The sequence below is a fragment of the Camelina sativa genome, chromosome 1 (genome assembly GCF_030686135.1).
Source record: "Camelina sativa cultivar CO46 ecotype springtype chromosome 1, ASM3068613v1".
NCBI lineage: Eukaryota > Viridiplantae > Streptophyta > Magnoliopsida > Brassicales > Brassicaceae > Camelina > Camelina sativa.
Genome location: NC_141880.1, coordinates 10,071,760 through 10,341,329, shown reverse-complemented (window position 1 = coordinate 10,341,329; position 269,570 = coordinate 10,071,760). Strand labels below are relative to the sequence as shown.

Sequence of the window (269,570 nt, the reverse complement as noted above, 5' to 3'; positions counted from 1 at the left end):
AACGCTGCTGATGCGTTAGTCAACCCAAATGGCATCACAACAAACTCATAATGCCCATACCTCATCCTGAATGCAGTCTTCCTGAAAACTGCCTCATCTATCAGAATTTGATGATAACCCGACGCCCGATCTATCTTGGAGAACCAAGTAGCAGCTCTCAACTGATCCAACAACTCATCGATCCTGGAAAGAGGGTACTTTTTCTTCACAGTGACCCGGTTCAGACCCCTATAATCAATACACAAGCGGAAACTCCTGTTCTTCTTCTAAACGAATAACACCGGCGTTCCCCACGGTGATACACTAGGACGAATGAATCCCTTGTTCAACAGATCTTCCAACTGCTTCTTCAGCTCTGCCATCTCTGCTGGAGCCATCCTGTAAGGAGCCTTGGATAACGGCGTCGTCCCCGGTTTCAGTTCAATCGTGAAAGGATCAGACCAAGATGGTGGTAACCACTACAATGACTAGAACACATCCTCAAACTCCTCAACAACCTGAATCCTGCTAACCGTAGACTCCCCACTGACTCCAGCATCGATCTAGTAACCAAATAAGCCTCACGACCCTGAAGTCGGTCTAACTCCCTCAAAAAACCACTTCTCTCATGGACGCTCAAACTCCACTCTACCACGATGACAATCAAGACGAACCATATGACGATGCAACCAATCCATCCCTAAGATAACATCATATAGATCCATTGGGCTGATAAGCAAATCCGTTGGTCACGCCTCCCCTGCGATCTGAATATCAACTCCCCTCGCTCGTCCAATGACCCTTAGGAACTTGCCTTCCGCAACTCTGTCAACTCTCGCTCGCTCTCTGAGATTTCCTCTGATATCGGCACTCTCTGCACACTCCGGTGTAATGAAGCTATGAGTAGCTCCAGAATCGAACATAACTTGAGATAGGGATGTCGTGGTGGGTAAAAAAACCCAGCCCAGCCAAAACCCAAAAAAAACCTGAATTCAATAAACCCGCATGGGTTTTAATTCTTGTGGATAAACCCGAATGAGTTTTTAGTCTTCTGGGTAAACCCGTGGGTACCCAAATTTTTTGTCTTATGTGATGTATTTTGTATTTTACATTATATATTTTTATGTCCTTCGCCTTTTGGTACTGAATGTGATATATATTATGTAGTTTGTGTATTTTATTATATTTGTGACAATTTTAAATTCATCTAATTTATCTTAATTATGAGTTTATAATAGAAACACGAAAAGCCAAATATTTGTTATTAGACCTGTGTAGAAAATGTCTTTTAAAATAACTGTTGAACTGAAGTTAAAAAATAAAACAAATAATAATAAATAACTGTTGAATTCTAACAAAAACTGAAAAAATCCATTTTTCAAAGGTTTACACGTGTCATTTGCATCTCTTTTTTTTTATTTTTTTTCTGATACAAAACCCGACGGGTACCCATTACGCAGTAGGGGAAACCCATGTGAGACTTTAATTATATGGGACCGACCCGTTTTAAACCCGCGTTTTTTTAACTTAAAACGTGAGACCTAAACAAGCCCACCAACAACGTCTCTACACAAACCTCGTGTGTTGAGAACCTAACATTTTATCACAAACAAAACATAAAATCTGAATCTACTGAAATTCACAAAGAAAAGATACCAGAAATTATACCTGTGATCGCACCAGCACTGGTTCCACCAATCTCCACGGTTGTGTACACCCATGGCGCCTGCTCAATCTGTGCCACCTGCTGCACTCCAGACTGCACTACATTCTGCACCGCTGCTGCTGCCATCTGCTGCAACTTGGGGCACTTGGGCTTGATGTGCCCATGCTCCCTGCAATGATAGCATACACGAACCACTGCCGTCAGAGTACTCTTCTGGGAACAGCTAGCAACCTTGTGATCCATGCTCCCACACCCGAAATACCCTGCACCACTCGGCGTCTGCGTAGCCTCCCACCACCATTGGTGTCGATCGACACCCATCCCCAAAACTTACATTTTGATTCGCGGATGTTACATTACCTAATTGCGAATGGATGTTGTTGCTAATTAGGTGATCAGTGAAATGATTAGTCAGTGGAAGTGGATTAGTCATATCATTGAGTTCCATGTTCTAGGATGGTGCTTAATTCTACATTTTCATCATTGCATGATTGTTAATACATTCTATTGATAGTTAAACTCATGGTCCAATGCTTTATCTTTATTTTCTTTTTTTTTGCATTTATTTCATTTTAATCAAAAAAAAACATAAAAATCATTTGCTCTCAATTAGTTTAAATCTCGCATCTCTATTGTTGTAATCTTGATTCTTCGTGGGATCGACATCTAAAATATTTATGTGATAAGATGGTTGATGCAATTTATATATTATTAATTAATATATAAACACATAGATCAAATTATATTATAATATTTTATGAAAGTGATTACGAAACAATTAACGGTGAATTTTGTCAACAATAAATTGATGGATTTTGGAATTTATAATTGTATTTCGATAAATATATTACTACAATACTAGGTAAACGACCTGCGCCTCGCACGAGATTATATGTTATTGAAAATCATTTCATATTTTTTTATATATATATATATATATTTTTTTTCAACCAAACATTATATAAATTTAAACAGAACCCCAAGATTGGTAGCCCAAATGGGAGGGTAAGAGTTTACAAAAAAAATTTCAGAGATTAACGATCTTGAAGAACAGGCGAGACAATCAGCCCCAACATTAGACTCACGGGAAATCCTAGTCAAAGTGAAGGAGGGCAGGGAGGATCTGAGCAAAGAGAAATCTTCCAGCATATTCGAGAAAGTGGTACTGGTTAAATTTGGGTTTGATCGGAAGTGGATTTCATGGATCATGTGGTGTGTTTCATCTGTATCGTATAGTTCTGATGAATAGTCAGCCTAGGGGGTCTATTATACCACAGAGGGGTTTACGCTAAGGGGATCCTTTGTCTCCGTATTTATTCATTCTTTGTACCGAGGTTTTGATAGCAAATATTAAAAAGGCAGAACGAGAGAAGAAATTATCCGGAATCTCGATCGCTCAAGCTAGTCCAACTGTGTCCCACTTACTGTTCGCTGATGATAGTCTATTTTTTTGTAAGGCAGACGAGTCTGAATGTCGGACGGTAATGGAGATAATAGGTAACTATGGTAAGGCCTCTGGGCAAGAGGTAAATCTGACGAAATCTTCAATTATGTTTGGTAAGAAGGTTCCATCTCAGATCAGATCTCAGATTAATTCAGTTATTGGTATTTCTACAGAGGGAGGGATGGGTTCTTATTTGGGTATTCCTAAAAGCCTTCAAGGTTCGAAAAATAAAATGTTTAGTTATGTAAAGGATCGGTTGGATGACCGAGTGAATGGTTGGTCTGCAAAGTATTTATCAAAAGGTGGTAAGGAAATTATGATTAAATCGGTGGCCCTAGCACTTGCTACTCATGTTATGTCGTGCTACAAATTGCCACAGGATTTAACGTCCAAACTCACGAGTGCTATTTCCACCTTTTGGTAGAAGTCAAACGATAGAGCTCGAGGTATGCATTGGGTGGCCTGGGATAAATTGTGCAAAGATAAAAGCGAAGGAGGTCTAGGTTTTAGAGCTCTGGAACAATTTAATGATGCCATGTTGGCTAAACAGTTTTGGCGCTTAATTCATTCCCCAGATTCCTTAATGGCTCGGGTTATGTGTGGTCGTTATTTTAGAAATAAACATCCCATTATGGCCACAAAGCCATATAATCCCTCCTTTGCCTGGAGGAGTATTTACTCAACTAAGGAATTGGTGGAGCAAGGGGCGAGGTGGACGGTAGGATCTGGCAGTTCTATTTCGGTTTGGCGTGATCTGTGGTTACCGGATACTCGACCACGACCAGCTAATGGTCGGGGGAGATTATTGCATCCGAACTTGATGGTTAATCACTTAATTAACCCAATTACGAAGGATTGGCATTTTCCTATCCTTGAAGAATTTATGGATCCTGTGGATATAAAGCTTATACGGAGTATGACGGTCAGCAGAACTTATAAACCGGATCGCTTAATTTGGCATTTTACTAAATCAGGGAAGTATTCGGTGAAGTCAGGTTATCAGCTTGCTCGGGAATTAATTGCGGAAGTTGACTACGGGCCCAAGTGTAGTGCCCTTCGGGCACAATCATGGAAACTTGATGTTCCCTGAAGATTCAACACTTTTTGTGGCTGGTTACCTTTGGTACTCTTCCAGTTTTGGAACGACTCGCATATCGGGGCGTCCGATGTGATACTCGGTGTAAGAGATGTGAGTCTGCAGCTGAGTCTATAAATCATGCTCTTTTTGCGTGCCCTCGTGAAGGATATGGGAGATATCTCCTGTAACTTTAGATCCGGAGTGTTTTCTGTACGCCTCAATCTATGTGAACTTAGATTTTATTTTTTGGCGGACATCATCTCAGTCGGATGTCGCAGATGTAGCTGTCCATCTCCCATGGATCCTATGATCAGTTTGGAAAGATAGGAATAAAAAGGTTTTCCAGGGGGTAGAGGGCGAACCGAGTGATGTTTTAAATCAGGCGGCTAATGATAAAATCCTCTGGGATGAGGTCAAAATCCTTTCGGAGAGTTACACCTAGCCTCCGCCACTTTTGGAGGATAGGCAGTCTTCTGTACGTTGTCAAGTTGATGGTTCGTGGAAAGGTTCAGATCCTTTACAGGGTTTGGGTTGGTGGTATTGTAATGGTGACGATTCGACGATTCTACTGGGAGCAAGAAGTTTACGACGTGGTCCTACCCCCTTACATGCGGATTTACACGCTCTTATCTGGGCTATGGAGGCTCTTTTGGCGGCTGGAGTTGATTGTCAAGCCTTTGAGACGGATTGTGCAAAGTTGATTGTAATGATGCAGACATCCGATGATTGGCCCGCTTTCTCGAATATTTTTTGATATTTTTTATATAATTCATATAATTTATTTGACATATGAATTATTTCTTTTGCCAATTTTTTTAATTGATTTTGAATAGTTTATTATTATCATGTACTGGGTTATTGTCGTTGCAATTGGGCATTTGTTATTCGATTTTATCACCTAAACTAACATTAAATAGTTTATTATTATTTTCTACTGTGAAAGGTTTCAAGTCACAAAACATTGTTGAAAGAAGTCACGAAAAAATAAAAGATAGAGTGTTTGTAAATTGTGATTTTGTTTGTTTGGTGAACTGGGGGAAATGATGGTGATTCGAAATAAATGTATATAAGAGTAGTAATTTCAATTAGGATTTTTTTTTTTTTTTTTTTTTTTCAAAACTTCATTTTTCTCCAATTAAGTAATTTAGAAAAATATAAAATATTTAATTAGGTATTTGATTTCGGGTTTTTTGGCGAGAAATAATTACGCAAATCAAGTTGAATGGTTTTTGTTAATATATTAATACATTTTATTTTTGTGTTAATATGATTTCGGATTATTTGATTCCATTCTAATTTTTTTTTGCGCAAATCAAGGATTAAGTATGGTGTATATGATTCCTTTTCAGGTTGAAGTATCTCTATTTTATTTGTTATTAATGTGGTAAATTCATTTTGAAACTTAATCACTTTTGGAGGAGCTAATCATACTAACATATCATATCTTTTTGCAACTATAATCAAGGATTAAGCTATTAAGACATAATTTTAGAAATATTAAATTTATTTTACTGGTAAGATTTATTTGCTCCTAAAATAAAGGGCGTTAAATAGATTACTGAGGTGATGAATATTCATTTTTCCTTATATCTATTTTTATTTTTTTATCTAAAACTAAAAACGAATAATTGTTATATTTTTTGTTTAAATTTTAAAAATTTTAATATTAATAAAGATCTAAATTCTGGTAAAATCTAGTAAATCCTGAACTATAAATCCTAATTATTTAAAATAACAATTTTCTATTTACCAGTAGTTGATTAAATCAGGCAAATAATCTGTTACTTAATGTGTTGTGATTCTTGTTCGTTTTCTTTTCCCAAAATCATTATGCTGAAATATTAATATTTAGTAATATATGAATCATTAGACCTTAAAAATATATATTATTACACAAATTTACATCATTATACATGAATTTTATGTTAACAAACCACTATATATGTGGTATAAAATATATGATTCATTTGACCCTAACAATTATATTATTAAACCCGATCATGTATAAAATTTATGATCCATTATATCCAGAAAATTATATTATTAAACCCGATCAAGTATTTTTAGATAATTTGTATTGGCTATTTCTCTCCAACCATGATGGAAAGCAAGAGACATAAAGCTTCACGAATGGGAAAGAATCTCCTTCCGATGCAGGAACAAATTAGGATTCATTATTTAGTTGAAACTTTGGATTGAATTGAGAAACACTGCTGAAAGAAGGCATGTGAAAATTGTTTATGTAGATAATGTAAAAATTAAAGTAAAAAAACCCAATAAAAACAAAAGTAACTGCCACTTAACGTAGCATAATTTAACATAATATATTAACGAGAAATTAACAACATATGTTAAGCTATCTGAAAATAATAAACAAGTTACTAATTTTTGTAATTAAAATTTTTAAATTTAACTCCTACACAATGATGAAAAAACTTCTTTCTATGATCTTTCTACTAACTCCCCCCACTATCTATTTATTTCTCACCACAATAACAATACTATACCTGCAGAATATGAATGAACAAAACACCAATGGTATCCATGCTACCAAGTACACATGGTTATCATTTGTTGCGATCAATCTAAACTAAATGATATCCCACAATAACAATATTATACCTACATAATATGAATGAAGAAAACACCAATGATATCCATGCTACCATGTACACATGGTTATCATTTGTAGCGATCAAACTAAACTAAATGATATCCCACAATAATAATACTATACCTACAGAATATGAATGAACAAAACACCAATGATATCTATGCTACCATGTACACATGGTTATCATTTGTAGCGGTCAAAATAAACTAAATGATATCATAGCAGAAGAAAGCATGTGCTCATGTCCAACAAACATATGTCAACAAATTAGGGTTAATGTACATGTGGTCAAAGTTAAGTGGATGGGCTTGGATAGAAATCACGAATCTTAATGTATGAATATACTTTGTTATTGCCGCACATTCCAAACTGGTGGTGGAAAAGAGACTAACCTTGGAAAAATTTACTTTGTTTTGAATGAATCCATGAAGACCTATACATAATTTATTTATCCACTAAACTTTGTTTATTTTTCTTTTCAAGTTAAGGTCCGTACTAATCATCATAAGCTCTTTTTTTATGTTCTTTGAGTTTTGGGTAACACATGCACTTTGCAAAAAGATCATAACATAACATAATACTGCAATTGATCAACCACTTATCATTAAACAAATGTTCAATGACAAATAGATACTGTATAATCTAAAAATTCATAAAAATATAGCAATATGTATATTAAAATGTAGAAAATATATAATCATAGCATATTATATATAAATAAATAGATAATTTGTTTTATGATAACCATTTAAAGTGTTAACAACAATAAAAAAGAGAAAAAGAGAGAAAAGGAGAGAAAGAGGAGAGGGGCAGTTTTGCCATAAAAAATGACACCTAAGCCAAAAAAAACTTGAAAAAGTATAAGAAGAGTAGAAAGTAGGTGAAAGTGAAAGAAGATGTAGGTAAAGTAGGTGTGAGTGCAAATCTCCCTTGTTATTTTGAGGGTTAATTGATAAAAAGTATCCTGAGCTCTATAATGCTGACACATCAACTTTTTTGCAAATGTGCTTCTCTATTAATATATAGGGGATTAGTCGACATTTAATTATTATTGATGAATAGTAATAATGAATAATAATTGCATATTGTTGCAATGTTTTATTCTCCTTTTAGCATTACTAATGATGGATGATAATCATTAATAATATTATTGCACTTGCGAAATGAGACCAGCGGGTGTTTCGGGATCGATTGCGGTTTCACTTGAGATCTGATCATGCTGAAATTTTGTGGAAGCTTCGTAACGTCTAGGGATAGCTTTTTACTGGAGGAATTTGATAGTTAACAGTTGGTTTTTATTTTAGGGTTTCGTCTTTGAGACTTATTTGATGATGTTTCTGTCCAGTTTTTCTATAAAGTCGTTTTTGGTTGTGTGGTTTGTTGTAGGGTGTTTCTGGGCTGTTGTAGACGTTAGGAGAGTCTCAACTGGTTATATTTTTTGTTATAATCAGTTTGATAAGGTAATGTGTGACGTGGGATCATGACAATGAAGAGGAGGATGATCTAGGGTCTCAATTGTTGTGTTGTGTTTCTATTATTTTGTTGTTGGAACATTGTTATAAGTATGCTAGGTTGCTGGTTTATATTTGTTATGATTGGTATTGTATTAATATATTGGAGTTGGTTTGATATGTCTTCCGCTGTGTATGTTGGGTTATTGTTGATTTATTGGTTGGATTGTAATTAAATATTGTGAGGTATTTTATTTAATTATATTATTATTATTATATTAAAAAAACGGGTCGGGTTGTTTCATGAAGATATTAGACAATATTAAAAATTTAAAAATATATAAAAAAGATGGATTGCAATTGCTAGGGACAACATTATGCTAATTTTATATTTGGTAATCAATGTGACAATTGTCAATTTAAATTTATTGAAGATCATATAACCTTAACCCTTTAAAAAAAACAAATCAGTGAGTATGGCCTTGTGGCGCTTGTGTGGCCTTAGTAGCAGTCTTTTGAGACATTGTGTGGTATTTGTGGCGGGCTTTTGAGTTATTGTGTAGCTTTTGTGGCGGTATTTTGAGACATTTATGTAGCCTTTGTGGCGGGCTGTTAAGCCAATGTGTAGCCTTGGTGGCAGTCTTTCGAAACAATATTGTGGTCTTCATGGTGGTCATTCGGGATGTGTGGTCTTTCATAGTGGTCCTTTGGGATATGTAGCCTTTTTGGTAATCCTTCGGGATATGGGGACTTGGTGGCGGTCCGTTTGGACATTTTTTGGCCACTGTGACATATTTTTACGTGAGCCACGAGAAGGGAAACCCTGATAGGAGATAAGACTCAGAAGTATTCAGAATTGTTTGCTCTAAATACCCAAAAAAGATCATAATATATTTAAAATGAGTGACTATTAGATTATGCAAAATTGTTATAGTTACTCGATAAATCATAAATATAAATTTGATTTTTAAAACACACAAAATATATATTGCCAGTAATTCTTAACATTTTATAAATATTTTCTTTACCACATTCACATATTTCAGGGGTGAAATGTATTCTTACTCGAAAACGTTGATTTTGGAATTTTATTAATTTTTTCATAATGGTTTTTTTGGTAATAATCGGTCATTTATAGAAAATAATAACATACCGACTAACATATAATAAAATTAAATAATTAAACTACCGAGTAATTTAGTATATATTGTTATGGTTACGTAAGAAACATGCAAAATTGTTATGATTACAAAATAAAACATAAGAAGGTATGAATTTGATTTTTAAACCACACAAAAGACAGGTTGCAATAAATAGTAACATTTTATCAATATTTTCTCTACCATAAAACCTCTTACACATTCAAAGATTTTATGGGTGAAACGTATTTTTTATACGAAAAAATGCAGTTTTGAATAAATAAATAAATAATCTTTAGTTACATACTACTATGTTTGACAAAAACAGATATTGGTTCTAAGATAATAATTTTACTTATAATGATTTTCTTTAAATCGATTTATCTCGCATATAGTGCGGATTGTTACCTAGTTAAATATTAAATTTAATATCATTTTTGTAGTTAAGACATAGCAAAAAATTACTGATGTAAATGTTCTTAGGAATCATTTTTTGCACAACCCAAAAAAGCGAAAAGAAATTGATGCCCTTAATTAAATATGCTAGCTGAGGCCTACACTTTCACTTGTCGTCTCTTGACACATCACTACCATTATTATTTTTTTTTTTTTGTATTCTAATATATTTTCTTTATTTTGCTTTGTGAGATAATTTACAAGTAAAAATATATATATATATATATATATATTTTCATTCATTTTTGCAAATATATTTACATTATAAATAAACTCCACATATTATTTATGTATTTTTGTACTATATTGCCTCTAATTATTCCGTAATGTTAGACCAATTCATAGACTATCATATCAATATTTGAGGAACACAAACTTGACCCAAATGGTCGATATCTAGTAGTTGTTCACTAATATATATCATCAACTTCAGGGACCTCTTCGTCTCCGTTCAAATACCTCATCACCATTCTCATAGACGGCCGAGAGACGGGCCTTTGACGGCAACAGAGCAATCCAACGGTGAGTGCTAGATTCGCCTCTTCAACGTCGTAACCACCAGATTCGAGTTTGGAATCGACCGCACATAGCTTTTCACCGCTTAAATGCAATTCCATAACCCAATCAGGTAAGAAGAAACTCTCGAAATCAGTAGGTTTCCTCCCGCAGACGATCTCCAGGACTAAAACACCAAATGCGAAGACGTCGGAAGCAGGCGAGAAGACTTCGGTACGAATGACTTCAGGCGCAATGTAACCTTTGCTGCCTACGACAACCGTGGTGTGTGATTGAGAGCCGCGTTCGTAAAGCCTGGCGAGCCCGAAGTCTCCCAGTCTAGGGTTCATTTCTTCATCGATGAGGACGTTGCTTGGCTTGATGTCTCGGTGGACCACAATTTGTTCCCAGTCCTCGTGGAGGTACAGTAAACCAGAAGCCACTCCTTTAGCAATCTGAAAACGAACGTCCCATGACAAAACAGCGCCCGTTCGGTTCGGTACACTGTAGAGCAGCGAGTCTAAACTCCCGTGTGGGATATAGTCATATACTAATAAAAGCTCCGCTTTGTGTTTACACCATCCTCGAAGCTTGACCAGGTTCTTGTGACTTAACCGTCCCAAGCTCTCAATCTCTGCGACGAATTCTCGAATACCTTGCATGCTATTTGGGACTATCTTCTTTCACAGCAATTTGATCAGAAGAAGATGATCCTCTGAAAACGGTCCCAAATCCTCCGGCTCCAATAATCCTGTCCACCTTGAATCCATCTGTAGCAGAATAAAGATCCTTGTATCTCAGTCGGTGAGGGTGATTGATTTCCCAGTCTTGGAGAATCTCTTCTTGTTGCAATCGCTTCTTGTAGATCACGAAGAATATCAACAACGCAAGCAATATCAACGTAACGACCGATAGAGCCACGATCATGGCGATGTACTTAAAATCGTAACCTGTCTTCTTTTCCGTATTTAGAGGCCGACGAGGAAGTTCCGCGAGGTTCAGCATAGCTGCCACTGGATGTTCTCCTTTACAGGAAAAACTCCAACCCATAACGTAGTGAGCACTTGCTTTTTTATTCCCCGTTGCTGCTGTGAATCCGATATACATTTCTTCTTGCACGATCTGTGACAACTTGGGAACCGCTACAGAGATCAAAGGCCTTATGGGTCGAGACGTCATATTCGCAGGGTAAACAGTAACGTTTAGCGTTTGTGTAGGTCCATCGTAATCCAAAAGTGCTCGGATCGGATCTCCGCTCTGAAGCATGAAATCCTCTTCACGGTCAAGATGGTAGTTGTCGTAATACACGACCGCTTCTTGAACATCTGATTCTAGACTATTATAGTTGCAGCCAATGTGGTTGCCTGTTCTGTCAAAACCGTCTTTGAATCCTTGAGCCGTGTCGAATTCCAGTGCGAAAACATGATTGCTGGGATTTCCATTATTTTCCTTGTTTAGCAATCCCATTGTCCAGAACCCGCTCCGGTACGATTAGGTGTCGGTGATATTGTCAATGTGAACCCATAACCCCCGTTACCTGGGCTTGATGGGATTATGACAAATACAAAATGTGTACTAAAGGACCGAACCATTGAATTCGCGGAACTTCTGTCAGTCGCTAGTAATCGTACCGGTTTTCGGACGACTAAACTTGTACCGGTTTTCGGACGACTAAACTTGCACCACAAACACCTCTACGACAAAGCAGCTTCGCGGCCAAAACTGGACTATTAGTTTTCCGACCGATTTTTATAGCTCAACTCATGTAATGTGGCTTGTCCTTAACCAGTTACTAACTTTGTTGTCTCCATATCCAAATCCGTTCGATCATCGCTCGCTTGTCTCGGCCATAACAGCTCCTCCTCGGTAAAACTAGTTTTCTCGGTACAATTGATCTTTCCATCGACCAAATTGTTTAACCCTTGATAGCCAAGTCCATAACCTTAGTAAACACTCAATCATGTCCTTTGACCGAATGCATATCATCTTCCCATAGCCTTACTGCCCAATGCCACTGATAGCCGGTCCTTCTCTTTTTGATACTTGCCGATAGCTAATAGAAATCTTTAACTCACTCATGGTTTGATATAAAAAAAACAATTCAACCATTTTTCTTTGATCAATAATGCGGATAAGGCTTGGTCTGCTAACGGCTCCATCAAATTTTCCTTTTTGAAAAATTTTCGAAGTCTGGGCCGCACGTCCACGTTTGCGGCCTTTCGTCTGTATACTAGGTCAGAATCAGGGGTATTACACCACACCTACATATCATCACACAAAACAAGTTATACAACTCAATCGCTTAGATAAGCTCATGGTCACACACTCATCTTAACAAGCTGATTCTAACAACAAATATAACCAGGAGAGACTCTCATCGCGTCTAAAACATTCCAGAAACGTCCTACAACAAGTAACACAACCAAAAACAACCTTGAAGCAAGCTGGACAGAAACATCAGAAAAGAACAGTCTCAAAGACGAAACCCTAAATTAAAAACCAACCATTAACTATCAAATCCCTCTGGTGAAAAGCTAGCCGTAGACGTCCAGAATTTTCCCACAACATTTCAACACGATCAGATCCAAGGTGAAACCACAATCGATCCCGAAACACCTGCTGGTCTCAATTCGCGACTGAAAAAAAACGCCCCACGAAACTGCCGATAAGTTCTTTGACAACGATTTGATATATCGAAACTGTTTTTTCCCATACCCTAACAATTCTGCTCCTTCTCTTTCTCTCCAACATAAAAAAGTCCCCATAAAAAAAGAACTTTTGGCTGCAAATTTAAGTTGATAAAACAGCAATAGAAAATGCAGTAAAATAAGCTGTTAAAGTTGTACTGTATGACTCCATTATTGTGTAGACTCTCTATATAGTCCATACAAAGCATTGTTCCACTTGGTGCAAAGCACTCAAATCCGTAGGAACCATTCAAAACTTCATTTAAAAATTTGGTTAAGACATTCCAAGAATCAAAGGTTCGTTATTTGTACCCCATATTAAAATACAAATAAATTCTCAATTAAAAAAAAGGAAAGAAAAAAATCTTACCAATCCCACTAACAGACTTATTTGGACTACAAATAAAATCAATAAAAAAATTTCAACGGTTTTGAAAAATTGTAATTATAGAAACGAATAAATCTTTTTTTTCCCACTAATTGTTTCTGTATGTATTTATTTTTGCCTAATTAGGTCAATTTCTCTCTGTATATGTTGTTGGTTTTTTTTTTTTTTTTGTCAACACTCAACAATTAGCAAAATACGTCTCCTTAAAACAAGCCTGAATCAAAATTAAACCAATTCTTTCTTTCCCGTCTTTCACTCTCAGCCTCTCCTTCTTCGTTTCCTAAAACTCCTTTTTTTCTTTGGCTCTATCTTTAGATTATTTTTTTCCTTTTTCTCTTCCTCAGATCTCTCCTTTCATTGATCCTCTGTTTTATTATCTCTCTCTCTGAGGTTGTTTTTCGGAGAAGGAATCGTGTAAAACCCTTCTTTCAAATCTACCAAAATTCTCAGATTTTTTTTTCCTTAGGTTTTGTGTGTTTTTTTGCATGGTCTAGTGGATGATGATAACGTTTGTTTTCTGAAATTTTAGTGTTTTTTTTTATTATTATTGTGACGTTTCTGGGTACGATAATATAGAAAATTTTATAAATTATTTGGGTCAAATGATAATAGTGGCCAACGCGTCGGTGTCTTAGGGTTTACTTTTTTTTTTTTAATATAAATTTTCTTGTTGAATTATTGGCTTTTCACATTTTGGAATTCGATTTTCTAAAACAATATTGAAAATTTCAACGCTCTAATTGAAGAGAATTTTAGCTTGTGGAATTTTTTTCTGGTACTATATTATGTCATACTAGAATCTGTAGTGTCAGAAGAACGTGTGCTGGGGTTGGTGTAATAGTTTAAAAAAAAAAATCTTACAAAAAAAAATAAATAAATAAAATTCAGCCTCTCTGATCATTTTTTGTTTTTTAATCATTGTTTACAAATTTGCTAAATTCTCTTTTAGTAAAAAAAAAATTGATGATGATGAAAATTTTGATTAGTTCTGGGGTTGTGTTTGGTGATTACTTGAACCAAGAAGTCTGATTGAATTTTTAGGGGTTGCTTTGAGTTGTGTCTCTGCGTGTTTGGAGATTGTTTCACAAGGAAGCAAAAGCAGACATGGAAACAAGAAACGAGACAAAAGCTTCACCGGAAAACAACCTCAGAAACAGAGGAGGAGCTGTTGGGAACAACAGCAAGAAAGACATGATTTTCCGAGCTGACAAGATCGATTTGAAGAATTTAGACATCCAGCTTGAGAAACATCTGAGTAGGGTTTGGTCGAGAAGCATTGAGAAGAACCCTAAGCCTAAAGAAGAGTGGGAAATCGAGTTGGCTAAATTGGAGATGAGGAATGTTATTGCTCGTGGTGCTTATGGTATTGTCTACAAAGGCATCTATGATGGCCAAGATGTTGCAGGTGAGAATTTGAAGACTTTTTTAATTATGGAATGAGAATATTTTTGTACTTTGTGTGATAACTGTTTTAGTGTTTGGCTTTGTGTTCAAATGGTAGTGAAAGTGCTTGATTGGGGAGAAGATGGTTACGCTACAGCGGCTGAGACTTCTGCTCTTCGTGCTTCATTCCGTCAAGAAGTTGCGGTTTGGCACAAACTTGACCATCCTAATGTCACAAAGGTAAATAGAGATAACCTCCTTAGTGATCTCTTTGTGTGTGTATGTATGTATTGAATGAGTCTATATGGATAATAAAAACAGTTTGTGGGAGCATCAATGGGAACAACGAATTTGAAGATACCTTCATCAGCTGAGACACAGAACTCGTTGCCTCAGCGAGCTTGTTGTGTCGTTGTAGAGTATCTTCCTGGTGGAACGCTTAAGCAGTATTTGTTCCGAAACAGGCGCAAGAAACTCGCTTTTAAAATCGTGGTTCAACTCGCTCTCGATCTTGCCCGAGGGTATGAATGTTATAGAACTCATTCTTCAACTCCAAGAAAGAGACTTATGATTACATTCATAATGATGATGATCACATTTTCTGTAGGCTAAGTTATTTGCATTCGGAGAGGATTGTTCATCGCGATGTGAAAACAGAGAATATGCTATTGGATTATCAGAGGAGTTTAAAAATTGCTGATTTTGGGGTAGCTAGAGTTGAAGCTCAGAATCCAAAGGATATGACTGGAGAAACTGGAACTCTTGGATACATGGCTCCAGAGGTACACAAAAACAGAGAGGTCACATTGTTCAAAAAAAGTGGGTATTAGTTTTGGTTTCAAAGTGTAATTCAAATTACTCTGATCAATTAGGTTCTTGATGGTAAGCCATACAACAGAAGATGCGATGTTTACAGCTTTGGGATATGCTTGTGGGAGATTTATTGTTGTGACATGCCTTATCCTGATCTCAGCTTTGCTGATGTCTCTTCTGCTGTTGTTCGTCAGGTCAGTGGAACTTTAATATAATCTCAATCTTTCAAAGTTATGAAATTTGGAATATTGTGGCATTAAGAAGTCTATAGAGGATTTGTTAATTCGATTTAATTCGGTTCAGTTTTTTTTTTGGTTTTATTGGTTTTCAAATTAACCAGTGAGACCTATTAAATTGCTCATTTGTAATCCCTGTTCGTTTCTCAATTTGTAAAGTTGTTGTGTTAAACAGAATTTGAGACCGGACATTCCAAGATGTTGTCCAACATCGTTGGCCACCATAATGAAGAGATGTTGGGAAGCAAACCCGGAGAAGCGACCGGAAATGGAGGAAGTGGTGAAGATGCTTGAAACTGTTGACACCTCTAAAGGTGGCGGAATGATCCCGGAAGATCAAAGACCTAGTTGTTTCTGTTTTGTCTCTGGTCGTGGTCCGTAAATTTACCCTTCTTCTTCTACTTACTTTACCTTCACATTGAATTTTCAATTTTGGAGCAATGCTCTGTTTTTTTTTTCTTTCTTTAATCTCTCAAGGTGAAAAAGGTTTTCAATTATAACAAAAATATATTATAACTATTCTTTCTGTCACTGTGATTATAAATATTTTCGTTTGGTCCAATATACAGCGGCAAATCATATAACAATTTTTTAAAAAACTGATCCATAAGTTAAGTCCTCTTTGTTCCAATATACACAGAGTGCAAAAATGATCTATTTTAACATGTATCCTTTTTTAATATAATAGGCTATTCTATTTAACTGCATGAGAAGATTCCAAGGCTATGACTTGTTTAGTCATATAATTTTGAAAGAAAGTTACGCGAGAGAAAGAAGATTACACTTAAATAATCTTGTTTTTAAAGAGACAATCATAAGACTAAGAGAGGAAGTATCAAACTAGTTGATGGGGGTACTCGTCCACCTCGGCTTCCACGTCTCTTAACTGTTGTCTATTGCATTTCTTGGATCTTTTGGGTTGGTTCAATTGGCCTTCGTCCTTCTCAGCTCCTCTGAGCAGATGCATTTTCACATCTCCATTTTTATATTCCCCTGAACTCGTCCCTATTTCACCTACAGATCTAACTAATTACGATAGATAGAATAGAATAAAAAGTAAGGCCTATATAGATTTCTATTTTAGTCCCAACACCAGTAGGTAGATCACATAATTTGATAATTGTATATAGTAGTCTCAGTTCACCAGTAGACCACACAATTATAGTGTGTAGTGGACCTAGTGGTTGAGGCTTGTAACTTAGGAACTAGGAAGCATGACATATATTCATAACTTTTTTTTCTTCTGGATCTGGAAACAAAAGTAAATGCACGTGATGAATTGGAATTAGGTCGAGCATCCGAATAAAAATTAGGTGGATTAGATGTTTTGGCCATCTTTTTGTTCATTCTGAAATGACTTGGTTATGTCCAGATCACATGGTTCAAAAGAAGTTCACACAGTCACTCTTCTATACTATGAAAAGAGATCCACATAATTAGAGGTTTAATTAATATAAAAATAACTAAAAACATATAATATTGTAAAACAACGTATTCATCATCGTTTTGCTAAAACTTAACTAATTATGTGGAATGGAATAGAACAAATTAACATCTCACTCATTCCACTTAGAAAAAAGGAAGTTCCAAACGTTGACAAAAGAAATTTTTACATCCATCACTAGTTGCAACCAAATGGAGAAAATGGCCAAAATCAACTTCAACTATTTACCGAACTTTTTTTTATACCTAAACTATATAAAATGTTGTCAATTTCAACATAATTTTGAATAGTGTTAAATCACAGTTTAACTATGTTGAGTTAGACGATATGTGGCATCCACATGGCACTGGGAATGGCTAAAACTAAGTTGTTTTGGTCATTTTTAGGTGTGTTGTGGCAAGAAATAAAGCGTTTGAAAAAAAAATGGAGTATTGGAGTCTGTTTTCGGATGTGTTGTGAGACTTCATTTTTGGTCATTTCTTGCTATAAAATACCCAAAATGACCAAAACGACGTAGTTTTGATAAGTCTCAGTGCTAGTTGAAGTCACAGACCGTCTGCCTCAACATCATTAAACTCCGATTTAACACTGTTCGAACAGATGTTGAAATTGACAACATTTTATATAGTTTAGGTAGCAAATTTGAATTTTAATACAGTTCAGATTGTTATTTGTAGTGTGTTAAAGTTTAGGTATAAAAAAGCGTTTGACAAATAGTTGGGGTTGATTTTAGCTGTTTTCCCCACCCAAATGTGTTGCTAATTAATCCCTTTTCTATCTCCTCTGTTTCGTAAGTTCTAATTTACTAAGCCTGTGCGGATTTTTCATCTATAATCTGTTTAATATTCTTTCATCAATTGAACTAATTTGATAAAATATGGAGTATAATTTTATTTTTTATTTTGTTTTCATTTTGATGACTTTCTCTAATTTTTAATATTAGAAATTTCTTTTATTTTTACTTTATTGACATTTTTAGTTATATAGTTTAACTTTTATTTACGATTAATTACCTAAAAACTTATTTTGTTAAAAATAAACAATTAATGTTATCTTATCTCATATTTTTCTTACACGGAACCATAAACTGAAGTTATATTCATTTCTCTTTTATAAACTATATATGTATATAAGACAATTGCAGATTTTTAATGTATGTACTTCTTTGAAATTAAAATTCAATTGATTTGTTGTATATGCATACTATTATAAAATTGAATATAATTAATTTAGCTAGGTGATTTATACCTTCATTGAATAATTTATTTTATAAATAATGAAAAGTTAATACATTGTTTAATGAACAATTCTTGTGTTCACTCCCCATCTTATTCACCCCAACTTACTAACCAATCAATTAGCCATGTCATCTTAATAAAATAATTCACATTATTTAAACAAACCAAAACAATTAAAATTAATTATGGAAACTACTAACTAATTGTCTCATGTACGAAAAGGAAAAAATACAGAATTGTAGGACCACTAACTATTTCTCCAAGAAAAAATCGATGAACTGCAACTCCTAAATGCAAAAGAAAAAACAGTAGGACCTTATTAATCAAATGGACATTCTTCAACGATCTGAACAAACACCACAAGTAGTAAATATTTGGATTTGCAGATAGTCTACTTAAGGACCTAGAGAATTACGTAAGTCGAGTAAGGGTGTGAATGGATGCAGCGGTTGGGGCGGACAAATCCGTCTGCGGACTGGACCGTTTTTTATTTAGCATTTAGTAAATGTAGTTTGCAGTGGTGCGGTCCAAATAAAGCAGAGATAAGACCGCAGCGGACTAACTGTGGACCGCTTTTGCATACAAATAGAGTTGGTCCGCAGCGGTCTGTAGTCCGCCTTAAAAATGGAGCGGTCCAGACCGCAGATGGATTTGGCCGCCCTGACCGCAGTTACCATTCAAACCCTAAATGTCAAATCAATATGTATCCAATAACCAGAAGAAAAAAATGGAAATGAGAATGAGTAAGTATCAACGAGGAATTCGACGAAAGATATTAAAATAGTTTCAGAATTGTTTATGGATATAACGACTTGACCTCTTAACAAAAAGATGTAACAAAAATTAAATAGTCGCTAGATAATAATAGAGTTTCAACAGTTTTTTGTGTTGTCCACTTCAAGATATTAAAATAGTTTCAGAATTGTTTATGGATAAATCACCACAACACTTGTCAAATTCCTACAAAATATAAAATTTCAAATTAGAAAAATAACAGATAATTAAAATATAAAAACTAAAAATAATATATTTACTTGTAATTGAGAGGAAAATAATTATGTCGGTAAGGTCGGATCACTGGTAGCAACATATAACTAGGTATCAGAAATAGGAGTTGAGTCCTGAAACATTTATCAATTTTATTTTGATGTACCACGTTTTTTTGTTTCAAGAGCATTCAAATACAGACCATGAGGTCCGACTATTTTGTTCTTTGGTCGTCCAACAGTAGCTTTTCTTTTAATTCCACTTACGTTTGAAATTTTCTCGTCTTCTTCTCCTTCCACTGGTTCAACATGTGAAGTTGATAGCATCCATGCATTAGCTTTCACAAGTTCCTTTTTCTTTTCCTCTAACTTTTTAAGCAACTGACATGCAGCTTCATTTGCACACATCGTCAATTCTACATGTTCAGCAGCAACGGATGCAACCTCACGGAAATTGCAACATAAATGGCTGTAACGCTTTCCAATCGATTGTGTTACAAATCCATTAGTTGTCTCTGTACGATAAGAATATATGCTTCGTGATTTTGCCTCTTTAGTCCATCAAGTCAAGATTTAGTTAGATGGAATTCTTCTCACATCCTTCCTATCCAACACTTTCAATGCATGACGACATAAGATCCCAGCAAAAGAATACTTCATTCAGCTACATTCTACTACTTGGTTTATAGCATCATAATTAACCAAATGCTCTTTTGGTCCACCACGATAAGATACTTTGTATTCATACACCATCTCGGATTTACTGACCTTTTTTGCAACATAATCACCTATAACTGTATATTGCTTCTGAAACAAGCTAAAAATTTCAGGTGTATACATTTCTTCTGCATGTTGCAACATCTCTACGGAAGCAGATAATACTGACAAGGTATGCATCATTTTGAAATCTGCAGTTAATTCTTTATATCGTCGATCACCCAACACTCTCTCATAGTGTTCAAAGAAGGACAATAAGTCATAGCTGCTCTTCAAGTATCTTTTCAAAATATTATTCATACTTTCACTACGTGTTGTGCTCACCATATCTGCTGTAGAAGTATGACGTCCATATACCATTGCCCATTTTTCTCTCACATCAAACACATTCTTCAACCATTTATTTTCTGTCAAATTATGCTTCTCAAGCATATTACTCCATGCCAATAACCAATCTTCTTCCTCCTCGTGGTCATATACACAATTTCCAAAGTCTGTGGCAAATTGTCCTGGTCCATGAAATACATGACTCAACTTCTTTGCAGCATTTTGGTAAATATGCCAAACACATAACCTATTCTTTGTTTCAGAGAACACCTTTTCTATTGCATTCGCCATTGCTGCAGACTGATCAGTAAGAATTGTTTTTGGTTGTTTTCCAGACATTGCTCCGAGAAAAGTCTCAAAAAGCCACTTATATGACTCTTTGGTTTCATCATATAGTAAAGCAGCACCAAACACAACAGTTTGCTTATGATGATTGACCCCTAAAAATGGAGCAAATGGTCTATCATATTCATTGGTCTTATAAGTTGTGTCAAAGCAAACAACATCTCCAAAAAGATTGTAATCACTTATAGACCGATCATCTGCCCAAAAGATATTTGTGATCATATCGTCTTCATCAAGTTGCATTGAATAAAAAAAGATGAATTATCCTCTTTCTTCTTTTGAAAGTATTCTAAAACTGCTCCAGCATCTCCTTTTACCATTTTTTCCATTCGCTTTCAGTAAATGTAATTTCGATAATCTTTCTCCAAAAAACCCAAATTTTCTCGTCCCCCAACTTCTCTACTTATCATTTCGACGGTTGCTTTTGCTGAAATTCCTGATATCTCAGCATCATCAGCATGTTGTGTTTGAGCGACAAAGAACACCCGGTCTCCTTTCATAAAATGCTTCATAGGCGTCTCCACTAAATCATGGTTGTGACTCTGGTTGAAAGACACAATCTTAAAATTTCCTATCTTCTGAAGGTAGCAAGCCATATGAGCTTTACAACCACATCGAGTAATTCGTTGTGAATAACTTGTTTTTTTTTTGGTTTCCTTCCTAAACCCCTCTTTCGAGCAAACAGAAAGAAGCCTCACCACCTTATTATTTTTTATCTCCCTCCGTTGTTTTCTTACATCGAAACCATGTACTCCTCCAAACTTTTCATAAGCTTTATGCGCAGATTCATCAGAACTAAACTCCATTCCAATAAACAGCTCATCTTTCTTCTCATTTTTTGTGTTTGGTTCTAAAGTATAAATCTCTTCAGTTTCAACATAGTTTTCTTTGTCTATGTCATCTTCTTCTTCCTCAAATTTGTCGTCATCACTTACTGAATCATATTTTTCTATCTGAAACTCAAACTGTTGTTGACTAAACCAATTGGGTTCACCTCAGGCTGAGACTTGCATACTAGATTCATATTGATCATCATGAACAACTTTATGACTATTCTCCATCGCAACCTACAGTAATTTGTATGATATGATTGTAATATTTGTTAGTATATCATATTAATTTTGTCAATAAAACGAAAAAAAAAGATCACCCAACAAAACAATAAAAATAATGATGAGCATAACTATGATGACGAAGAAAAGAAAATACACACTACAAACAACTAATGGTGACGAAGAAGAGAATTAGGAGCATGATACATTGCAAACTGTAGATTCAAGAATTATACATATAGATAAATAGAAATCTGAGAGAGAAGACACCTATATGAGGTGGACGTGACACGTGAGGATGGGAAGAGGTCAAGATTTATTCTTTTGTTCTTAATGGTTGGACTTTGGTTCCTAATAGAAAAACAAATTTCTTTCATCATGTGAAAACTAGGGTTAATTGACTTTATATATGAGATTTAAAGTTATTCATTTAAGTATTTTTTTCCTTTTCGCACATGAGACAATTAATTAGTGGTTTCCATAATTCATTTTAATTGTTTTAATTTGTTTAAATAATATGAATTATTTTATTAAAATGACATAACTAATTGATTGGTTAGTAAGGTAGGGGTGAATAAAATGGATGTGAACCTAAGAGTTAATCAAAAAAAATAGTAAATGTGGTATGTCATACTCTCCAAAATATCTTTCAACTTATATATTTAGGATTGATCCGTGCGGATTTGTTTTATTCAATAAATAAAAGGAATAATTTTTCTTTATGACATATAGAATGGATTAAATTGTTGTTGGCTGTTGATTCACGGAAAACTCCTTACCAGATTTAAAAGGTATGAAACAAGAAAAACCCAATAAGTAAGGTACCAAGTATATGTATTATCATTTTTATAAACCTATAATTTTCACACAGAAAAAAACTTTATTGTGTTACATTTACGCAAATTGGGAAAGAAAAAAAGAAAGAAAAGAACTATTACATAATACTATACTATATATTAGTATTGATTAGTTGGATTGGATGGATGAATTCCCCACACGGCAGGCAAAGAGAGTCTCACGCGTAACGTTGCTGTCTGATCAAAAGTTTGCTCATAAATATCCACTTACTTTTGTTAACTCAGTTATCTGCTTTGAGTTAGTACTATTTCAGTTTCTGTTCGATACAGTTCGCTCGTTTTCCTCATCACAAAAGCTTATAGGTTGGTACAAACTACAAAGCATATAAGGTCGATACACAACTACGGTGGAACCTCTGTAAATTAATACTCGATAAATTAATAATCTCTTTAAATTAATAATTTTTTTCGGCTTCAAGATAGGAATATTGTAATCTTAGATACAATTTGATAATATAATAAGATAATAATATTTTTGAAAATCTTTCGTAAATATATGGTCTCATCAATAATATAAATTAATAATTATCTAAATATATGTATATATATACACATCAATTTTTATTGGAGTTCATTTTTAATATTTTTACTATATAAAAATCTTTGAGTGTTATATTCAAAACATGATAATTGGTATTTTCCTTGTAATTGATTTTATAAAAATATTAGTTATAACGATTAAATTTTATTTTTAAAATTTTTTTATCAAATGAGGAAAACCTCTCTATAAATTAATAATTATTAATTTATCGAAAAATTAAAACCATTATAAATTAATAGATTTTCATGCTCCCTACATTATTAATTTATAAAGGTTTTACTGTATATAACCAACATTACCATGAGGGTATACATGTAACTTCGACATTTCCTATATATAAGCATTCTAACGATCAAAGATAACATCTCATATTCGATATAGTTCGACTCCATCTTACAGACGTATACACACTTTGTTTATATTCAAAACAATATGGGATCTTTGGTGAAAGAGAAAACCTCGTCGTTGATGACGGAGTTTTTGGAGAAGTGCGGCGGCTATGCCGTGGTGGATGGAGGGTTAGCGACGGAGCTACAACGCTATGGGGCTGACATCAATGATCCACTTTGGAGTGCCAAGTGCCTAATTACTTCTCCTCTCCTCGTCACAAAGGTTATATATACAATATATCATATGTAGAAATTCATACTCTTCTTCTAAGATGGGTTTAGTCGTACGGTGACAGATATTGACAATTTAGAGTGATCTATAGTTATTGTATAATCTTGTTTGATTCTTTTCAGCTGCAATTTTAAATAATTATTTGTCACTATGGGGATATCTAAAGAAATAGTATTTGGTTCTTCAAAATATCTTGAGAATTAATGGGGGGAAAACAAAAATATTGAGAATTTGTTTGGCACACTTATGATAGTATAGTAGTATATATTCTTCTATATATAAGTTTTAGAATTATAAAGTTGAGTGAGGACCTATGTACGGACAGATGATACTGGTTCGAGTTAATATTTTTGGTCTATTCTTGACTCTATAAACTTGGTTTTGTTTCTTTGCAACGATATTTTTTTTATTTATCAAGTTCGATGTTTTCGATGAAGCTCGTATATGCACAAATAAACAGTGATACCATAAACAGAGGTACTCGTATATGCACAAATCTAGACTAGAACTAATAATTTGCCACGTTGTAACACGTAACATTAGCTGCGACGCAAACGTTTACGTTTTATACCACGCAAACAAAAACTACTAAGTAACTAGTGCTTTTCTGTTGCAGCCAAAACTAAAAATATCAGAAATATTTTAGGAAAAATATATTAATATTATAGTTTTTTTTCAAATAGGTGCACTTGGATTACCTCGAGTCTGGTGCAAATATCATCGCTACGGCATCTTATCAGGTACTAGACCATATGCATTAGAAGGTTCTTGGAGAGTTTCTTTTTATAAAAGTAAATGGAAAATAAAAAATAATACGATTTAAACAAAAATAAGATAGAATCTATTTACGAAACCTTGAAAAATCTATAAGAACTAATCACATGGTGATACATGTTACTATCTCAATAACTATATTTTATTGTAATAATTTAAATCTCTAATTTTTTTTATTAAATAGTTTATTTTTTGTAATTTTTTTTAGAAATCTTAAAATAAAATTAGCTATTTAAAATTTTCATTATACATAATTTTAATTATATGTTTAAATTATTTTATTATTGATGATATGATATATGGTATAAAATATAACTAATTAATAAAATTAAATATATTAAATAAGTAATAATATGGCTAAAAATATTATTAATATTATTAATAATTTAAGATTAAATGCAAAACAAAAGAACAAATAAATATTCAAATAAAATTATATTTTTAAAAATTAAGTTACATTAAAAATAATAGTATTATGTAAATGAGAAATTTGAGTTTCTCACTAATGGATATATAATATTAAGAGGAGGTTCTCAAGTTTTTCTACACTAAAAAAATTAATACTATATTGGGTAGAAACTCAATGAATTCTCACCAATGCACATGCTTTAACTTTGGCTTATATTACTACTTGATTGGGACTTGAATAACTGATGAGTAGTAAAAAAAAAAAGAGGAAATTAGTAGTTTAGAATCTGAATAAATACATAGAACTTAATTAGGAATCAAAGTGCATCAAGATGCTTATACAGGGTTCGCAATTTAGTTTAATCAAATTAATTTATTACAAAGGCAACGATCCAAGGATTTGTGGCACAAGGTTTATCGGTGGGAGAAGCAGAGAGTTTACTGAGGAGGAGCGTTGAGATCGCGTGCGAGGCACGTGAGATTTTCTACAACAGATGCACCAAAGGTTCGTGGGATTTCGACTACGCTGGAAAAGCTTCTGGACAACCTGTTCTTGTCGCAGCTTCCGTTGGTAGCTATGGAGCTTATCTCGCCGACGGATCCGAATACAGGTTCTTTGATTGAATCCTAGTCATTTTTCTTACATTTTAGTGTAAAAATTGGAAAACTAAAGTTTAAGCAAATTGGTTGAATCTATCCATACAAAAAGTTTTGGTCTGCTAAATAAATTTAATTTCATTTGTATTTGTAATGAAATGTTTTGCAGCGGGTTATATGGAGATTCTGTGAGTAAGGAGACATTGAAAGACTTCCATAGAAGAAGAGTTCAAATCTTAGAGAAATCTGGAGCTGATCTCATCGCATTCGAGGCTATTCCAAATAAGCTCGAAGCTGAGGTATCTTAAGTTTACTACTTAGCTAACTTAAACCAACAAAGTGAAAGGAATATTCTAGTCGTTTTTGTTTAGTGTTGTGTCCTTGTATCACCACCCAAGTTCAAGCATTCCATGTTATAGACAAAAAAAAGGTAAAAATTACTCAAATAAAGTTTTTAAGTAACTACAGAGTATTATTAAGTAGTTTTAGACTTTAGTCCAATGGTTGCATGATGATAGTTTTGAAATTGTAATCACATTTCACATGCATATACGTGCTATTAGTCTAGAATTGACCTATGTGTATATATCTTTTTAGTTTTTTTTTCCCACATATTTATAGGCTTATGCGGATCTTCTTGAGGAGGAAGACATGGACATTCCGGCATGGTTCTCCTTCATTTCTAAGGACGGAGTCAGTGTGCCACGAGGAGATTCGGTTGTAGAATGTGCGAAAGTGGCAGATGCTTGCAAGAAAGTGGTGGCTATCGGAATCAATTGTACTTCACCAAGATTCATTCACGATTTGATCATCTCCTTGCGACAGGTAACTTTATAAACAATGATGGAATTACTTTTTTTTTATTATTTTTCTTTTCTCATCTCCTTTTACCCTGTTTTTTGCCTTGCGGCTAAAGCAACTGAAAATTTCTTTTACTAGGTAACCCGCAAACCAATCGTTGTCTACCCAAATAGCGGAGAAGTCTACGACGGTCTGAACAAGAAATGGATTGTGAGTGTTTATTATATAATATTGTTGTTAAACACAAGCTACAAATATGATTTTGGAGGTTTTTTTTTAATGTAATAATGCAGAAGTCAGGGGAAGAGTCAGAGGAGGATTTTGTGTCGTACGTGAGTAAATGGAGAGATGAAGGAGCGTCGTTGTTTGGAGGATGTTGTCGGACTACACCAAACACCATCAGAGCCATTGCTAAAGTTCTCTCCGGCGAATCTCCCCAAGCATCAAAAATAAATTTTGAGCAGTAGATTTGTCAATGGTGAGTTTCTATGCTTGCTCCTTGTGGTGTCAGGAAGGAGTTTGGAATGTATTATAAGGTGTGTAATTTTGTAATCTACTAAACTTATATACGTAAGTTGGGACTTGGGGTGTTTCATCTGGTTTGTTGATGTTATAAAATAATCAATTTATGTTGAAACTAAAAATGATGGTAACTATGTACAACTGCGTAGTTAGAGTATGACAATGATGTGTTAAGACGTTAAGTGATAGTTTGTAAGCTTTACTTATATTCTATTACTGTGCTGTAAAAAATAGGTAATATAAAAATAAACTACAAATATTTAATACTAACCATAGCTTCAGAAGATTTTTTTTCTTCCATATATAAAAACTTAGAAAATTACTCTAATAAATGTAATAAACGATGAAAACATATTTTCAAGTAAAATTTCCTGATCCTTTTCCATCGGAGACAATATAACAATTTTTTTTTTTGGAATAAAATGTTAAATTATATTTAAAGAAAAAATAACGTTTTACTTGAAAAAATAACAATTTTTACAGCAGCTTTGTTTTAAAAATTGGCTTAGAACATTTGTTTTAAAAAATCCCCCAAATAATGAGAAGTTAAACTATCTCCTCAAAATCGGGTAGCTAGCTAAGTCTGGAGACCCATAGCATAGCGTCGATCACCCATCCTCTCAATAGCCAGCAGTTGAGTTCTTAGTTGCTTGTCAAGCCAGGCAATAAGAGTTACCTCAGATGTAGGAGCCTCCCCATGGCGCCGTGCATTGCGCTCCTGCCAGACAGGATAGACCGTGAGTTGAAATGTGTAACGAGTTAAGAAACCGGACACCCGATCAGCCTGAGTTCCAAAGACAATGTCCAGGAGCTGTGACCAAAAGGTAGTAAAACGAGTTTTATACAGAGTTTGTGCTATACCAGACCAAACTGCCGCAATGTAAGGGCAAGAGAAGAACAAGTGGTCTCTTGTCTCCACCAGAACAGAGCAGAACACGCAGCTCCCATTACCAATGTTTCTCCAATTGATCATCCTATCCCCCGTCGACAAGCGATTATGTACTGCAAGCCATGTGCAAAAAGAATATTTCGGAGTTGAATGAGCAAACCAAACACCTTTATGCCAAGCGACTTGATTTGAAGTCGTGCGTATATGATTCCACGTATCCCGCGTAGAAAATTTGGCCTTCAAAACATCACCTTTACCTCGCCATAGGACACGATCTGGCTGGGAAGGAGTTCTAGACTGATACGCTTGATGCAAAACCTCTTCAATATCATTTAACAATGGGATGCGGTGAAACCTTCGCCGGTGATGGTGCAAGGCGTCATGGACAGTCATATGTTCTCGTATTCCCAAATCAATCATACCCCGTGAACCAACTTTATCCAACAAACACCCTTGGACTGACCAGTTATCATACCAGAAAGATGTAAGAGCTCCACTCTGCACTTCCACCTTAACAAAAAGTTTTTGCCAATTCTCTGTATTTCAACAATCTTTTCCACATCCAGGAGCCCGAGAGTGATGCAGGCTGTATCAACCAGAAACAAACATCCTTAAATAAATTCATTTTTGACCATTGAACCCATAATGATGCTCCACCGGAGTTCAAACGCCAAATCACATTTAAACAACTTACATCATTTTTCTGCTTCAAGGATCGCAGTCCTAAACCACCTTCACACTTCGGTTGACACACCACTGACCAGGATAACTTGGCCTTATTAGTATTCAGACTCGGACCAAACCATAAAAAAAGCAGAACATATACTATCCAGCTCTGTAATGCTTTCCCGTGGAAGTCTAAAAGCACTCATCCAAAAACTAGCTATACTCCATAGAAACGAGCGTATGAGATCGAGAAGACCTGCAAAAGAGAGGTTGCGTGCTGTCCACGTTTGTACTCTATGCGGATTTGGTCAAGTAAAGGGGAAAGATTTGCGGTACTTAGTCTGCGAGAAGTCAAAGGGAGACCAAGGTATCGAACTGGTAGCTGTCCCAAACCAAAACTATATCATGTACCCATTAGCTCTCTGTTATCCGGTGAGACTCCACCAAAATATAAAGTCGTTTTCTCAATACTAATCCGTAAGCCTGACCTCTTAGCAAACAAATTCAACACCTTAACTATTCCATCCACAAATGTTATTTTCCCATCAGATAATATCATAAGATCATCTGCAAAACAAAGGTGAGTCAACCGTAGGTTTTTACAACGCGGGTGGTAGCCAAACTCCCGTAAACCAGCTGCTTTGTCCAACATCTTTGAGAGGACGTCCATACAGATAACAAAAAGGTAAGGTGAGAGCGAATAGCCTTGACGCAGTCCCCTAGCACTGCGAAAATAACCTGCGAGCTCACCGTTTACCTAAACCGAGAAAGAATCTGTAGTAACACATAGCGAGATCCAATGAATAAAGACAGGAGGAAATTGCAGAGCACTTAAGACATTGAACAGGAAAGACCACTGAACGGAGTCAAAAGCCTTCGAAATATCCACTTTCATCGCACACCTCGTTGAGATAGTATCCTTGTGATAGTCCTTCACAAGCTCTGTTGCTAAAAGACCATTTTCAATGACTAATCTATCCGCCACAAACGCTGATTGGTTGCCGACAATGAACTTAGGCAAAATGCGCTTGAGTCTATTAGCAACAACATTCGAGATAACTTTGTACAACACATTACAGCAGGATATAGGTCTATAATCTCGCATCTCATTAGCCTCCTTCTTCTTCGGTATGAGCGCTAGAATGGTTGAGTTGAGTCCGTTTGGTAAGAAACCTTTAGCAAAAAACGATTGTACCGCTACAACAAACTTTCCACCAATAGTATCCCATGCGGCCTTATAAAATTCAACCGTGTAGCCATCCGGACCCGGTGACTTATCCCTTGGCATTGCAAACAAAATCTTTTTTATCTCCTCCCCCGTGACCACCCTTGTGAGCCAGCGGCAATCGTCCTCTGAACAACGGAAAGTCAGCAGCTCTGTAAGACAGTCCACTGACATTCCCTCATAATCCGCTGGTATAGACTGCAGAAAATCTTGAAAGAAAGACTCCGCCTCCACTTTAATATCCTATGTGGTCGTCAACAGTCTCCCATCCCGAGCTACTATCTCCCGCATCGTATTCATGGCCTCCCGAATAGCCGCGACACGATGAAATGCCTTACTGTTCTGATCCCCCGCCTGGAGCCAGTGTAATTTCAATCTCTGTTTTAAAAACTTCTCCTCCAAAGCAGAGATCCGGTCCCAGCGTGCATAAGCTTCCTTCTCCTGCTCCAAAGCAATTGCAGACGGGGAAAATAAATTAGCCTCCTGCCTCTTACACAACTCATCCAGTGCTTCCTTAGTCTGCTTAGATAAATGACTCAGCTTCTGCTTTGCTAAACACCGGATATGCGGCTTTAAAAGTTTTAATTTCTTCGAGAATCTGTATAGAGACGAAGTACACAAAAAAAATACCCTCTGTGTCTGTCCAATAATCATGAACTAGCGGTTTAAACTCCTCCATCTCCGCAATGGCATTAACAAACTTAAAAGGTCAACGGGAGGGACTTGTGCCTGCATCCCTCCGCAAATGAATACGACATCTAAGATGATCTGAGATGCCACCAGCTTCAAACACACAATAGGATTGCATAAATGAAGTGGACCATTTCTCATTTACTAAAACTCTATCCAGCTTCTTCGAGATTAAGTTACCATCCTGCTTATTACTCCAAGTAAATAACGGACCATGGTAAGCCAAATCCTTCAACCTACAATCATTTACCACATAACGGAATTCTTACATCCCAGGAAAGAGAACAGGTCTAGTGTCCACCCCAGAATGCTCATCTATTCCAATGTGACGTTAAAATCTCCCATAACCAGCCAAGGTCTGTTACGAATGATTGGAGGGGCACGATGTGCTCTCAAATCGGTCCACAACTCTCTTCTACCTTCCACACTATTCGCCGCATAAACAAAAGTACATAAAAACTCATCTTCCTCCTTGAGCTTAACTGAACACGTTATGAGCTGACTACTTTTATAGAACGGAGTGAGTCTCACCTCACTTCGCCATACCACCCAAATACGGCCCAAATTGTGATGCTCATAATTAGTCAATAAATACCAATCCTTAAACAACTTATTTCCAAGTCTCGGAACTTTTCCTTCCTTCACCATAGTCCCCAGTAAACAGCCAAATTGAAACCTACCCTCATCAACCCATTTCTTTATTACAAAATGCTTTGTAGATTTATTAAGCCGCGCACATTCCAATAGAACATGGACATCTAATTGTTTTTAGTAGTATTTTTCTTTTTCTGATCTCTAGGAGGGTTCCTAGTGAATTGAGAAGAAGATTGATGGATCACCTTATAAGCTGTTTTTGATTCTAGTGGAAGAGAAGGACGTAGAGAATGCTCACCCACTCGGTCTCGAGTCTTAACTTCCTGTTCAGAGTTCACAGAAACCTTCTCAGAGTCTCCTAGACAAGCAGCAACCTCCACCTCTGTCTCCTTCAGATCCTCTGTTTCCTCTGTATCCCCATTTTCCTCCGTCTCATCCTTATCCTCGATGTCCTCAGTTTCTTCCAACACCGCAAAAGTATTTGAAGAGGTTGTGACCAGAGCTTTCTGCAAACCGATTGATTTTTTCCATGGACTCAGACTCGTTCAAGGCGTTATCCAACCCTCCTAATCTGTTACTTCAGTGTCCTTAGTTACATCCCCCTTAGAGGCTAAAACTGTTTCCACGATTAAGCTATCAGCTAGATCAACTACGATCTCTGCTTGCACAGTACCCTGTTGACTCTCAGCTACCCCCAACGTTGAGGATGTAGAAACAGTGACCTTCTCAGTGGCAAGACAAGCCGAGCTCAAATGGCCCCATTTTTTGCAGCCTGTACATCTCGGAGGCAACCAAGGGTAAGAAAACTGAACCGCTGATTCTAACTCACCTTCCTCCTCACCCATGAATACATACTCAGCTGGTAATTCTTTAGTTAAATCCGCTTCAACCAACATTTGTGCTTCATCAAATTTAACACAAGCTTCTGTCTTAGGATGCAGACGGACAGGCTTGCCCACCGCACTAAAAAGAAACTCCAACCCTTTTTCCGTGAACATTGTTGGCGGTACATTCTTCAGTGTCACCCAAAGTGGTATAGAACGCATCGCTGGTTGTGCTTCCTCTGCAAATGGTGTCCATTTCGACACTAGCATGGGAATTTCCATGATATTCCACATCCCTCTGTTAAGGATTCGACGTCGCATAACCTCGTTACGAATACGAAACTTAACTGTAGAGTCATTCACTTCATACACATCAATTAACGAGGACGTGTCACCTAATCTCCAGATCTTGTTAACAATCATATGTATTTTCCCGACATGTGGTGCTTTCGTACATAGAAACTTACCAATCAAAAAATCCTCCCATAGAGGTTTCGCATCCACAAAAACCTCTTTTGGAATCACTACCCTTGTTGTCCCATTCACCTCAGAAATCTCCATTTTTTGCTGAGTATAACCACGTCTCTGCAAACCCTGAGTAACGCGAGCATATGATTTCTTCTTGGTCTCCAGATCAGTACCCTGATCCGAAGCTACCTTAGCCCCATCCAATTGATGTTTGTCTCCCTCTGTATCAGAAACACTCTTCAAAGACAGCCCCACACCCTTCGGAGAGACTCCCCCCTCCCCGAGAGACGGAGCAATCACCAGCCGGGTGGTAGAAGCCGCCATCATCGGCCAAACGTGTTGAGAAAGTTAAGAAAACCCTAGTAGCCAAACTTGACTTTTCAGTCGCCAGGACACGTCAGCAAAAAAATCGTACATTTCTAAATCGTATATCTTTTTACAATATAACATTTATTAACATGAAAAAACAGTGAAATCTAAAGAAGAGTTCTAAAGAGACTTCCATTCTCTTTAGCTATCTCCTTCATGATTTGAAGGAGAGAGACAAACGACATTACCACCCGAATATGTATGTAGATTAAACAAAGTCAAAAAAATTTAAAATTATACTGTATTTATAATTTTATTTTAGGAGGTAGAAATTTGTCACACTACCTAAAAGTATCGAATATGAGAAAAACACACAAAGGGAAGAATGGAGACCTCCGCACGACAGGATCTGTGGTTACAAGAATCCCAGGATAAATATATTCACAACCGGGTTTGTTTATCATTTAAACACACAGGCTCTACACAAACTTAACACTACGATACTCTTGAGAATATTTACTTTGTGATAGAGAGTGATTGTTGGAGTTTTGGTGTTCTAAGTCTTTTTTCAACTTCGTTTCGTCATATGTGATTAGTTGAAAGTGTGTTTATATAGAGGTCTGGATTACTTGGATTTGAAATTGATTTCCCATAATTTTACCAATTCCATCGCAAATCTAGGAGGTGGGCAACGTGAAAAAACAAATACTTTTCAATGAGATCCAATCCAACTTTCCACTTGATCGCGAAACCAAAGAGACCGAGTCTCACGGAGACGTGAAGTAGAGATTTGACTCGATCCACTCCTTTTGGAGCTCCAACTTGGGCAAGGCCAAAATATTAAGGCCCAATTACTCATTCACACATTCAACTTTACTAAATTCACTTAGCTTTAAGTAAATTGAGGTCCAACAATCCTGCACATGAATAGAAAAATTACAAACTAAACATAGGAAGGCTAAAAAAAAACTTTTACAAACTAGACTTAACTAGACTAGACACAACTTAGACTAGACTAGACAAACGTTCCAGAATATACAAAAATGTTATTATATCTTAAAGGTAACATTTTTCAGCTTTTAATCCATTATTTTAATATATGTCGGATTTACTTGGTCGGGAGGTGAACATGATATCTTGAACCATCTAGATTTTGATGTAAACCTAGACAACAAGTATTGTGCAACAACATTTTCTCGTAAAGATTTAGTTCTCTCTACTGTGTCCATTATTGCCTTGGATATTCCTGGGTTAGTGAATGAACTTGGATAATATAACTTCAAAACTGTCCCATTTCACACTCATTAGATGATTTCCCATCAGTTTTGTTTTAGAAGCATCCTGTAATACTCCATGAATATCTTAAAACTATGGTATGTCATTAAAAGCTAACGCTTAATCTCAACTCGTATAGGTAACACTATTTATTTCTATCTTTAGGAACTGGGTATAGACATAGTCTTACAGTGTTCAATTCTAACTCAACTTTATTTCATTGTCCTTCTTGAACCTAGATCTTGGGATCTCCAATCACATAGGTGGGGTTTCCATCAAACAGAATTTTTATTTATAGGCTACCCATTCCTCTTAATAATCCAATGATTTAATCATTTATTCAGTGTCGGAAAATAGCTAATTGCTATAATAGTGTACACATAATATTGACAATGATTTTTCCTACTTAAGGATATCATCCACAAAGTTAAAAACTCACATAGCTTCTTGAGCTTTACCCAAAATAATGAAATTTTAATAACCTTATGTGGTATCATGTTGAGAATATTATTTGTGGATAGTAACGCTTCCCCCCACATTTCATAGACTAACCCTTCAACATTTTATTCATCCTTTGCCACATAAATAAAAAATATTTTGTACAATCATTAAGGAGAGTTACAAAATTAAATAACACCATTTTATGTGAATCAAAACTATATATATATATATATATATATATATATATTTTCCATTTTCTTATGTTGGTGATGGCGTTTTTGGTGAGTCATGCTAGGACGGAAATCTCACATTAATCTTCTACTCACTTTGCATTTTCGAATAAAAAAGCAATTCGTGCCAAAGTAAAAAAAGAGTTCAGCAGCAAATGAAAACTAAAGTGAAATTTGTTATAAATATATTGTATTATACGGATGTTCATTATCGGCCTATTAATATAAATTCTAAATCTTAATATTATATATTATATATATATATATTATATTCTATGTAATAGATGAATAATAGAGAAAACTATTTTTTTAAAATTCTGTTTATAACACATTATCAGCATGCTCTAATCCTAGCCGTCTAGAAAATATCCTAACCACTTATAAAAAAATCAACAGTATCTTCGTTCTTCCGTTGTTCTTCTTCTCGAAACACGTCAAATCAACAAATTTATTATAGAGATAAGTAATTTTATTGCTTATATAATTTGATTTTAATTTGTATACTTTGTTATATTGCTGGGATCGATGTTCTCGCTAGAATATTATTATATTATTACTGGTCAATATTATTATGTTGGTTTGGTTAAAATGTAATTGTATTCGAGAAGTATTTTAAAAAATGTTTGAGTATATAGGCATTTGCTGCACTTCATTAAAAAATAAATTATATTTGTTTTTTTATCTCTTCTGTATTTATAAGTGGTTTTTGTTAAAATAATGCTACAAGAACAAATGTAAAATATGTTGATGAAAATATATCACATACAAAATAGAGTTAAAAGAGAAAGTTTTACAATGAGAATATTGTTATAACAAGAGCTTTAGGGAATTGTTCTCTAGTATTATTCATCTGTTGCATAGGATACAACATATATATAGAATACAATATTAGGATTTAGAGTTTATACTAATGGACCGATAATGGGCATCCATACAACAATGTAATCATTTATAACACTCCCCCTTGGATGACCATTATAAAGATGTAGTCCCAAATGCGCATATGAGATGCTGCCTCGTTAAAAACCTTACCAGGAAAACCCAGTGGAAAAAACCATAGCTAAGGGAAAAAGAGTGCAGCGCGCTTTTACTCCCCCTCATGAGTACATCACTTGAAATCTTCGAAATGTCGCAATCCAATATGATGAAGTAACTTCTTGAAGTAGTGGTTGAAAACGCCTTGATAAATGGTTCGCCAAATCTTCACTTGAACAAATTTGTAGGACATGTATATCACTGTACAACACCATTCTTCTTCAGGTTATTGGTCTCTTAAATGACTCATCTTGATCATTATCTTCATCTCTCACGATCTCATCAATGTATGTCAAAGACTTTGAAGATGATAGTCTTTTACCATTGGAATCATAATATTCCTCCTTAAGTGTTTATCTTTCACGTGTTCCTTTGTTGTCTCGTTAAAAACCTTTCATGGAAAAACCCAATGGGATAAAAACTATGATAAGGGAAAAAGAGTACAACCACGCTTATGATCATATATCTTCCCCTGAAAGCATCATCTTCACGTTATGTATTATGATCATATATATCAACTTTCTGAACTGTTAAAAACAGCGCTTGCAGGTACAAACTCATATGATCATCGTATATTCTCTCGGGTCTTTAAACTTCAAGTCATTTGAACCTTTTCATATAGAAGATCTATTTACACTTTAAGCCCAAATATTCTTTTATATACAATCTTCCAAATAATCATCTTATACATAGGAGTTATTAATAATCTCCTTGTAAAATTTTATCTTTCAACTCTTCTTCTTAGTATGGTACTACAAGACCATTTTTCTATGTAAGATGATGTAAGCATCCTAAGATAACATATCTTTCATCAGATGTCAAATCTGTAACCTTAAGAAATTTCATGAAATATATGATCTTATATAATATTATTTCTCCATATTTCAGGAGTAATATTTTTTCACTGATTATTTCTCCATATATTCCTTGGTATGTGAAAACTCTACCAGATATCAGATAATATTTTCATCATCAACATATTTGCACTTGTTCTTGTACCTTTCTTTTCTTTCAACAAGAACCACTTGTAAGTGCAGAAGAGACAAGAGACAGATATAATTTTTCTTTTAACGAGGTTCAGTGAATGCCTACGTCCTCAAACTTTGTTGAAAATACTTCTTGAACACAATTACAATTAGTGTTCCATCTCGGATTTACACAACCCTAAGATATTCACTTATCTTGTTACCGATTTATTTTCAATCCACTATGAGATCTCTAAGATCAACAACAATGATCTACAAACATGATTTTCTCATAGAGATAAACTCTCACCCTTTTCGCTCCAAAGGTAAACTCAAAATTTATCAAGACTTTTTTTTGCTTTTACAATATTCTCGAGAACTATAAAGTATTGCTTCTAACAATATAATTACGTTAATGGATATCTCTTATAGTTTGAAAACCTTCTAAATAGACTAAATCAAGTCTTGCCTTATTTTCAAACTCATAAGAGATCTACATAGTTGCTTCCACCATATGAGAGTGCATTTCTCATAGTAAATATCAAGTATTTATGAGAATCATTGTACTACTACATGTACTTTATTTCTCATAAAGATACCCTTATGTCCCACTCATTTTACACTTTCAGGTGTAAGGACTAGAAGTCCAAATATTATCTCTTTGAGGGCATCTCCAGTAGTGTTTTGTAGAGGGTTGCTTTTGATTAACAAATTAAAAAAATATTAAAAATGCATAACTGAGGAAAGAGAAACTAAAGAAACGTTTCTTCTTGAAGTACTTTAAGAACTGTCTGAGCAACATTGCTTTTCTTTTCTCTCTTTCTTATTGGTTAACTCATCTTTTATTAATAAAATATTAAATATTTAATTTTAAGCAATTTGAATGAGTTGCTTATGGGTAAAGATGGTCTAAGAGACTTGAACTATTTCATAGTTACTTCTTTCAATGATTAACCAATCATTCTTTGTGTACACTTTTCAATAAAACTTTTCTATTAACCACGGTTTATGATCCTCGATTTTTATCCATAACATCATCAACTGCAACACTGCATGCAAAAATATTTACGACGTCGATTTGCCTTTTTGTTCCTTTTCATTTGAGACATGACTCAACTTGTTGAGATTTCATTTCATTATGATTCTCAGGTACCTGAATCTCTTTCTTACTCATGTCTACATCTCTTCTAGAGACTTTCCATAACTCTTTGCTTCCTCGGTTGCATATTTAATTATGCTCCTTTTCTTTTCCGAGGATGCTTATATTTGGAACCATAAGTCTATCACACTTCATGCGATCTTTAGACTTACTAGCAGTTGATCTTATTCTTCTAGGACATTAATTGGAGCACAACTGGTATATGAGAATTTTAACTCAAGGTCAGAAAATGGCTCTTGCATGCCTTTAGCATCTTTGCAAACTTTGCCAGTAAATTATCTTTTCAATTTCTAGCGCACATTTCAAAGTACGAGGATCAAGATAATTTTTCTCAATATATTTCTTTACCAGCTGTTTATTTTCTCCCCCTCATGTTGGAAAGACTGACTCAATGAAACAACAATCTTTGAATCTCGAGATATTCAATCATCAAGAGAGATCTATATCCAACATATTTCCAACATTCTTTCAAATCCCATTTTAATCACTGTGGTGAAGCAACTCAATATGTATAATACATTTAGATGGGATATATCTGGTTTCTGACCCAAACCCATAGTAATGGGGAGTACTCATGATTATTCCTTGGCCTGATGCAAACTTATTGACATATAGAGTCATTTTTTTCAATCACATAGTCTGGTTTCACCACCATTGTCAATTAACCAAATACTCTTTCAAACTCGAATATATGAAGGATGATCAGTCCACAATATCTATTTGTATACGTACCAGAAAATAGACACTATCCAAATTCATGGGGTCGGTGAAAGCCATATAATCGTCTTGCTTTGTAAAACAGCACACATAATAAATCACTAAGAAAACTCTTTAGGTTCTCTAATGAATCTTTTTAGAAATTTCTGATTATTCTTTCGCATCACTACTGAATCGGGATGACTTAACCGATCATGCCAAACAATGAGATTTTCACAAAGCATTTCATCTTCTAGATAATGCATGTAATTTCTAAAATACTTTAATTGCCTTGGGTAATAGTATTTTCTTCGCTTATTGTCTCAACATGATTACTTTTCAAATCCTTAAGATTTGCACTTTCATAAGAGTGATTAAACTCATTTTGGGTGTGAACATAATCTTATATTTGTTTCATCACCTCTTTATGTGGGATTCATTAATTCTTCCTCTCGAGATGATGACACTTCATGTCTATCAATCTCGATTTGAGTCCCACTCTGTAATCAATAACATTCTCAAATTGGGTCATGTATTATATCTTGCACCCTTTTGACTTTGAGACTAATTGGGAGACTATAACACATTAATATCAAATTGTGTTCCTATAGACAATAGTATATATACTCTTCAAGAGCTTTCAATACTGTTTCTACTACTTCTTATTATTGTAATAGAATAGTGGAAATTGTCTCACACTAACTTCTTTCATCATCATATAGATGAGATAAGTACCTCATGTACTTATTATTCACTTATAGTGGATATACTAGTCGACTTAACCGCGATTTTATAAATATATCATACCCACATTTATAACTACTTTTATAGGAACTTTTTTATCATTGATGTGACATTTTTTTTTTCGTTTATAGCATAAAGTCATATTAACTTCAATGAATAGACCAAGCCAATTGGATGTGATTATTCATCAGCATCTCAAAATTTTACTAAGTCACAAATAACAAAAAATTTAAATTTTTAAAAATATATTTTTCACTATATTGTGTCTACATGACAACAATATTATGTGACAAGTAAATTATGTATTTCTAACAAGAGGTTTAGAGAATTGTTTTTTTTGTATTATTTATCTGTTGCATAGGATACAACATATATATAGAATACAATATTAAGATTTAGGATTTATACTAATAGGCCAATAATGGGCATCCATATAACAATATAATCATTCATAACAAATATAAATAACTTAAAAAATCACAAGTAAATTAATATTTGGAATTTTGATATCTACAAAAGTTAATGTTGTAAGTAAGTGTTTTTATTTGTCATTGAACAGACACCCATTCATCATCCTTTTGCTAAAATTTAACTAATTATGTGGAATGGAGTAGACCAAATTAACATTTCACTCATTTATTCCATAAGAAAAAGCAAGTTCCAAACGTAGACAAAAGAAAATTTACATCCATCCCTAGTTGCAACCAAAACTGTTGCTAATTAATCCCTTTTATATATATCCTCTGTTTCGTAAGTTCTAATTTACTAAGTCTGTGCTGATTTTTCATCTATAATCCGTTTTATAATTAATTTGATAAAATATGGAGTATAATTTTATCTTTTATATTGTCGAACTCTTTTTAATTAGTTAATGAAATGAATTAGATATGTATCCAGAGAGAATTCATTTGGAAATGACTTTCTCTAATTTTTAATATTAGAATTTTTTTCTATTTTTACTTTGTTGACATTTATTAGTTATATAGTTTAATATTTATTTACGATTACTTACCTTTGTTAAAAAAACAATTAATGTTAATTTACCTCATATTTTTCTTAAACCAAACCACAAATTGAGGTTATATTCATTTCTCTTTTATAAACTATATATGTATATAACATAATTGCATATTATTAATGTATGTACTTAATTGAAATTAAAATTTAATTGATTTACTGTATATGCATAATTGCATACTATTATAAAATTGAATATAATTAAATTTAGTTTGTTGATTTATAACTTAATTAACAATTTATTTTATAAATAATGAAGAGTTAATACATTATTTAATTGTGTTAATGTAAAAAAAATATAGTAATAAATGTGGTATGATGGTATGTCAGACTCTCCAAAATACCTTTCAACTTATACGACTCATCTGTGCGGATTTGTTTTATACTTTTATTCAATAAATAAAAGGGATAATTTTTCTTTATGACATATAGAATGGATTAAATTGTTGTTAATGTTGGCTGTTGATTCACGGAAAGCTCCTTACCAGATAAAAGCTATGAAACAAGAAAAACCCAATAAGTAAGGTACCAAGTATATCATTTTTATAAAACTATGTTTTCACACAGAAAATACTTTATTGTTTTACATTTACGCAAATTGGGAAAGAAAAAACAAAACAAGAAAAGAACTATAATATAATACTTTACTATATCGTAATATTGATTAGGTGTATAACGTGGCACATAGTTGGATGGATAAATTCCCACACGGCAGGCAAAGAGAGTCTCACGTAACGTTGCTGTCTGATCCAAAGTTTGCTCATAAATATCCACTTACTTTTGTTTACAGAATTATCTACTTTGAGTTAGTACTATTTCAATTTCTGTTCGAGACAATTCGCTCGTTTGCCTCATTACTAAAGCGTATAGGTCGGTACAAACTACAAAGCATATAAGGTCGATACACACCAATATAACCAACATTAGCATAAGGGGTAAATATGTAACCTCGACATTTCCAATATATATGCATAATGCATTCTCACGATCAAAGATAACATCTCATCTTCGATATAGTTCGACTCCATCTTACAGAGACGTACACACTTTGTTTATGGGGTCTTTGGTGAAAGAGGAAACCTCGTCGTTGATGACGAAGTTTTTGGAGAAGTGCGGCGGCTATGCGGTGGTGGACGGAGGGTTTGCGACGGAGCTACAACGCCACGGGGCTGACATCAATGATCCACTTTGGAGTGCCAAGTGTCTCATTACTTCTCCTCACCTCGTCACGAAGGTTATATATACAAAATATATATGTAGAAATTCATACTCTTCTTCTAAGATGGGTTTAGTCGTACGGCCACAAATATTGACAATCCAGAGTGATCTATAGTTATTGAATGATGCACTCTCAAAACTTAGTAACCTGGTTTGGTTTGTTCAGCTGCGATTTTAAATAATGATTTGTCACTTTGGTAATATCTAAAGAGATAATATTTGGTTCTTCAAAAAATCTTGTGATTTTGTTTGGCTTCAGACACTTATGATAGAATTAATATTTTTGAGTGAGAACCTATGTACGGACAGAGGACACTGGATAGAGATAATATTTTTGGTCTATATACGGACAGAGGACACTGGACAGAGGACTCTACAAACTTGGTTTTGTTTCTTTGCAACGATATTTTTTATTTATCAAGATCGATGTTTTCGATGAAGCTCATATATGCACAAATAAAGAGTGATACCTTAAACAGAGCTACTCGTATATGCACAAATCTAGATTAGAAATAATAATTTGCCACGTTTGTAACACGTAACATTAGCTGCGACGCAAACGTGTACGTTTTATACAACGACTTTTACTTCATTGTCACTCTATTTTTCTAGTAACACCTTTAAATGGAATAAAAACAAAAACTACTACTAGTGCTAGCTTTTCTGTTGCAGCCACAAATAAAAATATCAGAAATATTTTAGAAAGATACATTAATAGTATAGTTTTCTTCTAATAGGTGCACTTGGATTACCTCGAGTCTGGAGCAAACATCATCATTACCGCATCTTATCAGGTACTAACTTTGGCCTATATTACTAAAGCATTTGATTGGTTTCTACTTGAAGTAACTGATAGAGTAGTTAAAAAAAAAAAGAAGAGGAAATTAGTAGTTGCGAATCTAAATAAATACATACAACTTAATTAGGAATCAAAATGCATCAAAATGCTCAGACAGAGTTCGCAGTTTAGTTTAACCAAATTAATTTATTACAAAGGCAACGATCCAAGGATTTGTGGCAAAAGGTTTATCGGTGGGAGAAGCAGAGAGTTTACTGAGGAGGAGCGTTGAGATCGCGTACGAGGCACGTGAGATTTTCTACAACAGATGCACCAAAGGTTCATGGGATTTCGACTACGCTGGAAAAGCTTCTGGACAACCTGTTCTTGTCGCAGCTTCCGTTGGTAGCTATGGAGCTTATCTCGCCGACGGATCCGAATACAGGTTCTTTGATTGAATCCTAGTCATTTTTCTTACATTTTAGTGTAAAAATTGGAAAAATAAAGTTTAAGTAAATTGGTTGAATCTATCCATACAAAAAGCTTTGGTCTGCTATATAAATTTAATTTCATTTGTATTTGTAATGAAATTTTTTGCAGCGGGATATATGGAGATTCTGTGAGTAAGGAGACATTGAAAGACTTCCATAGAAGAAGAGTTCAAATCTTAGAGAAATCTGGAGCTGATCTCATCGCATTCGAGACTATTCCAAATAAGCTCGAAGCCGAGGTATCTTAAGTTTACTACTTAACTAAATTAAACCAACAAAATGAAAGGAACATTCTAGTCGTTTTTGTTTAGTGCTGTGTCCTTGTATCACCACCCAAGCATTCCATCATTTTATAGAAGAAAAAAAGTAAAAATTACTCAAATAAAGTATTAAGTAGTTTTAGACTTTAGTCCAATGGTTGCATGATGGTAGTTGTGAATTTGTAATTATATTTCACATGCAAAGTTGTTACATGTTATTAGTCTAGAATTGACCTATGTGTATATATCTTTTTAGTTTTATGTAAACGTTTTTTTCACATATTTATAGGCTTATGCGGATCTTCTTGAGGAGGAAGAAATCGACATTCCGGCATGGTTCTCCTTCACTTCTAAGGACGGAGTCAGTGTGCCACGAGGAGATTCGGTTGTAGAATGTGCGAAAGTGGCAGATTCTTGCAAGAAAGTGGTTGCTATCGGAATCAATTGTACTTCACCAAGATTCATTCACGATTTGATCATCTCCTTGCGCCAGGTAACTTTATAAAACAATGATGGAATTAGTTTTTTTTCCTATTTCTTTTCTTATCTCCTTTTACCCTGTTTTTTGCCTTGGGGCGGAAGCAACTGACAATTTCTTTTACTAGGTAACCCGCAAACCAATCGTTGTCTACCCAAATAGCGGAGAAGTCTACGACGGGCTGAACAAGAAATGGATTGTGAGTGTTTATTATATAAAATTGTTGTTAAACACAAACTACAAATATGATTTTGGAGGTTTTTTTTTTAATGTAATAATGCAGAAGTCAGGGGAAGAGTCAGAGGAGGATTTTGTGTCGTACGTGAGTAAATGGAGAGATGAAGGAGCGTCGTTGTTTGGAGGATGTTGTCGGACTACACCAAACACCATCAGAGCCATTGCTAAAGTTCTCTCCGGCAAATGTCCCGCAGCATCAAAAATCAAATTTGAGCAGTAGACTTGTCAACGGTGAGTTTCTATGCTTGTTCCTTGTGGTGTCAGGAAGGAGTTTGGAATGTATTATAACGTGTGTAATTTTGTAATCTACTAAACTTATATACGTAAGTTGGGACTTGGGGTGTTTCATCTGGTTTGTTGATGTTATGAAATAATCAATTTATGTTGAAACTAAAAATGATGGTAACTATGTACAACTGCGTAGTTAGAGTATGACAATGATGTGTTAAGACGTTAAGTGATAGTTTGTAAGCTTTACTTATATTCTATTACTGTGCTGTAAAAAATAGGTAATATAAAAATAAACTACAAATATTTAATACTAACCATAGTTTCAGAAGATTTTTTTCTTCCATATATAAAAACTTAGAAAATTACTCTAATGAATGTAATAAACATGAACTCTTATCCAACCAAAAATTAAATATAAGAGATATTGGTTTGGGATTTAGAAAGAATTTTGATGATTTAATAACATCATAGAAATTAAATTAAATGAAAGATTTTAAAGGATTGTTAAAAAAGTTTCTATTATCTTGATAATTTGTTTTTTCATTTCCATTTCCATTTCCACTTAATTCTTAAGATAGACGAGTTAAACTTGTACAAAACATTTTCAAGTAAAATTTCCTGTTCCTTTATGTTGAGACATAACGATGAGACCCATAATTTTAAACATAAAAATACCAAACCAACGACGCGCGGTTATATAGTTAAAATAAACTGAATCGGTAAAATTGTTGCCCAAATATAAATTCGCTGTAGTTTATAGATCTGCGGAGTTAGGGTTCAGATTTCAGAAAGCGGTGGAGAAATGGAAGAAATTTTTTTCTTGTTTTAGGAGAGCACCTACCCCTCCTCCTACCCGTACCGTAGCTTGAAAATGTACGGTTTTCCCCTTGATTTCCTCTTGAAAATGTATATTTACAATCTCTACATTTTATTATCTATTATCTATGATTAATGGGCTTTCGGCTAGAGGTTTGATACTAGGATTTTTGTGTGTTCTAGCAGGTTTAATTAAGTTTATGCAGTTGTAATACTTAAAGTGTCAATCCAGTTGGGAAACTTTACTAACAATTGAGATGCAATCAAAATTTCACAAGTCAAGCCAATTCAAAGAGAGTGTTTTTGTCTAACAACCTAGAGTGATGAAAATGCAAAACGGAAATGAACTACAAGACTAGAAACGAGAATATATGACAGGAAGCGAAAATGAATGAAAACAGAAAACGAGTCTAAGCAAGAATTAGATAGCAAGATCAGAAACAGTTTCAGGATGTAATAAAAAACAGAAAGAAAGAAGTCCTAAGGATGGAAGTAATTGATGTCGGTCGAGTATCCTAGTCTACAGAGTGTTTAACATGCCACAAGCGATCTATCCTAAACAACGAACATCACAACTTAGCTAATCCAATCTCTTGGCAAAAGGTACTCAGACTCAACCACTTTCATATACAGCTCTCACTAGAGAAACATGGTTGAACAGGCATGACAAACAAGTTCATTCACGTCAACAAACATCCTAGACAACTAATCTTTTAGGCTAGAAACGTAAGTCTCTAACACTACTTGATCAGACATTTCATCAAACACCTTTTGGGTGTGGAAATGTCTCGAACCTAGTTGTAACATCCCACTCCGTTATAGTGTATTGAGTAATTCTATATTATTAGCTTCAGCCCATTAGAAGCCCAAATGGTGTGAGTAATAAAACGACAAGGTATGTCGTGTTTTGTTGTGGACATATACATATAAGCATATGTATCTCCTTCTCACGGGGGCGCCGCTAAAGGAGTCGGGAGCACACACCAAAACCTAGTGGACGTTGAAGCTATCAAAGGAAGCAGGAAGTTGCCAGATTTCGTTGGTGTGAAAAGAGAGATGGAGATGTTGTCGTCGTGTTGTGGTTACTCGTAGAGTTGCGGTGTCGTTGTTTGTTGTGTGCATTGGTGACTTCGGATCTGTGATGAGGAGATAGAGCAAGCCGGAGCAAGGGAACCTTCTTGGCATTTAGCCGTCGCATACTCATGAAGGAAGAGACGAGGTTGAGCCTCGGTGGTGGGACTGGCTGCGTGGAAGGAAAACCGAAGCGGAGCTTTTTGATGGTGGTGTGAGGGGAAGAGAGAGAAGGAGTTGGGCGGAAGGGGTGTAAACCATTGATGGGTCAGGTGACTCAACGCCGGGGTGACCACGAGTGGAGAAAAGAAGGACAAGAAAGAATGAGGAAGACAAACAAGCAAAAGGGGCAGATCCGAGTCCCAGATTTCGAGGCTGACTCCTGGCGGATCCGATGTAATTAGCTCACAAATAAGATGTCTCTCGAAAGGTCACGCTGTCAAGAATGTATAGCCGCTGAAAGAGCTTGAATCTAGGACATATTCGAGAAGTTATGGACGTTTCTTCCTGATCAAGTAACTGTTGATCTTGTCATATCTAGAACCCTAGAAACAGTTTCGTGTTGGCTTCTTCAAGGCATCGACTGAGGTGCAGACACTTGTCGGATCGTCATGAAATTTGGTACAGAGTTGTATGATACTACTAGCTAGTTAATGAGCGGTGGGATTGCGTTTCCAACGGTTAGTTCTTGATTTAATTGCTTGTTTTAGAGACGGGTTTGCATAGAGTTAATTGTAACAAGTTGCATTGTTTGGTTTGGAAAACGAGGTTGGATTGAGCTGAAGTTCTATTGGAGTATTCTTGAGGCATGTTTATATATTTTGGTTGATGGAGAACCAAGGTGGAAGTCTCCAACATGTTGAGGCTAAGATGAGGATGGTATTTGCGGATAACAGTAACCTCTTTCCTTATGTACTCTTCGATAGTTGCTAAGTATAAACTCAAGAATTGTTTGTTGATTGAAAGTGTTTATGTTGATTTGTGTGCATGGTAAAATAGGCTGTTAGTAACATGATATATGTTAGGCACATTAGCTACATAATCTGATGTTATGAATTAACTTATATATTATATTATAAATATAATTATGAACATAAATGAGAATGAGAATGAGAAAGAGAAAGATACTTGAGGATGTTGGACTGTAATAGACCGACGGGTCCATTGCAGGTCATAAACCGCTGACGAGCAGGGAAGAATCGAGCTATTGGTCGTGGTCTTCTAAGAAAGGGGGTTTGGGAGCTAGAAAAAGTGTTAATGGCCAAACCTATAAATAAAATAAAACTTCTTAAGTAATGTAAAGAAACAGAAATGTTTGAATGTGGTAGTCGACACAAAAATGCATAAAATAAGATGAAAGTTATTGAGGATAAATAAGATGTTTGCTTGTTTGTTTGATTAATAGACATTCTAAATCAATGCTAAGTAATGATCGTTGATTATATTTGGAACGTGATTACTGTTTGTCCAGTGGGCAGAGTTTGATCTCCTCACTGAGTAAACTTGTTTACTCACCCCCTTATCTCCCTTTTTCCCAGGTTAGTAAGTTCAACTGTTGCAGTTTGAAGTCTGTTCGTTGGTGAATTTTAAAGAAAGAAACTTTTTCGGCCAGACCGAATGGATTACATGTTGTTCCGTCTTTTGCGACGGTACGGGTGTTACACTAGTTCCAATTGATCAGAGAGAAACTAGCATTTCTAACACTAGTCCATAAGGGAATCATAAAAATCAAAGATTAAACACTCTACATCCTAAGATCCTCCACCTAGTCTATCACATCCCCAAGAACTCTAGCACTACTCAGATCCGGAAATCATCACCAAAGACAAATATCCAGAAAACATTGAACAAAGCATAATAAGATAGACAAGAATGAGATGAAGAACTTTGTAGAAGAAATCCAATGCAAAAACTAAACGGATTAAAAGATATCTGGATACAAAGTCTCAAAACGTTTTAGGTGGCTAGGTAGAACCTTAAGAACAAAACGAAAATGAGATAAAAGATGTGATAAGATATCCAGCCAAGACTTAACAAAACGTATTTATAGTAGTCCAACATGGAAACCCTAAAACTTAAAACGAAAAGATAGAGTGTCGGTTCGGGAATCTCCTGAAGCGTGTGAAACCAAACATGTGTGGTCGAGTCGCGTGTCATCTCTCTCTGGGGTGCGTTCGAGTGGAACAGATCCAGTCGAGGTCATACAACTCGAGGTAGGTCGAGTGGAGGTGATGCGACTCGAGCTGGGTCGAGTGGAGGTGATGCGACTCGAGCTGGATGTATATGTATCCACTAAAACGGTGATAACTCTTGAACCACACCTCCGATTGGGTTGAAATAAACGGCATTGGAAAGATGACTCAATTCTATACAACTTTTATGAACACGTAAAAAGTTGAATCTTTGGACCGGTGGCTCGAGTGGTGACTCGAAAGTGAGTGATGGTGTTGGCTCGAACGGGTGGCTCTAGTGGTGTTGGGTCGACTCGAAGGACGTGGACTCGAATGGTGTTAGGTCGACTCAAAGGACGTGGACTCAAATGGATCAAGTGGGCTGGTCTCAGCTGATGAACGGGTCGAGCTGTACAAGGGTCAAGCTGTACAAGGGTCGAGAAGAGGAGTCTTGACAGAACGACGGTCAGCTCGAGAGAGGAATATAACGTTGGCTTGAATGACGACATGAAAAGCGACTCGAACGGCGTCTCGGACGATGTGTTCCTGACGCCTACTAGATACCTGAAATACTCCGAAATTCACAATGTATGCAAGGATGATGCAAGAACTACCTAAATATGCATAGTGTACAAAAAATGCTAGAAATTGATGCAAAACGACTAGTTATCCTAGCTAAATGCATAGAAAATACATGCTAAGTAGAGACAAAATATAGACATATCAACTCCCCCAAACTTATTCTTTGCTTGCTCTCAAGCAAACGATCAAGAACAACGTATGGAGAAGAGGTGTGAAGATGGGGTCTCAGAACCTAAAACATGCTGAATAAAGTAGTTAGAATCAAGGTCCTTATTTTTAGTTCTATGATGCATGGTGAAGGAATTTTATTTGTTTAATCTACACATGCAATCCTATCAATCACCCCTTTAACATTTATTAACAGAGAACCATGAATCAAGCTATGCAATGTCATTGAACTCATTTGGCTAGGGTAAAAAGTCAAATACGAAGATGGTCTCCTTCTCAAGTTGTTTTGTCAATACAGAATAAGGTTCTCTCACGAAAAGGACTTGAGCTCAAAAGAAGGCTAAAGGTTGAAACCAACTGATACATACAAGAGCAGTGCCCTGTCTACCCAAGGTCCCCAAGGAAACTCAATCCTAACATTCTAACCCAGATGTTGGTCCTATCTCTACCCTTTATTAGAAACATCATCTCAAACTTTTTACACTTAGTCTTAGGGGGAGTTCACTTCTTTTCATTCTAGCGGATTGAGAAATCTTTATTATCAGTATGGTTCTTTCTCTTTTGTTCTAAAGACTCTAAACATCTTAAGTATTTTCACTTTCTTTTCTTTTTCTAATCTTTTTATTTTATGCCCAGAACCAAAAAATCTTTTTACTTTGCTCAACCCAAATCCTTTACTAGACTTGGAAACTTTGAAAACACATCCCTCTCCTTAAGACTTTCTACCCTTTAATTTTCTGCAAAAATCCATACCCAATCCCCAAAATCGAGTTCTCACCTAGTCTTACTAGTCTGGATAACGCAAACTAGAACTACACAAGATCCTACTCTTGTCGGTTAGAACCTAACACTTTCTAACAAGCTCAACTCGGAAAAGGCCTGACACTCAAGAATACAATTGGCTTGAAAGAATGGTTGGTTAAGGGTGCGGAAAACTGTTCCAAAGATGGGAATCAGCTACTTGGATTGAAAAGGGTGGTAAAAGTGTGAAAGACAATCCAAGTATGTGTATGGTATCCATGAGTTTAACTTCAATGCATAACAAAATAATTGCAAGTCAGGATTAGGTTCAGATAGATAGGGAGTGATGTCAATTCAAAACATGCTTCAATCTTACATTTTCAAGGTCAATCAACATGCATCAAATAACTAATAACAAGGGTCTTGATCCTATCCTATTGAATCCAACATGCTTACAAGGTTACAACCATCATTAACCCCTATGCTAAATGCAACAACCTTATATGAATAACACTAGAGTCAATCCTAATGTGCAAGTTTAAACTACATGAACACTCTGTTTTTGTGGAGATTGTTTTCAAAAAATTTCAAATTTTTTTAGTTTTTCTATGCAAATAGATGAATGCAGACTCAAAAATGATATGATGCAAAAATTTGAAATAAGAATAACAAAAAACAACATCATATACATCATCTCAAACCCTCCCCAAACTTAAATTACACAGTCTCTTGTGTAAGAAAAATTTGCAGAAGGATTTGAGAATCACAACAAAAACAATGCATGAATGAAATGATATATACAAAGGAAAGATAGGAGTACCTCAGTAGTAAAAGAAGAAGTCGGAGCTCGCCCAAGGAGTTGGTGCGTGATACTTGCTCTGCCCTTCACCGTGTTCGGGATCCGCGGGAGTGGTCTTAGCTGGTTGGTCGATTTGCTGCACAACCGCTTGCGTGTTCTGATAAGTGATCGGCTACTCCTCGCACTGCATGTCATCGACTTGGGTTAGATGGTCTGGTCGAGTCGCAACGCCGTGATGATACGCGAGTGGATGTTCGTGCAGGTCGTGTGGAGAGCAGGTCGATGTGAGTCGAGTGTACGCATGTCGACTCGAGCGAGGTGGATGATCCAGCTCGTGTGGTGTAACAATGAGGGTTGAGTCGAAGGATGACAGATGCGTGTTTGTTCTCCGGAACTGCGACTAAAGCTTCAGAAGGATCAAGTCAGAACTGGTCGTGGGTGACAAACAGCAGCGATGACGGGATGTGTGTTGAGCTTGTCGGTCGAGTGGAAGATGGTTGACTCGAGTTAGACTGGTCGAGTGAGTAGAGTTGACTCGAGCAGGATAATTTGGAACTGAGGATTGAGTGGCGTCGGTCAAGTCATGTTACGAGCTGGGATCGCCGGATGGGTCGAGTCGCATGGTGCCGGCTCGAGTGGTAGTGAACGGTAGAGACGGAAGTGAGACTTGCGTTGATCTCGCCGATCGAGTAGGAGATGATAGACTAGAATGACAAGTGAAGATGGTGGTCGAGTGCACAAGTCACGGGTGAGATGAGTTGACGGTCGAGTCGAGTTCCGTGTGTGTTAAGCTTCCTGGTCGAGTGAGCTGGATGTAATCTTTTGACTTTTTATTTCTTTGTTGCCTATACTCCCTTCTGTAGATTCCTGAACACTGGAAAACCAAAATAAAAAATTAAAAACACAAAGATCCAAAAGAATATGTACAGTGATACCTTTGGGACTTCCTTCCAAGTGAGCTTGTTTAAAGTCCCTAGCTTGACTTTGCAGCTTTTTAGGCTTTTGGGGGTTCATAGAGGAGCACAGAAGACACCTCTGGCTGGACTTCATCAGCTAAATATTTTTTAGTCTTTGGCCATTTACAGTAAATTCACTGCCATCCTTGTTCATAAGAGTGGTGGCTCCAAATGGCAGAACATCTTTGACTGTAAAAGGTCTAGACCACCTACACTTAAGCTTTCCAGAAAATAACTTAAGTCTGGAATTGAACAGCAAAACCTGATCTCCAGCCTTGAGCTCCTTGACAACAATGTTGTCATAAAAATTCTTTGTCCTTTCCTTGTAAATCTTGGAACTCTCATAAGCATCAAGTCTTATTTCTTCCAATTCATGGATGTCAAGAGTTCTCTTAGCTTGAGCTGTGTCAATATCCAAGTTCAACAACTTGATAGCCCAAAGCGCCTTGTACTCAACCTCCACAGGGAGATGACATGCTTTACTGAAATGGTGTTCGTCCTATTGGTGTTTTGAATGCTGTTCTATATATCCAGAGAGTCTCGTCCAACTTGACAAACCAATCTTTCTTTGAAACTCCAACAATCCTTGACAGAATACTCTTGATTTGTTTGTTCGAAACCTCAACATGACCGCTATTCTGAGGGTGATACGCAGTCGACACCTTGTGCATGCCACCATACTTTCTCAGCATACTCTCGAACACCTTGTTGACGAAGTGAGTTCCACCATCACTGATCACTGCTCTGGGTATCCCATACCTTGGAAAGATTATACTTTTGAACAACTTCAGAACAACCTTGTGATCGTTGGTAGGACTGGCAATGGCTTCACCCACTTAGAAACGTAACTGACTGCCACTAGAATATAGACATTACCATTAGATGGAGGGTTGAAAGGTCCCATGAAGTCTATCCCCCAAACGTCAAATATTTCCACTTCAAGGATCGGATTCTGTGGCATCTCGTTCCTCCTTGTGATGTTGCCCATCCTCTGACAGGCATCACACTTGGTGATGAAACTGTGAGCGTCTTTGAACAATGTTGGCCACCAGAGACCTGCTTGAAGAACCTTCTAAGCACTCTTGAAAGTGGCGAAGTGACCTCCATAGGTAGAGTCGTGACAGTGCTCAAGCACTCCTTTTACTTCCCCTTCTGCTATGCATCTCCTGAACAGACCGTCAGAACCTCTCTTGTACAGATAGGGTTCATCTCAGAAGTAGTGGTTGACCTCTCTGAAAAACTTCTTCTTCCTTTAGGGATCCATGTCATCAGGAACTTCTCCACAGACCTTGTAATTCACGACATCTGCATACCATGGTGCAGTCTCAGATGTGATAGCCATGAATCTGATCCTGAGGTTGTCAAGCTCTGTGTCATGCATCTGCTCACAAACTTGGGCGAGCAGAAGTTGTTTCTCAGGCATTGAATCATCTATAGGGACAGCATCTTCAATCATCATTCTTGACAGATGGTCCGCAACTCCATTTTCTATGCCTTTCTTGTCAACAATCTCCATGTCAAACTCCTGAAGAAGTAGAATCCATCTCAACAGTCTTGGTTTGGTATCCTTTTTCGAGTAGATGTGCCTTAGAGCAGCATGATTAGTATACACTATGACCTTCGAACCCACAAGATAACTCCTGAATTTTTCGAATGCAAACACAACTGCTAGGAGTTCCTTCTCTATGGTAGTGTACCTTCCTTGAGTCTCGTCCAAGGTGCAACTGGCGTAGTAGATGACATGAAGCTTCTTGTCAATTCGCTGTCCCAGAACTGCTCCAACTGCGAAGTCTGAAGCATCACACATGATCACAAAAGGGTGATCCCAATTTGGAGCTTGTACTATGGGTGCTGAAACCAACGCCTCCTTGATTTTGCTGAAGGCTTCCAGACATGCTGCATCGAATTCGAACTCAACCTCCTTGCAAAGAAACCTTGTTAGTGGTCTTGCAATTTTTGAGAAGTCCTTGATGAATCTTCTGTAAAACCTAGCATGTCCCAGAAAACTTCTGATGTCCTTTACTGTCTTGGGCGGTTGAAGCTGAACCATGACCTCAATCTTAGCTTTGTCAACCTCAATTCCTTTCTCAGAGATCTTGTATCCCAAAACGATCCCTTCTTCAACCATGAAGTGGCACTTCTCCCAGTTCAGCACCAGGTTTGTCTCCTCACATCGTGTCAATACCCTGCACAGATTCAACAAACAGGAGCAGAAAGTGGAACCGTATAAACAATTCCACTGACTCCTCAATCAGATCCGAAAAAATTGATGTCATGCACCGTTGAAAGGTGTGAGGAGCATTGCACGAACCAAATGGCATGCGTCTATAGTCGAAAGTGTCATAAGGACCAGTGAAGGTTGTCTTTTTCTAATCATTTGGGTGGATAGGGATTTGGAAGAACCCACTATACCCATCAAGGAAACAGTAGTTGAGATGACTAGCTAATCTTTCCAACATTTGATCAATGAAAAGCAGAGGAAAATGATCCTTCCTAGATACAACATTTAACTTCATATAATCAATGAACATCCTATGTCCTGTGATGGTTCTAGTTGAGATTAACTCATTTTTTTCGTTTTTGATCACAATTATGCCTCCCTTCTTAGGATAGATAACTCCAGAATGAAGCAGTTTTAAGATTTTTGTCTTTACTACTTCCTTCAGGTTAGGATTCAATCTCCTTTGGGGTTCTATGCTAGCATAAGACTCATTTTCAAGATTGATCCTATGTGTGTAAAGACTAGGTGAGATTCCCTTGATATCATCTAAGGAATAACCTATAGTTTTCTATATTTGTTAAGCTCAATTACTAGCAACCCCAATTCATCATCACTCAACCAAGAATGACAGGATAAGTAGAATTGGTTCCCAGAAAAACGTACCTGAGTCCGGAAGGGAGAGTTTTGAGTTCTACCTTTGGAGCTTTTAGTTCCGACCAGTCATCAGCATGAGAGTCTGGAATGATCGCGGTCGTGTGGGAGGGGTGCGACTCGATCGAGCGGGATGTCGGTGTCTCGAGTCGGGTCTTAACGTTGGTCGAGTCAGAGGTATCACGTTCTGAACTCTCTGTCTCAACTGCACATACCTCCTCTGCGTCAAATAGCTGCTCGAATTCCTCTGGTCCATCCGTTTCTTTGTGGGAGTCTAGCAGATTCTTGTAACAAGTGGTATCCTCATGCAGGAAACCTTCTTCTCCACCCTTGGTCAAAGCAGTCTTGAGATGATCCTCCTCAGCTAATTCCTCCAACAATTCATCAGCCAACTTATCCATCTCTTCGATGTAGAAGACGTGTCCTCCTATTGTTGGCTTCTTCAAAGTATCCTTGATGTCAAACTTCAGAATAAACTCGTCGCCCAGATTAAGATCAATCTTGTCATTTTTGACATCAATGATGGCTCCAACGGTCGCCAAGAACGGTCTTCCTAAGATTAGAGGATCTTTTGGTTCTTCATCCATCTCCAAAACTACAAAGTCGGTGTGCACTTCCACGTCTCTGATCCTGACGGGTAAGTATTCTAAAATACCATTTGGAAGTCTCACTGATCTATCTGCAAGGATGAGAGAGATATCACAACCCTTGAACCTTGTGATACCCAACCTCGTAGCGACAGAGAGTGGCATCAGATTAACTGAAGCGCCAAGATCGCAAAGGCATCTATCAAAAGACATAGGTCCGAGGGAGCAAGGAAGAGTGAATGATCCAGGATCCTTGAGCTTCTTAGGTACAATCTTCTTCTGAATGATTGCACTGCATTCGAGACTCAGTACCACCGTGCCTTGAACTTCTTTTGACCTCTCCATTACCAAGTCCTTGAAGAATTTCTGGTAGTGAGGAACAAGTGCGAATGCATCCAGCAATGACATCCTCAACTCAATCTCCTTGACTTGTTGTTCGAACAGAGCTTTGTATTTCTCAGTAAGTTGCTTCTTGAACCTCACTGGGAATGATAGAGGACGCTTGTATGGTGGAGGGATGAACCTCGCAGGTTTGTCATCAGAAACAACATGTTCCTTAACTGGTTCAGGTTCGGACTGCTTCACTCGCTCGATTGGATATTTGACTGCTTCGACTGGATCCTTGGTCTGAACTTCATCTTGAATAAAATCCTCCCCATCTAATTCCTCACTGTCCTCAGTGACGTCTGGTACTCCTTGTCTGGGAGGCAATGTTTTCCCACTTCTCAGCGTAATGGCATTGTCGAACTCCTTGGGGTTTTGAACAGCTTTCCCTGGGAATTGGCCAAGCATTGGTGCAGAAGTAGAAGAGGATTGGCCTTCCATATACCTGATCTTCAAATTCAGAACTTCAAATTTGACGTTCAGATCATTGTATGAACATTCCATCCTCTGACTAAGGTCGGCAAACTTCGTAGCAGTATCCATAGAACCGCTAGCTTGACCCTGAAGAAGTTGTTGCATCATTTGCTTCATTTCTTGGTCAGGAGCTTTTGTAGGTCAAATCGATGGAGATGGGAATCCTGGTGGGGGTCCTGAGGGAGCCGGATAACCATGTTGGAATTGTGTCTTAGGTGTGAATCCCTGATTGTAAGGAATAAATGGTTTTTGCTAACCTTGTTGTGGTTGTTGTGGGGGGTACACCTGATCTTTTGGATTAGCAACGTTGTTACTTCGGTAAGACAAATTTGGGTTTGCCTTGTATTGGTTGTAACCTTTGTTGTATCCGCCATGATTCAGGACATAGTTGATCTCTTCAGACTGCTCACCCTCCCCATCTGGAACTTGGAAAGGGTCATCCTCAGATACGAAGTGGACGCTCCGCTGCTGACTTAGCAAGATGCGGTCTAACTTCTCATTGACGTTCTTGAGGTCTTTCTTGTACTTCTCCTCAGAACTGGCATCACCTCTAACTGTGCGGTCATAATCTTCATTATAGTTGTCGTCAGACTGGGCGAGATTCTCAACTAGTTGTCATCCTTCATCAACTTCTTTGTTCATGAAATTTCCGTTAGAGGCAGTGTCAAGCAGCATGCGGATTTTTGGAAGCACCCCACGATATAGAGTGCTCAGCAGTGACTCGTTGCTGAACCCATGGTGAGGACACTGGCTCTGGTAACCCTGGAAACGCTCCCAGGCTTCACAGAATGATTCTGAGCTCTTCTGAGTAAAACCAGAGATGTCACTCCTGAGACGTGCAGTTCTAGCATTGGAGAAGAACTTTGCCAAAAATGCCTTCTTGCAGTCATCCCAAGTGTTGATGGATCCCTTGGGGAGGTTTTTTCCCATTGATGAGCTTTATCTCCCAGGGAGAATGGGAAGAGTCGCAACTTGAAACTATCCTCACTCACTCCGTTGATTTTGGTGAGACTGCACAGCCGGTCGAATTCATCCAAGTGGTCGAGTGGATCCTCCAAAGGCAAACCGTGAAACTTGTTTCCTTGGATCATGCAGATAAGACCACTTTTGATCTCGAAGTTGTTGTTCTGCACGACGGGAGGGACGATTCTATCATGTTGAGTATGAGTGTTCGGTGCATCCCCAACACCAATGTTTCGCGCTCTCGGATTTGGTCCATTCGGTTGTTCCATAGTGACCGGTGCGGGATGATCGGTGAGAGGACGAGCGTGTCTTGGTCTTTGTAACCGATTGATGTCTTCAATAGCAGGAAGGAGATTCTGATGTCCTCTTGATCTGGTGTGCATGCAAGGTTGCAATCAACAGGTTTCTGAGATGCAAAACAAACAAGCAGACAACCAAAACGAGTTAGTACTCAGAATGACAAGTGTAACATAACTTGATCTTGCAAAACTTGAAATCTTAAGTGTCGCAAAGATAATCCCAAATGGCAACGGCGCCAAATTGATACTAGGATTTTTGTGTGTCCTAGCAGGTTCAATTAACCTTATGCAGTTGTAATACTTAAGGTGTCAATCCATTTGAGAAACTTTACTAACAATTGAGATGCAATCAAGATTTCACAAGTCAAGCCAATTCAAAGAGAGTATTTTTATCTAACAACCTAGAGTGATGAAAATGCAAAACGGAAATGAACTACAGGACTAGAAACGAGAATGTATGACAGGAAGCGAAAATGAATGAAAACAGAAAACGAGTCTAAGCAAGAATTAGATAGCAAGATCAGAAACAGTTTCAGGATGTAATAAAAACCATAAAGAAAGAAGTCCTAAGGATGAGAGTAATTGATGTAGGTGGAGTATCCTATTCTACAAAGTGTTTAACATGCCACAAGCGATCTATCCCTAAACAACGAACATCACAACTTAGCTAATCCAATCTCTTGGCAAAAACTACTCAGACTCAACCACTTCCATACCCAGCTCTCGCTAGAGAAACATGGTTGAGCAGGCATGAGAAACAAGTTCATTCATGTCAACAAACATCCTAGACAACTAATCTCTTAGGCTAGGAACGTAAGTCTCTGGCACTAGTTGGTTAGACATTTCATCAAACACCTTTTGGGTGTGGAAATGTCTCGAACCTAGTTCCAATTGATCAGAGAGAAACTAGCATTTCTAACACTAGTCCAGAAAGGAATCATAAAAATCAAAGATTAAACACTCTATATCCTAAGATCCTCCACCTAATCTATCCCATCCCCAAGAACTCTATCACTATTCAGATCCGGAAATCATCAGCAAAGACACAAATCCAGAAAACATTGAACAAAGCATAATAAGATAGACAAGAATGAGATGAAGAACTTTGCAGAAGAAATCCAATGCAAAAACTAAACAGATTAAAAGATATCTGGATACAAAGTCTCAAAACGTTTTAGGTGGCTAGGTAGAACCTTCAGAACAAAACGAAAATGAGATAAAAAGATGTGATAAGATGTCCAGCCAAGACTTAACAAAACGTATTTATAGTAGTCCAGCATGGAAAACCCTAAAACTTAAAACGACAAGATAGAGCGTCGGTTCGGGAATCTCCTAAAGCGTGTGAAACCAAACATGTGCGGTCGAGTTGCGTGTCGTCTCTCCCTGGGGTGCGGTCGAGTGGAACAGATCGAGTCGAGGTCATACGACTTGAGGTAGTTCGAGTGGAAGTGATGCGACTCGAGCTGGGTCGAGTGGAGGTGATGCGACTCGAGCTGGGTCGAGTGGAGGTGATGAGACTCGAGATGGGTGTATATGTATCCACTAAAACGGTGATAACTCTTGAACCAAACCTCCAATTGGCTTGACATAAATGGCAATAGAAAGATGACTCAATTCTCTACAACTTTGATGAAGACGTCAAAAGCTGAATCTCTCGACCGGTGGCTCGAGTGATGGCTCGAGTGGTGACTCGAGAGTGGGTGATGGTGTTGGCTCAAACGGGTGGCTCGAGTGGTGTTGGGTCGACTCGAAGGACGTGGACTCGAGTGTTGGGTCGACTCGAAGGACGTGGACTCGAACGGATCGAGTGGGCTGGTATCAGCTGACGAACGGGTCGAGCTGTACAAGGGTCGAGAAGAGGATTCTTGACAGAACGACGGTCGGCTCGAGAGAGGAATATAACGTTGGCTTGAACGACGACACGAACAACAACTCGAATGGTGTCTCGGACGATGTGTTCCTGACGCCTACTAGATTCCTGAAATACTCCGAAATGCACAATGTATGCAAGGATGATGCAAGAACTACCTAAATATGTAAAGTGTACAAAAAGGCTAGAAATTGATGCAAAACGACTAGTTATCCTAGCTAAATGCATGAAAAATACATGCTATGCAGAGACAAAATATAGACATATCAAGGTCCATCAAACTAGACTTGACTAGACTAGTCACAACTTAGACCAAACTAGGGAAACATTCCAAAATATAGAAAATATTATTATATCTTAAAAAGTAACATTTTTCAGATTTGAACTAATCATTTTAATATCTGTCGAATTTACTTGGTCAGGAGATGGACATGATGTCCTTAACCATCCAGATGTTAATATAAACCTAGACCATAGGTATTGCGCAATAACATTTTCTCGTAAAGATTTAATTTTCTATTATGTCTATTATGGCTTTGGATATTCCTCGGTTTATTAAGTCATATAAAACATGATAAATATCAAAACAAAAACATGGTGTTTATTTTGATTAACATTTGATTTTCCTAAAATTATTTTATATTTATTATACAGTCTAAAATAATTAATTCATATAATATTATTGTTAAACTATTTTTTAGTAATTTTGTCTTTAATGATGTATCACTTATCGATTTTGAATAATTAATACATATTACTTTTAATCCCATAAAGGAAATTGGGATTAAACGCCATGCAAGTAAACCTTATTATGGTCTTAGTAATTCAAGTTTATTTCTCTCTTTATCGAACCACTTTGAATTCTATCTTTTTATCTATTCATTAATAATAGTGTAATTTTTGGGCCAATCTTCAAATGGATGCATATATACAATAAGTGGGTTATAATGAGTTTAACTGCTACAAATATCAATTACTTAGCTTTTCACACTATTTAAATCATTATAATTATAACTTGTAATATTATTTTGTAAGATTCCAAACATACATTGTCCTAGAAATAACAAGACTACAAGACACAATTTGTCATATCCATTATAACTCACAATTTGGTAAATTTAATAACAGTTTTTTTCTAAAATATTACTCATGAGTTCTATTTTTTTTTTCTAATGTCAAGTTTTTAGATTTGGAAGCTAGTACAAAATTAAGTATATTATTGTATTCGTAAGAGGTCTATTCGATAAATATAATAGTAAGATATGATATGATATGATATGATATATCTTTTTCTTACTTTATCATCCTACTATATTAGTTGAGAAGTACAAATATAAATCAATTTTTATAAAGTGTTAAAAATTACATTGTCATGTATTGGTCTTAAGACAAATATTTAATTTTTCAGTAAGGATAAAAAATAATTTTAATATTAGACTATTAAGACATTTTAAATAATTATTAATTTCCAAAAAATATTCTCTCTCTTATTAATTATGGACGCAAGTTGCTAATATTTAAAAAATTATAAACCAATCAGAATTTTAAAAAGTAAAATTTTTGTATCTAAGTATCCAAATATTATTTTAAGAACTATATTTGGAAGGTTTTGTTAAGATTTTAAATTATGATTTTCCTATCATCTTCCTTTTATTTCATTTACAAATTGTTTTGAATTATCATATAATACATTTGATAAATAAATATGCAAATCTTTTGCTGCATATGTTGTGATTGGAATTTTTAAAATCAAAGATATATTACTTAATCTATGTTGGTTGGTAAAATTAAATTTATGTGGTTGATAAATTAAATAAATTTTATTTGCTCACAATTAGAATATAATAATTACTACTTTAAATTATTTCAAAAATAATAATGAAAATACAACAAACAAACAATATAAAAAAGTAATATACATCAAACAAATAAATTCTATTATATTATAAAATAATTATTATTAAAAAAAATTATATGTAGATTTACCAAACGATTGCAATATTAAAAATAAATTTTGTCTCAAACAAAATAACATTTAAAAACAAATATAACAATAATAATAATTATTATTATATCATAAATTTTGGAAAAAAATGTTGATTATAGCATGGAATATTTTGTAGCTGTTTTATTAATATTCCTTTACACAAATGATTTGATTTGAATTTTTTTAGTTCCATAATTACTCTTGCTAATTGTAAGTAAACAATTTTGACACGTATCTTCAATGACAATTGAAGTAAATGATTGTTTAATTTTGAAAAAATATTCAAAATAATTATATTTTAATATAATAAAGAATATGAGTTTTGGGAAATACTATGTTTCTTTTAATTTGTAATTTATAAAATTTATTTTTAACATGTAAATTTACTAAAATAGTCTTACTTAATAATGAACAACAAAATATATACTTTAAATATTAAATAACTGTATTGGTGATAAAGAAATATTTAATTTTTATAATATTTTTTTTCTAACTACCATTCCAAAAATATTTATTTTCCTTTTAAAAAAAATAAAATAATGAATATTGTATGATTCTGTTATAAATTAATAAACCTTGACATATATTTGATTATATTTGATGAGATTTTTTTAAAGAAAACTATCTATAATTAATAAACTATCTTTATCTCAAATAGGAATGAAATCTGTGATTTTAACTCTGATTTTATCTAAAATATGTATTTTCCTAATTTTTTTTAATAATGAAAAAGTTAAAATATTCTATGATTATGACAATTGAAGTGATTATGAAAAAGTTAAAATATCTATGATTATCTTTATTATCTATGATTATGAAAAAGTTAAAATATTCTAATTCTTTATTATCTGAATATATCTATGATTATCTTTATTATCTATGATTATGAAAAAGTTAAAATATTCTAATTCTTTATTATCTATTATCTATGCTTATAAAAAAGTTAAAATATTCTAAAAGTGAATCCACAAAGGAAAAATGAAAAATACTACTTGGAGGAGGAATTGTTCTTTATATAAGACAAGTAGCTGTCTTATTTCTTGGGAGAAAAAAATGATGATGATGTCCGTAATTCTTCCTTTAGATATGGTAGAGGAAATACTTTCTAGGGTTCCAGCCACATTTTTAAAACGATTAAGATCTACTTGCAAACTATGGAACGCTTTATTCAAAGACCAAAAATTTACTGAGAAACACTTTAGTAAAGCACCAAAGGAGTCTATGCTTGTCATGTTGAAGGAGTATAGGGTTTTTTCAATGAGCCTTAATCTCAAAATTGCTCCTCCATCTCTAGAGTTTAAGGGTGGTCTTGGCCTAAAGGATTCTCATTCTAGTTTAGAAGAGGCGACATAGATTTAGTTGTTCATTGCCAAGGTTTATTGCTATGCATCACCAAAGATAATAGACATGTGGTTTGGAACCCTTGTTTGGGCGAAACCAGGTGGATCCCACCTAAAACCAGTTATGAGTGCAGCTCTACGTTTGCTCTAGGATACGAAAAAACGAAATCCGGCCATAACTACAAAATGCTGATGTTTTGGAAACGTCACCATGACATACCACACGAACTTAATGGGTCTGTAATATATGATTTTAACTCTGATTCATGGAGGGTGCTTGATAATATTGTCGCTCTCGACTGCTCCCTGCTACCACATATTGGCGTCTCACTGAAGGGAAATAGTTACTGGCTTGCTTATGATACAAAAGGCAATGATGAATTCTTACTATGTTGTGACTTTACAGCAGAGAGATTTAAACCTATGTGCCTTCCTCTGGTTGTTGGTCAGATTGCTCTATCAGTTGTTGAAGAGAAAAAAACTCTCAGTGTTAAGTAAGAGTGTTTGTACATTAACGATGTGGGTTACCAATAAAATTGATACTGATATTAAAGGTGTTTTGGAGTGGAGCAAATCGTTTACAGTGAATTTACCCACCCACGATGCGTGGTTTCCATATATCTTCAGATTTTCAGTTGTCGAGGAGAAGAAAGTGGCCTTGAGTTGTGTTAGAATTTTGGATACCGGCACAAACAAGGTTTACATTATTGGAGAGGACGAAGAATCTTATACAGAAATCCCTTATGTCGCTACAAACATGTCGGAGTGGTGGATTCCATTTATTTTCAATTATGTTCCAAGTTTGGTTCAAATCCAACTATAAGAATAAAACTTGTCAGTTAAAAAAAAATATGCAAGTGATTTCAAAGACAATGTTGTTTAATTTAATGAATAATTTTTGGTACTTCTACGATTCCTTTCTTCTTTTTATGTTAGCTTGCTTTTAATCAAAAAGATATATATTTGATCGGATGATGATGTTTTAACCTGAGGAGCTCTGATTTTAAAAGTGACAAACTATTTACAATTCACGATACTGAATCAGTAATGCAGGGAAATGAGCTCACAATGGTACTGTCGGGGAGTGCTCTTTATCTCCATCAAATGGTGATCCAAATACAAACCAGAGCGAGCGGTTCAATGACACAACTATTGAATTAAGTCGCTAAAGAATTGCAAAACTATTGACGAAAAAATCATAATTTTTATCGTTTGCTTGCGAAACAAGGCCATGTATCCGCTATAACCAAGCAAAATATATCAGTGCCGACAAGATCTAAAATGTGTTTATCCATTAAATTTCCAATTGGCATTGATGATTTCTAAGATCGCTTAAGCTCTGAACTCTGATGTACAATAAGCGTCAATCTCAACCTTGCTGCTGCTCCATCTATAATATTAAAAGGTCCATTTTCCCTTAAGGATTCTCATTTAAATTTAGAAGAACTCGCGATACAGCCGAAGTATTCCGCTACCACGGTTATTGATATGCATTTGCAAAGGACAATAGACTCATAGTTTGGAAACCAAGTGGATCCAACCAAAAACTGGTTGCAAGAGATACTCTAGGTTTGTCCCAGTTAGAGGTGTCAAGCGGGTTTAATGCCCGCGGGCCAAGCCCAAATAGTAACTCAGCGGAGCGGGTATAGACACTAAAGATTAAGCCGGCCCGTTAAAAAGCGGGTCTTGCAGGCCTAGCCCAAACGGATTGCGGGTTTTAGCGGGTTATACCCGCGGGTTGACGGGTTGGTTCGCGGGTTAGCAGGTCGGCCCGCGGTCTTCAAATATTAAATAAAAATAAATATTTAATATAGATACATAACTATTTTTATATAATTTTAATTATATATCTTTTAAAAGTATGTGGTAACACAAATAATTTAATGTAAAAAAAATAAAACATCTATAAAAATTAATATAAACATTGATTTTATTTAAAATTGTTTTTTTAAATTATTAATTATTATTTTTACTTTATTTAATATACTTTTTATTAATTTTATTTTCTTTTTTAATATATTATTTAGGCCTGAGGGCCAGCCCGCTAATCCGCTGGGCTTAGCGGGACGGGCCTGCACATAACTTTTATGTCTGCGGGCTTAGCGGGCCGATCCGTTGCGGTCCAAAAAGTAGAAATTGCCCACTGCGCACAGCCCAGATGGACACGGGCTGGCCCGTTTGACACCTCTAGTCCCGGTACAGGAAAACAACTAATCTTGTGCTACCTACAAAACTAGATTAGGACCCGCCCGATGTGCGGGTTTAGAGGTATTAAAATAAAATAAAATTTAACAATAAATATAAAGTAAATATTTTTAGTAAGTAAAAACTATCTATAAAAGTAAATAGAAACACCGAGGTACCCAATGTAAATATCTTGGTTAAAAGATGCGACTTTGCGGTTAAGACTATTAATCACATTTTTCTTTGAATGGCCTCACTCGTGGGAAGTTTAGGATTTATCTCTAACTTCGGTGAGAGGGTTTTCCATATGAGTCGGTGTACTCAAATTTGAATTTTGTTTTATGGAGGGATGTCTCTCATCAGGGTGATCCTGATCAACTTCTTCAATTACCATAATTTTTATGGACAATCTGTATGCCATAATTGCTCAGGCTTTGGGCGATAAGTTAGCCTGGGAAGAGGCGCTATCTTTTACGGCGGTCATATCGGCTCCATCTCCGTCCTCGAATATCCAGGTTTCTTCACCTTGTTGTCAAATTGATGGTTCTTGGAAAGCAACCAATGAGCATTCATGATTGGGCTGGTGGTGATGTGTTGGTGAGGAGCGAACCTTGTTGTTGGGGGCCAAGTGTCTAAGACGGAGCCTCTCCCCCCTGCATTCAGAGTTAGAAACGTTGGTGTGGGCCATGGAGCGGATACGTGCTGAGTTACTCACTATGGTGCATTCCCCTGAATATTGGTCATCATTCTTCAACTTGCTTGATGAGTTTATTCACTGGAGTTTTTTTCACTATTCTCCATCTCTTGGATCCCGCATGCGACAAATTTGAAGGCAGATTTTCTTGAATGTGCTTCGCATTCTCTTATCTCAAAGTTTCTTTTGTAAACTCCTTTCCTCTGGCTTAGGAAACTAACCGAGAAAATTCCTTTTACTTTATTGTTTGGTTGAAAAAAAAAAGATACACTTTTAGTTAAAGAAAATAGTTGTAGATGAGTTCAAAAAAATTAAAATTTAATTTAATTTAACAAAAATATATATTTAATTCTTTTCGTAAGTAAAAAAATGTATAAAAGTAAAGAGATAAGCTTTTAGTTATAGAAAATAGTTGTTTTTTTTTTTGCTATAATACACTAATGTATATCCATTTACAAATCTATTGTCTATATTACCACTAAAACTTTATTTGTACACACAAATATATTTTACTGTTAAACTATACTCTTTAGTCTTAACTACTACCAACAAATTGTCTTTATGAACACATTATATAAATTGTTATATCTTTCTTCACTTTAACATTTTTATAGTTATAAAAGCGCATACGTTAATCTTACATACTCCTATCATATATATTAGAATAGCATTCTTTTGAATAAATTATTTGATTGGTGAAAAAAATATGTGACGATCTATTTATTTTTTTTACTTCAAGAATCTTTTTCTTTGTGTAAAGGTGAGTATTTACGTTTTTTTAGAAACAATAACTAATTATATAATTTTCACAATCATTTTTTTATCTTATATAAAAAGTAATCTTTTTCTTGTAATATAGATATATATATATATATATATATATATAAATTTATCTTATAATTAGATTTTAAATAAAATTAGGTTTTATTTTATCTACTTACTTTTATATAAAAACTTTCTAAATTAGGTTTAGATTTTTTTCATTTTTATTTTTTAAAATTTTAATAATGAATTGACATGTGTCAATATCTGAATGATATAATTGACACGTGTCACGATCTTGTTAATAAATAATTTTGTCATCAAAGTTTATATAATAAGATTGTCTCTGCCGGAACAATGATGGAATCATAACCCTCGATCGGTTCCGGTTTATCGAACAATGATGGAATTATAACCCTCAATTGGTTCCGGTTTATCGAAACAAAGATTGGTTTAGGGGCAAACTGAAAGAGAAAAAACCAAAACCCTAATTTAGACGCCTTCTTTTTCCTTGGGAGATCTGATCACAAAGAGATAAAAAAAAACTATAATGATTGTGACATCTGTGAAAAGGTTAGGATCTACTTGCAAACGATGGAACGCTATATTCGAAGATGAAAGATTCATTGAAAAGCACTTTAGTAAAGCACCAAAGGAGTCTATGGTTCTCATATTGAAGGGGTATAGGGTTTGTCCAGTGAGCGTCAATCTCAACGTTGCTCCTCCTTCTATAGAGTTTAAAGGTGCACTTGGCCTAAAGATTTCCCCTTCTAGTTCAGAAGAAGTCGACATAGTCAACGTTTTCCATTGCGATGGTTTGTTGTTATGCAACACCAAAGATGGTAGACTCGTGGCTTGGAATCCGTGTTTGGGAGAAACCAGGTGGATCCAACGCAAAACTTGTTACGATATAGAGTCTAGGTTTACTCTAGGATATATCCAAAACAAAAAATCTTGCCGTAGCTACAAAATCTTGAGGCGGTGGGGTGTTTTTAGTGACCCAAAGTTTGATATATATGAGTTTAGCTCTGATTCATGGAGGGTTCTTAATGACGTTGTTCTTGACCGCATCATACTATATTACGATTATATTAGTGGTGCACTGTCTTGGAAAGGAAATACTTACTCGGTTGCAACTGATAACGAAGAAGATTATGAATTCATAAAATGCACCAAAGATTATGAATTCATATAAAGGAAATACTTACTTTATTAATTATTTTTAATTATGAATTCATAAGAGAGAGACACCAACATAAACAACCGTTAGACATTTAGACATTAATACAAAGAGAAACTATAACACACCAACATAAACAATGAACTTGCAAGAAGAGAAACTTGCAAAAAGTAAGCAACATATAAACACACCAACAGTTACCTCAGCATATGTTTGGTTCTTTGCGGTAAGAGATAACCCGCCGGAAGCACTGCTCTCCACATTATTCCAAGAGAGTAGCAAAGATTCAGCTTCAGCTATCCTCGATGACACTTGATGGTAGACTTTCTCAGACATTCCATCAACGAAAGGCCCATCAGGTTTCCTATGAGTCTCTTCTAGGACAAGCAGGAAATCAGGTAGTGGATCATCGGTCTTCTCAGACTAACACAAGAGTTAGAGAGTGATCAATTCTCACAAACAGTGAATAAACAAGTCTTAACTAAATAACTTTAAGAAAAATACTTACATGCTTTCGTGCTCGGGCTTTAAAAGACGTCTGACCAGATCGGTGTTTGCATATTCCGGTGCCATCAAGATCACTATAACGAGCATTACGACTGTTGATACTCTTTGCTTCTGACTTTGGTTCAAGCCAAAACTTGACCAAACCTTCCCATACTGTAGGATCAAGCCACCGCAACATTGCTTCATCACCTTTTTGCTTCCACTTACCCTTCCACCGAGACACTTGATCACTCATCCGAGTCTTCAACTTGGTTTCAAACTCAGTTCTGACTCTTTCGTTGATGGACGGGTCCCAGTTATATGTTTGCTTCAACAAACATGACATGCATTAGTAATTAAAACACAAAATCTATATTTAAAACACATCAAACACAAAGTAGACTTACCGCAAAAGTTTCAAACCACCGATTTACAACCGGACCTGGTGTTTGGGTCCAATTGGCATGTACATGTTTGAAATCTCTTTCAAAAATGGCCCAGACAGTAGCAGCCACAGAAGGGTCCTGGTCAAACCAACAAAGCAAAGGATAAATCGAATGAGATACTATGAAACAACAAAAAAAAAATTAGACAGGAGAAGATACTTACCAGAGGGTACCCGGAGGACGCTTAGGATCTAGTTTCGGTAAGGAAGCACGTCCGGGACTTGCAAGTAACTCTTCCAAAGTAAAAAATGAATGTTGTGGAGACATACGAGAAGTTGATTGCTGAGGAGGATCATTAGGCATGAACGGAAAGCTTCCATGTAGATTATCCTGCATCGCCGGTGATGTACCTTGAGAAGAAGCGGGAGAAGGTAACCTTTGGGGATGAGCAGAAGCAGAAGTTGTCCTTCGAGTAGAGACGGGAGGAGTTAAACCATGAGAGGAGATGAATCTTCTGTAAACATTTTGGTTTACAAAACCGTTTTGCTCATTAGTCGACATCTGAAAGCAGAACAAAAATCTGATTAGAATTAACCCTAACCCCCCAAATCAAATTCAATCAAAACTCCCAAAATCATTAGAACCTAAATTCGAAACCCTAAATTGAATCCCTAAACCCCAAATTGAATCCCCAAAGTCGAAACCCTAAAATCGAATTAAAACCCAAATCGAATCATAACCCTAAACCCCCAATTGAATCCCCAAATTCGAAACCCTAAACTCGAATTAAAACCCAAATCGAATCATAACCCTAAACCCCCAATTGAATCCCCAAATTCGAAACCCTAAAATCGAATTAAAACCCTAAATCGAATCGAAACCCTAAACCCCAAATCAAAACCCCAAACAAAGAGAAAGAAGAGGAGAGGAAGAGACTTACCGAACCTTGGAGAAGAGGAGGAGAAGGGTTCGAGAAGGAGATAGAAGAGGAGAGGAGGAGAGGAGGAGAAGGGTTCGAGAAGGGTTCAAGAAGGATTCGAGAAGGGTTAACCAGAGAAGAGACTCACCGGAAAAGACAGAAGAGATCGGAGAAGAAAGCGGAAATCGGAGAAGAGAAAGATTAGGGAACTAGGGTTTTTTGGCTGCGGATTAGTCGAAAAACACTGCGTCGCAAATCCCACGCAAATATTGCTAAGGATTAGCTATGGTCCCTCGCAAATCCCTAGCAACCATATTAAAATATGTAATTAATATTTCTAGACTTTGCGAGAGAATTACGAGAGACCGTAGCAAATCCCTCGTAAAGTCTTTTGGGTTTAGGTTTTGAAGTGTCATTTGCAAGGGAATTGCTACTATTTGAGCAATTTGCGAGGGAATTGCTACTATTTGAGCAATTTGTGATGGATTTGCTACTAATTTAGGGTTTAGGTTTTGAAAAAGGCATTTGTGCCATATCTTTGATTATAAATCTTGGATTCACCTTTTTAATCATTAAAAGTATTATAATTAGTTATAAGGGGTTTAGGATCAAGGGTTTAATGTTGTCATTTGCGAGGGAATTGCTATGGTTTATGTTTTTTGCAATGGATTTGCGACGCATTTGCTATGCATCTAGCGGATTACTCGCAAATTTGTCGCAATCCTTGAATATCTAATTTACAAAAACCATCAAAATAATTTAAAAAAAATAGTCAAATGAACTTGCAAGTATATTATAAGGTCCTATAAGCTCAACATACTCTTCTCTATCATCAAACTTCCAAAATAGTCCAATTTTGCATCTTCCTCCAATCATTAACTATCTTTTACACTATATCATATACATGTTCATTACATTTAGACAAATATTCCAAAATTTTATAATTCTCCAACAATATTGTGTTGCACTGCCTTATCTATGATTATAAGTGTTGGATTCTTTTTTTTAATCATTAATAGTAATGTTATTATTCTTTAGGGTTTAGGGTTTAGGGTTTGAAGTTTTCATTTTCGAGGGAATAGCGACGATTAATGTTTTGCGATGGATTTGCGACGCATTTGCTATATATCTAGCAAATATGTTGCAAATATGTCGCAAACCTAGTATATTTAATTTATAAAAACCATCAAAATAATTTTAAAAGTTAGTAAAATTAACTTTCAAGTATATTATAAGGTCCACGGTCTCATCATATTCTTTCCAATCATCTTTTAAATCATTAATAGTAATATATTAGTAATGAATTTCAGAATAATTCACCTTATGAACAGATTGAAATATATTTCAGAATAATTATATTAAGTTTTGTAATATTTATAAAAAAAAATTTCCTAATTTTGCAATGGATTTGCTATGGCTATCGCAATTCACTTGCACGTCCATAGCAATCTTTCTATGGATACTGTTTTCGCAAATGCGTCGCAATATTACGATTGATTTGCGAGGAGGGTGACCTTCCCTGCGATTTTGTCGTAAATGCCTCGCAAATGAGCAGCGAAATTGCGACGACTAGCTTCCTAACAATTTTGCAAGGGATGTGCTATGGAATTTTCTTTTCTCGTACTGTCCTCGCAAATCGACCGCAAATTTGCGAGAGCTATATTCCGTCGCAAGTCGTCCTTGCAAAACGCGTGTTTTCTTGTAGTGATAGACTCTTGGTTTGGAACCTGTGTTTGGGGGTAACCAGGTGGATCCAACTCAAAATTGGTTGCATGAATGCCATGAGAGACTCTAAGTTTGCTTTAGGATACCACAAAACACAGAATCGAGTTATTGAGTTTGAAATCTTTGATTTCAGCTCTAATTCATGGAGGGTTCTTAATGACGTAAACGCCAACACCTTCAAACTACCATATGTTGGCGTGTCTTTAAAACAAAATTCTTACTGGATTGCTGTATATGAAACAGATATTTGCTTGATATGTTTTGATTTTATAACAGAGAAGTTTAAACATCAATGTGTTCCGTTGTTTCAAAATCTTGGTATTATTGTTCTATCAGTTGTTAGAGAAGAACAGCTCTCACTTTTACATCAGAGCTCTCATCATAGACCAAAGATGGAGATATGGGTAACCAATAAAAGTGATGATGAAGCTGCTTTGGTGTGGAGCAAATCCTTCACAGTGAATTTACCTGTAAGAATATTTTATATTCTATATGGTCTATGTGTCTTACGGTTTAATAATAAATTTCAAGTTTATATTTAACATTGTGGATTCTAATATTAAAGATGACACCGTGATGAATCGGTTTCGATTAATGTATTAGAATTTGGGTGTATTGATAACCCTCTTCCCTTCTCTTAATTATATTATATAAGTAATATATATACATGTATATGTTATGTCTATGCATTATTAAAGGGTGCTATTACGAACCAGTACATTTAAGATGTGCTATTACGAACCAGTACAATTAAGGGGTGCTGTTACGAATCAGTACAGTTAAGGGGTGCTATGACGAACCAGTACATCTCTTCAAATGTGACTGTATATACATGTATATATGTGTGGCTGTTGAATCATTACAACAACGGTTGTATTCTCATAATGTAAGAAACACTACCAAACCAAACACACACCAGAAAAAAGAGATTATTGATCTTTTTCATCAAAGATCAAGTGAAGGCAATAAGGAGTAAGGGAAGAGAAAATCAATTACTGAAGACTTGGATCCATCATCAAACATAGAGAAAGCAATGGATCAAGATTAGTATTTCTTCTTCTCTATAAAAGTGTTTACGGTTGAATTACATCAAATCTAGATGATCTTTGGGATGTGTAGATTTCATAAATATAGAAATCTGAATTTATATTTGGTATCAGAGCAAACTATATTTGTTTAATTCACCGTTAGTCAAACGTACACCATTTGTTTGATCGAGTGTTTAAGTTTTCATGTATTCTGGTTCTCTGTTTTGCATTCATAAACGTTCGAGTGCTTAACGTACGGAACAAATGAATTTCTTATTGTCGGTTACTGCATATGTGTGAAAAGTCACGATTAGAGTTTATTAAATATATATGAAGTATTCGATACAAGGCTTATATAGAATATGGAATATGAGTCATCTGGGATTGTTTGAATTAATAAAAAAAATTGTTAGATTCTTCCGATAGTGAATCGTAGTTGATGTTACACATAATTAGATTAATTAGATTAGTCGTACGGGTGGGCATGAATTATGTTGTGCATGATTAGAATCTGGGTCACTATTGATAATTATGCTTACGGTCATTGCATCAATTATATTCTTTGATCTGTGGTGGTGTTAAATGGTAACTGATGATTTCTTTCATTATGTCGAACTGTGGTGGTGTTAAATGGTAACTGATGATTTCTTTCATTATGTCGAAAGAAAACCACCATTGGCACTACCGTAAAGTCCTGATCGATAATTATTACCTGTTAGAATTATTGTTTAATCTACTTCCGCTGCAAAACTTTATAAGTTAAGGTTTTATAATCGGGGAATTGTGTTATGTAATGTTAACACAATATAAAATAATTTCTACCCATTAAATAATTAAAAACATTTAATGTTTATATTGTATATAACTTGTTAATCATTAAAGTAGCCTTGTTATATTACATATAGATATTAAAAAATTTTAAAAATTTATTAATTAATCATGATTAAAGAGATGTTAAAAAATGACATGGATTGATCAATTATTTTGTTATCTATATTCTTGAAGGTCACCCAAAGGTGGATCACTGAATATAGTTAATGGTATGAAAAGAATTAATCTTTTTAATATAGTTAATAATATGTATACCCAAAGGTAACATGTTTATTTGATTAATATGTGATTTGATTAATTATAAAATTATAAATTTAGCATCATTAAAAGGGTTTGTTTTTTAATATTGCCCAAAAATTATTTAAATTCATGCATTAAATTTAAGTTAGGCCTTAAAAGTCTGTATAAAAGTGTCAAAGCACTAATAGGTAAGCATGTTTACATGTTTGCAGCTTCTTCAAACTTGTATGCATCTGCTAACTCTGTCGTAAAGTTCAATGGGCTGAATTACAGTGAATGGTCTGACCAAATCCGGTTTGCATTGGGTATTATGGTTTTGGACTCTGCAATACTAACGGATGAGGAACCTCTAGCCATTACAGGAGATAGCTCCGAAACTGAAAAATCTCGTTATGAGATTTGGGAGCGATCTAACAGACTGAGTTTAAACCTCATGAAAATGACGATGGCAGAAAGTGTTAAGCCATCTATGCCTAAGACAAAGAAAGCAAGGGAATTCATAGAGAAAATTAAAGAGTGTTCACAATCTGATTTGGCTGACAAGTCGATTGTAGGAAGTCTCATGAATGAGCTCACTACGAAAAAATTTTACTGGTCTCAGCCAATTCATGATCATGTGACCCACATGTCTAACTTGGCAGCAAGGTTGTAAACCTTGGGAATGGAAGTTCATGAGAATTTCTTGGTCCAATTCATTATGAACTCTCTACCTTTTGAGTTTAGCCAGTTCCAGGTGAATTACAACACCATTAAAGATAAATGGGACTTTAAGGAGTTAAAGGCTATGCTGGTTCAAGAGGAAGGGAGAATTAAGAAATTGAAGGATCATGTTGTCAATCTTGTGGGCTATGGAAATGCTACCAGCAATAAAGGAAAACCAAGTAGAAAGGACAAGATGAAGGATAAAGCTTTCATGAAAGGCCCTGAAAGTCAAATCCATAAGGAAAGGAAGTGTTTCCTTTGCAAGAAAATGGGGCACTTCAAGAAAGACTGTCCGAAAATAAAGGCATGGTTCGAAAAGAAAGGTATGCAACATATTTATGTTTGCTCTGAATTGAATCTTGTCGAAGTGCCTAAAAATACTTGGTGGTTAGATACTGGTGCTACTACTCATGTGTCTCATATTAAACAGGGATTCAGTTCGATTCAACCCATAAGAGGACCTGAACAATTCTTGTTCATGGGAAACAGAATGAAGGCACAAATTGAAGGCATTGGGACTTATAAGTTGATCTTGGACACTGGATGTCATGTAGATCTTGAAGGGTGTCTCTATGTACCTGAGTGTGCTAGAAATCTTGTTTCCGTTAGTAGGTTGGACAATTTAGGTTTTGTTTTTAAGATTGGACACGGTGTTTTCTCATTGTACCGAAATGATTACCTTAAAGGAAGTGGTACTTTGTTTGATTCACTATATCGTTTCAATCTTGATATAAAGTTTTTTGAATCGTTGTTTAATATTGAAAGTCAAGGCATTAAGCGTAGTGCATCGAATGAAAGTTCAGCTTTCTTGTGGCATCAAAGACTAGGTCATATTTCCAAAGAAATAATTATGAGATTGGTAAAGAATGAAATTCTTCCTCACTTCGATTTTAGTGATCTAGATGTGTGTGTAGACTGCATGAAAGGAAAGCAGACTAAACACATTACAAAGAAACCAGCCACAAGAAGTACTCAAGTTCTTGAGTTAATTCACACCGATATATGTGGTATGTTTGATGCTCCATCTTGGAGCGGTGAAAAATACTTTATCACCTTTATTGATGATTACTCACGTTATGGTTATACTTATCTTCTGCATGAAAAAAACTCAGTCTGTGAATATCCTAGAGATATTCATTAATGAGGTGGAAAGGCAATTAGATAGAAAAGTAAAAGTAGTGAGATCTGATAGAGGTGGTGAGTTTTATGGGAAATTCACAGAAAATTGACAATGTCCTGGTCCATTTGCAAAGCTACTTGAGAGTAGAGGCATTTGTGCACAGTATACAATGCATGGTACTCCTCAGCAGAATGGTGTAGCTGAGAGGCGGAATCGTACTTTAATGGAAATGGTTAGGAGCATGATAAGTAATAGTTCTTTACCCCTATCATTGTGGACATATGCATTAAAGACTGCAATGTATGTCTTAAACCGGGTTCCTAGTAAGTCAGTTTCTAAGACTCCTTTTGAACTGTGGACGGGAAGGAAACCAAGCTTAAGACATTTACGTGTTTGGGGATGTCCAGCAGAAGTAAAGTCATATAATCCACATGAAAAGAAACTTGATTCGAGGACTGTCAGTGGCTTCTTTGTTGGGTATCCGGAAAAATCAAAGGGGTATGTATTTTATTGTCCTAAGCATAGTACAAGAATAGTTGAAACGGAAAATGCTAGGTTCATTGAAAATGGTCAAACTAGTGGGAGTGGTGAACCAAGAAAGGTGGACATTCAAGAAGTTCAGGTTGAAGTTTCTTCACATGTTGTCACACCTAAGGTTGTTGTTCCTATTGTTTCAGTACAGTTAAATGAGGCAATAGAACAACATGATGATGTACCAATCCCAATGGATGAAGAGACAATTAATGAACATGTCGCTATTCATGAAGAAAATAGTGTACCACAAGAACCATTAAGGCGATCTGGAAGGAACCGTAGATCTACCATTTCAAATGACTATGTGGTTTATGCTGTTGAAAGTGAATGTGACTTAAGCATTGACGAAGACCCGAACACATTCCGAAAAGCCATGGAAAGTGACAATTCTGAAAAATGGTCTATTGCCGCGAAAGAAGAAATAAAATCTATGGGTGATAATAATGTTTGGGACTTAGTAGAGTTGCCAAACGGTTTCAAAACCGTTGGTTCTAAATGGGTCTTTAAGACTAAACGCGACTCGAAAGGTAACATTGAAAGATACAAGGCTCGCCTTGTTGCCAAAGGTTTCACCCAAAAAGATGGCATTGACTATAAAGAGACCTTCTCTCCAGTTTCAAAGAAGGATTCTCTTAGAATTGTTTTGGCTTTGGTGGCTCATTATGATCTGGAGCTTCACCAAATGGATGTGAAAACCGCCTTTCTTAATGGAGATCTTGAGGAAGAAGTATATATGGATCAGCCTGAAGGGTTTGTGGCCACAGGAAATGAACATCTGGTGTGTAAGCTGAAAAAAGTCAATATATGGACTTAAACAAGCTTCTAGACAATGGCATTTGAAGTTTAATGATACCATTATGTCATATGGGTTTGTAGAGGTTATCGTTGACCGATGCATCTACATAAAGATCAGTGGGAGCAAGTTTGTAATTTTAGTCTTATATGTTGATGATATTTTGCTTGCTGCGAATGATATGGGTATGCTACATGATATAAAGAAATATCTATCTAAGAACTTTGAAATGAAAGATATAGGTGAGGCATCTTATGTGATCGGAATAGAAATAATTCAAGATAGATCACAAGGATTGCTAAGTTTGTCTCAGAAAGGATATATCAATAAGGGCTTAGAGAGATATAGAATGAGTGAATGCTCTGCTGGTAAAATTCCAATTCAGAAAGGGGACAAGTTCAGTAAAATGCAATGTCCAAGAAATGAATTAGAACGTAAAGAAATGGAAAGAATTCCTTATGCATCAGTGGTTGGGAGTTTGAACTATGTTCAGACATGTACTCGACCAGATATCAGTTTTTCTATTGGTATGTTGGGTCGATATCAAAGTAATCCCGGAATGAATCACTGGAAGGCTGCAAAGAAGGTCCTCAGGTACTTGCAAGGCACCAAAGAGTTCATGCTTACATACAGGAGATCTGATGACCTCGAGGTCATTGGATATTCAGATTCAGACTATGTTGGATGCGTTGATAGTAGGAAATTGACGTTTGGATATTTGTTCTTGTTAGCTGGAGGAGCAATATCGTGGAAAAGTGGAAAGCAGTCTTTCATTGCTTCTTCCACTATGGAGGCCGAATTTGTGGCATGCTTTGAGGCCACAGTTCATTCATTGTGGCTGCGGAACTTTATTTTAGGGCTTCGGATTGTCGACAACATAGAGAAGCCGCTGAGAATTTACTGTGATAATTCCGCAGCTGTCTTCTTTTCAAAGAATGACAAGTACTCAAAAGGTGTTAAACACATGGAGATAAAGTACTTGTCTGTCAAAGAAGAAGTGCGGAAACATAGAGTGTCTTTTGAGCATATTAGGACGGATATGATGGTTGTAGATCCGCTAACTAAGGGATTACCACCTAATGTGTTCATTGGCCATGTAGATAAGACCTTGCTGTTTTGATTATAGGATGCTTATTAAGTATGAGACACTATGAATTCACTTAAAGTTATGTTTCTGTTTTTATTCGATATGTTATCATTAAAGTATGTGTACACATTTATGGTTTATAGATAACATAACTGTTTTGAGAATTAAGGTTTTTCTCAATATAAAAGAATAATATAAAATTGGAATTGATTTTGTGATACATGAAAGGGAGCATGTCGTTCAATGATGTGTGACCGTCATGATTCAATCAGTTTGATTTTATGTAAGTCATTAAAGGTTAAGAGAAATTGATATTAAAGTGCGCATTAAAGTTATTAAACCATTAAGTTGACACAAAGACCAAGTGGGAGAATGTAAGAATATTTTATATTCTATGTGGCCTATGTGTCTTACGGATTAATAATAAATTTCAAGTATATATTTAACATTGTGGATTCTAATATTAAAGACGACATCGTGATGAATCGGTTTCGATTAATGTATAAGAATTTGGGTGTATTGATAACCCTCTTCCCTTCTCTTAATTATATTATATAAGTAATATATATACATGTATATGTTATGTCTATGCATTATTAAAGGGTGCTATTACGAACAAGTACATTTAAGATGTGCTATTACGAACTAGTACAATTAAGGGGTGCTATTACGAACCAGTACAACTAAGGGGTACTATAACGAACCAGTACATCTCTTCAAATGTGACTGTATATACATGTATATATGTGTGGCTGTTGAATCATTACAACAATGGTTGTATTCTCATAACGTGAGAAACACTACTAAACCAAACACACACCAGAAAAAAAGAGATTATTGGTATTCTTCATCAAAGATCATGTGAAGGCAATAAGGAGTAAGGGAAGAGAAAATCAATTACTGAAGACTTGGATCCATCATCAAGCATAGAGAAAGTAATGGATCAAGGTTAGTATTTCTTCTTCTCTAAAAAAGTGTTTATGGTTGAATTAGATCAAATCTAGATGATCTTTGGGATGTGTAGATTTCATGAATATAGAAATCTGAATTTATATTACCCATTGGCAGTAATTGTTTTCATGTTTAATCGAGTCTATTAATCGACGAGGAGAAAAAATTGGCCTTGTGTTCTAATTTAGGTTTTGAGACCAGCTGGAACATGGTATACACTATTGGAAAGGACGATGAAAATTATACAGAGATGCCTTATACTTTTAAAGACTTTCCATGGTCGCAAGGATCTACAGACAAAACATGGTGTCCACGAATTTTCAATTATGTTCCAAGTTTGGTTCATATCTAGCAAGGTACAGTCGAGGCACCTACTCAGCTACTCTCTTTTTCTTCCTCCTGGTTTTTTTTATTTTTTATTTTTAGGAAAATGTCCAATGAAGAATGTAAGAAAATTTTTCTGGCACTTTGTGATTTCCTTTCTTCTTTATGGTGTATAGTTTTGGTTTGGATTGAATTTGTTTTTCACTTAAATTTCCTTGTAAGCTATGATGATGATTTTAACGTAAGGAGCTCTGATTATTATGTCTTAACTACTCTAAAACTGTTTTTACGTACATATACCTTGAAATAAATGATTGGAAAGACTGGATAGTGCACAAAAAGATCATAAAAGTAATTAAGATACAATATAAACAATAATCAATTATCAAAGTAGGGTACTTTTTTTCCTCTGTTTTCTACCTTGCGACTGAAGTAACTAGCTTTTTTCTCTTAATATGAATTTTAAAACCGATAATTAAATAATACATGTTTTTTATTTGGATTTCCAAATTTATTAAATGATTGGGTAAACGTATCCCCCGGAGTTCTAATTTTAAAAGATTCGGACCGTCCAGCGAAAAATCCTGAAATAATTGTTTTATACTTTACGACTAAAGCAATTACAGGTTTTTTCTCCTTTTTGAAACCGTTTAGTGTCTAAACAAGAATGGATTTATGAGTTTCAAACTTGACAATTATAAAAAGGATTATGGGCTTAGGCCTAAAGCCTCCGGATTATCAAAAGAAAGGTTGGTATAGGGCAAACATAAAGAAACAAAAATAAAAACCAAAACCCTAATTTCTGCTTACAGAGACCGAGTCGCTTTCTTCTTCGTTGGCAGATGAGATGACAAACAGAGAAACAATGATGATGCCCGATCTTCCTTTACATTTGGTAGAGGAAATACTCTTTAGGGTTCCAGCCACGTCTTTCAAACGATTACGATCTACTTGCAAACTATGGATGGCTTTATCTAAAACCCCAAGATTCACCGAGAAGCACTTTGGTAAAGCAGCTGCAAAGGAATCTATGGTTCTCATGTTGAAGGAGTATAGGATTTGTCCGGTGAGCGTCAATCTCAACGTTGCTCCTCCTTCTATAGAGTTTAAAGGTGCACTTGGCCTAAAGATTTCCCATTCTAGTTCAGAAGAAGTCGACATAGTCAACGTTTTCCATTGCGATGGTTTGTTGTTATGCAACACCAAAGATGGTAGACTCGTGGCTTGGAATCCGTGTTTGGGAGAAACCAGGTGGATCCAACGCAAAACTTGTTACGATATAGAGTCTAGGTTTACTCTAGGATATATCCAAAACAAAAAATCTTGCCGTAGCTACAAAATCTTGAGGCGGTGGGGTGTTTTTAGTGACCCAAAGTTTGATATATATGAGTTTAGCTCTGATTCATGGAGGGTTCTTAATGACGTTGTTCTTGACCGCATCATACTATATTACGATTATATTAGTGGTGCACTGTCTTGGAAAGGAAATACTTACTGGGTTGCAACTGATAACGAAGAAGATTATGAATTCATACTCATTTTTGATTTTACAGCAGAAAGATTTAAACGTCTGCGTCTTCCTCTATTTCAAAATCATGGTATGGTGACTCTATCAGTTGGTAGAGAAGAACAGCTTTCGGCTTTAAATCGGATCTATACTCCATCAAAGATAGAGATGTGGGTAACCACCAAAATTGATAATATTGAATCAGAGTTGTTGTGGTGCAAATCCTTTAATAGTGGATTTACCTGTTATTATCATTAGTGATTCTTTTGTTTACATGCATCTATTGATCGATGCGGAGAAGAAAATAGTATTGTGTTGTAATGTAGGTGATACGAACCGCGAGATTAATCTATACACTATTGGAGAGGACGAGGAATACTACACAGAGCTCCCAAACATAAACAGCCAATGTTTGTTGGAAAACGTAGAATGGGATCCAGTTGTTTTCAACTATGTTCCATGTTTGTTTCAAATCAAGTAAATAGAAAAGAAACTAGTGACCAAGTGATTTCGTCTTGCACATCTTCTTTTTTATTTCCTTAGTTTTTTTTTTTTTGAACAATTTAATGAATACATTTGGGTACTTTATGGTTCCAATGATGATGCTCTTTTCATCTCTCTACATAAATGGTGTAAGTAAGCCCCTTGACCTCAAAGACAGTTTATTCCCAAACCAAAGCCACGCCATCCCCGTTTCTGATTTAAGTCATTAAAGTGAAAAACCATTGACAAAACTCATGATGTTACGTTTCATCTTTAGCTTCTGAAGCAAGCAGATGTCTCAGCTATAACCAAGCTTGTAGCATCCTTTGATATTCACCATGATTGCGCTCAACTTGAAACTGTTGACGATTTTGATTAAAGGTAAATTTGGCGATGATGGTCAAACCATTCCCAGACGACGACGGACCCCAAATCTTGACATCCTCCTAATTAATCATATTTTGGATATGAATGAAGCTCTAGTTCCAACTAAACCGGAAAAAAAAAAAATCTCTTGATGGTGTAAAATGATCCAAGATGTTTAAAACATGAACTGCTATCTTCTCTATCACAGATCAGGATTAAATTTTGTGCTTTTAAAGGTGTCGATTTGGTCCGAGGTTGGTTTTAGGTTTTAGAAACAGAGTAAAAAGACTGAATAAAACAGAGTAACACACGAGACTTTTAGAATATTATATTGGGATCACTTTCTTTTGTCGGTTGCTTCTTTTCCAAGGAAAAGTAAAGTTTTTAAAAATAATCTAGGAAAAGGAAAAGGAAAGCGGAAAATACGTTTCTTGTTTGTATATATATATAAGACAAAATAGGTTATTCTTCGTAGGGAGATCACAAGAGAAACAATGACGATGCCTGAACTCCCGCAAAAATTGGTTGAAGAAATACTATCTAGGCTTCCGGCAAAAGCTCTGGGACGGATCTACTTGCAAAGGATTGGACGTTTTAGTTAAAGACCAGAGGTTCGGCGAGAAGCACTTTCGCAATGCACCAAAGGAGTCTCTGGTTCTCATGTCGAAGGAGTATAGGGTTTGCCCAATGAGTGTCAATCTGAACGTTGCTCCTCCATCTATAGAGTTGAAAGATGCACTTGGTCTAAGCGAATCTCAATCTAATTCAGAACAAGTCGATATAGCTGAAGTTTTTCACTGCGATGGTTTGTTGTTATGTACAACCAAGAACAATAGACTCTTGGTTTGGAACCCATGTTCGGGGGTAACCAGGTGGATCCAACTCAAAATTGGTTGCATGAATGTCATGAGAGACTCTACGTTTGCTTTAGGACACCACAACAACAAATCTTGCCGTGCCTACAAAATCTTGAGGTGTTGTAATTCTAAAGACATTACAAAACACAGAACCGAGTTATTGAGTTTGAAATCTTTGATTTCAGCTCTAATTCATGGAGGGTTCTTGATGACGTAAACCCCAACTCCTTCGAACTAGGATTTGTTGGCGTGTCTTTAAAGCAAATTACTTACTGGCTTGCTCCATATGAAACAGATCCTTGCTTAATACGTTTTGATTTTACAACAGAGAAGTTTCAACATCTGAGTCTTCCTTTGTTTAAACCTGTTGCTGTAATTCTTTTATCAGTTGTTACTTGTTAGAGAAGAAAAACTCTCAGTGTTACATCTGAGCTCTCGTCATGGTATAAAGGTGATGGATATATGGGTAACCAATAAAATTGATGACGAAGCTGCTTTGGTGTGGAGCAAATCCTTTACAGTGGATTTACCCATTGGCAGTAAATGTATTCATGTTTACTCGAGTCTATTAATCGACGAGGAGAAAAAATTGGCCTTGTATTCTAACTTAGGTGTTGCGACCTGCTGGAATTTGGTATACACTATCGGAGAGGACGATGAATATTATACAGAGGTGCCTTATACTTCTAAAGACTTCCAATGGTCGCAACATAATAGTCCTTTGAAAGGATCTACAGACAAAATATGGTTTCCACGAATTTTCAGTTATGTTCCAAGTTTGGTTCATATCTAGCAACGTACAATATATAGTCAAGGCACCTACTCTCTTTTTCTTCTTCTTGTTTTTTTTTTTTTTTTTTTTTTAATTTTTTTATTTTGAGGAAGAATTTAATAAATATTTTTTGGTACTTTGTGATTTTCTTTTTGGTTTGGATTGAGCTTTTCTTTACCAGAGGAGTGGAGTGTATCATTTGGGTGTTAATGTATTTTCTTATTTTTGAGAAAACAATACATTTTTTTTAAACTACAATGTTTAGCGCTCATTCACAATTACTTACTATATATATTATCATAAACATATTTTTAAGCAAAACTATGAATTAAGTTCTCATTAAAAATATTGATATTATGTTATGTATAATTTTATTAAATTCAATAAGAAATTATTTGTAATCTATATACAGTATGTGTGTGATATTATTTATAATTAATTATATTTTAAATATTTAATAATAAGTGGAAACATGTCAGGTTTTTCATATAACTAAGAGTTAATGTATAATTTAAAATGTAATCAAAAACAAAATAATAATTGTAACATGCTTTTGTGTCATCGTTAGCGAGACTCCCCTCATCTTTTTTTATACTATACTAGGATAATACATGCGCTCCGCCGCGGGTTATTTTTATTTTGTTTTTATTTTAATTATTTTAAAGATAAATTTTATATACTGTTTGCAATAATAATAAAAATATCAAAGCATGTGTTGATTAATTATTATTTTTGATTTTTTATTTACCTTAAAAACATGATCTGTCAATATTAAAAGAAAATATAATATTTAAATAATAAAAAACTCTAGGATCGCAAAAGGCCAAAACCATACCATATATATTCCATAATGAAATTCTCTGAAACATAATGCGGCTCAAACCCAAACCAAAAAATATTTCAATATCCACCTTTGTCGCATATTCGAAATCACATCATAGTTATGCTTATGTAGCATTAAAACTACGAGTAAATAAATATAAGAAAAATGTTTCACCTATCGGTTCCTAATTTCAATCTATTCTTGAAAGAAACATTTTCATTATTCTTGCTCCATCGTGAAGCATTTCGAACAAAGATATGTACTTTACTCTTGTGGTCTTTTAGTCTGCAGTTTAGTATTTGTAAAACTCTAACATCTCTTCTTCCAAAACAAAGATATGTACTTTACTCTAATGGTATTTTAGTCTGCAGTTTAATATTCGTAAAACTCTAATATCTCTTCTTCCAAAAAATGAGTCTTGCCTACAATCACAAGTTAACCTCTGACTTTTTATCTTCCATCACAGCTTTTTCAGTCTCAGCATTGTCTCCATTTGTCTAAACCTCTGACTCTTTATCTTCCATCACAGCTTTTCTATTATCTTTTTTTTTTTTTTATCTCAGCATCTATCTCCAATTTCTTTGGTTCAGACATATCATCATCTTTCGTAACTTCTTGTTTTTTGTTATCTCGAGAATTCTCCTTCTCCTTTCACTACAAGAAAACATGCAAATAGCGACTGCACTATTAGTCACTATTTAGTCGCTAAACGATGTGTTACGACTAAATAGCGACTAAAAGCAGTAATCCTAAATCGAGAGTCGCTAAAATAGTCACAATGTAGTCACCAAATTTAGTGACTAATTGATGACAAATTTACAATTATGTATTTAGAAAATATTATATTTATACAGCATTTTTTTTATACAGCATTATATATATATATATATATATATTTTAATAATAATATATTTTATTAATAACAGGTTGTTTTTGGAATGAATCTATACTATAAAAGATTGTCAACTCTCTCCATTTGAGTGACACGTCAGCAGTGGAGAGATTGTCACCTGTTTATCCTCATTAAAAGCAAACAAACATAAACTTAAAGGAATATGAAATATCTTTCATGTCTTTTATTTTTTTTTATATCATAAACAGTTTCAATATTTACATTAGAAATTTAGAGAGACTTAAAACAAATATAAAGAAAATAGATGCATCACCAAAAGACAAAAAGACTTCGAGAGTGAATCAAAGCGCCACTTCTTCTTCTTGGCGTAAACCATGATTGTATGGGAATATAATATAGCCGTTACAATTTTGTCAATAGTTGAAAAGTTGCACCAATGATAGAGATATTGGTTAATATTATAGAGAAATTCATGAAAGTTTATCCCTACAGAAATAAAATTTTATATATAAAGAAGATTGGAGTTTTGTTCACTATCAAATAGAAGATAGTTGAATAAAACTGTAGAATGTTGGTTTAAAAAAATACAGAGACAAAGAGGGAGATAGTTGAATATATTCATGACTGTTGGTTTTCATATTCTAATATTTAGAAGTTGTCAAAAATGAACTGAATGAAATTCTTATTAAAAACCAATTAAATTATAGAGTTAATTATATTCAAGAAATTGAAGAGGTGACATGAAAGGAAAATGTCTATCTTAATTATATATATTAAATAGTTAGCCAAGCTGCAATTCTTGATAAAATAAAATGTTAGTGTTTCATAGTATTTAATTGAGAAACTTAAGTATGAATATATCTAAATATTTTTTTTTAGTAAAATATAAAACTTACTTAACCAAAAAACTTTTTATTATAAAATATGTATTCTTAGATCAAACTTTCATTTAAAATATATTCTTTTAAAGTATTAGGCAAGAATTGTTGAATGTTTAAATCTCTCGAAATAAAGTTGTTATCTAATAATTCAATTACAAAATCTATACTATAAAAGATGGCCAACTCTCTCCATTTGAGTGACACGTCAGCAGTGGAGAGATTGCCACATGTCTATCCTCATTAAAAGCAAACAAACCTAAACTTAAATGAATATGAAATATTTTTTATGTCTTTTATTCTTTTTTTTTTATATCACAAACAGTTTTAATATTTACATAAGAAATTTAGAGAAACTTAAAACATGTCTAAAGAAAATAGATGCATCACCAAAAGACAAAAAGACATCGAGAATGAATCAAAGCGCCACTTCTTCCTCTTGGCGTAAACATGAATGGGAATATGATTTAGCCGTTACAATTTTGTCAATAGTTGAAAAGTTGCACCAGTGATATAGATATTGGGTTAATATTATAGAGAAATTCATGAAAATTTATCCCTACAGAAATAAATTTTTTATATATGAAGAAGATTGGAGTTTTGTTCACTATCAAATGGGAAGATAGTTGAATAAAACTGTAGAATGTTAGTTTAAAAAAATACAGAGACAAAGAGGGAGATAGTTGAATATATTCATGACTGTTGGTTTTCATATTCTAATATTTAGAAGTTGTCAAAAATTAACTGAATGAAATTCTTTTTAAAAACCAATTAAATTATAGAGTTAATTATATTCAAGAAATTGAAGAGGTGACATGAAAGGAAGATGTCTATCTTAATTATATATATTAAATAGTTAGCCAAACTGCAATTCTTGATAAAATAAAATATTAGTGTTTCAGAGTATTTAATTGAGAAACTTAAGTATGAATATATCTAAATATTTTTTTTAATAAAATATAAAATTTATTTAACCAAAAAACTCTTTATTATAAAATATGTATCCTTAGATCAAACTTCCATTTAAAATATTTTCTTTTAAAGTTTTAGGCAAGAATTGTTGAATGTTTAAATCTCTCTAAACAAAGTTGTTCATGCATGTATCTAATAATTCAATTACAAAATGAAAAAACATATATGAAGTATTAAATCAACGTCAAATTATATTTTTCAAGATTTCCAGAATTAAAAGAAAACAAAGATAAACTCTACATCAAAAACAAATTAGTAGCAAAATTGTTTAAAAACGGTAAGCCATAAGCCCGTGCATAGCGCGGGTACTCGTCTAGTTGATATTAAAAATAAAAATACTATATTTATTATTATGAAATACTATATTTATTATTATGAGATTTAGCTACTTTGGTGTGGAGCAAATCCTTTATAGTGGATTTTATAGTGGATTTACCTGTTTTCAGTTATCCTATTCATTTTTTCACGAGACTATTAATCGATTCGGAGAAGAAAGTGTCCTTGTGTTGTGATATAGGTACTGGTCACCTCGAGAGCTTGTTAAAAGTATACACTGTTGGAGAGGACGATAAATATTGCACAGAAACCCCTAGCAAATGTGGCCATGATCCGGACCCAGTTATTTTCAATTATGTTCCAAGTGTGTTTCAAATCAAGTGAATTATTGCACATCCTCTTTTGTTCCTCGTTTTTGGTTTTTTTTTTTTTTTTTTTTTTTTGTTGAACAACATTTGAGGTAGCTGATCCAGAGTGATATGAATTTACAAGGCTAATGTTTTTTGTAGAATGGTTATTATTTTTGGTATTTTATGGTTCCTTTCTTCTTTGCGTTGACCAGTTTTGGTTTGGATTTGAGATTTTTATAACTTTTAAAAAATCATTCGATCCAATCATGATGAAATTACACGAGGTGTTTTGATTACAAAGTGACCAAAGGTGACAATGGCATACTGTCTGAATCAGTAAGAACTAACAATAGCGACAATGCGACAGAGGCGAAAACAGAGGCATTGCTAAAGCCTCCTCTCTTGGGAATGAGTTTCTGGTGCCAAGGAGGAGTTGAAATGTGCGAAGTGTGATCGGCCCAAGGAAGGAGTTTGTGGGCTTCGGCCTGAAGCGTCCTATTTAGGGGGAAACGTGAACAGCAAAAAAAAAAAAAAAACGAAACCCTAACGTTCTTCTTCGTTGGGAGCTTTGTGGATGATGGTGCCCGATCTTCTGGAATTGGTAGAGGAAATACTCTCTTAAGGTTCCCACCATATCATTGATACGATTACGAACTACTTGCAAACGCTTTGTTCAGAGACCGAGGATTCACCCAGAAGCACTTTCGCAAATCTGTTGCAAAGGACTCTATATATGGTTCTCATGTTGAAGGAACATAGGGTTTTTCCAGTGAGCCTCAATCTCAACGCTGTTTATAAAATCTTGTGCACTTCTAAAACACGATACGGAAGAGTCTCGGAGTTTGAAATTTTGATATATAAAGACAATGTCGTTTGACTAATTTGATGAATTATTTGTTTTTGAGTACTTTTTTGATTCGTTTCTTGTATGTGTGATAATTGTTTTAGTATTCGTTTTTTTTATAATAAAAAATTAAAAATAAAAATTGTAAAGTGACAAACTTTCAAAAAAAGATAACGAATACTAAATCAGTAAAAGAGCAAACACAAATGGCGATGTTGGTAGCGAGTGTTCTTCATCTCTCTCCATTGGTGTTAGCCACCACGACTACTAAACCATTTCTTCAAAACGAGAGAAAGCATACCAAAGCCACAACGACCAATAACGTCTCATCGTCGTCTCCGATTAAGTCGTTGAAGAATTGCAAAACCATTGATGAACTTAAGATGTTTCATCGTTCGCTCACGAAGCGAGGCTTTGATACTGACGTCTCCGCTATAACTAAGCTTGTAGCACGAAGCTGCGAATTGGGTACTCGTGAAAGCTTGAGCTTTGCTAAAGATTGTTTGATTACTCAGAGGAAGCAAATGGTGAATCGTATGGATCTTGTTTCATGTACAATGCTCTGATTCGTGGATACGCGTCTTTTGGGTTATGCAACGAAGCTATGTTGCTCTTTCTTCGAATGATGAACTCTGGGATTTCTCCGGATAAGTACACGTTTCCTTTCGGATTGAGTGCTTGTGCGAAGAGCAGAGCTAAAGGTAATGGGATTCAGATTCATGGGTTGGTCGTCAAGATGGATTACGCTAAGGATTTGTTTGTGGAGAACTCGCTGGTTCATTTTTACGCAGAGTGTGGAGAGCTTGATAGTGCACGCAAAGTGTTTGATGAAATGTCTGATAGAAATGTAGTTTCTTGGACGAGTATGATTTGTGGGTATGCGAGGCGGGATTTAGCTAAAGACGCTGTTGATTTGTTTTTCCGGATTGTGAGAGACGAAGACGTGAGTCACGTGACTCCTAATTCGGTCACAATGGTGTGTGTGATATCGGCTTGTGCTAAGCTAGAGGATCTTGAAACGGGTGAGAAGGTTTATGGTTTTATCCGTAGTTCTGGGATTGAAGTGAACGATGATCTTATGGTTAGTGCACTGGTTGATATGTACATGAAATGCAACGGTATAGATACATTAAAACGGCTTTTTGAACAATATGGTGCTAGTAATTTGGATTTGTGTAATGCTATGGCTTCTAATTATGTGCGGTTGAATTTAGCAAAGGAGGCTTTAGGTGTTTTGAATTTGATGATGGATTCTGGTATTAGACCTGATAGGATTTCGATGTTGAGTGCGATTTCGTCTTGTTCACAATTGAGAAACGTCTTGTGGGGAAAGAGCTGTCACGGGTATGTACTGAGGAATGGGTTTGAAAGTTGGGACAATGTATGCAATGCGTTGATTGATATGTACATGAAATGTCATAGGCAAGATACTGCGTTTAGGATCTTTGATCAGATGTCGAACAAGACAGTGGTGACATGGAATTCGATAGTTGCTGGCTATATAGAAAACGGTGAGGTGGATATAGCTCTGGAAACATTCAAAACCATGCCGGAGAAAAACATTGTTTCTTGGAACACGATCATAGGTGCTCTGGTACAAGAAAGTATGTTTGAGGAAGCGATTGAAGTTTTCCGGTCTATGCAAAGCCAAGAGGGTGTCAATGCGAATGGTGTGACAATGATGTGTATTGCATCTGCTTGTGGGCATTTGGGAGCTCTTGATCTTGCGAAATGGATATATTACTACATTGAGAAGAACGGGATTCAGGTTGATGTCAGACTTGGTACAACCTTAGTAGATATGTGCTCCAGGTTTGGGGATCCTGAAAGCGCAATGTCGATTTTCAATTGTTTGACACACCGAGATGTCTCGGCTTGGACAGCGGCTATCGGAGCTATGGCTATGGCAGGAAATGCTGAGCGAGCTATAGGACTTTTCGATGAGATGATTGAAAAAGGGTTGAAACCAGATGGAGTTGTGTTTGTTGGAGCATTGACAGCTTGCAGCCATGGTAAATTGGTCCAACAGGGTAAGGAAATCTTCAAATCAATGGAGAAACTTCATGGAGTTTCACCAGAAGATGTGCATTATGGATGCATGGTTGACCTGCTTGGTCGAGCAGGATTGTTAGAGGAAGCTTTGCAACTTATAAAGGACATGCCTATGGAACCAAACGATGTGATTTGGAATTCTCTTTTAGCTGCTTGCCGTGTTCAGGGAAACGTGGAGATGGCAGCTTATGCCGCTGAGAGGATACAAGTATTGGCTCCAGAGAGAACTGGAAGTTATGTTCTTCTATCTAATGTCTATGCATCAGCTGGAAGATGGAACGATATGGCTAAAGTAAGGGTGAGTGTGAAGGAGAAAGGGTTACGTAAACCGCCAGGAACTAGTTTAATACAGATTCGAGGTAAAACCCATGAGTTCACATCAGGAGATGAGTCACAGCCTGAAATGCCAAAATAGAAGCAATGCTCGAGGAAATTACCGCAAGAGCGAGTCACTTAGGCCATGTACCTGATCTTAGTAATGCTCTAATGGATGTAGATGAGAAAGAGAAGATCTTTATGCTTAGTAGACATAGCGAGAAACTTGCAATGGCCTTTGGGCTCATTAGCTCAGACAAAGGCACAACAATCAGAATAGTCAAGAACCTAAGAGTATGCTCTGATTGTCATTCATTTGCCAAATTTGCATCCAAAGTATACAACAGAGAAATCATTCTAAGAGACAATAACCGGTTTCATTTCATCCATCAAGGGAAGTGTTCTTGCGGTGACTTCTGGTGATTACAGAAACAGAAAGTAAAAGATGAACAGGAAGATTCACATTTCATTGTCTAAAAGTTAACAAAGAGGAAGATTCACATTTCAATGCTTGAACAAGGTTTCCAGAAACAAAGTAGATACAAAAAGAGAGGGTGTTCATCACATTTCATTGCTCAGGAAAGATTGGGTCAATGAAAGAATGATACATCGGATCAGAACTCCAGAGATGAGCAATGTGAAGAGGAGACGAAGTGATGCGATGTATCTCTTCAACAAGCCAGATGGTAGCTTCAGCTTTAGAAGGATGAATGATTGAATCCAAAGCCTGATCTTCAGAATCAGTATCAAGTCTTGATTGATCCCAACCTTGTAACAGAACATTGGTGAGGTAATGCAAAGGCTGACGATAAAGCTGTTTGATTGACATGCCTAATCCAACCCAACTTGTGAACGGAATCAAAGAGCCACGACTCGTCGGAACAGGAACTTGCTTCATGTACTCTTGATACATCTCTGCTCTTCTCAGCAACGAACCTGACTCAAATGCAGAGTATTTGTTAGTCAAAAATCAAATCTTTTCGAGTTTCAAATATGGTAAACAAAGGAGTTATCAATCGTGTACCTTCTTCATCAGCGACGTGAGACGTATCAAGCGGTGAGAAGCCATCACTGATCTCAGCATCAACATCAGATGAACCAGAATCACCTGATGGTCGTAGATCCATCGTCATCGAGGTCTGCATGGTCGGTTAGATTCTGACGGCGCCGTAGACAGTAAAAATGTACGACGGCGATGATGACTGCTTAACACGCGTCTCCTCAAATTTAGGGTTTTTAAACGAAGAAGACGAAGAGGATGACACGTGTTAGTAAAAATCGTCACTTCTCAGTTGTCTGGTAAACCAAAAAAGCTAAACTAAAAATTAAATTAAATCGAACCGGCGCAAAGCTTTAGGTCCGTCTAAAGGAATCGAACCGTGATCGCATATGTTGAGTAAACCAAGAATCTCAATTTTAATAAAATCGAACCGGCGTAAAGCTTTAGGTCCGTTTAAACGATTCGAACCGTGTCTATACCCAATCGCATCTGATAGGTAAACCAAAAATGAAATATCTAAATTTTAATAAAATCGAACCGGGCCTGTAACCATTAACGATCCGACCCGGTGCAGAGCTTTGAGTCATCTTAAGGCTCCGAGCCGGGTCAATACCCGTACCAGACCTGACCCGACACAAAGCAGCAAGCTTTAGGTCTTAAAGATTCGAACTTTGATCGGAGAAACAAATTACAAATCTGAACAAAAATGCTCACTAAGCTTAGGATTAGTAAGCTTGATTCGTATACTTTACCTCGAAGAATCTTCCAACGGAGGTTTCTGGTAACGAACAACGCTATCTCCAACACTGAGGAAGAGTCACCGGTTGTTGTTGCCGCAGAGTCGCCGGAGCTACCGTCTTGGATCAAAGACTTTTTATCAAACAAGCCTTCTTCTTCGACGAGTTTGGTCTCCGAAGACGATGAAGATTTCGTTATCCCTTCTTTGGCGAATTGGGTCGAGAGCCAGAAGTTTAGCCGTGAACAAGTCTCAGAAGGGAATGTAGTGAAGAAGAAACCAGTGGAAGATATTGATAAAGTCTGCGAATTCCTGAACAAGAAGGACGCGTCTCACGAGGATGTTGTTAAAGAGTTGAGTGGATGCGATGTGGTGGTTACAGAGAGTTTGGTTTTGCAAGTTTTGAGAAGGTTTAGTAATGTGTGGAATCAAGCTTACGGGTTTTTCATTTGGGCAAATTCACAAACAGGTTATATGCATTCAGCTAAGAGTTACAACGCAATGGTTGATGTGTTGGGGAAATGTAGGAGTTTTGATTTGATGTGGGAGTTAGTTGATGAGATGAAGAAAAAGAAGAAGAGTGATGAATCTGGTCTTGTTACGCTTGATACCATGAGTAAGGTTATGAGGAGATTAGCGAAATCAGGGAAATATAGTGAAGCTGTTGATGCTTTTTTAGGGATGGAGATGAGTTATGGTGTTAAAACAGATACTATTGCTATGAACAGTTTGATGGATGCGCTTGTGAAAGAGAACAGTATAGAGCATGCTCATGAAGTGTTTCTGAAGCTTTTAGATACAATCAAGCCTGATGCTAGGACGTTTAACATTTTGATTCATGGGTTTTGTAAAGCTCGGAAGTTTGATGATGCTAGGAAGATGATGGACTTGATGAAGGTTACTGAGTTTACTCCTGATGTTGTTACTTACACTAGCTTTGTTGAGGCTTATTGTAAAGAAGGAGATTTTAGGAGAGTTAACGAGATCTTGGAGGAAATGAGAGAGAGTGGGAGTAATCCTAATGTTGTGACTTATACTATTGTGATGCATTCTTTGGGAAAATCTAAACAAGTAGCTGAAGCTTTAGGAGTCTATGAGAAGATGAAAGAAGATGGGTGTGTTCCTGATGCTAAGTTTTATAGCTCATTGATACATATTCTGTCAAAGACTGGTAGGTTTAAGGATGCCGCTGAGATATTTGAGGACATGACGAATCAAGGAGTTTCTCGTGATGTTTTAGTGTACAATACCATGATTTCTGCTGCGCTTCATCACTCTCGAGATGAGATGGCTTTGCGTTTGCTTAAAAGGATGGAGGATGAAGAAGAGGAATCGTGCAGTCCAAACGTTGAGACTTATGCTCCATTGCTGAAGATGTGTTGCCATAAGAAGAAGATGAAGCTGCTTGGGATCTTGTTGCATCACATGGTGAAAAACGATGTTAGCATCGATGTGTCGACATATATCCTTCTCATTAGAGGGTTGTGTATGAGCGGGAAAGTTGAAGAAGCTTGCTTGTTCTTTGAGGAGGCGGTTCGGAAAGGAATGGTTCCTAGAGATAGCACTTGCAAAATGTTGGTAGAGGAGCTTGATAGGAAAAACATGGCAGAGGCAAAAGACAAGATTCAGAGTTTGGTTCAGTCGAAAACTATGACCGATATACGTAGTCCTTTATCTGTTGTTGCATAGAGATTATTAGAGTTTGAAGCCATGGCTCAAAGTTTTGTTTTTTTTTATATACTCTGTAACAGAGTCTCTGTTTAGACATGTTTTTACCTTACGAAATGAAATGAATTCATACGGATTACGTAATGTTTGATGAAGCAAATCAATGGATGACAAATTTTGAATGTTTACATTCATATATTTTTATAGGTAATGAAATACAACCATGTCTAAATTGGGTATCTTGTTTGGCTAGAAACTGATATGAATTACCAAGAAACTAGAGCAATCCGAACAGGAATTGCTTCAGACTTAAATACTAGCTAGAACGTAGTACAAACACAACAACAAATAAGCTCTCTTTCTCTATATTTTCACCATGAATTAATCGTCTAAGAAGTAGTATGATCCTGCAAGCTTTTGCTCCCTGTCCTTGGTGGACTCTAGTTTGTTGATCCTTGGCCTGAAGTTAGTCGGATCTCGTCTGAATGTGATGTTGAGGTGCTGCAAAAGGTCAACAAGTTTTAATTCAAGTTTTTAGAGGATTAGTCTTATAACAAAACACGAAAAAGTGTTTTGAATTACCGATAAGAAAAGGTTCATTCCACTGAGGAGCGACTGTGGAGAATGAGCAGTACACTTGACGGCAGGCTGTCCTTCGTAGACAATAACTTTGTCCGCAAGGTAGGTCGCCATTATGAAGTCATGCTCCACGATAAACGCGGTCTTCTTCGCGTGTAGGATGAACCGTTTAATGACCTTTGAAGCTGTGATCCGTTGCTCAGAGTCTAGATACGCACTTGGCTCATCAATCAGATAGATATCAGCAGGTTTCCCAAGGCATAGAGTAATGGCAACCCTCTGCCTCTCTCCACCAGAGAGGTTGCTTATCTGTTTATCCAAAAGCTCTTCAATCTGAAGCGGTCTCACTACATCCGACACAAACTGAGGATGCACATATGCATCACAAATCTTGTTATGCAGCAACTGTCTCACTGTACACACACGTCTCGAACCAATCCCTTGCGGTTTGTATGATACGTTAAACTCTGGCATAGTAGCTGATTCTTCTACACCTTCTTCACGTGGGAATGCACCTGCCTTTGCATTAGGAAACAATGTTTCATTACTTTAAAGTATTTACCACAACAATGAAGAGAGAGAGAAACAAAAAGGAGATGGAGGAACACTAGCTACCAGCATCCGGATGAAGGTAGTTTTCCCTGTACCGTTCTCCCCAAGCATAACAATGATCTGAGAGTCAGTGAACTCCCCTTCCATCACATCCAGCTTGAAATCTCCAATCTTTTTACTCATATTTGGGTATTTGTATCTTGCGTAAGACTTCACTTCCCCATCGCACTCTTGTGGAGTATCAGAAACCTTGGGGAAAGAAACAAACAATGATCAGTCACACAAAACATCTACTGATGAGATTAAAAACAAGCTAAACGTACCTTGAAGGTGAGAGATTCTTCCCTGAAACGTAAGTTTTCAGTGGGGATAAACCCGGCCAAGAACACGTTAATCCCTTCTCTAACAGAAAAGGGGAGAGTCACAACACCATAAGCTGTTGGTATCCCATACAAACAGCAAACGAAATCAGACAAATAGTCAAGGACGCTGAGGTCATGCTCCACCACAATTATGTAGCTGCAACAAAACACAATGTCCATATGTTAATCCTAATTATATGTTCAAGAAAACAAAAAACAGAGAGATGATGATAGAATAGAATCTGACTTGTCATGTCTGAGGAGCGAGCGTATAACTTGAGCAGCTTTGAGTCTTTGCCTCACATCAAGGTAACTAGATGGTTCATCAAACATGTATATCACTGCCTTCTGCAAGAAAACTAAAGCAATCGCAAACCTCTGCAGCTCTCCACCAGATATATCTTTTGGTTCACGGTCCAGGATCTTGGTCAACTCCATATCAGCACAAATCTCCGCCATCATTCCTTTCTCGTCCAGCTTCTCAAGTGCTTTCCCAAGCTCACCAGGAGCACGTTCTTTTATGTCTTCTACATGTTGTGGCTTCATAACGGCCTGTCATATACAAGGTAGAGGCGTTAGACTCAACTTAGTCTACTGCTTCCTTATCAAGATCAGTATCTTTATACCCCTACGCATACCTTTAGTTTCTCTTCTACGAGTCGTGTGAAGTAGCTTTGAAGCTCTGACCCGCGGAAGTGATTCAAAACTTCCTGCCTACCCAACATGGTAGGTTAGGTAAGTAGTAGAACAATGTCATAACATATACACATAAGGACTACATCATTACCTCGTATCTGCCAAGGTTTGGTTTTTCTAATCCAGCCAAGATTTTGAGAGCCGTTGATTTACCAATACCGTTTTTGCCAACCAAACCTAAGACTTGGCCCGGCCTTGGAACTGGAAGCCTATGCAATTTGAACGAGTTCCCTCTATAGCGATAGATTGTATCTTTCTCCAATTCCTTAGGAAGATTAACAATCTGAATAGCTCCAAAAGGACACTTCTGCGATTATTGAAAAACAAAACGAATCTCACTTAAACAGTTTAGTGTGTTCCAACATGAATGAATGTGTTGTAAACCAAATACTACGAACCTTCACACAGATACCACATCCTATACACAGCTCCTCTGATAAGAAAGCAGACTTGGATGCTGATGTCACCTCGATACAAAGCTTCCCTACAGAGAGAGAATTAAAACAAACCGTGTGATGCACACTAGGTTATAGAGTGAGAGAAGGGAAACGAGTAGAAAGTAAGTAAGTACCCGTCTTGACAACAGGGCAGCTCTTCTTGCACTCCTGTCGGCATTTATTCGGCTTGCACCGGTCATTATTCACGATAGCAATCCGCGCCGATCGATCTGCCATCCTGCAACTGCAAAGTATGAAAAAAATGTATATATAGCGCAGATCGGAGATGAGGAGATCTCAAGAAGCTTTAGAGTAATGAGAAGATGGATCTACGAACCTACGGCTGTGAGGCGGCAGATTAGGGTTTTACTCTGTCTTCTTTCTTTCTCTTTACGACTAGGGGAAGATTTGGTTCTCTTCAAAGTATCTTCTTTTGTCATAAATAATTATGTTTCCATCCTTAAGAGCCACTAAAAAACAAACCAAATCCAAAATATGGAAACAAACAAAAGTAAAAAAAAGTAAAAATTGTGACTCCAAAAGAGTCCGAAGACAATGTCTCTGTTGCAGTGCAGCTCGTGCTCACAAGGTGGAGACGACGAATTTGGGTAAATCGAAACAAGTAGCTGAAGCTTTAGGAGTTTATATATGAAAAGATGAAAGAAGACGGTTGTGTTTGTGTTCATGATGCTAAGTTTAATAGCTCATTAGATATACATATTCGTTCAAAGTTTTGGTTTTTCAACTGTGCAATGACAATCATATACTCTGTTATTAGATCTCTCAAAGCATTTTTTTTTACATTTACCTTACCGGAACGAAAAAACAAAAATTACATGGTTTTGTACTTTTGTAATGTTTTTTTCTTTTATAAAATTTTTGTAATGTTTGATGCCTAAATTGGATATCTTGTTTAAAGCTTCTCCTTGACAAAAAAAAAAAATTAAAGTTTCTAAATCCGGTACGATGCGGTTTATTATCGGATCCCATCAGTAAATAAATTAGACCCGGTAAGTTCCGGTTTAGTAAAATTTCCGGTATGGTATAAAGCAAGAAAGGGTTTTAGTTACTAAGCAGAGAACCCTTAAAAACTCTGTGTCTTCTTCATCTTCTTCTTTGCGCCGACCGTTCACTATCTCTCTCTAAAACCCTACTCAAGCAAAAGCTTCTTCAATCTTCTTCGTAATTAACCGTAAGTTTTCTTCAATTCCTTTCTCAAAGTGTTTGTTTCAATCTCAGTGTTCATCGTCTTAGAAAAAGTCTCCAACTTAAGTAGATTTGATAAACCCTAATTTCGTTCACGGTTATAATCTTAAATCCTTAGTAAAGAATCAAACTTTACTGTCATATAGAAGGTAACGAAGTGTTTGGTGTCATATAAATCCTAGTTTCTGGTACTCAAATGCTTAAAAGTCTGAATATTTTGATTCTGTATCATTCTGAACCTAATTTATGTGTAGATGTCGTTAGAAGAGGAGATAGTATCAGATGATGAGATGAACATGATTGATGAAGATGACGCAACTGACTCTGAAGCAGAGTCTCTTTCAGATTCCGATACAGAGAACGAGATAACAGAGAAATTACCTGAGCCTACAAAGACTGCAGTATACAACAGAGCAGGGTTGCTTGATAAACTTCAAGATATAAGCTGGCCTGAAGATGTTGATTGGAGTCATAAGCTCACTATTGTGATTGACCAGGAACAAGCTATTGATGTGAACGATGACCTTACGAGGGAGATGGCGCTCTACAATCAAGCTCATCAAGGGACAACACAAGGGTATGGTAAGTTCCAGGAGAGGGATGAGATTTTCCTCAGGCCGGCTAATTACTATGCGGAGATGGTAAAGTCGGATACTCATATGGAGAAAGTGAAGTCTAAGCTTTTGTATGAGAAGAAACAGATGGAGGAGTCTGAAGAGAGGAGGAAAGCTAGGGATAACAAGAGAATGGCTAAGGAAGTACAGTCTCAGAAGATGAAGGAACGTGCTAAGGAGAAGAAGGATAATATTGAGTCTGTGAAGAAGTGGAGGAAACAGAGGCAGCAGAGTGGTTTTAGTGATAAAGAGGGTGTGCCTGAACTTGATTTTGAGAGTGGTAAGAGTTTCCAGAGAGGTGGAGGTAAGAAAAGACCAGGTGTGTCTCCCGGGGATCGATCAGGTGGTAAAGGAAAGCCTGCTTCGAGGATGAACAACAAGAAGAGGGAGTTTAGGGATTCCAAGTTTGGTCATGGTGGTAGGAAGGGTTTGAGCAAGCAGAACACTGCAGAGACAACGAATGATTTCAAAGGTGGATTTAGTGGTGGAAAAGCCAGTGGAAACAAGAGGCAGAAGAGGTGAAAAGGTTTGATCATCTAAACCCCATTTCAAAAACTACTATAAACTATTTTGTCTTTCTTGGTTATTTTAAGAACTTGTATTTTCGTTTTGGAAACCCTGTGGTAAGGGTTTTAGAACCAATATCTTTTAGCTACAATTTTGTACTAGTGATTACTTGAATTTAACAAAGGCCTGTGTGTTTTCAAAGACTCGTGATTTAGAAAGCACTTAGCTGATTCAGCTACTATTTAGTCAGCACTGCTTATTGAAAGAAGGTTCTGATTTTGAAGGTCACTTGAGCCTTTTTTTTCTTAGGACAATCCAATTTCGTCCTCTCTCTCATTCTCTTAGGATTGGTAAACTCTGCTGTTGGAGCTTATTATCATGCCTACTTCCAATTCTCTGTTCATGTTCTTTTTGCGCAACCTGATTCCTTATGGGCAAGCCAATGGCAAGTTTGTAGAAACTTGTGTCAGCTCTAGCTCCATACCGTTCAGCTGTGGCTGTAGCTCTTCTGCCTTACCATTTCTATGAAACATGGGAATTTAATAACCACATAGGGTTCTAATTACCAAACCCACTTTTTCCTCGCTAAATTATTCAGAAATTTGCAACAACATACCCACAAATCTTGAACCAAACCTAGTCCTTTTCAAGATTATGATCCAAATAACAACCAAAATCAGTTTCATATTTAGATTGTCCACATAGCTAGTAAGACTAACTAGCTCCTCAAAAACAGAAGTTGAAACATTTAAAGCCACTTAAAAAACATATGATAGTAATACGACAAAACAAAGTTTAGAACAGAAAAATATGCAGACACAATTATCAACCCTCACAAGTTTTTATTCTGGTACCGGAACCAGACTTGGAACATATACGTAACCGCAGACAAAAGGCTTATCATCGCTACCCAAGTCACATCTTCCCACATCAACTTGTTTTTCAACTATCCCAACTTTACTAATCTTGCAAACTCTAACGGTAACATCATCATCTGTTTCATCTTCAGTCTCTTCCTCGCACCATACAATGATATTATCGTTCTTGTCAATGAAATAACTTGGATGTGCGAGATCTTGATCGGTATGTAATGTCGGGAGATCAGGACTACTCACGTCTAAGTACTTGGTCCATGAGACAACCTCATCGTTCAATTTGTTTGTGACCCAAACCTCGATCTTCAAAGTTTCTCCATGTTGATGTAACAAAGAAAGCCTTTCTCCTCGGAAACTCGATAAGGCCGCTGTATCTAATACACCACATCTAAATGGAATATCGCAAACGAGTTTGAATGTCTCTGTGGAGAAATCGAAACTTTGGATGAAAGTTTCGAGTCTATTGTTCCAATGTGCAATCCAATACATGTTTCCTTTCATAGACACACCTTTGCAAGGCGGATCTATAGACCAATCCAAAGTAGTATCATCAACAAGTACTCTCCATGAATCAGATTTGAAATCATATATCTGAATCTTCGGTTCGCAAGAACTCGTGATTTCACTCTCGTCGTCGAGCTCTCCATCGAAAATCCTGACAACTGTGTACTCACCACGACATACATTGTCATATCCAATACCGTAAAAGTCATTACTCGAATAAAAATCCAATGGCTCGATCCATTTGACTCGGTTCAAAAACGGGTTCCAAACTGCGAGTTTGCAGCTTATTGAACCTATATTCTTGCATCTACATAACAATAACCCATCACAATGGACCATAGCTGAGATTTGAGCTAGATTATGAAACACGTCTGGAACTGGTGAAGATGAGCGAGCTACGTTCACCGGATCGATGATCTGAACATTATGTTCGATTCTTATGAAACGTTCTTGATCTTGGACACGATCCAAGTATTTGTAGATGAATCTCTTGTCCTTCAAGAGAGCGTGCCATTGTTTGCACGTCAACTTGAATTGCGTCAAATATTCGACTGGAGTCCTACAAAATATTTCTTCTATTATATCTATAGGAAGCAACGACGAACGTTCAGTTGACGAAGCCATGCAAAATTGAGACGAAGAAAAAAAAAGTAAATTATGACACACAAAGAAATGATCTCGCTTCTAAAAACTACGTATGGTTGGTGATAAACAACAATTAAACGTTACCTCTAGTTTTTATTTTCTAGATTATGTGACGTGAAATTGCTTTTTCCGTATATATGGTTGACAAGTTTCCCTTTTTTCGAGTTTAATTTGAGGTTTATATTGAAGAATATACTGCAATCGAGGTAATTAGCTCTGTTAGACTGTTAACATTTTAGTAGTATAAAACGATACATATTTACTACTTTACAAATTTATGTTCTACAGCAAGCCACGTGATATGCTAGAAATAAAGAAGACACGCTAAAAGATTTATGTCTCGGTCATGCTGTTTAAGGTAGAACAAAACTTGTTGATGAGACATGTACGTGACATCACTGAGAATCACGATCCACCAATTATATAACTTTTTAAAATGTTTTTAGAAATGTTTTTAGAAAATTAACTTCTAGATCTCATTGAATGTTTTCTCTTTTTTTTTTTTTTTTTTTTTTTGTGTTTGGATAATCGTTTGGATTGTGTCCAACCGTGGCTTTGGTGTGATAAGATGAACACTCGTTACATGCCAATGTCTCCTTCCTATATAACAAAAACAATCCATTATTTTCCTCAAGAAACACATCAACAACAATAATGACAATTACCAAGAAACTAAACAGACGCTAAAAGATTTTTAAAAGAAGATTGAGAGTGTCTTAGTCATGCTGCTTTAAGTACTAGAACAAAACTTGGTGATGAGATGAGAGACGTAAAGATCACTGAAAATCAAGATCCACCAAATAAAGATCTCATTAAATGTTTTCGCCTTATTTTTTTCTTTTTTGTTTCTTTTGTGTTTGGATTCACCAAGATCCACGTCTCGATTGTGTCCAACCGTTGGCTTTGGTGTGATAAGATGAACACTCGTCGCCATGAATGTCAATGTCTCCTTCCTATATAAACAGAAAACAATTCATTATTTTCTCAAGATACACATCAAGAACAATAATGACAATGACCAAGAAACTTATCATAACACTTCTCCTTCTCATCTCCATAGCTTTCGTCCATTGTTTGGCCTTCCATGTGGAGCTCGAAGAGTTCGAGCCACCGCGTCAAGAGGAACAAGAGGCTCCTGTCGGGGAAGGATCAGGCGAGGGATGGCAGGAGGAGTCGACGTCAGAGTTTCCTTACCACTTTAGGAAGCGGAGTTTCAAGAATTGGTTCCAATCGAAGGAAGGTTTTGTGAAAATGTTGCCTAAGTTCACAAAACGTGCACCAAATCTCTTCCGTGGGATCGAGAACTACAGATTCTCATTGTATGATATGGAGCCAAACAGTTTCCTTGTGCCTCTCCACTTGGATGCCGATTCCGTGGTGATAATACTACAAGGTCACGGAGTGGCTGAGTTTGTGACGGCTAAAACAAAAGAATTGTTTCACTTAACCAAAGGTGATGTGGTAAGACTCCCTTCCGGCATTACCCACTTTGCCATCAACACTAACCAGACCGTTCCTCTTCGCTTCGCCAAGATCACCATCCCCGTCAACAACCCCGGCCAGTTCCAGGTCCATTTATATTGTTTTAATCATTCCTATTTAATTTTTTTTTTTCATAATTAATAACGATTATTTGTTTGACCAAGACAGTGTATAGTTTGACTCAGTCATGTTGTGTCTATTAACGTACACGGTTTGTTCCAGAATTACTTCTCTGCTCCATCCCAGTTTCAGCAATCCTATTTCACAGGGTTCAGCAAAGAAGTCCTCTCTGCCAGTTTCAACGTATGCTTCTTAACTTCTCTATTTAATATTCATCATTTATATCAGCCTTGAGTATGTTTGTTGTTCTCATTACATCGTGAAAGAGATTTAGTAAGGATTGAATTTAAGTTTGAATACGTTAATAGGTAATCTCTGAGTAGTTGCGTAAAATATTTTTTAGTAATTCTTTAAAATTTAAATAGATAACCAAGCTTTTATTAATTCTTATGTCTAGTGGTAACCAAGTTTTTTTACTACTATATAGATACCGGAAGAGTTGGTAGGGAGAATATTTTTTGGACCACAACAAATGGGACAAGGGATTATGCGAAGAATTACTCCAGACCAGATCAAGGAACTTACCGAAAATTCTACTTCTCCTTCAAACAAACATAAAGACAAGAGCACAAAGTTTAGCCCTTTCAGTCTCTTCACACACGATTCAGTTTCAAGCTATACCAACGACTTTGGTCATTTCCACGAGGCACATCCTGAGAGTTTTGATCAACTCCAAGACCTTCAAATCGCCGTCACATGGACCAACATGACACAGGTCATACAAATCAACAATCCCTATTTCCCTGTTGTTTTATAGGTCATTCATGGTTAATAACTAGCTAATATGATATGTGATACTGATTGTGGAAATACGCAGGGTTCCGTGTTCCTTCCTCAGTATAACTCTAAGGCAACGTTTGTTACGTTCGTGGAGAATGGTTGTGCCCGCTATGAGATGGCTTCTCCGTATTCATTTCAAGGAGAGCAACAACAACAACAATGGTGGCCTGAACAAGGAGAAGAAAAAGAAGAAGATATGAGTGGACAAGTACACAAGATTGTCTCAAGAGTGTGTAAAAGCGACGTCTTTATCATTCCCGCAGGTCATCCATTCACTATAGTCTCACACGACGAAAACTTTGTCTCGGTAGGGTTTGGTATTTATGCATCCAACTCCATAAGAACGTTCCTTGCAGGTAAAGAAAGGGGTTTCTAATTGATATTTTCCTAAAATATCTCTTCTTTAAGTGTGTGTCTCTCTCTCAAAAGGTAACTTGAGAGTCTGGTTGTGTTTTAGGGCAAGGGAATGTGTTGAGCAACCTCGACACCGTAGCCACGAGAGTGGCGTTTGTTGTAGGAAGTAAAGTGGCGGAGAAACTTTTCACGAGCCAAAACTATTCCCACTTTGCGCCCACTACTCCTAGCCATCAGCAAAGTTGAGAGAAACGCGAGCCATCGTTCCAATCAATCATCAGCTTCGCTGGTTTCTGAGAATGCGTTTACAAGTTGGTACGAATGAAAAGGTTTGTTATATATATTGGCGATGTAATAAAAACAAATAAGAACGGTTGATTCAATCAACTTGATTGGTAAACTTTGCTTGTGGAGCTTATTATATGGCTGCTTCCAATTCTCTGTTCATGTTCTATTTGTGCAACCCTGATTCCTTATGGGCATGCCAAACTGCCAAAGGCCAGTTTGTAGAAACTCATGCTCTATACCAGTTTGAATCCGATAATGGTGAGAAAGGGAAGAGTGAGGACACCAGATGCTTCTTAAGCTGTGGTTGTGACTCTTCTTACCAATTTTATGAATCATTGGAAGTTCATAACCACATAGGGTTCTAATTTCCAAACCCACTTTTTTCCTCACTAAAATATTCAGAAATTTTGCAACAACATACCCACAAATTCTGATTTACGCGTAGTCCTTTTCAAGATTATGATACAACATAACACAACCAAAGACAATTTCATCTTTAGATGATTAGATCACCATAGAAAGACTAGCTTCTCAAAAAGAACTATGATATTAAAATGTTTCAACGGTGAAACATTTGTAGACTATGAAATCTCATAGTTAATACAACAAAACGAAGGTTGCAACATATAAATTATCCTGAAACAACAAGTCGCAAGCCTCACAAGCTTTGTTGTTCCAATGTGCAATCCAATATATGTTTCTTTTCACAAACACTGGGACACACTCTTGCAAAGCGGGTCTATAACTGGTGATGATGAGCGAGCTTATAAAGGAGTCTCGTCAAACCCTGCATTTGAATCAGAAGGTTTCAAAACCAAGAGTGTGAAACAAAGTAGGCCTAGCCTTTTCTTGCCCTCAAGCAAAACAGAAACTTAGACCTGTGAAAGAGGTTTGAAAACACAGAAACTTATTTTCTTTTTAAGGTACTGCCATGATCATCCAAACCATAATCCATATGCTTGGCACACAAATCCAAATCGAACCACCATGTACTTCTCCGTTGACATTCATAGCATCCCAAATTCAAACCAAATTCCACTACTTCCTCCATTAAGCCTTCATCGATGGGACTCATCAATTTAATCAATGTCAAGAACCTTCTAGACTCATTCCCGTACTATACCGTAACAAGCAAGATATATCTTTTACAACATGTGGTATTCTTCCTCTCTCCCAGACTTATTCTATTCTCACTACAAGAAAACAGGCGATCGGCCACTGTAGGAATAGTCACTAAATAGTCGTTAATTGAAAATTTACGACTATTTTGCGACTATACACTGTTGTAGCTAATATTTTGTTGCTAATACAGTTGGTCGTTAATTAGTCGGTATTTAACGACTATACACTGTTGTCGGTAAATTGTGGTCACGTAGTCGTTATGTAGTAACTAAATTTAGTGACAATTTGACGACTAGTGTACGACTATATTAGTAGTTCTCGTGTAATAGTCGTTAAATATGACGACTAATTTACGACGAAGTTACGACTTTGTTACATGAATAAAATTGCAATACTAGGTTGTCGTTAAATAGTCGTCATATTTAACGACTATTTGACGACAACCTAGCGACAATTTTCTGTCTAAATGACGACTACATAACGACAACTTTGTTTTAGAAAATAAGAAAATTAACTGGTTATTATTGTTTTGTAATCCTGAGATTAATCCTGATTTTAATCCTGAAATTAATGAAATGGAGAACAAACATAATATACAAGTCCAAAATCTAATGAAAACACATTATATAAATAACCATAATTTTATTGAAACCAGAAAATACATTAGTCCAAAACAGAAATCAAACCAAAACCAAAGAGAGAAAGAGTTTATAACACATACAAACTGAACAAAAGAACTTGGTTCATGAGTTAAGAGAATATAGGAACCATATTGGAGTTGATCATGTTGTTGGTGAATGTTGATTGTCCTCCTCAGCTGATTGAGAGGCTATAAACTCCAAGTAGGCTGGATTAGTGTCACGCATAAACTTTTCCATCAACGACAACTCTTTGATCTCATTCTTTTGCTCAGCCACAAGGAGAGCAGTCTCTTTTTCTCGAGCAGCAGCTTCAGCATTGAGAGTCGCCTGAATTTCAATTTGTCGTTGGGCTTCCTTGAGTTGCTCTTGCAATGTAAGAAATGCTTCAGTTTGTGATCGTTGCTTGCCCTTGCCAAGATTAGCTTTGAGGCTTCCAAGACCATAAGGAGTTCCTCGTGAATCCTTCTCAGTGCACTGTTTTTACCAAAAAAAAAAACTGTAAATAAAGAGCAAAACAAATTCATGATCGAATAGAAATGGTACTTTACCTCAAGGAAGATGGCAGTACATTTATCGGTGGTGAGCTCTCGACGGTGTGAAGTACCATCTGAAAGGCTTGAATCTATCTCAAGCTCAGCCATCTTCTCCTGCAACTTCTGCTGATAAGCTTGATGAATTTTCTCTGCCTTGCCATCCACATAAGAACCATCCGGCTTTGTATGTGTTTTGAAAAAAACTTCACCCATACTGACCTCTCTTCCCAACTCTTCTTCCTACAATGTTACAAAATAAAGAATGGTTATGAAAGTGTTTAAAGATAGAAAGGATATAAATGTAACTAACAAATTAGAAATGACTTAACCAGATCATCTTGGATTTCTCTATATGACTTGGGTCCTGATAAGTGGATGTGAGGACCTAGACCATTACGGTCAGACAAACGACATTTGGAATAGGTTGAACTCCTTTGTTGTTGTTCTTCAGTATCCCAATTATCAACCATCTCTTGCCAGAGAGTACCTTCAATCTATGAAGGTTTAATTCGAGACGTCCTTGCATCGCTAACCATGCCCTTCATCCGACGGTTACAGATGGTGTTGAAATGTTCTTGAACGGTTCTTGTTATCAATGGATCCCAGGTGTGAGTTTTCTACATAACAAAAGAGAGAAGGAATTATGTTAGTGAAGTTAGTGAAAACAAGCAATAAACACAGGTAGAAAACATGTTACATTGTACTATTCTTACCGCAAATTCCATGAAGTATCTTTCTTTTCGATCGGGAGGCACACAAGTCCAAGTATAATATGGACCATCGAATTTGTTTGTAAAAATCTTGGTAATCTTCCGAACAAGTTGACATGTTTTGTCCCGATCAAACCTCCAAACATGTAAACAATGCTAGTTAGTTAGATCAGTTATAAAGCAAACAAAAAAATAATAATCAATCAATATATGCTAAAGAGATTATATTGCATCAATTGTTTCACATACACTACTATAATGAATTGAAAGCAATAAGAATGACAAATCAATTGAAAGCGACGAGATTGACAAACAAATTGAAAGCAACGAGACTGAAACTTTCAATCAAACAAACCAATTTAAAGCAACAAAAGAATTCAATCCGCAAACTATGAGAACCAAAGACATCCTAAGTATGAAAACCAATTGCTAGCACTAAACCAAATCAATTAAATCGAATTCTACATCAAACCAAAGCTAGAAACATTACCAAGTGTTCTTCTCCAACGGTATGGGAGAGAGAACAGTCGTAAACTTCTCACGGCCAGGCATCGTAAGCAGGGCAGTTAGAGATTGCATCGTCTCATCCTGGAGTTGAGGCTCGTAGTTGTTACCTTGAGAAGACAGTTGTTGACTATGACCATGAGAGTGCTGCGTTGGAGATAGCAGATGATCCTCCGGCATGTGAGCAGTATTGTTCTGAACCTCAGGTATCAAAATGGGCGGATCAAGAACTTGATTGGCTGAGTTCTGGAAAAGCGTCTGTGGCGGTGGGAAGTTCCGGAAATGTTGTTGCTCTTGGGGCGTGAACGGGGAAGGAATTCGAGCCGTTGGCGTGAAATTGTACTGAGGTGGAAGAGGGTTGGGTCTTCTAAAGACAGGTGGGGGTTGGTTAGAGGGTCCGGCTCTCTGAGAAAGGTTGAGTGCAACCTTTCTCTTTTTTATTTTCTTAACTGCAGGATTCGACGACATAGAAGATAAATCGATTGAGGAAGAAGGAGATGGATCGAAGAAGGTTTAGGGTTAGGGTTAGATTGAGGAAGAAGGATGATGTATCAAAGAAGGTAGATTGAAGAAGAAGGAGATGGATCGAATTGATGGATTGATTTAGGGTTAATGGAAGAAGGAGATGAGGAAGTGAGGAAGAAGGAGAGATCGAATGTTTTAGGTTTAGGTTTAGGAATAGGTTTGTCTCCGATCGATTTTGATGGATCAGATCGAAATGTTGTTGGGCCCAAATTTCTTTTGCCCAAAATATAAGAGGAGTGTTACACAATATAAGCAATACGTTTTGTTTATATTCACAAAAAAAGAATTGGTTCAGATGGTTAATGTACCCTGATTAACATCATCAGACCTGGGTTCGAGTAACCCCAAAGTCAAATTGTTAATTTTTTTTTATGACACAAAAAAAAGTTATACTTATTGTATAAAACAATAATCTTAAAGAAATTAACAAGGTCTTCCAAATGTTTATTAAACAGTAAATTATTTTACATATCTTATACATAATTTATTTTACATATCAGGGTTCTTCATCATCCGAAGACGATAAATTACACATAAATTCATCTTCAGGTTCCGTGTTTGCAACATCATAATCGAGATTTATTGGGTCTCCCCTTTCCAAATTGTCTACTATGACATCTTCAATTGTAGTGATCAATACATCATCATCAGTTTCTACTTGCAAAAGAGTTGGTTCTCCAGAAATATTTCCTCTCGGATTTACTTTTAGAACATTGAGCCACAAATGCTTCAGTTTCTTTATGTATGGGTACAGAATATAACAAACTTGATGGGCTTGAGATGCTGTTTTGCAACCAACATGTAAAGATTACACATATTATATATAAAGGTGATAGTGACAATATATAATTAATGGGGAAATTTATATACATACCTAGAATAAATGGTTCATATTTATTGTACTTTCTGGATGAAAGAACGTCTACAACGCCACCATTACTTCTGCGAGTGCCTCTACCAATAACAAGGTCATACCACTTGCACTTAAATAGTGTGATCTTCAACCCAAGCATCCCCTCATACTCAAGTTCAATGATATCAGCTAATGTCCCGTAGAAATCTGCAGCATCAGATGCATTCACATAATTTTCACCTTTAACAGAGATCCCATAGTTACATGTCTTTCGTCCAGTACCGTGATTCTCTGTATGAAACAAAAAACCTCTTGTAAAATACATTGGCCATGTTTTAGCCTTGTTCAAAGGTCCATGGACAATTTCTTGAACCCAAGTAGGAAATGGATTGGAGGCGTTCCAATAAGTAACCTGCATATAAGTCCCGTTATTTTAAATAATAACAATAAGTAAAATAGGTATATCACGAAAAATTATTTAACATACATATTGTTTAACCCATGAATGATTTTAATCAGCTCTTTTCAAGGAGAGTTCTTTCTCGCTAAATCCTGGATATTTTGCCGAAATATAAACCTCGAACATACTAAATATAGAAAGACCAGATCACCACAAATGTATCTGAAAAAATATAGTGGAATTAGATATCTTAAAATATAACTAATTTGTGACATGTAACTAATTATATACCTCTCAATTGGTTGAAAATAGTAACAATTCCGTAAAACATATGCGTGTGTGCAACGATAGTCATCACCTAAAAGCCATATTTCATTCATTTCTCCACTGGGACGACCAACTTGAGTAAATATAGAGGGTACTCCAGGGACATGATATTCAAACTCTTCACCTTCATCAAATCTTGTTAATCTGACCATAAAATTAAAAAATAATTATTATGACTATTAAATTAAATATCACTTTAAAAATATTTACTCTAAATTTGATTTTGTTTGTATGTTCGCAGCAAAGTAGTGCTCAGAGAAATAAGCAATCTCGTTATTGATATATGATTCAACAATTGATCCTGCCGCATATCTTTTGTTCTTTGCTTTTCCTTTCAATTTTTTGAAAAACTTTTCAAAAGGATACATCCACCTATATTGGACAGGGCCTCCCAGTTCAGCTTCGTAGGGAAGATATATAGGCAGGTGCTCCATCACATCAAAAAAGGATGGTAATAAAATATCTTTTCCGAATTACAAAGAAATAAAACAATGTTCTGTTTTAGAATTTGAAGTCGACTTGTTTGCAAAGTTCTTGAGCATAAGTCCCGGAAAAATGCTCCAACCCCTGCAATATTATATTTATTCAAACTTCATCACATCAATTACAGAGAAACCTTTACTCACTTCATATATATATATATATATATATACTTGTTTCGTGTTACAATTTTTTAAATAATTAATTAATATACCTCATAACGCAAGGTGGACATTCCGGTCAAGGAGTTCTGCAAAGATAAATGGAAGTAACCGCTCCATGAAAACATGGCAGTCATGGCTCTTCATGCCTGAAAACTTTCCATTTTCCATATCAACACAACTAGCTAAGTATGCCGAATAGCCATCTGGGAATTTAACCGAGTATTTCACACATTCCAATAAGCTTTTTCTGGCTTTGTCTGTCAATGTATAGGGCGGGAAAGGTGCGTTACCCCTACTATCAAGACGTAAGTGTGGCCGAGAACAGAACTTTGCTATATCCAATCTTGACATAACGGAATCTTTTGATTTACCTTTCACACGCATAAGAGTGTACATTATGTTGTCCAAAAAATTCTTCTATGTATGCATCACATCAATATTATGTCGGAGATTAAAGTCTTTCCAATACGGTAGCGACCATAAAATTCTTTCCTTGTGCCAGTTATGGTGCTTTCCATATCCATGCATCTTCCTTTCATGACCATTTCCATCGACGTCCTTGGTTCTTGGTGGATTTACATAATTCAACTGCTCTGAATAAACTTGCTCACCGGTCAAGGACTCTGGTGGATACTCTCTTGTAGCGTCTTTTCCCTTCAGGAAGTCCTTTTTATTCCTCCTCAGAGGATGATCAGGAGGAAGAAATCTCCGATGACAATCAAACCAACATGTCTTCCTTCCATTAGGTAGATAAAAAGACTTTATATCGTCCATGCAAACTGGGCAAGATAATTTACCATGTGTTGTCCATCCAGATAACATACCATACGCAGGAAAGTCGCTTATCGTCCACATTAGTACTGCTTTTAGGTTGAAATTTTGGCCCAAGGACACATCGTATGCATCGACTCCAGTAGACCACAACTCTTTTAACTCATCAATAAGAGGTTGGAGAAAGACACCAAGACTAGCTCGCGGATGGTTTGGACCAGAATTTAGAATTGTAAGAAACAAGTACTCAATATCCATGCACATACCAGGGGGTAGATTATATGGCGTCAATATCACTGGACATAATGAATGGTGACGAGACATCCCAAATGGATTGAAACCATCAGTACACAATCCCATATACACGTTACGGGGTTCTTCAGCAAATTGAGGATTTTGTTCTTGGAAAATACTTCCACTCCGCTCCATCAGATGGATGACTCATTTCTCCCACCTTTGCTTGGTGCTCAGCATGCCATCACATTGCTGCTGCAGTCTTATGACTCTGATACATTCTCTTAAGTCTATCACCAATAGGTAAGTACCACATACGACTATATGGTACTTTGGTTCTGCGTCGGTCATTCTTAGTCTTCCATCTTGGTGCATCACAAAACAAACATTTTTCTTCCTTTTTGTCATCTTTACAGAATAACATACAATTGTTTATACAAACACCAATCGTATCAATTTCTCTGTCTCGTAATGAGAACCCGTAGCCTGGTTTCCTTCTGGTAAATAATCACTCAACATTTCACATACTGAATCCACTAACTTTTCACTCATATTATAATCTGCCTTATTTTGCATAACTCTAGCAGCTAAAGATAATTGTGAGTGACCTTCACGACAACCATCATATATTGGATTTTTTGCACCTTCTAACAAGTCATAGAATTTTTTTGAATGGTTAAGTACTGGTTCTTCTACACTCTTATAACGCCCATCCCATTGATAATTATCATCAAAACCCACATTAGAAGGAAATGCATCATTCACCATATCCACATATCTATCTTACTACATTACCCACTTCCTCACTCCCACTAATAAATGTCATATCAACAGTACTTGTTCCTATATCCATATTTATTTCTTCCCCATGCTTATACCAAACATAATAATCTGGCATAAACCCATAACTAAAAAGATGATTCCAAATTCTAGTCCCTAGAAAACGCTTCTCGTTTTTGCACGTACTACAAGGGCAAAAAAACTTACCCCCGTTTTCTTGTGCAAAAGGCTGGCTATTTGCAAATTGCATGAACTGATCCATCCTGGCTCTGAACTCTTCTGTAAAATTTTCCGTCACCTCATTGATCCTCTTGTACATCCACTCCCGGAAATTACTATAATTGTAACTTCCTAACATTATTATTAATCTCTATGATCTCGTTTTTTTTTTGGTGTTGCTTTGTGTGTTTCTGTGAGTGAGAAAGACGTTTGGTGAGCTCAGTTTATATAAGTATATTTAGCGACTAAAAAGTGACTATATCACGTAGTCACCAAATACAGGTACACCTACTCCCCGGATTGCTAAAAACGTGTTTTAAACCAACTTTTAGCGACTATTTTGCGACATATGAGGCGGGTCGCAAAGTTTTGTCGCAAAATAGTCACCAAATTTACGACAAAACAGCAACTACACAATCAGTCGCTAAATTAGCGACCAATGTGCGACAAAATTTTGCGACCCGCCGCATAAGTCGCAAAATAGTCGCCAAATTTACGACAACACGAGCGACTACACAATTAGTCGCTAAATCAGCGACTATTTTGCGACAACATTCACAACTTCCTTACTTCGTCGCTTTTTAGTCGCCATTTAGCGACTCAATATTTTTGTCGCAAATTAGCGACTAATACACGACTATATATGATTCGTCGTAAAATAGTCGTTAAATAGTCGCTAAATTTAACGACTACGCATTTAGTCGCCGATTGTAGTCGGAAAAACCGTGTTTTCTTGTAGTGTCTTATCCTCTTTTGAGTTTTGCTTTGCTGTTTTTTTTTACTATTATTTTTCTCAAAGTTGTAGGCGAATAATGGGGTCATCGGTAATTTATCTACCCCTCGCTTCCAAGCTTTGTGTGATCATTTGACTCAAGAGTAGAATAATGAGGTCACAGGTAATTTACCTACCTCTCTAAACTGATCAAAATCATCTCATCTTTTTTTTTTTTTTTTTTTTTTTTTTTTTTTTTAAATAAACAAAGCTCAGAGGAATAATCTCTTCAACATAAATAAGGGAGAGGAGTACCATTTTCTTTTGAAGATCTTACTTGTCAGGCATGAACAAGGAGTCAAGATCTATGAACATCAATCTCCTTGATGAGATAAAAGAAAAGTGCAGAAGTTACCTCAGACTTTTCTGGATTCTGTTGGAAATTTGGATGTCTCTGGTTTACCTGTCAGCCATTGGATTTTTCATTAGTCGGATTAGTGGATTCAATCTGCAGCATTAATCAACCAAGGCAATACACTAAAGAGAAAAATCATAGTCCCCAACACAATTTTGAAAAATTGTACTCAATAAAAACAAAAATCGGTTTTGACACACTAAAGAACAAAAACTATGTTAGTAGTTAGTACTAACCTCCCCCAGACTTAAACGACACTGTCCCCAGTGTTTTCAAATAAGAGGAAAGCTAAAAGAAAAAAAAAACGTATTGAAAATTGTAAGGAAAAGATGAACTGTTTCTGTTACCCATTAGCGTCGACCGACACCATTGTAGTGTCGATCGATGCTCTCGATGAATGGTGAATTCTTGCCTGAGACTCCTTGTTAGTTGCAGATAGTTGTGTTGATGGATCAATCCTTGGATGATTATTCTGTTAAGAGACACTCAAACAAAAGTTAAAAGCAACATGACAGATAGATAGTTCATAATTTTAAACAAATTTCAAACAAAAACTGACTCAATGCAAACTGACTCACAGGGTTGCAGAAAATAACTTGCTAGAATAAACTTCAGGGTTTTCTAAAACCCAAAAACACTATATATATGTTCTAAAACACGTAAGGGACTTGTGTTGCAAATATAGAAAACTTCGGGCAACTTTGTAAAACTTCCAAATTTGTGATTCTTCATCGGCTGAAGAGGGTGTCGACTGATGCTCCTAAGTGGTGTCGATCGATGCCCTTGTTTTGATCCGAGTCCAAATTGATTCTTCGAGATTTATGCTCCAAAATGATCTAAATTGCTCCACTTTGCTCCTTCTGTGCCAAAGTCCTAGAAAACCTGCAAAGACTCAAAAACATCCTAGAAAACAAATCAAAAGACTCATTATATCATGGTTAAAAACCACAAAAATCATGATATATCAAGGCCCAACAACTTTCAAGTTTCGCAGCCCATCAAGCCTGCTAAGCAACGGTCGACTCTGCAACTCACAAAAGACAAAAAAAAAAAAGTTGCAGAGGAAGCTTTAAGCATTGGTGAAAAACCAAAAGCAAAAGAGGTGAGCTGTAGTACAGATGAGAGGATAGGGACGAGCAAGCGATTTGACACTCTTAACCTCCTGGCTGATGATGACATGTGTCAAAGGAACTAGGGTTTTATGATTGTAATTGATAAGAGAGTATCAATATGAAATCGAAAAGTAGTTTTTCACATTATCTTCTATTCTTTCATGGTATCAGAGTCATGGCGTTATCCATGGAGCTCTATTCTCAACCAGTTCTAAATATCTCAAATTGTGTGACTGTCAAGCTCACAGAAACAAACTACCTTCTCTAGAAGATGCAGTTCGAGTCCTTTCTCTCTGGACAAGGACTGCTTGGATTCGTCAATGGTTCCACATAGCAACCCGAACCTACCTTAACTGTTCCACACATCGCTGGCTACGACACCATCACCCCAAACCCTGTATTCCAAGCTTGGATCCGGTCAGATCAAGTTGTGAGGGTGTGGCTTCTTGGTTCACTTTGTGAAGATATTCTCACAAAGGTCACCAAAACAACAACTTCACAGGAGGTATGGATTTTTCTTGCTAGTCACTTCAATAAAGTCTCTTCCTCTAGATTGTTTGGTCTGCAAAGGAAGTTACAAAACACTGAAAAAAAAGATATGCCTATACTGGAGTAATTAAAAGAACTTAATATTAGAGATAAAATATCTCACATTGGAAGTTGAGTAGGATCTTAAGTGATATATATAAGATATGAGACTCTCCACTCATTGCCAATTGCTTTTGAGTTGGAAGCCCACAATCTAATATGGTATCAGAGCCCGGTCCGCACATGCTCAACCCAATCCACAATCGGCCCGACTCAATAACTGGGCCGCTGATTCATGCCCGAACATACCGAGATTGATGCTTAAAATAACCATCATCTCGAGGGGGCGTATTAGGGATAAAATATCTCACATTGGAAGTTGAGTAGGATCTTAAGTGATATATATAGGATATGGGCCTCTCCACTCATTGTCAATTGATTTTGAGTTGGAAGCCCACAATCTAATACTTAAGAGTGTGTGTGAGCAACGTGCATTTATAGGGAGTCCAGTTAGTGAGACGATAAAAAATATTTTCTGCTTTGAATTGTTTAGGTAGGGAGTATGAACCCATCAAAACTTATATTGAAGGGATCTTGGATTCTACTCCCTCACCAACTCTAGAAGATGTAATTCCTCGTCTTACGGCTTATAATGACCGTTCGGTGGCGTACAATGAGGAGTTCGACATTACATCACACTTGCCTTTTAATACTCAGAGGTCAGGTTACGGCAATAGACGCAAGGGAAGCAAGGCCGAGGCTCGTACTCCAATAATGGCAGGAGGTTTCACCAACAAATATCACCCTTTGATACTAGTTCTCTATACTCTGTTGTCTCAGGTTACTATGTTCATGGTAGACCAGTGTGTCAAATTTGTGGAAAAGTGGGTCACAGTGCATTTAAGTGTTGGCATCGCTTTGACAACACGTATCAGTCTGACTTGCCTGCTGCATTGGCTGCCTTGGGGATCACAGACGTCTAATATCAGGCAGTCAAGACAGTACATTGGTGCCCACACTGTCATGATGGGAGATGGTAATTTCTTTCCTATCACTCACATTGGATCAGCTATCTTACCAACAACATCTCCCACTAACTAGAGCAAACTCACATGTTACTACTCACCATGATGCAGCCAACACCTCTACACCAACTCAGGTTACTATCAGCTCTCCCCAAACGAATCAGAACTCCTTATCAACGCACTTTCTTCACCTTATCTTCTTTTCTTTCAACGTTCACGGTTCACTGGATCGATGATCTGAACATTATGATCGATACTTATGAAAATTTCTTGATCTTGGACAAGATCTAAGTATTTGTAGATGAATCTCTTGTCCTTCAAGAGAACGTGCCATTGTTTACACGTCAATTTGAATTGCGTCAAATATTCGATTGAAGTCCTACAAAATATTTTTTCTATTATATCAATAGAAAACAATGAATGTTCAGTTGAAGAAGCCGTGAAGAATTGAGAAAAAAAAAAACAAAAAAAGTAAATTAAAACGTCGTGAATGGTTTGATTATAATTAAACGTTGCCTCTACTTTTATTTTGATTTAAATTATGTGACGTGAAATGGCTTTTTCCGTATATGGTAGCCAAGTTTCCCCTTTTTCGAGTTTATATAATTTGAGGTTTATATTGAAGAATATATTGCAATCGAAGTAACTCTGTAGTCTCTGTTAATTTTTCTCTTCTTTTTTATAAGTATACTATAGCGATACATATTTACTACTTTACTAGTTACTACACCAAGCCACGTGATGCTAGAAATAAAAAACACACGCTACAAAAATTTTAAAACAAGACAAAAACAAAAAATTGGAGTGTCTTAGTCATGCTGTTTGAGGTAGAACAAAACTTGGTGATGAGACACGTAACGTAAGATCACTGAGAATCAAGATCCACCTTCGTACTTATCGTACGTACCACGTCCACCAAAGTGTTATCCTTTTTTTTTTTTTGAATAATCCACGTAAGTGTTATCCATATCTGCTAGATTCAAATGTTTTCATCTATCTTGTAAAACACACAATAATTAGGAGCAATATTGGATAATAATTTGATTACACTAAATCTTAAATGTTAAAAGCATCTTCATGTATCTCAAAATCCAAAAATAAGAGTCCAATTATATTAGATAATTTTTTTTTCTTAGGGTATTTAGAAACGTTTTTAGAAATTTTTACATCATTAAAACTGGTCATCAGTTGATATACTAACTTCTAGATCTCATTAAATGTTTTCTCCATTTTTTTTTTTTTTTTGGGCGTTTGGATAACGTCTGGATTGTGTCCAATCGTGGCTTTAGTGTGTTAAGAACACTCGTCACCATGCATGTCAATGTCGCCATCCTATATAAGCAAAACAATCCATTAGTTTCCTCAAGAAGAAACACATCAGCAACAAAAATGACAATGACCAAGAAATTAGTCATAACACTTCTCCTTCTCATCTCCATAGCTTTCGTCCATTGCTTAGCCTTCCATGTGGATCTCGAAGAGTTCGAGCCACCGCAGCAAGAGGAACAAGACGTTCCTCGCCGTGGTCCTGGAGGTCGCTCAAGCGAGGGATGGGAGGAAGAGTCGACGGAGTTTCCCTACCACTTTAGGAAGCGGAGTTTCAAGAATTGGTTCCAATCAAATGAAGGCTTTGTGAAAATGTTGCCTAAGTTCACAAAACGCGCACGGAATCTCTTCCGCGGGATCGAAAACTACAGATTCGCGTTGTTTGAGATGGAGCCAAACACTTTCCTTGTGCCTCACCATCTGGATGCTGATTCTGTGGTGCTAGTACTACAAGGTCATGGAGTGGTTGAGTTTGTGACGGATAAAACCAAAGAATCGTTCCACGTAACCAAAGGTGATGTGGTGAGACTCCCTTCCGGCGTCACCCACTTTGCCACCAACACTAACCAGACCGTTCCTCTTCGCTTTGTCAAGATCATTGTCCCCGTCAACAATCCTGGCCAGTTCAAGGTTATTATTTTGATCATTAATATTTATTTTTCACAATTAATAATGATCTACCTTGTTTGACCAAGACAGTGTACTAGTTTGAGTTAGTAATGTTGTTGTGTCTCTATTAACGTCCACGATTTGTTTCAGGATTACTTCCCAGCTCGATCCCAGTTTCAGCAATCCTACTTCACAGGGTTTAGCAAAGAAGTCCTCTCAGCGAGTTTCAACGTATGGTTCTTAACTTTTTCATCTTTTTTAATTAATATCCAGCATATATATATAAGTCTAAGACTAGGTTTTGTATTTACTAACTAGTATGAATCGAATCATGTTTGGAAAATCTCGTATAGTTGGGGAAACTAATTTTGAGTAATTCTGAAATTATTATTGTAAAATTGATAACCAAGTTTTAATTAATACTTATGTGACCAAGTTTTAATTCTTATATAGATACCGGAAGAGTTGGTAGGGAGATTATTTTCTGGATCACAACAAACGGGACAAGGAATTATGCGGAGAGTTTCACCAGACCAGATCAAGGAGCTCACCAAACATGCTACTTCTCCTTCAAACAAACACAAAGAAACAAAATCCAAACACAAAGACATAAGCACGAAGTTGAGACCTTTCAATCTCTTTACTCAAGATTCAGTTTCAAGCTACACCAACGACTTTGGTCATTTCCACGAGGCACATCCTGAGAGTTTTGATCAACTCCAAGACCTTCGCATCGCCGTCGCTTGGACCAACATGTCACAGGTCATACAAAGTCAACAATCATTATATTTTCCTATTGGTTGATATATAGGTTAAATGTTTAACATGAGATACGGGTTGTGGAAATATGCAGGGTTCCTTGTTCCTTCCTCACTATAACTCCAAGACAACGTTTATTACGTTCGTGGAGAATGGTTGTGCCCGCTATGAGATGGCTTCTCCGTATTCATTCCAAGGAGAGCAACAACAACAAGAACAACAATGGTGGCCTCAACAAGGAGGAGAAGAAGAAGAAGATATGAGTGGACAAGTACACAAGATTGTCTCAAGAGTGTGTAAAGGCGACGTCTTTATCATTCCGGCAGGTCATCCATTCACTTTAGTCTCACACGACGAAAACTTTGTTTCGGTAGGGTTTGGTATTCATGCATCCAACTGCACAAGAACGTTCCTTGCAGGTAAAGAAAGGTGTTTTTACTGATAGTTTCTAAAATATATATTTTTGAGTGTTAAAAGCAACTTGAATGGGGTTGTGTATATTAGGACAAGAGAATGTGTTGAGCAACCTCGACACGGTAGCGACGAGAGTGACGTTTGGTGTGGGAAGTAAAGTGGCGGAGAAACTATTTACGAGCCAAAACCATTCCTACTTTGCGCCTACGACTCGTAGCCATCAACAAACTCGAGAGAAACGCGAGCCATCGTTCCAATCAATCTTCAGCTTCGCCGGTTTTTGAGAATGTGTTTACAAGTTGCTACGAGTGAAAAGGTTTGGTATATGTGTCTGGCGATGTAATAAAAACAAAAAACAAACGGTGACGCTATGTAAGTTCTGTCTACCGAGGTTTCTTGAGTTGTAAATTGCTCTGAACGGCTCTGTTTGATAAATAATATAACCTGAAGGTTTGGTTATGGTGTGGTTCTTTTCAAAAAACAAGTGCAAAAAAAACAAAGATAAAACTCATCAAATCAATCCAATTTTTATCACAATTCATAAAAAAAAAAAGAAAAAAAAAAAAAAAAAAATCTGAGTAAAAAATAATATTAAAAAAAAAATGAAAAGGAAGATCTTCATGAAGAGTATTCGGTGGTAGACACGACTTTTAAATTCGACTTCTACATTCAAAGAGCCTTCTTTGTCCAAATAGGCCTCCCGAAGTTTATCTAAAGACACAAATTTACTCCATCCCCATTCTGGAGTTATTGTTTTCTGGTACCAACTGTTAACTGCAGTAAAACAGTAATATAATCTCTAATGAATATTTTACATGATAATATCTAATCTCATCAAGTTGTAAATTACTTGAAAAAAAACGTTACGACTTACTCTTCCTTTCCACGTGATTACATCCAAATGGGTCGAGAATTCGCATATCCGCTTGCACGTAAATCATGTCACCTTCCTTTATTGTGTCATTATCAGCTTTCAGATAGAGAGATAAGGATTTGCAATCTGTTAAATCCTTGGGATAAAACGTTAACACCCTACAAAAAAAAAACATTCTAAGTTGTTAACACGTACTAGTAACAAGTTGTTAATAAAGTGTTATATAGAACTATATATGGACCACTACTCACCAATTCCTTCTTCCGATTGAAAACTTCTTTGATTGGTAAGTTGTCTCTTTTAACTTTGAGAATTTGTTGTGCGTCCAAGAGAACTTGGGATTCGAGGGTTGCTGATTAAACGAGACAACTTCCCAATTGGCAAGTGGAACCAACACATCAACACCAAACTCGCATTGATCTCCCTCGAAGACATATCCCTTCTCCGGATCATTGAATGTATCAAGCGGAAGCACTTGAGAAAATCCCCATACCGGTCTTATTGCATTGAACTGCTTCCCTTCAGCATCTGGATATATATTCCATCAATGACTACTACACACACACATATAGAGAGAGAATATAATGGGCTATGGCGAGCAAGCGAGGTACTAACCTTGAATAGTAAAGTATTTATTTTCTTTCTTGTTGTGGATGAAAAAGGTGAGATATGCCAAAACCGTGGACGCGGTAAGGCTTGAGGTATCTAACTCTGACAAAGGTTGAAGAGAATATGTTGTTCTCCTTAATCACAACAAGGTTGAAGACTCTAGAATATATGAAATAAGAAACATTAACATATCTAGAGATAAAGTATCTAATATTTACATAACACTCCCTAATACTCCCCCTCAAGTTGGAGCATGAAGATCTCGAATGCCCAACTTGCCACGTAAATATGTAAACTGTAGAGATCCTAATGCCTTGGTAAAAATGTCTGCCAGCTGTTCTATCGTAGGAATGTGCAAAGTAGTAAGTGAGCCATTTAGAATCTCATCTCGAATAAAATGACAATCATTTTCAATATGCTTTGTCCGCTCATGAAACAATGGATTCGCGGCAATATACAAAGCAGCCTTATTGTCGCAAGCCAAACGCATAGCTTGCTTATGAATCACACCAAAACACGACAAAAGCTCACGATTCCATTTCAACTCCCATGTGGTAAAACTCATAGCACGATACTCCGCTTCTGCCGAAGAACATGACACTACATCTTGCTTTTTCGCCTTCCATGCCACAGGAGAGTCCCCCAGCATGACAATAAAACCCGATAATGACCGTTGGGACACCGGACAGGATGAGTAATCCGAGTCACAATAAGCCGTAATTTGCAAATCCGAGTCAGCACTTAAGAAAATACCTTGCCCAGGACACCCTTTAAGATAGCGTACTACCCGTGTTGCAGCTTCCCAATGTTTAGTACGAGGTTGTTTCATGAACCGGGACAACATATTAACGACATAAGTTAGTTCCGGTCTTGTGTAAGTAAGATACACTAAGAGTCCAACTAGCCTACGATAGTGTTGCGGATTGTCATAGAAATCCCCTGTCTCAACCGATAACTTGTGATTATGTTCAAGAGGAGTAGAAACCGGTTGACCCCCGAGCAATCCACAGTCATTCACAATGTCCAAAGCATACTTACGCTGAGATAAATAAAAACCTTTAGAAGATCGTGAAACTTCAATGCCCAAGAAATATTTTATCACTCCCAAGTCCTTCATCCGAAAACATTTGCTAAGATAACCTTTAAATTTAGCAATAGCTTGAGAGTCATTACCACCAATCAACAAATCATCCACATAAACTAAAACATAAAGTCGTATATCTCCACGAACCAAGCTAAAAAGAGAATAATCAGCTTTATGTTGGATAAACCTATATCCCTGAAGAGCAGCCGTGAGTTTAGCGAACCAACACCGTGGAGCTTGCTTTAAACCATACAATGACTTCTTCAACCTACACACTTTCGTCTTGTCCTTAGAAACAAAACCTGGAGGCAATTTCATATAAATTTCTTCTTCTAAATCCCCATGAAGAAATGCATTGTGAACATCCATCTCATGAACTTTCCATCCTTTAACCGCAGAAATTTTAAGAAACATTTGTATTGTTGTCATCTTAACCACCGAAGCAAAAGTTTCATCAAAATCTATCCCTTCTTCCTGTTTATTTCCAAAAGCAACCAAGCGGGCCTTGTAACGTTCAATCTCCCCATTTGATTTATATTTGATCGTATACACCCAACGACAACCAATAACCTTTTTTCCCGGTGGAAGATCCGTAACATCCCATATATGTTGATCCTCCAATGCAGTAACCTCACCGGTCATAGCATTACGCCAACGTTTATCCTTAACAGCCTCCGCATACGATGTTGGTTCACATGCCTCCGTTATTGTAGCCAGAAACACTTGCTGCGAAGCAGAAAATTTGGCACAAGAGACATAATTTGAAATAGGGTAACAGACCATACCTCAAGATGAAGATGGTGATGGAGAGAAATCTGATGAGAGTGGTGAGGGGGCAGTATTACAACGTGTGGTGTGCAATACATACTCATTAAGATGACCTGGCAGCTTTCTTGCTCTTTCACTACGACGCACTGGTACATGTGCGTCATTATTAGTAATCACAATCGGCTCAAGTATTTCGGCGGGAGAAGAAGACCCATCTTGGTGAAGATTCACATTATTGTCTTCCACATCCGTAGTAGTATTTTCAACAACCCGTGTCGGTAAAGTCACCTCGTCACTTGTCATACCACCACCATTTTCAGTGCTCCCCCTTACATCTACTTTAGGTACATCATCAAAAAATGCACCATCATCATCATATGAAAGTGACTGTGACGGAACCAACTGTAATAGATCAGATCGCGGAGAAACCGTAGACTGGAATGGGAACTCAGATTCTTGAAAGACGACATCACTCGATACAAAAAAAAATCTTTTGCTTCCAAGTCAAACACTCGCCAACCTTTCGTCCCAAACGGATATCCCATGAACACACACCGTCGACTTCTCTCACCAAATTTATCTTTATTACGAGTAACCTTCCGAGCAAAACACAAGCTACCAAAAACTTTCAATGAAGTATAATCTGGCTTTACACCATACAACATCTCATAGGGTGTCCTTCCTTGTAGAACATTGGACGGAGTTTGATTAATCAAATGACATGCCGTAAGGACACACTCACCCCAAAATTTGATAGGAACACTCGCTTGAAACATCAACGAACAAGCAACATTAAGAATATGTCTATGCTTCCTCTCAACTCTTCCATTTTGCTGAGGCGTATACACACATGATGTTTGGTGTAAAATTCCTTCAGCAGCAAAATATGACCTCATAGCCATAAATTCTCAACCATTATCACTACGCACCACCTTAACCTTTTTATCAAATTGTTGTTCAATCATCTTGAAAAAAATCTTTAAAAAACCAGCAACCTCACTCTTTTCACGGAACATATAAACCCAAACAGCACGTGAAAAATCATCAACAATTGTGAGAAAATAAGCAGCCCTGGAAGTAGATAAAACACGACAAGGACCCCACAAATCGCAGTGAATTAATTCAAAAATCCCCGCAGCTTTATTAGAACTCTCATGAAAACATTCTCGGGTTTGTTTTGCCCTTAAGCAAATATCACAAATTGTTTCGGAACTCACTTGTTTCCCAACATCTAAAATATTCGATAAATAAGAAAGAACACGACTCGAAGGGTGGCCAAGACGACGATGCCATAAATCCCATGAACCCAAACTACTCACTATCTTGTGAATCTTCGCACCAAGCACTCCTCTAAGCACGTACACACCCCCACACTCTTCACCAGCTACCATCACCGTCCTCGTAGCACGGTCCTGAAATATACATAACTCATCAGTAACCGTAAAGCTTCCTTTATGAAGTTTAAGAAATGTTGCAACCGAAATCAATGAACAAGTTAACTCCTTAGAGTATAATACTCCTCGCAACCATAAATCACCACCCAAACAAAAATCCCCGTGCTTGTTAGCCACCACATGATCACCGTCAGGCAACCCGATAATACATGGATTCGTATCAACCACATTACACAACATATCGAGATTCCATGTCATGTGATGCGATGCACCTGTATCAATAATAAATTCACCATATGTTGTATTACCATGTAATTTCTCACTTGTCTCTGATTTTCGAGAAGACAGCAGGCTCATGAGAGATGTCCATTGTTCGTCACTTAGCTGCGGCAATGATTGTCGATCAATATCTTCTGTTTTGCGTGAGCAGTTTGCTTGTACTCCACCAATAAGATTGGCTTGTACACCAGCAACAGCATTAACACGTCCACCAACACCTCTACCACGTCCAAATCTTCCTGCAGATCCTCCACCACGACCAAAACGGCCACGTCCTCTTCCTCTTTCATTAAAATCACGACCCCTTTCTCCCCACCATTCTAGGAACCCATTCAACTTGAAACAATCAACTTGAGCATGACCATACTTGCCACAATGTGTGCAAGTCACATCCTTTTCACGTTGTTAATACGTAGAGGAGTATCCTCTAGTACCACCGTTTACCGCAAACCCTACAGCCTCTGGAATTATCTCCTTGTTACGAGTCACAGTTTGTTGTCTCTCTTCACGTATGACTCTCTGATAAACTTGAGAAAGTTTAGGAAGTGGCTCTAAACTTGTGATAGCAGAACGAACAGTACCAAACCTCGCCGCATCCAAACCGTTTAAGAAGGTATTTGTTCTCTCTTCGTTGTGATCTTCTTCTAACTGAGCTGCCATCTCCCCACAATTACATGTTCTGATCGGCTTGTAAATCGCCAATTCATCCCACATCTTTTTAAGCTTACCATAATACACCATCACCGAATCTCCGTTCTGTTTGCAGTTAGCAATGTCAGCTCGTAGATCGCTTATCCGTGGTCCATTACCAGCAGAAAATTGTAACTTCAAGTCATCCCACAAATCTTTCACTTCATCCACCATAGATATGGAAGTCTTGAGCGTAGACTCAATAGTATTCATTATCCAAGCAATAAGCATTGAATTCACAACCTCCCATTGTTCAATTTCTTCAGCATCAACCGGCTTCACCAACGTTCCATCAATAAACCCTAACTTTCTTTTTGTTCGCAATGCATTCCGCACATGCTTAGCCCACTCTTCATAGTTCTCTCCCCTTAGTTGAACTGTAGTTATAAGATTTCCCGGTCCATCCGAGGGATGGAGATAAAGTGGTGACAACACTTTATCTGTTGCCTTTGATCCATTACCATCACCTTCCACGATCTGTTTCTTCTTACTCTCGTCGTCGTTCTTAAGTTCTGAAGTCATCGCAGCCTTCCGCCGTTAACCTCTGTTTTTTTCTCTTGCCTCTGTTTTTTTTTTAAAACCCTAGCTCTGATACCATAACAAATGTTGAAGAGAATATGTTGTTCTCCTTAATCACAATACACGAGTATATATATATATATATATATATACATGAGGAAACCTAAATAGAAGACTCTAGAATATATGAAATAAGGAACATTAACATATCTAGAGATATAGTATCTAATATTTACTTAACACTCCCTAATAAACTCAACATACATTGAGATAAATCCACTTCCCTTGTCCGCTTTGTTACCTTTTGTGTATAAAACCAATCTCCTGATTTTTTTTTTTTAGATGAATAAATTACTAATTAGTTATACGTTTTCATAATTATTTTAGCATGAATAAATAATTAGGGGACTTTGATGATTACCAGTTCTATTTGCCAGAAGAGAAAGAACGGGATTTGTATCCGTCATCGGGGAAGAGAGTCTTCAAACTTGCTCGTAATTGCAGAATTTGCTACCACGCATGACTTATCATCATCTGCTTTCCACATTCTGTTGCACCTTGTAAGAGAAATTGAGAGAGAGAAAGAGAGAGACCCAAACAAGATTATAACAGCAAGGCAAACATATGATCAATCGTTTTCAGATATATATAAATCGTAAGAGAGTCTTTTTAGTTTCCTAGTGGGATATGGTTTTGGCTTTGAATCCTAGGGGGATATTGTTTTTTTTGATAACGCACTTTTTTTTTTTAAAGAGGGATATTGTTGATAAGAGTCTCTCATTTACCAAAATAAATAACAAAATTTTATTATTTAATTATGAGAGTCTTAAAAAGTTTTTAAAAAAAAAGTCTCTCATTTTCTCTCTATCTTTTCTTAAGATTAGGTCTGGGCATTCGGGTATCCGATCGGATTCGAGTTCGGATATTCGGGTTTTCGGATTTTCGGATGTAGAGATATAAAACCCGATCGGGTATTTTCTAATATCGGGTCGGATTCGGATCGGGTGTCTTCGAGTTCGGGTAATTTCGGGTTACCCGAAGTCATAAAAAAAAAAAAAAAATCTGTCTTGAAAAAAAAAAAAAATAAGAAATACTTTCTATCTTTCTCTTCTCGTCTCCTTCTTCTTCATCTCTCTTTTTCAACAAAAAACCCTAGATTTGTTTATCCATGGCCACTACTTCAAAAATTAAATCCTTCAAATTCCCTACCAAATATAATATTTATAGCAAATTATATGATATGATTCATATTTAGCTTCCAACCTCACTCACTCTTCAAACCCCACAAACTATTTTTTTTTTTGTAGATTTGCTTGTCATATTTCTACTAAAATTGATCTGGGTAATAAAAAAAATAAAACAATTATGGGTTCTGTTGATTGAGAAAGAAAAAAATAAATCAATTTTAGAATATATAATTTTATATATATATATATATATATAAATAATTAACGTTATCATACTATGACATAAAATTAAGGTGGCAAAATGGTTTATGATAAACTTGGTAAATGTCTAAGGTACTGGGTTCAAACCCACTTAGATGCTATTTTTGTATTTATTTTGAGTTAGTTTGGATATCCGATCACCCGAATCCTAACCGAACTACCTATTTCGGATCGGGTTCGGTTTTCAAATTCTGTTAAAATGCCGAGACCTACTTAAGATTCTCGTAATCAAATAATAATATTTAATTTTTGTACATGTTCACTGCACATGATCTTATAACTTTGAATTTTCAACGGACGAAGTTAATAATTCTTTTCCCCTTTACCTCTATTGGGCTCCAAACCAATGTTAATTTTGGTTTTTAGTTTTTACCGTCCATTATTGACGTTATTAATATTCATTATATTTATATTAACATTTTTATAAAAGTATATTTTGTAGTATGCCTTTTAAGATTTGTTTATTTATTAGATTATAAATACTCTAATTTATTAGATTTAACACAAAATGTTTTAGGCTGTCTAGACCGCTTTCTTGAACCTCGTATGCGGTATACTGCATAATAACTTTTATGAATATAATTCTTTCACGGGTTAAATTTAAATAACTTTAAACTTACAGATTAAATTTAAATAACTTTAAACTTACGGATTAAATTTAAAAACACTAAAAAGCAGTAACAATTTCTATTTTTATAATCATAAGAAATTCAATACGGTTACAATTTTTATTAGTTTAATTGTCGCGTGTCTGCAGTATACAGCTGATCAAATTTTATAATTAACAATTAAAATACAATTATACAATCTTAAACACTAAACAAAATAAACAAAACTAACAAAAAAATACAATTTTTAAAAATGTAATCTTTTTTGTTGTAAAAATATTTTCCCGCGGTATACTGCAAGTTAAAATCTAGTTTTCTTTTATGAACAAAACAATGGAGAACTCTTTTTTTCAGTTCATGTAGTTTTTACAAATCAATATTCACTAAGTCCTTCCTTCGCATGCATTCAATAGTATATGGGTAATGTGATAATGATAATCGTAGATTCTAGATTCTGATTCCAAACTAATTTAATTTTTCAATAAAACCAATATATAGTATATATGATATTTCATAATTTTTTTTAAAGAATACCATACTACCCATTTATCTTTTCTTTTTTTTGTGTTTACAAACTTTGGATGACAATTTCAATTGGAGATGTCAAAACTTTAGATGATAATTTCCGGTGTTCATGTTTCGTTTGACAAACACACCTTTTGCAAGGCGGATCTATTGACCAATCCAAAGTAGTGATCATCAGCAATATAATCCTCCATGAATCAGATTTGAAATCATAATTCTGAACTTTTGGTTCATAAGAGCATTTGCATTGGTGAATATTAAGTGAGTTTCTCAAAATATTCTGCAGAATTCAAAATTCATAAACAGTTAAACTAATAAAAATTGTACCTCGAAATTTGAGAAAATCTTATAAAATATAATAAATTAGAAAACCCCAAAAAAAAACTCTTATAGAATGGGAAATAGTGAGAATTAAAATGCAATTTAAGAGGTTCACATTTAATATTAAAAATTTACAAGATACAATCAAAAAACATGTATATTACTACTAACATTCTAATTATTCTCGATAGAAATTTTGTAATTTTTAGCCCATATAATTATGCGGGCCTTATCTGACGTCATATACAGTTAAATTATACGGAAGACAAAGTGTGTGAACTATACATTTTTTTATAGGAAAATCAAATACAATATAAAATTAACATTTCAAAAATTATATTTAACATTTTCTATTTTTTATATAACCCTATAATTTATACGGGCCTAATCTAGTAGACTTATTGCTATTTTTTTGTCATCATTGAATCGATAAGGTCTGATCTCTACTACACGGATAGCGCAACTTAGTTGAGTTTAACTCTGGTAGGATTAGTAGCAGAGGTGGTATTGTAACTAAGTGACTACGGATAATTACCATTCACTATTTTTCTTTTTCCTTAAAAATACTAGTATAATAAAATAAAGGAAAATTGGCAAAACTAACTAAGAAAAAATATTAAAATTAAATCCTAACTACTCTAACCATATAACTATAATATACACTATAATATATACCATCTTACCCTTCCACCACCATCCCTACCTACTCATTTACCACCACCTCTGCTAGCCACCGCCAGTCACCTCCGCTAAAACCACCACCGGAAACCTCCGTCAGAACCACCACTGGTCACCTCTGCGGGAACCACAGCCGGACACCTTTGGCGGAACCACCGCCGGTCATCTCTACTGGAACCACCACCGGTCATTTCCGTCGGAACCACCGCCCGCCACCAGCTCTCCATTACCACCCAAACATCAAAATAGTAATTGTACACTACCCTTCTCCAATTCTCCTAATTTTTTTGAATATAGTGCTATATTCTACTATGATTGTTTTGTTTTGGTTATTCACCCTAAAGTAACATTCAAACCATAAGAATAAGAGTAAATTTCTTTGTAGTCATCACAACATACATTGTCGTATCCAATAATGTAGAAGTCATTACTCGAGCAAAAACCATCAATCTAGTAAAACATTGAATTGCATATTGGAACAATACTCTTTTTATTTGTGTTTAATTGATAGTTTCGAAGTTCTCTTTTTATGTCGTCTCTCCCTAAAAAATGTAACTTGTTGTTTGTTAGGTTTTTTTAAGGCAAGAGAATATGCTGAGCAACCTCGACACGGTTGCGACAAGAGTGACGTTTTGGCTCAGATTCACGAGCCAAACCTATTGCAACTTTGGGTCTATATGTTAAAAAAATTCAAAAAGAAACAAGAACGAAACTAAACTGAAACATGAACAAAGTAACCGAATGCACAGGCACACAGCTCACCTAAAGACATTTTTTTGATGAGTTAAAAAAGAACAAAAAATAACCAATTAAGAGTACATTATCTCTTCTAAGCAATTAAGAAGGGAAAAAAACATAAAATCTGAATAAACATAGTCAATAAAAAAAAAGGACGGCAACGTTCAGTAACTGAATATTGAAAATTAACTAATGGTGTCGTAGATCTTCATGGAGAAGACGTGGTAGTCGAAACAACTGCAAATTCGATATCTACTTGCAAAGAGTCTTCTTTGTCCAAATAAGCCTCCCGAAGTTTATCTAAATATATAAAGTGATACCAACCCCAACCTTGAGTTCGATTGTCGTAATTGTATCTATTGTCAACTGCAAAAAAAAACAGAAAGCAATCTCTAATGAAATATCTTAGTATTTAGATCTCATCAAGTGGTATTTAGGTAAAAGAATTTTACCCTTTGCTGTCTGGTGATTGTGCCCAAATGGGTCAAGAAGTCGAAAAGTCCCTCGTAAGTGAATATGCTCACCTGCCTTCATTGTTTCACTATCAGCCAGAAACACAAACATGGACAAAGATTTGGAATATGTTGTAGTGTAGCCCTTGGGATACAACTTTATAACCCTACAAAAACATTATAACGGTTAGCACACAAATACACATAGTAATGTTATTTAAGATTACAAAAGCGCAATAATTTTATATGGATATATTGATAATACTCACCCGTTCTTTCCTCCCATAATGAACGTGTCTGATACGTAGCAATGATCTTTCAACTTAGAGAATTTCTTGAGCGTCCAGGAAAACTTTTTATCAGGGGGTTTCATAGGGAAAGAGACAACTTCCCAGTTGACAAGTGGAACCATCACATCAACACCAAACTCACATTGATCTCCCTCGAACACATATCCGTTTTTAGGATCATTGAACGTATCAAGCGGAAGCACTTGCGAAAATCCCCACACCGGTCTTATTGCATTGAACTGCTTCCCTTCAACATCTGAATGATACATATAATTCATTACTATATATATATATATAGATATAACAGGGTATATATGCATGAAAGTACAAACCTTGAATAGTAAAATATTTATTTTCTTTTTTACTGTAGACGAAGAAGGTGAAATATGCCAAAACGGTGGACGCGGTAAGGCTTGAGGTATCTAACTCAACATACATTGAAATAAATCCCTCCCCGCCGTCCTTCTTGTTTCCTGTTGGGTATATAACCAGTCTCCTAAATCAACACAAGAAATAAACATTATAGTAGCTTAGAAAAGAAAAAAATTTAGTATATCCAAATTAGGGTTTAATTAGGGTTTTGTAATCCCTTAATTATACCAGTTGTATTTGCCTGAAGAGAAAGTAAGGGATTTGTATTCGGATTCAGGGAAGAGTTCCTTGAGTTGGGAGAGGCTTTGGATCTTCATGGAATAGGTACAAGGAGGACGATCTACTAACTTGTACTTCATTGCAGAATCTGTTACTAGGCTTGAATTTTCTGTTTTCACCATTCTGACTTTGCTTCTTCAGAGATCAATAGAAACAAAAGAGTAATCACGATTATATAAAGGTTGGCAAAAGAGTCTTTTGTTTCCTAATATGAATGGGTTTTGGGTTAAGATAACGGGCCTAAACGCCCATTTCACTCAAAGCTCCTTTTTAAGTTGATATGACTAAAATACCCCTGACGATTACGTGAATTAACAAAATCATCCCCTTCTTCGTCTTCTCCGTAAGAGAGAAGAAGGCTTGTTCTCCAAGACGCTTCTACTTTTTTTTTATAAATCTCTCACAACGCCGGAGAAAAAAAAAGCAAATCGGAATCGGAGTCTGAGACGAAACAGATCTGTAGCAGAATACAATAATGGAGTGTGTATTCGGTCTTGTTGGGAATGGATTCGCCATCGTTGCGGCTGATACATCTGCGGTTCACAGTATCCTTCTCCACAAGAACAACGAAGACAAGATCATGGTGCTCGACTCTCACAAGCTTGTTGCTGCTAGTGGCGAGCCAGGTGATAGGTAAGCTCTCTCTCTCTCTCTATATATATATATATATAATTTAGCGGTGGATACAGTGATTTGAACTTGGCTTCGCTTATTTGGGGTTGTTTGATTATTAGGGTTCAGTTTACGGAGTACGTTCAGAAGAATGTTTCCTTGTACAAATTCAGAAACGGTATCCCTTTGACTACTTCCGCTGCTGCCAATTTCACTCGCGGAGAGCTCGCTACTGCGTTGAGGAAGGTATACAAAACACTTCAGCCTTTTGTGAAATTGAATTGAGTTCGATTGCAGTTCTTTGTGTATTTGAATTGAAGCTTCCCTCTGTGGTGCTGTGGTTTATGATTACATTAAGGTTGCTGATGACTTATAAAGTTGGAAATGGTTAGGTAAGTTCTGTCTTAGTTGGACTTTAGAGTAATTAAGAGATTTGATTTGGGGAAATGGTTTTGTTTTTCATTGTTGAGATTGTTGTTAGACTATCCCAAAATTGAAGGAACTTACTCTCTTGTTCTGTGCTTGAATGGAGTGTAAAGCATGGTAGATGATGTAGTCTATAGCTAAATGACCACTACTAGGGTTGCAGAAGTTTCCTTGTATTGTTATCTTCTAGAGTATTGATGCATCTTTTTGGTGGAATAGATCGGGTTGTAAGTGATAGTTTCGTTATGTCCATATGCTTTGTTGCGGCTCTGTGTTAGACTTTACAAGACTGGAATGACTTGATTATGTAAATGCGAGGCTAATTTATTATCAATTTTGGATTGAAATCCAAGCATTATAGAGTCTTGAGGACTATACACAATAAAGTCATATGACATTTGCTCTAGATTTCCTTGTTTTGTTTATGATTTGGCTACTTATCATTGATGGCAAAAAATTTGAGATATATCTCTGTGTGATTTCTTTTTGCTCCATTTAATCAGAATCCGTATTCGGTGAATATACTATTGGCTGGCTACGACAATGAGAGTGGTGCATCTCTTTACTACATTGACTACATTGCAACCCTTCACAAAGTTGACAAGGGAGCTTTCGGTTACGGCTCCTACTTCTCCCTCTCCACAATGGATAGACATTACCGCAGCGACATGACTGTAGAAGAAGCCATCGAACTAGTCGACAAATGCATACTTGAGATCCGTTCAAGACTGGTCATTGCGCCACCAAACTTTGTGATCAAGATTGTTGACAAAGATGGAGCTCGTGAATATGCTAAGCGTCAATCCGTAGTGGATGTCACGACTGCTGCTGATGTTTGAGTTTGTTTGTGTTTGGTTTTCATATGTTGGTGTGTGACATTTGCTTTTGATTTATAAAGAAGTTGGGAGTTAGTGTTTTGACACTTTTCATCTTTGAGCATCAATAGTGTTGCGATTCCATAAAAATGATGATATATTGCTTCAACAGTACAAAATAAATCTCACACGAAACAAAGAACATTATACACTAGCTTATTCCACAAAGCAGTGACCAAATAAATGGTTGTTTCTATAATCAAAGATGCATAAATCAAATCACATGAAAGAAGAATACAAAGGAAAACAAAGAAATCATCAGTAGAACTTGAGAACTACAAGGGCGATGCTGAAGAAGAGAAGAGATGGTGAGAGTGCATAAGCGGATGAAGGAGTCTCAGAAGGTCTACTGCTGCTTCCTCCGTCGTCTGACGTTGGAGCTCCACCATCGACGGATGGTGTAAAAGGTCGGGTTGTATCCGACTGTGGTGTCTGAGCTGATGGAGTCGGCTCTGGAACAATAGGATTCGTCGCTGGACCTGGAGACATCGACGGTCCAAATGTAGCAGAAGGTCCTGTTCCCAAAACAGAAAATTTCTTATTAAGTTATCTTCCAAGCAAAACTAATTATATGAACAATTGAGATGATAAGGTAATTGATTGTATACCAGGAGCAGCAGCTGGAGCAATATTAGCTGTAAGATGGAAGATCAAAACTTATATTAGTTTACTGATTCAAGTAGGTATATAAATTAAAATGTAATGATTAGAGGGGAGTGAGTTTGTTTTATTTGCCTTGGCATTGAAGAGGGACTCTAGGCATGTTACAAGCACGGGGAAGAGAGACAGCGGTTGTGCGGTTAATAGGAATATTGAAAGGAACAGTTCCAGTGACAATAAGACAGAGACATCCCATTCCTCCAGTTGTCAAAGACCTCAGTGAGTTACAACAATCAGACGACGGAGAAGTTCCATTGCTGCTACTGTTGGTTATGAAGCTCATACAAGGACTCACGGAGGTCATCATCGACGGGGTACATTGGCTAAGCGGCTGTTGTTGACCGTGAATTGGCAAAGCTAGGACCGAGATCATAGCAACCACCACGACAAGAATCTTCGACATTGTTGGATCGTTTTAGCTTTGTTTGTTTATTGTTTCTTTGGATGGTTAAAGATTTTGTGGTAATGTGTTTGATGTGTGATGAGAAAGGAAGCAATTGTGGGGATTTGGGTTTTATAGATTGGAGAAAGTGGAGGGAAGAAAAAGAAGTGAGTATAGGTCAACCACTAATAACTAACTCATGTTCGTTTTTTGATAATTGGGGGTCGTTGGTGGAAGTGAATTAGCCAATTGGATGGGTTCACGTGTACCGGAGGAAGAGTGTAGTAGATACATTATATGTCTTGTGTTGTATTAGATGAACCACTCTTTCACGGTTGTTCTCTTTTGGTAACTAAACAAGAATAACTGAGAATTTTCTGACACCTGTTGTTATTATTATTAGTCAAGTCAAATACAAATAAAAGAATACAAAACACTTCTGTATTATTGTATAGTAATTAGCTAAAGTCCATAAACCTTAATCAGGGGAAGTAGTTCAACAACCAAGCCTAGCTAGACCGTCACAAAGAACACCGACCCTAAAAAACTACAAAGGGATCAGTTCTGTTCACAACACAACACTCGTTTTGTCCGAGTCTGAACAGATCTAAACAAAAACTGTTAGAAAAGTAGGAAAGAGTTGGTCACCCAAATTAAGCCACCTTTACGTCCACAATTCTTTATTTATACCCAAAGACTCCACAATATTCAATCAAACAAAAAAAAACGCAACAAGACCTAAACCAAAACAAACTCAAAAGGATTCTTTTCTCCATACACAACTTCTAAAGAAAACATGAAAATGGGAATGGGTTTAGTGTGTCTTACAGTTTTTATGGCTGTGATGACTTCTACAAGGGTCTCTGCTCAGTCAGGCTGCACAAACGTGTTGATTAGCTTATCGCCGTGTCTCAACTACATAACCGGAAACTCTACTTCTCCTTCTCAGCAGTGCTGTCGTCAGTTGGGTAGCGTAGTCCAGTCTTCTCCTGACTGTTTGTGTCAAGTCCTCAACGGTGGTGGCTCTCAGCTAGGTATCAACGTTAACCAAACACAAGCTCTTGGTCTGCCAAAGGCTTGTAATGTTCAGACTCCTCCAGTCAGTCGCTGTAGTACCGGTAAGAATTTCAAAATATCAGCTTCTGAAGATTGTTCCAATCCCAAAGCTTTCGAATCTTATGCAGTATATGTTTTTGCAGGTGGTGGTGGTGGTTCTACTTCTGACTCTCCTGCAGAATCACCAAACTCTTCAGGTAACTGACTTAAAACATATGCAAGGAAGAAACACCAGTCTCAATATTATCTTTCTGTTATCTAATGCATCCATATCGTGAATTTATGTTAGGACCTGGAAATGGATCGAAAACCGTACCAGCAGGGGAAGGAGACGGACCATCGTCTGATGTGAGCTCTATCAAGTTCTCATTTCCTCTTCTTGCCTTCCTTTCAGCAGCTTCCTACATCGCAATCTTCTGAGTTACTGATTTTCCCCATCCATGTTTCTACTGAAACCGATGAAGCTTTTGTGCCACTCAGATTGCATTCTTTATTTTTCCCTATTTATTCACATTTTGTTGTGATTTTGTGTGATGTATTTTATGCTCTGTAAATCCCTACTCTCCCTGTGATATTGCTTTGTTGTATCAACGGAGAGCATGTTGGATCTATTTACCTTTTACAATAAATATTACTTTCCAGAACACAGTGTGAAAAACAAAACATTAGCTCTCTCAACAAATATCACTAACTCAAGAACCAGAGATGATAGATGGAAACTCATATCCCAAACTTGGCTTGAAATAAAAACATCCTATAAAATATGATAGACTTTAGGCGGCAAGCAACGATCTAGCGTTAATTATGGAACATGAAAGCTAATGAGAGATGCACTTTTAAAGTTAGATATAAGAAGACCCAACCTTTAATCGTTGTATGCAATGGGAAGAAACAAACAGAAGACAGTCTATATCCATATCAGATCCGTGCACCAATTTGAGAACAATACTTCCTCTTCTGTTATGAACAAGAGCAAAAACATGTGAAATAATGCAGTACTTTTGTTTCCATACCTGAAACTTCAATTGGCAAGAACCATGGTTGGATCGTTAAGGTAAGACAATCTTCACAGCTCAAGCTAAATAGAAGTCAGGAACTCCCTCACCATCATTAAAGCTTAATTAAGAAACATCATCTGTAAAAGTTCAACCTGTAACAACAACATGATGAAAAGAGGATGATCCCATAAGGGCTTCTATTCTTCACATGTTACCCCAATTTACAGTGCTTTGCAGGCTCTCTACCCTTCGCTAAGCTTTGGAGAAGGCAGTGAATGTTTGAGACAGAAGGTAGAAAATGCAAACCGTAAAATACATTGATCTCAATTCACCTTCCAAAGCTAATGAACAGTTCCAATTTACCATTAGAGACGTGAAAGAGAAAGCTAATGAAAAGTTTCAAATTAGCATTAATAGAAAACAATCACATTGCATAAAACTGTATCGCTATGTTACAATGTTATAGAAAGTAGTAAGATTATCAGATGAAAAGTGTGAAAAATGATACAGAAATAAATATTCTACAACAGTCTAGATCCTAAGAATGTGACCGAGATCGCACAAACTCCTCGAGTTTTTCCCAGACTTCCAATGCAGCAGCCCTGTCGTTATGCCTCTTATTCTTGCTAATCTGATTAGTTCAAAAACACAAGAAGAAAGTTACAAGATTCAGTAAATCATATCTATGGATGATAATTTTATCAGAAACAGCATACTTTAAAGGGTAATAAATTTCTCACCGAGATGATCTTTACATTCCACTGCTTCACCGTCTTGGCTGATTCTATACTGTCATCTTCAAACCGCATGTAGAATCCAACGACTGCAAAGCATAGAAAACAAAATGTCAGCTTCAACTGAATTGAACTCTGAAGCTCAAGAAAACCAAAAGAATCGAATCATCATATTGCTTACTCTTATTGAATATCTCAACGTGATCCTTGAAAGGCCAACCCTTGAACTGCCAATCCTTTCCCAAAACAAAAACCGCAACAACACGATCCCAATCATCAGGCTTCAAGGCAGAGGGCTTATCCCTAACTTCATAAGCAGTCACAACTCTCTCTCTATCTCTACTAAACTTCTTCTGAACCGTAATACAATCAGGCTTTAAACCCTTCATCTCCTTAGCCTTAACATCATTCTCTATAAAAACACCATCTTCAAGAAACTCCTTAACATTATATATAGTAATCAAAGTCTGAAACGCACTCGGCACAAGAATGATAGGAACACCTTCACCAATCTTCCCAGCTTTAAAATGAAGCTTAGATTTAGGGTTAGCATCATAGCCATTATCATCTCCACCACCACTACTAAACCCTACAATACCTCTCTCTTCAGCACCCATTAACCTACTCTTAGCAACTAATCCATCTTTCCGCTGATGAGACTCAATCCTCTGTCTCTCTTCTTCCCTCTTGGTCGAATTCACCAACACACTATAAAAATCCCTGTTCTTACACTCAAGAATCGCGTCTCTGCTCTTCAACGGCCGCTCGTTGGATCGGATCAGCATAATGTAATCAACGTCCTCGCCGGATTTGCCGAAATCCTCAACCTCCATATCTTCAATCGCGCTCTCTCTCGAAACGAAAGCTGAATTATCTTGATCTGGTCGATACTCTTCGTTCTGTTTCTGACTCTGCGCGTTTTGCTGCTGGAGGAGTAGGTAATCAATCGCATCGGAGGAAGCTACTTTTCCGGTGAGGTATTCGAGGAGAGGTTTCCGATCTGGTAAAGTCACCGCCGGGACTGAGCTTTTGACGGTTGATTGCATATACTCTCCGAGTTTTAGATGATGATTCTTCACATAGTGTACTAATGCTTCTAGTGTGTAGAGAGTCCCACCTTTTGACCTGTACGCCGTCTCCGTCGCGCATGGGAACGAATATTCCGATCCGAATCTGTAATTGGCTCCGACTCGCTCGATTTTATCAGCTTCTCCTCGGACAGTGAAATCTTTCAGCACTGATAACGGATCCATGGTTTCGGTTCAGAGATTGGTTGTTTCAATTCGATCTTTAGGGTTTATGATGAAGCTACACGGACCTCTACGAGAGAGACTCAATTGAAGAAGAAGATAGTAAAAGATGAGGGTACATTGGTAATTTTCACAGAAAACCCGAAATATGTGGGTCTTAAGAGTAAAGGCCCAAAATCCAATAATGGGCCTTCTAAGCCCAATAGAATAATCTCTTTTCATGTAATTTATTTACATTTCTTGCGGTTAATTTACATAACCACCATAATGGAACCACCGAGAATTTTTCTCCGGCCGTTCAATGTATCAGACGCCGAAGACGTCTTTAAATGGGCCAGTGACGATGACGTCACACGTTACCTTCGTTGGGACTCAGTTAAGACCTTAGAGGAAGCCGAACAACACATCTTGAACAAGGCCATACCACACCCGTGGCGCCGTTCCATATCTCTCATCCAAGAAGGTCGCTCGATAGGTTACGTCTCTGTCAAGCCAGACTCTGGTGATGGTCGTTGCCGGGCTGACCTCGCTTACGCCTTGGCTAAAGAGTTTTGGGGACGGGGGATAGCCACGGCGGCTGTGAGGATTGCGGTTGGACAAGCTTTTCAGGATTTTCCTGTGGTGGTGAGGCTACAAGCGGTGGTGGAGGTTGAGAACAAAGCGTCTCAGAGGGTTTTGGAGAAAGCTGGGTTTCGAAAAGAGGGTTTGCTTGAGAAGTATGGTTTTAGCAAAGGCATGATTAAAGACATGTTTCTCTATAGTTTCGTTAAAGAATGACACATAAGTTTATGTGATAAAGTGATAATTAACGGTATAATCCGGTTTTTACCGAGATGATACACAATTATAAGTCAAACATTTGGTTTACAGAGACAAAGATGTTTACGGCAACAAATGATGGACGGCATGCCTTTTGTCTCCATGTTCTTTATCATGTATAAGTCGTGAACTCGTGTCGTGTGTCTATGGTGACTCTTTTAACTTATCTTAAATGTTTTTTCTTGTTTGGTTGCCTACGTGAAAAGATTGATGAAACTCTCTATAATGATAGTAATCTTAACGTCATTTAATTTGGGGGGGGGTACAAAAAAGTTACCGGAGGTTTTGTCCAAGGTAACCTCCGGTAACTGATTCCCTAGCTCCTCCACTGGTCACTGGCATGGCGGTATCTATTACAGAATAGCAAATATTCGGCATTATACATGTCGGATGCATTATATACACTATACATTAAAAATAAAAATAAAAAAGAGTGTGTATAATTGGAACGTCAGAGTTGGTCCATGTATATAATTATACTGTAAGAAATACGAAAAAAAAACAACAACAAAAAGAGTGTGTGAAAGTCTTTGAGAAGTAGCAAGGAGCACGCATGCGTCTTGAACAGAAGTCACGTCTAGTGTCGTCAAAATCATATTGATACATGTTATTACATTTCTTGTCCTATCAAATCTTAAATGTGTCAAAACTTATATCATATTCAACTACTTCTATATACGTACTGTACATAATAAATCTTTGATCTTACATATACCATCCTTAAACTTTGCATAAATCGAACATATGCGTTGGCTAGTGGTGACACGAGGTTTTGTAGTAAGTTATCGTCTTATCTACTGGTGATATAGTTTGTTAATTACGAAGATTAATATTTGTATTTCTTAGTTTGTGATGTTAAAATTTCATAATGATCGGATAGAAACAAGAAATGAGGACTAAAGTTACTACTTAATGGTTAACGATACCAATTCTTTTTTATACAGTATTGTAAAGAAACGTCAACTTAATTGTAAGAAACAAAAAACACAGGATTCGTGCTTTTTATATTATTGCTATGATGTAGGATTCAAGACTTAGTCAGTTTATAATTTGGAAATGATATAAATGTCATTATAGATTGGTTGGAAAGTGTTTTTATTTGCCTAAGATTTTAGTCAGTTTATAGTTTTTTTTTTTTTTTGACAAACAGTCAGTTTATAGTTAAGATCCGAAATTAAAAAGAAAAACGAAATAATTAGTCAATTTTCTTGATTTCTGCTTGTCATTTCAAAACAAACTCTCATGTTAATTTGAAATTAATAAGTCAAGAGACTTTAATTAGAACACCGATACTGAAAAGCTGATGGACACGCCACGAACACATCACAACTTTAATTGTGTAACTAACGCACTTGTTCTTTATTTTATTTCCAACATTAATATTAATAAGTTCTAACCAAAGTAAAACCCAACAAACCCACCTCTTAATCAACGAGTAAGTCCAAAATTTTAATTGCAAAATTGTATTCATCGTGTGTGGTCACGCCTCTTCCATAAACCATTATTACCTCTCTTATTATTATTTTTTACTTTCTTCTGCGTAAAAGATAGATGATGCGACATGAAGCAGTGGATGCGTGATGTGAGCTTATATGGTCCCTTAACTCACTCGACGTGTGGAGGCCAACTCTTAGACCATCTCCCCTCAAATAACCCACTTGGGTTACTCAAATCTTAATTAATTATAAAATTAATACTAAACTAACTAAAACAATTCATTTAGAAACTTAAACAAAATCAATCATCAACTAGAATAATTTACTTAGGTTGCCCATTTATTTAAATATTAAATTTTTACATAAAATATAAAATAATAAAATATTACAAATTTAGGAATATTAAGCATAAATTTAAAATAAGAAATATTAAACATATTATACATAATTCGGAAGAAGATTTATTGATGGGTTGCACCAAAATTTTGCCAAATATGCTCAATCAAGTCTTTTTTCAAACGATCATGCATTTGTGGATCATGAACGTCATTTCGAATGCCCATCAAATTATGTAGTTTCTTTGTCTATCTGTATAATACGATAGATCAACATGAGAAGTTCGGCTTCTTTCGCCGTGATGGAACTCCGTTGGATAGTAGAAATTGTATTCATGTCGTTCGTGTTTTGCAGGATAATGCATGCTCTCATTATTTTTCTTATTTTTCTTTATCCTAAAAAGTGTGGGATTCTTCACGATTGCAAATCAAGCTTGCAAGACTCCAAATGCACGCTCTACATCTTTACGACATGCTTCTTGACATTGAGCAAAGAGTTTAGCTTTTCGGCCACATGGTAGTGTAATTGATTGGATGAAAGTTGCCTATTTGGGATAAATACCGTCAGTGAGGTAGTACGCCATTTCGTATTGATGTCCATTGACAACGTATGAAACTCTTGGAGCTCGGCCCTCTAAGATATCATCAAACACCGGTGAGCAGTCCAAAACATTGATATCATTTAACGTACCCGGTGGTCCGAAAAATGCGTGCCAAATCCATAAATCTTGGGATGCCACTGCCTCTAGTACGATTGTCGGTTTTCCAGATCCACGTGAATATTGTCCTTTCCATGCAGTTGGACAATTCTTCCACTCCCAATGCATACAATCTATGCTCCCCACCATTCCAGGGAAACCGCGTTGTTCTCCAATATTCAATAATCTTTGGAGGTCTTCCGCTGTAGGTCGTCTGAGATAAACGTCTCCAAGTTGCAAGACTCCAAAGGCACACTCTACATCTTTACGACATGCTTCTTGACATTGAGTAAAGAGTTTAGCTTTTCGGCCACATGGTAGTGTAATTGATTGGATGAAAGTTGCCCATTTGGGATAAATATCGTCAGTGAGGTAGTACGCCATTTCGTATTGATTTCCATTGACAACATATGAAACTCTTGGAGCTCGGCCCTCTAAGATATCATCAAGAACCGGTGAGCGGTCCAAAACATTGATATCATTTAACGTACCCGGTGGTCCGAAAAATGTGTGTCAAATCCATAAATCTTGAGATGCCACTGCCTCTAGTACGATTGTCGGTTTTCTAGATCCACGTGAATATTGTCCTTTCCATGCAGTTAGACAATTCTTCCACTCCCAATGCATACAATCTATGCTCCCCACCATTCCGGGGAAACCGCGTTGTTCTCCAATATTCAGTAATCTTTGGAGGTCTTCCGCTGTAGGTCATCTGAGATAAACGTCTCCAAATAGATGGATAACTCCGTCTACAAAATTTTTAAGGCATTTGTGTGCGGTTGTTTCAGCTAGTCGTAAATATTCATCCACCGCATCTGCCGAACATCCGTATGCCATCATACGTATAGCTGCAGAACATTTTTGAAGTGCAGAAAGACCGAGCCTTCCAGTAGCATATCGTCTTTGTCTGAAGTACGGGACTCCATTCTCAATAGTACTGACTATGCGTTCGAACAATGGTTTGTTCATTCTAAAGCGACGGCGGAACTTAGCGTGAGTGTAAGTCGAATTCTCACCAAAATAATCATTCCATAGCCGAGTGTGGCCTTCTTCGCGGTCTCTATTTATGTGCAATCGTCGGAATATTGGAGCTGGTGGTTCTTCCTTTTGAGTGTAGTTGTACTGAATCCCTTCCACTATACTATCAACTTCCTCCTCTACCATTTGATCAACCTCATGATCAGAACTCCAATTAGACATTATTAGTCAAATTGGTTTAGTTGTGAGGCTTATTAGAAGTTGGGTTATCTTTTTTTTAAGGTTTATGGAAACCTGTTAGTTTGGTAATGGAAATATTTAACAAGAAGAAATGAGAACAAGAAATGAGAAGATAAATGTTTGTTCTGTTTTAGAGAGGAGAAAATGGAAAAAAGAATTGATCAGAAGCGCAAATGAAATTGAACATGAACCTTCAATATATAGAACTTACAAACACAATCAATACTCATTCATGGGTTACAAAAACAAATACAACAACCCAAAACACATTCACGGGTTGCAAACAGTCTGTTCAACAAACAAAAGCCGACCACACTTAAACAAAAGAGACACCCGTGAATGGCACTAAAAACCAACCAACACATTCACGGTTCCAAACAGAACACATCAATACAAAAAAAAAAGACAGCTTTTATTCGCTTGACTACCAACATGTTTCACTTTAGATGGCAACGAGACAGCTACATATGTCATCCCAAAACCTGAAACAAAAGAGAACACAAGTTAAACAATAGTTTAACAAGACTTAAACGATAGTTAAACAAAAGAAGAACACAAGTTAAACAATATTTAAACAAGACTTAATCGGGTGTTAGTTCTTAAACATAAATGTTTGTCAACATTTGATCAACAAGTTTGTCTCTAAGTAGGACTTCAGCAGATGTTAGTTCACCCTTGTTAAGCAGGCTGTCTAGCAATCTCATTTTGCCGTGCCTCTCTTTAGCCGCCTGTTCTTGATCCTTCATTGCTATTATCTTATCCAACTTACTGACAGAACCATCATCCACATCAATACTAACTGCATGTTTGTTTCCTTTTTTCTTGGCAGCTTTAACCCTCGGAGGCCTCATCTCGTCTCCACCATTGCTCGAAGGAGCTGAGAAATCTCCTTCAAAAGCAAGCTTAGTACGCTTATAGCTACATTCTTCATGTCATTCTGTGATCCATTTCTGATCATTCTTCAGTTCTCTCCAACAATGTCCAAGCATAAACGGCTTGTTCATGTCATTCTTGTAAAACTCATACGCCACGCTCACAACATCATCTTCTGATTGTCCACTCTTCCTTCTTGTACTCGCTTGTGAGTAACACCCAACAAACTTATTGACTTGGTGGTTTATCTTACTCCACCTTGCCTTACATTGTGAAGGCCCTCTTGCGTTTGAACCAGTTCCTCCATCATGAGCTTTGTAATAGTCTGCAACCCTCTTCCAGAAACTTTGTAGCCGCTGGTCGTTGCTCACCACTGGATCTTTGCTTGTGTTTAACCAAGCACTTATGAGATGAACATCCTCCTCTGCACTCTACCGCTTCCTACTTCCTCTGCCTCCATCTTCATCAATCTCATCTGCTGTAACCTCGATACAATCTTCAGATTCAGATGTAGGGGTTATGTTAAGAGGCTGTGAAGAGAACCCAGGGCTAAAGTTTGAAGGCTGAGAAGAGAATTGATTAGTAAACTGAATAGGCTGAGAGGATTGGGTGGAAATAGGAGGAATAGGATTATCAGAACAGTTGGAGTCTTTTTGAGAATTCAAAAGATCAACAAAACTTTGATCCCAAAAACGATAAGGGTTTCTAGGATCTATTGCTTGTGTTAGTGTAAGCTAAGAGTTTAGGTTTGTGAAAACGAAAGAGTTTGGAGAGATAAACGTTAAGAGTTTGGGTTAGTGTTTAACAATGGTCGTTTATATAGACCTCAAGGTTTATGTGAGCTTTAATACTAAAGGTTAGACAAATAGAATAAAGGTTTATTTAACTAAAGACTAATGTGTGTTTTAGTACTAAAGAGATATACTTTTTAGTATATCTCTATGAATAGACCGATTGAAACACTTTTCGGTAAATCTTCTTGGGTAAAAGTTTTCAAAAAGCTGATCTTTAAAGTCAATACTAAATTCAAACTCAATCATATAGGTTTTGGAAAATTTTACACACAAACTCAAACTCAAACAATTAATCAAATAAGACAACAACACATGTGGAAAATATGAAATCGAAAATCAAACTCAACCACGTGATCAAACAGCATAACAACACAAGGAATAAATTTAAGACACACACGGTTTTGGAAAATTTTAAACCCTTGAGCAAATTTTTAAACACACATGGTTCATCATGATATATCATGGTTTTTAGGTGTTTTTAGCTATGATATAAGTCTTATTTATAGAGTCTTTTTGGTATTTTTAGACTCTTTTGAGTCTTTATAGGATTTAGCATGGTTGGGAGCATAATGGAGCTAAATAGGAAGATTTGGAGCTTAATCAAGCATTGAGGCTGAGTTACGAAGTTGAAAGGCGAATTCAGAAGTCAGCATCGATCGATGCTAGTGATGGTGTCGATCGATGCATCATCCAACAGAAGAATCGGAAGTTTTCCCACAAGTTTTGAAGATTTACAAATCTGCCCCAAAGTTTTCCATATTTGCATCATTGGTCCCTGGACGCGTTTTAGGAATATAAATAGGTTTTTTGTGGTCATTGTTTAGACCTAACCTTTATTTTTCCCTGCAACTTTTGAGAGAGAACCCTGAGAGATTTTTAGAGAGCTTTTGGAGAGAAGATTCAGAACTCCTTTTTCTTCTTCTTTTAATCTCTTAATGCTATCTATTTTATTCATGATTTGTGTTCTTACAATTATGTCTGAGTAGATTTGCTTGTTAGGTTTAGGGTTTCTCATTAGGGATTTCATGGATTGTTAGATCTGTTATTATTTAGTATTCATTATCTTTCTTGTTCTTCACCATAGGTTGTTCTTATTGCTAGATCTTTGATTAATCATCTGGATTTAGATCTTAGGATTATTGATTGATATGAGAATATAATTGATTTTCCTGACAAAAACCTTTGGTGAGCAAAATTACTTCTTGCAAAGAGATTTGATTTAGTAATTTTCTGAACTTATCTAAACCTGATTTTAAAGCTGATTTTTAACCTTGAATTTTGCAAAGAGATTTGGATTTTCTGGTTTTAAATTTAGATAATATTTGCAGTGAGAACTGATTTATTTTACAATTGTGTTTAGAGTTCAAGAACAGTGCTTAATTGTTGAATCCTGCTTGCTTAATTAATTGATCTGATTTTCCATGATTTCCTGAGAATTTCCCTAGACCTAGCGTTTTTAATTCCTGAATTTACAACACTTCTTAATCCTGTTTTTGCATTCTTTTTAAATTAATATTTTGATTTAGCATAATTAAAAGATTATTAAATCTATTGTGTGAATCTAGAGTCTTTGTGGATTCGATCCCTAAGTACTACAATTGATCTCTTAATTTGAGAGAGTAGCTCACGGTTAAATTTGAGCATATCAAATTTTGGCGCCGTTGCCGGGGACTTTTTTGATTCACCATTAGATTAAAGTCTTTGATTTTGTCTAGATTTTTATTTTTCTGTTTTACTTCCACGCTTTTGTTTCTTTTCTCTTGTGTGTTTCAGGTACATGTCTAAGCCTATCACTAGGAAAAGTCCTACAGGTCGTATTGTGAAGCTTACAAACCAAGAGTTAGGACAACTAGAGCGTGAAAACACAAAAGCAGCCAAGTCAGTGAAGATGGTCAAAACACTCATATTGAGACCTGATGAGGCTGGAGTTTTGAGGGATCAAGAGGGTCATGTGCGCAACGAACAAGGCCAAAAACTTGATGTTGAAGGCTGGGTTATTCAGGAAGAACTCGTCATGGTTCAGGATGATGCACATGGTGTCGAGCGACGCAACGATGGCATCGATCGACGCAACCAGGAAGGCATCGACCGACCCGTCATTGGCATCGATCGATGCAATGCTAGAGCCTTGGAAGGTCACAATCAGGCTAGACGGGATAACAATGGAGAGCTTGTCAAGACTCTTGCGGACTTCAACATACCAGACTTGTTCTATGAGAACCGCTCCGCAATTGTCCATCCTCCATTCCAAAGGAATGATTTTGAGTTCAAGTCTGCCTACTTTTCTCTTGTTGGACAAAGGCCATTCCAGAACCTGCCACATTAGAAGCCTCTAGACCATATTGAGCACTTTGAGGATATAGTCACAAGCATCAAGGCCAATGGAGTGACAGAGGACTATCTCTACTGCAAGCTCTTCCCCTACTCTCTTGCTGGGGAAGCTTCTCATTGGCTAAGGCAAATTAAACCGGAATCTCTAAAGACCTGGAATGACATCAAGGTGGCATTCTTGAACTATTTCTATGATGATGCAATGTCAGATGAGCTGAGGATTAAGCTCTCCACCTTTAGACAAGGACTTGCTGAATCTTACAAAGCTGCTTAGGTGAGGTTCAAAGCATACCAGAGAGACTGTCCGCATCATGGGTTCTCAGAGGTGCAGCTGATTACTATCTTCTTCAGCGGGATTGATTGGAGGTATCAGATGGCTTTGGATGCTGCTAGTAATGGGAACTTCAAGACAAGGTATCCAGATGAAGCTGAATAGTTGATTGAAAGGCTAGCATCAAGCAACAGTACCAAGAATGCAGACCTAGAGTGGAAAAGAGCACATGAAGGTCATGATTCAAATCAGTTTGCTGTAGTGAATACTAAGTTGGATACAGTCCACAATCTTCTTATAGGAAAGAAGTCTGTCCATTTTGCTGAAGATGTTGAGACTTTTGAGACAAAGCCAGAGATTACAGAAGATGTCAACTATGTGTATGGAGCTGGGTATCAAAATCAGAGATTTGGTCAGAAGAATTCCTTCACAGGAAATCCAAACAGCAACTTCACTAGGAACTACGGTTCTTCTTCTTACCAACCCCTCCCTCCACCCAATTCAGAGAGCAAGATGGAATCAATGATTGGACAGATTTTGGAAGGTCAACAGAAGTTAACAGTAGACTTCAATGGGAAGATTGATTCTGTATACACTGAGCTTACTGGGAAGTTTGATGCATTAAACACTCATGTCAAGAAGCTGGAGAATCAAGTGATTCAGACTGCTGGGTCTGTTAAAAGATAAGAGGAATTTCTTTCTGGAAGAGCAGAGTCTAACCCCAAGCATGCTTGTAATGCAATTTTGGTAAAGGAAGGAGACGACAATAATACGGTTGCAGAGCTTGCATCGACCGATATGCAGCAGCATCGATCGACGCAACTATCATCAAGCATCGATCGATGCTCAGTCAATATCGATCGACAACCCCCACGCACAGCTCCGGTTTCTGCTCAAGTTCCACCTGCTTCAGAGCAAGCTTATAGGCCTAAGGTTCCTTTTCCTAAGCTTAGGAGATCTAAGCAGGAGCTTGAGGAAGCTAGATGCAAGGCTATGATGGACAAGGTGATAATTGAGATGCCTTTGATTGATTCAGTCAAGTTTTCTCATGGGATTAAGCGGTATGTGAAGAGAATGATTACTAATGGTTTGAGTCCTGAGGAAGGAGCTTTGCTAACCAAGGATGTCAGCTCAATTCTGTTGAATCAGCCTCCACAGAAGAAGAAAGAGAGGAAAGAGAAAGTTGTTGTATATGAGAAAGTGAGTGCAATAATTCAGAGTAGAGTTGCAGAGAAGTTACCAGATCCTGAAAGTTTTGTGTTAGATTGCTCTATCTCCACATGAAGGTTTTCTCACTCTCTTTGTGATCTCGGCTCTAATATCAATTTAATGCCACATTCTGTTGTTGTGAGACTTAGGATGACAGATTTCAAGCCAACTAAGATCTCTCTTATCTTAGCTGATCGATCTAGAAGGATTCCTGAAGGTGTCTTAGAAGATGTTCCGATTCTGATTGGAGATTGCATGATTCCCACTGATTTTGTGGTGTTGGAATATGACAAAGAGCCTAGTGATCCTCTCATTTTAGGACGTTCTTTCTTGGCTACAGCTGGTGCTATTATTGATGTTAAGAAGGGACACATATCTCTGAATGTGGATGATTTGGTCATGAACTTTGAGATGGACAAGCTGAAAAGAGCTCCTACTATTGATGGTTAGACATTTTTTGTGGAAATTGCTTCTGATGATGATCCAATCATAGAGCTTCATGGAGACATTACTGCTGGATATGTCAAAGAGTTGGAGACTGTTGAGAAAGTGAGTAAGCAAGCTGTTAAGTTTGAAGATTGGAGTGGAGACCATCTAATTAGTACTAGAGACCATGATGAGGTTCTGATCCATGACAAGTCGCTGGTAGATGATGTTTTTATTATGGAAACACGAATTGCTGAGTAAAATTGCAGAATCGTTGAAGAAACACGAGTTGCAGGCTTAGCATCGATCGATGCAGTTGTAGCATTGATCGATACACCTCCACGAGAACGTCCAGACTTGTCAAAAACCAAGAATTCTCGAGCTGATTCCTTAGCTGCAAGTCTTAGACCGGTTGTAAAGCTGAAATCTCACCATTCTACAGTCAAGAACCCACAGGTAAGGCCAAAGTATGCATCTCCTTCTCCTAAACCTTCTCTTATCATCAATAAGAATTTCAAAGGTACAAAAACTGTTTTGCAGTTAACCAAGCCATGAGATTATCGTAAAGCGCTTGTTTCTTCTGTTGATGATTTTGCAGGACATAAAAGAAGCAAACCCGTCCCTAAATCCCACCCAGGTCATGTTCCTCACATCCTTGGTAAATCTCATGCACCTAAAGCTTATACACCACCTTGGATGAAGAGGACATTCTCTCAGAAGCATTCATTTCCATGTTCTGATCCACCGAATGCCTGAAATCTGACACAGTCAAGCTAATGACTGAAAACAAGCGCTTAGTGGGAGGCAACCCACTGGTAGGTTTTTCTTTTTCCTTTCTCTTTTGATTTATTTTTATTCGCCAATCTCTTACTTGATAACACTGGGGACAGTGTTGTTTAAGTCTGGGAGAGGCAGTTACTAACTATGTTTTTGTTTTTGAAAAAGAAAAATTATTTTATTGAGTCAAAATTTTTGTTGGGAACTATGATTTTTCTTTTTAGTGTACTTCCTTGGTTGATTAATGCTGCAGATTGAATCCACTAATCCGACTAATGGAAAATCCAATGGATGACCAGTAAACCAGAGACATCTAAATTTCCAACTGAATCCACCAAAGCCTGAGGTAATTTCTGCACTTTTCTTTTACCTCATCAAGGAGATTGATGTTCATAGAGCTTGACTCCTTGTTCATACCGGACAAGTAAGATCTTCAAAAGAAAATGGTACTCCTTTCCCTTATTAAAGTTTGAAATATTTTTCCTGAGAGCTTTGTTAAAAAAAAAGAAAAAAAAAAAGATGAGATGATTTTGATCAGTTTAGAGAGGTAGGTAGATTACCTGTGACCTCATTATTCTACTCTTGAGTCAAATGATTACACAAAGCTTGGAAGCAAGGGGTAGTAAATTACCAATGACCCCATTATTCGCGTACAACTTTGAGAAAAAAAGAATAGTAAAAAAAAACAGCAAAGCAAAGCTCAAAGGAGGATAAGCATAAAATAAGTCTAGGGGAGAGGAAGACTACCACATGTTGTAAAAAGATATATCTTTCTGGTTTTGGAATTGTATGGGAATGAGTCTAGAAGGTTCTTGACATTAATCAAATTGATGAGACCCACCGATGAAGGCTTAATGGAGGAAGTAGTGGAATTTGGTTTGAATTTCGGATGTTATGAATGTCAACGGAGATGTACATGGTGGTTCAATTTGGATTTACCTGCTAAGCATATGGATAATGGTTTAGATCATCATGGTTTTACTTTAAAAAGAAAAAGAGTTTATGCGTTTTCAAACTTCTTTCACAGGTCTAAGTTTATGTTTTGCTTGAGTGCAAGCAAAGGCTAAGTCTAGGGGAGTTGATATATCATGGTTTTTAGGTGTTTTTATCCATGATATAAGTCTTATTTATAGAGTCTTTTTGGTAATTTTAGAGTCTTTTGAATCTTTATAGGATTTAGCATGGATGAGAGCATAATGGAGCTAAATAGGAAGATTTGGAGCTTAATCAAGCATTGAGGCTGAGTTACAAAGTTGAGAGGCGAATTAAGAAGTCAGCATCGATCGATGCTAGTGATGGTGTCGATTGATGCATCATCCAACAGAAGAATCGGAAGTTTTCCCACAAGTTTTGAAGATTTACAAATCTGCCCCAAAATTTTCCATATTTGCATCATTGGTCCCTGGACGTGTTTTAGGAATATAAATAGGTTTTTTATAGTCATTGTTTAGACCTAAGCTTTATTTTTCCCTGCAACTTTTGAGAGAGAATCCTGAGAGATTTTTAGAGAGCTTTTGGAGAGAAGATTCAGAACTCCTTTTTCTTCTTCTTTTAATCTCTTAATGTTATCTATTTTATTCATGATTTGTGTTCTTACAATTATGTCGGAGTAGATTTGCTTGTTAGGTTTAGGGTTTCTCATTAGGGATTTCATGGATTGTTAGATCTGTTATTATTTAGCATTCATTATCTTTCTTGTTCTTCACCATAGGTTGTTCTTATTGCTAGATCTTTGATTAATCATCTGGATTTAGATCTTAGGATTATTGATTGATATGAGAATATAATTGATTTTCCTGACAAAAACCTTTGGTGAGCAAAATTACTTCTTGCAAAGAGATTTGATTTAGTAATTTTCTGAACTTATCTAAACCTAATTTTAAAGCTGATTTTTAACCTTGAATTTTGCAAAGAGATTTGGATTTTCTGATTTTAAATTTAGATAATATTTGCAGTGAGAACTGATTTATTTTACAATTGTGTTTAGAGTTCAAGAACGGTGCTTAATTGTTGAATCCTGCTTGCTTAATTAATTGATCTGATTTTCCATGATTTCCTGAGAATTTCTATAGACCTAGCGTTTTTAATTCCTGAATTTACAACACTTCTTAATTCTATTTTTGCATTCTTTTTAAATTAATATTTTGATTTAGCATAATTAAAAGATTATTAAATCTATTGTGTGAATCTAGAGTCTTTGTGGATTTGATCCATAAGTACTATAATTGATCTCTTAATTTGAGAGAGTAGCTCAGGGTTAAATTTGAGCATATCACATCACTTATCAAATACAAAAACACACGGTTTGATGTTCAATTATTTTTACCGAACATCAAACATTATCATCATCAAATACAAACATAACACTTCAAGACAAAGACAAACTTAACACTTCAATCATTCTTACAATCTATAACACATAGAAAAATATTACACTTAATATAAAAAATCTACACATTCATCACAAACACAAAATCAAACAAAACCAAACAACAACAATGAAAGCTAGAGTAGCATACCTTTACAAGTAAGAGAACCCAACCGTGTGTCTACTTCACCTTAACCAATCTTCACCATTTATCAGCTACACACAGTTTATGAAGCACCTTGCACAAAACATGACAACCGGATCAACATTGATCACACAATTACTTATACAAGACATAAACTAAAACATTGTACTCCTAATATTGAGAACAACACAAGGATTCAATCAACAATCTATAACAAAACAGACAAACATAAGATAACAAGAACATAAAAATGTACTAATTCTTGAAAAAATTATCAGACAATAACTCGATTAAAACATAAAGACAATCACCCTCCAAAAAAATTCTCAAAACCGATTGAACATCAAACTAATCTCATAATCTATGCCTAATTTGTCAAATCGAAATAAAACATTTACCAACCTAACAATCAATCGATTAATTTGAAACCCTAACTATTATAGACAACCAAAGATTAATTTCAAATACATTCAATAAATCGGAAAGGAGAAGACGAACCTTCTATCTCCGATTCGGTAGCCAATGGACCTCACCGTTCCCTGTAGGCCACCAGAAGAATCCTCCACCGTCGTTGTCCCACTAAAAGGAACCGCCGCTGTTGGTAGCCGTGAGAACCGAACCGTCAACTCTCACGATTGAGCCGATCTGGAAGTCATCGTCTCCGGGTGACCAACTATCCTCCAGTATAAGTCGGAAAAATCAAACCCATGAACGGAAATCCATTGATTTTTCCGATTCGATCGTTTGTCTTCTGCGAGAGAGAAGAGAGAGTTTTGTCTTCTATGAGAGAGAAGAGAGAGTTTTGTCTTCTATGAGAGAGAAGAGAGAGACAGTCGAGAGAAAGACAGATCAAATGGAAAAGAAAAAAAAAACCTTTTATATTTTCGCTCCAACCAACCATATGATGCCACGTAGCGTTCTTAGATCGTTGCTAAAAATTGCTTCCCGTAACAACGATCCTCATCTTCGTGGACCCAAATTGGGTTGTTTAATATTGTTTTGGACCTCAAAAATATGAGTATTTATGAGAGTACCCATGAGTGGAGATGCTTTTAGTGACTTCAGAGGGGTTATATATGAACCTATATCTTATAATTCTTAAAAGAGTGGGCTCCTTTTTCCTGACAGCAACAGAGAAATTAGATTCTGATCTCACGGACGGTCACGATGATATGATGGATTGTGTTCACGAGCCCATGACACGACTCATGATGCTTCATCAGTTCTCCACTGTGAGTGACTTCACACACTATTATAGTCAAATTTTATGATGATCAAATTTACAAAAAAAAACATTGCTTAAACCTATTCTTGATTTCATGTCCCTCAACTGTGATTGGTATCGAATAGTTTATTTTTTTTTCCATTAAGTTGTTATAATGGAAAACAGTCACAACTCACACAAAAATGCAAGTAAACAGTAATCAAATCCATAAAAGGTAATTGAAACTTTTAGGCAAATGTAGAAATTTTTGTATTAAAAAAATTATGAAAGTGTGGTAATGTTTACAATAATGGTTTCGATAAAGTATACGGAATCACAACTCATTAGAACAGCTTGTCAAAAAATAAGATCGCAACTTTGATTAGTAATACAATTTGAGGCGTTCAAAAAATCAAAAGTGAACCCATTTCTTGATTTCTAGTCGAATGAATGAACGGATGGAAGATCCAACCAACATGCATGTTTACATCAGTAATTTTGGATCCGAAAGAATGAATGATCTATTTTACTACAGTAATCTTCCAGATTGAGCATCCAACCATGGAGTGATGTTTTTTAACAAAAAAAAACCATGGAGTGATGTTTGATTGAAGAGAAAATGATACTTTCTATTTTATATTCAAAATGGTATTTTTTCTGTTTTACAAGAGTGTCACTTTGACACATTTCACACAAATTAAAAAAAAATATTAAGTGTTTAATAGGTTAATTTAGCTATAGAGTAAAGGTAAAACTAGGAAATCTAATGTAAAAAATGCATTAGAAATATAAAATGATGCATTGAAAATATAAAATGACACTCTTTGTATAACAAAAAAAATTATAAACTAACACTCTTTTTGAAACAGAGGGAGTATATACAAGTGCTTTGTACATTTTTTTAAAGTACTTTTTTTAATCACCAAAAAAATAAATTACTATTCCCTCTGTTTTAATTAAATATATTTTTATTTAAATATTATTTTGGATTTTTGATAAGTATTACTTTAGATTTTCAATGTAAATTTTGTATAAAATAACTAATTTAATCTAAAATACATAGAAAATACCCACAATCAATTTGAATTTAAAAGTATTAGAAAAATTTAAACATATTTTATAAGTTTGTGTGAAAATATCAAAATGATACTTATTATGAAAGAGAGAGAGAGTGAGAGAGTGTCAAATAAAAATGGCTAAAATAACAAAAAGTAATGCGTTACTAGTATATTAACAATAGGTTATATACGAATTTTGATTATACCACTAGTTTGGTTTAAAGTAACGTTATTATTTTTTTTCGTGTTATACATATATATAGCAAGTGTGTGTAGTGTCCACCCAAAGAGACTAGCCAGCTATGAAAGCAAAAGAGATATTCAGTTAAGATTGTGAAATATATTCGTACGTATGATCGTATCTCATTCCATTTCGATTCTGAGCGACCAAGTCCACTCCCCACCCACACTCCCATGCTAACAATATAGTCATCATCACCACGACGTACCATAAAATCATTACACAAAGAAATTTTGTCATATAATGATCGTAAAAGTATTATTGTATCTATAATAAAGATAACCAAAAGTTCTCGTAATCATCATCTCGATTTGTCTCCCGTAGAGAAAACTACTTCCGTGTTTATATGAGTTACCTAATAACTCCACTTTCTTGTTACAAATTGGTAACTTGAGAAGCCGTGGAAAGATTAAACTTAATTCTTAAAAGATATGATAAAACCATCTCAAAAGCCTTGTACTAAATCTAAAATCATTGTTTTGGGTAATTTCTTATTCGTTTTCGTTTTCTGTTTCCTTTTTTTTTTTTTTAATTAAAACATGATTTTATAAACCAAAGCTCTCTCGTTTCTGTCTCATCCCTAACTTTGCGAACTTGAACTAGAATGAGATTTTTTATTTCAACAGTTGCATCTCCCCAAAACGTGTCTTGAATACCTTTGTCATTCCCACCTTCTAATTATGTAGTGTTGTTACCTAACAGGCTTTACAGTGATAGACAATTACGTGAGAAGGTACATATACCTCTAAATTAAATGACATGCAAGACGTAAACAACATTGCGAACTTGTGCTATTTTAAAACGTTTTAAATAGTGTATTTATATAGTGAATTCCTAATCAAACTACGAAAGATTATATCATATATATACTTCTTATATCATCCATATATTTTATATTATTATTATCCCTAAACGTTTTGTGTTATACTCCATTCCATTGATAGATTACTCGTAACCCGTACGATATGCAAATGCAACATACACGAGTCTTACCAACAGCTTTTTTCTCTTTTTGACAACATAATAGTAAGTTCTATTTCCAACTTGTTTTTCATTAAATTGCTAAAGTTTCCGTTTTCTATACAATAAATTAAAAAGAAAAAAGAATATAGAAAGAAAACTAAAAGAAAAATCCAAAAGAAAATATAAAAGACGAAAGGGTCAGTAGAAAACGACGTGAGTGGTTCCTTGGCATACCCAAAAGCAAACAAACAATAAATCAGAAAAGAATAAAAGACAAAATAAATAATCGAATTTAGGTAGTTCCACTGCTAAATAAATAAAAAAGCTTCGAGTGGTTTTATATCTGCACCCACTGATTCTTCAAAAACAATCTCTCACTCTCTATATATGATTACTTATACACAGAATTATACAGACTGATATAAATGCAAAACTGTGTGTATATTAATTAGTATATATATATATTATTAATTTCATACAAAGAGCTAAGTTAGTGGGTGAGTGTGTCTCGTTAGTGCTCTCTCTGTTTCTTCTGCTATGAAACTTCATGGCGAATTTTGAGGATATGGTAGAGAAGAGAATCAGTGGGGCTGCTGTTTTATAATTTTCTTCTTTTCTCAGTTCATCGAAACTATAACCCCACTACTACAACAACACAAACCCACACACACACACACACACAAAATAGTTTTAAAAAGCAAACAAAATTACAAAAACAAACGGATCAATAATTCTTGCTTTTGTTTGTTTCTTTCTTCTTCTTTCTCCAATCTCTAGTGTAACGTTTCATGTTGTTTACACACGAGAGAAAATTAAAATAAAAAAGTTTTAGCAAGAAAGTGCGAGAAACTCGGGAGTTACAAACAATTATAAAAATCTTTTCAGTTACTTTTTTCTTTTTTATAATATTTTTTTCTTTCTGATTTTAGTTTCTCTTTGTGACACTTTCATTTTCTTACCAAATCATCATGGAGGCAACAGAATTGCATTAAGCTTCATCTTTCTCTGTAAAAACTTCCACAATCTTCCAGGTTAGTTCAATTGAGTTCAAGAGTTATGTTCTTTTGCCTAGTTGAGTTACAAAGTTACGGTTTTTGTTTGCATAATTGAGTTAATGAAGTTGTGATTTTTGTTTGCATAATTGAGTTATAAAGTTATGATTTTTATGCTTAGTGAGCTACAAAATTATGATTTTTATGCTTAATTGAGTTATGAAGTTGTGATTTTTATGCTTAATTGAGTTATAAAGTTGTGATTTTTATGCTTAATTGAGTTACAAAATTATGATTTTTATGCTTAATTTAGTTATAAAGTTGTGATTTTTGTTGTTGTTGTTGTTGTTGTGTGGTGTAATTGAGAAGTGAGTTATGCTAAAGAAGAGATCAAGAAGCAAGCAAGCTTTAATGGCGGAAACAAACCAGAACCAGACGAATCAAAAACAGAGTAAACCGACGCCGTTTCCAAGGCTCTTCACAGCTTTCAGTAGCTTCAAAAGCTTCACTGAAAACGACGCCGTCGCGAGCCCGACTTCGATCCTCGACAACAAACCTTTCTCCGTTTTGAAAAACCCGTTCGGATCCGACAACCCGAAACTCCAAGAAACCCATCTCAAACCCGAACCCAGAAGAATCGGACTCGCCATCGTCGACTCTCTCATCCAAGACGAAAACTCCGAACCTGGCTCCGGAACAATCCTATTCGGGTCACAGCTTCGGATCCGGGTCCCGGATTCTCCACGCTCCTCGTCGGACTTCGGGATCAAAACGAGGAACTCTCAACCGGAGTCGACAACGATGAAACCAACTTCCGGGTCAGGTCTCGGGTCTCCCCGGGTATTCTCCGGCTACTTCTCCGCCAGCGATATGGAGCTATCGGAGGATTACACATGCGTGACCTGTCACGGGCCTAACCCGAGAACCATTCATATATTCGATAACTGCATCGTGGAGAGCCAACCGGGCGTCGTGTTCTTTCGAAGCTCCGACCCGGTTAACGAATCGGATTCGGATTGTTCCCCACCCGACAGCTTTCTCAGTAGTTGCTGTAACTGTAAGAAGAGTCTTGGTCCTCGTGATGACATTTTCATGTACAGGTTTGGTTTGGCCTTTTCATTTTTTTTTAAATTTTTTAAAAACATAACAAATTATGTGAAACTTTTTCTAATTTTTGGTTGGCTAATCAATTTGGTGATTTTGATGATTTTAATTGCAGGGGAGATAGAGCCTTCTGTAGCAGTGAGTGCAGAGCCTTGGAGATGATGTCTGATGAAAATGATAATTAAATATATAAAAAAAAAGAAAAAAAAAGAGAGAGTATGATAATAATGACGTAATGACTAATAATCAATAAAATGTTTAGATATGAATTTTCAATTTTGTTTAGTTGCTTTTTTTTTTTTGGTTGGGAGCAGAGAGAGTTTGGTATCTTCATTGTATCTATGTGTATTATGTGTCTACATGCATAATCATATACTTTAATAATAACAGTAGAGATCACAATTATAAATGTAGCAAGTTCCATTTGAGATGTGTTAAGACAGAAAACTCTAAACATGAGCTTAGCTTAAATTTTTATGGAGGTTTTGAATATCATGAATCTTTTTTGCTGCACTCCATACTAACATTTGTGGCTATTGGCTAATATCACAAAATACGAATCTAATTAACACATGAAATGAAAAATTCAAATGTAAAAGACAGTTGCAAAGATACGTCGTTCTTGATCGTGAAGCTCTACATGTATATGAGTTTTCACCTTCTTTTTTTTGTTCTTTCTCTAAATGACAATAATTATTATCACCATTATATAAACTAGCCTTTCATTTTAGTATCTGATACATCAAAATCCTGATAACTTAACAGTCTTTCTTGACTATCTTAAATGAAGTAATATCGAATTTTATTTAAGAAAATAATTGTAAAAGTTGATGAGTTTTGACTGTTGAAATATGACTGAATTATTTGTATTTTGTACTTTAAGACAATTAATAAAAGAAAGAAATAGAAGTAAGTGATTTGAATCTTATATATATGTATCACAAGCACATGGTATATAAAACAAATTGTACAAGAATTATTGGAAACAAATTGTACAAGAATTATAGTATAAAACAAAACGCTGAATTTTTTTTTTTTTTTTTTTTCTTCCAAGAAATGATATTTAGGGTGAACTTAACCTTTGAAAGTTTCTAGTCTAACAACTCTCTACTTTATTTATCAAAGAAAAAAGAAGTAAAGTTGAAATTAGTTGACAAAAAAAAAGAAGGAAGAAGTTAAAAAATTAAAAAGTCGAAGCCCGTTAAGGATCAGGGTATTACCATTCTGGATCATGGACCAATTATGATTGGGTTCTATATTGATTAAACTAAAGCCCGAGCCACTATTAAACCGAATCGTGGTTTAATAATAATTTTACACTTGTTGGTCTGGTTTAATCCGCAAACAAACCGTACTAAAACCGAATCTGATTACGAGTATGGGCTTTGGTTGCCTAACTACACACTGACAAGTGAGAAGTATATAATGTTAATATGAAACTATTACCATTACAATACAATTTTATATCAACATACTGAACATGTACAATGAGGATACTGCTAATCTGCGGCGGCCTCCTTTGCGAATGGTTGTAGCATGAAAATATACAATGTTTTTTTTTGTTGTTGTAATTATTTGAACTTTTGAAGGCTTGAAGCTAAGCAATATGGTATGGTTACTACTGACACTTCCTTTATTATGTTTCCACGCACTTAAAACATACGATATTAGTATTATTTACACACACAAAATAACACTTGTTAGTTGTTGCTTGTTATATGTTTAGAAACGTCGGACCCATGAGTCTTACAAAATCCAACTTTGAAGTCAGCATATGGTCCTACGAGTGGCGGCTTGATTGGTCAAGGACACGTAGTGTGCCAAATAAAATTCTTTGTTTGACAATTTATTCTATTTGATTTTGAGGTTGGCAATAGATTTCATTACGGTTCGGGTTGAACAATCCACTAGGTAGAAACTAGAAACTGAATAGATTTATCATATCTTACAAATGATACTCAAATTTCTTCAACTCTCATCGCTACCTTGCCCCTAGCAAAACCTCCCCGTCTTATTTAACTCATTTTCACTATAATCTTTGACTAGGCTCATCGCGTACGTGTCGTGGATTAGTTAATTTGACCTATATGATTTTATTTCGCGTCCATAAAATCTTCAGATGAAAGCTTGTTTAACCCCGAGAAAGTATGAAATGCCCCAGAGAGATCTAGAGATAAGATTTTACAAAAGCGATGTCATTCTTTATAGCATTATACTATTATCAGGTTATACATGATTAATCCTAAGCAAACGTCCGCTATTTAAGTGGAAATTTTGCATATTACGTATTTTGAATGGACGACACCATATTTTTTAAGCATTTCAAATAAGTTTAAATAAAGAAACTCGAGGGTTCGAGCACATAAGACATACAAACAAAGACAAACCCACATGTAAACATGTATGTACACGTGAATTTTTTTTTTGGTTATCACTTAATTACGTGCGACCTTTAACTGAATCTTCTACTTCATAAAAATGAACAAACAAAAAGGAAATAAATATGGTTCAATTCCAGTTATTTTTTTCTTTTTATAGTGTTAAGATGATCTCAATTAGTTGAATACGTAAACTCTTCCCTACTCCGCCAATTTTGTCAAAGCGTCATTGTGTTAATCAAAGCACATGCATGCTTATGCGTGAACAGTTTGATCATTTGTACGCAATTAGTATACCTAACGCGAACATATATATATATATATATATATATATATATATATATATATAACTAGGAGAATAAGAGGAGATCTCCAATTACTGAAAAGTAAGAGTCATAAAACATCAAATTAATTTCAGTAATGCAAAAAAATTCTAATAAAATGAAACAAAAAGAGACTTCTAACATATCTTACATAATGTGACAAAGGGATATGTATGTTATTTTACCATTGTTTGTTTGTTATAAAGATATCCCACAATGTTAATTATTATTATCCATTTTAGGACATACATGAATGAGACATGTGATAGGTAGGACAATTAAGCACTGCAAGGTGGAGAGGTTGAACAGAACCCAACGAGACATATGAAACCTGTTCTTGTATCCACCAATCAATTCTTCTACTTATACCAATTTTGGCTTTATGTCTATTTTTACTAGTCACACACAAAATAATCTAAAAATATAAATTTATATATTCCCTGTATGATCAGTTCTATGGTAATACTTCTATTTTATTTTTTTAATTATCTAGTTGGGTTTATTATATAGGTACCCCCACATGCATATAGGTATGGCTCTTTACTACAACATCGTTGGTCTCATATGCACACATGGCAACTATTGCTGACTCTTGTTTCATTCACAAGATTCATAATATATTCGCTTATAATTGGTTGCAATTCATGGTAAACAGGATAACATACATACACACACAATGTAACATTAAACCCCAAAAAAAGTCATCAGTGAAGAATCGATTATGGGTGTGGATCAAACGATCAGTGTGGAATAAATTTGTTTGAGGGAAAAGTTGACGGACATATGGTTCTATGCTCCGATACATTTTTTTGCAGAAGAGAGAGAAAAAAAAAAAAGTATACAGTATGTAACATGCTACTATAGTGTACTGATTTTGCCTTTTGTTTTTTAATGTAATTAATATGACTTTACTAGACCATCATTTATCTTGGCCAAATTTATAATCATTTGCAATCTTTTCAATTCTTTAATTATTTGTTCTTCAATTATTGAGATTGATCATACTATTAAGTTTTAGGAGAATATATGTAAGAAAGACCAACTTGGCCAAGGCAGGCAACTATGTTATATGGTAGTTTTTTTTGTCAAACAAAAGCAAAGATGGATGTAGTGGATGAGAATTTATCATTATATGACTCACGTAGAGTGGTTGAAATGCGTCAAGTTTGAAAGTTTAATTTAGTCAACTGAATACTAATGATGTTCTTAATTATGAACAGATTTAAAATATTGGGGCCATTTTGGAAAAAGAAATTCTTATGCCACATACTCCTAATCCAGTTAAGTTTATTTATGTTGCCACCACAAATCCACAACCAATCCCATTATAGATTGCTTTGATTAGCTCCAACCCTTCTCGTCAATAAATTATTATGTGCATTTGGCTGGCTTACTATAAAAATCAGTTGTTGTTATCATCATAAAACCCACGTTTTCACTGAACTTATATGTTAGCGCATCCATTTTTAATTTATAAGTGCAAGCAGCAACATATAAGTTCTATGCTAAAGTAGAATTTTCATAGAATTTCTATTAGCATGTTTATTGAACTATGTGCGATATTTGTTGCCGCTTGTACTTAGTTTCATTCTGGACGAAAATAATCATTGTTGCATTTTTACTAGCTAAAAGGTTATTTTTTTTCTGAAAAAAATATTACTACTAAAAGGTTCTAAACTGTCAATTCGTGACATTGTAAAATCCATTTTATGAGTCAACCATGGATAATTTTCATAGCTTTCAATTAGCTAGATATTACAAAAACATCTTTGTTAACGATCAATTACTAATATTCCGTTTTTGTTATGCGTGTAAAGTAAAACTCCTATAGACCGATATTATTATTATGTATATTGAAATAATAGTTACTTAGTTAGCGACATGATTCTTGAAAGTAACTCGAAACCAAACCCACACGCGACATGGCTACAGATATGTAAAATTTATCCACATAATGATTGGTGGTATACTTTTCCTTCAAGTGATGTAATAAGAGCACATCATTGACAAAGAAAGCAATGAAGAAAAAGAGAGACAAAAGTCCAAGCATGGGGGCAAAAAATGAGTACATGATGCAAAATCTAATGTTTTGTTAATTACATTTAAGGTCCACACCATTTACGATTTTTAGCGAGAACGAAACTACATGACCCACTAACTCGTAGCTGAACTCAAAACCTAATATTGAAGAGTGTTTAACTCGCTGCTTGAAACAAAATATCTTCATAGAGGCTAGAGCTCCCACTATCCGATCCTAGTCACTCGCGATTCTCTACTATATAGTAATTGCACTGAGCATTTATATTTTCAGATCTATTTGTTTGTTTGTAAGGCTAATCCATTGATGATCGTGCCATCTGTTTAAGTCAAAACCTAGCTTAATATTAGGGTTGGAATGAGAGACATTTAGGAAGAAATCATATAAAATGTTATAGTCTCTTGAACTACTGAGAGAATATACGGATTTAAACTCAAATTCTCAAAATATCTTGGTAGTTAATATTACAAAAAATAATCATGACTCGAGTTGCAACTTAATTTTTTACCGATTTCAACTAATAAACCAATTTAGTTTTATTTTTCTCTTTTATCATCTATATTGCATCTTGTTTCATTAAAAAGTATTTACATGATATAAATAATTAGTTTAATTACTATTTTCAATATAGTCAAACTTAGATATCCAATATAATTGAACTAAATCGGAGCACGATTAACGTTTTATAACCGAAGAAGCTGAACATACTTTTGAGTTTCAAGCCTAAAAAACTTTTAATCCTTTGTTCAACCACTTAATGAAACGTTCATATGTTTTTTTTATACCTTTATGTACATAGTATATAAAAAAACAAAGCCCTTAAAGAAAATATGATTCAGAAAAGTAGTCAATGGAAAAAAAAAGTTGTCAGCATTATTGCAAGACAACGTCGGAAGTAACGCTCATGCTCATGTCTTTGTAACTCTTCTTGTTGCATCATATTCACAAATGCTTTATATTTTTTAAAGCCAAACAATTGCCCAACTTGTTTCTTAAATATGTTTTGTTTGTTTCTTGATGGAAATATTTTATTTTATTTATAGACTTGCATGTATGATGTGTTTATCCGCTCTTATGAAGCCACAAGCAGCTACATGAATTTTCGTAACATGATACCATTATATATGTAAGTATTAATGATGTTAGCAAGCATATTAATTAAGAAATTAAAAGAATTGCATACTTATATATGTGATGTGTAATGCATGATGACATGGCAAATATAGACAAATCTATGGCTGAAACTCTGAAAGACAGTCACAAGCTTAGTCAAGCAACTGTCGAGAGAAGACATGACAAATAGGGTAACTGAAATTAACTAACTCTACTAAATTGCATTCAATATCTCTTTCTATTTGTTTCTTTTATTTATTACAACAAAAACTTTAACCGCCCACAGAGTTTATGCCTCGAGAGCTAGCATGCTGTTGAATAAATTATATATCTCTCTCTCTACTCTCCAAGACGACAAAACCTTTAACCACAGACCAACTTGTGTATATATTTTTCTAATTATCATATTGTTTAACTTAAGATTAGAAACTATTTAGTATTCAACAAATTATAAATTAAGTTCGCTACGTTTTTCTGGCCTAAAATAATGATAAATTCGAAAAAGTGGGAGGAAAATAGGTAAATTAACTTTATTTAACTTTTTCTTCGATTTTTGTAACAACTTTGCTTTGACATATAGTAACGATACTACAACATTATTGTAGCTAGAAGACTCATAGCCCTTAATTATTGTTCCTTCTTTTGGGGACGAGTGTGTTTGGATCATTAACCCGACTCATCTTGAATGTTTAAGAGCGTTACGGTTATTTCCCACTAATTAAGATGTATATATATATATATATATGCATTTTAGAAGACTGCCCATATTATTCAGGTACGTTTACAAAATGATAAAACTCCAAGCTGCTTACTGATTTATAAGCAAAAAAAAAAAAAAAAAAACTAGCTTACTAGTCATAACCCTAACAAATTCTGCTTTGGATAATAGACGATACAGCAAGAAACTTTTTTTTTTTTTTGTACTAACAGCAAGAAACTAATTTGATAAAAGCATATATGAAGAATATATTTCATGTATATATATATATATATATATATATATATCTGTGTGTTGTTTATATATAGATAGATAATGGTAAGGATCATATGTATTTGTGTGTGGTGTGGATACAACAATTCTTGAAGAGATTGAGAGAAGTGTGTTATAATTGGGTAGGTGATGGACCCTTCTATATCCAACCACCTTTGTCTCTATTTCCACCTTCCCATGTCCCTTAGAACATGGAGCAAATTATGGCAACTCCTCTCTCTCTACCCTCTCTCTTTTTTATTTTCAATTTGTTAATATTTTAATTCTTCTTTCATATTTTATAGTTTTCTGGTAGTGTTTACTGATTTTATAAACCAATAACATTGCTTATAATTATTATTTTTTAAAACAGACAAAAAAAATTTTTTTTGTTAACAAAATATAGACAAAAATGTAAAATTGTAAACAGATTTGAAGTTTTTTAAAAAACGCCCACAGAGTTTTCGCCAAAATGTTATTTCCTCTATTGCCATTTAGATCGCACCATAATAATGTCCGAACATGGCTACGCAATTGGTTACTGAACCCACGATAAATTTATCTGACAACAACGGTGATTGATTAGAAATCTACACATATAGATTCAATGATTCATACAGTTTCTAGACTATATTAATATTTTCATATACATTATACATAAAAAAACTAATATTACTTTTAAGCTTTGATTAGTCAAAACTTTAATATATACGATCATCACTTGTAATTTGTGATATTTCGTTTTGTCACTATCCAAATATAAAACCAATGTACGTAACCGTTAGATTTATTACTATATGATCTGCCCAATTATACGCATCGCTCGCTCTAGACTATAATATTAATTGTTGCAAGTGTCGAGAGCCGGCCAAAGATTGCAACATATAAAGCAATACCCACAACACAAAACCATTCTCCATCACCCAAAAAAAAAAAAAAAACAATCTTCTTGTTTTGTTTGCCATATTGAAAGCTCATAGGCTTTTTTCTTTTATTTTTTTGGTGAAGAATGGAGATAGAATCTGTGAGATGTGAGTGTTGTGGGTTAATGGAAGACTGCACACAAGACTACATTAGTGCGGTCAAATCTAACTTCGACAACAAATGGCTCTGTGGTCTTTGCTCCGAGGCCGTGAGGGACGAAGTGAGCCGCCAGAAGATGACCACAGTTGATGAAGCCGTTAAGGCTCACGTGTCGTTTTGTGGCAAGTTTAAAAAAGATAACCCCGCGGTTCATGTCGCCGACGGTATGAGGCAGATGCTACGGAGGAGGTCCGGTGACTTGACGACTTCCTCTGCGTCCAAGAAGTTTGGTAGATCTAACACCACCAAGTTGTACTAAACCATTTTTCTATTTTTCGCTAATTAATTAATGTATAATATTTGATGCTACTTTGTTTTGTTTTGTTTAATGTCATAAATGATGGTCGGTGATGCTATAACTAAACTAATCAATTAATTTCCCACAGTCTTGTCATTTAGTTTCCACCTAGTTCGATCTCTTTAGTCATTTGATTAACATGGCCAAAACTATCCCATGAGGAATCTTGAATTCATGTTATGTTATTTGCTTGGTAACCAAGACGTACTTCTATAACCTTTTTCAGTCAGAGATGAGAGACCATATAACATGCTAAATTAGTAATCGAACTCGTGATTTTGAATACTCTATCCATTTGGGTCGCAAGCTATATATGTAACGCTGCAAGAGTTTAATGACATTTTAAAGTATGTTGGTCGTCCAAGATATTCTATACTCATTGACAAGTTCTTTAATTAACCTTTCTCTGGCTCCACACAAACTATCACATTCTTCATCTCCTAAAACGCTTTTAACGCTTCTTGTAGATGCTTACACACTAATGAAGTCCTCTCGATTTCATACATTTTCTAAGCTAAGCATCTACAAAGAGACAAAATAACTTCTAACTAAAGTTTTCAAAATTTTGATCATACAATAGCTTGTGGTCATTTCATCGGATCTTTCGACCACAAAATTTCAACATTTCCATCAGAACAGTCTCCATAAACACATCGGACAGAGCACTAAGATCAACTATAACGCCGTGAATCTCCATGCCGCCGATAACCGCGGAGGGTGCCGGCGTTGTTCGGAATTAGCATGGAGCTCAAACCATTCGGAGTAATCTTAATCTGCTAAACCAACACTTTTTAACTGGGCTGATAATGGGCTTTGGCTTCGTCTAAACAAATATATCTATTATAAATGACCACAACAATTGTCGCTGAACTCATCAAGTAGAGGCCTAGGAGTAAGAGCTCCATCTAATGGAACTGAATACATCAAATGTGTTTGTTCTACTTTTATTTACATTGAACCTTCTATATGATAGATCATATAAAATAGATTATATTTATTTTCGATTAATTGATTTGTGATCTAGAGCAAACATTAGTATAATGTTAACACGTAAATAATTAAAGTTTTCGAGTCTACTTAGAACACGTAAAGTACAAAAATAAAACCGGAAATTTCAGACAATATTTCTTCTGTTTACACACATGTGAACATTTTAGATTTTGTTGGTTTCACTTCATATCCAAGATCTTGCGACTAGCTATAACATTTTGATCCGTGACATACTTTTTTCCCCAAATTACATCCAACCTATACCAATGTTACATATATACGACTTGTTTTTTATTTTTTTTTTGTTTTATTCTGTAGATTTAAGTTGGGTTTTATATTTTTCTAAAGGCTAAAACTGAAAACCAAGATACGTGTTTCTCTAAATTTATATATTTTACGTTGATTAAATTTAATTATAAACCTAGAATAAAAAAATTTCATTTTTGAGAGTTTATAAGAGAAAGAAGTACTGAATAATTGGGTCAAATACATAAAAATTTGGATGAAAGAAAACCAAAAACCTAATTTATGTGGCCAAAATGATATAGTCTAACTTCTAATTAATGGATACAAATAGGTGAAAGGAAAAGAGAATGACTTTGGTTCACAAAAAAAAAAAATAAAGCAAAGTATTCTTTCAAATCTTCTTCTCATTAGGAAATAACCAAAGAAGTTTGTTTTTTTTTGGTAAAAACCAAAGAAGTTTTGTTGCGTATCTTTTTGTTATCACTACCAAACATTTTTATGTCTCCATCTTCCGTACGTCTGCTATTACGTTATATCCACCATATTTTATAACATACTAACATTGCGTTTTTCTCTTTGAATAAGAAAATTTGCACGACTCCTATTTCAAATATGATGAAATACATTCATGTGCTAAGTACTCTTCTTTATATAGGAGTAATCTATTAATTAATGGGAACGAAAAATCAAAAATTCATCAATAGAGGGTATTATTACGAATAATAGTAGTTTTATATTCAGTTAGTAAACTAATTAAAACCTTTAGAAAACTCCTGCATATTTGAAACATGTTACAAGAATGACTCAAGGAACAGACAACTTTTGTAATCATAAAGTTTAACAAGGAAAAGGTTATTTTTTGTTAAATATACACATGTCCTACGAATCACTTTTTCTTCTAACATATACGAGGTAATCAATCAAAAACTTTATTACAGTCATAATCACACTGTTTTTTAATCATAGCAGCCTTAAATACTTGTTTGTTCGTTAACTGAAGTTGTATAACTTTTACGACATAACTCATTTTTCCGACATATCTAAATATAAAATCAAAATATGCGATAGTCCAACATGTTTTTAATGATCCAATTTTTTTTTTGTTCCCTAATATTCAAGACTATAGTATCATGTTTAAAACGTAAATAAATCTTAAAAACAGGTTAGACTAGTGATTTTGAGTTATTTCTAAAACCACTAAACCATCGTCTACTTGGTAACACACTACTGCATTCCAAAAGGCAAATTTACAGATTATTTGTTGTAATAGTTTATAAAATCTGACTTTTCTTTAACAACAATAACTATAAGTAATAGATTATCTAAATTATAATATATCCGTAGAATTTCTTTTACCCAATGATTGATCAAAAGTTGATGAATGTTTTATACACCAAGAGATTTAGGGTTCGACGTCCAAATACTGCGATTTATTTATTAATTTGCAGATTAAAGAGGTTTACCGTTCAAAGAAAAACATCAAGAATCCTACCAATTGAGCAAAACAATATTTTGCCTACTTGGTCACATATGTTGGTCGTCAACTCTTAATTTCTCTTTAATTTTGTTTCTATGAAACTTTTTTTGTAACAATAAGGATGAATCCTATATGTTATTTTCACATACCAAATTACCAATGTATCATATTTAGATATAATCTCATTGCATTAAAGCGTTCTTTTGACTTCTAATTTTTTTTTTTTGGTAGAAGATAAGGAGACAAGGTTTCTTTATTATTTATTCAGACTGAAATAAACAAATTACAAACGGACAGTTCTTGTGGCCGAAACCCCGCGAACATCATCTTCAAGAAGCGACTCCACAACAAACGGAGCGATCTCTAACAAATGAAAACCTAAAGGCAAAGTAAAAGCATAGTTGGCTAATGCATCTGCAAGACGATTAGCTTCCCTATAGATATGAGAAATACGGACTATCCAGACCCGCAAAATATAGACATGACACAAACGTACCAGGAAAGACAAGGGATGAGTATCACAGATCCCTGACTTTAAAAAACCCACCACCAACTCCGAATCAACTTCAAGATCCAGCCTCGACACTCTCTTACTCCAAGCAATGTGTAAGCCATAGTAAACACCCCTCAATTCCGCTAGCAGTGTTGAACAGGCCCCAACATTGAACGCAAACCCTCTATTCCAACGACCCAAAAGAGTCTCGCAACACGCCTCCAGCCGCAGCTAAATCATGATGCCCGCGTGAGGCTCCATCTGTATTCAGCTTAAGCCAGCCATCACCCGGCGCTTGCCAAACAAAATTTTATGATATCAAAATTTTAAATTTTTTAGAAAACAAATTCTTAAAAACAAACATACAGTATATAGGTTACATGATGAGTAATAGTAATATAGTATAAATTAAGAGAAGTGAATTTAAATTTATCCTACAATTAAACTTTAGTATAATAAAAATAAAAATCTCTAACCTTAAGAACGGCAATTTGTTTCATAAACCTACTTATCTGTTTAAGAATCTCATTAGCTTAATTGTTCCTTTTAATTAAACCTCAATCAAAATTTCATGAGTTCTAACTGAATCGCATAAATCCAATTTTGTTGTATAATAATAAAAACTGAAGATAATATGATAACAAAAAATGACAATTAAAAAGAGGGGTATTTTGGTAAATTAAGAAATGCCCTTATCACAATTTTCCGATCCATCATCATCCTCCTCCGTTGCTGCCGCCTTCGCACCCATTCATAAAAAAGGAAAGACGCAATCTTTTTCTTGTCTCTCTCTCTCTCTCTCTCTTCTTCTTCCCCATTCTTCAAAATCTTAAAGCTTTCCTCTTTCACTTTCTCAATCTCTTTGACCCCATTTATAATCCCAATCTCAAAGTTTCGATCTTTCGATTAAAAAAAAAACAAATCCAACATTTTTATGTTCTTTCTATATGATTTTGATTCCCATAAAGAAGATTCGACAAGTTTTCTCATATCTCTTGTTGCTGAGTTTGATCCAATCGATCGACAAACCAAACCCAGAAGCCATGAGAGTCCACCCTATCCCTAGAAACATCAACAACACTTTGATCCATCATCACCGTCATAACCCGACCCGAGAACCCGGCAAGAATCTCCGGCGATTGCCGCATATCTTCAACCGTGTTCTGGAGCTTCCGTTAAGTTCAGAGGCAGATGTATCCGTAGAAGAGAGACAAGACTGTTTCAGATTCGTGGCGGAGACGGTAGGTCTCTGTGACGGCGATGGAGATATGAGGGCTTATATGGTTGAGATTCATCCCGGTATAACCAAAATCGTGGTGAGGACTAATGGGTCTTCGTCTTTGGGTTTGTCTTTAGACGAGTTAGAGCTTGACGTGTGGCGTTTTAGGTTACCGGAATCAACTAGGCCTGAGCTTGTTACTGTGGCTTGTATTGATGGTGCTTTGATTGTTACGGTACCTAAGAACGCAGAAGAAGATGATGATGATGATGATGGTGGTGGCGGAGACTTTGGACATAGTGGAAGGCTAGTGCTTGTTCAGTGAATCAAGTAATGTCTCTTTTATGTAATGTATGATGATACTCTTGGGATGTTTATGAGTGAAGAAGACAAATCTCTAATCTTCCTCGTTTCTACAATATTTGTGTAGCCTTCTGTTTTTTTTGTTGTTGGCAGTTCAGTTCTAAATAAAGGATAAGATTGAATCTTTTGATCTCTCAAACTGTAAGATCAAGAAGACGAAAAGGTCTGATTTTTACCAACTACACGGATATTCTTCCATAGTACAACAACATAAAACAAGTTTCATTCAAGAGACTTCTTGCAACATAAACCAAAATGGCTACATTATGACACAATAAGACTGGCTAAAGGTTTATAACAGGATACAATACGAGGACGGATTTAGAGGAAGAAGCCTTTGAGAGGGATGAACTTAGAGAGGATCTCTGCTTCACGCTTAAGAGCATTATCCTTCCTACATTCCCATTCAGGCTTCTTTGAGTTCGCTGATTGAACTTCCTGTACGAGTTTTGGGATCGAGTTCGCTACCATTTTCTGACCGTAGCTTAAATCAACCCTTTCTTTCTCCTTGTTCCCGATGTACCGCTTCAGCTCAGACCGTCTAGCTTGAAGCTGAGCGATTTGGTCATCGATTTGGCGGATTGTCTCAGCGTTTGTGTCGACTTCCCCCTGGATACTCCCTAGTTTGTCCTTCAGGTCGCTGTATTCGTACTTAAGTGATGCTACCTTGGCTTTGTTAAGCTCCAGCGCAGAAAAGAACCTATCAGCATCTTCAATCACCCCTTTGTTCTCCTGGTACACTTCGCTAAACGTTGGAATCTCTTCCATCAGCTTCAATCTCACAATCTCTTCAGCGGAAAGGTTTGGATCTTTCCTCAGTTTAGTTGCCAATGCTGCTATCTCTGCTGCGTCCTTGGAGAGGAACAAAGTAGTGAAATCCTTCTCCAGAAGAGATGAAATCTTCATTCGAGCTTCAGCCCATTCATATTCTCTCATTGGAGAGCTTACATTAACAAGAACAGAAGAATCTCCCCCAACCTCTTCTGGAGGCTGTTGCATGAGGTTATCAAGCGAGTTCAGGTAGCTGTCAAACTCCTCCGGGTTAACATCGATAGGCGAGTGCGAGACCGCGAGGACACCATTCATAGGAGAGACATAGATATGAGGAATAGAAACATCTTCTTCCTCGTAGTTAGCTCCGCGTTTCTTTCTCTTGTTACTAGTTTTTGGTGCAGTAGCAGGTTCACCCTCCTCGTTCTGGAAGTTCAAGTCCACAGCACCACCACGCTGCTGGTTCGTGGCGCGTCTTGCAGATTGTCGAGATGACTTCGGTTTGGTTGAGGACTGCGGTCCAGTGGCAGGAGTTGTGGCTCCTTTCTTCTTCTTGTTGCTGCCAGCTCGGGGAGTTGGTTTAGGTTTCTCTTCAACAGGTTCATATGTTTGTGTCGCCATTGGTTTCCTCTTCCTTTGGCTGTATCGAGAGTTTCCTTCTTTTTTCACATCCTGAGCATTCTCATCATTCTGGCCAACCTCGGTCTGCACTTCCTTCGGTGTCTCCTCAAAAAGAGACGCAGCATCAACTACAAAAGACAGCAAAGATGGTTTTACTAGCAGTGCTTAAACGAAAACACGAATCAACTGATAACGTTCATCCATGAAATGAGAAAGGTACATCTGCAAAGTCTTACTCTCTCTTGCATAGATATAAAATTTTACCTTTATTTGCAGGTTGGAAGAGTGCTGGAATCTTCCAGCTAAAAGATGCAAAGAATGCATCAGCATCCATGTCTGGGAAATTCGATTGGACATAACGAGCAAGAGTGGTTTTGCTAGCGAAAGACTTTGGGACATTCTTTTGCTGAAGCTTTTGAGGGAGAATCAGAAACCTATCCTGATGATACCCAGTAGCAGTCACTCTCCTTCCAACTCTCCAAGTCCAAACATCACCAGGGCATGGCCAATCAACAGGAGCATATGGCAGACCTTGACCAGTTGAAACCGGGGGAATAGCTGGAAGCTGGTTAAGATCGGTTTCCCCATGAGTGAAGGAGCTGTTGTCTACGCTTCTCTTTCCATTCTCCTTTGCCTGAGAGGGCTCTGGATCTTCAATGGCCTCTTCCCTGTTGAAACCGTTTTCCCAGAAGTCATCTTTCTCTTGCTGAGTGGGGTCGAGATGATCAGAATCGTTTTCACGGTAAGTTGAAAGCGGGACAGGTTGATTGTCATGGTAAGTACTGATTGGGACTGGCTGCGTATCAAACCTGCATGCAAATTAACACTAGAGGAGATGAAAAAAGGAAGTGGTATAAAAAAAAAAAAACCAAACAACATTAACGCCTCAAAGCCTTTCCATATCCACAAATCATTTGACTTCTCCATAGCACAAATAAAACAAGTAGACAAACAATGTAATATACATTTCATTATACCATAACTTTCAAACAAGCATACTTAGGAAACAAACACCACAGTCAACCCTAAAGGGCAAATCCTTTAGTATAAAAACCCTAACTTTATCTAATCCCAAAGACAAAAACGTTCCTCTCTACATAATTTGTTAACCTTGCCTCATCTAAACTCAAGAACTGTGTTGACGCTTAGGTCAGAATTGTGAACAGATCCAAGTCTAAGAGAGGTAAATAACTCTCATTTCCCGAACACTAAACCCATCAAAAGCTCTAATTTGTTCAAGAAACCAGAGAAAATGACACAGACCCAGATTAAAACAAAAAGTATTTGTTCACAATTACAACAAAGCTAGAGAGAAAAGAACGGTACCCAGGAGGATTTTGAACGATCTCTTGCATATCAATCGGAGAATAAAAAGGAGCAGACATGTCCACTCAAACCCTAATTTACCTGCAGATACAGAAAACACCAATTAACGCAAAGATGAGGGAAAAAAAAAAAAAAAAGAAGAAGCAGAACTCAGAATGAAAAATCAACTCTACAAACGTGAAAGTTATGAACTTTATGCTTGATTAAGAAACAGTACGGACAATTTTGGAAGCAGATCTAAAGCTTTTCACTCTTTCTTTCTTCTTCTCCTTTTGCTATTTTGTAACTCTGGATGAGAGATCAAGATGTAACGAATAAACGAGGCATCGGCGAATTGACATATATGCCCTTATGTGTGGTTCAGGTTTTGGGGGAATTAAAATCCTCTTCTTTTAATTACGTGTTGCACGGTGAGTTTTTTTCTACTTTATTTATTACCCGATTTACCGTGATCGCTCTCACGCGAGTTATTCTTTTCATTTGCACCATTTCGAAGGTCAAGACAAAATTGACAAATCAGCCTTTCATTTGTTTGTTTTTTTTGGTCAAACAGTATTTCATTTGTTAAAAAATAACAAAATTATCAAAAACGTAATTATCGGCGTTGGGTTTCGCCAGATATGGGCTTAAAAGACAAAGTTCAGTAAAGAGGAATCTGTAAGGAATTTGAGACAAATCCGTAAAAGATTTAGTAAAAGCGCGTTGGTTGAAGTGGATTCCGAGTCAAATGAAGAAGAGAAGCTCAGAGTGGTTAAGAGGATCTCAAAACGATGAGGTAAGATTGAAAGAGGAAATCCAGAGCGTCGTTCAATTATTCTGTTTGGCTTTATAATCAACATCTCTAGTTAGTGTCTTTCTAGTTAGAGAGAGACCAATTTTTGTAAACAATTTTTGACTAAGAAAAAGAGAAAACAAATCCAGTTCGTTATTTTTGCTTTTGTATCGATTTTCACCGACTGCCCCAAAACCCTTCTTAATTCAATCGAGATATTTGATTGTTGTTTTTCCAATGATATTTTTATTGGGTTTTTCTAATGTCATATATGATCTTGGGTGTCACTTTCGTTTCAATATGAATATTGTTGCATCAAATCGGACAATTTACATGTTCTTTTGTACACAGTGTTCGAGAACCGATCGGGCTTGGTATATGCCCACAATCATGATGGAGGGAGGATGGTCTTACCGGGTATAATATGAAATTACATTAGGCGAAAACTGTTCATCACAATTCACAAATACAAATGATTACATCAAGTAAGTGAACATAGATGATCTATATATTCATATATTTTATGATGTCTGATTAATAACATCTTGTTCTCCGCCAAAAATTTTCATATTCTCTGTATGTTACATTGACAACTACAAAAGGGAAGATCAGATTATGAAACCTAAAATGATCTATACGCTTCAAGCTCTACCGCTTAATGAATCCCAATCAAATGTTCTTCATGGAGTATCATCAATTGTTCTGCTACCTAACAAAAATCACAAGATCGAAGTTTAGTATCTATCTCTCTATATACAAATAAATCATCTTCATTTTTAAGAAATGCATGGTACCTCTTCAATGCTGCCATCTTCAATCTCTGTATTGAAAGAAAGAAGCAAGCTTTCGTGTAGCAAATTCTCAATCTCTTCCACCGTAACCACTGCTATCATATCATAATCGATATCAATATATATCTTCATGATCTTGACATATAACACAATAAAAAAAAGGGGAAAATAGCAAATCGAACCATTTGATTGAGAGAAAAGAAGATAAAGATGATGAGCAAGCTCTTGAGATTTCTTGAGAGAATCGTGGCCTCCCCATTGATTCTTCACGGCCATCTGAAGCCCGCCCCACCGCGAAAGAAGCTCTCCGATGCCTCTCCGGAGGAAAGAGTCGTCGTCGGCTATAGGACGCACGTGCTTTTCATGCCACGTGGCGGAGAGCACGTGAGCAGTATCGAACGTTCTTCCACCGGCTCCCATATCTTCGGTCTTTCCGGCCGCAGAGACAACGGTGGTTCTTCCGCCTTGTAACTCCGTTTAGAGCAAACGGAGAACAAATCACGTATGGAACACACAAAGAGAACAAAAAGAAACGTGAGCGTTTCTGTTTGTATACTCTGTTTTCTAAAAATGGAAAAAAAAAGAAAAAAAAAGAGAGAAAGCAGCGAAAAATAAGGATCTAGAGACATGAGACAGATCCGAGGAGTTAGGGGAAGTTTATGAGTTTGCCAGACTGACAAATATTTGGTCTTTTGACTTCAGACATATGACACATCCGTATGACTTCTGTTTCCAACCTTTTCTTGATGTTATGTTTTGTCTTCATATTGAAACGTGTCTACAATAACAAAAACAAATACTGAAACGTGTCCAATGGAATACTTCGACGCATGTGGTAACGTTAGAAAAAGGTCCGTTTCCATGCATTCTTCAACATTAAATTACAAATATACAAAAAAAAAAATGAAAACCCTATCTCAATCTATCTTAAAGCTTTCTCAAGTTTCAATAAAGTGACACGAGTGTCTTAGTCACCTCACTGACAAGCGTCAACATCTTATAATGTTGAGTCCGTACTCACGCACCTCTCTTATTTAACTCCGCTAGACGCTATGATTTGTAGTGTAAAAACCACATAACAGAACGTATCAAAACAGAGATGAGCCAAGAACAACCACATAGGCCAAAAGTGTAAGAATTAAAGAAGAAATATTTGTGAGTATAACCAAGTGTTTGAAGTCGTATAAAGTGGAAAGAGAGTGAGGAGAGTGAGCGATTGAGAGAAAGTGTTGGAGAAAGAAAGATAAAATTTTTTTTTTATTTTATTTAGATCATACTTATAATCTATATATAGAGATACAAAGGGGATATTTTCCCTAGGATGCTATGCACAAATATAAATAGAGATAGTGACATTTCCTTAATCACACATGTGACTTCCCTTTGACTTTCTACTTGCACAACTTGTCCAACAGCTCTAAGGAGAAGGATCTCGAAGGCATATGACCGTTGGAGGCTCTTCTTGATGGACCGAGCTTGGTTAGCTTCACGAGTGTACGGACGGCCCACTAGGTTGATTGTACGGACGGTCGTACGGTCGTACGGATGGTGGTTTCATACTCGCCTTCAAGCTTGACTTAAGACATTGATCAAGCTTGACACCATAGGCACCCACCTCATTAAAAAAACCTTAGTATAGAAAACCTTTTGGGAAAAACTATACATAAGGGAAAAAGAGTGTAGGTGCCAAGCAAGGAACTCATGGCCGAGTTAGGTCCATGAGACCAAGTTTCGAGTGAATGTATCCACACACTTGTGGACTTGCTGCTTTGGTGAGAATGTCAGCAAGTTGTTCCTTGCTTTCGGTATGACAAGGTAGGACCACTCCAAGCTTGATTTGCTCTCAAACTTTATGACAATCCACTTCAATATGCTTGGTTCGCTCATGGAACACCGAATTGGTTGCGATATGAATGGCGACCTCATTATCACAATGCATTGTGATTGGTTTTGTTGACTCAATTCCAAGATCCTTGAGGAGAGCCTTGAGCCACATCAGTTCCGTTGTAAGTTTCCTCATAGCTCTATATTCGGATTCGGCACTTGAAAGCGATACGACCTTTTGCTTCTTGCTTTTCCACGTGACCAAGTTACCACCAAGGAATGTGCAGTAGCCAGTAGTCGAGCGTCGGTCTTCACAATCCCCGGCATAGTCAGCGTCGCAATAGCCTACTAGTTCGGTGTTCTTGTTGCGCCCCATGATAACACAGAGTTTTAAACCCTATTTTCCTACTGCAAGTGCACATCAAAGAAGTAGTACTTAGGGGTCGAATCCCACGAAGACCAAGTTTTACTCTATGGTTCTATTGGTTCAATTTCAAGCTAAGACAATTCAAAGTTGGTTTTTGGTAACAATTAAGCGATTAAAACGGTATAAAAAGGCAATAAACAAAACACTAGATCAGGGGTAATTCTTGGGAATTTCAGAGATAGCAACCAAACAACTATTCAGGGCATAGATTAAGTACCAGTCTAGAACTCAAACATAAATATAAACTGATCCACTGTCGTGGCATCAATAACTCTATCTGATCGATTCTGTGCGGAAACGCGGAGCACGTGCTCAGACATCCGGAGCACATGCTCGGCGATCCATAAACCCTAAACTGTCGTTTGAGCCCAGAATCGCAGACAAGCATTAAAGAACAGGAATGATAAGTTCACAAATCACCTACACATCAACTTTCGCAGGTCTAGGATAATTTGCCCACTAATGTCTTTTCTAGCAACCTATTACACTTTTGATGAATAGATAAACCTAGAATCATAGATTGGGTGATCAAATCAACCTAAGCATTAAGACTAACAATAGTGAAGACAATCGATTATATAAAGCCCTATTTGTGTTCTGTTGCTAACCCATGAAACCCCCTTGAAACCCCCTAATCTAGCAAAGAAAACTACTCAGACATAGAGAAATGAATCATTAGCAAAAGATGAGAAATTCAATGACATAAAAATAAAAAGGGTTCAGAGTATGCTTCACAAGGTGGCCGCTCTTCCTCTCCCTCACAAAACGTTGCTCAAAAACCAAAAAGAAAAGTATATATTCTGTCCCCTAAAAACCCTAGGTTAAATAGCATACAAGTGGAGAAAAATAAGGAAAGAATCTAAATTCAAATCTTCCTATTAAAAATCGATATCCTCTCTCTTTCTCTCACAAAGGATCACCCAAAATAAGGGGAATTAGGCAGGGAATCGGCGCCTAGATGCTTGCCACGTGTCGTCATGAATCCGTAGAGTTGGGAGCATGTGCTCCTGGGTCTAAAATCAGCTTTTCTGCTCCAATTCAACTCCTTTCTGCTCTGATTGCTCCTGCTGTTCCAATCCTTGCTTTTAGCTTCCTAGCCTCTTATTATAACCTGAAAAGGACTCAAACAACTACAAAACTATCAAATAAACAGGGTCAAAGTGAGTCAAAACCGTAACATATCACCCCATCCAAATGCCTTGTCCCAGCGAGCCTTTGATGTACTTGAGGATTCGGGTCACCATGTTCCAGTGATGGACAGTAGGATACTTCATATGCTGGCTCGCCTGGTTCACAACAAAACAAATGTTAGGCCATGTGATGGTTAAGTAGATAAGCTTACCTACTAGGCGCCGGTAGAGGCTAACGTCCTTAAATGGAGCTGTATCGAGCTCCCCCTGTCCTCCGGCCTTGTAGTTCTCTTCAAGAGGCGTTGACACCGCTTTTGATCCTAATTTTCCTGTCTCACTCAACAAGTCAAGCGCATATTTCCTTTGAGACAAATATAATCCCTCATCCGATCTATAAACTTCTATTCCGAGGAAATATTTCAATTCTCCAAGATCTTTAATATCAAAGACCGATTTCAAGAAGGTTTTAGTATCTTGAATACCTACCAAGTCATTTCCAGTGATGATGATATCATCAACATACACTAGAATGACCACTATACCTTTGGTGCTTGGTAATGTGAATAGGGTGTGGTCAGCCTCAGATTTGCAAAATCCTTTGTCAAGAAGAGTGGTGCTTAGCTTATGGTACCATGCCCTTGGAGACTGTTTTAAACCGTAGATTGCCTTGTTGAGTTTTAAGACCTTTCCCGGACCTATGGTGTCTTCTAAGCCCGGTGGTGGCCGCATATACACTTCATCTTCAAGCTCTTCTTGCAAGAAGGCGTTCTTAACATCCATTTGCCAAAGTTCCCAATTGAGGTTTGTGGCGAGAGAGAGAACCACTCGAACAGTATGAAGTTTAGCCACCGGAGCAAACGTATCAAGATAGTCCTCCCCATACGTTTGCGTTAATCCCCGAGCTACAAGGCGCGCTTTATATCGTTCGATCTCCCCATTGCTCTTATACTTGATAGTGAAGATATATCGTGACGTTACAGCCTTCTTGCCCTTGGGTAGATTGGCTTCGTCCCATGTGTGGTTTTGGACCATGGCCGTGTTCTCAGCATCGACCGCTTCTCGCCATACCTTGTGATTCTTAGCCTCATCATAGTTCCTTGGAATCCAGTTTTCATCAATATGGCCAAGGAAGGCTTGATGGTCCTTAGGAAAATGTGCAAGGGAACACACGGCTTGAATAGGGTGTGCAACGGCCATGTTGTTGTAGTAGACGCGAGTGTTCTTCCAATTGTTGGGAGGAAACTTGATGTGCTGGCTTCGTCTAAGAGAGACTATAGTCCCAGCATTAGAGTCATCACTTCCTTGTGTGACTGGTTCCTCGGCCTGAACTTCATCTATAAGAGGCGGCTCGGCAGTGTCGTCCGTAGGCGATTCCTCGGGTGGAGATGCATGAGCTGGTGGGTCTGATGCATCAAGATCAGGTTCAGTAGATGGCTCAGGGTGTATGGGTGATGTTGACCCGGCCGGTTCGTTGGTGACCCGATCATTTTCGATGCCTAGTCGCTCAAGGATAACGCGTAAGTTTTGTGTCCGGTCGGATGGTGAGGTTGATAGATTGCGAAACTCGTCCCAGTTTTTCTCGTCATAGAACCCTTGTGACTCCACAAACTTGACATCACGAGATACTAGGACTCTCCTCGTCTCCGGCTCATAGCACTTATACCCTTTTTGTGTAGTGGAATAGCTGATAAACGTGCTTTTAACGGTCTTCGCATCAAGCTTGTCTCGTAGTTCACCTGGTCGCAACACATAGCAGACACAACCAAACACCCTTAAATGATCAAACATAGGTTTTTCCTTGTTTAATACCTCAAATGAGGATATGTCGTTAAGGATCTTTGTTGGTGTGCGGTTGATAAGATAACATGTTGCGAGTACAACATCTCCCCAAAAACGCTTTGGAACCCTTGTGTGAAACATCATAGACCTTGCTACCTCCATGAGATGTATGTTCTTCCTCTCAGCCACTCCATTTTATTGTGGTGTGTATGGACAACTAGTTTGGTGAATGATTCCATGTTTGGCTAGATATTGTTTGAAGGCATGGCTTGTGTACTCTCCACCATTATCTGATCTCAAAATTTTAATCTTTGCATTGTAGTGGTTAGTAACATAATTTTGAAAATTAGTAAAAGCCTCAAGAACTCTATCCTTAGAAGGAAGCAAAGTCAACCAAGTATATTTTGATTTTTCATCAATAAAGGTAACAAAATACTTTTGATTTTCTCTAGATAAGCAAGGAGATGTCCAAACATCAGAATGAACCAAATCAAAACAATTCTCATAAATAGTAATAGACTTGGGAAAAACAGATTTGCAATGTTTACCAAGGATACAAGCCTCACAATTTTCATTCTTATAAGACACATTAGACAACATAAGTTCTAATGCCCTAGAGTGAGGATGTCCTAGTCTAGCATGCCAAATAGCACTATTAGCCTTAACAATAAGTGAACTAAAACAAGAGAAACTAGAAGGAGCTAAGTTCAAATCCTCAAGCACATAGAGGTCGTCTTTCGATGTTCCTTTGCCGAGGACTTTACCTGTGTCAATATCCTGAAAATGAACATCATTAGGACCGAATATAGCATAACAATTTAGATCATTGGTAGCTCTCTTGACTGATAATAAATTTGAAGTGAAGGTAGGCATGAAAAAGGCTTTAAAGTTTTTGTTAAACAGTTTCAAGTTACCAATGCCTATAACTGGAACTTTATCACCATTAGCAATAACTACATTACCATTTGCGGGTTCAATTTCACTAATCAACCTAGAGTCACTAATCATATGATGTGATGCTCCAGAGTCAATAATAAGAGGTTTAGAGGAGTTTGAGGCAAGATTAGAGTTACCGGACGCCTCTTTGAGGGCTTTGATAAGAGCGTCAAGGTCCGACTTCCTCACCAGCTCCGAAGACGCCGCTAACGCCGCTCCATTCCCCTCAAGGGTTTGGCCACTTGGTGTTGAGGTAGTTGTCTCTCCTATCATGTGCGCTAGGTGAGCTCTTGGTCCACCTCGGCTTGCTCCTCCACGGTTTATGCGGAGGTGAGGGTGGAGAATCCAACAGCGACTCTTGAAGTGGCCAGCCTTCTTACAATGCTTGCAAAATGGAGTGTTCTTGTCATCATGCTTGTAGAAGCTTCTGTTTGCGGAGGCCACCTGTAATGACCCTCGCTAAGGGCAAAAATCTAAAAATAAAAGTTCGAGGAAATGGCCAGGAAAAGACTTGAAAAGGAAGAGGAGGAAAAACAAAGGAGAATGGCCGAAGGAAAGTTCGAGGAAAAATGTACGGACCGGGGGATGACCGAGCCAAGGCCGGAGTGGCCGGATGTACGGTCAAAACTCTAAGGTTGATCGGAAGATGGCAGTTTACGCGGAAAACTGCGCATACGGGAACGATGGTCCGAGACGTACCAGAACGGACAGTACGGACCAAGTTGTACCCGAGGGACCAGTACGGTCTAAAAGATGTACCGGAAGGGACAGGAAGGACCCGAGAGAGAAAACCGGGAGATGGCCGATGGTACCATGTACCATGTACCATGTACCATGTACCATGTACCATGTACCATTTACCATGTACCGTGTACCATGTATTGTACGAGACGTACGTACGAATGGACGGACGCACCACACGATTGCCGAGAGGACCGATAGTGTCCAAGGAACCGTGAGGATTGTCCGAGTAGGACCGATAGAACCTACAACGTCCTAGCGATGACCGAAGGGTAAACGGACGTGAGCACCGGACGAAGGACGAGAGAATGGGGATGGAACTAAGGGCTGTGTCGTGAGGAATTGGCCATCAAATTGCATGCACACATGCAGAGAGAATTTTGGTGTTTATGATGGAATGTCGCGAGCTGATTGGGCGGTGAGACACACGCGCCACATGCAGCTAAGGAGGAAGACACTTGTCAAAATCCACTAAGGAGAATAGAGGAGGAGTCTCGCCTATAAATATGGAGTTGGCGATTTCATTTGAGAAGTTTTTCTCATTTTCTCTCAAGCTTTTCAACTCCCACTTTGTTAAAAACTCTAAAGATCTTTTCTCTCAAAAACGAGAGAGAAAGAGAGAGAAAGGAGAGATCGCCGTGAGAGGGTGTTGGTGTTGAGAGATTGTTGGTGTTAAGGGAGAACCAAAGAAGAAATCCTTGAAGAGAAGGTGGTTGTTGTGTCGGAATCACGCCGAGTCTAAGGGTCGCGAACCAAGAAGAGACAAAGGGCGGTGAGCGGTCGGAGCAAAAGGAAGAGTGGTCTGATCAAGTGGTGCAGTGAAGTCCGGATATCATCATCGGCGTAAAGGTGAGTTCTGTGGTAAGGCATGTAGAGTAGATGCATGTAGAGATGGTTTAAATTGGTTGCATGCGATTCATGGTAGGATTCATGTTAGAATCACCATGCGAAAGTGAGTATAGTGCATGCATGTCATGGTAGGATTCATGATAAAATCACAATGCGAATTGAGGAGATGCATGTTAAATAAGTTGGTCTCACCTAAAGATTGGATGAGAATGAATCCGGATGCATTTTAAGTAAGTTGGAGAACTTAAAATTTGGTTAAGAGGATTGCATGCATGTTGAGATTTAGCGATTTGTTTTATTAGCATTGTCTTGCTTAATAAATCGGTTGCATGCATAAGAGGAGGTGAAGTTGGTTGCAATTTTTATTGCATAATTTCGGTTGAGGTTAGCTTGATGCTAAGTAAACTTAAAGAATTTTAAGTGTTAAACCGAATTAGTTGCATGCGTGTTTGATTGGGATTTACGTGGTTAAATCATATTATTTGCATGCGAATAGACAAGTGATTTGTCTAAGCGATTTGAGTTGGTTACATGCATATGGTTTAATCTTAAGATCCTTGAATTTTCATTCATGTTCTTGTTGATTAATACATGTTCTACCGCATGAATGTTCTTGCTTGTTGGCTCGACTTTCTTGCTTGAGGCGGTAGTGAGTGTTTGTAGCAAAGTCTCTTGCATACGTTTCTTGAGTCTTAGCTAGAGGATGTGTAGTCGATAGTTCTGGTTCCGAAGATGTGTGTGTATCTCGCAAGAAGTTCTCAAAGATCACTTACGCGAGATACCGTCACGGCTAACTAGCTATTAGTGTGACCGTTACATGACGATGTAACTTTGGTGGATCTCATGTTGGTTACCTTTGTGGTTTCAGCATGGGAGCTCATGCTGGTTACCGGGGAGGTTTCAGCATGGGTTGTGAGGAGGAACGAAATAGAATATCGAAGGGCCCTAGGTGAAGGAGTCTAGGATGAGTCAAGAGTCCCTTGTACTATTCTAGTCGTCCTTACATGTTGTGTTGGAGTTAAGAGTCTAAAGTGTCCAAGAGGTCCTTGTTCCTTTAGTCGTCTTTTCTGTGGTTTGCGAGTCTAGATCGTCTCAGTTGAGTCGTGTGGATCTAACCTCACTCGCTTGTTGTGTGTTTTGTTGTGCTTCCGCTATAGCTTCTGTTGTGTAGCTTTGATGACTTGCCTTGCTTGTTTGTTTTACTTGCTGGGGTAGTCGGGATGGGAAGTAGAATCCTGTTTAGGATCAAGGGGTACCCAGGCTCATTGAGTAATCTTAGATTACTCATGATATTATTTTTGGTCTTGCAGGGAAGCCTAAGTGAGTCTAGAGCTGGAGCTAACATTAGGGTACCGGATACGGTTTTCTTGTGTTTATTGTAAAACCCTATATTTTCATGAAAGAATATCCGACTATCTTTGTATATTGCTTTAATGATTTATTTTCAATATAATAAACTATTGAAGTAATATACAATCGTTGTTTTGAGAAAGCATGGCAAGTTGCGAACAATACTCGGTCTTGTCCGGACTGACACAACGCACCAGGCCGCAAGGGTTGCAAAGCCTAAGTAGTCTCGGTTGCGGGTGGAGTTGTACTAGGAAAGACTGGTCGGGAAGTCTGCAGCTTCCGTCCCTTGACCGGATCGACCCAGTGCAATTCCCATCGTGGCGTCCCGTGGCTGTCCGATGGCCTGCGTGGTCATAGGATGGTTCGGGGGCGTTACAACGGGTGGTATCAGAGCGGTGTTTTCGAACCCGCGAGCACTTGTGCATTTCAAAGTTTTATCGAGTAAATGAGTCGCAAGAACACAAAATTTTATCCGGTTGTTTGCTTGTCTAGTTTAAGTGAACCTTAGTCCATACTAAGTATCTCACCTTGTTTCTTGTGGGCTTTAGATGTCTTCAGGTGATTCAGGCCGCGGGGATGGTTTGGGAGATGAGGGGCCGAGACATGAGGGTTGTGAGCACCATATTGGGTATTTGTCGACGGAGTCAGAGAGTGATCGTGAACCAATAAATCCGAACACATGGAGTGTGGATTGGAGTTTGCTTGGGGATGAGGATAATGTATCTGTTGAGACTGATCCGTCCGAGTGTCCGAATGAATTGGAGGAAGTGGAGGTAGATCAGGATGATCATACAATTGTGTTGGAAATTGGAGAACCAAGTCGTCTTCAAGTTAGAATGGACGCACAAGGAAAGTTTCAAACAATTCCTGTCGGAGAGCATGGAAAGGCAGAGGTGGAGCTCGCCGAGCAGTTACAAAACTTGTTGTTGGATCTGGTGGAGGATCAAAGTGATAATACGAATCTGGAGGATCATATGAGGGAATACCCGGATACAGTCGGGAGGATTCTAGATTTCTTGACGGACGTGTATACGCCCGAAGGTGATGTTGCTCCTGGTAGGAGTGGGATAACACCCGAGACCGGGAGTACCAGTGCGGAGCGACCAGTAGAAGAGAGGTCGGAGACGATTGCAAGGATCCTTCTGATGTTGGGTGAGTTGCACTCGCCAGAGAGAGTAGATGAAGAGAATGGTGCATTGATTGTACCGGAACCTGAAAAAGAGGAGAGGTCAGACCATGGAGACCCTAGGTCCGAGGAACCAAGGGCAAGAGGGGATAGAATTGTGGAGGTGATCGATGTCATATCGAGTGATGATGAGGGGATTCCGAATTTTATAGTGGAACCAAGACATGACCAAAACTCAATGCCAAGAGACCACGATCGAGAAGGGGAGATCCACATGGATCATGGAGAGGATGCAAGATCAAGAGCTAGTTCAAGTCGAGATGAGAGAAACTAGGGTGAATAAAGTCGAGTGATGTCAGACCAAGTAGTGCCCAACCAAATTATACCAAGACCCGATAGTCCTATCCGAGCTGTACCATTGCGAATGATACGAGCGGACCAGGAGTGGGAACCGAGAGATCCAATGTTGGGGATCGATAGACCAGAAGAGTTAAGGAGATTGAACCGAGAAAGAGTAAGGTTTGAGGAAGGAGAAAGTAGTTCCAAGAAGCCGCGGATGTCTTACCAAGAGTTTCAGGCAAGAGAGAATCCGGAGGCGCGGTCAGTGACTTACCAACCGAGAGGCCGGCTGAGAGTAAGAGCCACTGCCCGGAAAAGAGTGGTTTATCCAAACCAAGTGCACATAAGGAACCAGCCGTACTGTGAGTTGTGCGAAGGAGTGGGACATTGGAGCCGAAATTGCTGGAGGACGTCGCTAAGGCGTATGTTGGCACCGGAGAATGCCGAATGTGATTGGTGTGGGATGCAGGGACACTTTTCTTACCGTTGTCCGAACCCAGGCCATATGAGGCATTGGAGGCCGTGTGATTCCTGTGGAGAACCGGGACACTTGAACAATCACTGTTGGAGGGCTAGACCAGACCGTCCTATATTTCCAGAGCCTACACGATGTATTGAGTGTGGAGGAAATGGACACTTTTCCTACCGTTGTCCGTACTGGGTTGTGCGAGAGAATTCGAACCCATCCAGTCAATTTGTGGGAACGGGAAAGAACCCGTTAGAGCAAGCTGACCGAGTGGAAGGGAGTTCAACGAACCGAGCTGGAACCTCATTGTCTGCCGCCTCTACTGCAACCGAGTCTCCCGCTGAGCCATCGCCTGATGAACCGCCTAGGTTGTGTGTGTGCACCTGCGAAGTGTGTACCAGGCTTAGGAACCAGTGAAGTGGTTAAGAGTAAGAAAGGGCCCTAGGTGAAGGAGTCTAGGATGAGTCAAGAGTCCCTTGTACTATTCTAGTCGTCCTTACATGTTGTGTTGGAGTTAAGAGTCTAAAGTGTCCAAGAGGTCCTTGTTCCTTTAGTCGTCTTTTCTGTGGTTTGCGAGTCTAGATCGTCTCAGTTGAGTCGTGTGGATCTAACCTCACTCGCTTGTTGTGTGTTTTGTTGTGCTTCCACTATAGCTTCTGTTGTGTAGCTTTGATGACTTGCCTTGCTTGTTTGTTTTACTTGCTGGGGTAGTCGGGATGGGAAGTAGAATCCTGTTTAGGATCAAGGGGTACCCAGGCTCACTGAGTAATCTTAGATTACTCATGATATTATTTTTGGTCTTGCAGGGAAGCCTAAGTGAGTCTAGAGCTGGAGCAAACATTAGGATACCAGATAGGGTTTTCTTGTGTTTATTGTAAAACCCTATATTTTCATGAAAGAATATCCGACTATCTTTGTATATTGCTTTAATGATTTATTTTCAATGTAATAAACTATTGAAGTAATATACAATCGTTGTTTTGAGAAAGCTTGGCAAGTTGCGAACGATACTCGGTCTTGTCCGGACTTACACAACGCACCATGCCGCAAGGGTTGCAAAGCCTAAGTAGTCTCGGTTGCGGGTGGAGTTATACTAGGAAGGACTGGTCGGGAAGTCTGCAGCTTCCGTCCCTCGACCGGATCGACCCAGTGCAATTCCCATCGTGGTGTCCCGTGGCTGTCCGATGGCCTGCATGGTCATAGGATGGTTCGGGGGCGTTACACCACCTCTGCCTTGTTGGCGGTCACTAGCTCCCCCTTGCCTCCAAATAGCCCCATGGAACCATGTTCCTTTTGAATTTGGTTACATACGTCGTCGAGGCTAGGGAGCTTGTCGGATCGCAAGATATGCTTGATAAGGTCGTTGTAGGAAGGGTTAAGAGTCAAGAGTAGGCCAAACACCTTATCTTGTTCACGCCTTTTGTTCAAGATGGCCGAATCTATCGTCGCCGGCCGGAGCATCTCTAGTTCAGCCCAAAGAGACCTAAACTTCCCAAAGTGCTTGGTGAACTCCATGTCTTCTTGGTTGAGATTGTTGATGGCTCTCTTAATCTCAAAGATTCGGTTCACATTGGTAACATTCCCAAAGACATTCTTGAGAGTGTCCCACAGGTCTTTTGCGGTTTCGCAATAGGAGTAAGCTTCAAGGATAGGAGCATCTAGAGAGTTTTGAATAATGGCTAGAACTCCTTGGTCTTCTTGAAACCACTTGTTTCTCTCATCCGCGACAAGATCCTTGCCGTCTTTGGTGGTCTCACCACTTGGAGCTTCGCTCGTTTCAACATGGGACCAAAGTCCTCGGCCACATAGGGCTGTCTTTGTGGTCCTTGCCCACAGTAAGTAGTTCTCTCCTTTGAGAGTAACCGGAACAATCATGGTTTTGGTGTTTTCCATGGTAAACTCGTTGGTTTAAGTGTTTGTCCAACGGTTAAAAGAAAAGAGAGTTTTAATAACAAAGATTTTTAAGGACAAAGAGAGTTGATGCGGAAGATTTTGATGGAAATGGAGTCAAGAAACAGGAACAATCTGCTCTGATACCATGTAAGAATTAAAGAAGAAAGATTTGTGAGTATAACCAAGTGTTTGAAGTCGTATAGAGTGGGAAGAGAGTGAGGAGAGTGAGCGATTGAGAGAGAGTGTTGGAGAAAGAGAGATAGAACTCTTTTCTTACTTTATTTAGATCATACTTACAATCCATATATAGAGAGATACAAAGGGGATATTCTCCCTAGGATGCTATGCACAAATATACATAGAGATAGTGACATCTCCTTAATCACACATGTGACTTTTCTTTGACTTCCCACTTGCACAACTTGTCCAACGGCTCTAAGGGGAAGGATCTCGAAGGCATATGACCGTTGGAGGCTCTTCTTGATGGGCCGAGCTTGGTAAGCCTCACGAGTGTACGAACGACCCACTAGGTTGATTGTACGGACGGCCGTACAGTCGTACGGACGGTGGTGTGCCACTTCATAAAAAGAGCCAGTTAAATATGGAGACGTTTTCTAAGTCTCCGGCGAACTCGCCGACAAGCCTGTAGCACCTGAGGATGCAAAGATGATGCAAGCCGCGGAGACACATGTCTTCGGCCATACTCAGAAAGGTGGAGCAGCTGCCATCATGCAATCTGCAGCCACCTCCAACATACGCGGTGACTTCGTCCATCCAGGTGACAAAACGGACCTTGCTGCTGAACGTGGCGTCACAGTGGAGCAAACAGTCCCCCCTTCAACTGTCACAACCGAATTCGTTGGTGGACAGGTCCCAACTCGTTTCCATAATTACTTCTTTTTCATATATTATTCTTTTTGTTGGGGGTATATAATAGTGAAGCTTTATAGGTCGTCGGACAACATGTTGAACCGAGGCGTGTAATAGCTGCAGCGCGGACGGACAAACCAGCTTTACAAAGTGCAATAACAACAGTGGCGGATCCAGCCAAAATTTTGATGGAGTGCAAAAAGAACAAAAACTTGTTATATATGGTATTTGAATTGCTTACCTCTAGATCTAAGTGGCTTACCTCTAGATCTAAGTGGTGCACCCATTACCACTAGACCACTATAGTTAGCAAGTTTAATAGAAAATCAAACATTTTGTATATTTCATTTGGTGCAATTGCACCTCTCTCAACCAACCTATATCCGCCTCTGAATAACAATTGGAGAGGCATTGGAAGCGGCTCTCAAGACCGCTGGAAACAAACCGGTTGATCAGAGCGACGCAGCAGCGATTCAAGCGGCGGAGATGAGAGCTTCTAGAACAAACGTCATTGCTTTTGCTGGAATCGCCGCAACAGCTCAATCCGCAGCGGATCACAACGCTACTGTAGATCGTGACGAGAGAAAAATCAAGCTCATTGATGTTTTGACGGTTAAACTCCAACTTCAAAACATGTTCATCAAATGTTTTGTGTGTTTTTTTAACAGTGTCTAAAATGTTTTCGAACCGGATGGATTATAGGGTGCTGCCGAGAAGTTACCGGCAGATAGAGCTGTGACGAGGCAAGATGCGGAGGGAGTGATGAGCGCCGAGATGAGGAACAACCCTAAATTGTGTACTCACCCTGGTGTTGTAGCCGCTTCGCTTACCACCGCTGCTAGGCTTAACGAGAGGGTCGATATATGACAAGACAAATCCGGCGAGAAGAGGAGTATGACAACACTTAAGAAACCTTAGTTTGTGATGTAAAATCGTCTTAGCTTTTGGTCTTGTGACAGAGACTTAAGTCTAGCTTTTGTTTGTGTCATCTCAAGACTCTCACAACTTAAAGTAGCCTTGTGATGTAAAAGCTTTTGAAAAAAGTGGTGACGTAGGTTTAAAGTTTAAATGTTTCTTTAGCCCATATGTGAAAATCCGGCGAGGAGAGGAGCTTGTGATATAAAATCGCCTAGCTTTTGTTATTGTCTTCTTTTCCTTAGTTCTGTTTAGAATGGAAAAAATGGAGACTCTAACTGTAGTTAAAAGTCTTTCTTTAGCTGATTTTGCTTCGAGAATGGAACTGATTTTGTAACATTTCAAACATCTGAGCTTTAATGAAAAACCCACAAAAAAAGATAACAACAAAAGGCCAAACGAAAAAGAGAGTTCTACAGGCAACTCCAACAAGAACACCTTGACCATTAACCTTCATTCTTATTACCTTCTTCACATTCTGTAAGATCTTTCTTCTTCTTCTTCTCCAGTGTCTCGTATAGCTTCTATAAAACCTTTTGTATCCCTTCCTTGTTGCCTTGCACAGCTGAGCAGCCTGAGCAGCCTGAGCTGAGAGCAGCCTGAGCTGAGAGTACCTCTTTATAATGGTTCTCTCGACCAGAACACCTACTATGATCATATCATGCGGAATGATTTCCTCTATTGATCAAGAGAGGTTGCATCTCAAGTTAAATTATAGAGTAGATTTGGCTTTTCTCTGATCACATGGCTCCGTAGATATTCAGGACATCTTGCTCATTCTTTCAGGTAACCACTTTCAGATTTGCTGCCCATTGCTTGATGTATATAGATATCCGAGTAGTTAGGGAAAGTTTGTGATTTGTGAGTTTGCCAGACCGACAAAAATTTGTTCTTTGACTTCAGACATATTGGTGACTTCTGTTTCCAACCTTTTCTTACCTTTGTCTTAAAATGGAAACGTGTCCAATGTTAATACGATACTTGTGGTAAACTAGTGTTTTAAATTACATGACAAAATCCTTATCTAATTCATATAAGCCGTCTCATCTTGCTATAAACTTGGAAACTGGCACGTGTGTCTTAGTCTCACGACATTGACAAGTGTCAAAGTCTCACAATGTTGGTATCACACTCATGCAGCTCCCTTTATTATATACTCCATATCTTTTTATTTTTTTGACATTAATATACTCTATATCTCTAGGAGCTGTTTGTATCGTAACACATAAACAGAACAGAGCATAACAGCATAAGAAATGAGTCAAGAAGAGCAACCACATAGGCCACAAGAGCCAGTCAAATATGGAGACGTTTTCGAAGTCTCCGGTGAACTCGCCGATAGGCCCATAGCACCTGAGGATGCAAACATGATGCAAGCAGCGGAGACACGTGTGTTCGGTCACACTCAGAAAGGCGGTGCAGCTGCCGTCATGCAGTCTGCAGCCACCGCGAACAAACGTGGTGGCTTTGTCCATCCAGGTGACACAACTGACCTCGCCGTCGAACGAGGTGTCACGGTGGCACAAACAGACATCCCTGGTGCACGTGTCACAACAGAGTTCGTTGGTGGACAGGTCAACATAACTCGTGTCCAAAATTACATCCTCTTTTCTTATAATCATTCTTCTGTTTAGTAACGTGAACATTGTTTGTTATTAGGTCGTTGGACAATACGTTGAGCCAAGGCCTGTGGCGACTGCTGCAGCTACAGCCGCAGAAACGTTGGGATTGAACTTACAAAGTGCCATAACGATTGGAGAAGCATTGGAAGCGACTGTGCAAACAGCTGGAAACAAACCAGTGGATCAGAGCGATGCAGCTGCGATTCAGGCGGCAGAAGTTAGAGCTTCTGGTACTAATGTCATTGCTCCCGGTGGAATCGCCGCTTCAGCTCAATCCGCAGCCAATCACAACGCTACCGTAGACCGTGAAGAGGATAAAATCAAGCTCATTGATGTTTTGGCAGTTAAGCTCCAACTTCAGAAACAGTTTCCTCAATGTTTGATGTTTTCTTCTTAACAATATCTAAATGTTTTTGAACCGGATGGATATGCTAGGGTGCAACGGGGAAGTTATCCGCGGATAAAGCTGTGACGAGGCAGGATGCTGAGGGAGTTGTAAGCGCTGAGCTGAGGAACAACCCTAATCTGTCTACTCATCCTGGTGGTGTGGCAGCTTCTATTACCGCAGCCGCTAGGCTTAACCAGAAAGCTGATATGTGATAAATCAGGCTGTTGAGAAGTTCTGTCCTTATGTGTTTTCTCACAAAATAGGGAACTTGTGATGTAAAATCGTTTTGGTTCTGTTGTTCAAAAAAGTCCAATGATATAATGTTAGTATGGAAAAAAAAACTCACTTCCAGTTTTAAAAGTTGAGACCTTTCTTAAGCTGATTGCTTCATCAATATCTAACACAACTGATCTACATAAACATGACGATTCTCCCAGTCTACTAGTTTTGTAACATTCCAAACATCCTTTTCCAGAAGCTCATGGCTTTTTTTTTATAACAAAAAGGTCCCAAAAAGAGATACAACAGTAAAACAAAACGCCAAAAAATATGAGTTTTACTGGCTCGAACTAGCAGCTCCAACAAGAACACCTTGAGCATTACCTTCCTTCTTGTTACCCTCTTCCTTGTTATCATCCTGCTTCCTTATCCTGATCTTATACTTAGCTTCAAACTCCGTAAGATCTTTCTTTTTCTTCTCCAATGTCTCGTATAGCTTCTTCACAACCTCTTCGAGCCCTTCCTTGTTGCGTTGCACAGCTGGGAGTACCTCTTTGATGGTTCTCTCGACAAGAACGCCTCCTATCATGCGGAAGCATTTCCTCGATTGGTCAAGAGGCTGAATGGCGTTGATAACCAGAGAGTGTTCACTCACTTGCATCTCGAGTTCGGTTATGTTGGAGTAGATCTGGCTTAGCTCTGATCTCATGCCTTCATAGACGTTCAGAACAGCTTGCTCATTTGGTGGCTCTCTTAGACCACCACTTCCAGATTTGCTAGCCATTGCTTCGATCCTACTACGAACTTAAAAGTTAAGTTCAAGAAATCAGGAATTGCTTTGAAGAAAAAGAGAACAACTTAATTAAGATGCTCAAAACAACACTCAAAGAAACATTTGCATCCAACAGAACTACATATTGTAACAACAAAATCAGTAGTTCCCTGAAACTGTCAACCACAAGGAAGCTCCAAAACTCAATTCAATATTCTTTCAAGAAGTTTATAAATGCAAAATACAAGGTTTTCATCAGATCAGAGATCAATCCTACAACTAACCCATCACCACCATATAACATAAATACAAGAACAATCATGCCCTTTGTGTGTAGCCATCACTCATCAGATCAACACTACAAACAAACCTTGAAAGCGAATCTAAACACTACTGCATCTGCATTTAACCCAATCACACGATAGCATATTCACCAAATCCACTTACACAACTAGAAGAAACCAACACAGAACATTGTAAAGTATAGAAACATACTACGAATACTCCATCCTCAAACTATGTTATTCCAGAAGATTCAAGCATAGAAACGATGTAAAAAGACCAGTTTTTGAAACTAGGGTTTCGATGTCAATGATATTAACTCCACCCAAATGATTCCATAACTAGGGTTTATGTTTCCTTGAATAATCTAGGTTTCTAAAATAGTAAAAAGCTTGATCGGGATCGAAGAAATTTTCTAAAATCCCAGAACCTAAATTATGATTACTTCAAGATCGATATCGACACAAACCTTAAGACCCACTTGAAAGAATAAAAAAAAAAACATCAAAGAGTAACAAAAAAAAAACTTACTTTAAGAAACAAAACCACACGAGGAAGAAGATCGAAGACGCTTTGGCTATTTGAGAGGAAACAATCGAGAGGAAGATGGAAGCAAACGCGGCGGAGAGAGAGAGAGTGAAGGAAGAAGAAGAAGAAGAAGAAACAAAAGGGTTTGGTTTAACTCAATTAGACCCGGTTCACAATTTAAATCAGAAATAACTGAACCGGTTTACGAATTATCAAAACCGAAATTTTATTACTTTAGAAAAACGGAGGAGGGATGGGTGTACTCCGAGTGATTGTAGACTGTACGTACAACATACTCATCAGGGTTCATGGACAGCTCCAAAACGGTTTGATCAAATGATGGTTCAGCAGATGTGAATTAAGGATTAATGAACCGAAGGTAAACCGGGAGATAACCAAAGGAATCGGAGCCTCTCCATGCATGTTTATTTGGAGAGTCAGAAGAAGAAACGGGTGGTGGCATTTTTGATCGAACATCCTCCACTTAAGTCTCTCCGTAGATGGCGTTCATGAGTGACTAAGACGAGGAGGCGATGATTATGGCGAACAAGCAATCTATACGTCTCTTCGAGGAAGCCGCTGGGGATAAGACGACTTGGAACTTGAACGCTAGTGAAGAAGGCGCAGGCGCAGATGCCACAATTTTGCAGCATCCAGCGGCGGAGGGGTCGAAGTCACACCTCGAGTGAGTAACTAACGAACTAATGGATTTCTCATATATGTTATCAAATTCATTATATTAATTTGATCTCTCAGGATTCAAGGCCAGCGACGAAGAAGACCTCGTCGTTCAAACAGGCAAAGGGATTCCAAACTTTCAAAACCGGCCAAGGGGTCGTCTGAAGTTGGTGGTGGTGAGATGACTTAAACTTTGAAGGTTAGCGATGGAGATGCCAAATCACAGGATAAGATGACTCCTACTTCGGAGGAGCTTAATATCGCGCACGAGGAACTATTCAGCTTCCTGAAAGCAACAATGTTGCAGAAGCCAGCAGCAGTGGCCAAGGCGTCTAAATCAAAGGATTCTTTTACCATAGAGCTCGAGTAATAAACTAACAAATGACTGAACCCAAAAAAAAAATCATCTTTTTATGTTGACTTTGACTTGTTGTTGACGCTATCAAATATTTCTCTCAGGTCTCAAGGACGCCAGGAGATAATCAATATGTATTTCAGGTATCAAATCCGGTGGAGACCTCCTCATCCAAAGCGAAGGGCTTCCAGGCATTCTAAGCCGGCTGTGAAGGGCTCCAAATCACAGACTTTGATGAAGGAGGTCATCAACGCTAGCGACGGAGATGCGGAGCCTGAGGAGGAGATTGTTTTGAAGCAACCAGTGGTGAGGATGGTGGTGAAGCCCTTGGCACCCACGGTGTTCGCTAGTGACTCAGACTAGGATGAGGGGAGTATGACTTCCATCTTTCAACACCTCCTAGCTAGGTAATAGAGGCAAATGATTCATCTATCTACATTGACTTGATGCTATATAATACATATATCAGAATGTATAAAATATTCAATCATCTTTCCTAAGAGGGTAAGAAGAAGCTGCAGCCTTGGCAATGAGCTCTGCACCACTTATTTTGACTGAATTGGTGATTTTTTTATGGCTTTTTATTAAGTATCCATGTTGTGGTCCTCTTGTGACTGTCTAGTTTTGCACAAATATTCAGAAAGTAACGGATTGTTCACAAAAGCAGACGAAGCTACCTTTGAGTCATTTATTTGGTATATCCAAGTCCAATCAAAAAGAAGATTCGCTGGAAGGAAAGATAAACACATCAGATTAGGGCTCAAAGGTCATCTTCTCTGCCTCTTTCCTTGTTGCATCAAACTGTACGGTCGATAGGTATCTTTCACCAAAACTCGGGAATACCACCTGAAAAACATTCAGTTTTGCACCTCTTTGTTATCCAAAGAAAGACTCTAATGCTTCCATGAGTTCACTGTTTGTTCTGTTTTCGGGTTTTAGACAAACAAAACTAGAGAGGCAAATTTCTTAAGCTTTGGATAAATCTTACCACTATAAGCTTCCCAGCATTTTCTGGCTTCTTCGCAAGTTTGATTGCTGCCGCAGCTGCTGCCCCAGATGAGATTCCCACCTATTAGTAACACAAAAATGTGATAACCCCGATCAAGAAACTGTGTGTTTTCAAGGTGATGTTTGAATCTTTGATGGTGAGGATATAGTTGAACTAAGCTGCCATTATTGGCTTAACAAAGAACTCTGATGAGGTAAAATATGAAGTACTCACTAACAGACCCTCTTCCCGAGCAAGAAGCCTTGCCATGTCAATGGATTCTTCACTTGAAACCTGCGTAAGCGTCACAAAACAATAAGAAATGTGTGGTCTCGTCGTCCATACAGTGATGTTTTGGAGGCAGCAAGTTGACATTGGTATGAAATGATCTTACCTGAATAACTTCATCCATAAGATCAACATCCAATATGCCTGGAATAAAACCAGCACCTATACCTTGGATTTTGTGGGGTCCTGAGCATTTTTAATAATCAAACACAGTGCAAGTGTTAGGCTGAAACCAATTGAATTTTGATATGATATTCACTGATGAAAAACACTAAAACTTTAGAAGGACCTCATATTGAACACTCAGGACTCTTAAGAGGTGAGGAACATACAAGAAGATAAAGTGTGCCAAAGAGTTCTCTATTGAGAATTTAGATAAATAAGATAGAATGTAACACACCTGGCTTTCCACCTGACAAGATGGGGCTTTCAACGGGCTCGACACCATACAACTGAAAGATGAGAAAACAAATGGGACAAGTTTTGAGTTTACTAAGAACGTTCTGATTGTATGAGTGAGATAAGTTCACCTTTATGTTTGGGTTCTGTTCCTTGAGATACTTGCCAGCACCTGTTAAGGTACCACCAGTACCAATACCAGAAACAAAGCCATCAACTTTTCCACCACAACCTTTCCATATCTCAGGTCCAGTAGTCTCATAGTGAATCTACAATGAACATACACAATATTATGTCAAATTAAGTAACTCGATTTGGATCCACTAAGGGGTTCAAAATATGTATTAACACCTTTGTGTTGGCAGGATTCTCAAACTGTTGAAGCATATAACCATTAGGCGTTTTCGCCAAAATCTCCTCCGCCTTTGCAACAGCTCCTTTCATGCCTTTGGCCGGATCAGTAAGAACCAGCTGAGCTCCAAATGCTAAGAGAATGATTCTTCTCTCTATACTCATTGAAGCTGGCATTGTGATAACAAGCTTGTAACCCTTTGCAGCAGCTACAAATGCCAATCCAACTCCAGTATTCCCACTTGTTGGCTCAATCAACACACTCTAAAGTAAAAAACACAATATCAATATATCAGAAAATCAAGAAGAATCAGATATGATAGCTTCCATGAAAAAAAAAAAAAACAGACCTCTCCTGGTTTAATAAGACCCTTAGCTTCTGCATCAGCAATCATACTATAACCAATTCTGCAAACAAAAGACACAAAGTATTGCTTCTTTTGTCGCAAACAAAGCTTTGGACTTTTTGGAAATACCTGTCTTTGACGCTAGAGCATGGCTCCATCATCTCGAGCTTAGCAGCAACATGGCCAACACAATCTTTAGCTACTTTGTTTAGATATACTAACGGAGTGTTCCCAATTAGCTGCCCCCAGAATAATCAAAAACAATTAAAATTTATATTAAAAAAAAACAATTTACTGACATGGAATAGTTAAACAAGCAACAAGAGTCTTGGAGCTTTACTTCAGTAACATCTTTGGCGATTTTAGGAGTCCATGAAGCCATGTTTCAAAGATCACTGCTTAAATTATCACAAAAGATAGATACAAATTGTTAAACATCAAACTCCTTGATATGAATACCACAATTTCAGAGTAAAACATACAAAAGTAATCATTATCTGAAAAAGATCTCATAGTCATAACAGATGATTGATATAAATACCAGAATCGATCAAATCACTGGTGAGTCGTGAACAGATGTTGATGGATGGGGCTATGGAAGAACAAAACTTTGACCCGACGATAAACGTAGAAATGAAACTGATGATAACATTTTAAGGCTCCATACCTAAAAACAGAAACATATCTTACATTCCCCTTTGACTAATTCAACACTTATATAAACTTTAAATCATTGTTTGTGACACATTCTATTTTTAACTAGATGTGTAAAGTGATCATTAACCGTGGTCTGGGTACTAAGAATACTTATATTAATGTAACTGAATCACTGTTTGGTACAACTTAGATGAAAATGTGGAGGAGCTCGAACATTCTTGGAGTCTTCTTCTTGAGTTTTCTAAGGAGAGAAGAACCACTATGTTAGATGATTAGTCTTCTTCTTGAGTTTCCTCTGCTTAAGCTTCACTTTAACATTAACACCATTCTCAATAAGAGCTTGAAGCACAACCTGAAGCTTACCTTCAATTTTATCTCCTTTCCTAGGAGTATATATAACATCATGTATGTCATCTTCCAAGCTTCTTTGAGCAAGGACTGCCCCAACCGCAGCACAAGCTTCAGCGTTTCTAGTCGAACCAAGATCGAACTTCATATCTTTCGAAATAGAATGAGCAACAGTGACAACTTTACTAGTCACCCTGTGAATCACACATGCTCGAACCGAGGCCTTTGAGATGTATATATCTAAGCAAAACGGGTAGTGAAAAGGTGCTGTGAGTTGGTTAAACGTAAACGTTCTTTCTCTCTTCTTCTCAGCTCCTGCATTATAAGGATGATCTGTTTCGCCGGTAAAAGAGTTGATCATCGGTTCATTTCTCTTCTTGTATTCCTCACGAACTTCCTTCTTCTTCATCTTTGTTTCTTCTTCTTCTTCTTCTTCTTGGTTTTGCTCTTTTCTTGCGTTCTTGTGTTGATTCTTGCGGTGGAAGTCATAGTTGTATTCCTCGAATTCTTTTGAACCTCGATCTAGCTTGAAGAAAAGATCACCGCGGATTCTCATATTATCGATTTCATCATGATCATGATCCGGATTGTCTTCATCATCAAGCATTGTTGTTTCTCTTCCTTGTTGTATTGTAAAGGGTGAGTTTTTAGGAGTGTTGTCAGCTTGGTATTGTCTCCAGGCTTGTGATAAAGATGATGAGACATGCCAAGACTCATCATCCACAGTTTCTATACCACAACCACTCAAACCAATAACGTTTTCACCCACTGAATCTTTTTCCCCAGTTCCGCTATTGGAGAATCTCGATGAGAAACAATATGATGCTGGTCTTAAAACGGAGGTGGAATCCAGCAAACGGAGACAGTTTCTTCTCAAAACCGTAAAAGCCATTGAAGGGAAAGAGACCAGTTCTGCAATCGTTGATGGAAACTAAACGGTGAGGTTTCACAGAGACAAATCGTCGAACACCTGGTGTGCAAGGTTTGGTAAAACGAACTTCTCACGCACTTGTCACTAGCTGTGTGACTTGTATCGACAGAGTCTCCAACAAAGTGGTGGGTATCGCAAACCTAGCCCGACGAAGAAGAAAAGCAATTCATCAGATTCAAAGCAATGATCTTTCGAAAGAACCAATAGGGATCAGGGACAACTGAGAGTATCGGAGACTAAGGAGATCGGAGAAGTAAGTGACAAAGAGAAGTTGTCATTTTGATTAAAACAGAAAGATAAAGTTGTTGACTTAATATTAGACATTACAAAAGCTTAGAGTTTTGTTTTTTTAATATGTAAGTAATAAACACACCAGAGATATTATAAGCTAAGTTACTAAGAGAGAAAGGAGACTGTTAGGCTTGGAAGAGATATTACAGACAAAAACAACGACGTAGAAAAAGACAAATTTGCAAGAGCCAGAGCAGAGAGAGGACACCAGAGTAGGTAACTTTTGTCACGGTATCAGTTATGTTGTTATTACCATCTTCTTCCCTTCTTGTTTTGTTGTCACGCTGTCTCTAAAATTCAGTAGTAATGTTGCTGATGGTGGAATTGGTGGTGTTGATGATGGTGTGGGTGGTAAACCGGAGGAGCTGGAGCAGGAACTGGACCACTGCAATAACCGTTGTAAGCTGGGTAACCAATAGGTGAGCCTTGGTATGAGGCCGGGATGATTTCGGGAGAGTATGGATATGCTGGGCTCCTGTTGCTGTAGACAGTTGTCGGTGGGGATGGGTAAGCTGCTGGTGAAGCGTATTGAGGAGAGTGAGAGGGTGATCTGATGAATGGGAAGGAAGAGACGTATGCGTTTGTGATACGTCCGGCTTTCGCTGGTGGCATTGGACCGTTGTAGCTGGCACGGGTTCTCTTGTTTGCAGGAACAGCTGCTGGTTTTCTCTTCTCGGTTTTGGTCTTCTCTAGCTGGTCCAAGCGCTTCTTGAGGTTCTCTGGAGGGAACTCTTCCTCGAGTTTGTACTCTTCTATGCATTTCAAAACCGCCTTAAGTGCTGACTGCTCCTTGCGCGCCACGAGATGCTTTGGAAGAGGAAGACATTCAATATTAGAGATTCACAAATAAGAGGGTTGGTTGCAACAGAAATGAATGAAATGAGTAGATACCGTAGCTCGGCCAGTGCTGCTAGAGTCCTCCATGATAGAAGCTGCTGACTTCTTTGCGTCCCTTAGATAGGCTTTGAGCAAAGGAACAGGTGGGAACTTATCCACAAGGCCAACTTCATAAGTAAAATGAACAGCATCCAGCTGTTGTCCCCTGCTGATTAATTCTTCAATCATATCTGTGGACAGCATCAACAACTCATAAGCTCAAATATTATAAAACAAGATACAGAGAGAAAAGGGTTAAACTTCACACAGCTTATGATCAGTTCTAGTCAATTACTACACATTGTGCCACTAATGTCTCAAGACTTCACCACAGTTTACACTTTATACTAAACAAAGTTTGCCAGAAATTCTCCACACAACCTTAAATTTGAACTAAATAACATCTAGATGAGCTAAACTCTCAGTAAACTCCATACAAGAAGGCAATAACAAAGCCAAATGTGACCTCACAATGAGCATGGTACAGGATAAAAACCAAAGGAGATGAGAGCTTAAGAGGGTTACCAGGCATTTGATCACCCAAACCAACAGAAACAGCAAGCTTAGGCATCTGTTTACGCCAAGCAGATCCAACAACAAGCTTTCTATACAAAGCAAGATCTTCACTTCTAACAATCCCAAACGTAACAAGATGCTGAAGAAACGTATGAACATCAGGAGTCTTCACATTCTCAATCCTTCCTCTCTCTTCCAAGCTCTTCTTCCAAGTCTCAGCAATCTCCTTAGCCTTCTCCTCAACGCTCGGTGTAACAAGCAGCCTCGATTTCCCAATCACAGGATCAACCATTACAGGTGTTAAACTCTCGAGAATCACCACACAAGCCCATCCGTAATCATTACTCATCTTCTCTTCTCTTTTATCCACCGGAAAAACCTCAGATATCGCTTCAAGCACTAACATCGCCGGATCCACACAATCCCCCAACGCCGCCGGAATCTTCGACCGGAGATTCTCCAACTCCTTCTTCCTCGCCGTCACAAAGTTCCAGAATCCTCTCGCGTCCATTTTAAGACAGAGAGATTTCAGAGCAGAGAGAAGACCTTCTTCATCATCAACCTCGCCGGAATCATCATTAGCACCATCACCATCTCTAGCTTTCTCTAGCGATTCAAGAGCAGCTCTAGCTCGTTCCCCAACTTTCCCAGCTACGATCTCAACGCTGTGGTCGATCGTAACCTCCCTGCGTTTCAGTGACTCGAGCGAGGTCTGAGTCTGGTTATCTAGGGTTTCAATCATCTGCTTCAACGCCTCCGATTTTTTCATGAGGTTTTGCTCTAGAGAAGTGAAGTGATCGGAGAGCTCTTGCCATAGGAGAGTACAGCTCGTCATCAACGAAGTCTGTTTCTGAAACTCCTCGAAACTCGGCTGAGCTAACTCAGTCAACTCGCCTGGATCGGGGACTGACCCCATCGCCGGAAATCTTTTGAACCTCCTTTCGGATTCGATTGATACAGAGCAGAGAAAGAATCAAAAACTCAAAAGAGAGAGAGAGAGAGAGAGAGAGAGAGAGAGAGAGAAATTGCAGAAACCCTAGAAATGGCAAAAAAGCAAAGAGAGGAAGAAGATAAGAGACAAAAGAAACAGTGTGTGACGTGGACAACTCATAAAAGCGACACGTCTCGGTGGAGTCTGATTAAAGGCGCGATTATTACATCGCTTCTTTCTACATTGCGCCAAGTTATGCGTAGGTTATTGTGAAAAATGGCGTAGGATAAAAGGTATTACTTTATTTTATATTTACGTATAAAGAAGAAGAAGAAAAAAGGAAAGGTGAAAGAGATAAGTGGGGGAAGCCCCACTGACCACCACCACCACATGCGTTGAGTCGGAAACCAGTGAAGCATTGTTGGGTAAAAATTATAAATACGGAATTGAATAATAAAAACTATAAAGTGTTTAAAAAAATGTTTGTTATATAATTAAATATGAAATTATATTGTGTAGTTGTAAACTTGTGTATTGTAAGAAGAATAAGAATGGCATGTGTTTTGAACAATGAAAAGGCTGTAATGAATCAGAGGGCACGCGTGATATAATCAAAATCTTTGGACCGAAGAATATATTTTGTGTGTTTTCTTGGAAACGTGATAATTAAGCAACCCACATAGCAAGAACATTTTTGTGCTTATATTTATATTAATTTTGCTAATCTGCGTACATGTCTTGTGATAGAGAGAATAGACAGACGGATAGAATAAAACGAAATTCAAATTTTGATATGTTTAAAGCGCTATTGTTTTTTTTTTTTTTTTTGTGGATATGTACAAAATGTTAAACGGGACAATGACATATAACACATTATTGAGAGGGAGAAAAATATCCTTTTAACTCGGTCGACATCTTGCTACTAGATTATCATTTTATAATTATATATTAAAAAGTTACAAAGACATTACAAAAAAATTTAGAATGAGACGAAATATGAAACTGATGGCTAAAAATTTATCTTATAATTAAAATGGGTCCGTAATGGCTGACTATACTACAAATGACAAATCAACCGCCGTTTACTGTTTTCGCTTTACGGAAAAAAGTGAGAAAGAAATTTGAAAAATGTGAGGGAGATTGATAAATTCGAATTCAAAAGGGATACTGATTTAATTTTCAGGCAATTGATTTGACCTGAGAGTCTAGCTAGTCTTATAGTAATATGATTATGACATTGCACAATCAAGATTCAAGAGTCTTTTATATATATATATATGGTTAATTTATAGTGCTTGTAACTCTCTATCCAAGTACTTTGTCCTACATAATAGTACAATTATAAAATCGTATCCTAATTGTTATGATAGTGGCCAGACTATGATCCTATAAATTATATTAACACTCAGTACCGGAATAATGATCGTGTTTGATTACTTGATAAAAAAAAGAAGTTTTGAGGTTTCTTATCAAAACTGAAGTTGACCAAACCCCATTGATCATACATGTAAATTGGTAAAAAGCCAAAGAAAGAACCAAAGATTTGAATGAATACACAAAATAAAGTTTGTCAGAACACACGAAAGTAAAGGAAAAAAATCGTCAATGCTTTACACCTAACTTGTAAATTTAAAGTCATTTTATATAAAGACTAAACAAAATTTATATAGTGGTTACCAAAAGTCCCCCACAAATATACAGTGCCCTCTTATCTTATGTTTTTGTTTTCATCCCAATCTTATAGTTTAAAATATATATATATATATATATATATATATATAATCAATAAGCTACTAGAGTAAATTAAACATCACCATTATTGTCACCAATCTAAGGTACTCAAAAGTATAAAGCTATCACTCACTAACTCAATGTCATAGATATCTATACATACAAAGGAACTAAAGGCACCATTGTTTGGTTCAATACTCCAATTTTCATACGTGTTTCTTCTATTTGTTTATCCAGTTAGCCAAACAATACGCAAACAGTCATAAGAGTGCATGTGAGTAAGCAACAAACACTTTCATTGGCTGCCTAAAAGCCTAAAGAACAAGCAGGAATCACTACACTATAGGAGGACATAAAACATAGAAAGAAGGGAACACAAAAGAATCAGGGACATAAAAAACATCAAGCACTTGAAGGCTTGAAGCTTGTATATATCAGGTTCAACCCATATTAGTCTCTATGCAATATGAACACTGAATCAAAGGATCAAAGAAACCACGACATTCAGTAAATAAGTAAAACACCAAACTTTTCTTTCCTCCTTTTGAGTTTTTGAGCGTGTGACTAAAGGATCCAGACTCAATAGCCAATAAATACCTCGAAAGTAAAGTGTACCTTTTGGGGGATAATAGAACCGTGATTTACTTTGTTCCCGTGAGTTCTCTAAGGCTCTCAATTGTGGTCTTCTTCTTTGTCTCCATATCGACTTTGTCCAAGTCTGCTACGGTCGCAAGATAGCCATAAAGGATTCTCTTTTTCTCACCCGTCCTCCCATCAACCTCGACAAGACTCTGGTTTTTCTCATCATCTTTGCTTGGAGTGAATGGTTGTATTCTACCCCAACTCTTACGCCCACGGTTCGTCTTCTCAAAATGTTCTGCCATTCTCATAGCTTCCCTGAGCCCTGAATCGTCACCCGAAAACTTGAACAGGGTAATTCCCAAATGACCGTCTCTTCCATACAGTGACTTTGATTTCCCACCAGTGAGTCCTAATTCTGTAAATATATACATATAGACATCAAAATGAAGGCAGAATTGTGTCATCAAGTGTTGTTACCTGACATAGGCCAATAACTAGATACGGTACTTGCACAACCATCATTAGACTAATCACATTTCGATTTTGAAACCTACTACTACAAACCCGAAGTTCTGGAACTAGATGCTGAGATTCCTAAAGAAAAGGCCGGGAAAATGGTGTCCCAACAAAGTTCCGTTCAAGAAGATTAAATACTTCTTAGACCATTGTTGCCTAGATTCTGATATTGTAAGGTTTTGAAATCAAAGCTCAAACCAGAGTAAGACATTATTCTACAGTAAATAAGAGCAAATTTAATTTACAAAATCACAGAGAAATATTGGGGAGAAATGGGAAGGGATCTAAACAAAGTGAAGGCTTTTGCCTAAGAAGGAATGTCAGATGATAATAAAATCTTGTTACGTTCCAGAGTCTTACTTATAATACATGTTGGGGCATTCTTCTAGTGTTAGCAAAACAAAGAGAAGGGTTTGGACCTTGACCTTTCTACTGAAAGATCAACGAGATGATTATTGTTGCACAAAGTCAGGGATAACAAAGGGATGTCAGATCATTAAGAGTATTGATTGTATCCAGGAATCATCTTTAAAGCTCTGGGTCGAAACCTAATTGATGAAGATAAACTACTGTACAAACACATCTCTAAATGGGAAAGGGGGAAAAACGAAGAAGAGAAAAGTGAGCAGAGAAATCTAAGGTATGGATTAACCAATGCAAGATTCATGAACTGTGCCAGAAGGTTCTAAGCCGGTATGTAAACGCAAGAATAAGGAATGAAAGGCCGCATGCTATACCTCTGATGATTCTGTTATCCATTGTTTTGTTTCCAAAGCCTTCCATGCGCCCTTCTTTACCCTTTCCTGTACTGGTATTATGAACAATAACATGAGGTGGCCAAATAATCAGCTGGGCCTGATTGATTGCTGCCTCTTCAGCAGGTAGATTCTGGTATGCCTTTGTATTATCAGGAGCCTTTGTGAAATTCCAACCCATCAATACACAGAGAGCTTTGTGTAGGCCTAAGTGATGCACGCGTGAGCTAGCATCATCAGAATAGTATGTGTGCATTACCAAACTATGTGTATCCTGGACGTCTCTAGAAGACCTGTGTTTTAGCATAATTCGAATTGGAAACACTCATTTAGATTCACCACAAAAATACTCCATACAGTTGTCTGAGGTATTAAACTCAAGAAAATCAGAATCATGCAGTTAAGACCCTTCAATGTGGAGACTAAGACTACTGAATATACACACTTAAATAATTGCATGTCCAAAGCCACATCCACATATCAAATTAGTAGGCAATCAACAAGAATCAAATGTAGATGGAATGACCCAATTTTAAACTTAAGCTAAGACTAGCGGTAATAAGTGATGCACAAATAACATATAAACATAAAGAAAAATCACATAAACCTCTGCACAATTATGAGGAGTACCATCATAACGTAGCAGAAGGTTTGAAGAATGTTAAAGATAACAACGATGGAATGAAAGAACTTCATCATTAGCTTTCTACATCCAAACAAGCTTATCTGTGACACAAAAGAGCTTTCCACATAGATAGTAGCTACTAAAGCCTACTAACCAAGCATCCTTGACATTGATTAAAATGGTCATCATATTTGACCATTTACTCATCATGCCAAATTAATTAACAAACTACATCTAGTCAAAGAACTATAGAATTAAATATCTCAAACCCCTAAAGAGATATGAATATAAAGTCGACCAACTTAAAATGCTGGATTCACAAAAAAAAAGTCCAAAAATCAAAAGCACAAGCACTGCAGACGAGTAAAGAATGCTAAGCAGTAGCACACGCTCAATACCAGATACGTGGTTCAGATAGTTCATGATCTGACCATAAGCAACTAAGCAACTAGATTAAACGGAAAAAAATGCGCAACTCAGATTCCAAGTTGGTTTACTACTGATAATAGAGAGCTGATTTGAAGGTCACCCAAAAATACAAAGAACTGAACGACGATTAGAAAAACAAAAAAGCAACTACTTAATTGATATTTATTCAAAATATCTATCAGCACGCTAATTCTACACAACTGCAAGAAACTACCATTATGTTGTATTCAGAAGAAAAATAAGCATGGATAAGGCAAGGACTTATAGGTTGAGTCGAGATATACAGAAAAACACTGAAAAAGCTGTGGAACAAAGACCAACAAATAATACCATTATTCTAGCAGAATCTACTGGATCAATCAGAATTTAAGCCTAATGCCTAGAGGCTGCGGTATATAAACACCCACAACCTTTTGCTCCTAAGGCAAGCCAAAAAAGTAACTGCAAAAGAGCAGCCACGGGAGTGGTAGGTACAAAGAAATTGAGAACTAAGTTAAATGATACCTAGTATCTAAATAAAACAGTTAAACTAAAATAATCTAAGAGGCTTATCGACAGGCAATGAACATCAGTCATTATATATGAGTAATCTATAAAAGTATATGAAAGTTAGCGCATTGTTAAAGCAAGAATTTCAGTAATGATAAATACGTCGTAACAGAGGAACAAAATCGCTGTGAAGCAAAGACCATTCAACAGCTTATCTAGTAAGTTGAACACATTTTGCTACAAACACAACCATTAAAGCATGTCAATATAAGTTTAATACTGTAAACAATTAATATAACGACCTAATAATTATACATGTCAAGGTATATTACTGTTCCCTCTTACTTTCTTTATGTTCATTAAGCGTTCTAAGCCATATAAGACCAATTAAAGCAACCATCAAGAACAAGGTAACTAGAGTTTCCAACAAAATCAAACTGAAACGAAGAAAAAAACAAACACAAGAGACAGATTGAAACCCATCAAACCTGCCACAAACGAGACACTGAAGCCGCCCTTTTCTCCCGTTCTCCACGTAGTTCTTCTTCTCAGCCGTGTCCTCGAAAACTCGCTTAACAAAACTCAAAAAAGATTTCTTTAGTGCAACCTGGTCAACCTGGAGACCTCCACTTTCATGCCTACTTGATCCAGTCCTCATATGCTTAGCTGCTCTACCATCTTCTCCGAACTGACCACTCGTACCAGCCATAAGTGAGTGATCATTAGGATTCGCATAATGCATAAACTGTTGTCTGTGCCTCATCATATCAGCAGCCCTCTCGTCTCTCCTATCAAATTCTTCCTCCCCTGGATACTTCCGTTTCATCGACCCTTCAGGACGATCCCAATGCTTCCTCTGATCTCGAAACTCTTCCGGATGAAAAGGAGGGAATCTCCCAAATTCCGGTCGGCTAGGAGGAGGAAAATTCTGGTAATTAGGAGGAAGTGCGAAGTAGGAACGGACACTACCATCAGCGAGAACAATTGTGCGTCGCTCCAGCATGTGAAAATCATAAGTAGGTGGAGGAGGAGGGCCAAGTGCTGCCGCCGCCGCAGACGAATCAGGGAAAGGAAACGGAGCCGTCGCCGCCATCGGCCGTGAAGATGTTGGAGCTGTTGGATTTGGATGATTCGAATTGGATTGGTTCGGTATCGGAGCTAGCTTAGGTGATGGATTCGGCCTCGGGAGCTTCTTATCGGCGATTTTCTGGCCGCCCGTCGTCGGTTTGCTTTCTTTGTTGTTGTTGTTACTTGTTCCGCCGTCGTTGTTGTTCGAATTCCAACGAGATTTACGATTCTGTGAAGAGGAAGCAGCAGCGGTGGGAGCTGAAGTTGCCGGGGGTTTGTTCGTCGATGGTTTAGCGTTGTTGTTGTTGTTGTTGCCACCGACCATCTTCAATGGCCGTGAATGATGACACTGTAGCTGCTATGGAAGAATCGTAAAGCGAAGGTTACCAAAAGTATCGAGCGTCAATAGAGAGAGAAGAGTTTAGGGATTCGATCAAATCAGATCATTGAAGCCGAAGGAGACGGAAACATATTCTCTATAGTCTGGGATCTTGAAACGATGTCGTTGTGGTGTCGTTAAAGTATATAACTACCAAAAGAAAAAAAGAAAAAAAGAAAAAAAGAAAAAAAGAAAAAAAAAACGAACGCAGTCGTTTTGCCAAATATAGAAACAGAACATTGGATTGTAATTTACAGTCTTCTTAACGTCACAGTAAAAGTTCCTCGGTTGATATAGCAATGGTGAGCGATCTAAAACACTCTCCAACAACATACTACTAATACAAAAGATGAGCCCATCATCTTCTGAAACTGTGTGATCTTCATTTTGGCTCTTCGCACTTCTGCAATGGAACAGCAAGATCCAACAGGATTGACATTTGGCAACGTATGAAAACTGACTATGGGTTCATGAACTCGACGATGAAGTGTGAATCTGGGAAATGTCTTGGGCGTTTTGCTCAGCTGTCAAGACCGTGACAAGACTCCTTTTGAACTGCAAATGCCATAAACCACCACACATCAAGCGTTTTCCGATGATATACATTCTTTACATCCCAAACAATAATCTCTCATCAAGACAAGAAAGATACATCCTCAGGATCCACAAAGGGTATATGCTTTTAAACAGAAATTTGATTGGATAGTTCAAAATAATTTCTCTTTTTTGACGTAATGAATCTTGCATTATATATGATAATTGTCCCTAGTGTGAAATAGAATGTGGTGGAAGATAACAGGAAAAGTCAAACCTTGGTATCGTCCCACCGCGGCGTGGATCATCCTCTGTTGCTTGTCGTAGAGCCCTGGCAAAGGCCTTAAAGGTAGCCTCTATTATGTGATGAGAATTTTCACCAGCAAGCTGTTGTAACAAACAAATTTTTTCAAAGCTGTCAAGAAATGGTTTCCAAACAGATGATAGAAGAAACACATGAAATTGGATGATTTTGTTTTGCTTTTGGGAGATTGGAATCACAGTACCTGCCGGATGTGAAGTGTCATACCAGAAGTATTCACCAACGATTGGAAAAAGTGCTCCACCAACTACAAACAGAGAAGTTTACAATATTCGACTTTAAATTTCAGTGTTCACAAAAGAATTAAATAACACATTTAGATTTAGACCCAAATGAGGAAAAACTCCAGGAGTGAAGAAAGAACCTGAGTGTCGTATGTTCCAACTCTCTGGGTTGGAATCTTCAAGTTGTAACCAAGATATGGTCGACCAGACAAGTCCTGCAAGAAATATGTGTTCACTATAAGCAGCAGGCAAGTCTGTGGGTAATGTCTAGTAATGAGAGAATAAACAAACACAGATGCAAGCAAAAGTTTCACAATTTCATACCAGGGAAACATGTATAAGCGCTTCATCAAGCGGAGCTGTGAAGTCACCAAACCGGTTAATACCTTTACGCTCACCAAGGGCCTTTAACAGAGCCTACAGAAGACAACATACGGTATCTCATAGGTCAAATACGAACCGAGAATACGGCTGAAAGAACTACACAGGGAAAAGAAGATCAGCAACACTCACTGTTCCAATGGCAAGAGCTATATCTTCATTACTGTGATGATCATCGATGTGAACATCACCAGTAGCTCTAACGTGCACATCAAACAAACCATGCGAAGCAAGTTGCTAAACCAAGACCAGGACAAGTAGTGGAAAACACACAAACATTAATCAATCAACACTCCAATACCAAATCAAAACAATTCTCTTCACATGGAAACTGAAGCAATCAAAATCCAATAAATCCAAAGGCAAAAAAGGTGATAACTTTGAAGATAAAAGAACACTTACATCTAACATATGGTCAAGAAAAGGGATACCAGTAGAACTATCTGCAACTCCAGTACCATCTAGATTAATCTTCACTGATACATTCGTTTCCTTTGTTACTCTCTTTACTTCTCCAATTCGAGCTGATTGAGAGAAAAAACAATAAAATACTAATAAACAAGTATTCAACGATGAAATGAGTTTTCAATCTCAGCCATATCTATACCCAAAACTTACCTAATGCTATAGAAGGATAAGAATTGGTTGCCTGGGAAACGTTCTCACTGAAAGAAGAAGCGCAGGAGATAGATTGGCGAATCGGAGATTGAGATTTCATCCGCAAAAATCGAGGAAGCGAAGATGAAGAAGAAGAAGAAGAAACGAGCATCGCTCTACGAGGAAGTAAATCTTTAAACACGAGCTTAGGTCTGAGAAGTTGAGATGAAGAGTGGCTAAATATGGCGGAGGAGGAAGACGACAGCTCCATTTGTTAGCGCCGGCTTAAGGAAGAAGAAAGACTCACAGGAACGAACGATTAACCAGAGACGATGACTTTGATTCTCCCTTCCTCCTCCTTAGCTAATTCAGAATCTTAACCGACCCGGTACATTTGAACCGGAAAATGATTTAATTCAGTTATTTTAACCGTAACGCAAATTCCACTATAACCGGTCCAACGCCAAACCATGGATGGATCAATGGAAAAACACTGTCAAGCCTCAAACGGATTTAATAAACTTTAGTAAATAATCATTCAAATTAAAATTCAATTTAAATTGTAGATGTTGAATAAAAAATATTTCCTATGTCCCATTATACAAGAGTTTTTGACTAAAAACAGAAAGATTTAAAAAATATATATATTATCATTTAAAAAATTTAGCAAATTGAAAAAATATATTGCATAACTCAGATAATCAAAAATTATAACATCAATTGTGCATAGTGTTGTACATAAAAGGTGCAACTTTTGGTGGAACACTAAAGTGTATCTTTATCCATAGGCTTTGATTGGTAACATGAGTTACCATTGAGTTAAGTTTAGTTGTGGACTTAACTCATAGATTATACAAAAAAATATTCTTTTTGTTTTTATTTAATTCATATATCAATAAAAATAATTTTTACTGTTTTTCTTTTATTTAATAACTTTTATTAATTAGTTATTTTATACTTTCCTAAATTATTATTTTTTATTATTATTTGAAATGAAAATAGGCATAGACCTAAATATGATAAGATTGTAAATATTATGTCATGCATATAGTTAATTTTTTAATTTGCAATGTAACAAAGAAGTTTAGTTAACTTTGTTTCTATTAAAATTATTTTATTATTTATATATTTTTATTTATTTTATTTTTATAATTTTGTGAAATATATTCACTAATATTTTAATAATTATAATCAAATAAACATACTGCAACATCTACCACAAAGATGTCACGAGTCAGTAATTTTGATAAGATTAATTAATCATATTTTTTTACAACGATCCATTACATCAAACTGCTGTTTAGGTCTATGGAAATATTTTGAGTGATTTGTATGGGTGAAAAAATCTATCATGAATCTTTCGATACACTCCATCCAAGATGCAACAGGTTCTCTTTGCTCCCAGTTGAGTTGCAAATGGAAATATTTTCCAGAGTTGATGGAAAAGGCATACATGTCTTACGACATGTTTGACATGTTTGCAAGCAATTTATGTCTGTAGTTGATGTGACCTTTTTAGTGAAAATGCAAGTTCATCATAGTGAATCGTATTAATGCAACAATATTTTTATAGTAGATTTGTTGTATAATAACATTAACTTGTAGTAAATCATTGCTACATAAAAAAATATAACAAATATCGTTAAAAATTTGAACATATATTACTAACGTTTTTTTACGATGACATGCATAATTTGTTGTAGATACTCTTGTAAATAATATTTTACATTATTAGAATATTAGAATATTATATGGAGTTGAGATTATTGTGAATCATTTGGTCCATATATAAATTTGTCAAAATAATTTTGCTATATTTGACCCATATATTATTACTAAATTATAATGGTTAATCAAAATTAATTTTTATTTAAAATCTATTAAATCAGAAGTTTTAAGATTGAATAGAAAATAAGTATAATAGATATACAAGGAGAAACATCCAACAGATTAATAAATATTTAAAAACTCCAAAACATCAAAAGATGATATTAAAAAAAGCCAAACAAAATCACTAAAACTTATAGTGCTGATTTTAAAGAGATAACAGCTTCTCAAATCTTTTGTGCTCTGTAATCCATCTTTAATTTCTGCATTTTTGGTAAGATCTGCTTTAACAAATCCATGGTTAATGATTCATCTGAAAAAAAAATAGAAAGTAAAGTTAATACTAAAATAAACTAAAAAAAATATAAACACAAACACTGAACCAAACAGTTCACCTTTAATTTGTTGGAAATGTATAGCTTCTCCGGTTATTCTCCTTCGTTTTCTTTTCTTGGAGACTTTGGAAAGACCATTAATTTCCAAACCAATGACTCTTTCTTAATTGCCTTTGAGAAATATATGAATCTATAATAGTATTTTTGCACCAGTTTTTGCTTAAAAATCGGTTTTGGAAAGTTTTTACATTTAATGCATTGACTTTAATATTAGTTACCAAAAATTTCAAATTAATTATAAGTAATATTTGAAAAAATAAGGAAATCTTTCTACCTCATTCAAACATAAATTTATTATTCCTTTTCATTTTTATTTGAATTTATATTTAAATTATCTTGAATTATTGTATAATACATTTAGTTAATAAAAACTGTGATTTTTCCCTCCATATGATGTAATACAAATTTTAAAAAATGGACATATATTACTCAATTTACGGAAACAATATCCCACATCGCCTAATAAAGTTGGGCACTGGTTTATAGTCATACTATAAAAGAGACCAAAATGATTCATAATACAAAAATCTTGATTTATCAGGCATTCAAACATAAAAAACTTTTATTTGGTTTATTTCGGTTCTTTATTAAAGATTTTCAAAAATTTAAATATTATAAATATTTATCATTTATAAAAATATAAATATTTATATTTATATTTTTTAGAAAGTTAAACTTTATAAAATATTTATAATATTTATAATATTTAAACATTTATGAATTTTCAAATTTATAAAATTTTAATATTATTAATATTTCAACTTTTAGAAATGTTAGAAGACCTTTAAAATATGAGAAATACTCAACCGTTTTAAGAATTCTAAGTATTATAAATATATAAACTTTATAAGAAGCGCTAATTTTATACTGTAAAAGGTAAATGGTTACAATCTTAATAAATAACATATAAACTCAAGCTAATATTTGTAATACAAAACGATAAATATTAAAATTAAGATAATATAGTGCGAGTTAAAATATCTCGGGACAGAGTTATATAACAGGACGGGTTTGTCGATATTTATATAAATTTAAAATATCATTAATTTGGTGTTACACGGGTAAAACATCATTTCATTATTTTGTTAACACCATCAGTATCAGAGAATAGACATATCTAATTAAATTGATTAAATAAATCTTATGTAAAAAACAAATTATATTGCGGTTTTATATGGTTTAAACTTTAAACCATAAAATTAACAATTATTATATGATTATAACATATTTAACCAACAAATATAATTTATAATTTAAATCTTTTAGTTATAAATAATTTACCCCACGGTGTACCACGGTCCTAATCTAGTTATTTGTAAAACAGAAGTAAGTGAAAAAATTTATATATACAAAAAGGAGTAAATGCTAATCGTGTGTGATAACTAAACGTCCCAGAATTTATGTGATAATTGTTATTTAGAGAAATTGGGGAAATGAGAAAATAAAGAAACGAAATAGAGGTGTGAACATGTGCAAGTTGCATAACATATTTTAGGTATGAAAATAACCCAACTAACCCTCAAATTTTATGAGCTATAATACCCTTGATAAAAAAATATTAGCGATTTGGTTATTTTTTTTATATATAAAAGTCTGCCGAACAAGTAATAGCAGACTAATTTGTTAGTGATAGATTTTTTGTATATGGCAGATTTTTTGTACAGACTTATTTTGGATGACAGATTTATTTGAAGAGTTTGATGACAGATTTATTTGGACGGCAGATTTATTTGAAGTGTGTAACAACAGATTTATTTTGAACGACAGAGTTTTTTAACACGACATACTTCTTTACAAAGACATGACGGATTTTCATTTATTTTAGACAAATTTTTAAAAATTTGTGGCAGATTTTTTTTTTACTGTTGTAACAGATTTATTTTTTTCTTCAAATATCTGTTATATTGCGACAAATTTATAAACGGAAAATAATTACTATTTTGATATCTAGTGGTAACAGATTTTTTTAAGGTTATGACTGATTTTTGAATTGAAGAAAAAATATGTTGTTTGATAACAGATTTTCTAAAGTCTTTTTAAAATTGCTAAATTGACCTACGTTAAAACCATATGTTATGGCAGATTTTCTTATGTTATGACAGTTTTGTTTTTTTCTACTATAAAACATCATGCTTGATAACAATTTTTTTATATATAAATATAATGATAACATATTTGTTTAATGTTAATATAGTGACAACAAATTTGTTATATGTAGGCTCTGATTGGTAACGACTGTTATTTGTGGCTGTTGAGACTTTGACTGTAAAAATTTGGTTGTAGACTTTGACTGTAGATACTTTAACTATTAAAATCTGATTGTTACAAAAAACAACTTTAAAAGCTGTGACTGTAATTTTATTAATAACAAAATTGTAAATAAATACAAAGGTCATGATAAAAAATAATAAATTTGTGAAGAGAAGTGGATGTCAAAAGAAAGAGAAAAAAATGCTGATAATTAATCTATAAAAAAATGTTTGTGTAAAAATATATATAAATTTATATAGAGTTTTTAATTTTGCCGGAGGAAGAAAAAAAAAGTTTTTTAAACTTTTTGATTTTACAGCGTCCATTTTGAAGCTTTAAAAAAAAAAAGGAGAAACAAAGAAGGAAAAAATTAAAGTGGTTGTAGAAAGTTTAAAAAATAAAAAAGTCATTAAAGCTTGATTGGCAAATAAAATGCTTTTAAGACTTTTAAATGATTTTAAAGTCTTAAAAGCCTTCACCAATCAGGGCCGTAATGACAGATTTAATTTTTTGGAGGCTAATGACAGATTTTCTTATATTAGTATGGTAATGGCAGATTTTTTTTTTGCAGGGTAATGACAGATTTATTAGTGTGTTTTGCGACAAATTTTCTTTACGGTAAGCGACAGACTTTTTTTAGTAATTGACATATATGTCTGCAATACCATTAAATGCAATTTCTAGGGTTTACTACACCATTAGTGGTTGCCTCCCCAAAATCAAATTCATAGTTTTTCTTTTTTGGATTCATCTTATTTTTTTTCATAAATACCGGTGATTACTCTTCCAATTCATCGACGGAAGATGACAACAGATCAAATTATTTTTTCTGGACTGTGAAACCTCTTCTTCGCCGGCCGAAGACACAAAGTTTCAGGTTGTAAAACAAAAAAAAACTAATGTTGAGTTTTGTGTTTGATAAACTAGATTTTATCTCAATTAATTTTTTTTTCCTATTTTTTTTTAATTAAGACACTAAATTGGGCTTTTGGTAATTTAAACACAATATTGTGTTATTTAGTTTTTCCGGGAGAGAATGTCAATTGAGCAATTCTTTTTGCCACACCAAGATTTGCTTTCATCACCTGTTTAGTGGTGAAAAACAGAGTATCTACAGGGGAGAGAATGCAGGCCTGAAATCAGAATATTAACCTGCGTTGTGTCTTCTGCAAGCACCCGTTGGAAAAAAGAGAGCGTTTATTCTTCCTGTGTCCTTTCTCACAAAAGGTGTGGAAAGAGCTAGTTGCAGGTCTTCTCAGGAACAAATACACATCTAACTGTTTCGACGTCATTTCTCTACTCATTGGAAACGAGTTGGATAAGGCAACAAAGTTTCTCTTGGGTTATACTTTTCAAAACACGATTCACTCTTTGTGGAGGGAGCGAAATGCTCGGCGACATGAGGAGACACTGGCACTGGAGGATATGCTTGTTAAATTGATAGATCAGAACGTCTGTAATCGACTCCTCTCCGTTGGCGGGGGTCACCTTCTCCAACCTTGGTTCGCTGCTAGGCTCTGCTAAGTATATTGTTTGTTTTTACTGCTATTTGCAATTTATGAAAAGCTTCAAACAAGCCATGTAAAACCTTTTTTCTCTTTTTGAATATAATTTAACATTTATTCAAAAGTAACTCATATGACCCGATAACCTCATAAAATCAAAGGTACACATCTCTAGTTTAGTTTCAATATTTTTTCTGTTAAGTGTGCAAAAGAAAAGAAAAGAAAAACGCATGCAATAATATATCTTAAAAAAACATAGAAGAAGGAATTTATTTGGTCTCATGAAAACTGATAAGTAAGTACTGTAAAAAAATATTTAAGGAAAAAAAAAAGTAAGTATTGCAAAATATATACATACTAAAATTTTGCAAATAATAGTTTAAAGGTAACCCATTTGTTACTATATTATTCTTGTAATTTTCTAGCAAAATAGCTATAATTTGTAATAGTTGAATTTTTCTTGCTAATTTGCATCAATTTTTCACATGTTGTAAAAAAGTTGCAAAATGGTCACGAAAGTTTGCACGATTGCTTTTTATGGTAAATTAGCAATGAATTTACAATAATATTGTGATGTGTATCAATCATTGTAAAAAGATTGCAAAATATGTTACAAAATTGAAACGAACATGAATATTGCAAAATTTATATTGCAATGCTATATTATTCTTGTAGTGATTGGTTGTTATATGATTTGAAACAAAAATTGTAATCTACTGAATTTGACTAAATATGTTTATTAATATTTTAGAATGTAGACATTCAAATAACAAAAAAAAACAAGATGCATTTTGATATATATATACGTAAAACAAAGAAGAAGAAAAAAAAGTGTTATTTATGGGTCAGATTTGATTGTTAGAATAATTTGAAATATTCTTCAAGACTTTAAGTTGGTCAGATCCTTGGATTTATGATAACGGTTTGATAATACCCCTTGGATCCTATGGTAAATGCGTTAATTGATGTCCCAAAGAGAGAGGTTGGAAGAGTACAAGCCTAAAACAAAATCCGAGCTTTATTTAAGAGGAGCCATTGCTGTAACAGATAAAGTGGAATTGAGAGTGATGAGGTATGATTTGAGATGTCAATTCAATGTGATGTAAAAAAAAAAAAAAAAAAAAAATCTATAAATCATGTTCTATTGCAAGGCTTAATCTGAGATCCCATATTCAAAGGATGGTTCTGACCTTCAACTAATGTAATGGTTCGGAGTGTCAAAATTGTTTTAAAGGTTGAAAGAAAATTAACAAAAGTTTTAAAATGTCGAAAACATACAAATACAGTATATGTGATAACTATAATCAGACTATACAATGTCACATTATATCCACAGCATCCACAGGAAGTGATATAGCCCTGTAAAGAAGAGGCGGCGAAGCTGAGTTTCCCGTTGGTGTAACAGAGATCTCCGTTGGTGTCTCGCATATCGTTTGACCTCTCACTCTCATAAGCTGAATCTTATGCCTTGCCTTAAGCCATCTCAGTTCTCTTCTCATCTCATTCTCTGACCACCAACAACCACTTCTGACCTTTCTTGAACTCTGTTTTTCTCCATCATCAGAATGTGATTCTCTCAAACCCCAAATATCCGCAAACCTACCGTGAACTGAAGAACAGCTCTTGTCCTCAGAACTATCAAACTCATGATGATGATGATGATGCGATTTCTCTCCTGATGATGATACAGTCTCTTCTTGTATATACCCGTTTGAAGCACAATCACCACAGAACCCTGCAGTGTTGTTGTTGTTGTTGTTGTTGTTGATCACATTTTGGGAACATTCTGTATCAGTTTTCCAATCAGGTACCAATGCAGCAATCTCTGCATCGATCATCTCAGCGATTTTCGCAACATCTTGATTCGTTATGTCTAGCTCTGATACCATCTCTGTTGCTACACTCAATGCAGTATCAATAGCTGTCTCAAAAGGGAAGTAAATGTTCCTTATCCGTCCTAACGTTACATAAAAGTCCAAAGAGATATTAACATTTTATAACCAATGATCTTACAACAACTATGGAAAAAAAAAGATTGAGAATTTACCTTCAACATCAGAGATTCTGATCCTCAAAAATATCCCATCACTATCATTTCTCTTCCCTTTAATCGAAATGTCAACATGGTCCTCATCATCATTAGCGAAAAGATCAATCTCACATATCTGTGACGACGACTCATACTGATCAATCAGAGGTTGTCTAAGGAACACACCAGTTTCATCATAACCATTATAGTAATCAATAGGTCTCATATCAAATCCATCCACATTATCATAATCTTGTAGAAAAGGGTCTTGTAAAAGCTCCAATGCAGTAAGCCTAGACGTCACAGTAGCTAAACACTTCTCAACAAACTCACGAACCTCAGGGTCCTTCACTAAGTAAAAAGCTTCAGGCTTTTTCCCCTGAAAATAAAGAAACAAGACTTAACGCTCAAAACTGGCTTTCAAGAACAAGAAGCAAAAATCAAAGATTCATTTTGTGTACCGAGGTAACTTTCTTGTAGATTTGAGCAGGGTGAGTACACTCGCTGTAAGGGTAATCAAAAGTGACCATCTCCAACACACACATTCCAAAAGCATATACATCAACCAACTCATTGTATTCCTCATCATACACTTCTGGAGCCATAAACTCAGGAGTTCCTTTACAACAACAAACACACAACAAAAGTAAGGTACGGTAGGTCCAAAACTGTCTTTGATGATTCAATAATGTTTGAAAGTTTTGAAAAAAGTACCAACGCAACGAACGGCATGTGATTTACGAAGAATGGCAGCGAGTCCAAGATCACCAATCTTGACTTGACCTTGGTTCCCATTAATAAAGATGTTATCACATTTGAGATCTCTATGAATAATTGGTGGAGAACGACTATGAAGATAAAGAAGCCCTTTTAGAATCTGTTTGCACCATTGCTTCACTGCTTTTATATTCACCCTTCTATGTCTCAACCTATACCTAAAGATTTCAACTTTTGACATACCCATGAATCAATCATTAAAAGAAACTAAACAGAGAAAAGACACTTACTGTCTGAGAGTACCAGAGGTGAAGAGCTCAGTAACAAAATTGATTGATAAATTGTGTGTATCAACCCAAGAAGTGTAGAATTTCATAATGTTTTGATGATTCAAAGTCTTGAGAAGATGAATCTCTCTGAAGAACTTCTCTAATTCTTCAGGATTCCTTGTGAAATTTCGAAGCTTTACTTGGTTCCATGCTACTTCTATCCCTTCATACTCATCAAACGCTCTGTACCTGAAAAATTGTATAATAAACCAAAGAACAGTGTTTTGGATTAAGTAACCAATTCCAAAACCAAACAAAGTTAAAAACTAATTAAACAATAAAAGAATGCGATTATTAGTTATTACACTGTCTTCGAAGCGCCTTTGCCAAGTACTTCATCGTACTGCACGCCCAAACAAAAACAACAAAAGCCAAAATCAATAAACCAAAAAATAGTTAAAAACTTTGTTGAACATTTTTTTGAATTAAGAAGAAGGGATACATACTCTTCCGTATCTTCCAGAAGGATCAACCTCAACAAAGCTTTCTTCACAATTCATGACTCTCTTCTTTCTGCTTTTTTTTTTTGTTTTTGGGTTCTTGAACGAGAGAGAGAGATGTTCGGAATTTGTGGAGATGTGTAGAAGAGGAAAAATATTAAATGTTTTAAAGAAGAAAGAATATATAAAACGAAACAAGTGTTTTTTTTTCTTCTTCTTCTTCTTGTAAGTGACAATTAGCAGACAACTAGTTAGGCTTCTTACCCAATCACACACTTTACCAACAACATGCGTCGGTTTACATAACCGGTTTTCCGGTTTATGTACAACAATTAATGCAAAATCTCGTACGTAAGGAAAACGGCATGCAACTAATTTCAACTTCAATCAGGTACGAAAATTCGTATATTTCAATTTCAAATATTTGGAGAAATTTATTTTGAATTATCTGGTCAGATAATATTTTGTGGAATTTTAAAGAAAAAATTGTGGTATATGATTTAAGTTGGGAGGTGTTGTGTGTGAACCAAAGAATCTTGAAGTGTGGATTTAAGACCACATAAGCTATGCGTTGTTATAAAGCTGTGATTGGGTTTTTTTGGGGATTTAAGCTAAATTACAAGAACCGGATGATTCCAAACCGGTACGTCGATAACCGAAGGAAATGCCAAAAACGCAAAATTAAAAGAAAACAAATAAAAAAAGGTCGTAGGTTTATCGAACACTTGTGTGTTGGGGTTTTTTGTCGTCTAGTGTAGCAGTACGGTGTCACGGGTTGTGAGAAAGGTGAAAAGAGCACATGGAACTGAGTCACGGCAGCAACACAGAGTCTCTTTTTTTTTTTGGTGATTGTGTTGAGACACATTTGGACCAACCATAACTCTTACTTTTTTGTAATAATCTTTTCAATTTTATATTCACGTAACATGTTCCTAGATTTCTAAATGAATTTTTTTTTATATTATCTAGTATGTGTTAAGGTTATGCATGAAGACAAATCAACAATTTTATTGCAAAACACGAAGACTATTTTTTCACGTTCAACTTGCATATTCTGATACTCATATATGCTTGAACATTTTAATTTTGTATATGGAATCGCTAGATCATGGATTATATTGTTGCTTTAAAGGCAAAAAAAAAATAAAACACAAAAAATTCGTTGAGTTTTATTTTATATACACTCTAAGTGTATATTTGCCGCTTCTATATGTTGATATAAATTTTTCATCTAAATATGTACAAAAAAATTTGAAATATATAAAAATTTTCTGTTAAAAATTTGACAAAATAAATAAATTAATTTTTACGAATTTTAAATTTGGCAATCATTGTTGTTATGAAACTAGATGCATGGATTGAAAAGAGTAAGTAACAAGCATGTGAATTAATAATTGTAGTTTGTTCTAACTTCTAACTTTTTCAATGTCGTAATCTTTCATATATTATTGATTGTTGAGTTGTCATTTTAATTTGTGGTGATTAAAAAGACAGTGAAGTCAAGATTAGGTACATAGATAGATAAGTCTCAAAAGAGAAGTACAAGTAACACCAGTCTACCACTCTACTAGTGAATTACAAATCAGATTCCAAGCGACGTCCGTCTGATGGCACACATTCTAGAAACATATTGCGTATATTCTTTTCTTTTATGTTCCGGCTGAGAGAAAGCTCAAACTTGGTGATTTTGTTCTTTTTTTTTTTTCTGTTGGTGTCACTGTCTTCATCCTCCTCATCAAGATTAGTAAAAATGGTGTTTTTGCATGTTGTTGCCAGTTATTCCATATATGAATCTAGGCGTCTTAGGTTTCGACAACCGATAAGTTGGGTACCAGTTATTCGGTATGGTATAGTGTGATCAGGACGCCGAAGTTGATGTTTCTTCACAAGAACGTTTTAATATCGTTCTCTTTGGTTTGCATAGTAGTAGACCTCTGCTTCCACACGAACCTTAGTGTAAACAAGGAAAACAATACTGGTGGATTGGACTTCTTATTGCATTCATATTCTCTTCTTATACGTATTCCTCTTCATTTATGTGAGCGTACATTAAATTTTTCGGTTTTTTTTTATAACCTTAGTTATAACATATATATGAGAACTGAAGCTTGGAAGTTCTCCGGGGAAGACCATTTTCGATTTTCTTTCTGCCAATACTTGTTAATCATTTCACATTCTTAGCTTTCTTGATCAGGAATTCAGGATTATATAAGGTTGTTAACATGTCTTGAAGTCTGATTTTTGGTGTAATAGGGAATGAAGCTCCCAGTATCAATGGTATCTAATTAGTGGTTTGATTGGTTTACCTAGAGAATTTTAAAAGGAAGCTCTCGGATTGCCAAAACTTTAACCAGTAAGTTAACCGATCAATTAACTGAGACTCTGTAGAGTCATCCTAGGCTATTTTTTAATCAATGTGCAAGGATACATGAGTGAATGTATAAGTGTTGCTGTGTTGGTGCTAGAACAAGATATAGGCAGCATATTTGAGTGACCGACTATCTTTTTTTCACGTACAGTAAATTTAATTTAATTTAACCATTTTTTGTTTGGTCAAATAGAAAATTTAGAACCATGAGTTAAAAGATTGACTTAATTATTTTGGATAAGATATTTTATCTTTAATTTTTACAAATAATATTTGAAAATGGAAATAAATCTAGTTTTAAGAGTAAATATTTGTCTTGGATTAAAAATAAGTGAACTATATTTAGTTATCAATACTATTATACTAGATTAGTATCCGTGCTATAGCACGGGTTAAATTTTATTTTATACAACAAATTTAAATATTTTTATTTGATATATTTTTTAGCATTAAACAATATCATCATATAACCTTGATATTTTACATTTAAACCGAATTATAAGTTTATAACTTATTTTATTATAAAACTAACTACATTTTAATTGGTAAATAATAATAAAATATGTAAATAAGATATGCATCTGTTTCTGAGGAAAGAAGTACATATAACTTTAAATTGTGATATGATATTTATTAAAATGGCAAGGGTTTATTATGTAAACCCTATAAATCTTGATTACCAAGCGAACCCTATCAATCTCGATTTTCAAGCGAACCCTATCGATTATCAAGCAAACCCGTAAAAGTAAATTATACAAATGATACACTTAAATACAACTAAATGATTAATGTTTTAATTTTATAACCAATTAACCAATTAGACTATATATGTCTATTATATAGTCTAAAAACAATTATGTACTGACTGGACTCATATATCTATTATAAAAAATTGTGTAGACTATGTGTAAGCGGTATTTTTGATTTTAAATATTTTTGGCCGTCGAAGGGGTCTCCAGAGTTAATCTAATTTAAATCAGGAGATATTTAAATTTGTTTAATTTCCTTAAACAATACATAGAAGTACGGTATATATTGGTAGGTAAGATCGAAATATTGTTTAGTTTAACAAAAATCACAGTTTTTATGTATAGGGTTACCGAACTCGGAAGATTTCTCGAGTTAAAATATTTTGTTTCATTTGTCTATATCATCTTTTATTCCTTCAAATGCTATTATTATTCCCGATTAGGCTTAAATTGGATTCATTGTTATTGCTATTATTAATAATTAATAATTAATTATTAATTATGAATAAGGCCCTGTTCGGGAGAGAATCGCAGCAACAGCTGCTGAGATTAAAAATTTGCCTTTACTTTTCTTCATCTTTTCTTCATCTCTTTTAAATTTTTGGTCGCTGCGACTTCAATTTACAGATTTCAGAGTCGCTAAAAAAACCAGCAACACAACTCAAGCTTTAATTTAGAAGTAGCGACAGTCGCTGGATTGTGAAAATCAAATTGACATGATCAGATCTGTAATACTGTATCTTCATTTTCACCGCAAACATAGAAATTATTGTTGGGGATTTTGCTAAATTTGTAATTATACCCCTTTGAATACTCAAAATTACAAAACTGACATGTAAAAAAAAAAAAACTCAGTCGCTGATTTGAATCGCGCGACTGTTAGAAGAACAGAGCCTAATTCAATAAATAAGCGATATAGGATCTAACAGTAATCAAAGTAGACCGTATATATCGAAAGATTATCAAATATTATACTTAAATTATTAATATGTCAATTCTATAACAAACTAATGACCCATATAACTATTATATGGTCTACTAAAAATAAGTCATGTCCTTCCCAAATATTAAAGACGGGATATAGTATAAAAGATTTTATACTTTTTTTTTTTGTCAAAACATAACTATAAGTGTTCAATGGAAAAATATGATGAAAATTTTACGAAATATTTCAATGGAAAAAACACAACAATAAAATGCATTTATCAGATTATTATTGTTGATTTTAATGTAACTCCCCTCATTCTATTTTATGGAGAGTTCATCTAAATTTGTATTCCGACTCATATTATCTCATCTTGAAGATTTAGGAAAAGATCTTGGTCTACGTCAACGAAGACGATCAACTAGTTGCATGTGCAGTGGGGAGTGATTTTATTGTGACTCGAAATCACTATTTATATATTCTTTTGCGTAATAGCTTTATGACTCAAATATTGTACCTTATTTAGGATTAAATAAATGTTAATAAGAGACTATGGGCATCTCCATTGATGCATCTTAAACAAAGTTGCTTAACACATTAATTTTGAGAAAAAGTTAGATTTAGAACTTTTTAAGAAATTGTAAATTTTTGTGGGTCTATTGAGAGTTACTAACTTTGAAGTTCTTAAAAAAAAAATTGTTAGTTTTGTTACTGGTGGTGACCGGTGAAGCTGCTTTCAACGGTTGGGTTTGAGTTTGTCATCGCGTTAGATCCTGAAGAAAATTTGATTTCATCATATATTAAATGAATTGAACACCATATCCGTCAAATCGATTTCATTAGATTCAATAAAAAAAAACTGAGAAGATGATCGGAGGTGAAATGAAGTTGAAGTGTTGTAGATTTCTTCCGATTCGCCGAGAGAAGAGAACGAGAGGGAGAGTCGCGAGGGAGAGAGAGTTGCAAAAAAAAAAAATCTTTTTTCTTCCAACCAATCACCAATTAACACGCCCGAGATCCTTAGTGATTCTAAAACATCAAATATAACGATAGATGCTTAGCAAAATTGAACTATTTAGATTATATTTAATCTGTTTTATTACTATGCAACTTATAAGCAACTCACTAAAATACTTCAATGGAGATGACCTTCCACAGGCAATCAAACTACAATCTCTTTAGCGACTATCTTAAAATAACGTTACTGTTCTACTACCTTATTTTCTTCTTCTTCGTTGTCGGCAACGCACCTCAATGTACTATTATAATTTTGGACCGACGACGTAGATATTTTTCCATCACAGTTGTTATTTTAAAATCTGTTGATTACGCTCCTTGAAGCATTTGTTTAAGGATGTGCCGGTTTTGTCTCCATACCATACAATTGGTATGAGTGTATATTATCAAAAAACACAAAGACTTCTTTTACTTGTTGACGCTTTGGTTCCTACTTGACATTTTCTATAAATAGTCTAGTCTTTATTTGTTCATTTTTATTATAGAATCACTATGTTCTTATCACTAACCTAATATAATTATTATCACTCTAAAAAAACATGGAAACAGGAAGGACCTTCCTGGAAGGTTTAACCAACTTCACCTATCATGCCGAAGCAAACTCATCCTAGGAAATATAATTTGAATAATGAATTTGCCAAAACATATTTGCTAATGGTAGCCATAAAGCAAGTCTCACGTAAATCTAGTTGATACTGTCACATAATTACATATATTAAAATTTTCATTTCTTTAGATAATGATCCCTTTTCTACTTAATTCTATCTCTCTTAAGAAATTCCCTACAACTGTTGTTCATTTGACAATTAAGAAACTCGAACGAATGTTTTGGTGTAAAACCCCACCTTCAACATTTAATGTGGTAGCATTATGCCAAAACAAGTTTAAATTTGGTTATTATCCAATGTCTAAATCATAACATTCTTCTTAGTTTTGTCCACATTATTTATATAAATAAATGCTTAGTTCAACAACATTCAGGCTTAAACGAATAAGAAACGCAAAATGAAATCAACCGCAACTTTTTCAACTAACGTCAACCCAACCGACACAAGCCAAACAGTCTCCACGACAATCCAACTTCTATTCACTAGCTCTCCTTTTCCCGTCAAACTTTATCTTCTTTTTTTTTTTAATTATGTCTAGCTACCAATTAGAAAAAAAAACATATGGTACATGTTTACTTGCTTTTTTGTTACGCAGACATGTCATAGAGATGATCGATAGATACTATGGCACACATTTTTCCATATACACAATCATGCTCATATCTAATTATTTTCCTGCATAATGCAATCTTTATATGTATACCGACAGAGCCATGACAACCCTTGTACAAATAAGGCATTTGTCTTGGGCTCCACCCATTATGCATAAAATTAGAGTCTCGGTTTTTCATCTTAGTTAGTGACATATGAGTAAAAAGATTTGAACATTGAATATAACGAGCACTTGAAAAAAGAAGTTGGTTATTTTCATCATTATAAGCTTCATCATTTTCATTTGATTATTATTTTATCTTCTAATCTGTGGTGACTGGTTTTATTTTATATAACAGGGGAAATTTAAATTTAAATTTAAAACCATCTTTGACGCTCTATACCGATATAAAAAATATGACTTTCAAGAGGATCGTATATACGTTATACATCTACGTACATATATGTGTATAGTTGTAAATAGCGAGTAATTACGTAAAAAATAACCAAATGGGAAAGAGTGTCTCTGTGTATTTATATTATATTATATGTACAAGTAAGGAGAGAACTAAAAAACAGATATATGAAATCATGCTGATAATTAAGAACTTTCTTCTTCGTTTTCGACCATGAGCATGAACATTAGATGTATATGAACCCTCCGAACCAAAAAGAGAGTAATGAGATATGGTTTCATCATTGTTTGAGTTGCAAAGTGTGTGGATGAGACTCCACGAGTATAGACCATAAAACATGCACATCTTCGTATGGGCATGACTTCACGTCCTCGTATAAAATGTATATCCCTCTTCCTGCACATTTTACATTTGTTTACATCAACACAAAGAAAATGCATATGTATACAAAACCAAATATATATATATATATATAGCATATAGCAAAACTCATATTCATAATTTGCCATCAGAAAGAGTACTATCCGATCCATAGAACCAAAAACGAAAGAGGGAAAGAGAGAGATCATACTCTTCTTTTGAGCAGAATTGACGCTAATCCATAGTTTCTTCAAGGGAGAGAAGAAAGAATGGAGCCACCCCATTTCTTATACAGTGCCTTTAAGGCTCTTGCAAAATATGAAATATTAATTACACTATCTTTATATATATAGAGATATAGATATCATTATATATAAATCTAAGGACCCAACTCAAGAAACCAACCAATGACGGTACTCCACCTTGGATAATAAGTAATGCAGGCAGCCACATCAACGTGTTTTATATGTTCCTTTTTAAGTATGGCCCAAGCCACCATCTCCATCTTTCTTTTTCTTTTTCTTTTTTGTTTTATTGTTTACTCTATAAATTTACTATTAAATAAGTTTTCAAATGCTTTTAACCGTGACACATGGATCCCATCTCGATTAAATGTGGTAGTTTATTGGGTTTTTCTAGTAGTATTCATGAGTTTTGATGAAGTATAACGCAATATCAAGGAAGAATGATGAAACTGTGACTTAATGTTTTATTGTGATGGGGTCTCTTTGGTATTAGGTGTTTGTCAAACATCTTTCTTTTGAAGCTCACTTGTGCCTCAAGAACAATCCCATTTCACCTATCATGTTTTCTCTTCACACTTCTTCTTTCTATATATATATATATGAATGATTTTAATTATCACCTTTATATAATCTCATTGTTATGCTTCATCGTTTAAATATGTCAACACGTATGTCCACCATTGCCTAGCATGCATATATTTGTATATCCTGCTACATTTATAAACTAACGAGTACGTACTTTCATATGTGTTTAAAATACTATATTAGTTTTCATGTTAACACATGTTTAATGACCTACCGACTGAATTTTCTTTCTTTTTTTCTTTTTGGGGAAATTCCTTTGACCTACGTACAACAACAAGGGGGTTTAATACTTCACAACAAGTTTGTCTTTTTGATTTCTATAATGCTAGCTAGTTATTATAAATTAATGGTGGTAAGATTATTGAAGATCTTTAGCATGGTAACCATGTGTTAAAACTGTTTACCAATGAATGTAGTGTAAATAAAATGGTCTGTTATTGATTTTTAGAATGCAAAGATATTGTGGAGTCGTCTATAAAACAAAATTTGTCATATTTGATAACTTCTTTTTGTTTTCTGTTTTTGTAATGATGTAAACGATCTAAAATGGTTTAATGACAGTTTTTTTTTTCTTTTTGACGGCAATGGTTAAATGATATTTAAAGAGATAAATTTTAAAATAATGGTCGATGAACCAATGAGCAACGAATGGTTTTATATAATTAATATGACCATTGGTCCCCCAAAAAGAAGTGCGTGGGCCAATGTAAACTATAAAATTGTAGATTCGTGCTAAAGGTACACCAATTTGGACCAACCTCTAAAGATGATTTTACTTGGGAGGAAATGAAATAGAATTGAAGAAAGAGTAAATATGGAAGCAAATGACATATGTGGAGAGACAGCTGTGGCCTGTGGTAATGTTAGGGTGCCTTAGAAGTCGTCAATCTCCTTTTTCTTCCCTTACTTTAAAATCAATCTAACCATTTCCAATAAATAAACACATAAATACTGTACACTAAATATAAATAACTCGCGATTATTTTTAATTTATACATAGATACTTCATTTTCTAATTTATACACGAATATGGATTCCTTACCATTATTTTTGATTTTTTTTTTCGTTTGAAGATTAATGGGTGCATCTTGAGTATACATGTTATAAAAAAAAAGTTCTTATGTGTAATTTAACATTTTCTCCTTCTGAACCAGGGAAAAACTAAAAATTAATTAAACAACTCAATTCCTCACGCTAAATACTGTATCAAAAATTAAAACACGTTTTGCATAATCATTAGTTTCAGAATTCTTCCAGTTCTTTAACTTAGGGGGACACTTAATCTAGAATTGATTTGATATGTTTAAAAGATTAGTATATAAGATCGTTGATTTTAACATTTCGGACTATTTAATATCAAGTACGACCACAAAGTTTTGTTTGTTTACTTCTTGTATTCTTACTACCGCAATAATATTACTTGGGATTTTTTTTTAAATGTCATGTATGTCTATTAATATTTGTTTTAATTAATTACAAAATGATGACATTGTAATTTGTAAGTAATGGGATTATTTTATGGTCGCCAAACTGATGGACAACACATATATTAACTCAACTTCTCGAATGACAAAATGTGACAGAGCTCTAGAGCTCTAGAGATCGTAATATCTCATCGGACAACCTCAACAAGCAACTATCGGATTTTAACTCAAGACTTCAGGATCCATGCATGGAACGCTTCGACTTGGGATAAATAAAACATTAAAATACAATTTCGTAATTAAATATTGTCGTGATACATTGCATGAGCTATATGGTTACACCAATGCTACCACGACGCCTCACAATAGTTGAAAGCATCTTAGGGTCTCGGTTTTCTAAAGTTCGACTAGTACAACTTGACCTGACTATAACTATATATGTATTAACTTGTAAAGAATATTTTCATTAATGAATCAGAATGTACAATGTTCCTTTATATACAGCTTAGTATTGTGAAACAAACTAAATAAAAGAAAACTTCATTTATCAACTATATATATTGTAATACTATGGTCATCCGACTGTCCGAGTTGGATGATGTATTTCCCCTTATGTTGTTTCCAGTGGATGGCGAATTACATGAAATATAATGTTATGAGATGGGCGAGACAACTGACCGCTTCATACAAAAAATATCGTATAATATCTTACTTAAACGGTGTTGATCTTACTTGAAATTTTTTACCTCTTGTATATTCATCCTTAACCAACATAATTTATTAAAGCCTAGTTGTATACAATAGACAATTTTTGCATACTCTCTATACATTTTGAAAAATTAATTTATTCTTTTATCGCTTAAAAGTTCCAAAATTCTTTTTTTTAATAGTACCTGACATCAAGTTTTACGTGACCTTTATAAGTTTTGTTACTCAAAACCATAGGTTTGGAAACTGATCACTATAAAATAGAATAAAAGAAGGGCTTATTAGATAAAATAACCATTTGTAGGGAGCTAAAATTAGCAAAATCGTGCACTGTTTTTTTCTAAATGATCTGATCTTCTTATGCATATTTTTAAAATATGATATTATGTTAAGTGTTATGAGATTTTTTTTTTTTAATAGTGTTATGAGAAAAAAAATTATTAGTTTTTTGAAACACTAATAAAGAAAACTCAATTCACACTGAAGTTATTTTGGATATTTTGCAAACTCAATCTATAATTTGGCTATTTACAACTCATAAAACAATTGAACTAAGATCGATCAATGGTGTTTGGTTGAGTAAAGCCTCAAGGTGTAAGCAAGCATGTATTATATGATCCAACAAGTGATAACATGTTGTACGAGCCCGAAAGAAACATGTGTAATACGATGAGCAGATTCCACTAGCAGGCCCATTATAGGTAACTACGTTAAACCCTCTCTCGTATCATCATTATCCGTTATCCCATCTCCATAAAATGATAGAATCGCTGATAGCATAACAGAGTAACAGACCATCTCCTTAGAATCGCTGATATCTAAATTATTACAGACCTGTCCTGTATATCGAAACACTAAAATCTATCGTCAAATACATTTTCGCCTTTTTAAAATATCAAAAATTAGTTCTCTACTTCTCCTAAACTAATAACTGTCTCACCTAGTTAACTTCTTAAAATGAACCATCCACCCAAATTTTCATTAATGATTATGCATGATATAATTTTTTTTTGTTAAAGGTATTCAATATTAGGCCCATTTACGATAATCCCCTTAGAGCCTAAAGCACACACATCAAACCAAGTAAAACCGAAAATCAAAATTGACTCGGGTTTATCTAATAACGAACCGAAATCAAATCGATCGCTCTGTAACCCTAATCCCAACTGAAGAATTCAGTTTAAGCTGCCGCCCATGATATTGCGGATGCTCATCGGAACAGGACCTCCGGTGAGCCTGGACGACGTGAGTCAAATGAAGATGGTGATCCAAGATTTGTTGCCATCCCGCCACCGTAGAGCAGCTTTAAGGAGGAAGAAGAGATCCAAGCTTTGATTGTCGAAGAGATTCATGCTCATATGTGAGAGAAGAAAAGCGGTAGGGAGTAGATCTGAAATCACTCGACGGTGGCTTAGCTCCTCCTAGCCATAAACGACCTCCCCATCGAACAACAGCCGTGGGAAGCCTCCAGAATCTCCAGTCTTCGGATCTAACCACCTTACTCTCTCGATCCTTGCCGTGAATCTCCCTCTTCTACTCCACGTCGCATCACCGCCGATAGATCTCTTACCGTCGGTGTGTCGAGGAAACTTCTCTCTTCCACTGCTCCCTTGATTTTGATCTGTAAGCTTCACTTTGTTGATGCTGCAGTTTACGGATGAAGCACTATGAGCCTTGGGGCTCTCTAAATCGCCGGAATCGACGGAAAACCCCTATCGACAGTGCAAGAGGTTGTGATTAGAAAAAGAAAAAGTTTGGGAAAGAAAATTGCTGCGAGTGTCGTCCAGGCGCCTGCGATTCTCTCTTTTTAAAATAGAACATCGATCTTCTTAACATGATAATTACATAATCACTTTCTTTATGCATGATAATTACATAATCACTTTGCCTTATCCCCACCACTTCCAGATTGTGTATATGGAATAGTGAGGACCATCCATGCAATAATATTAGATATTTAGATTTCAAATTTTGAAAAAAAATATATTGACAAGCAGGTGAAATTTCTATCTTCACTATATTTCTAAAATAAAATTTAGTGAACAAATATCATAGATATATAACAAATCCAAAAACTTCTTAGAATGTGGAATGATTTATAGATGGCCACCAATAATTCATTCTACCGAATGTTAAAAGTTTTAATTTTTAAAACATACAGCCTAATTTAATAGTTTGTGTTAGTATTATCGTTATTTCATTTCCTAGAATTAAAACTGGATAATATATATATATATATATATATATATATAATTGGAAAAGAAAAAACATGCATGTGTTAAATGGATCGGATAGTGTAAGCGCAAATACTTTAAATGAATATCTAATAATTAATATTATACAGTTATTTTAAAAATTAACGTGTATAATCGTTGTGATAATCACTTAAACTTATTTTTTGTTAACTACACAATTAGATTAAAATCAAATAATCCCATGATTTCTCAATTTAGAGGAGAAGAGTTATAACAACAACATTTTAATATGATTCTATGTTAAGCTAGACAAACACAATAAGTCAATAACCCTATAATTTATATAAAAAGCTTAATTAAATAAAATTTTCACAATTACCAATCTAAAAAATTCGGACACACTTTGTCGCTAAAATTCGAAAAAAAAAAAAAAAATCCCAAGATAGTGAGTTAGTGGTTCTAGTCTTGATGGAAGAGTTGCTCTGTTAGTGTAAATCAGGGATCAATTCTCTCCAAGCGCAGAATTGCTCAGCTTTATCCTTTTGGTCATACTTACAGCCTATTTACATATCTGGAAAAGATCCTACTCATAGTATACTTTTTCCCAGATAAATTAGTTTTAGGACTCCTCAAAAAAAAAAAGTGTGAGAATTTAGTCTGACTTAACAAAAAAAAATTCGGACACTAAAGCCCAGAGAAGACTCAGGATACAATATCCGTCTAAAGCTCTAAATTCGGAGTATTGAAATATTTTCTTTTAAGCTTAATCTAAACTATCATCATCAAACTTATATAGTCGTCTCTTTGATCATTATTAACTAATCTAGCTGCCCAAATAAACATAAAAAAAAATAAAAAAAAAAATCTTTCTAGATTTTTATTGTAGCTTCACTGTAACATTTGAAGTTAAAACAAGAGAGATAATCATTTTTCCTTTTGACTTTATTTGTCGGTGTGTGTGGACATTAGACAGAAAGCATTAGGAAACGAGCACGTGAACTCTCTTTTTTGGTGTTATCTTTACTTTTTGACATGTGGATTTTACTGGATATATTTCTGAATCTTCACTACCACTAACCATGTACGAGCAAGTTGCCGCCGTGACGACAACGGTCTCTTTTTTTTCAAGAATATATTTACTCACACCCCTAAGGACTCACACCGTTGTCGTTTCGTTTTGACCCGTTAAAAGAACTAGAGTTTAGAGCTAGTAATAGTCGAATTACACCACCTACTTCATTAAACAAAATGGTCTATGTTTGAGGAAATAGTTACTATAATCATGTCAAAGTCAAACGAATTCAATGATACGATAAACTAAGAAAGTTGCACGTCTGAATGAGAAGAAAAAATAATGGTTTAATAATTATAAGTTAATAATTTAATATGAATATATCACTAAAGTAAATATGCATATTATATGGTTTTTTCCTCTTGAAGCTGACGAGTGTTTCTGTTCTTTTAAACCTCCAAAAGTAATTAACTGGTCGGGTTTTGTAAATTGGTCAGGTTAAAAGTTGGTATAGAAAAGATGTGTTTTTATTTTATTTACTGGTTGCAATCAGACGTGGGTACAACAGTTTGTAACTGAAGCTATACATACATTGCACCTACGGTCGAAATGTGAAGTACGAGTAAAAAGAATAGTAATAATTAGTCACATCAACAATCACAATACCAAAATGTTGGTTTTAAAAAAAAGTAGAGGGGGTTCTAAGTTTTCAATTTAGTTCCAAAAGGTCATTGTTTATATAACTTGACAGTGCTGGAATATTAGTTCAAAAAAGTTATAGTCTTATTTATTTTGTTTATAACTTGCGAAGAAATATGTTTTAAATCGAAGATATATACACATGTTAACCAAATCATGCATATAACTCATGCAAGCATTGTATCACTACACTCTACAGTTTGTAACTCATGGACTTGGTTTGATCAGAAATCTTGTTACGGTAAATGCATTTAATTGGCTAACGTCACCATCGATCGTTGGGAAGTACTTGAGCTAGGTAATATAGACGTTGACATATCATTATCATATGAACTTAGCTGGTGTTACTAAATATAAAATCCATATATATATATATATATATATATATATATATATATATTCTGTTTTCATCAAAATCTACAAGTTCCATCCCTTATGATGATGGTGTAGCTCATCATTTGCTAGAGAGACTCGACTTACCCTTATGAGTATGAGTGTATGACCGTCCAATATTGGTGAGACTTGAGATAACTAAACTTGTGAATAAGTAAGTACTCTTAATCAAATTCATGTCCATTAATTTAAGGATACTTTTTTTTTTTTTTTGGGTCAAAATTTTAAGGATACTAAAAATGATGATTAAGTAACAAAATAAACAAAACATTCGAGTAATTATTGAAACATTAAGTTAAAAAACTTATAAAACGGAGCCAATTTAACGACGTTAGATGGCGTCACTGGTGGCGGCCCCAACGGCTTTTTTTGCTTTTAAAAATATGAAACATCCGCAAAACGACATAGTAACAGCGTCATCATCAGACCAATAACTTCTCCAACATATGTAAGTTTATGTTTTCTGCAGAAGCCGTTTTCAGACACAACGACACTCTCTCTCTGTTTCTCTCTAGAAAGAAAGAGAGAAATACAAAATCAAACTTTCTTCTTCTTTTGGCTACAAGAAGAACCTTGCCGCGCGCACACACACACACAGAACACAAAATACAATCGTTGTTCAGCTTCTCTCACTCTCTCTTCTTTCCCAAAAAAAAAATCCGAACTTTTTCTTTATCCTCTTCGTTCTTTCAAAAAACAGAGCAAAGAGATCGATCATCAATGGGGAAGAAAGACGAGAAAGTCGAAGCTGTTCTTCATTTGGTCAAGAAACAATCTCCTCCACTCACTTTCAAACAAGTACGTCTCTACTCAAATCTTTTTCAATAAACAAAACATATATGCATGTACGTACATGTTCACAAACAAAAAGCTTCGAACATTTCGTAACAAGCAAAAGCTTCGAGCTTTTTTTTTTACAGGAGAAGTTCTGTAACAGAGAGTGTGTTGAGAGATTCTTGAAGGTTAAAGAAGATAATGTGAAAAAAGCAGCGAAACAACTAATCTCATGTCTTTCTTGGAGACAAAACTTCGATCTCGGTATGTTTTGTATTAATAATGTTTGATTTTTAAACACACACACCTTTCTTAAGGCTTTTGTGTGTGTGTTTTTTATATATGTTAAGAGCGACTGGGAGCAGAGGAGTTCTCGACGGAGCTTGGAGACGGTGTAGCTTACATCGCCGGTCACGACGGAGACTCTAGACCCGTTATTGTAATTTTTTTTCCATAAACAATCTTGATTTCATCTATAAATAATATTAATGGTAATAAAAATGAGGTTGATTTTTACAGGTTTTCCGGTTTAAGCATGATTATCAGAAGCTGCGTACCCCAAAACAGTAAGTTTTAGATAATTAATTAGAAGAAGAAAAAACTAATCCAGTTTTATTGATTGATACTTTTCACAACGTAATGATGATGATTTTTTTTGATTTTTTTGGGGAAGGTTTACGCGTTTGGTAGCGTTCACGACGGATACTGCGATCTCAAGCATGACCAGAAACGCGGAACAGAGCGTTGTTCTTCTCTTCGATGCAAGTAAGTTTTTAGTAATGCATACTGTTTGATATTACCGTTTTGTCTTTGATACTAGACATGACCACGGTTATCACCATTACGTTTAGAAATTTTGTTTAAATTTAACTACTAAACGGTTATAGTTAAATACGGTTACGGTTATTTGATAATATGATAGGTTGAATATTAAATAATTAATTATTAATATATTTCATTAAGTTAAAAACTGGTTATGGTTAAAAAATGTATGGTTTAACATGCAGTTAACCAACTGTTTTGATAGAATTACGGTTATAATATAATTTAACCATATATTTATGGTTAATGGTTATGATTTTTAATTGTTTTATACATTTATGGTCTGGTTACGATTTAGATACGGTTTGAATTACGGTTACTTTTTAGTTTTGATCATGCCTACTTGATACTCTGGATTTTGTCCTTGATAATCTTCCAAATTTCTTTGTACTAATCTGTAAGTTACGTGCCGTATTTTTGGGTTTTTAGTTTTTGTTTTTTGGATTGAGTACGTTCGTTTATGTCGGGGACCGGACACTCGGACATGTATGTATGTATATGCATTAACTTGATGTTCCGATTTGTCTTCCAATTCATGTGTCAACGTCAATATGCTTTTGTAATTACGGCTTATCGCAAATTATCTTCACTATAGTTTCTAAGCAAATTTTTCTTTTTCTAACCAAAGAAAATTGAAAGTTTTTTATTTTATTTATAGGATTATCTATTTGTAGCTGAAAAAATACTACTTAAATTTTGAAAAGAAAATAGAACTTATTCTAATTATGCAAGTACGTGTGTTTGCTCATGTTTTGTTAAATACTTACTTTAGTACACTTTATTATTTAATGATTGGCTCTCTTTTTTTGAAATTTATAACTTATAGTTTACAAAGACCTATATTTTTACAATGGATAATTAATATTCTTTGGCATCACGCTTCTAAAGATTTATGCTTTTTATTTTCTCTGTACAATTTTTTTTTCTTTTTTATCCACCTTTTTCTGTTTTCATTCTTTTGAAGGAAAAATTAAGTACAGTTATTTCTCTGCATCTTTAAATTTTGTTCAAACTCGATTAGACAATTAATTATTAGTCGCACACTTACCTGTACAAAATCGATTAATATTCCATTTTTTTGCTTTTTGTTAATTCCTTTATAAAAAAAAGGCTTTTTCAGATCATCCTCTGCATTTGCAAATTTGCTTTTGGCGACTCTTAAAATCATGGCAGATTATTACCCATGCCGACTTTACAAAGCCTTTATCATCGATCCTCCCTCTTTTTTCTCTTACATTTGGAAGGTAAAGTTTCTAAAATACTAAACTCATTTTAATTTCAAATTAATAATTCTCTAAATGTTATTAGCAAGCAAATGGATAAACTCTTGTTTTCGTATTCATTTTGTCAGGGTGTTCGTCCTTTTGTGGAACTCTCAACGGTCACGATGATAGTGTCGTCGCTAGACTACGACGAACCGCTAGATATCAGCCACGTTTCATCACATCCTAGATCAGTGTCCTTAAGGTTCGATGTATCGTCGATCAAATCAACGGCCACGGTTGTTGGTTCAGCTTCTTCAAGATTCGCGTTCACCGTATCTCACAACTCCTTGAAGCCGTGGTACCTTTCCTTCACCGACACGTCACCTTACAACGCCGCCGCTCAAGTTTCTCCTCTCAGCAGCGCACGGTCGTTATCTTTCGCGTCTCCGGCGGCACGTGGTGGTGGTTTCAAAGACGTGAAACCAGCCGCGTGCAGGAAGAGTCTGTTTCCATCAACCCCATTGCCGGAGAAGACTAAGACGGATTCGTACCGGAAAACTCCACGTCCGTCATTTTTTCAGTCTCCGGCGATGTTCTTTTGCCGGGAGAACAATGTCTTCGGAGGGGAGAAGACACGTGAAGCGTTCGTACCGTATCTGAAGTTTTACCGGAGACCGTACGACGAGACGGCGTATAGGTCTAAGCTGAGAGGTCCACGTGGGTTTGTGTCAGTCGTGTCTTCGCACAGAAGATGTCGCCACGTGTCTCTATCTCAACGGTTTTAATTTCGAAAGAACGAGATTATAAAAGTGAACTGAGTATATAACATCGATGATTGGATCTGTTACGAGTACTCTTTTTCTTGATTGTTAGCATTTAGCTTATGAAAGCAATTTATTTCAATCTTATAGTTATAATGTAGTAGTTGATACTTGATACTTACAAAGGATCACTAATTTCATGTAAAAGCTCAACTTTGGAAAAAAATGTGCATGTGCAAAGTTTGTTATAAATTAAAGTTAATTGTTTGAATTAAGACAGCGCGGTCGTTACGTTGAAACAATTTATAGAACATTTTTTAAATACTAGCTACTCCTATGTTCTTTTGTGATAATTAACTACAAAAACATGAGGACTTCGGGTTACGCTCTTAGCTAAGAACAGTTTGCATGATTAGATCAATGAACGAAACGGATTAATATTGATCGATTGAATGAAATGCTTTACAAGTGGTTGTATTTTCTCTTGTTTACAATTGTGTGTCCTCGCTCTCATCTCTATAAGTATATTTATGACTTCTGGTCCTTGACTCTGGGGTTGTTCGTTTGGTTACCGCAAGTACTTGCGGCTGCGGTAAACGCATGTATCGTTATTCGTTTTGTAGCCGTAAAGTACTTACGTCAAAATGCAGCAGCAAAAATTTTGGACAAATTCAGCGTTTGCGATTAGAACCTACTACCTAGCGTTAAATGTGGCAAAGAACAAAAATACCCTTATTATTTTTGAGAAATCACAAATAAACCTAACCTTAAATCTTCATCTTCATCGCTTCTTTTTCTCAGTCTCTCTTCACGGTGACGGCAAAGCTCCTTCTCTGTCTCTCTACACGGCGAAGCTCAGCAAAGCTCGGCATTAGCTCCTTCTTTACGACAAAGCTCATATCTGCTCTATCTCTCTCCACTCTCCATATCTCTATCCCAATCTGTGAGTTTCTTCGTCTCTCTCTAATTCCCTCTCGATGTATATTGGTTTTTTGCTTCACTACACGACTTAATTTGGGATTTGAATTGTTGGGTTAGTATGATAAGGGTTAAGATTCATTGGGTTAGCATGATTTAGTTCACTTTCACCGTTCAATCACCAATTATCTCCTGAGACCACTAAAATCAATCGATACCTAGTGGGTTAAGATTCATTGTTATGACATTCTCCAAATGAACCAAAGAACTTTTGAGGTTTATGTAATGCTAACTATGCGACATGGATTACAAGAGTCTGAAAATGTCTACATTGAGGAATCTATTGCCATGTTTCTTGAGGTCGTTGGTCAGGATAAAACTATCCGAGATATAGCTGCAAGATATCAACGGTCATTGGATACAGTGAAAAGGAAGGTTGATGATGTTTTGAGTGCTCTCATCAAGTTTGCAGCAGATACACTAAAGCCACAAGAAGATGAATTTACAAGAGTAAACCCTGCTTTGAGGAATGATGATTGATGTTGGCCATTTTTTAAAGTTTTTGTTGGAGCACTCGATGGAACTCATATCCTGGTTCACCCTCCAAGTCGATCTGATGGAGCACTTGGTCCATATCGTGGTTTGCGATATCATCTTGGTCAATTTGCTAGAGGAGGACCACCAGTAAGTGCATGAGAGTTGTTCAACAGAAAGCATTTAGGTCTGCGATATGTGATTGAAAGGACATTTGGAGTATGGAAAACAAAATGGAGGATTTTGGATCGTAAGCATCCAAAATAAGGTCTCACTAATTAGATTAAACTCGTAACGACAACGATTACACTACACAACTTCATACGGGATAGAGCGATGGAAGCTTTGCGTGACAACATCACGAATGAATATGGTCAAGGTCGTTTACCTTATTAGAAATTTTTCTTATATTTTTATGATGTTTGTTTATTATTTTAATTAATGACTTCGTCTATCATTTTTGTTTATGACTTCATTTATTATTTTAATTGTAAAGACTTCGTCTATATTTTTTTATTATAATTTTTATATTACTTTTAGTCCAATGTTTTGATTTACTATATTTGTTTTAATTTAGCTCATAATTTATGACAAATATGTTGTTATAATTATAGATTTAACCAAAAGAATATTATTAGCTAAATTAAATAAACATTTCTTATGGTTGTAAATATATTTAAATTATGTTTTGTTGATTCAAAATATAATTATATAAATTTATAAAAATAAAATAAGAATTAAATGTAAAATTGCCGTAGCGTCTATATGAAACGAACAGGCCGTAGCGGTATATGTTATATAACTAGGTGAAAACGTGATTGATCATAGATAAATGTTGAGTTTACACAGCTTTTTAGCTTCTTCTTTATTTAGGACTTCGGAGTGATGTGTTTTAATTCTGTGGTAAACTGAACATTGATAGAAAATAAATAATTCTGTGTTATATTCGAATCATCTAATACGTACTCTTTAATTGGTTTCGTTGTAGTGGAACATATTTTGATCCTCCACTATAAACTTGACATACATTTCCACAACTTTTTTATATAATACTAGCACACAAAATAGGTGGAGATCAATCGAGATCCATATAGTTAGAGAAAAATAGACTAAATAGTTATATAAATACTCAAACAGTGGTGAGAAGTAAATAAAACCAAGGGGAAAAATATATAATTTTGAACGACCCAAAAGAATTGATAGTAACGTAGAAGAGTTCATAATAGCAAGCAAAACCCAAAAAAAGGATAATAATTAAGTTATAAAAAGAGACATATCACGAAATCGAGAAGAGCAACTCTAGACTGAGACACTGTTGGGGATCCCTTTTCCAGTAAGCCCACCTTCTCTTGTGTAATCCGTAGTATTCGGGTATAAGAGAGTGTACGGTATGTTAACCAGTCCGGTCCTGTTCTTAAATCTCTTGTTATTGTTTCTCTTTATAATGTTGTTCTCTATCAGCTCCAGTTCTTTCCCAAACCGTTTAAACGCCTCCAAAGCCTCATCATCAGCCGTCCAATTCAGTGATTCTCTCTGCCCTAAGTAGACCTCGTCCGTTGAATGCAGAGACAAGGTCTCTATGATTGAGATCCCAAGAAGAGTTTGTAGCTGCGGCGTTATCGTCTTCAAGAACGCTACGTCAGTGTCTTCTGCCAACTCAGTATACTCAACGGTTCCTGGCTCTGGCATAAATTGGCGACTGACCGTAGGCCGGTTAGGGAGAAATCCGGCGTAAGGATACTGTCCGAAATTGACAGCTGCATGAAGAGCAGAAGCGATCCAAATGATGATCGTGCAGGATTCGATGAGGTCGTCGCGGGTTTGCATCGATGGCCACCATGATTCGTGTTGTTTGTCACCATGGCCTATGGTTCGGAGCTCGGTCCACCATGACTGGATCTCTGTATCGGTTTGGACGGTTTTGTCATTCTTGTAATAGAATGAGCAGTACTTTGTGACCCACCTTTTGATCGCTGACCAAATCTCTAAACCGTCAACAGCATAAGGGTAATCCTCGATCAAAAGCTTAACACCACTATCACTATTTGGATCTTCCACGGCAACTCCTCTGCAGAAACAAAGCATTTTAAGGTTACGTGTCCCACAAGACTCTAGGTTTACTTGTGGCCCAAGAATTGTGTAGAAAAGACTTGATGTTTTACCTTTTGACAAGATCTTTGGGGAGAGCTTGATCGGTGAAAACCCAATTCTTGTAAATTGAAGAAGATAGTTCCATGGCGTATCGACCAGGAAAGACCGTTATCTCCAGAATCCCGTCTGAGTTTATGAGGACATGTCGCGCCAATGCATTGATGTTCATCGTGTCACGGAAATGAGGATGTAGCAGCTTATAGATCGGATGGACCACACTGAGTTGCCTATTCGACGCTATTATAAACGGTTCAATCACCGCATGCGTCTGCAACCTGCAAAAACCATAAACAAACCGGTTACTTCAAACCGAAAATCAAATCTTTTTAGCTAATCCACAATGTTGTCACCATTTATTTACCAATGGCTTATAAGCTGGTGATAACCAGAATCATTAACCGCCGCATAAGCCTTTGCAAGCTGCCAAATCGATCCCTCTACTCCTGTCTTTGCTGGTGTGAAAACTTTGCTCACGGATCCATGTGCTTCACCTTGGGCGTGTGGAAGACTAAGCTCTATTGCGAGAGGCTTCAGAGTTCCGTCTTCTTGAAGCAACAGAAGGGTTCGAGTCGCGTAGGTTTTAGTGTTTGTTGTGTTTATCCGCGCCAGGTAAGGCATTAATGCGTCATGGTGGTCCAATATGTATAGCTTATTCTGTTCGAAAGCCTATTTTTTATACAAACACAAAACCAAATAGAACCAATTGTAGTTAACTACAATGACTATAGAGCTGTTACTTGTCAAACAAGTACAAGTATATTATATATACTTACGTCTAGGACATTGAGGCCGTTCATGTTTGCTTCTATGTGCTCTTCGCGTATTGAGCTATCTTGATTTCCATACTTCGCAGAGTCCAGATTGCTCTTTGGTGGAAACTCCTGCATTTTTGTATATCCAAATTATTTAGTAATCAAGCGAGATCAATCGATGAATTTCAATTATTTCAAATTAAGAAGAAGTTAAATGATAACATACAAACCTGGAGACGACTAATCACCACTGGATTGAGACCAGCCAACATTTCCCTTGCAAACTCTTCATCAGTTCTCCAAGCAGACCTACTCTCTGTAACAAATATAGGATCATTGTATGTCAAAATGTATAAAAAGTTTAGGTCTAAATCGATTATCTAACTGTTTATACGTTACCTTTAAGGATGTCAGGCAATGGAAACTTCAAGAATCGTTCTCCATCATTACGAATGAGCTCTCTAAATATCTCCCATGGAATAATGTCACGAAGCTTAGAAATTGTGTGACCATCGGCAAGCTTAATACCATCGTCATAGAGGTGAAAAACATCTTCATAGGAGTCAAACTCGTTGATGGTCTTGTTGCAAACAGAGGCGATCTCAGGGACAAGCACTTGAGTCACCGCTTTGAGTGCGTAAACGAGGACATCAGAGAACTTCACATGGCTAAACCGCTCATCCCGTGGCACGTATATGTTAAGGTTGAGGAGAGCGAGCCTGCTCTCCGACTTAGGGTCTAATCAAACAATGCGTATATGTCAAGTAAACATATATATATATATTAATTAAAAAGTTTGAGTTGACTAACCTGCTATATTTGGTTTACGGCCAGTTTTTCCACGACGGGGATAAGGAAGATCAGATGAACCACCGAGAACCGGACGGACTGAGTTAGGACCTTTCTCCGGAGCACCTAAGTCGTTGTAATAAGCGTAGTCGTAAACTCTGTCCCATTCTTTGAGTTCTCCTTCTTTCTGGTTACCTCTTAGATTCATTAGCTCTTCTTCTCTCAGTTCTTTTAGTAGCTCCGGCATATTACTTGGAAGATATGCCTTTTTTAAATGCAATTCAAAAAAACAAAAAAAAGTTTAGTAATTTGGTTGAATACTAAAGATAAAATCAAATTTAATATACTACCAAATCAAGGTTGTGTGGTAAGAATTAAAAAACGAGAAAAAAATGTAAATATCAATAACTTAATAATATAGTTGTCGTTATCACGTTACAGAAAATTATTAGGAATAAAGGAAGAAGGTGATTTGTAAATCCGGTTTCATTCTTTTGTACAATAATATGTTTTGTTGTTATACACACAAGTACACTGAATATTCCAAAACTCTAGCTAAAATAAATTTTTAACTATAAAGATATATAATGTCATATGGATTCAGATGTTTCCTATTACTTCACAGTACCCCCTTAAATAGTTAATTTGATCCCCTCTACTTATCAGATTAGATTCTCAAATATTAGTTAGAAAGAATGAGCTGCGGTTCAAGAATATTATCAGTATTAGTTATAGAATATAATTATATAGAGTTCCAAGTCGAATGTAAAAAACCAAAAAGTTAGTACTTCTAGGTCAGTTTGTGTATTGTAATATTATGACTTGCCCACTTGTCCCAATTCGTTTTAGCGTGTTACCTTGTTAGAGAAGAAAACGCGGTCGGAACGGTATCGGTGACTCGGGTAGATCCAAGAATTGCATAGGAAATGTATCGGACCGCCTTCGCCTTCAGGGAAGCCGCGAAGGGTGAGAGACTTAATGTAGAATTGGCTATGGTGGTGGTTCTTGATCACAAACGCAGCCGGTGGTCCCATTGACTCATCCCAATCAAACGTGACTCCAAACGTGGTTTCCTCTGCGGTTACTGAGGTTTTTATTTTTGTTACCCAATTCTCCAGATGTGCTGCTTTCCCAAGTCTACCTCTCTTCTCATTGGCTGATTCATAATACCCAAAATATTATTTTATTTAAAGTAAAACACAGAAACTTAGGTTGGAATGTTGGATAAACTAAATAAATAAAAAAATAAAAAATTTGTCACAACATCATGGTTTATAACAACAAATGAATCTACTATAGTGACTATTAATCTTAGTTTATTCTCAAATTTGATTGATTTAAGAAAAAACAGAGTAATCCTCTATTTCAAGAGTCGAGCCAACGTTTTTAATAAAAGATGGAAACTTTAGTGATAAAATCGAAAAAAAATGAGAGGTGGAACTGAATGCAAAATGTAAACGGGTCGGGTAAAAGAAAGAATGAATACCGGGGTCGGGTTGGAGAGAGCTGATAAGGTGAAGAGAGACGCGACGACCAAGAAGTTCATGGATTCGATCAAGAAGAGAAGCCATGACGTCTTTGAAATCAAGAACGTTCTTCTTCATCACAACCACTTCTCCTTCTATCTTCATCGTCTTTCTTAGAGTGAGGTTGAAGAAAAGGTGAAAAGAGAGAGCGAGAGTAGAGAGATTCTAAGCTTGGGGTATGGTATGAAGATAATAGAGAGAGATGTGTGAGGATTATAAGAATGTTCTTCTTTTTCGCATATTACACAAATATGATGTTAATGTGATACTCTATTTATATTGACTCTAGACTGAACACCAAAGGGTTTTAGTTTTTACATTCTTTTCCTACAATAAATTATTTATCCAATTCCCGTAAAAGCATTTCTTCAAAACTACACCAAGTACTATGTATTGACATAAATATTCACCTTGTTCATTATAAAAAAGATAAAGAGTTGAATTCTGAGAATATAGATTATAATATTTATTATCTACTAGTATAATTAATAACAACAGATGTTAAAAAAAATAGTAACAAATAGTGTTGTTTTTTTTAACCAAAAAAAAAGTGTTGTTTTGACATTTTTTTTTTAAATTTTGTGTCTTTGCTATGCAGGTTTTTAAATTTAATATCAATTTACCTATATTATCTAACCTGTAAATTAAAAAGAGAAAGTTATTTAGTTGTGTGTAAAAAAAAAATGACATTCTTTATGAATGGAAGGAAATACTTTTTTTTTTTTTTTTGGAAAGTTGAATGTAGTCTTCTCATTAAGACACCGAGTTTTACGAGACAAATCAATTATAAATTTTATGCATAATTAAAGTTTGTTTTGAATCAGCCTATACATGCATGAATATATACGTTTCATATCTTAGTTTTAGCCTTTAGGATTTATATTAATGAGACTATCTAGGTTCATTTACTAGTTTTAGTCAAATGTCTTTTTCAATTATAATAAATGATCAAAACCGATTAATAGAATTAAGATTATAAATTTATTTGGGAGTAATGTAATTTTTTTGTTTCAATATATTAATATTTGGTCTGTTTGCATGTTTTTCCCCCTTAATTCAAATTTAATAAAAACAATATACAAATATATACTGCAATAATCTCATGAATAAACCAGTCGTATATATCCTACACACTACATAGCTAATGGTCTGAGAATCGATTATGTCTATGTAAAAATGTTACAACTTAGAACATACATCATCTGGATTAACATGATCCGTACGGTGCAGGTGCTGCAAATTAAATATCTTTAGCTATTTCCTCTCTGAAGTACGTACAGTCATTACTATCTTTGCATATTGCATGCCTTTTTCCTAAGTCAAGGTCATAAAAGTACTTATCTTCTTCACATAGACTCCATAAAACGATGTGGTTCTAGTCTTCTATACCTACTCCATAAAACGATGTGGTTCAAGTCTTCTATACCTACTTCATAAAACGATGTGGGGTTATATGTAAAACATATAAACTTTATCTTATTATCAACAACATACATATTGATGTGGGTTTGTGTCAGTCGTGTCTTCGCACAGAAGATGTCGTCACGTGTCTTTATCTCAACGTTCTAGATTATAAATTGAACTGATAGTATATAACATCATTGATGATTGGATCTGTTACGAATACTCTTTTTCTAGACTGTTAGCTCTTAGCAGTTTTGTAATTACCGTGATATTAATCAATAAATAAGCTTATGAACAATCTTATAATGTACATTTTATGGGTTAGGGGATTGACGTTGATTCTGACGAAGGATCGTTAACTTTGTGGAGATCAAATTCTGCTCCCAAGAATCATTAACTTCATGTAGAATTTTTCTCAACTTGCATAGCCAAAAAAAAAATTCAAAACCTGAAAAATGTGCATGTGCACGTTTGTTAGGAATTCGAAGTCAGTTGTTAGAATTAAGACAGCGTGGTTGTTACGTTGAAACAGTTGATAGAACATTTTTAAATATAAACTTTATCTTATTTTACGATGTTCGCTCTGAAGTTTAAATGTACTACTCTCAATCAATATATAACTGAATATATGCTTCCATTTTTACGACAATGAAATTTAGATTTCGTTCAATGTACATTTTGCGTGGAAGCTCTCGTATGCATTTTTTTTTTTTTGAACCTATTAATTGGGAAGACATGGTTCAATTTGCTTTTGCAGGTACATATTACTGTATAAATCGAATAGAAAATGTTTAACCCCGTATAACATACATACTCACCTACTCGATTGTATTGGCACCCTTTGCGTTTAGCATATAGCCTTTGAACTTATGGAGTAAATTATTTTACTAATGAACTTGCTTAAAAATACTACAGAGATAGTCAAAGATTTTGCATATTACCTTAATTAATGATCGACGGACCAACATTTATATATGTAGCTTTTGAACATACAATGTCAATTAATTAACTAAAGATAAAATTAACCCATTTAATTCTTATAAGAGAACCTCTATTGGATTACTCCTCGAAGTTGTCAAAGTTTTTATGCCTATTATAAGAGATCCTCTATTAGATTATGTAATTTTATACTTATATAAGAATCATCTAATATGTATAAGAGAACCTCTATTGGATTATGTAATTTTATACTTATATACGAATCTTTTTTTTTGAACAATCAGCTACTTTCATTAAACACGGGTGGGTTCATTATAAATCAGAAGTACCCTTTTAGCCAAAGCATCGACGATACGATTTCCGTCTCTTGGGATGTAATTTTATACTTATATACGAATCATCTAATATGTACTTTTATATACTACTAGCACACAAAATCTGTGGAGATCGAGATCTATATTGTTAGAGAGAAATAGACTAAAATAGTTATATAAACACTTAAAGTCTTAAACAGTGGTGGGAAGTAAATAAAACCCAAGGGGAAAAATATATTCACTTTGAGCGACAATGTGAATCATATGAATAGTGGATAGTAACGTAGAAGAGTTTATAATATCTAGCAAAACCCAAAAGAAAAGAAAATATTAAGTTAAAATAAATAATCACATAATCAAGAAAAGAAACTCTAGATTGAGACACTGTTAGGGATCCCTTTCCCAGTAAGTCCTCCTTCTCTCGTGTAATCCGTAGTATTTGGGTATAACAGAGTGTATGGTATGTTAACCGGTCCGGTCCTATTCTTGAATCTCTTGTCATTGTTTCTTTTTATAATATTGTTCTCTATCAGCTCCAGTTCTTTCCCAAACCGTTTAAACGCCTCCAAAGCCTCATCATCAGCTGTCCAGTTCGGTGACTCTCTTTGCCCTAAGTAAATCTCGTCCGTTGAGTGCATTGACAAGGTCTCTATGATGGAGATCCCAAGAAGAGTCTGTAACTGCGGCGTGATCGTCTTCAAGAACGCTACGTCAGTGTCTTCTGCCAGCTCAGTGTACTCAACGGTGCCTGGCTCTGGCATAAATCGGCGGCTGACTGTAGGTCGGTTTGGGAGAAACCCGGCGTAAGGATACTGTCCAAAATTGACTGCTGCGTGAAGAGCAGAGGCGATCCAAATGATGATCGTGCAGGACTCGATGAGGTCATCGCGGGTTTGCATCGATGGCCACCATGATTCGTGTTGTTTGTCCCCGTGGCCTTTGGTTCGGAGCTCGGTCCACCATGACTGGATCTCTATATCGGTTTGGACGGTTTTGTCATTCTTGTAATAGAATGAGCAGTACTCAGTGACCCACGTTTTGATCGCTGACCAAATCTCTAAACCGTCGACCGCATAAGGGTAATCCTCGATCAAAAGCTTAACACCATTGTCGCTGCTTGGATCTTCCACGGCAAGCCCTCTGCAGAAACAGGGCATGTTAAGATTATGTGTCCCACAAGACTCTAGGTTTACTTATGACTCAAGAATCATGTAGCAGGAGACTAGATGCTTCTTACCTTTTGAGGAGATCTTTAGGGAGAGCTTGATCGGTGAAAACCCAATTCTTGTAAATTGAAGAAGATAGTTCCATGGCGTATCGGCCCGGGAAGACCGTTCTCTCCAGAACTCCGTCTGAATTTATAAGGACATGTCGCGCCAATGCATTGATGTTCATTGTGTCACGAAAATGAGGATGTAGCAGCTTATAGATCGGATGGACCACACTAAGTTGCCTATTCGACGCTATTATAAACGGTTCAATCACTGCATGCGTCTGCAACCTGCAAAAACCAGAAATAAACCGGTTACTTAAAATTGAAATCAAATCTTGGTCATTTTCTAGTTAGTTCACAATGTTGTCACCATTTATTTACCAATGGCTTATGAGCTGGTGATAACCGGAATCATTAACCGCCGCATAAGCCTTAGCAAGCTGCCAAACCGATCCCTCTATTCCTGTCTCTGCTGGTGTAAAAACTTTGCTCACGGATCCATGTGATTCGCCTTGTGCGTGTGGAAGACTCAACTCTATTGCGAGAGGCTTCAGAGTTCCATCTTCCTGAAGCAACAGAAGGGTTCGAGTCGCGTAGGTTTTAGTGTTTGTTGAGTTTATCCGCGTCAGGTAAGGCATTAATGCGTCATGGTGATCCAATATGTATAGCTTATTATGTTCCAAAGCCTTTTTTTTTTACAATACAAAAAAAAAAAACCAATTGCAGTTAGCTACAAATGGCTATAAATCTGTTACTTGCCAAACAAGAAAACTATATTATACTTACTTCTTGGACACTGAGGCCGTTCATATATGATTCTATGTGCTCTTCTCGTATGGAACTATTTTGATTTCCATACTTTGTAGAGTCCAAATTGCTCTTTGGTGGAAACTCCTACAGTTTTGTATATTCAAATTATCTAGTAATCAAGCGAGATCCCCCGATATTTTTCAATTATTCCAAAGAAGAAGTTGAATGATAAGATAAGATTTAAACCTGCAGACGACTAATCACCACTGGATTGAGACCAGCCAGCATTTCCCTGGCAAACTCTTCGTCGGTTCTCCAAGCTGATCTACTCTCTGTAACAATATAAAAAATCATATATATCAAAAACTATAAAATATATAACTGTTTATATGTTACCTTTGAGGATGTCAGGCAAGGGAAACTTCAAGAACCGTTCTCCATCATTACGGACGAGCTCTCTAAACATCTCCCATGGAATAATTTCACGGAGCTTAGAAATGGTGTGACCATTGGCGAGCTTAATACTACCGTCATAGAGGTGAAAAACATTTTCAAAGGAGTCAAACTCGTTGATGGTCTTGTCGCAAACTGAGGAGATCTCTGGGACGAGCACTTGAGTCACCGCTTTGAGTGCGTAAGCGAGGAAGTCAGAAAACTTCACATGGCTAAACCGCTCGTCTCGTGGCACGTATATGTTGAGGTTTAGAAATGCTAGCCTGCTCTCGGACTTAGGGTCTGATCAAAACATTGATGTCCAAGTCAAGTAACCATTGAGTTTTGCAATGTATATATGATTTCAAAAGTTTGAGTTGACTAACCGGCTTTATTGGGTTTGCGGCCGGTTTTTCCACGGCGAGGATAAGGCAGCTCAGGTGAACCACCGAGAACTAGACGGACTGAGTGAGGACCTTTCTCCGGAGCACCTAAGTCGTTGTAACAAGCGTAGTCGTAAACTCTGTCCCATTCTTTGAGTTCTCCTCCTTTTTCATTACCTCTTAAATTCATTAGCTCTTCTTCTCTTAACTCTTTCACTAGCTCTGGTGTTTTACTTGGAAGATATGCCTTTTTATTAATTTAAATAGAAACATATATGTATTAAAAAATTTGTAAACTTATCACCTCACCGTACTATTTACATGAATCCACCGGTTTAAATTAGGTTAAATATTAAAGATAAAATTGAATTTAAATCTCCAACCCCTATATTCGTTTTTGACTGTTGACACTATAGTAGAGCCAGACAGCCAGTCCCACCCTACTTTATTGTGTAACCAACAATAAACCAAATCAAGGTTGAGTAATAAGAATAAAAATCAAGAAAAATATATCAATATAAATCACTTAAAAATAGTTATCGTTATCACGTTATATATATAAAAAAAAAGATTCTATAATATATAGAAATAGATTTGGAATAAAGGCATAGAAGGTGACTTGTAAAGATAGATAGACCCGTAAAGGTCCGGTTTCATTCTTTGGTACAATACTAAGTTGTACACACGTACACGAATATTCCAAGACTCTCTTCTATTCAATCAAAATAAATTATTAACACTAAAAGTAATGTCATATGGATTAGTATGTTTCCTACTAACATACCACTAACCAGTACCCCCTTAAGAATATTTATCACATGGAAAATCTTAGCAATCTAGGATTAGATATAGAATATAATATAGAAATCCAAGTCGAATATAAAAACTAGTACTTTCAGGTCAATTAGTGTATTATATTATTACCAAACCCCACTTGTCCCCAATTAGCGTCTTACCTTGTTAGAGAAGAAAAAGCGGTCAGAACGGTATCGATGATTCGGGTAGATCCAAGAATTGCATATGAAATGTATCGGACCGCCTTCGCCTTCAGGGAAGCCGCGGAGGGTGAGGGACTTAAGGTAGAATTGGCTATGGTGGTGGTTCTTGATCACAAACGCAGCTGGTGGTCCCATTGACTCGTCCCAATCAAACGTCACTCCAAACGCGGTTTCCTCAGCGGTTACTGACGTTTTTATTTTTGTTACCCATTTCTCCAGATGTGCTGCTTTTCCAAGTCTTCCTCTCTTCTCATTGGCTGATACGTAATACCCAAAATATTATTTTATTTAAAGTAAAACACAGAAACTTAGGTTGGAATGTTGGATAAACTAAATAAATAAATAAAAAATAAAAAACATCATGGTTTATAACAACAATGAAACCACTAATCTTAGTTTCTTCTCAAAATCGATTCTTTGAACAATTAACCAAATAAGAACAAGACTGATGTAAGAAAAAAACAGAGTAATCCTCTGTTTCATGAATCGAGCTAATAAAAGATGGAAACTTTAGTGATGAAATGGGAAAAAAGAGGATAACTTTTTAAGATGTGGATCTGAATGCAAAACGTAAACGGGTCGGGTTAAAGAAAGAATGGATACCCGGGTCGGGTTGGAGAGAGCTGATGAGGTGGAGAGAGACGCGACGACCAAGAAGCTCATGGACTCGATCAAGAAGAGAAGCCATGACGTCTTTGAAATCAAGAAGGTTCTTCTTCATCACAACCACTTCTCCTTCTATCTTCATCGTCTTAGTCTTCGTCTTCTTGACATCTTGCTCCATCGTCTTTGTCTTCTTCTTCGTCTTGGGTTTGACGCATAAGATCTCTGCGATGTCGGTGTGGATCATGGCGATATATATTGCAGAATTTTCTCAGAGTGAGGTTGAAGAAAAGGTGAGGAGAGAGATTCTAAGCTTGGGGTATGGTATAATGAAGCTAGAGAGAGATGTGTGAGGTTTATAAAGAATGTTCTTCTTTTTCGCATATTACACAAATCTGATGTTAATGTGATACTCTATTTATATTGAATCTTAAGAGGGTTTTAGATTTTTTCTACAATAAATTATTAATCCACTTTTAGTAAATCTTTTCCTTAAAATTACACTAAGAAAAAGAAAATGAGTTGTATCTGAAAATATATATTTTAATGTTATTTATTGTCTACTAGTGTAATTACTAACAACAGCTGTTAAAAAAAAAAAGAATTAGTAACAAAATATTTTACACACAACTAAATAATGTTTATTTTGTTTTCTATGCAGTTTTTTAAAAATTAAATTCAATTTTACCTATATTATTTCAGCTTGTTAATTAGAAAAAATATTAAGACTTTTGTTTGTAAATCAGAAGGATAACAATTTTTATAAAAAAAACAGTCTTAACTTTTTTTGTAAAGTTGAATGTAGTCTTCTAATTAAGAAGACGTGGAGTTTTACAAGACAAAGAATTTTAAACATAACTAAAATTTGTTTTGAATCAGCCTATACATGAATTATGAATATACATTTCATATATTAGTTTTAGTCTTTAGGATATATTAATGAGACTATCTAGGTTCTTTTATCTAGTTTAGGTCATGTGTATTATAGTAAATGATCAAAAACGAGTAATTTATAAATAAACTAAATTTAGTATGTAATTTTTTGTTTCAGTATATTAATATTTGGTCCGCAACAATTTTATGAATAAAGCAGTCTTATATATAGTACATAGCTAATGGTTTAAGAATGTTACAACTTAGAACATACATCATTTGGAACAATCGTATGATGATCCGTACGGTGCAAATTAAATATCTTTAGCAATTTCTTCTCTCAAGTACAGCCATTACTATCTTTAAAAATTGAATGCTTTTTTCGTAAGTTAAGATCTTACAAGTTATCTTCTTCACATTGACTCCTAGTTGTAGTCTTCTATACCTACTTCATATAACGATCTAAGGACGTGATTACATGTAAAACATATAAAGGTTAATAACTTATTATCAACAAGATAAATTTGATCAGATTATGAGTTCAATTAGTTATACGATCAAGATACTAATTCAAACTGCTAAACTCCATAATTTGATTTTTTTGTTGGGTCAAAATTGTATGTTATAAGCTAAGGAAAAAAATATTTCATATTTCATTAATAAACTTTTCTGTTTTTCATATCTTATATATTGGCAATAGGTACAATTCGGTACAAATATATAGGTTATGAAATTGACACATGAATAGTTTTTGACCATCCTACTTGTAGCCAGCCATCATGAATCAGCTAGGAGCTGCATTTTCTATTTTAGTATCATCTAGATGTATTTATGCAATATTAAATATACGTACGTATACTTATATATTAGTTTATGCTAATTTAAAAGTACGTATAGTCGTCTAGAGTATAAACTATATTTCCATTTTTGTTTTTTTTGCTTTTACGTTTACGTTTGTTTGGTTTGTCCTCCATTCTCTGAAGATCGAATAAGAAACAGAAACCTTATGTAACAAAATATACTATCTCCTTTGTCAATCACTTTCGTATCCAAGTCGTGGAAGTAAAACCAAAAGCAACTGCCTAAAAATTGTTGGATAGCTTCTTATATCAAAGGATATTATCGTCAAAGAGAAAACAATGACTGAAGACTCCTTTTTCTTACATTTTCTATATAACTACATAAAACTATATACTGAAATTTGTTTCAAATTGTATATTACAGTATCAATTTTCCTTGTTTTCATCCATAACTTAAGCTTCTTCCATCTCCATAATACTTTCAAAACCCAAGAAAAACTTACATGGACAAAGACCTTTATCAGAATATAAATAAGGCCAACTTATCCCAAAATTTGCCAAAATGTTGACGTTACGTGGAGATGTACTTAATATTTAAGGACAATACTATGAAAATTCAATCACGTAAAAACAGTCCCACAATGAAATACGGATCGGAGTACTATTGTATTATAAACAACCTTTCTAGTTAATTCTTTATTACAAATATCAATCTTGATAGTCAATTGACAGTTCTGAACAAGTCTAGATAGGCAATTTTTTAAAAATTAAGAAATATACAATTTCATTGTGTTAGCCAATGGTGCAAGAGTAAATAAGCTAAGAATAAACAGATCCTTAATTTTTACCTAGTATTCAACAACCCTTAATAAATTCATTTGAATACTATCATAAAAGACATCATCATTTAACGGATTTAACCACTGTTAGTGGAATACATTGAACAAAATTGCCCATTGATATACTCAAATACCATTACACAAACATCATCAATATAATTAGCACACAATACATTGAACAAGATTGCCAACTAAAATACTCAAATACTCACAAATATCATTACCATTGGTTATTACAATACATTGAACCAAATTGCCCATTGAAATACTCAAATACCACAACACAAACATCATTAAATATAATTACCGCTTTCACTAAATTAAGTTTACTCTCCCTGTTTTTTAGGATATGTTTTAGTTAAAAACGTATAAACAAAAGTATCTAACTTTTATACTATAAAAGAACTCATTTAATAGAAATTCAACCAATTTATAATGTGTGTCGAAACTTCAAATATGAAAACTTATAAAAAAATGAAATACGAAAAAACCGCTAAAAACATTTTATAATTAGAGAACAGGGAATACAGAACAAGTTTGAAAACTAAAATTCGAATACATAGATCCAACAAGCGATTATTGAATATATATAAAGTTAATAATTAGATAGAAGGACAACGAAATATATGATTAAAAAAGAGTAGTAAAGCTAGAGATTAGGTGCTTAACCACCATTCCGAAACATGTTTTGTTAGTTTCTCTTCTTTCTAATTGGAGGAGATACTCTTCTTTAACTTGTTAACCGTGTTAGGAATCAACACACGCTTTATTGCATTAAATTAAAACGAAAAATCTTTCTTTCTTTTTCTTTTAGCTGCCCACGAAAGAAATGAATATTCAAGCGAAATGTGAATCACATGTGTTGATACATGATATAGGGACTGGTGGGTTTGAGTTAATTAAGTAGTTGTTTTGCATGATGACTTCTTTCTCGAAATTATAACTATTCTTTAACTAGAATTTGAGCGGGCTTTGAGATTAACCATTAATGTGTGGAGCCGTGCATTTCTCTCCCTCCGCAAACAATAGATGACCGCAGATGAGCTTGCAAATTGACTTGAGGTTCCCATTACGGAATGAATAACGAATCCAAATTACAATATCATCAAACAAAGGAGGTGACAAATCTTCTTACATAGTTTACTTGGAAAGTTCAATCCTCAATTCCTCAAACGAACGCTTGTAGTCAGCCTATATCACGAATATGAAGCCAAATTATGAAGCGTGCTTAGGTATCCTCTCTGGATACCAAACTGAACTGTGTCAAGCTAGGAAAGTGGAGGAGGATGAAGTGAATAACATGATGATTAATGAGTTGATTTCTTTTCGGTTATTCTTGAGTCCTTGACCCATGTGTTATGACTCACTAATGCACTGTCCAATGAGCCAACCCATGTTGGTAGTAGTACGTACGTAGTAGGTGAGGCACATAGGCAAATTAATAGGATCACCTTTTAGACTCAGGCATAGGCAAATTAATAGGATCACCTTTTAGACTCAGGCGAGCACTTTATATAGGTGAAGGCTTTGTTAGCTAGAGGCTCTAATTAAAGGGTTACATTAATACATCATCTCCATTATAAATCCGGTAAAACAATTTGTCGTAGTAGAGAAAAACTCTAAAACTGCAATTACTAAAGCAGTTGTAATTATTGTATATACCTTGGAGATAGGGGAATGCATGTGGTGGGACAATGGTCTTGCCCTCCTTACACATGGCTTATTTTCACCTAAAAGGCTAAAACAAAAATTTGTCTTTTCTTAGAGTGAAAACAATTTAGAAAAAGTAAAAGGTTAAAAAGGAGTTTTGCCATTATTTTCTCTTTTAATTTTACAACCCAAAATATATAGCAGGTGTAAGAATAAAAGAATCTACATTGTTAATCAAGCACCAAGCAACTAAATTCCACAGAACTTGGTTATCTAAAAAAAAGAAGTGGTTTCGTAAGTAGTGGCAAAAAAACAATAATATTATATTTGCCTTGTTAAAGGACCTGTCACTAGCATGGAATGAGATATATATTTAAATTACAAATAAATATTTTCTTAAAATATATATATAAGGATGTATTTGATTGGAGATATTATTTAGAGAAAAAAAAACCATAAGAAAATTAAAAATTTAGGTATATTCGGTATACTGTAAGTGGGCCAGGAACAACGAGACATATAATAGTCTGAGCCCACAAAGTTTAATTAGTGGACCGCTGACTCTTTTGGAGTTTGTCAAGTGGGCCCCATTCCAATTTTCAGAGATTTCGAAATTGAACCCCATACGTTTTAATTATTGCCTTAAGGGACCCTCACTTTTGATATTGTAGTCCTTCTCTTAGACTCCATAATAAACTTAAAAATGTACCCAAAAAAAAGTTGTAAAAGTATCGATCTTTTCATTGAAGAGCATATAATCCAAATTTTTGAGATGGTTTTTAAAAAGTAAAATTATATTGAGGTTTAGCTTCATTGTATATAGACTTTATAGACACATTCCTACATAGTGACTGTGAAGAAGACACTCCAAATGGTATTGCCTTAATTTTAGCACCATGTCCTCAAAACTTTCAAATGTTTCATTACGAGTGGTAGATTTTTTCCATCCACCGGTAACTTATTTGTTTACAAAGAAACGGACAAAAAGATTTGCACATAGAAAAAAAAAAATGATGTGGTGAAGGTTATTAACATATAGAAAAGGGAAAAAAGTCAAAAACAGAAATAGAAAGAAAAGGTTTAAAGTGAAATAAAAGAGAGCTAATTTGGCAAAGCTTGTAAGTTTGCACGCGTGTGCCTTTAACCATATCTCCATTATCAGCAACTCTGTCACTACAAATTTGTTTTTACTGCTGCATCTGATACAACTAGTATAACAAATTCATAAAATACTGTTTCATGCTAAACATTAAACAACCCAAATTACACAGGTTTAAGTTTTTTTTTTACTGCTCGCTGGATTGCTTCTCCCACATTTTATTTTTTGGTTACCTGAAAGCACTAAACACAAAACTCAAACCTCCCCGAGAAGAATGAATAAAATTTTTCTTAAATTAGAACTTCGTGGCTTTTTTTGTTCTTTTTTTTGGAAATGAAACCGTAGGTTCCTGTCAGAATAATATAAACACTAATTGTACACAATGCTTTTAAAAAGCACCACCAACTCCAAAAAATTGTCATCCCTTGTGGGTGTTCTGTTCCGTCTACATTTCTCCGACTCCAAAGTCCTTTTCTTTCTTCTCGCCAGCGCAAGCTAAATAACCGGAACTTCCCAACCCCCATTCAGAGTCTTTCAAGTTAGCAAATGGGTTTTAAACGTGTTTCACTCACCCGCTTGTTGCTTCTGATTCACGGGTTTCACCTGAACCGCAGAGGGAACCGCGTGCACATCTGGGAACCCTGGAGGCGTCTTCCCCATACCACTTCCTCCTTTCAAGTTATTGGCAGCAGCTGCGGCCGCGATGGCTTTCGCTGGATCTGAAGTTGCGGTAACGGCTCCTGTGACTGGAAGACATGTGGCTGCACCAGCAGGTGCTGAACCTGACTGTTGCTGATGTCTTTGAATGTAATACCCACCAGAAGGAGATATAGTGATCTGTTGCTGTTGATGTTGATGTTGAGCTTGCATATAAGGGTTAGAGAAGAAAAGCTGTGCTTGCTGCTGCAACCCATGCTTTGGCAACTGCTGCTGCTGCTGTTGTTGTTGCAACTTGGATCCAGAGCTCGTGGTTGGGTTTCCGAGAACAGAAGGACCGTTATTCCTCCCACCAGTAGATGACGCCACTGCTGCAGACTGTAAGTTCTTAGACTGCTGAGATGATGAATGAGTAGTAGATGAAGCTTGTCCACCTTTATTCGCCCCCGAGGAAGCGGAAGCAGTTGTTCTTGGGCTTCCACTGGCGTTTTTGGAGACAGAAGACGTTGAAGGCGACCCAACTATCATTGGTGGAGACGGAGCCTGGTGGTTTGTACCTCCTTGCACCTGCTGCATTGGTGAACCAGAACCCATTGGTTTTGAGTTTGCTGCAAAAGATATCTGCGATTGCTGGGGACGGCTTTGCTGTTTATGCGAGACGTTTCTAAGGGACGATGCAGCAGCAACTGATGATGATGGTGACAGAATCGAAGGAGACTGAGCTTGGGCAGTATTTGATGTCCTGGGTGAATTGTTTTTCCACTGAGAAGACTGCACCTGATTGTTGCTCGACTGGACAAGGTTCTGGGGGAACCCTGAATTAGCATTTGCAAACTTGGTGGTTCCCGCAGGTGACGTGGTGATATTGTGATCAGGTAAACCACTCCCATTACTTGCCACGGGCCCTTTGGTTCTGGCAGCAGAAGCAGCGACTGAAGTTGCATAGCGCTGTTGCTTCTGGAGATACATGGTATAAGGTTGCTGCGATTGACTCCGTTGCATATGCTGCTGCTGTTGCTGTTGTTGTTGTTGTAGTTGTTGCTGGTGATGATGATGAGATGTGGTCATAGAACCCGAACTCTGTGGCAGAGCAGAACCAAGGTTGAGCAAACGGGATGAGCTATCTACAATGCTACCACTCGTGACAGCAGAAACAGATGCATCAGCTAAATCGTGTTTGTTAGAGAAAGCAATCGACTGCCCCCCATTCCCACCACTTATTTTCCCTGTTGTTCCTCCTGTCTTCCTTTGTTCCTCTGTGGTATTAGCAGCAGGACCAACAGACCCAGATTTTCCATCTTCTAGAGAAGCACTGTAGTTTATTTTCTGTTGAGCTGCTTGAGCAACTGCCATCATCTGATAACCTTGCCTCGCTGCTTCTGGCATGTTGTGGAACATAGGGTGATTCTGAGCAATTGAAGACATGTTCAGGGTAGGAGCAGTGTTAGCCCCATTGAATGTCGCAAAGGTCATAGCATAACCCTGTGACTGGAAGGATTCTGCACCAGCTTTTGAAACCTGCTGCTGTGCTTTCTTTTCACCATGGCTGCTAGACGATCCAACCACTCCACCACCAGGTGCTGCTGAACTCATCAAAGCCAAGTTGGTTGGTTGCATTGCCATACCATAGTTCTGGCCACAAGCAACATTGGAACGCGAACCCCGGCTATCAGCAGTTGATGGGCTATCTTCCCCGACAGTCTCGCTATGCTGAGTTGCATTTTCTCTTGGTTGCTGCCTTTGCTGAAAACTCAAAGGTTGAGACCCGACTTTGTGAGTTGGAAATCCTTGGGAGTTCCCGTGATTAATCGGTGGCCTCAGCTGTTGATTCTGCAGATGCTTTTGTGCTGCTGAGGAACCAGTGGAAACACTCCCACTTTGGTTGCTAGGAGCATGGCTCTGGAGCATTTGACCATTTTGCTGCTGTTGTTGCTGCTTCTGTGGCTGATGATGTGGAGGCTGGATCATTTGGGAGGAATAGAATTGACCATTAAAGAATGGCATCGGTTGCCCAGGAGCTCCTCTATAAGCAGGTGGCGCACCAACATGAGCTGGGACTGGAAACGGATAACCGTTATTCTGCAAAATGGCCAGGTATTGCGTTTCATTTCCTGGCATGGCCGGATAACTGAAGCTCATTGTTGGCGCACCAGCAGGAGTAGCCAATGCAGAAACATTCATGGAGGTTGAAGTAGGTGTTGCTCCAGAAGACGTGATACCACTATTAGAAGGTCTGACAGATGCAGCAGCTATTGTAGCAGCTGCATGAGGCTGTTGGCCCATGGGAAAAATGAATGTAGGTCCATGCTACAATGGGAGAAACAAAAAACAACAATGAGCTCGTAAAGACGAAAAAACTTGATATGCATGCCAGATAAATGACCCAAAAAAAACTAACCAAGATGTTATTAGCTGCACCAGGTGGCAGAGCTTGTTGAAGCAATATTTGATTTCGTTGAGCTGTATCTACTGAGCTTTTAGAAGTAGATTGAGAGTTCTTATCTTGAACAGGGTTGGAACTTCTACCCAAAACACTCCCCTGAAGTTCTGTGGGAGGCATGAGACTGAGATTACAGGCCTTGGTCCCATACAGTGGAGCTGAGCTTGCTGCTGCAGGCCAGAAAGGATTCATCTTTGTAAATTGCTGATGAGATTGAATATTTCGAGCAATGTAGCAGTGTGTGGCACATCGCTTAGGCCTCGGTTGATTAAAAAGTAAATGCGGAGGAGGCTGCACAAGATCAAAATTCAAATTAATAACAGCAGGAAAGAAAGTGTGAAAGAGGATTTTTCTAGTAGCACATCCAATGAAAATTACCTGCATTGCTGCAGCTGATAAGGAACTGGTATCCGTAGGCACAACTCCTTGTGTAGGTGCCGCCATGTATCTGTTTCATCAAAGTTTCCATTAATTCAAGGGGGAGAAAAAAGGAGACTTTTCAAAGTTCCACATGCTAAAATTACAAAAAGCATACCCCATTGTAGGAAGACCACCAGGCCAGCCAGGCATAGACATATGCAGAGGTAAATGGCTACCTTGAGCTGGAAAATTCAGAAAAACAAAAAAAATGAGGGACACCATTTTAACTAAATCACCAAAACTCAAGAAACATGGAAAATAAAAAATCTTTACCTGTTTTATCAGGAAGAGATAGTTGTTGTTGCGGTGGCTGTTTCTGAACATGATGCTGCTTGTTTACTAAACCAACATGATCAGATTTATCAATGTCGAGTTTGAGTTCACAGTTCCTCTCTAACTTATGGTGTTCAGCTTCCGCCACCATTCTAGGTCTCTTCTTCTCCTCAGAATCATGAATCGTCGACGTCGCAGCACCTCTATCTTCCTTTAACAGAGGCTTTGCTTCCTGCTACATTGAGTGTAGATACGGGAGAGAATTAAACAAAGATGGGGGCGTAAAAGAAGAAGATAAGACAAAGAGAGCCAAAAAAGCAAAGAAAAGTAATGATGGATATACCCCCAATTATCACAATATATATTACCAAACAAAAAGTAGGTCCCACTCACCGTTTCCACTTCCGTGACTTTAGGTTTAGCTTCTGCTGCCACACATTCCACCGGCGAAGATCTCACCGGCGGTGGCGCCTGAACCGATTTAAATAAAAAAATGAGCAAAAAGAGCTTTCCAAAAAAGAAAAAAAAATTAATTAATTAAATTAAATTAAAAATTGACACTTACCATCAGATCTATCTCAAACTTCTCCTTTTCCGGCGAACTCCTACATGATTTTTATAAAAAAAACTCTTCAGTACCAAAAATTAGGTAAAATTTCGAGAAAAAAAAAATGTAAATAGATTTGAATGCGTACGATTTAGCTCCTAAAGTGGTAGCTCCATCACCATCGGATCTAAATCCTGAAGAAGACTCCACTTTCGGCAATACAACTTCCTCTTTTGACATATGATTGTTCTCCGCTCTTTTCTCACTTCCTGATCTCGAATCTAACGCCGCGTGGATTTCTCTCGCTTGAGGAATGGTTGAATCCAACACAGAGCTAATTCCTTCGCCGGATCCTGAGCTTTTTAGCTGATCACTCAACGGAACTTGACTTTTCGAAGGAGCTTCAGTTTCAGATTTGATCGTAGTGACGCGAGAACTGTTCTCGTCTTCGTATTTGACGTGTCTCGGTTTCTTTCTTTTAGGAGCTGAGAAAACCAAAACGATAAAACAAAGTAAGAAGATGAAGAAAAAAAACAAAACAAACAAATCAAGAGATGATTCTTGATTGTGAATGGAGAAGAAGACTTACCGATGGCTGAAACATTAGACGAACTTGAATTTGCAGCCAGTGTGATGGATGATGATTGAGGAAGACTTTGAGGATTAGAGATCGGCGGCGACGATACTCTAGATTTGACTTCTACAGTTGATTTCGCACCTGCCTCCGTCAAATCGTTTCCGGCGGATTCTTGTTTTGATGTAGCTAAAGGCATCCTCATCATACCGTACAACACTTCTGCAATCTCGATCTCGATCTCGTCTTGAACAGCCACCGGAGATGATAACTTACACGATGATAATGACTTCGGCGGTAACGGCTTCTGTTTCGTCCCGGACGGCTTCAAAATAAAACGAATAAAACTATATAAGTCAAAAAAAAAAACAAGGAGAGATTTGGGAGAGTGAAAAATAAGAGAGACTAACCAATTTTTTCCGGACAGAAACGCTTGAAGAAGAAGGAGATGTAGGAGCTGGAGGAGACGGAGAAGCTAGAATCGAAGCTGGACTAACTCTATTAGCTGGAGACGTTGACGATACTTGCCGATGGATTTGTTCACCGGAAGCAAAAACACCACCGCCGGTAGTACTCGACGCCCATGATTCATGCGGTCTCTTGGTACAAGCTGTAAAAAAAAAAAAAAAGAGATTAGAAGATCCGTGAAGAGAGATTTATTTAGATCAGCGAGAGATTTGTTTACAAATGTAAATTTCCACCTCTCTACCTGACCGAGCTTTTCTAGGAACCGAAACACCGATCATCTCGTCCGCGGCTTTCCATGTCGACACGAGAGGTGAAACCGGCGCCGGAGAAGGATTCGATCTGAAAACTTTCGTCGGCGGGAAATTTTTCCTCTGATGGTGGTTATTAATATTGTGGCTGTGATGGTTGTTGTGGTGATGGAGATTACCGCTACCACCGTTGTGATGATGATGATTCGAAAGAGACGACGAGAACGAAGCGGCGGAGATGTTCGTGGGAGGAAGCATCTTCAAAGAAGAAGGTGGTCCTACACCTCCGTCGTCGTATTCTTCATCGTCGTTAACACTCTCTTCAGAGCTATCGTCACCACCGTCGTCTAAATTACCATGAACCATCATTAAACGTTCTCCTCTTCTCCTTTTACTCCGGCTGTTTAACCGATCTCTCTCCCTATCTCTTTCTCTTTCCCTCTCTCTGTCTCTATCACGTTCCCGATCTCGATCCTTCTTATTACTCCCTCCTCGATCTCTCAATCTCGCCGCCTCCGGTAACTCCACCGGACCTTCCTCTTCTGAAAAAAAACAAAAAAAAAAATAACATCAGAATCAAACGGTTTCTCCCAGATCTGAAGAAATAACGTGAAAATAAATGAAAAAAAAAACCTGGAGAATCTCTGAAACTTCCGGCTCTATGTCTCCGCCGTGAAATACCATTTCCGGCAGCAGCCATAGGTACTCTTCTAGCTTCTCTATTTCTATCCATCTTCTTTGTTTCTCTATAACTCTCTCCCTCTTCTTCTTCCTTCTTCTTTCTCCCTAAATCGTAACCCCTTTCTCTCTCTTTTATCTCTCTTTCTGTCTCTCTCTCTCTCTTTCCTCTATCTCTCTACTTGCTTCCCATTATCTCCTTTATTTGTGCTCCTCATAAAAGGGCAGTAGCGAATAAATCCACGGCTCATATCTCCCTGCCGTCAAACATTTTCTCAATCTTCACCGTCGGTGTGAATTCATCTAACGGTCACGATCCGCTTTATAACCAGCTGAAAAAATCTCAGCCCTCCGTTAATAATAAGAGATCTTACATATAATAATTAAATTTTTCCTCATTTATTATATTTACCACCGATTATTATTTTATTATTATCATTTTTTAAAAAAGTAATCTTTTATTTCTTTAATTAGTCAGCATCCAAGGTGAGACCCACACAAAAATGATATCTTATTTGTTAACACATTACTAATTTTTTCGGTTTTAATTTATATAAATAATATTATTTTCCTAGTCGGATTCTTTTTTTTTTTTGTCATCTGACTGAATATATATTGATAAGGAGTTATTTACATTCATACAAACCACCATTTCATCCTAACCGAACAACTATACTAGACTAAGTCATTTGAGTGAACATGACCTTTACAAAAAATTAGCTGTCAGAGCTTAGGCTTTGAATGGTTAATGGGAAAAAGAGTGGTTCTTTAGTTCAAGTAGTTTTTCCACTTATGTGTTTCCATTCACTGACTGTTAAAAAAAAAAAAAAAAAAACGTGAAGGTAATACATGTAAATAAGAAACTCTTGTCTTTTAGTAAAAAAGTGAATGAAACACTTTTAATATTGATGTAGTTAGTTTTATTTTAGTAAATGAAAAGTTTCATACCTTTATACTTTTGACTAAATTAGTTATAGTTTTAATTAATCATAATGTTGGGATGTTTTTAGTTATTAATTAATAAGGAAATCAATAGAATTAAAAACTTTTATACATGGCTCATAACCTGTAATTTATATATATTTTAAAAGTATCTCTATATATGTAAACGTAAATTTAAATTTTTATAATAATCTATAGTAATGATGTTGTAGTTAATTTTTTTTACTTATGTGAAAGAAATGCTAGTAAATTTTTTTATTATATATATCATGTTTTCTAATTATGTTTTTATTTTATAACATAGAGATTTAACAGGTTTGTAATTATGTTTTTCTTTTATAAAAAAGAGATCTAAGTATGTTAATAAGACAATATTATGAATAAAAATTTAATAGCAAATAAGGTTTGTAAACTTTTAGTGAGGAAAAATTATAATTGTATATGTATAATATTTTTATGTTTTTGACTAAGGTTTATAATTGTATATGTATAATATTATAAATGTTTATACCATCGACATATATTATATATATACACAATTATATAAGATTTATGATTCATGTCTACACACTAATGTAATACAAAATTATAAAAAAAAACTCAAATTTAGTATGTAAAAATAATTAATATTCATATAATACAATATTAACTAGAATCTACTTATGAAAAATTAAATACTAATTTTAAAATTAAAATATATTATTTTAAATTTGTACAGTACTTTGAACCACTTTTACCATTCAAACATAAATTTTAAACCGCTTGATCCACTAGATCCACACTTGTTTCACTAGATCCGCTAGATCCACTTTTTTCCGCTTGAACCGCTAGATCTGCTACGCCTGATACACTATCTCCATTCGGAGCCTTAGTATGCCAATTAGACAGAAGCTAGAAAGTAGAGGAAAAAACTCTCTCACCCTCAATTAGATTACTAAGCCATGAAGGATGTCTCGTAGCCACATAAGAGTTGAGTCTATTGTCGTTAGTAACACTTTGAGCAATGAGATGAGCTCCTCTATTTGCTGAAAACTTCTCCAAAATAACTTGCCAGTCCAAAAAACTTTCCAGAATCTTATACAACTCTACATGTTCCCTTTTAAAAGCTGGCCAAGCTTGTGGTCTTTGTAAGTACCCTGTCACAGTCACTTCCTCTGAAGCAAAGATGACTCTGTTTACCTTGTGACTAATCATACTTTCCATTGCCCAAGATAAACCAAAAAAACCTGCTCTGTCTATCGATGGTACTTCAGTAAAGGCTCTCCTACTATGTAAGAGGACTACTCCCCTTTCATCTCTTAACACCCATGCACATCCAAGTAACCGATTCCTTTTAGACCAAGCTATACCAATATTACATTTGAGCCATCTAGCAGGAGGAAGATTCCATTTATCATTGTATAAAGACTCTGTAACTCTGGTACTTTGCATTGGGGGAACTTCACTTACCATCTGGCCTTCAGGCCCCGTAGTATCCTCTATCGTATCTATTCTCTGCGCCTGAAACCATTCTTCAACCTCCCCATAAATTTTTCCAACCGACTCCCACGGTGTGAAACCTCTGCCCTCAAAGAGTAACAAGTTTCTGTTCTTCCAAATCCTCCATACAATCCAAGGGAAAACTCTGCTGATATGTTGTGGCCAATTTTTGTTTTCCCTGTTGACTAACAAATGCTGAATGTTAGAATATATAGATCCTTTATCAAACCCAAACTCTGGAGAGGGATAACCCGCGAGAGCCCAGATTTGTCTAGCTCTTGCACAAGCAAAGATAACATGATTTACCGTTTCTTCCTCCACTCCACAGATAACACAGATAGGATTAATATTCATACCACGAGTGTTCAACCTGGTTGCTACCGGGATAGCACCACTTAGAAGTTTCCATAAAAAGACCTTTATTTTGGGATCCGTCTGTAGCTTCCAAACCTGAGCTTTAAGAATGTTGAGGGTTGGTGATACTGAAGCTGCTTTTAATAATGGTGCCATATTTAGCTGACTAGCTAACCAGTAAGCGGATTTTACTGAGAAGTCACCGCTTCTGTTATATCTCCACACATAGAAATCCTCCTTGGTAACAATAGGATTGTGCTTCTTTATCAGAATGATGTCTTCTTGGAAAAAATTATCCACCAGCTTTTGTTCATTCCATCCTCCTCTGTTAAAATCAATAAGCTCTTACACCTTTAGTTCTATATCCACTAGAGGATTCATCATCCAAAGGGCTCTTACGACCTCATCATCTAACCACAATTCTAACCAAACCTTGATCGATGCCCCGTTTCCCACTCTCTTGAACAAACCTTTAATTAGCAGTTCCCTTCCAAATAAGATACTTCTCCAAGCATAAGAAGGACGAGTACCCAAAGTAGCTTTCAAGAAATTTGTATGAAGAAAATACCTTGACTTTAAGAGCTTAGAGAAAAGACTATTTGGATACTGTAAGATTCTCCAAGCCTGCTTTACCAACAGAGCCTGATTGAACAATCATACATCTTTAAAACCAAGACCCCCTATCTCTTTAGGCAAACACATTTTCTCCCAACTGATCCAGTGAATCTTCCTAGTCTGTTCACAAGAACTCCACCATTAGGCAGCCATAGCACTTGCAATCTTATCACAAGTAGTTTTAGGAAGTTTAAAACAAGCCATCGCAAAGATTGGCATGGCCATAGCCACAAATTTCAACAAAATTTCCTTCCCTCCTTGTGAAAATGCTCTTGAATACCAATTCGACAATTTGGATTGGAGACGATCCTTTATAAAGTTAAGCATTTGAACCTTAGAACCACTGAAGCATTCTGGGAGTCCTAAATATGATCCAACTCCTCCCTCACTCACAATCCCCATGATATTTTGAATAAACAGCTTTTGTGGCAAAGTAATACTGGCTCCAAAAGATATAGAAGACTTAGCTGGGTTAATTTGTTGTCCCGAGACTTCACCATAAATCTTCAAAATATCCAGTAAAACTCTGCTTTCTTCGCTTGTTGCCTTACACACGAACAGACTGTCGTCCGCAAAAAGAAGATGATGAATACTCTGTCCTTGATTTTGGAACTGCATGCCCGATATTTTACCCCCTTGTTGAGCTTTATTCGGAAGATGTGACAAGCCTTCAGTGCATAAGACAAATAAAAATGGTGATAAGGGGTCCCCCTGCCTTATTCCTCTTTGTGGTAGAATCATCCCAAAGGGCTGATCATTTATTAAAACTGAATATGTGACTGTAGACACACACATCATCACCCAATCTACCCACTTACCATGAAAACCCAAAGCCAAGAGAAGGGATCTTAAGTAACTCCATTCCACTCTATCAAAAGCTTTGGACATATCGGATTTAACTACCATATACTCATACGAGATCGAAGACTTTGAATTAAGACTATGGATGAGCTCATGAGCAACGATGATGTTGTCTGAAATTTGTCGATCAGAAACAAAGGCAGATTGTGATTCTGACACAATATCTGGTAGGAAAGGTTTCAGTCTCTTCACCATGATTTTTGATATCACCGTGTACAACACCGAGCAAAGACTGATGGGTCTCAAATCACTCATTACCGAAGAATTGATGATCTTAGGAATCAAGCAAAGATGTGTGTAGTTCCATTCTTTGGGTAATACTCCATTTACAAAGAAATTTGTCACCTCCATCACCAATTGTTCTCCCACAATACTCCAATACTGCTGAAAGAACAGTGCTGACATTCCATCTGGCCCTGGTGCTTTTATTGGATTTATAGAAAAAACAGCTTCTTCTATTTCTTCTTTTGACACTAGCTTGATCAAACATTCATTCATCTCCGGAGTGACTGTTGTCTCCATACGAGAAAACCAAGCCGTGAAACTAGTCGGATTAGAGGATTTGAACAAATCTTGGAAATAAGAAGTAGCCACCTCCCCTTTTGCAGCCTCTGATCTATGCAAAAGCCCATTCTGATCCTGCAGCACATCCAAACGCTTTTTAGATCTATTTCCTTTTACTGAGGAATGAAAAAACCTTGTATTTCTATACCCTTTTTTCATCCATTTGGATCTGCTCTTCTGGGCCCAATATGTTTCTTCTTCACAATATGCTTTAGCAAGATCATGCTTCGGGTTCTTGACCACAATAAATCTTGGGAAGGATGAGGATTGTTTTTGTTCTAAGGCCTGCTCTACTAACCGGATCTTCTCATGAGAATTCATGCCATTTTTCCTCTTCCATGTGCTAAGTGACTTCCTACACTCTTTTAATCTGCCCGCAATTGAAAGACCTCCTCTTATGCTCCAGACCTTCTTAATTTCGTCTAAAACCTTTGGCTTTCGGAGAAATCTTCTATCAAATTTGAACTGATCCCTATAATGATGTTGTGAATCCATTAGTTTGATCAGTACAGGACGATGGTCCGATCTTCTCATGTCTAAAAAAGCCTGATTAGAAGCTGGAAATTGTTTGTTCCATTCTTGATTCCCAAAAGCTCTATCCAATCGGCTCTGAATCCATAAATCATATCTTCTTCCAGCCCATGTAAAGCAATTTCCTTGACTCTGTAATTCCAGCATATCACAAGCCTGTAACATTTGAGAGAAAGGCTTAAAAGCCGAATCAGGTCTTCTAGGACCACCAACCTTTTCTCCATTATGCAGAATGTCGTTAAAATCTCCTGTCAAAAGCCAACTGTCCCTTCTCCCTGCCCCGATTCTGCTCATTCTTACCCAATTATCCTCCCTTTTCTTAAAAATTGGATCCCCATATACATAAGAGATAAAGAACGAGGATGCACCAAACTGTACTTGCAAATCCATAAGGTTCTTAATAAAAAACTTGAGATCCACCATAACCTCGGCTTTAATAAAGAGCGCTAGTCCGCCACTCTTACCCTCCGGTTCTACCGTATATACTCTATCATACCCAAGCCAAACTTGAAGATCTATTAAAATGTCCCTATTGTGCATTGTTTCCATCAAGAACAACATCTCTGGGAAATGGTTTTTACGCATTTCTTTGAGACGAGGAATTGTCAAGTTATGGGACCGTCCCAATCCTTGACAATTCCAGCTCATAATGCTCATTAAACATTTGGCAATCCCCCCATTGGGATCACCTCTGATGTAATTAGCTTTGTAGACTTCGCAGTGTTATTTCCATCATGAACTGCTTTTCTCTTATCATTTCTCTCATTTCCTACTGCCCCCTGTCCCATATTGATGTCAGTTTCCTTTCCTGTTGGTTTAGGCTTAACCTTTCTGATGTACTTTGGAGGACGGTTTCTCGCTTTTGCCTTTCCCTTGATAGAGCCGGAAGGACTAGCTTCAAAGAAGCCAGCCCTATAGTCCGTCGCAATATCCTGGAAAGGCCGGGATAAAGCTAGGAAAGAGTTAGCTGCTTAATTAGGAATGGACGAAAACTCCTTCTCTGACCAGTTAGGATAAGAGGCAATGTATTGATTTGAAACTTCTCTATCCTTCAAAGGTTTTAAACAAATGTCTGAAGACCGGGATTCGGAAAGATTAAAGCCAAAGACAATACCGTTGTCCTTATTAACATCTTGATGAATTATAAGGGGAGCCTCCAACCTTAGGATCGATTTTCTCGCAATCGGATCTTTTCCAACTTCCCTCACAGTCTTCTTTACTCTGTCCACCTTAATAATCCATTCTTCATTATTATTCGCCAAGAGATACTGCCTCATTCCTTCAAGTACTTATGGAGCTATTCTTTGTCTACCTGTATGAGGATCAGTCCCCACTTGGTCTTCATTTAAAACTCCTAACAAGGGATCCCCTGTCTTCAGGAACGGAGTTTTATTTGGCTTAGGGATTGGAAGACCTTCTTTTGAGACTGTTAATTCTTCTTGTCTCCTTTTTAACAAAAAGGGACATACCTCTCTTTCGTGGGTGAGTCGTTGACACTCATAACACCTTTTTTGCACCTTCTCATAGTGAAACTTGACATAGGTCGATCCTCCGTCTGGAAAATTGACTAGCTTTGATCTACGTAAGGGTCTGGAGACATCAAACAGAACTTTAACACGCACAAAGTGTTGGAATTGAGCTTTTTCAGGGTCAAAAGCAACCTCCTTAACCTCCCATATCAGCTCTCCCAGAGCCGTGATGGCTTTAGCAGTATAGTAATTGATATGGAGATTGGAGATCTACACCCATATCGGTATAAACTGAAGATAATTGGCTGGGGGTTCTCAAACCATCTATCAACCGCCAAAGACCAATCGTTATAAGTATGTGCCCCCTTATCCAGTACTTCTTGCAGATCGTGTTCCTTGTCGAATATAAACTGGAATTTTTCACTCGACAGGGCTACACCACTCATTCGTCCCCCTTTCTACCATTTTCTTGGCATATCTCTAATCAGGTTCTTCATCGATTGACTACCCGGGTTCAAAGTGCGTCCAACGAGGCTAATAACATTTCTTTCCATTGACTGATACTCCGGCAGGTCCGGCATCTGAAAAGGAATGTCCTCTTCCTCATCCTCCAACGACATAGCCAAGAGGGCTTTATCTATTGGAGACGACATCCTTGATATAAGAGAAATGACAGAAATCACGCTTGTAATCTTTTAATCTATAAAAAAACTTCAACTTCAAGCAGAACCAAGAACTAGCTCGGAAAAACAGGTAAATTTCTCGAAGAAAAAACAATTTAGATCTAAAAACAACTTAACACAGTGAATAGCGACTGAAGAGAAAGTATTTTTCTAGACTTGTGATTTATTCTTTACCACATGAAAGACACTGGTAAAGAAAGAAGGTTCTATGTCCAAAAAAAAGGTTTCTTACTTTTTCTGTTTTCCTAGTCGGATTCATGTGAAAAAAAATATTTTGGACTGTTTAAATATGAGGTCCCACGTGTCAAGAGTTTGACATCACACGCTTCCGCTTCCGTCTGTAGTATTATCGTTACCAATATTTTATTGACTTTACTCTCTCTAGAAAAATAACATATTGAAAAAACAAGTAAAGAAACAATAAATATATAGGTAGTCGGAAACATAAAGATAAAATATTTTAAATTATACAAGTATATATTATTGCAATTAAATAATTGTTTAAAAAAAGCTCCTGGGGGGTAGTGTACTGTTGTCCACTAATCGCGATGACTCGTGTGAAAATAAAAATACTGACATAAACCACGCACAAATATGATAATATTGTTTTTTAAATTTCCAAAAAAAAAATGTCTTGAAACGATGTATCACCGGTGATTACCGGTAGAAAAGGACAATGGTAAAGGAAATCTGACGATCAGAATGGAATCTTTGTGACTGATCCAATCGGTAAAAATTTAATCATATTCAGGTTCCCACTTCTCTACCTCTCTTCCGTCTTTATTATTTTTTTTTTTAAATTTATTTCCTTTAAACTACTAAACAAATGGCTCAATAAAATAGTTTAATGTTTTTTCTTTCTTTTCCATATTTCTTTTTACGTGCAAGCAATTAAATTTACCTTTCGAAGATGCCAGGTTTGCAAAAGTTGATCTTTTTATTTTTTACACTTTTAAAAGAAAAGAAAAAAAACATCAAGTGAAAGTTTAAAATTCTAAATTCACAATTAAGAGACATAGAAAAAGCAAGTC

The 269,570-nt window shown here is 36.3% G+C and overlaps 40 protein-coding genes, 3 long non-coding RNA genes, 2 other non-coding genes and 10 pseudogenes across 69 annotated transcripts; 25 read left to right on the top strand and 30 right to left on the bottom strand.

Annotated features, from left to right (window-relative positions):
* The first annotated feature begins 3,129 nt into the window (after window positions 1–3,129).
* On the top strand, window positions 3,130–3,513 carry LOC147949736 (uncharacterized). The gene has a single exon (XM_087510294.1). It carries the CDS (start codon window positions 3,130–3,132, stop codon window positions 3,511–3,513), a length of 384 nt encoding a protein of 127 aa, XP_087366420.1.
* A 6,724-nt stretch (window positions 3,514–10,237) lies between these two features.
* On the bottom strand, window positions 10,238–12,401 carry LOC104706659 (lectin-domain containing receptor kinase VI.3 pseudogene; annotated as a pseudogene).
* A 1,038-nt stretch (window positions 12,402–13,439) lies between these two features.
* On the top strand, window positions 13,440–16,391 carry LOC104787732 (serine/threonine-protein kinase 52). The gene is made up of 6 exons (XM_010513353.3): window positions 13,440–14,802; window positions 14,899–15,020; window positions 15,102–15,301; window positions 15,388–15,562; window positions 15,653–15,787; window positions 16,005–16,391. Exons 1-6 carry the CDS (start codon window positions 14,502–14,504, stop codon window positions 16,209–16,211), a joined length of 1,140 nt encoding a protein of 379 aa, XP_010511655.2. The 5' UTR covers window positions 13,440–14,501; the 3' UTR covers window positions 16,212–16,391.
* Window positions 16,392–19,488: 3,097 nt separating this feature from the next.
* LOC104706644 (protein FAR1-RELATED SEQUENCE 5-like) lies at window positions 19,489–21,692 on the bottom strand (annotated as a pseudogene).
* A 1,965-nt stretch (window positions 21,693–23,657) lies between these two features.
* On the top strand, window positions 23,658–27,181 carry LOC147949735 (homocysteine S-methyltransferase 3-like). Of its 2 annotated transcripts, none has more exons than XM_087456333.1 (7): window positions 23,658–23,948; window positions 24,641–24,697; window positions 25,524–25,750; window positions 25,906–26,035; window positions 26,358–26,561; window positions 26,676–26,747; window positions 26,831–27,181. In XM_087456333.1, exons 1-7 carry the CDS (start codon window positions 23,769–23,771, stop codon window positions 27,002–27,004), a joined length of 1,044 nt encoding a protein of 347 aa, XP_087312459.1. In that variant the 5' UTR covers window positions 23,658–23,768; the 3' UTR covers window positions 27,005–27,181. The 2 variants fall into 2 exon arrangements, with proteins under 2 accessions (XP_087312459.1, XP_087312460.1); XM_087456334.1 differs by having other exon boundaries at window positions 23,691–23,948; window positions 26,834–27,181.
* A 455-nt stretch (window positions 27,182–27,636) lies between these two features.
* Window positions 27,637–31,177, bottom strand: LOC147949734 (uncharacterized; annotated as a pseudogene).
* A 9,838-nt stretch (window positions 31,178–41,015) lies between these two features.
* On the top strand, window positions 41,016–44,145 carry LOC104787697 (homocysteine S-methyltransferase 3). Of its 3 annotated transcripts, XM_010513321.3 has the most exons (8): window positions 41,081–41,221; window positions 41,304–41,520; window positions 42,242–42,298; window positions 42,501–42,727; window positions 42,883–43,012; window positions 43,323–43,526; window positions 43,639–43,710; window positions 43,795–44,145. In XM_010513321.3, exons 2-8 carry the CDS (start codon window positions 41,341–41,343, stop codon window positions 43,966–43,968), a joined length of 1,044 nt encoding a protein of 347 aa, XP_010511623.2. In that variant the 5' UTR covers window positions 41,081–41,221; window positions 41,304–41,340; the 3' UTR covers window positions 43,969–44,145. The 3 variants fall into 3 exon arrangements, with proteins under 3 accessions (XP_010511608.2, XP_010511623.2, XP_010511616.2); XM_010513306.3 differs by having other exon boundaries at window positions 41,016–41,520; XM_010513314.3 differs by having other exon boundaries at window positions 41,081–41,520; window positions 43,798–44,145.
* Window positions 44,146–45,700: 1,555 nt separating this feature from the next.
* On the top strand, window positions 45,701–47,564 carry LOC147949733 (uncharacterized). Its single transcript, XR_015560554.1, has 2 exons — window positions 45,701–46,546; window positions 46,635–47,564. It is a non-coding gene; the product is annotated as an uncharacterized LOC147949733 (long non-coding RNA).
* Window positions 47,565–56,330: 8,766 nt separating this feature from the next.
* Window positions 56,331–56,437, top strand: LOC147949732 (small nucleolar RNA R71). Its single transcript, XR_015565269.1, has one exon. It is a non-coding gene; the product is annotated as a small nucleolar RNA R71 (small nucleolar RNA).
* A 5,338-nt stretch (window positions 56,438–61,775) lies between these two features.
* LOC109125681 (putative F-box/kelch-repeat protein At3g22730 pseudogene) lies at window positions 61,776–62,963 on the top strand (annotated as a pseudogene).
* A 3,286-nt stretch (window positions 62,964–66,249) lies between these two features.
* Window positions 66,250–73,146, top strand: LOC109125679 (F-box protein At3g22350-like). Its single transcript, XM_019227930.2, has 5 exons — window positions 66,250–66,768; window positions 67,141–67,154; window positions 70,677–70,799; window positions 72,429–72,463; window positions 72,707–73,146. Exons 1-5 carry the CDS (start codon window positions 66,250–66,252, stop codon window positions 73,144–73,146), a joined length of 1,131 nt encoding a protein of 376 aa, XP_019083475.2.
* On the bottom strand, window positions 67,361–68,312 carry LOC147949731 (uncharacterized). The gene is made up of 3 exons (XM_087463222.1): window positions 67,978–68,312; window positions 67,773–67,902; window positions 67,361–67,693 (listed from the first exon to the last, which is right to left on the bottom strand). Exons 1-3 carry the CDS (start codon window positions 68,310–68,312, stop codon window positions 67,361–67,363), a joined length of 798 nt encoding a protein of 265 aa, XP_087319348.1.
* A 4,273-nt stretch (window positions 73,147–77,419) lies between the features above and the next one.
* LOC147949730 (uncharacterized) lies at window positions 77,420–78,270 on the top strand. Its single transcript, XR_015595462.1, has 2 exons — window positions 77,420–77,678; window positions 77,870–78,270. It is a non-coding gene; the product is annotated as an uncharacterized LOC147949730 (long non-coding RNA).
* Window positions 78,271–78,851: 581 nt separating this feature from the next.
* On the top strand, window positions 78,852–79,993 carry LOC104706616 (putative F-box protein At3g22720 pseudogene; annotated as a pseudogene).
* An 862-nt stretch (window positions 79,994–80,855) lies between these two features.
* Window positions 80,856–81,620, top strand: LOC109125676 (F-box protein At3g22700 pseudogene; annotated as a pseudogene).
* Window positions 81,621–87,150: 5,530 nt separating this feature from the next.
* LOC104787681 (pentatricopeptide repeat-containing protein At3g22690 pseudogene) lies at window positions 87,151–89,791 on the top strand (annotated as a pseudogene).
* A 1-nt stretch (window position 89,792) lies between these two features.
* On the bottom strand, window positions 89,793–90,944 carry LOC104787690 (protein RDM1-like). The gene is made up of 2 exons (XM_010513299.3): window positions 90,378–90,944; window positions 89,793–90,289 (listed from the first exon to the last, which is right to left on the bottom strand). Exons 1-2 carry the CDS (start codon window positions 90,496–90,498, stop codon window positions 89,922–89,924), a joined length of 489 nt encoding a protein of 162 aa, XP_010511601.1. The 5' UTR covers window positions 90,499–90,944; the 3' UTR covers window positions 89,793–89,921.
* Window positions 90,945–91,059: 115 nt separating this feature from the next.
* Window positions 91,060–92,901, top strand: LOC104787673 (pentatricopeptide repeat-containing protein At3g22670, mitochondrial). Its single transcript, XM_010513280.3, has one exon. It carries the CDS (start codon window positions 91,060–91,062, stop codon window positions 92,776–92,778), a length of 1,719 nt encoding a protein of 572 aa, XP_010511582.2. The 3' UTR covers window positions 92,779–92,901.
* A 20-nt stretch (window positions 92,902–92,921) lies between these two features.
* LOC104787658 (ABC transporter E family member 1-like) lies at window positions 92,922–96,051 on the bottom strand. Of its 7 annotated transcripts, none has more exons than XR_015560478.1 (10): window positions 95,721–95,852; window positions 95,518–95,627; window positions 95,345–95,430; window positions 95,038–95,253; window positions 94,889–94,960; window positions 94,498–94,802; window positions 94,212–94,407; window positions 93,952–94,137; window positions 93,340–93,851; window positions 92,922–93,258 (listed from the first exon to the last, which is right to left on the bottom strand). XR_015560478.1 is itself a non-coding variant. In XM_010513262.3 (10 exons), the coding sequence occupies exons 2-10, from the start codon at window positions 95,618–95,620 to the stop codon at window positions 93,139–93,141; spliced, it is 1,800 nt and encodes a 599-aa protein (XP_010511564.1). In that variant the 5' UTR covers window positions 95,621–95,627; window positions 95,721–96,051; the 3' UTR covers window positions 92,922–93,138. The 7 variants fall into 7 exon arrangements, 5 of the variants coding, with proteins under 5 accessions (XP_010511564.1, XP_087312427.1, XP_087312423.1 ...); XR_015560480.1 differs by having other exon boundaries at window positions 95,518–95,621; window positions 95,721–95,805; XM_010513262.3 differs by having other exon boundaries at window positions 93,340–93,855; window positions 95,721–96,051.
* Window positions 96,052–96,456: 405 nt separating this feature from the next.
* LOC104787650 (putative rRNA-processing protein EBP2 homolog) lies at window positions 96,457–97,911 on the top strand. The gene is made up of 2 exons (XM_010513254.3): window positions 96,457–96,575; window positions 96,844–97,911. The coding sequence occupies exon 2, from the start codon at window positions 96,844–96,846 to the stop codon at window positions 97,723–97,725; it is 882 nt and encodes a 293-aa protein (XP_010511556.2). The 5' UTR covers window positions 96,457–96,575; the 3' UTR covers window positions 97,726–97,911.
* Window positions 97,912–98,374: 463 nt separating this feature from the next.
* Window positions 98,375–99,720, bottom strand: LOC104706605 (putative F-box protein At3g22650 pseudogene; annotated as a pseudogene). Its single transcript, XR_015594988.1, has one exon. The product of XR_015594988.1 is annotated as a putative F-box protein At3g22650 pseudogene (transcript).
* Window positions 99,721–100,226: 506 nt separating this feature from the next.
* Window positions 100,227–102,906, top strand: LOC104787639 (vicilin-like seed storage protein At3g22640). Its single transcript, XM_010513245.3, has 5 exons — window positions 100,227–101,303; window positions 101,439–101,519; window positions 101,764–102,051; window positions 102,154–102,472; window positions 102,574–102,906. Exons 1-5 carry the CDS (start codon window positions 100,671–100,673, stop codon window positions 102,714–102,716), a joined length of 1,464 nt encoding a protein of 487 aa, XP_010511547.3. The 5' UTR covers window positions 100,227–100,670; the 3' UTR covers window positions 102,717–102,906.
* Window positions 102,907–104,539: 1,633 nt separating this feature from the next.
* On the bottom strand, window positions 104,540–106,900 carry LOC109129495 (uncharacterized). Its single transcript, XM_087508084.1, has 4 exons — window positions 105,768–106,900; window positions 105,384–105,671; window positions 105,070–105,294; window positions 104,540–104,995 (listed from the first exon to the last, which is right to left on the bottom strand). The coding sequence occupies exons 2-4, from the start codon at window positions 105,522–105,524 to the stop codon at window positions 104,663–104,665; spliced, it is 699 nt and encodes a 232-aa protein (XP_087364210.1). The 5' UTR covers window positions 105,525–105,671; window positions 105,768–106,900; the 3' UTR covers window positions 104,540–104,662.
* An 8,774-nt stretch (window positions 106,901–115,674) lies between these two features.
* LOC104787631 (vicilin-like seed storage protein At3g22640) lies at window positions 115,675–118,380 on the top strand. The gene is made up of 5 exons (XM_010513238.3): window positions 115,675–116,769; window positions 116,899–116,979; window positions 117,202–117,510; window positions 117,602–117,926; window positions 118,012–118,380. The coding sequence occupies exons 1-5, from the start codon at window positions 116,125–116,127 to the stop codon at window positions 118,203–118,205; spliced, it is 1,554 nt and encodes a 517-aa protein (XP_010511540.2). The 5' UTR covers window positions 115,675–116,124; the 3' UTR covers window positions 118,206–118,380.
* A 10,282-nt stretch (window positions 118,381–128,662) lies between these two features.
* LOC104706567 (uncharacterized) lies at window positions 128,663–129,971 on the bottom strand. The gene is made up of 5 exons (XM_087456270.1): window positions 129,799–129,971; window positions 129,531–129,694; window positions 129,178–129,454; window positions 128,909–129,075; window positions 128,663–128,822 (listed from the first exon to the last, which is right to left on the bottom strand). Exons 1-5 carry the CDS (start codon window positions 129,969–129,971, stop codon window positions 128,665–128,667), a joined length of 939 nt encoding a protein of 312 aa, XP_087312396.1. The 3' UTR covers window positions 128,663–128,664.
* LOC104787620 (proteasome subunit beta type-2-A) lies at window positions 129,714–131,852 on the top strand. The gene is made up of 3 exons (XM_010513229.3): window positions 129,714–130,482; window positions 130,584–130,707; window positions 131,391–131,852. Exons 1-3 carry the CDS (start codon window positions 130,325–130,327, stop codon window positions 131,724–131,726), a joined length of 618 nt encoding a protein of 205 aa, XP_010511531.1. The 5' UTR covers window positions 129,714–130,324; the 3' UTR covers window positions 131,727–131,852.
* LOC104787614 (non-specific lipid transfer protein GPI-anchored 20) lies at window positions 131,842–132,933 on the bottom strand. The gene is made up of 3 exons (XM_010513224.2): window positions 132,498–132,933; window positions 132,371–132,397; window positions 131,842–132,277 (listed from the first exon to the last, which is right to left on the bottom strand). Exons 1-3 carry the CDS (start codon window positions 132,823–132,825, stop codon window positions 132,021–132,023), a joined length of 612 nt encoding a protein of 203 aa, XP_010511526.1. The 5' UTR covers window positions 132,826–132,933; the 3' UTR covers window positions 131,842–132,020.
* A 456-nt stretch (window positions 132,934–133,389) lies between these two features.
* Window positions 133,390–134,504, top strand: LOC104787606 (non-specific lipid transfer protein GPI-anchored 5). Its single transcript, XM_087456281.1, has 3 exons — window positions 133,390–133,922; window positions 134,004–134,057; window positions 134,150–134,504. The coding sequence occupies exons 1-3, from the start codon at window positions 133,601–133,603 to the stop codon at window positions 134,278–134,280; spliced, it is 507 nt and encodes a 168-aa protein (XP_087312407.1). The 5' UTR covers window positions 133,390–133,600; the 3' UTR covers window positions 134,281–134,504.
* Window positions 134,505–135,245: 741 nt separating this feature from the next.
* LOC104787595 (protein CDC73 homolog) lies at window positions 135,246–137,745 on the bottom strand. Its single transcript, XM_010513205.3, has 3 exons — window positions 135,774–137,745; window positions 135,599–135,681; window positions 135,246–135,489 (listed from the first exon to the last, which is right to left on the bottom strand). The coding sequence occupies exons 1-3, from the start codon at window positions 136,843–136,845 to the stop codon at window positions 135,397–135,399; spliced, it is 1,248 nt and encodes a 415-aa protein (XP_010511507.2). The 5' UTR covers window positions 136,846–137,745; the 3' UTR covers window positions 135,246–135,396.
* A 2,232-nt stretch (window positions 137,746–139,977) lies between these two features.
* LOC104706547 (uncharacterized) lies at window positions 139,978–140,514 on the bottom strand. Its single transcript, XM_010422747.2, has one exon. It carries the CDS (start codon window positions 140,512–140,514, stop codon window positions 139,978–139,980), a length of 537 nt encoding a protein of 178 aa, XP_010421049.2.
* Window positions 140,515–140,838: 324 nt separating this feature from the next.
* LOC104706534 (uncharacterized) lies at window positions 140,839–141,330 on the bottom strand. The gene has a single exon (XM_010422738.1). The coding sequence runs from the start codon at window positions 141,328–141,330 to the stop codon at window positions 140,839–140,841; it is 492 nt and encodes a 163-aa protein (XP_010421040.1).
* Window positions 141,331–145,557: 4,227 nt separating this feature from the next.
* On the bottom strand, window positions 145,558–145,664 carry LOC147949729 (small nucleolar RNA R71). Its single transcript, XR_015565545.1, has one exon. It is a non-coding gene; the product is annotated as a small nucleolar RNA R71 (small nucleolar RNA).
* Window positions 145,665–154,292: 8,628 nt separating this feature from the next.
* On the top strand, window positions 154,293–156,513 carry LOC104787578 (FCS-Like Zinc finger 8). Its single transcript, XM_010513187.3, has 3 exons — window positions 154,293–155,039; window positions 155,370–156,100; window positions 156,220–156,513. Exons 2-3 carry the CDS (start codon window positions 155,376–155,378, stop codon window positions 156,287–156,289), a joined length of 795 nt encoding a protein of 264 aa, XP_010511489.1. The 5' UTR covers window positions 154,293–155,039; window positions 155,370–155,375; the 3' UTR covers window positions 156,290–156,513.
* A 7,240-nt stretch (window positions 156,514–163,753) lies between these two features.
* On the top strand, window positions 163,754–164,390 carry LOC104787569 (uncharacterized). The gene has a single exon (XM_010513179.3). The coding sequence runs from the start codon at window positions 163,936–163,938 to the stop codon at window positions 164,266–164,268; it is 333 nt and encodes a 110-aa protein (XP_010511481.1). The 5' UTR covers window positions 163,754–163,935; the 3' UTR covers window positions 164,269–164,390.
* A 4,070-nt stretch (window positions 164,391–168,460) lies between these two features.
* LOC104787563 (uncharacterized) lies at window positions 168,461–169,219 on the top strand. The gene has a single exon (XM_010513168.3). It carries the CDS (start codon window positions 168,461–168,463, stop codon window positions 169,055–169,057), a length of 597 nt encoding a protein of 198 aa, XP_010511470.1. The 3' UTR covers window positions 169,058–169,219.
* Window positions 169,220–169,247: 28 nt separating this feature from the next.
* Window positions 169,248–172,213, bottom strand: LOC104787546 (uncharacterized). Of its 3 annotated transcripts, none has more exons than XM_010513152.3 (4): window positions 172,035–172,213; window positions 171,814–171,894; window positions 170,752–171,296; window positions 169,248–170,615 (listed from the first exon to the last, which is right to left on the bottom strand). In XM_010513152.3, the coding sequence occupies exons 2-4, from the start codon at window positions 171,870–171,872 to the stop codon at window positions 169,417–169,419; spliced, it is 1,803 nt and encodes a 600-aa protein (XP_010511454.1). In that variant the 5' UTR covers window positions 171,873–171,894; window positions 172,035–172,213; the 3' UTR covers window positions 169,248–169,416. The 3 variants fall into 3 exon arrangements, with proteins under 3 accessions (XP_010511454.1, XP_010511462.1, XP_010511457.1); XM_010513160.3 differs by having other exon boundaries at window positions 171,982–172,125; XM_010513155.3 differs by having other exon boundaries at window positions 171,991–172,125.
* A 171-nt stretch (window positions 172,214–172,384) lies between these two features.
* On the top strand, window positions 172,385–173,147 carry LOC147949728 (uncharacterized). The gene is made up of 2 exons (XR_015594973.1): window positions 172,385–172,588; window positions 172,937–173,147. It is a non-coding gene; the product is annotated as an uncharacterized LOC147949728 (long non-coding RNA).
* Window positions 172,996–174,084, bottom strand: LOC104787522 (uncharacterized). Of its 4 annotated transcripts, none has more exons than XM_010513140.3 (3): window positions 173,559–174,084; window positions 173,380–173,468; window positions 172,996–173,294 (listed from the first exon to the last, which is right to left on the bottom strand). In XM_010513140.3, the coding sequence occupies exons 1-3, from the start codon at window positions 173,794–173,796 to the stop codon at window positions 173,241–173,243; spliced, it is 381 nt and encodes a 126-aa protein (XP_010511442.1). In that variant the 5' UTR covers window positions 173,797–174,084; the 3' UTR covers window positions 172,996–173,240. The 4 variants fall into 4 exon arrangements, with proteins under 4 accessions (XP_010511442.1, XP_010511434.1, XP_010511446.1 ...); XM_010513132.3 differs by having other exon boundaries at window positions 173,380–173,471; window positions 173,559–173,921; XM_010513144.3 differs by having other exon boundaries at window positions 172,996–173,287; window positions 173,380–173,471; window positions 173,559–173,921.
* A 12,612-nt stretch (window positions 174,085–186,696) lies between these two features.
* LOC147949727 (late embryogenesis abundant protein 32-like) lies at window positions 186,697–188,057 on the top strand (annotated as a pseudogene).
* A 1,124-nt stretch (window positions 188,058–189,181) lies between these two features.
* On the top strand, window positions 189,182–190,391 carry LOC104787515 (late embryogenesis abundant protein 31-like). Its single transcript, XM_010513122.3, has 3 exons — window positions 189,182–189,595; window positions 189,681–189,986; window positions 190,079–190,391. Exons 1-3 carry the CDS (start codon window positions 189,278–189,280, stop codon window positions 190,241–190,243), a joined length of 789 nt encoding a protein of 262 aa, XP_010511424.1. The 5' UTR covers window positions 189,182–189,277; the 3' UTR covers window positions 190,244–190,391.
* On the bottom strand, window positions 190,384–191,986 carry LOC104787498 (prefoldin subunit 2). 3 transcript variants are annotated; one of them, XM_010513101.3, is made up of 2 exons: window positions 191,836–191,986; window positions 190,384–191,054 (listed from the first exon to the last, which is right to left on the bottom strand). In XM_010513101.3, the coding sequence occupies exon 2, from the start codon at window positions 191,032–191,034 to the stop codon at window positions 190,588–190,590; it is 447 nt and encodes a 148-aa protein (XP_010511403.1). In that variant the 5' UTR covers window positions 191,035–191,054; window positions 191,836–191,986; the 3' UTR covers window positions 190,384–190,587. The 3 variants fall into 3 exon arrangements, with proteins under 3 accessions (XP_010511403.1, XP_010511409.1, XP_010511413.1); XM_010513107.3 differs by having other exon boundaries at window positions 190,384–191,047; window positions 191,836–191,978; XM_010513111.3 differs by having other exon boundaries at window positions 190,384–191,044; window positions 191,836–191,967.
* A 1,427-nt stretch (window positions 191,987–193,413) lies between these two features.
* Window positions 193,414–196,872, bottom strand: LOC104787482 (cysteine synthase). Of its 2 annotated transcripts, none has more exons than XM_010513082.3 (11): window positions 195,780–196,872; window positions 195,579–195,633; window positions 195,368–195,477; window positions 195,242–195,299; window positions 194,892–195,155; window positions 194,672–194,809; window positions 194,542–194,593; window positions 194,248–194,327; window positions 194,088–194,147; window positions 193,854–193,934; window positions 193,414–193,711 (listed from the first exon to the last, which is right to left on the bottom strand). In XM_010513082.3, exons 2-11 carry the CDS (start codon window positions 195,618–195,620, stop codon window positions 193,619–193,621), a joined length of 978 nt encoding a protein of 325 aa, XP_010511384.2. In that variant the 5' UTR covers window positions 195,621–195,633; window positions 195,780–196,872; the 3' UTR covers window positions 193,414–193,618. The 2 variants fall into 2 exon arrangements, with proteins under 2 accessions (XP_010511384.2, XP_010511391.2); XM_010513089.3 differs by having other exon boundaries at window positions 195,579–195,636; window positions 195,780–195,889.
* LOC104787470 (uncharacterized) lies at window positions 195,936–197,135 on the bottom strand. Its single transcript, XM_010513063.2, has one exon. It carries the CDS (start codon window positions 197,133–197,135, stop codon window positions 196,155–196,157), a length of 981 nt encoding a protein of 326 aa, XP_010511365.1. The 3' UTR covers window positions 195,936–196,154.
* A 297-nt stretch (window positions 197,136–197,432) lies between these two features.
* LOC104787459 (FRIGIDA-like protein 4a) lies at window positions 197,433–200,422 on the bottom strand. Its single transcript, XM_010513052.3, has 3 exons — window positions 198,867–200,422; window positions 198,357–198,532; window positions 197,433–198,272 (listed from the first exon to the last, which is right to left on the bottom strand). The coding sequence occupies exons 1-3, from the start codon at window positions 199,771–199,773 to the stop codon at window positions 197,763–197,765; spliced, it is 1,593 nt and encodes a 530-aa protein (XP_010511354.1). The 5' UTR covers window positions 199,774–200,422; the 3' UTR covers window positions 197,433–197,762.
* A 1,490-nt stretch (window positions 200,423–201,912) lies between these two features.
* LOC104787443 (uncharacterized) lies at window positions 201,913–206,565 on the bottom strand. Of its 2 annotated transcripts, XM_010513032.3 has the most exons (3): window positions 205,404–206,565; window positions 203,355–203,665; window positions 201,913–202,516 (listed from the first exon to the last, which is right to left on the bottom strand). In XM_010513032.3, the coding sequence occupies exons 1-3, from the start codon at window positions 206,306–206,308 to the stop codon at window positions 202,161–202,163; spliced, it is 1,572 nt and encodes a 523-aa protein (XP_010511334.2). In that variant the 5' UTR covers window positions 206,309–206,565; the 3' UTR covers window positions 201,913–202,160. The 2 variants fall into 2 exon arrangements, with proteins under 2 accessions (XP_010511334.2, XP_087364101.1); XM_087507975.1 differs by lacking the exon at window positions 203,355–203,665 and having other exon boundaries at window positions 205,404–206,563.
* An 11-nt stretch (window positions 206,566–206,576) lies between these two features.
* On the bottom strand, window positions 206,577–208,785 carry LOC104787451 (imidazoleglycerol-phosphate dehydratase 1, chloroplastic). The gene is made up of 8 exons (XM_010513043.2): window positions 208,442–208,785; window positions 208,226–208,347; window positions 207,956–208,060; window positions 207,767–207,859; window positions 207,583–207,657; window positions 207,403–207,465; window positions 207,174–207,283; window positions 206,577–206,917 (listed from the first exon to the last, which is right to left on the bottom strand). Exons 1-8 carry the CDS (start codon window positions 208,689–208,691, stop codon window positions 206,890–206,892), a joined length of 846 nt encoding a protein of 281 aa, XP_010511345.1. The 5' UTR covers window positions 208,692–208,785; the 3' UTR covers window positions 206,577–206,889.
* Window positions 208,786–215,612: 6,827 nt separating this feature from the next.
* On the bottom strand, window positions 215,613–218,450 carry LOC104787434 (serine/threonine-protein kinase WNK2). 2 transcript variants are annotated; one of them, XM_010513020.2, is made up of 7 exons: window positions 217,919–218,450; window positions 217,778–217,815; window positions 217,434–217,661; window positions 217,141–217,361; window positions 216,888–217,045; window positions 216,445–216,805; window positions 215,613–216,354 (listed from the first exon to the last, which is right to left on the bottom strand). In XM_010513020.2, exons 1-7 carry the CDS (start codon window positions 217,970–217,972, stop codon window positions 215,717–215,719), a joined length of 1,698 nt encoding a protein of 565 aa, XP_010511322.2. In that variant the 5' UTR covers window positions 217,973–218,450; the 3' UTR covers window positions 215,613–215,716. The 2 variants fall into 2 exon arrangements, with proteins under 2 accessions (XP_010511322.2, XP_087364093.1); XM_087507967.1 differs by having other exon boundaries at window positions 217,141–217,355; window positions 217,919–218,156.
* Window positions 218,451–224,677: 6,227 nt separating this feature from the next.
* On the bottom strand, window positions 224,678–224,931 carry LOC104787429 (uncharacterized; annotated as a pseudogene).
* A 7,613-nt stretch (window positions 224,932–232,544) lies between these two features.
* On the top strand, window positions 232,545–236,044 carry LOC104787421 (uncharacterized). Its single transcript, XM_010513003.3, has 7 exons — window positions 232,545–233,005; window positions 233,128–233,245; window positions 233,332–233,420; window positions 233,501–233,547; window positions 233,655–233,746; window positions 234,914–235,047; window positions 235,155–236,044. Exons 1-7 carry the CDS (start codon window positions 232,664–232,666, stop codon window positions 235,791–235,793), a joined length of 1,461 nt encoding a protein of 486 aa, XP_010511305.2. The 5' UTR covers window positions 232,545–232,663; the 3' UTR covers window positions 235,794–236,044.
* A 2,353-nt stretch (window positions 236,045–238,397) lies between these two features.
* Window positions 238,398–242,686, bottom strand: LOC147949726 (linoleate 9S-lipoxygenase 5-like). Its single transcript, XM_087507947.1, has 9 exons — window positions 242,400–242,686; window positions 241,771–242,069; window positions 240,935–241,178; window positions 240,524–240,862; window positions 240,355–240,440; window positions 240,146–240,253; window positions 239,734–240,038; window positions 239,384–239,647; window positions 238,398–239,289 (listed from the first exon to the last, which is right to left on the bottom strand). The coding sequence occupies exons 1-9, from the start codon at window positions 242,542–242,544 to the stop codon at window positions 238,521–238,523; spliced, it is 2,559 nt and encodes an 852-aa protein (XP_087364073.1). The 5' UTR covers window positions 242,545–242,686; the 3' UTR covers window positions 238,398–238,520.
* A 2,620-nt stretch (window positions 242,687–245,306) lies between these two features.
* On the bottom strand, window positions 245,307–249,942 carry LOC104787405 (linoleate 9S-lipoxygenase 5). 2 transcript variants are annotated; one of them, XR_015594929.1, is made up of 9 exons: window positions 249,476–249,891; window positions 248,831–249,129; window positions 247,878–248,121; window positions 247,456–247,794; window positions 247,306–247,391; window positions 247,096–247,203; window positions 246,680–246,995; window positions 246,334–246,597; window positions 245,307–246,236 (listed from the first exon to the last, which is right to left on the bottom strand). XR_015594929.1 is itself a non-coding variant. In XM_010512985.3 (9 exons), the coding sequence occupies exons 1-9, from the start codon at window positions 249,720–249,722 to the stop codon at window positions 245,468–245,470; spliced, it is 2,661 nt and encodes an 886-aa protein (XP_010511287.1). In that variant the 5' UTR covers window positions 249,723–249,942; the 3' UTR covers window positions 245,307–245,467. The 2 variants fall into 2 exon arrangements, 1 of the variants encoding a protein (XP_010511287.1); XM_010512985.3 differs by having other exon boundaries at window positions 246,691–246,995; window positions 249,476–249,942.
* A 5,069-nt stretch (window positions 249,943–255,011) lies between these two features.
* Window positions 255,012–261,386, bottom strand: LOC147949725 (protein TIME FOR COFFEE). 4 transcript variants are annotated; one of them, XM_087507919.1, is made up of 12 exons: window positions 260,997–261,386; window positions 260,357–260,905; window positions 260,058–260,257; window positions 259,663–259,972; window positions 259,222–259,558; window positions 259,092–259,140; window positions 258,920–258,997; window positions 258,527–258,761; window positions 258,369–258,435; window positions 258,212–258,281; window positions 257,792–258,124; window positions 255,012–257,700 (listed from the first exon to the last, which is right to left on the bottom strand). In XM_087507919.1, exons 1-12 carry the CDS (start codon window positions 261,094–261,096, stop codon window positions 255,301–255,303), a joined length of 4,728 nt encoding a protein of 1,575 aa, XP_087364045.1. In that variant the 5' UTR covers window positions 261,097–261,386; the 3' UTR covers window positions 255,012–255,300. The 4 variants fall into 4 exon arrangements, with proteins under 4 accessions (XP_087364045.1, XP_087364048.1, XP_087364050.1 ...); XM_087507922.1 differs by having other exon boundaries at window positions 258,527–258,758; XM_087507924.1 differs by having other exon boundaries at window positions 259,092–259,131.
* Window positions 261,387–262,736: 1,350 nt separating this feature from the next.
* Window positions 262,737–267,035, bottom strand: LOC147949724 (uncharacterized). The gene is made up of 5 exons (XM_087510241.1): window positions 265,250–267,035; window positions 264,765–265,099; window positions 264,385–264,458; window positions 262,977–264,141; window positions 262,737–262,874 (listed from the first exon to the last, which is right to left on the bottom strand). The coding sequence occupies exons 1-5, from the start codon at window positions 267,033–267,035 to the stop codon at window positions 262,737–262,739; spliced, it is 3,498 nt and encodes a 1,165-aa protein (XP_087366367.1).
* An 8-nt stretch (window positions 267,036–267,043) lies between these two features.
* On the bottom strand, window positions 267,044–267,664 carry LOC147949723 (uncharacterized). Its single transcript, XM_087510237.1, has 2 exons — window positions 267,428–267,664; window positions 267,044–267,319 (listed from the first exon to the last, which is right to left on the bottom strand). Exons 1-2 carry the CDS (start codon window positions 267,662–267,664, stop codon window positions 267,044–267,046), a joined length of 513 nt encoding a protein of 170 aa, XP_087366363.1.
* Window positions 267,665–267,676: 12 nt separating this feature from the next.
* LOC147949722 (uncharacterized) lies at window positions 267,677–268,302 on the bottom strand. The gene is made up of 2 exons (XM_087510229.1): window positions 268,234–268,302; window positions 267,677–268,126 (listed from the first exon to the last, which is right to left on the bottom strand). Exons 1-2 carry the CDS (start codon window positions 268,300–268,302, stop codon window positions 267,677–267,679), a joined length of 519 nt encoding a protein of 172 aa, XP_087366355.1.
* Window positions 268,303–269,570: the final 1,268 nt, after the last annotated feature.

Excerpts from the sequence above, each read along its gene's own strand:
- LOC147949736 (XM_087510294.1), top strand. The coding sequence starts at position 3,130 with ATGGAGATAATAGGTAACTATGGTAAGGCCTCTGGGCAAGAGGTAAAT.
- LOC104787732 (XM_010513353.3), top strand. The coding sequence starts at position 14,502 with ATGGAAACAAGAAACGAGACAAAAGCTTCACCGGAAAACAACCTCAGA. Across the intron at positions 15,021-15,101 it reads ACCATCCTAATGTCACAAAG|TTTGTGGGAGCATCAATGGG; the intron begins GTAAATAGAGAT and ends TAATAAAAACAG. Across the intron at positions 15,563-15,652 it reads TTGGATACATGGCTCCAGAG|GTTCTTGATGGTAAGCCATA; the intron begins GTACACAAAAAC and ends CTGATCAATTAG.
- LOC147949735 (XM_087456333.1), top strand. The coding sequence starts at position 23,769 with ATGGGATCTTTGGTGAAAGAGAAAACCTCGTCGTTGATGACGGAGTTT. Across the intron at positions 24,698-25,523 it reads TCGCTACGGCATCTTATCAG|GCAACGATCCAAGGATTTGT; the intron begins GTACTAGACCAT and ends TTTATTACAAAG. Across the intron at positions 26,748-26,830 it reads GTCTGAACAAGAAATGGATT|AAGTCAGGGGAAGAGTCAGA; the intron begins GTGAGTGTTTAT and ends GTAATAATGCAG.
- LOC104787697 (XM_010513306.3), top strand. The coding sequence starts at position 41,254 with ATGCATAATGCATTCTCACGATCAAAGATAACATCTCATCTTCGATAT. Across the intron at positions 41,521-42,241 it reads CTCCTCACCTCGTCACGAAG|GTGCACTTGGATTACCTCGA; the intron begins GTTATATATACA and ends TTCTTCTAATAG. Across the intron at positions 43,013-43,322 it reads CAAATAAGCTCGAAGCCGAG|GCTTATGCGGATCTTCTTGA; the intron begins GTATCTTAAGTT and ends ACATATTTATAG.
- LOC109125679 (XM_019227930.2), top strand. The coding sequence starts at position 66,250 with ATGATTGTGACATCTGTGAAAAGGTTAGGATCTACTTGCAAACGATGG. Across the intron at positions 70,800-72,428 it reads GACCAAAGATGGAGATATGG|GTCACCCAAAGGTGGATCAC; the intron begins GTAACCAATAAA and ends ATATTCTTGAAG. Across the intron at positions 72,464-72,706 it reads ATCACTGAATATAGTTAATG|CTTCTTCAAACTTGTATGCA; the intron begins GTATGAAAAGAA and ends ACATGTTTGCAG.
- LOC147949731 (XM_087463222.1), bottom strand. The coding sequence starts at position 68,312 with ATGTCGACTAATGAGCAAAACGGTTTTGTAAACCAAAATGTTTACAGA. Across the intron at positions 67,903-67,977 it reads AAGCGTCCTCCGGGTACCCT|TTGGTTTGACCAGGACCCTT; the intron begins CTGGTAAGTATC and ends TCCTTTGCTTTG. Across the intron at positions 67,694-67,772 it reads GGTGGTTTGAAACTTTTGCG|CAAACATATAACTGGGACCC; the intron begins GTAAGTCTACTT and ends TGTTTGTTGAAG.
- LOC104787690 (XM_010513299.3), bottom strand. The coding sequence starts at position 90,498 with ATGCAGACCTCGATGACGATGGATCTACGACCATCAGGTGATTCTGGT. Across the intron at positions 90,290-90,377 it reads TCACGTCGCTGATGAAGAAG|GTTCGTTGCTGAGAAGAGCA; the intron begins GTACACGATTGA and ends CATTTGAGTCAG.
- LOC104787673 (XM_010513280.3), top strand. The coding sequence starts at position 91,060 with ATGCTCACTAAGCTTAGGATTAGTAAGCTTGATTCGTATACTTTACCT.
- LOC104787658 (XM_010513262.3), bottom strand. The coding sequence starts at position 95,620 with ATGGCAGATCGATCGGCGCGGATTGCTATCGTGAATAATGACCGGTGC. Across the intron at positions 94,961-95,037 it reads CAAACCTTGGCAGATACGAG|GAAGTTTTGAATCACTTCCG; the intron begins GTAATGATGTAG and ends TTGGGTAGGCAG. Across the intron at positions 94,803-94,888 it reads TCGTAGAAGAGAAACTAAAG|GCCGTTATGAAGCCACAACA; the intron begins GTATGCGTAGGG and ends TGTATATGACAG.
- LOC104787650 (XM_010513254.3), top strand. The coding sequence starts at position 96,844 with ATGTCGTTAGAAGAGGAGATAGTATCAGATGATGAGATGAACATGATT.
- LOC104787639 (XM_010513245.3), top strand. The coding sequence starts at position 100,671 with ATGTCAATGTCTCCTTCCTATATAAACAGAAAACAATTCATTATTTTC. Across the intron at positions 101,304-101,438 it reads ACAACCCCGGCCAGTTCCAG|AATTACTTCTCTGCTCCATC; the intron begins GTCCATTTATAT and ends GGTTTGTTCCAG. Across the intron at positions 102,052-102,153 it reads CATGGACCAACATGACACAG|GGTTCCGTGTTCCTTCCTCA; the intron begins GTCATACAAATC and ends GGAAATACGCAG.
- LOC109129495 (XM_087508084.1), bottom strand. The coding sequence starts at position 105,524 with ATGGTTGATAATTGGGATACTGAAGAACAACAACAAAGGAGTTCAACC. Across the intron at positions 105,295-105,383 it reads GAGAAATCCAAGATGATCTG|GAAGAAGAGTTGGGAAGAGA; the intron begins GTTAAGTCATTT and ends GTAACATTGTAG. Across the intron at positions 104,996-105,069 it reads GTACTGCCATCTTCCTTGAG|TGCACTGAGAAGGATTCACG; the intron begins GTAAAGTACCAT and ends TGGTAAAAACAG.
- LOC104787631 (XM_010513238.3), top strand. The coding sequence starts at position 116,125 with ATGCATGTCAATGTCGCCATCCTATATAAGCAAAACAATCCATTAGTT. Across the intron at positions 116,770-116,898 it reads ACAATCCTGGCCAGTTCAAG|GATTACTTCCCAGCTCGATC; the intron begins GTTATTATTTTG and ends GATTTGTTTCAG. Across the intron at positions 117,927-118,011 it reads CACAAGAACGTTCCTTGCAG|GACAAGAGAATGTGTTGAGC; the intron begins GTAAAGAAAGGT and ends TGTGTATATTAG.
- LOC104706567 (XM_087456270.1), bottom strand. The coding sequence starts at position 129,971 with ATGGTGAAAACAGAAAATTCAAGCCTAGTAACAGATTCTGCAATGAAG. Across the intron at positions 129,695-129,798 it reads TCTTCAGGCAAATACAACTG|GAGACTGGTTATATACCCAA; the intron begins GTATAATTAAGG and ends GTGTTGATTTAG. Across the intron at positions 129,455-129,530 it reads TAAATATTTTACTATTCAAG|ATGTTGAAGGGAAGCAGTTC; the intron begins GTTTGTACTTTC and ends TGTATCATTCAG.
- LOC104787620 (XM_010513229.3), top strand. The coding sequence starts at position 130,325 with ATGGAGTGTGTATTCGGTCTTGTTGGGAATGGATTCGCCATCGTTGCG. Across the intron at positions 130,483-130,583 it reads AGTGGCGAGCCAGGTGATAG|GGTTCAGTTTACGGAGTACG; the intron begins GTAAGCTCTCTC and ends TTTGATTATTAG. Across the intron at positions 130,708-131,390 it reads TCGCTACTGCGTTGAGGAAG|AATCCGTATTCGGTGAATAT; the intron begins GTATACAAAACA and ends CCATTTAATCAG.
- LOC104787614 (XM_010513224.2), bottom strand. The coding sequence starts at position 132,825 with ATGTCGAAGATTCTTGTCGTGGTGGTTGCTATGATCTCGGTCCTAGCT. Across the intron at positions 132,398-132,497 it reads AGTCCCTCTTCAATGCCAAG|CTAATATTGCTCCAGCTGCT; the intron begins GCAAATAAAACA and ends TCCATCTTACAG. Across the intron at positions 132,278-132,370 it reads TGCTCCAGCTGCTGCTCCTG|GACCTTCTGCTACATTTGGA; the intron begins GTATACAATCAA and ends TTTTGGGAACAG.
- LOC104787606 (XM_087456281.1), top strand. The coding sequence starts at position 133,601 with ATGAAAATGGGAATGGGTTTAGTGTGTCTTACAGTTTTTATGGCTGTG. Across the intron at positions 133,923-134,003 it reads AGTCAGTCGCTGTAGTACCG|GTGGTGGTGGTGGTTCTACT; the intron begins GTAAGAATTTCA and ends ATGTTTTTGCAG. Across the intron at positions 134,058-134,149 it reads AGAATCACCAAACTCTTCAG|GACCTGGAAATGGATCGAAA; the intron begins GTAACTGACTTA and ends AATTTATGTTAG.
- LOC104787595 (XM_010513205.3), bottom strand. The coding sequence starts at position 136,845 with ATGGATCCGTTATCAGTGCTGAAAGATTTCACTGTCCGAGGAGAAGCT. Across the intron at positions 135,682-135,773 it reads CGTTGAGATATTCAATAAGA|TCGTTGGATTCTACATGCGG; the intron begins GTAAGCAATATG and ends TATGCTTTGCAG. Across the intron at positions 135,490-135,598 it reads GGAATGTAAAGATCATCTCG|ATTAGCAAGAATAAGAGGCA; the intron begins GTGAGAAATTTA and ends TGAACTAATCAG.
- LOC104706547 (XM_010422747.2), bottom strand. The coding sequence starts at position 140,514 with ATGGCGTACTACCTCACTGACGATATTTATCCCAAATGGGCAACTTTC.
- LOC104706534 (XM_010422738.1), bottom strand. The coding sequence starts at position 141,330 with ATGTCTAATTGGAGTTCTGATCATGAGGTTGATCAAATGGTAGAGGAG.
- LOC104787578 (XM_010513187.3), top strand. The coding sequence starts at position 155,376 with ATGCTAAAGAAGAGATCAAGAAGCAAGCAAGCTTTAATGGCGGAAACA. Across the intron at positions 156,101-156,219 it reads GATGACATTTTCATGTACAG|GGGAGATAGAGCCTTCTGTA; the intron begins GTTTGGTTTGGC and ends TTTTAATTGCAG.
- LOC104787569 (XM_010513179.3), top strand. The coding sequence starts at position 163,936 with ATGGAGATAGAATCTGTGAGATGTGAGTGTTGTGGGTTAATGGAAGAC.
- LOC104787563 (XM_010513168.3), top strand. The coding sequence starts at position 168,461 with ATGATTTTGATTCCCATAAAGAAGATTCGACAAGTTTTCTCATATCTC.
- LOC104787546 (XM_010513152.3), bottom strand. The coding sequence starts at position 171,872 with ATGTCTGCTCCTTTTTATTCTCCGATTGATATGCAAGAGATCGTTCAA. Across the intron at positions 171,297-171,813 it reads ATCGTTCAAAATCCTCCTGG|GTTTGATACGCAGCCAGTCC; the intron begins GTACCGTTCTTT and ends ATTTGCATGCAG. Across the intron at positions 170,616-170,751 it reads CTTCCAACCTGCAAATAAAG|TTGATGCTGCGTCTCTTTTT; the intron begins GTAAAATTTTAT and ends TGTCTTTTGTAG.
- LOC104787522 (XM_010513132.3), bottom strand. The coding sequence starts at position 173,796 with ATGGGAGCCGGTGGAAGAACGTTCGATACTGCTCACGTGCTCTCCGCC. Across the intron at positions 173,472-173,558 it reads TCTTTTCTCTCAATCAAATG|CAGTGGTTACGGTGGAAGAG; the intron begins GTTCGATTTGCT and ends ATGATATGATAG. Across the intron at positions 173,295-173,379 it reads AAGATGGCAGCATTGAAGAG|GTAGCAGAACAATTGATGAT; the intron begins GTACCATGCATT and ends GATTTTTGTTAG.
- LOC104787515 (XM_010513122.3), top strand. The coding sequence starts at position 189,278 with ATGAGTCAAGAAGAGCAACCACATAGGCCACAAGAGCCAGTCAAATAT. Across the intron at positions 189,596-189,680 it reads CAGAGTTCGTTGGTGGACAG|GTCGTTGGACAATACGTTGA; the intron begins GTCAACATAACT and ends GTTTGTTATTAG. Across the intron at positions 189,987-190,078 it reads AGCTCATTGATGTTTTGGCA|GGTGCAACGGGGAAGTTATC; the intron begins GTTAAGCTCCAA and ends TGGATATGCTAG.
- LOC104787498 (XM_010513101.3), bottom strand. The coding sequence starts at position 191,034 with ATGGCTAGCAAATCTGGAAGTGGTGGTCTAAGAGAGCCACCAAATGAG.
- LOC104787482 (XM_010513082.3), bottom strand. The coding sequence starts at position 195,620 with ATGGCTTCATGGACTCCTAAAATCGCCAAAGATGTTACTGAA. Across the intron at positions 193,935-194,087 it reads CTCGGGAAGAGGGTCTGTTA|GTGGGAATCTCATCTGGGGC; the intron begins GTGAGTACTTCA and ends TGTTACTAATAG. Across the intron at positions 193,712-193,853 it reads ATGCTGGGAAGCTTATAGTG|GTGGTATTCCCGAGTTTTGG; the intron begins GTAAGATTTATC and ends AATGTTTTTCAG.
- LOC104787470 (XM_010513063.2), bottom strand. The coding sequence starts at position 197,135 with ATGGCTTTTACGGTTTTGAGAAGAAACTGTCTCCGTTTGCTGGATTCC.
- LOC104787459 (XM_010513052.3), bottom strand. The coding sequence starts at position 199,773 with ATGGGGTCAGTCCCCGATCCAGGCGAGTTGACTGAGTTAGCTCAGCCG. Across the intron at positions 198,533-198,866 it reads TTTGGGTGATCAAATGCCTG|ATATGATTGAAGAATTAATC; the intron begins GTAACCCTCTTA and ends TGCTGTCCACAG. Across the intron at positions 198,273-198,356 it reads GCAGCACTGGCCGAGCTACG|CATCTCGTGGCGCGCAAGGA; the intron begins GTATCTACTCAT and ends CCTCTTCCAAAG.
- LOC104787443 (XM_010513032.3), bottom strand. The coding sequence starts at position 206,308 with ATGGTCGGTGGCAACAACAACAACAACAACGCTAAACCATCGACGAAC. Across the intron at positions 203,666-205,403 it reads CAGTGTCTCGTTTGTGGCAG|GTCTTCTAGAGACGTCCAGG; the intron begins GTTTGATGGGTT and ends GCTAAAACACAG. Across the intron at positions 202,517-203,354 it reads GGATAACAGAATCATCAGAG|AATTAGGACTCACTGGTGGG; the intron begins GTATAGCATGCG and ends ATATATTTACAG.
- LOC104787451 (XM_010513043.2), bottom strand. The coding sequence starts at position 208,691 with ATGGAGCTGTCGTCTTCCTCCTCCGCCATATTTAGCCACTCTTCATCT. Across the intron at positions 207,658-207,766 it reads CGCTTATACATGTTTCCCTG|GACTTGTCTGGTCGACCATA; the intron begins GTATGAAATTGT and ends TATTTCTTGCAG. Across the intron at positions 207,284-207,402 it reads TGACACTTCACATCCGGCAG|CTTGCTGGTGAAAATTCTCA; the intron begins GTACTGTGATTC and ends TTGTTACAACAG.
- LOC104787434 (XM_010513020.2), bottom strand. The coding sequence starts at position 217,972 with ATGAATTGTGAAGAAAGCTTTGTTGAGGTTGATCCTTCTGGAAGATAC. Across the intron at positions 217,662-217,777 it reads AAAGGCGCTTCGAAGACAGT|GTACAGAGCGTTTGATGAGT; the intron begins GTAATAACTAAT and ends ACAATTTTTCAG. Across the intron at positions 217,046-217,140 it reads ACATGCCGTTCGTTGCGTTG|GAACTCCTGAGTTTATGGCT; the intron begins GTACTTTTTTCA and ends GTTGTTGTAAAG.
- LOC104787421 (XM_010513003.3), top strand. The coding sequence starts at position 232,664 with ATGTTTTCTGCAGAAGCCGTTTTCAGACACAACGACACTCTCTCTCTG. Across the intron at positions 233,006-233,127 it reads CTCCACTCACTTTCAAACAA|GAGAAGTTCTGTAACAGAGA; the intron begins GTACGTCTCTAC and ends TTTTTTTTACAG. Across the intron at positions 233,421-233,500 it reads GAGACTCTAGACCCGTTATT|GTTTTCCGGTTTAAGCATGA; the intron begins GTAATTTTTTTT and ends TGATTTTTACAG.
- LOC147949726 (XM_087507947.1), bottom strand. The coding sequence starts at position 242,544 with ATGAAGATAGAAGGAGAAGTGGTTGTGATGAAGAAGAACGTTCTTGAT. Across the intron at positions 242,070-242,399 it reads CTCTCTCCAACCCGACCCCG|CCAATGAGAAGAGAGGTAGA; the intron begins GTATTCATTCTT and ends ATTATGAATCAG. Across the intron at positions 240,863-240,934 it reads CCGTAAACCAAATATAGCAG|ACCCTAAGTCGGAGAGCAGG; the intron begins GTTAGTCAACTC and ends TTGTTTGATTAG.
- LOC104787405 (XM_010512985.3), bottom strand. The coding sequence starts at position 249,722 with ATGATCCACACCGACATCGCAGAGATCTTATGCGTCAAACCCAAGACG. Across the intron at positions 247,795-247,877 it reads CCGCAAACCCAATAAAGCCG|ACCCTAAGTCCGAGAGCAGG; the intron begins GTTAGTCAACTC and ends TGTTTTGATCAG. Across the intron at positions 246,237-246,333 it reads CCTAAAGATCTCCTCAAAAG|AGGGCTTGCCGTGGAAGATC; the intron begins GTAAGAAGCATC and ends CTGTTTCTGCAG.
- LOC147949725 (XM_087507919.1), bottom strand. The coding sequence starts at position 261,096 with ATGGATAGAAATAGAGAAGCTAGAAGAGTACCTATGGCTGCTGCCGGA. Across the intron at positions 258,762-258,919 it reads AAGTCACGGAAGTGGAAACG|CAGGAAGCAAAGCCTCTGTT; the intron begins GTGAGTGGGACC and ends CACTCAATGTAG. Across the intron at positions 258,125-258,211 it reads TATCAGCTGCAGCAATGCAG|CCTCCTCCGCATTTACTTTT; the intron begins GTAATTTTCATT and ends GATCTTGTGCAG.
- LOC147949724 (XM_087510241.1), bottom strand. The coding sequence starts at position 267,035 with ATGAGCTGGAATTGTCAAGGATTGGGACGGTCCCATAACTTGACAATT. Across the intron at positions 265,100-265,249 it reads CTTGGCTTTGGGTTTTCATG|GCTTGTCACATCTTCCGAAT; the intron begins GTAAGTGGGTAG and ends TATGCACTGAAG. Across the intron at positions 264,459-264,764 it reads AATGCTTCAGTGGTTCTAAG|GCTCTGTTGGTAAAGCAGGC; the intron begins GTTCAAATGCTT and ends TTGTTCAATCAG.
- LOC147949723 (XM_087510237.1), bottom strand. The coding sequence starts at position 267,664 with ATGAGGCAGTATCTCTTGGCGAATAATAATGAAGAATGGATTATTAAG. Across the intron at positions 267,320-267,427 it reads AACCTTTGAAGGATAGAGAA|GATATTGCGACGGACTATAG; the intron begins GTTTCAAATCAA and ends CGGCCTTTCCAG.
- LOC147949722 (XM_087510229.1), bottom strand. The coding sequence starts at position 268,302 with ATGAGTGGTGTAGCCCTGTCGAGTGAAAAATTCCAGTTTATATTCGAC. Across the intron at positions 268,127-268,233 it reads AGGAACACGATCTGCAAGAA|ATCTCCAATCTCCATATCAA; the intron begins GTACTGGATAAG and ends ATATGGGTGTAG.